General features: G+C 38.4%; 12 protein-coding genes, 1 non-coding gene and 1 pseudogene across 21 annotated transcripts; 1 reads left to right on the forward strand and 13 right to left on the reverse strand.

Moving 5' to 3' along the window:
- Window positions 1–41707: 41707 nt before the first annotated feature.
- LOC131013670 (protein S40-6-like) lies at window positions 41708–181954 on the reverse strand. 3 transcript variants are annotated; one of them, XR_009097770.1, is made up of 3 exons: window positions 181069–181954; window positions 42546–42608; window positions 41708–42002 (listed from the first exon to the last, which is right to left on the reverse strand). XR_009097770.1 is itself a non-coding variant. In XM_057941801.1 (2 exons), the coding sequence occupies exon 1, from the start codon at window positions 181698–181700 to the stop codon at window positions 181074–181076; it is 627 nt and encodes a 208-aa protein (XP_057797784.1). In that variant the 5' UTR covers window positions 181701–181953; the 3' UTR covers window positions 41708–42002; window positions 181069–181073. The 3 variants fall into 3 exon arrangements, 2 of the variants coding, with proteins under 2 accessions (XP_057797784.1, XP_057797785.1); XM_057941801.1 differs by lacking the exon at window positions 42546–42608 and having other exon boundaries at window positions 181069–181953; XM_057941802.1 differs by having other exon boundaries at window positions 41708–42608; window positions 181069–181953.
- LOC131013667 (probable serine/threonine-protein kinase PBL23) lies at window positions 55272–59744 on the reverse strand. 7 transcript variants are annotated; one of them, XM_057941794.1, is made up of 8 exons: window positions 59227–59744; window positions 59026–59122; window positions 58508–58541; window positions 58255–58395; window positions 57784–57966; window positions 57531–57716; window positions 57074–57447; window positions 55272–55895 (listed from the first exon to the last, which is right to left on the reverse strand). In XM_057941794.1, the coding sequence occupies exons 4-8, from the start codon at window positions 58367–58369 to the stop codon at window positions 55668–55670; spliced, it is 1086 nt and encodes a 361-aa protein (XP_057797777.1). In that variant the 5' UTR covers window positions 58370–58395; window positions 58508–58541; window positions 59026–59122; window positions 59227–59744; the 3' UTR covers window positions 55272–55667. The 7 variants fall into 7 exon arrangements, with proteins under 7 accessions (XP_057797777.1, XP_057797778.1, XP_057797780.1 ...); XM_057941795.1 differs by having other exon boundaries at window positions 58478–58541; XM_057941797.1 differs by lacking the exon at window positions 59026–59122 and having other exon boundaries at window positions 58478–58541.
- Window positions 60006–61358, reverse strand: LOC131013666 (pentatricopeptide repeat-containing protein At1g61870, mitochondrial-like). Its single transcript, XM_057941792.1, has one exon. It carries the CDS (start codon window positions 61356–61358, stop codon window positions 60171–60173), a length of 1188 nt encoding a protein of 395 aa, XP_057797775.1. The 3' UTR covers window positions 60006–60170.
- TRNAW-CCA (transfer RNA tryptophan (anticodon CCA)) lies at window positions 61555–61626 on the reverse strand. Its single transcript has one exon. It is a non-coding gene; the product is annotated as a tRNA-Trp (tRNA).
- Window positions 89776–94810, forward strand: LOC131013668 (tobamovirus multiplication protein 1-like). The gene is made up of 11 exons (XM_057941800.1): window positions 89776–90309; window positions 91126–91216; window positions 91296–91348; window positions 92046–92138; window positions 92291–92362; window positions 92635–92707; window positions 92835–92880; window positions 93036–93099; window positions 93807–93860; window positions 94229–94306; window positions 94392–94810. Exons 1-11 carry the CDS (start codon window positions 90154–90156, stop codon window positions 94482–94484), a joined length of 873 nt encoding a protein of 290 aa, XP_057797783.1. The 5' UTR covers window positions 89776–90153; the 3' UTR covers window positions 94485–94810.
- LOC131013664 (cytochrome P450 716B1-like) lies at window positions 94749–98381 on the reverse strand. The gene is made up of 4 exons (XM_057941789.1): window positions 97836–98381; window positions 95880–96321; window positions 95610–95800; window positions 94749–95183 (listed from the first exon to the last, which is right to left on the reverse strand). Exons 1-4 carry the CDS (start codon window positions 98328–98330, stop codon window positions 94860–94862), a joined length of 1452 nt encoding a protein of 483 aa, XP_057797772.1. The 5' UTR covers window positions 98331–98381; the 3' UTR covers window positions 94749–94859.
- Window positions 102677–108058, reverse strand: LOC131013663 (cytochrome P450 716B1-like). Its single transcript, XM_057941788.1, is given in 5 exon segments — window positions 102677–103138; window positions 104976–105166; window positions 105245–105533; window positions 105535–105696; window positions 107543–108058. Coding segments are annotated over 5 exon segments (1461 nt in total). The 5' UTR covers window positions 108038–108058; the 3' UTR covers window positions 102677–102814.
- LOC131013671 (histone H2B-like) lies at window positions 117495–118277 on the reverse strand (annotated as a pseudogene).
- LOC131013665 (cytochrome P450 716B1-like) lies at window positions 152904–154895 on the reverse strand. The gene is made up of 4 exons (XM_057941790.1): window positions 154329–154895; window positions 153786–154227; window positions 153513–153703; window positions 152904–153283 (listed from the first exon to the last, which is right to left on the reverse strand). Exons 1-4 carry the CDS (start codon window positions 154821–154823, stop codon window positions 152960–152962), a joined length of 1452 nt encoding a protein of 483 aa, XP_057797773.1. The 5' UTR covers window positions 154824–154895; the 3' UTR covers window positions 152904–152959.
- Window positions 181955–187784: 5830 nt separating the features above from the next.
- LOC131007975 (uncharacterized) lies at window positions 187785–188426 on the reverse strand. Its single transcript, XM_057934881.1, has one exon. It carries the CDS (start codon window positions 188424–188426, stop codon window positions 187785–187787), a length of 642 nt encoding a protein of 213 aa, XP_057790864.1.
- An 11879-nt stretch (window positions 188427–200305) lies between these two features.
- On the reverse strand, window positions 200306–202969 carry LOC131007976 (putative late blight resistance protein homolog R1B-16). Its single transcript, XM_057934883.1, has one exon. It carries the CDS (start codon window positions 202967–202969, stop codon window positions 200306–200308), a length of 2664 nt encoding a protein of 887 aa, XP_057790866.1.
- Window positions 202970–205910: 2941 nt separating this feature from the next.
- Window positions 205911–207182, reverse strand: LOC131007977 (putative late blight resistance protein homolog R1B-23). The gene has a single exon (XM_057934884.1). It carries the CDS (start codon window positions 207180–207182, stop codon window positions 205911–205913), a length of 1272 nt encoding a protein of 423 aa, XP_057790867.1.
- A 162-nt stretch (window positions 207183–207344) lies between these two features.
- On the reverse strand, window positions 207345–208607 carry LOC131007978 (putative late blight resistance protein homolog R1B-16). Its single transcript, XM_057934885.1, has one exon. The coding sequence runs from the start codon at window positions 208605–208607 to the stop codon at window positions 207345–207347; it is 1263 nt and encodes a 420-aa protein (XP_057790868.1).
- Window positions 208608–252729: 44122 nt separating this feature from the next.
- LOC131013672 (calcium-dependent protein kinase 2-like) lies at window positions 252730–261278 on the reverse strand. The gene is made up of 8 exons (XM_057941804.1): window positions 260226–261278; window positions 255266–255409; window positions 255039–255191; window positions 254426–254535; window positions 253771–253938; window positions 253553–253680; window positions 253210–253309; window positions 252730–253118 (listed from the first exon to the last, which is right to left on the reverse strand). Exons 1-8 carry the CDS (start codon window positions 260959–260961, stop codon window positions 253044–253046), a joined length of 1614 nt encoding a protein of 537 aa, XP_057797787.1. The 5' UTR covers window positions 260962–261278; the 3' UTR covers window positions 252730–253043.
- Window positions 261279–288358: the final 27080 nt, after the last annotated feature.

The raw sequence follows: 288358 nt of genomic DNA on the forward strand, positions 1-288358 counted from the left end.
TTGAGATAAATAACATAAAAATCGAGAAAAAATATTAAATATGCTAGTTGTAGTTGAAATACATAACAGTATAAAAAGTACAAAAAAATCGTTATGTATTTCTATCAAAGATAACGGTAAAAACCGTTATAAAAAGTAAAAAAAAACTGTTAACTATGATAGAAAAAAAATAAAAAAAATACAAAACATAACGGAAAAATCCTCATACATAACGGTAATAAATCGTTATGTATAAGCATTATAGATAACGGTTTCATACCGTTATGTATAGAAAAAAAACTGTTAACTATGATAGGAAAAAAAAACAAAAAAATACAAAACATAACGGAAAAATCTTCATACATAACGGTATAAACCGTTATGTATAATCATTATAGATAACGGTTTTCATACCGTTATGTATGAGCGTCTCGTACCGTTATCTATTCTCACATACATAACGGTTTTTAAACCGTTGTCTATGATACGTATCATAGATAACACCACTATACACAACAGTTTTTTTGCTCATAGATAACGGATAAAATCCGTTATCTATGAGCGTTTTTCTAGTAGTGTATTTGATCGTTTTTAGAGCATATAGAATATAATTAAGAGTTTGCATTAATTTGCTAGTATCTAGCTCCGCTTTTACAAAAACACACAATCGTAAACATGGTTCCCTACCTCCTTAGGGTTTTGTCCTCTCTAGAGTTTTGTTTTAGGTTTTGTCCTACTCGTTTGGCGGCGTGATGTCTCTACCTTGATCTTTGTTCACTGGTGTCTCCCCTCTGACTTCCTTTTGTCGTCCTCCTATCTTTCTGTGCCCTCGTCTTCTGTCTCATTTTCTCTGCCCCTTCGAGCCTTTGCTTGTGCGGGTGTTTCTTGTTTTTGTGTATAGGTTTTCTTGGTGGCGGCTGTTCTGGTTTGGTGTTTTTGCTCTCTTTTCTTTTCTGTTTTGATTTCAGGTTATGGAGTGAGGAGGTTCTTCGCGGGATTATGGGTATAGCTCGAATCCGGAGAGTCATACTGAACGGGAATCCGAAGTTGTGGACATTGGCCCTTGTCCTCCCAATAACCCTACTTCTGCTCAAGCCAACACTTGCATGGTTGGACGTCTGGTGAGCCAAAAACCTCCTAATGGCTATCATCTTATTGAGGTTATGACAAAGTCCTGGAAATCTCGCTGCTCTGTGACGGGGCGAGAGTGGAAGAAAAACTTGTTCCTCTTCAATTTTGAGAACGAGGATGATAAAGAATGGGTCATAAAGAGGCAGCCGTGGCATTTTGATGGCAACCTCCTCGCTATTGCGGCGCTTGATGGGGCGGTTCAACCCCCAAGTATAAAACTAACCCACTGTTCTTTCTGGGTAAGGGCGTATGACTTGCCCATGAGATGCATGACGGAAGACATTCTTCGGAATATAGGCCAGAAAATTGAAGTGATTGACGAACTGGATCTTGAAGCTAACTATCAAGGGTGCTTTGCTCGCTTCAAAATTAGTTTCGATGTTTCTCAACCCCTTCTGAGAGGTGTGACTATTATGTTCGAGGGACAGAAGCTCTGGATTCCACTAAAATATGAGAACCTTCCTATCTACTACTACAAATGTGGCACTATTGGGCACCAGACCAGATCTTGTGAAAGGAGTGTTGACGATGATGAAGATGGAACTCAGTATGATGACCTTAAGTACGGACCTGCTCTTAAGGCTTCACCCCTCAAACGAACTAGACACCCAACACCAAAAGACGCTGCTGCTGCCACTCAACTCCCTAATGCCCGTCGAAAACCTGGCCCCGTTGGCCCTTTCTCAAAGCCACGCCCACCACCCCTTTCCTACAATCCGTTCCCTGAGAACTCTCCCCCCCTTACCACCACCTCCCCTCACAAAAAAACCCCTCTGACAAACCTCACTAAAGCTGCTACCAATCCCCATAAAATCTCATGCACTCACACATCTTCAGATTCCTACCAGACTTTTCGACAGCCTGATGCAGATGCTATCAACCCCGAAAAAACTCATCTCACAACAATAGTCCTTAGTTTACCTGAAGCCACAGACCGTTACACACCAACCAAAGATCTTATAGCCCGACTTAACATCCCTCACTCCACGAGTACCCTCCACTCCAATATACCGGGCCCAGCTTTACCAACAGCCTCTACTCCCAAAAAATGGTCCAGACATCAGAGGAACCCAACCACAACCACTACTACTACTGAAACTGACCCTCCCAAACCTGCGAGCCCTTTTCCTATGGATATTTCCAGAAAACGTCATTTGCGCGAGGAGGAAAATGACGTTTCTTTTGTCAATATGGAAGATGTTGATCTTGTTCAGAAACGACTCAAGGGAACCCTTCTTACTGACTCTACCACCTCAGCTGCACTATCGGCGGAGATTGCTTTGGAGCAATCCCACCGGGCACAATGAATTCGCTAGTTTGGAACTGTCGAGGGCTTGGGAACCCATCGACAGTTCGTCAGCTGGTTTGGTTAACCAAACAAAAGAAACCCAGCATTGTTTTCTTAATGGAAACAAAGCTTGTCTGTGATGAGTGGCAGCTGATCCTATCCAAGGCTGCTTTTGAAAATTTCTTTGTTGTTGATTGCTCGCGTGATGGAGGCGGGCGGAGTGGGGGGCTTTGTCTCCTTTGGACAGATGATATTATCCTGGATATCAAATCTCATTCTACCAACCATATTTTGGCTCAAGTGTCTGGCTCTAACTTTCTTGAGCAGTGGGATTTTTGTGGGATTTATGGGTGGAGCCGTACGGAGGATCACAAGCTTACCTGGGATCTTATGATGCTTCTACTCCCGTTGTGTAACACGAGATGGATTTGCGGTGGGGACTTTAACGAAACTCTTTATCATTTTGAGAAGCGGGGTGGGCAGGCGAAGGTGGACTCTAGTCTCCAAGCTTTCCGAGATGTCATTGATCACTGTGGGCTTATTGACTTGGGCTACGAGGGTGATCCGTATACTTGGTCAAATAACCAGTAGGGTGATGCTCATATCATGGAAAGGAATGATAGATTTTTTGGAAGCAGCTTGTGGATTGACGAGCATATGGGGTATAAGGTGTCTCATCTTCCAAGGAAATCCAGTGACCATTGCCCTCTTTTTCTCTGTGATGAGACGCTGGAGGTTGAAGATCCTTATCGGAGTCGCCCGTTTCAGTTCGAGGCGATGTGGTTAAAAGATGATCGTTGTAAACTTGTGTGTGAAGATTTATGGAACATGGGTGGAGGCTTCTCTACCGCTAATGACACCAAACAAAAGCTAGCTGATATGGGAAGAGAATTGAAGCTTTGGGAGAGGCATGAATTTGGGCATATTAGGAATACTACATCCTTGCTCCGTCAAAGGCTAGCAGAGTTGCAGAGACCCTATTGTGATGCAAATACTAAAGACGAACAGATGCAGGTTGAGTCGGAGCTTGACGACTTGCTTAACAAGGAGGAGATTATGTGGAAGCAGCGGTCCCGTGCGGAATGGCTTGCGGAGGGGGACCGCAACACCGGGTTCTTCCATAAAGTTGCAGCGGGAAGGAAAAAACACAATCACATTAAACATATCCAATGTCCCGTTGGGCGAGTTACTAAGAACAATAAGGAGATTGAGAGGGTGTTTCAGGAGTACTTTCAGGAAATTTTTTCGGCTGGCCATACCCTTGATCCTGCGTCGATTCTTCAAGCTGTTGAACCTGTAGTCACTTCGAAAATGAACAGGGTGCTCACCTCCCCCTACACTGCCGCTGAGATTGTCTATGCGCTCAAACAGATGCACCCTCTGAAAGCGCCTGGACCGGACGGTATGCCGGTTATTTTTTACTCCTCTTGTTGGAATTTTTTGAGTATTGATCTGTTACCTGTTTTACTTAGTATCCTGAATGGGGGGGGCGAGTCCGGGTCCACTAAATTCCACTTATATCTGCCTCATCCCAAAGAAAAAAAACTGTGTTTGTCCAGCTGACTACCGCTCTATTAGTTTGTGTAATGTGGTGTACAAAATAATTTCTAAGGTCATTACTAATAGACTCAAAATGGTTCTACCTGATATTATAAACGAACACCAGTCTGCCTTTGTTCCAGGTCGTCATATCACCGATAATGCCCTCTTAGCTTTTGAAATTTTCCACATGATGAAAATTAACAAGGCTAGTAAGAAAGGTGTTTTTGCTTTTAAACTTGATATGGCTAAGGCGTATGATCGCGTCAAGTGGGGTTTCTTAGAAGCTATGATGAGTCGTTTGGGGTTCCATGAATCTGTTGTTGCTTTGATTATGCGGTGTGTTACGACGGTCTCATTTCAAGTGTTGGTGAATGGCTTTCCTGGCAATTCTTTTGCTCCTAGCCGGGGCTTACGGCAAGGAGACCGCCTTTCTCCTTATCTCTTCTTGTTTGTTGCTGAAGCACTTCCAGGTCTCCTTTGAAGAGCAGAAACCCAGAACTTGTTGAATGGGGCTCATCTTTGCCGCTCGAGCCCGAGAGTTAGCCACCTGTTGTTTGCTGATGATTGCATCATCTTTGGGAGGGCTTGTCACAAAGAGATTGAGAAGGTTAAGGAGATTCTTTCTGGTTATGAAGGTGTTTCTGGTCAAATGGTGAGTTTAGACAAGTCCTCAATCACTTTTAGTGGAGGAGTTGTTGAGGAGCTTCGGACAAGCCTTGCTAACCAACTTGGCGTTAATAGAGGTACTTCCAATGGGAAATATCTTGGGATTCCTAGCACGGTGGGGCGCTCCAGAACTGAAATATTCCAGATGTTGATGGATAGGACCCGCAAAAAAGCTAAGGATTGGAAGAGGAGATATCTTTCCGGAGCAGGCAAGGTTGTTCTCATCAAATCTGTATTGCAGTCTATTCCTTCGTACCTCATAAGTTGTTTTTGCCTTCCGGATCAACTCTGTCAGCAACTTAACAGTTTGGCTGCTAGCTTCTTTTGGGGCCAAAAGAATGATGAACGCCGAATCCATTGGCGTAGCTGGAAACGGCTCTGCATACCGAAATCTCAAGGTGGCCTCGGATTTCGGGACATTAGCCTATTTAATCAGGCCATGCTCGCTAAACAGGCATGGCATTTGCAGCATGCTGATGGCTCTCTCTTGGCACGTTCCCTTAAAGCCAGGTATTACCCGAGGTCTGATTTTCTCCTTGCACCCAATGCCCATAATCCCTCTTTTGCGTGGAGAAGCTTGGTTGTAGGACGGAACTTGTTGGCGGAAGGAATTGCATGGCGAATTGGGGATGGTAGAAGAGTCCGGATTGGTGAGGACGCGTGGCTGCCGGATGGAGACGGGTCTTTTACGAAGGGCTGTGTTAGTGAAGCTTGGAGGGAGAGGTGTGTGGTGGATCTGTTTTCCGAGGATAATGAGAGCTGGGATAGGGAGAAGATTGCTTTGATCTTCCCGGATGGGGATCGATGGAAGTTTGGGGATCACTTGCTCCGCAATCAGCATGTCCCTGATCGGATTTTCTGGCCGGCGGCAAAGTTTGGCTGCTACACGGTGAAATCTGGCTATCATCTTGCGTGCATGCTTAAACAACGCTCTGACCTGGCGTCGTCTTGCTCGAATGATGCCTTGTGGAAATGGGTTTGGAAGATGGATGTTATCCCGAAAGTCAAATTATTTATGTGGATATGCTTGAGTGGGGCCATCCCGACGACTACTTCTCTTCGCCAACGATCCATTAGTATTGATCCGATCTGCCAAAGATGTGGTATTCAGCCTCTACCTGCTTCGACGACTACTTCTCTTTGGAACATGCTCTTCGAGATTGCCCGTGGGCTCAGTTTTTCTGGGCTGCTTCGCCTCTTCGCCTCTTCGCCTTCAGCCTCTACCTGCTTCGGCGTTGTGCTCCATCAAAGATTGGTTCGACTTCTTCCGTGAGAATCATCCTAAAGAAACCCAAAATCTCTTTGCCGTCCTCTGCTGGACTGTGTGGTATGCTAGAAACTTGAGAACTTTCCAAGATAAAACTCTTAGCCATCAAGATTGCTTCTCGATCGCGCAGCGTTCACTGTGGAGCAAAATCGTGAGTACTCCACAGGCTCGGGTCTCTCATACCCCCTCTTTGAGGTGTGAGGAAAACCAGTGGAAGGTGAGTTGTGATGCCGCTTTTGCTAGAGGTGTGGGTGTGGGTTTGGCAGCTGTGCTTACGGATGCGGACGGTGTGGTTTTTGGATGCCGGTTCGGCTTTGTGGAAGGAGCGTTTACGACTGAAGAAGGGGAGGGCTTGGCTGTTGCGGAGGGTCTGCGCCTTTGCAAAGAGTGGAGGAAAGAGGATGTTATTGTAGAAATGGACTGCCAGAACCTCTTTTGGAAGCTCACCAACTCTTCTACTGACTTCTCTTATGTGGGCGCTACTTTGTGGGATATTTGTGCTATTGCTGCTAGCTTCCGTCGTGTTTCCTACAGCTGGACTCTCAGGGAGGGTAATAGTATTGCTGATAAATTAGCTAAGCATGCTACTGTTTTGCGCAATGTTTCTTTCTTTACTGGTGTTGTCCCCAGTACTCTTGTTGATTCTCTTGCTTGATTTATAAAGTGGTGGCTTTGTTCTAAAAAAAAAAAAGCATACTGCATTGACTTGGTCGTCAATCAAGTGCACTCAGTTAACGAATATATACATAATCGGAATTAAAAATTTACGAAAATGACGTCTTCTCTAATTAATAATCTTACAATTATACTAAAATATAAGAATTTAAAATTGAAAAAAAAAAGACAAACTTAAAAAAATAAATAATAGTAAGACAAAGGTTGCGTGACGAAAAGGATAGATGTAGACAATTCAGTCCGAAATCTTTAGGTTGACTCGAATAAAGCGATAATTTAAGAGAGTTAGGATTAAAAAAAATTCTGCTTGAATGACTCATAATCAAATAGATCAAAAATTTGATAGGGTTGACCCAAAAAAAGTTCGAGCCGCATTGAGCTGACTCGAAAACAATGTGTCCGACTGATTACATGCAATTTTTTCTCGTTATTTGATTTTCCAACTTCTCTCTTTTACTTCTAAAAGTTACTATGATATAGTATTTTTTTTCCAAACATTTGTAAAATATATTTTGATTCAATATTTGAAAGTTATACTCATCATTTAATTTATGTGTTTTTAATCTAATTATTAACGATGAACCGCAGTCTGTTGGTAAAACGCTTCTCCTCCAACCAATAGGTCAGGGGTTCAAGTCACATAGAGGGTTAGAGTGTGAGTGTATTTTTCCTTTCTTTGGGTAATAATAATTAAAAAAAAATAATTATTAACATAAAAAGTTTAGATGTAAAACTTAGAAGACAATCATTTTAGAATAATTTGTGTATCTACATCCCTCTTAACAATTACATACACCCTCCATCCGTAAAAAATAAACTTAACTTTAATTTTTTGGACGACCACAAAAAATTGTCTTATTCCATTTATGAACACTACCTCACAATATATTACACTCAATATATCAACTTATTTACCTATTCTACCATATGGTGGACTCCTCCCCCCTCCCCTTTTCACTCAATAATATACGTAACTACCTTTATTAAAACTTGTGTCACTCCCTCATATCTAGTACTCCCTCCGTCCCCAAAAAGTTTACCCCAATTTCCTTTTAGAGGTGTCTCTCAAAAGTTTGCCCCAAACTCCTTACTTTCTATTTTTGTACATGATCCCACCATTTACTTTACAATCACAATCATTTAAACACTATTTTTGTACATGATCCCACCATCAAATAATTTTTTACCACCTTTCTTAAAACTCGTGCCGTTTCTCCTGGGACAAACTTTTAAGGGACGAAGGGAGTACTATTTTTTCAAGACGAAGGGAATATTACACTACAAGAAAATGCGGCTCTAACGACCGAAATTTCGGTCGTTAAAACCCAAAAATCGGTCGTTAATATTTTTAACGACCGATTTAACGACCGTTTTTTTCGATCGTTGTTTGCATCGTCGCCCGAGTTTTAACTACCGTTTTTTCGATCGTTAAATTTAACGACCGATTTTTTATTTTTAACGACCGAAATTTCGGTCGTTAAAAAGAGAAAAAAATAAAAAATATAAATAAAAAATTTATTTTTTTTAAATAACGACCGAAATTTTATTTTTAACGACCGAAAATTCGGTCGTTAAAAAATAATTAAAAAAATATTTTTTTTCGAAAAAAAAAAAATATATATATATATATATATATATATTTATATATCTTTGTATCCCACAAGTATTTTTAGTGTATTTCTAATGTATTTTGACCTTAATTGCATACCATTTGACGAACTTCCCAGTAGGTCACCCATCTTACTTGTGCTCTAAGTCAAGCACGCTTAAACCTTGAAGTTCCTTTCGAGTAGTCACCAGTGCGGAATACTCGTATTATTAATATATATAGTACATATTAATTCATTTAAACTCTAATTCAATATAAAATATCATTAATCATTTATAACCTTATAATATGTCGAGATAATAACTAAGATTTGTGGTGCCGGCGAAACATTGAAGGTAAATATACGATCGAATTTAAAATAATAAAAAATTAATATTATCGTAATTAAAAAAAGAAAAGAAAATATGAGTATGAAAAATAACAATTAAATATACAACAAAATCAATATTAAATCAAATAATCAATATTAAATCAAATAATCAATATTAATAAAATTAATATTTGAAAAACAATTTTATTATTTTAAAATAATAAAATTATTAATATTTTAAAAATAATGAATCTAATAATTTAGAAAATCTAATAAGTCTAATAAATCTAATAATTTATTATTATTTTCAAATAATATCACATTTTTATTAATAATCAATATTATCTATTTTTTTAGAATAATATTATGAAAAAAACAATCATTTTTAAAATATTCTCTATAATTTAAAAATAATAATTAAATAGAAAATTAATAAAAAATAATTAAATATTTATATATATATATATATATATATATTCAAAAAATAAAAATAAAAATAAATAAAAATAAAAATGATATTTTAAATTTTAAAAATTGAAAAATTAATATTAACGACCGATTATTCGGTCGTTAATAAATAAAATAAATAAATTAATTAATATAAATAAAAAATAAATAAAATTAATTTTAACAACCGAAAAATTCGGTCTTTAAAAAAATATTTTTATTATTTAAAAAATATTAAAAAAAATTAAAAAAATTAAAAAATTAATGTTAACGGCCGAATAATTCGGTCGTTAAAAAAAATAATTTTTTTTTAAAAATAACTTTTGTAATAAAAATAAAAAATATATATATTAACGACTGAATTTTCGGTCGTTAAACTTTAAAAAATAATTAAAATATAAAAAAATAATTTTTACGACCGAATTTTCGGTCGTTAAGAAAAATAAAATATTAAAATATTAAAAAAATAATTAGCGACCGAATTTTCGGTGGTTAAAAAATAAAAAATAAAAAATAAATAAAATCGGTCGTGAAACGGTCGTAAATCGGTCGTTAAGGCCGCAAAATTAACGACCGAAAATTTCGGTCGTTAATTTCGGTCGTTAATTGCATGTTTTCGTGTAGTGTTAGTTATTATATGTAAGTCGATGTTGGAATATCATTTAGAGTATTTATTTGTTATAAATATAGAACTATTAAGACATATAATATATTAATTAATTTTTTATATAAATTTGGAGCCCGACTAGTCCGTTGACTTAGCCCGAAACCCAAAAATTTAGAGTTAGAGTTGAGAATTTACATATCAAAAAAAGTTCAATCTAAATAACCCGTAACTCGATAATGCTAGTCCGAAATTCGATGGGTTTATCCGACTGTTATCCGTACATAGAGGTTGGCACATTATATGGCAAAATCACATCCCACCCGCCAAACACGCCTTAGATACAGTAGGTAGTTGCAATAAATTCATGGTATATAAGCATAATTACTTTCCATGTTTCTCTCATATATTTCCTGCAAATTGGGGTTGCAATTGAAATGATCTGAACCAAGATCGCACGGACGTTGAAATAAACAACATAGTCATTGAGCTATCTATAAAAGTTGAGTCCCCACTGGCCATAAATAATACCATTACTATTCACCCAATGTAATTTAAGTTTGCCACACCTAACTTCGCCCAACTGTAGCAATTTCGTGTTTTTTATTTTTTTCTCATTTATTTGGGTTTTAATATGCAAAAACAAACGTCATTTTATTCGAATCTAAAACTCTAAACATTCTTGTTTTTCTCGTGAAAAATGAGATAAAGAGGAAGGTTATGCCGAGAGTTAGAATTATGTTAATTATACAAAGTGCACGTGCTTTTATGTAACATGACTTCAAAGCCTTCGAAATTTAGCTTGTTGCACTACAAAAATTATGTTTTGGGCAAACCAAAAAAAGATATCCGAGACTCGTAGTAGTAGGATGACGGCCGAAGGAATGTTATGTGCTAGATGGGTAGAAATCACTTTAAATTTTAAATTATTTTTTGTATTATTAATTATATTTTTAATTATTAAAGTACATTTTTAAATTATAAATTATCAATTGTGTATCAATTGTAGATACGGTCTATATTTCAATTTTTAAAAATTGACGAAACTCCTCAGATGCTGGTGTATTTGAAATAATTCCTTTCTAACCTACATATCACAAAAAATTGGGAAAAAAAATCACTTTTATAAAATCCCAACGTTTGATTCTTTTTTTTAGTAAAATACAAAACGACATCATTTTTTATCTTGTAAATAAATAAATAAATAAAAATAATTTCAAATACATAATGGCATCCGGCGAGTCATGTCAACTTTTCAAAATAAAAAATATAGATGAAGAATACAATTAATATAAAATCAGTAGTTCATGATTTAAAAAAAAAAAACATTTGTGATACTAGTGCAAAAATAATTAAGGTGATATTCACCCTAGAATGTTTATTTCAAGGTACTCCCTCCGTCCCGCTATTTAAGTCTCATTTCTTTTCGGCACGGAGATTAAGGAGAAGCAAATTAGATGATTTAAGAGTGTGGTCCACATGATTTAGTTTGTGTTTAAGGAATAACTAATTATTTCTAATTTATTATTATTAAAAGACTTAAATTTTTTAATTTATTTTCATATAATCTGTAATTTTATTTATATTAATTTTATGCTTGTTTAATGAAATTTTTACCTGCCTAAATTAAAAATTAATGGGCATAAGTTGACAAAAATCTGCAAAACTTGCAAGAACACAAATGCAGAATTCCAATCTGCAAAACTTGCAATCTGCAAGTAACACCACACGAACACCAATCGAACTTGCAAAAACTTGCAAGAACACCAATCGAACTCCAATCTACAATCACACGAACAAAAATCTGCAATTCTGAATCAACAAAAATCTGAACTCCAATCTGAAAAACTTGCAAGAACACCACACGAACAAAAATCTGCAATCAACAATTCCAATCTACAATTCCAATGTGAAAAACTTGCAAGAACAAAAATCTGCAATCAACAATTCCAATCTACAGATTTCGAACCAATCGAACTCAAACAAATCAAATAGATTTCGAACCGATCGAACTCAAACAAAATTGGAGAAAATTTCATGAACAGAGAGTGAAAATTTCAGGAACAGATCTGGATCATCTTCTCACTCAAGCCGCCGCCGCTCGCACTCCGCCGCCGCTTCTGATGGTCGAGGCGCAGAGAGAGAGAGAAAGAGAGAGAGAGCCGAGACTCAGGTGAAGGTGGAGGAGAAGGCTTCCTCCGGCGACGAGCAGACGACGGCGGTGGAGACTCAGGCGCAGAGAGCAGCGACTAGGGTTTGAGATTAGGCGAGCGGAGGAGGCTGTGGTGAGGCGGCGAGGGCCGAGGGGTGGTCGCGGGTTGCGCGGAGTGGGCAGCGGCAGTGGCCAGTGGGCACCGAGCTGAGTCACTGCGCGAGTCTGGGCGTCTGGGCAGAGAAGGGGCCGTCCGGCGCTGGGCGGTGGTTCGGTCCGGCACGGCGGGGCGGCGGGTCGGCGTGACAGTGAGTGGGTGGGTGCGGCGGGGCTAGGGTTGAATGCTTCTTGTGTAATGTGTTTTTGAATGGGATGTTAATTAAGGGTTTATTAGTTGAACAATTAGTGAGTTAAGCATCCCCTTATTATTTCCTTTTTAGGAAACGGGACATTATCGGTGGGACAACCCAAAAAGGAAAATGAGACTTGAATAGTGGGACGGAGGGAGTAATAATTTATGCGTATTCAGACTTATGGTGCATTCATTATAATAATTTGATGTATACTAATATTATCATCTAGCATAGAAAATCTTGAGAATTAGAAAAGAAAAGTATTATGAAAACAATCATGTACTCGTTCGTTGTCGTTGTCGTTGTCGTCGCCGTCGTCGTCGTTGTTGTTGTTGTTGTTATTATTATTATTATTAATTATTATTATTATTATTATTATTTATTGATTAGACGTTTAAGTTCCTTAAATCATGGATTTATAAACTCTTAGCATGATAACAAAAGTGGATCAGATTCAGGTACCCTATCCAAATGAAATCGTATTAGGTTCGGGTATCCGAATCCAAAATTGGTGCAAAAACAGCACCGGAGTTACAAGATTTACCTGGATATATATATATATATATATTTTTTGAGGGATACCTGGATATATTTTCTAGAGAACTTGCTCAAGCATTTTTTTTATCAGAAAAATTCAAAATTAAACAGAAGGGTACCATAGGTACCAAAGTTCAAAGAGCTACATAGAGAAAGCTACAGAGATATCAAATCACCCGAGCACCAAGCTGAGAAACTCAAATTCAACTCAATAATTTTGAAAACTTTATTCCAACTCCAAAGTCTATCCTTGATTTCCTGAAAACTTGCTCAAGCTACTGAAGAGACTTATTCCCTCATTGGAAAGTATTGTGAAGAGAAGGGAATTACACATCAAACTTCATCAACTCGGACTCCACAGCAGAAGGAGCTAGTTGAAAGGAACAAACAATCGCTAAAAGAAGCAGCAAAGACCATGCTAGCCTAGTCCAAACTACCGTTGAAGTTTTGAGCTGAAGCTGTCAACACAGTCTGCTACACCCAGAATAGATCGTTCGTGACTCGGAGACATGAGAAAACTCCATTTGAGCAATGGAATAACATGAAGCCTAACATTTCTCATATACGTATATTTGGTTGTTTGTGTTATATCCATGATAATATTTTACAACAAGACCGATCAGTGAGTATTATTTGGATACTCCGAAGGTCGGCCTGGTTATCGAGCATTTAACAAAAGATCCCTTATTGTGGAATAACCCCATGTTATTTTTGACGAAGCTGATACTAAGTACAAGAACATATAAGTTGAAATGCAAAACTGAGAATCAACAGAATTTCAGCAGCTAAAGTCACCCCACAAATTGTCATTTTAGAAAATCTTGTATAGGGTCCTAATGATGAAGAAGTTGAAGCTGAACATTTTGCACCACAAGATCGTTTAAATGAAATAGAAATTCCCCACAACTTTCCTGAGATTCATGCCTTACAATAAAAGGGAACGCCATCAGCACCAGAGTCAGCTCAACCGCCGTGAATTCAAGCTAAGATTGCTAAAGAATCGCAAAATCTACCAACTCTGACATCAGTAGCACACCAATTGAAGCTAATCTACCCAGTCTAACTCCAGTGGATCAATCAACAAAGGAGAGACAAACCAAATGGATCAAAAGACCATCAGAAAAGTTAAATCATTGATGATCCAGCTGACAAAATTAGAACAAGGAGATATGATGTTGAAGCTCCAAACGAGATTGCCATGTCCAGCAGCTACTTACTCAAACCGATTTTAACGATGTGCTCAACGCTCTCAAGGATGTCAATTGGACTATCGCCATGCAAGAGGAGCTCAACGAGTTTACGTGGAATGAAGTCTACGTACTGGTGGATCAACCAGAAAATCATAAGGTCATCGAACTGAAATGGGTATTCAGAAACAAAAATGATGAGGATAGACATGTGATTAGAAATAAAGCAAAGCTAGTTGAAAATGGCTACTATCAAGAAGAAGGAATCGACTTCAACGAGACATTCATCCTGGTTGCAAGACTTGAAGCCATCAGATTATTTCTAGCCTATGCTGCACACAAGAAGTTCAAGGTCTTCCAAATGGATGTGAAGTGTGTAGTGTTGCCATGGGCTAACCGAAACTGCCGGTTTCGGCCCGGGGTCAATAGTTCCGGCCCGGACAATTGACCACGGGCCGGTTCCGAACCGAAACCAATTACAGCCAAGGGCCGATTCCGAGCTTCCATTTTCTGAACTGTGGCCCGGCGGGCCAGCCATGGGATTCGGCCCGTGAACCGGCAGGCTGCGCACACAGATTTATTTCTTCCTAATTATACTTAATTTCTTCCTAATAAGAACTTAATTTCTTCCTTTTTTAAACCATCATTAAATTCCCCATTTCAATTCATTTTTTTCAATTAAATTTATATGTAATTATTAATTAAGATTTATTCCATCCAAATAAGGTACTTAATTATTTTGTATCATTTAATTTTACTTTTATTAATTTATCATTCGTTATTAGGGTATATAATTATTTGAATAAAAGTTAAACTATAATTCACAGTATTACCATTCTAAATTTTTTATTTAAAAAAATATTAAAATAAAAAATAAAATACTGGATAGCTCGAAGAATTTTATACATTTTACAATATTTAGATTTTAAATAGTTATTTTTAATATTGAGAATTTTTTACACTTGTAAGTTATTATATTAATTAAGATTTTAAGTTGATTAATTTCAAAATTATTTAAGTTGAGTAATTTCAAAATTTCAAAAACACATATATTTATAAGTTACTCCCTCCGTCCCACTCCAAATGTCTCATTTTCTATTTTGGGTTGTCCCACTCCAAATCTCTCATTTCCTTTTTTGGCAATACACTCTCTCTCTTTATACTTAATGTTAGGTCCGGGGGGGGGGGGGGGTCTCGAATAGGTGTATGGGGGGGGGGGGAATACACCTATAGGCTATTTTTGGTCTATCTACCAACCTCAATCAGAGGGATCTCAGTCAGAGATAGAAAATAAACTTTACAAGCAAAACAGACACCTGTTTAACCGAAATTAGTTTTGACCAACAAGGTTGACGACTGATACTGAAAGCTCTTCAGTAAAGAGTTATCAGTTAAGTCACAAGAACTTAACTGATCCACGTAAGGGTTTCAGTCGTGTTTGCAAAGATAGAGATGATATCACTCTTCCTTACTATCAGAGGATAGTTCAGTCAAATTGATATCACACGCAGCGGAAATTAAACTTAGTTTCAAATAGCCTCGGTGGAGCAGATAGTTGGATTAAGGTTTCTCTAGCAGTTAGTCAGTGTTCAGTTTTATCAATAGAAATAGCACAGTTAAGAATGTAAAACTGAAAGCTGTAAATAACACAGAGACTTTTACGTGGTTCGGAAAAACCCTTTCCTACATCCACGGCTGGTTGATCAGACCAACAATCCACTCCGCAAGTGCTTGCCTGGTGCACTGCAAATCGTGAACTGAAGATAAACTCTCTTCAGCACCTACACACCTCGCGTAGGGTTTCTCCACCTACACACCTCGTATAGGATTTCAGCACCTACACAACTCGCGTAGGATTTCCCTGCTAAGCACACCTCGTGCTCAGACTTCTCTTCCAGAGTTCAGAGTACCTTCCTGAATCTCTGAATCACTCAAACACTCTTATGGGGGAGAGGTTTAAACGAGTGCCAACTGTACTTACAAAGAACAAGTTCTTTGAAGCAAGTTTGACCTTTGGCTTCTGGGTATACAGAATATTTGCCTAGGGTCTAAGAGAATGTATGTAATCAGCAGTGACTGATTTTTGGCTTTGGAATTCTCTTCTTCGATTCAAGCTTTGAGCGGTTAAGCTTTGGGCTGAGTAGCTATTTCGGCAGAGCTTCAGCTTATGTTGTTGAATCGGTGAAGATTGAAGTGATCCTCGAGCGCTATTTGTAGGAGAACTCTTGAATAGATCCGTTGGCGTAAATCGTCCTCAAGATTTCTTCCGTTGGAGAGCAATTCAAATTTGGGCTGAGGCTTCAACCTTCGAGGTTCCTTGTCTGTGTGGAAACGGCTCTCTTTGAATGACAGGAGATGTGACATCTCTGAAAAGTAACCACCAGATAGGAATGACCTCTGCAGAGATAAGATATTGAGATATCCCTGCATTTAATGCGGCTGTACTTTGAGCGTACGTAGCTTCCTCTGAACGTTGGAAGATCAGTCCTAGGAGGAATGTTCAACTGATACTTGACTTTAGTATCAGTCTATGGCGCGCATTAAATAATCAATCTTCAACTGATTCTTCAACTGACACTTCAGTTGGTAACTCCAGTCTTCAGTCTTCAGTCTTTGACACCGCAACTAAACTAGAAACGAACTCTAACACTTGAGTTCAAAACGATTCTAGTCTATTACATTTGAGTCCTATGAATTTTGGTATCATCAAAACAAGGGTTAGGATATTCCACAAGGTTCCCAACAATTTCCCCCTTTTTGATGATGCCAAAACCACACAGCAGTTCTAGACAATAAAAAGACTGAGCTCTCAGTATAAGTTCTAGACGAGGGGTGAAAACAGTTCCCCCTTAACAGTAGAACCTAAACAACTTATACGTAGAGCAAGAACGAAAACAGTTCTAAACACAGAACTTAAAGAAGACAGAAAAACCATAAATCAGAGCCTGGACAAAGAGTTATTGTCTTCAGGGTGAGATCATTGGAGCAAGACTTACATTGGAGTAATACGATAAACAACAAAACAAAAAAAACATCATGGTTAAACCATGGACTCCAGCAGTCTGCTTGCCTGCGCCTTGAACTTCTTGATCTTTATCATTTTCGTGTCTTCATGTTCCTAAGCTTGTTCCACTCTCACTTGTTTTCCGTTGAATTGAGGTCTTATCTGAAACGTCATCCTTCTGGTGATCCACAGCTATCCCATCTACAGTCAAGAAATAGGGACAGGAGTAACCTTTTCAAAAAGATTACTCACTGACTTATTTTCCCAACTTTCCCCCTTTTTGGCAACATCAAAAAGAGAGAGATGACCATGGAAGCTGAAATCAAATGAGACAACAACTCCAATTTTCAAGTTGTGAAAATAGGAGAGGTCCCGAGAATGCAGAAGGAGAGGACGTCAGGAGTGGGTGGAGAAGAGTGAAAAAGAGATGACGGAGAAGGCGGAGAGATATAGGAATGATGGAAAGCAGTGTGAAGGAAAGGAAAGTATGCATAGCATCGTTAGAGATAATCATGAGATGCAACTATACATGCTATCCAAAGAGCAAGGAGACAGACGAGAAGAGAGGAATTAGAAGTACGAGAAGGTGGAAGGAGAAACGAAGGAAATGTATGGCGAGGCGTTTATGAAAACATTGGATCAGAATACACCTTCGTCATACATGGGGGAGAGGAAGATGTGAAGATGGAGAATCGAATCAGTGGCAGTCGTGAGGACTGACACTGTCGATTTTGCGCCGGATGGCAATGAGCTTCTGCACATTGCTGTTACACCACATGGAGGCTATACCAAGAGGGGAGAAGCTTCCTGAGGACCAGGTGAAGTCTGTCCATATTCAAGACAGGAACTTCCAATCCATGTGCCGGGCATGAGGATGGAAGACGCTCGTTTCGCTGGATACAAGTGAGGGTAGAGCAAACTTTGACGTCGGAGAGACGTTGTGATCCAGTGGAAGGGTCCGGTGAAGACCAAGACAATGAGTGTCATTCTTCCACTCCATGACTTTGCAGTCATAGATTTCTCCTTTAGTCGGAACAAATTTTCTCTGCAATTTGTAAAAGAAATTGAAACTTTTTCTCACAGTGAAGGCTATGGAGAGTTGTTAGTTTGATGCAGAAAAAACGTGAAGACAGCATGGTGTATAAATAGACAAGATGCGAACCATGTAGAAGATGAAAAGGTTTTTCGAAAACTGTGCCTAAATTGCAATTGAAGAAAAAATTTCGCGTCCGCCGTCACTGCGAGGGACTTTGAAAAGCATCATTACATATGTCATGTCAATGAGTATTTCAAGAAATTTTATTGCAGAGGCAAAAAGGTTGGAAGGATTTTTGGCAAAAAGATCAGGACAAGTTCAATCAAAACAGATTTTCTCTTTATAAAAATCTTGTCCTTTTCGGATATTCCATTTTCCAACAATTCCAACAATCAGTTAAAGTTTTTGAAGAAAACTGATCAGTTAGAGAAAAGGTTTTGAACGAAACACTTAAAGCTCTAAACTGAAATAACTGATTTTTGTAAAGGTAAGCATTTAAAATACTTACTGATCAACTGAACATTGTAGTCAGTTGATACCACGTGATTCTGGTTGAATCATCAGGATGACTTCTTCTTCAGATGAGTATTCGGACTTTATTGCATTCCACGTTGGCGATCGTAGAAGCAGGAGTTGGTTGACCACCAGTCAGCAAGACTGTTTGAGAAAATCTTTAAACACAGCATCACTCTTCAGGGTTGATGAGGCCGATCTTTGCACATAGATCATTGAACCTCTCTTCTGGAAGAGCCTTGGTCAGCAGGTCCGCTCTCTGAATAGCAGTGGGAATCCATTCCACAGAGATATTCTTCTTTTCGACATGATCACGAATGAAGTGATGTCGAATCTCAATGTGTTTAACTCTGGTGTGATGAACTGGATTCTGGGATATTGCAATAGCACTGGAGCTGTCGCAATAGATAGGAACTTCCTTTTTCTCGATCCCATAGTCCTTTAGTTGATGGACTAACCACAGGATTTGTGAGCAGCAGCTTCCGGCAGCAACATATTCAGCTTCAGTTGTAGAGGTGGCGACTGAAGTCTGCTTCTTTGAAAACCAAGAGATGAGCTTGTTGCCTAGGAATTGACAAGTTCCGGAGGTTGACTTGCGATCAAGCTTGCATCCACCGAAGTCAGAGTCTGAAAATCTGGTAAGCTTGATGTCGTCGTCTGCTGGGTACCACAATCCTAAATTGGGTGTGCCCTTGAGATATCTCAGAATCCGCTTAGCTGCATCCAAATGAGCTTCCTTAGGATCTGATTGATATCTTGCACAAACCCCGACTGCAAATGCGATATATGGTCTGCTCGCAGTCAAATACAGCAAAGATCCAATGATTTCTCTGTACTTCTTCGAAGAGACAGAGCTTTCTTCTGAACCTGGATCGACTTTCCAGTTTGTGTTCATTGGGATCTTGACTGATTTCATGTGCTGAATACCGAACTTAGCTATCAGCTCCTTGGCATACTTGGACTGACTGATCAGTATTCCTTCTTTGGTCTGTTTGACTTGCAATCCGAGAAAGAAATTCATTTCTCCCATCATGGACATTTGGAATTTGTTCGTCATGATGTCAGCAAACTTATTGCACATGCGTTCGGATTTGGATCCGAAGATTATGTCATCGACATAAATTTGAACAAGCAAGAGATCTTCTCCTTCTTTGAGAGTGAACAAGGTTTTGTCCACAGATCCCTTTTTGAAGCCTTGTTCAATCAGATACTCAGAGAGAGTATCATACCACGCTCTTGGAGCTTGCTTCAATCCATAGAGCGCTTTCTTCAGCTTGTACACCTTTTCTGGTCCAGCAACCTCAAATCCGGGAGGTTGTTCCACATAGACTTCATCTGTGAGCACTCCATTAAGAAATGCACACTTAACATCCATTTGGTGTACCTTGAAACCTTTGTGAGCTGCGAAGGCTAAGAAGAGTCTGACTGCTTCCAATCTGGCAACTGGGGCGAATGTCTCGTCGTAGTCGATTCCTTCTTTTTGACTGTATCCTTTAGCCACAAGCCTTGCTTTGTTTCTCACAACGTTTCCTTCTTTGTCTTCCTTGTTCTTGAAAATCCATTTCAAGCCAATCACCTTTGCATCGTCTGGTCGATCCACAAGCTCCCAAACTGAATTCCGGTTGAATTCATTGAGTTCCTCTAGCATTGCGATGACCCATTCAGTGGACTTCAGAGCTTCTTCAATATCCTTGGGCTCTGTAGTTGATAAGAAACAGCTGAAATTCTTATCTTCGTTGATGCAGTTCTGGTTGATGTCGAAGATGAGGTTGCACATTGATCTCCGAGTCTTGACGCCATCTGATGGTTCTCCAATGATGTTCTCCTTAGAGTGGAGTTCAAACCATCTTCGATACTTCTTGATCTCTTCAGGGGATGGTGGAGTTTCTTCGATCAGAATAGCTCTGGGATGTTGAGCACCTTCTGGAGCAGGGGTGAGTTGAGCTGGGGCGGCTTCTGCGCGTTCAACTTGAACTTCAGCAAATGGAGTTCCCCCTTGACTGATGCCATCTGCATTGACTCCAGTCTGAACTTCAGACCGTTGGTTGATCTTCTGATACTGAAGCATCTCAGTATCTTCATCTTTGCCAGGTCCCCACACCAAGACAGTAGAGGGCTCGACAGTGTGAATTTCAGCTTTGGAACCTTCAGCGATCTGAACAACCTTTTCAGCATCTTGTTCCCTGAAACCATCTGTAGACTCATCAAAGATCACATGAGGTGTTTGTCACAACCCGCAATCCCTAAGGATGGCTTAACCGGGGTTATGACTCGGGAAGGGGATTAAGAAGCGGGGAAAGAAAGGGGCATTTACTTAACAATTAAACATTTTACGAAAAGAGACATTTATTATATCACACTAGGATCATAACTGATCACTTGGGCAAATACAAGACGTTTGTTCGGGAAGGCCCGTCGAAGTGGATTACCAACAAAAGAGTATTACACTTAAAATAAAAACCTTAACATAATCAGAGTATCTTTCAGCGGAAATACGTGTGAGTTATACATATGAAGATGTATACTCAAGGTTACATTATTATTTTATGTCAAAAGGTACATCCGCTCAACTCCACTCCATTCCATCATCCGCTCAACCTGCACATTAGGGAAAACAACATGCAGGGCTGAGTAAAAATACTCAGTGAACATATGCCGGAAACATAACATTTTATATCATTTATTGTACTGCCAACAGTAACACACAGGGTTTTACTTGAAGGACCTGTGCTTACTAAACATTTTCTTTCATTTCATAAAGTTGGATGCGCATCCCATTTTCAGTCTATATGTTCCATATCTGTTTCTTTTATACGCCGGGAAGGAGGCCTCCTTCCACGGACGCCAAGACCGGTCGCAAGCGACACACAGTCTCCATGAGTGTACACGTTAACCCTTACTAGCAAACCTTCGTCTAGCGTAGGGTCCGAATTCGATTTCCTTTATAGTTGGCGCACCAACACAGATAGGATACATACATAAAACATAAACATTTTTGGCAGACAATCATTTCATAAACATTTCCTTTCCTTCCATAAGAACCATTCATCATTTAATAATTTCCATAAACATTTCATTTCATAAGAACCATTCATCATTTGAAATAATATAGTCATATCATATCATTCATTTCATTTCGTATAAGAGGCCTGTATGCAGGGGATCTCTATATACGTGTTTTAAGAAAGCCCACCTTATTCGTTCCCACAACGGGCGTAGAGTTACTTCCCTCTTTAGCTATCACTTCCCGTCTGGACCTTTATTGACGAAGAATCGATAAGTTTGAGAAGAAGTCGTGAAAGACAGGAAGATTGATCTCTAAACTAAACTATCTTCTTTAATGATTTTAGGGTTCTAGCATCCATATTAATCTTGTTTCGTCTCGTTCAAAACCTTAAACTCAAAACATTTATCACATAACTAACATTTAGGTTCGAAACTATTTATTCGAATATTAACATGCGCATCAACCATAACTCATTCTACTCACGCCATCAAGTCAGATATTCCGTCATTTAATAACAAATCATATAATATTACATAAACAAATTATGTCATCATAGATCATTCTTTCTCATACTTAAAATAATTTAATCATTTTCAAATAATCCATATTAATAAGTCATTTGAAAAGAATTAATTTAAATAAGAGTTTAACTCAAAATATTTTATTTTAAAGTCCATTTGTAAAAATACTTGAAATAAAAGAACTCCATTTAAATAATTAATTTAAAGGTCAATATATAATTAAATTAATCAAGCTCAATTTAAATTAATAATTAAGAGCTCAAATAATTTAAATAGATATAAGCCCAAATTAATTAGATAAATTAGATCCATTCAATTTTTATTAACCAAGAGCCCAAACAGTTAAATTAAAATAGGCCCAAAACTTTTAAGTGAAATAAGCCCATCAGCTTTTATTTATAAAGGGTCGAGTCCAATAGATAAGAAAAGGCCCAACAATTAAATCTAAGCCCATCATTCTTCAAACCTTAAATAAACACACAATACACATTTTCACACACACAGAACCTGCGCCTCTCTTTCTACTCTCTCCCTCTCGGCTCCCTCTCTCGTCTCTCCCTCTCTGTTCGGCTGAGGGCGGCGCCGCCTCCGGCGCGCCGCCTCGCCGTCGCCTCTGCTCTCTCTCTGTTCTCACTGACTCACACACACACGCACGCAGACACGGCGTAAGCCGCGCCGCCGCGTCGTCCTCTTCCCCGGCGAGGACAGCACCGGTCAGCCATCTCCCTTCCCTCGACTCCGGCAGCAGTAGCAGCAGCTGCTAATGAAGCCAGCCACCGCCGAAGCCCTGAATCACCGACTCCCTCGACTCTCTCTCTCTCTCTCTCTCGAATCCGGCGACCACAGGACAGCCATGGCCGCCGCCCTTCTCTCCATCTCACTCTCCATCCTTGGCCGGACAGCAGCGGCACTGCCGCCGTGCCCTGCCTCCCTCCGCTTTCCGGCGAAGCCGCAGCCTCCGACAACCCAGGTAAACCCTAAGTTCCCCTATTCTCTTTTTCTTTTTCTTTTCCTCAATTCCCTTTTAAAACTTGAAGCTAAAAACCCTCTCTTCTTCCCCTTTGATTCTTGACAGATCGGAGACAACGGCAAGTTCACCGCCGCCGCTCCGTCGCCGGCGACGAGCCACCGTGGCTGCCGCCTCCCTAATCTCGATTCACACATACACAGTAGGGTTTCAAGCCATATATCAGTTCACATAATAGCAAATAGGATTTGTGCAATTTCAGTTCACATGTAACATATCTTGTATCTGTAAATTATGAATTTGCTACTCATTTTCTTCATTTATCAAAGCATATGTAAATCTGAGTTAATGAGCATGTGTTGGTGTTCTGGAGTTGATGTATACAATTGAAGGATATCATAATGTATAAATTAGAATATAAACCTTGAATGATGAAAGATGTGGTGTCGTTTCTTGGCTGCGAGAGAGATGGTAGATGAATGTGAGAGGTGGGAATTGGCTGAAAAATGGTGTAGGTTATAAAAGAAAAATGGGGTGGCTTGGATGGATGAGGATCGTGGACTTCTTCAGCTTGATAAGTATGAACATGGACTTTCTTCAGAATGCTTAGCATGACTGTGGAATTTCTTCAGCATGCTTAGCATGATTGTGGAAATTCTTCAGCATGCTTAGTATGACTGTGGAATTTCTTCAGTATGCTTAGTATGGTTCCATCTTAATCATCAAAATATCTAAGAGATTAATACATTAATCATATAGTTTCAAACTCATTTAAATACATTGACACATACAAGACTAATTCTTATTTGAAGTATAAAATCCATTTGGGCTTGTTAATTTAATAAATTAACTAACCACATGGATCAATTTTAGTAATTAATAAAAATTCATTTTTAACACTTCAATGTTAAATCCTCATTAATAAATTAATGGACTCAAAATATATTTTGAGTGCATCGTCCACTGAAAATAAAAATAAAAATAAATCATCACGTATATAAATCATCAAATTCATATAAGTTCGTATTTTATTAATGGATGCTGAACCCTAATTATCAAAATAAATCCTTAATCAGTCATTAGAAGATTTTAAATCCTCAATTAAAAGTCGGGTCATTACAGTGTTTCTTCTACACAAAGAGTTTGAGTATTGAACACTCGATAGGCCTTGCTTGAACGTTCTGTTCCAGAGTATCCAAGGAAGACTCCTGGATCAGCCTTGCTATCGAAGGTGTTCAACCTCTTCTTATCATTGTTGTGTATGAAACACTTAGAACCGAAAGCATGAAAGTAGGCAATCGATGGCTTTCTGTTCTTCCATAACTCATATGGAGTTCTTCCATGTCTCTGAGTGAGGAAGGAGCGATTCTGCGTGTAGCATGCGTTGTTGACTGCTTCGGCCCAAAACTTTAAGGGAAGTTTTGATTCGGCTAGCATCGTCCTGGCTGCTTTCTTTAGAGACCGGTTTCTTCTTTCTGCGACTCCATTCTGCTGGGGAGTTCTTGCTGCAGAAGTTTGATGACTGATTCCTTGTTCATCACAATACTCACGAATGACAGTATTGAGGAACTCAGTCCCACGATCTGATCTGATGCTGATGATGTTGACTTCCTTTTCAACGCTCAGTCTTCTCAGCAGCTTTGGCAGTTCCTCCAGTGTCTCCTTCTTTTTGAAGAGAAAGATAACCCAAGTATATCGTGAGTAATCATCCACAACTACCAAGGTGTACTTTCTACCGTTGTAGCTTCCTGGAGTGATCGGGCCAAACAGATCCATGTGAAGTAGATGCAGAATTCTTTCAGAGGAGTGTCCTGTCTTTGACTTGAATGACGTCCGCGTCTGCTTTCCTCTGAGGCATGCTTCACATTCTTGCTTCTTCTGGAATACAATAGAAGGAAGACCTTCTACCAGTTGATGTTTAGCAAGTTTGTTGATCGTCTTGAAGTTGAGATGGTTGAGTCTCTTGTGCCAGAGCCAATTGAGCTCCGAGCTGCTCTTGCTGATGAGGCACGTTTCTGGTGGGCTGTCTTCCCAAGAAACGACGTAGAGACTTCCTTGTCTGAATCCCTTCAGAACCACCTTTTTCTGATTGTTTCTAACAGTGAATTCATCCTTTTTTATTTTCACTGTGAAACCACTGTCACAAAATTGACTCACAGACAACAGATTATGTTTAAGACCAGAAACAAAGCTAACATTACTGATACTGGCGTTACCCATGTTGAGCACACCGTAGCCTTTTGTTTCTCCAATCGAGTTGTCTCCGAATGCAACTTTGGATCCAGCTTTCTCGACATACTGGGATAGATATTCTTTGTAGCCCGTCATATGCTTCGAACAGCCACTATCCAAATACCACGTTCTGATTGAAGCTTTGGCCTCTTCCTTCTTTTTATGTTTCCTGACATTGACCTGCAAGGAAGAGTTGCTTCAGGCACCCAATCAAACTTTGGGTCCTTCATTGTTAGTTCGAGTTCCCTTTGGAACCCAAATCTGCTTCAGAATTGGTCTGGCTGATCTTTTGCGCTTTGTTGGATGTCTGATCGATGTCGTTGGCGCTTCAGGTGGCACTTGAGCATTCTTCTGTTGAGAAAACTTTTTGAAGGCCTCACTCTTGTTGAAGTTCTGTCTGATGAGTGGTTGAGGTCTTCTTTGCTCGGTGAAGTATCTTCCTTGAGATACTTTAGTCTTTGCAGACTTATGGAGATTTATTTGTCGTCCAGTGACTTGTCGTTGAGGAATTGGCATAGCTCGTCTGGACTCAGCAATGCTTGATCTCCATGGATGTTGTTCTTTCTGAAACTGAACTGAGGATGTCAGTTTCTGACTGATGTGGCCTTTGTTCCCCCTGGATTGATGAGGAAGATTCTTCTTGACTCCTGATGTTCCTTCCCGGATCTTTGACTGAAATCTGCTTTCCAGCCTTTTCAATAAGATGATCTGGTTGGGAGCCTCCTTAGTTCGTCTGTAGCTTCGTGGAGGTGGAACATTTGATCTGGCCATCAGTCTGCACTTGTGAACTTCATCCACATCATGGTCTCTTGATTCTTCTGAGGTTGTGATTTCAGAAGGATCATTCTTAGAGATGATCATGATTTTCTTTCCTTTGGCAGCTGCAACCTTTCCTCCGATGCTGTTGACCAGTCCTTTCGATGGAAAGTTGCTCATCATGGGAGACTGCATCATGCAGCTTTTGACTGTTTCTTCCAGTTTGTGATTGAGCCTCTTGATTTCATGAGATGCTCTTTCACATTCTGAGTTGGAGACTCTGAGCTCTTCTTCCAGTCGGCTGTTCTCCATGATTAGCTGATCAAGACAAGTTTCATCCGGAAAGTAGACGATTGTCTGATGTTTAGCTCGTTCATCATTGATCTCCTTATCCATTTCCTGATTCTGCTTGAGGAGATCTTCGAACATTTTCCTCAGCTGACAGTGATCAGTCAGGAGCTGATCAAGCTCGTCAGTTTCAACGGATGAGCTATCTCCAGATTCTGAGTGATCTCCTGAAAGCATCAGGAAGTTATCAGTATATGGAGTTTTTGTGAGAGATTTTACCTCTGGGCCATTCATTCCATTGTCGTAGCTGTTGTCGGCTACACTTTCTAATTCATTGGCCATCAGGGCTCGGCTCTCATCATCTGAGCTGGAACTGTCGAAGTCGGATGATTCTGATGTGTTGTTGGATGAATCAGCATCATCAGCAACCATAGCTTTCTTCTTCAAAGATCTGCGATCTTTCTTTGCTTTCAGTTCCCTGCGCTCAGTTGGAGTCAATTCAGGGCATTCATTTCGAAAGTGCCCTTTCTTTCTACATCCAAAGCATTCCAGTTCTTTGATGTCGTAAGCGGCTGACTTCCTTTCTCCGCTTCGATCTGTGGAATGTCTGGAGTCCCCTTCTCTTTCTTTTCCCTTGTTGTGCTGCTTGTGGAACCTTCTGTACTTCCGGAACTTGGACTCCATCTTGTTGAATCTGTCAGTCAATAGGGCATATTGACTGAAGAAGTCCTCAGGGTTGAGTTCCGTTGGCTCCTTGATCTGCTTCTTGCCTTCTCTGATCGAGGCCTTCAGTGCAACTCCTCTTGAGGTTGATGGACCATCTTCGTCTGATCCTCCAGCCTTCTTATTACCAAGATTTCTCATAAGGTCGAACTCATTTGCCATGAGATCGGAGAAAAGCTTGTTTGTCGGGAGCTGACTGAATCCTGGCTTATGCTGATGAGCGACTGAGTAGATCTGCCATTCTCCACGTGGCAGTGCTCGAAGAATCTTCAGGTTGATTTCTTGTTGAGTGTATTTGTCTTTGGAAATGGATTGAACTTCATTCAATATCAGGTTGAATCTTTGTTCTATTTCCTCGACAGATTCATTCTTGAGCATGAGGAAGGAGTCGAATTTCTGGCAAGCTATGGATAGCTTATTCTCCTTTATTTCCTCAGAACCTACGCACATTCTTTCCAGAATGTCCCACATCTCCTTTGTTGTTCTGCACTTGATAATCTTCATGACATACTTGTCAGGAACGGTGCCGGAGATGATGCTTTTGGTGAGGTTGTCTAACTCATCTTGCTTCCTTTCTTCTGTGGTGAAGTCTGCCTTAGACTTGGGCTGGTCCTCATCGTAAGGTTCCTGATGGATGTCAGTAGGAATCCTTTTTACAGTTTCGGTGATGATGATCGGACCGCTGGTGATGACTTCCCACATTCTGCAATGTTGGGCGGTGAGGAAGCTTTCAAGCCGAAACTTCCATATGTCGTATTTTTCAATACTAAACATAGGTAGAGAAGATAATCTGCTGTGGTTAGTCTCCATAAAAAAAAAAGAGAACAGATAACAGCAGATAGAGCAAATAGCAAGCACAAAAATAAGAAAGAGTAAAACTTCTTCGAGACCTTTAATAAAGGATCTAGTTCAAGTAGGAACTAGTCAGATACAGCTAGTTCTTGCGAACAACCTGCTCTGATACCAATTGTTAGGTCCGGGGGTGGGTCTCGAATAGGTGTATGGGGGGGGAATACACCTATAGGCTATTTTTGGTCTATCTACCAACCTCAATCAGAGGGATCTCAGTCAGAGATAGAAAATAAACTTCACAAGTAAAACAGACACCTGTTTAACCGAAATTAGTTTTGACCAACAGGGTTGACGACTGATACTGAAAGCTCTTCAGTAAAGAGTTATCAGTTAAGTCACAAGAACTTAACTGATCCACGTAAGGGTTTCAGTCGTGTTTGCAAAGATAGAGATGATATCACTATTCCTTACTATCAGAGGATAGTTCAGTCAGATTGATATCACACGCAGCGGAAATTAAACTTAGTTTCAAATAGCCTCGGTGGAGCAGATAGTTGGATTAAGGTTTCTCTAGCAGTTAGTCAGTGTTCAGTTTTATCAATAGAAATAGCACAGTTAAGAATGTAAAACTGAAAGCTGTAAATAACACAGAGACTTTTACGTGGTTCGGAAAAACCCTTTCCTACATCCACGGCTGGTTGATCAGACCAACAATCCACTCCGCAAGTGCTTGCCTGGTGCACTGCAAGTCGTGAACTGAAGATAAACTCTCTTCAGCACCTACACACCTCGCGTAGGGTTTCTCCACCTACACACCTCGTATAGGATTTCAGCACCTACACAACTCGCGTAGGATTTCCCTGCTAAGCACACCTCGTGCTCAGACTTCTCTTCCAGAGTTCAGAGTACCTTCCTGAATCTCTGAATCACTCAAACACTCTTATGGGGGAGAGGTTTAAACGAGTGCCAACTGTACTTACAAAGAACAAGTTCCTTGAAGCAAGTTTGACCTTTGGCTTCTGGGTATACAGAATATTTGCCTAGGGTCTAAGAGAATGTATGTAATCAGCAGTGACTGATTTTTGGCTTTGGAATTCTCTTCTTCGATTCAAGCTTTGAGCGGTTAAGCTTTGGGCTGAGTAGCTATTTCGGCAGAGCTTCAGCTTATGTTGTTGAATCGGTGAAGATTGAAGTGATCCTCGAGCGCTATTTGTAGGAGAACTCTTGAATAGATCCGTTGGCGTAAATCGTCCTCAAGATTTCTTCCGTTGGAGAGCAATTCGAATTTGGGCTGAGGCTTCAACCTTCGAGGTTCCTTGTCTGTGTGGAAACGGCTCTCTTTGAATGACAGGAGATGTGACATCTCTGAAAAGTAACCACCAGATAGGAATGACCTCTGCAGAGATAAGATATTGAGATATCCCTGCATTTAATGCGGCTGTACTTTGAGCGTACGTGACTTCCTCTGAACGTTGGAAGATCAGTCCTAGGAGGAATGTTCAACTGATACTTGACTTTAGTATCAGTCTATGGCGCGCATTAAATAATCAGTCTTCAACTGATTCTTCAACTGACACTTCAGTCTTCATTCTTCAGTCTTCAGTCTTTGACACCGCAACTAAACTAGAAACGAACTCTAACACTTGAGTTCAAAACGATTCTAGTCTATTACATTTGAGTCCTATGAATTTTGGTATCATCAAAACAAGGGTTAGGATATTCCACAAGGTTCCCAACACTTAATATTTAAACAATTTTCACCGACCCACTTTATCTACTTTATACCCACTTTATCTACTTTATACACATTTCTTAATCACCGTGCCCAAAAAAAAGGAGACATTTGGAGCCGGACGGAGGGAGTATTATATTATTTAAGTTGAGTAATTTCAAAAAGTTTCAACACTTGTAAAATAACTTTATTTTCAAATTAGTATATGAATTTGTTATTTAGTTAGTATTAGTTAGTTTACTTATTCAATTTTGAAGATTGTATCCTTGTAATATTTTTTTTGTACGTAGAATAAATTCAATAAAGATATCAATTTTTATGCATTATTTTGATTGTCAATGTGTTAGAATTATTTTTTCTTTATTGTATTTTAATATTTCAACACAAGTCATTTAATTTCAAAAAAAGAAGACATAAAAATATTACAATTTATTATAAATTTCAACACATAAAGAATTATTTTGATTGTTACTTGTAAGTTATTATATTATTTAAAATTTTTAAGTTGAGTAATTTTAAAATTATTTAAGTTGAGTAATTTCAAAATTTAAAAAACACAACATATATTTATAAATTATAAGTTATTATATTATTTAAGTTGAGTAATTTTAAATTTTTTCAAAACTTGTAAAGTAAAAAATTTTGAAATTTCAACACAAATCATTTAATTTCATAAAAAAGAATACAAAAAAATATTTTTTTTAAAAAAAGGAAGAAAATCAAAAATTGTCGATTTTCGGCTCGGCCCTGAACCGCTGGCCCGGAACCGGCGGCTCAGGGCCCGAAAACCGCCCCTTCAGCAGAACAGCCGGGCCGATCACAGTTCACAATTTCTTCGACCCTGAACCGCCGATTCGAGCCTGGAACAAGCGGTTCCTAAACCGGCGACATCACTAGAAGTGTGCATTTCTGAATGTTATAGTGACTGACGAAGTATACTTGGAACAATCTCCAGGCTTTAAGAAAGTCTTGTACACCAAGGAGCTGATCAACAAGTTTGGATCGCAATCAGTTGAATTAATAAGGTCCAGATTTACACAGATAATACTCACTCCGTCCCCCAAACATCTTCCTAAGTGATGATGGCATAAATTTTAATAAAAGTTAGTTGTGTATTTGATAAGTGGAGAATGGATCCTACAAAAAGTAAAATTATAAGAGTAATAATTAGTGAAAGTGAAGAATAAGTCCCACAAAAAGTGAAATTGTAAGAGTAATAATTAGTGAAATTATTTCCAAAAATATGTTAGGAAGATGTTTTGGGGACGAACCAAAATAGAAAGAGAGAAAGATGTTTGAGGGACAGAGGAGTATTATTTTTAGATCACAATCAGTAAATTACGTAATTTATTTTTTGAGGTGATGACTAATAAACTTCAAATGTCCATGATGGAAGAAATGAAATTTTTCTTAGGACTGCAGGTCAATCAATCAGCCAACGAAATCTTCGTCAATCAATTCAAGTACACCAAAGAGCTGATCAATTAAGTTTTGAGTGCAGCAAGCAAAGCTCGTGAAGATTCTCATTAATACAAACTGTAAGGTGGATCCTAGAGGTGAACGCAAACCAGTGGATCATATTGTCTATAGAAGACTCACTGTTCAATGTCATTGTCAGGAGGCTAAATGTCGCAGCCCGACATCTAGCCAGTGATAGCGTAGATTGGGTATCGATACGACTAATAAAATGATAGGGTAGAACAAGGAAATCTGAAAGACTTATCAAGCGGAAGCTACTAATAATTCAAGTTGAAACAATTAAAATATCATCAAACTTAATAGAAACATTATCGGCTTCACTTATTCAAATGTATCAAGGTTCTAGTCAACAAAAACAAAGGGAGTATAGCTAAATATTTACAATGATTCATATTGCTCAGAGTAGCACAGCAAAACGTGATCAGACTATATGTATGAAGACATATAGCTGAGAGTAACAATCCTAATTAAGTTTCAAGAACATAGTCTTCGACTATACGCACAACCGTATAGTAGTAAAATACGGTACTCAAGAGGTCGTCTATGAACAACAGCCCTCCAGCGATCCCCCAATCTCTCTCCTTGCTCATCCTGCACATTTAGAAATACATGCAGGGCTGAGTATAAAATACTAAGTGGACATAAGCCGAAAATAAACAATCTCGCTCTTAGAGCTATACATTTAACTTGCCATTTATACATCACACAGGGGTTTTACTTAAAAGAACCTGTGTAAGCAATTGATAAATTATAAGCATCATAAAGTAATGAAAAATAGACTGCAGTCATAAATACTTAACATGTAGTACCACTTCTACAACTTATCATCATCATGGTACTGAGAAGTAGGCCTCCTTCTCAAGCACCGTAACCGGCCGACCTGACAGTCGGCTCACGGTCATTTCTGACCGGCCAACCCGGTATACAGCTCACAGTTACCTCCGTGTACACAATCCCGCCTTTGGCAGGACCCGAAATCGTTTCATCCGTAGAGGGTAACATACAGGCTCGTCGTCATCAAAATTCGGCAAGTTAATTAGTTCAAACATCAATTTATCATCTTAAAACTTATAGACATCATCAAAATCATCATTTAGAAAGCCTGTAATAGAGGTATTAGAAAGTAATGCCCACCTGGAAATCTTAGCTTTGGTACTTGTACTTCGGAGAAATCCTACTTATGCCCTTGACTCGCGTCTTCAGATATCATCGTTGGCATAGACGATCATGTAATAAAGTAAACGTCAATCAGACAAAACCTCACTAGGTTTACTATTCTTATCTAAGTACTAGTCTTCCTTTCTCATTGTTTCCTTGTATCTAATCACTCCTTGTAACAAAACACTCTTATAATAATACTTCCTAATTATTCATTATTTCCATTATCAACCATATACCAAGGTTTTAAGTTATATCAGTTCCTTAAAGAACGACTCCTAAATACTCAAACCCATATAACAATCACATACCAAAGTTATGAGGGTATAACACATTCTTTAACATATATCAGATAACTCACATAATGCTTAATGCCTTCACCATGTGGTTAAATCTCTCAAGAGAACCGAATTTGGTTAAGTATATTTATCTCGGAAAAGTATTACATCTATATACATATATAAACATACATATATACTCCATTAGCCTTTTTATGAATTACTAAGGTGTATAGTTATCACCATTAACACATGCAATTTACTAGATCAAGGTAGGTGTAATTAGTGAAAGACCATACTTGACTTCATATACTCTATCCCAACTTCAAGTAATAAACTGCTTTACCTCGGAACTCTCCTGGGTTTGGGACTCATATCATTTGAAACCTCTTAACGTCTAGTTTCATTTTAAAAAAAGTAGGTTGCAAAACTCTATGTGGTTTAGGAGATATGATCATTTTCCTACAGTCTACCATATTCGACAGTTATGTGCAACTGAAAGTTTTGATTTTAGAAAAATAGTAGATCTTGTCAAAAAGACTTAACCTTTTATGGGTAGCTAGCTAACATGTTCATCTTGTTCATATAAAAATATGGAAACCATAAACTCACGAAAAGCTACTGGAAAAGTGACTCTAGTATCTGTTTCTTCCACACTTTCGGTAGAAAGTTGCAGTTAGAGACTCATAATTTAAAAGGTTATCAGACGATGTTCAAATGACCTCAAATTTTACATGAACGTTCCTAACACTTATATATGTTTACCATAAAATTTTCAAGATTTTTGGGTATCAAATACCCCGTCGAAAACCATTAAGTCAGTAGCTTAAAAGCTAGCCAATTAACTCATAGTCAATCATACTCTATTTTCTTGTCAAACCAATTCATCAAAAACGTTATTAATCATTTCTAACCATCATTTTAATCCATCAATAATCATAACTTCAATCTCATAGGCTCATTTTTTTATACTTAAGCCCTTACTTTCTTCATGAACTTCAACTTTCCAACATCACACAACCAACATCTTTATAAACCATATCTCAAAACCAAATCATGCTTTTCACTCAAAGACCAATAATTAACTCCTTAATAGCATGCATATACTAGTTAGAAGACGACAAAATTTTAGAAGACTTCCAACACTAGTATTTTTCGAAAATTACAAAGAAAAGATAAGGTGATGTTTTCATGCTTTGATCCTCTATTTACATGCTCATAAAGCTTAGATATAAGTAGATTCATGTTGTTTAGAAGCTTACTCTATGAGTTTGAAGAGAAAAGTATAGCTCCTCCTTCTTGAAACCAAGGTTTCTATCACACTCTAGCTTTTGATTTATGGAGATAAAGATGTTTTGAGCATGATTTAAGAGCTTTCTATGGTGTAGAATTGATCTATGGAGCTTTGGTTATGCCCAACAATGGAAGGTGTTGATGGAGAAAGAGAGAGAAAAGTGAGATGAAAGGGACGGCTGCTATGGTGAGGATGAAAGAGAAAGGTGTTATACATATATAACCTCATTTACTTAGCCATCAAGTATTGGATAATAACACATGCTTAATTATCCACTTGCATAAATATCTTATCCGTTAACAAAGTTTATCCACTTGCTTTGACTCCTCTCTCTCTAAAGTAGGTTCTGCACCAGAGCAGAGAAATGCTCGCCAAAGGAATGCATTCTCTGTCTGGGCAGAGGGATGGCTTCCCCTCTGTTTGGGCAGACGAAAGGCTTTCCCTCTGTCTGGGCAGAGGAATGGCTTCCCCTCTGTTTGGGCAGACGAATGGCAGAGGAATGGCTTCCCCTCTGTCTGGCAGAGGAATGACTTCCCCTCTGTTTGGGCAGACGAATGGCAGAGGAATGGCTTCCCCTCTGTCTGGCAGAGGAATGACTTCCCCTCTGTTTGGGCAGACGAAGGCAGAGGAATGGCTTCCCCTCTGTCTGGCAGAGGAATGACTTCCCCTCTGTTTGGGCAGACGAAGGCAGAGGAATGGCTTCCCCTCTGTCTGGCAGAGGAATGACTTCCCCTCTGTTTGGGCAGACGAAGGCAGAGGAATGGTGATTTCTCTACCAAGCAGAGGAATGGTCTCACCTATGGCATTCCAGAGGAATGGCCTCACCTATGGCAATTCCATAGGAATCGCCTCACCTATGGCATTCCAGAGGAATGGCCTCACCTATGGCATTCCAGAGGAATGGCCTCACCTATGGCAATTCCATAGGAATCGCCTCACTTATGGCATTCCAGAGGAATGGCCTCACCTATGGCATTCCAGAGGAATGGCCTCACCTATGGTAATTCCATAGGAATCGCCTCACCTATGGCATTCCAGAGCCCGCATCCCGAGCAGAGCTCGCAAGCCATAGCAAACTCCTAGGCCAAAACAGAACTCCAAGGCCAGAACTCGGCTAACATACTATCAAAAGAAAAGACATCTTTAACCTCATCCTCGTTCAACCATCATCTCTATACATCTTTCATCTCTATACATCTTTATTTCCTCAAAGTATTTCATTCACTAGTTCTTCATTGAAAACATAATAGTTCAACTTATTAAAAATCTTATCTCATCAATAACTTATTTTTATATCTCAGTGCTCTTAAACATAAATCTCAAAATATTTAAAATGAGGAAAATGCGGGGTGTTACATCCTACCCCCCTTTAAAAAAATTTCGTCCCGAAATTTACGTTATTTACCTTCGGGAAAAAGCTCGGGGTACTTCTCCTTCATCTTCTGCTCAAGTTTCCATGTTGCTTCTTCTTGGCCATGGTGTCTCCATTGGATTTTCACCAAAGCAATTGATTTGTTTCGCAACTGCTGTATCTTCCTATCCAAAATAACTTCTGGCCTCTCCTCATAGCTCAAGTCCGGTTCCAGGCATACTTCTTCTTGGTGAATGACGTGTTTTGGATCAAACACGTACTTCCTCAGTTGAGATACATGAAAAACGTCGTGGACGTTTGCGAAGTGTGGTGGCAACGCAAGTCTGTAAGCAGCGGGGCCTACTTTCTCTAGTATATCATACGGTCCTATGTATCTCGGTTTGAGCTTTCCTTTCACTCCGAATCGATGCACTCCTCGAGACGGGGAAACTTTCAGAAAAACTTTATTTCCCACATCGAAATGAATCTCTGTTCTTCTGGTATTTGCGTAGGACTTTTGACGATCTTGGGCCTCCTTGATTCTCTGACGAATCTGTCGCACGGTAGAAATCATTTCTTCTACTGCTTCAGGTCCAAGTATCTTTCTTTCTCCTACTTCGTCCCAATAAAGCGGAGATCTACACTTCTTCCCATACAAGGCTTCATATGGAGCCATGTTAATAGTTGACTGGAAACTATTATTATAAGCAAACTCAATTAAGGGCAAAACTTGTTCCCATTGGGTCCCTTTGTCTAGCACAACAGTTCGGATCATATCTTCCAGAACTTGTATAGTCCTTTCAGATTGTCCGTCTGTTTGAGGATGAAAAGCTATACTAAAATTCAATTTAGTACCCAACTCCTTCTGCATGCTTATCCAAAACCGTGAGGTAAATTTGGAATCTCTGTCGGATGTAATCGTCATCGGTACTCCATGTAGTCGTACTATCTCTCGCACATAGATCTGAGCTAGCTTGTCAGATCCATAAGTAATCGAAATAGGTATAAAATGGGCACTCTTCGTCAATCTATCAATGACTACCCAAATGGCTGTGTTTCCTCTTTTCGACTTCGGCAATCCAGTGACAAAGTCCATAGCTATGTGATCCCACTTCCATTCGGGAATCTCTAACGGGTGTAGTTTGCCATATGGTCTTTGGTGTAGTGCTTTTACTTGTTGACATGCCAAACATCTTTCTACGAAAGCTGCTATCTCTCTTTTCATTCCTTCCCACCAAAACCTAGTTTTTAGATCTTGGTACATCTTCGTGCTTCCTGGGTGTGCGGTGTAGGGAGTGTCATGAGCTTCGCTCAAAATTTCATTTTTCAGCTCATCTTTATCATGCACACACAATCTTCTTTCGTATAAGATGGCATTGTCTGCCGCTTCTTGATAACTTTCCATTTTCTCAGTTCGAATCCTCACACGTAATTTTTCCATTTTCTCATCTTCTCGTTGCGCTGCGATAATCCTTGATCGCAAATCCGGTGCAATACTCAATGTGGCCAATACGACCTCTATCGTTTGTGGTGGTAATATAACTTCTATGTTCATCCTCTCGAATTCTTTGATCAAGTCCTTTTCCTGGGTAAGGAGAAATCCCAATTCTACTTGATTACTTCTACTCAAAGCGTCAGCTACAACATTAGCCTTTCCAGGGTGATAATTAATCCCACAATCATAGTCTTTTACTAACTCGAGCCATCTTCTCTGTCGCATATTAAGATCCTTTTGCTTGAAGAAATATTTAAGACTTTTATGATCGGTGTATATTTCGCACCGTACTCCATAAAGATGATGTCTCCATATCTTCAATGCGTGTACCACTGCTGCTAATTCTAAATCATGCGTCGGGTAATTCATCTCGTGTGGTCTAAGTTGTCGTGATGCATAAGCTATCACTTTTCCGTCTTGCATAAGTACACATCCTAGACCATTCTTTGACGCATCTGTGTAGACAGCGTACTCTTTATCTGCCCTTGGAACAGCTAGCACTGGAGCAGTGGTGAGTCTCTTCTTCAATTCTTGGAAACTTCGCTCACACGCGTCAGTCCACTCGTACTTGACATCCTTTTTTAGCAGGTGCGTTATTGGCTTAGCAATTTTTGAAAAGCCCTCAATGAACCTTCGATAATAACCTGTTAACCCTAGAAAACTGCGTATTTCATGCTGCGTAGTTGGTGATCTCCATTCTTGTACAGCTTGTACTTTTGTTGGATCTACCTCAATTCCCCTTGCAGAAACGATGTGGCCCAGAAAATTGACTTCCTTGAGCCAAAACTCGCATTTGCTAAACTTAGCGTAAAGTTTCTCAACTCGCAATTTCTCTAACACGATCCTTAGATGTTCTTCATGTTCCTGTTTACTTCTCGAGTAAATCAAGATATCATCGATAAAGACTACCACGAACTTATCTAAGTATTCGTGGAAAACACGGTTCATGAGGTCCATGAACACGGCAGGGGCATTTGTTAGTCCAAAAGGCATCACTATAAACTCATAGTGTCCATATCTTGTACAAAATGCCGTTTTCGGAATATCCTCTGACCGTATTTTCAATTGATGGTATCCCGATCTTAAATCAATCTTTGAAAAAGTTTTCGCTCCCTGTAGTTGGTCGAACAGGTCATCTATCCGGGGCAACGGATACTTGTTTTTCAGCGTCACCTTATTCAACTCACGATAATCGATGCATAACCTCAAGCTGCCATCTTTTTTTCTTGACAAAAAGAACTGGTGCTCCCCATGGGGAAACACTGGGTCGAATGAAACCCATGTCCAACAATTCTTGCAATTGCAGCTTCAACTCCTGTAACTCTGCCAGTGCCATTCTATAAGGTGCTTTTGATATCAGTGCGGCTCCGTGCTCAAGGTCGATCGTGAACTCGAGTTGTGGATCAGGTGGTAATCCTGGCAAGGCTTTAGGAAAAACGTCTTGGTACTCCCGCACGACTGACACGTCGTCGATGTTTGCTTTTGATTCCTCGTTTTGATTTAAGTATACAAAGTAGGCAGTTGTATCATTCTTCTCCAAAAGCTTTTTGGCTTGTAGCGCTGAGATGATTGGCGTCTTTTTCCATTTTCTCTCAATGCCAATAAAAGAGGTAGACTCTTGGCCGGGAGGTTGAAATGATATGCGTCTTTCATTACATTGTATCATCGCGTGGTTTTCCTCTAACCAATCCATTCCCAAAATGATGTCCAAATGCCACATAGGCATTACCCTTAGGTTTCTAGCCTTAAGCTGTATTGATCCTAACTCAAATTCTAAGTTAGGACACACACGTGAAACCGTAATAGTTCTGCCTATGGGAGTGGTTACCCTTAGATGTTGTGGAGCAGGTTCTATGTTCAGTTCTAACGTATCGACACAAGTATGTGAGATAAAAGAATGCGAAGCTCCAGTATCAAACAAAATTACTATAGGCACTCCTTTCAACTTGCCTATACCTGTCAAATTTCCTTGATTCTTTTCTGGTGCTTTCTGCTCAAGTGCGAACACCCTCTGGTGATGCTGTTGATTTGCCTGCGGGGCTGGGGTTTGCCTTCTTGACTGACGTGGTCGATAGGCTGGCTGTTGTCGCTGTGGTGGAGGTAGTGGTAGAATTCCTTCCATTGCTTTGAGTTGCGGCCGAAATTGACTCGGTCGTCCTCCGCTTCCACTTTGCTGACGATTTGGACACTGGTTCGAGTAGTGCCCGACCTTTCCGCAGGTGTAACAGGTATTCTGTCCCATTTTACACTCTCCCAAGTGTAGTTTATTGCACTTCGGGCAAGGCGGTAACCCTCGCGGTCCTTGAAAAACTGCTGCTGGAGCAGCTGGGCCAACATAAGGCCGTTTATCTCTGTTCTGAAACTGCGGTGGCGCATTCTGACTCTGCCACGGCTTCTTGGGACCTTGACTTCGGTCATCCCATTTTTTCTTACCCTATTGGCCTTGTCCAGCAAAAGGATGGTTTCCCGATTGAACACTCGGGTTTAAATGTGGCATCGGGCCTTGACTCGGTCTCTCTGGCTGCATTGCCAGTTCCATGTCTAGCGCTCGGTTTAAAGCCTCAGCGTAGGTTAGCGCACTCTGACTCGCTAAAACGACTCGTATCTCTTGCTTTAATCCAGAGCAAAACAGTTCCGACATCTTTTCATCTGTATCTACTCGATATGGAGCATATCGAGCCAAATCGCAAAACTGTCGGTCATACTCAGCTACCGTCTTATTCCTTTGCTTCAGATTTATAAACTCCATCTCTTTCTTCTTTCGATAGCTTCGGGGTATGTATTTCTCGCAAAGAGCTTCTTTGAATTGCTCCCACGTAAGAGCTGTTATTTGCTCCTCGTTCATCGTTTTCTGTTTCGCTTCCCACTAGAAATATGCGGATCCCTTAAGTTGATACGACATACACATGAGACGCTCAGCGTCGTTACATCTAAGGAATCTGAAAATTCTCTCCATACTTCGAATCCACTCCTCGGTTTCAGCGGGATCTCCTGATCCATTTAATGTTGGTGGATTTTGCCTCAAAAAGAGTTCTTCTATTCTTCTCTCTGGCTGTGGAGGGGGTGGTGGTGGCGTAGGTTCTCTTTGTTCCTTCTCTTCCTCTTCTTGATTTCTATATCTCCTTCTTGGCGGCATTCTTAAAAAGAAAACATACGTCAGCTCTTAAAACTAGTTCTTCTAAATTATCGATCTTAGGGTTCTTACTCAACATCATATTACCTCTATAACATTTATCTCTTAGTGGAAACCTTTTTTTTGTATTTAACATCATAATATGATTGTATTTAACATCATAATATGAAAACATAAAACAAAACTCTTATTTATAAAAGACCATCGGGTCATCATCATATATATATGAAAATTGCCTCTTACGAGGACTTTTACAAAATGGGATACATACAGCAAAATGTCCCTAATACATACTATGACGCTCTATATCAAAACGGTCGTCATACGTACTAGGCATCTATATATGTTAGATACCGATATACACACTATACTATGTATCTCTATCTATATACGTTTATCTACATATAAACATCTCATCATCATACGTAGCTACTCTCACTCAAATCCATCCAGTCCCACCAAAGCCGTCTCCTGATACTCTACTTCCCGCATCATCTACTGTCATATCCCCACTGGGCTCAATCTCCTCATCCTCCATAGGCTCAGTCTCCTCACTATCACCATCATCCTCTGTCTCATCCTCAACATCTGTGTCTACCATCGGATAACAAACATGTGGCTCGGGAATGGGCTCCCATACATCAAATCCATCAGCAGTGGTCCGACGCCGTAGTGGTCGGGTCTGTCCATGCCCCACTGTCATCTCTGGCGTCTCCTCGTCTGGGTCCTCATCATCACTATCAATCAGAAACGGATGAGACGGTCCCTCCTGTGCATCTCTGGATGGTGGGTATAGAATAGGATGCATATAAAGCTGAAACTCAAGTGTGCCAGGCTCAGGTAGAGGAGTAACCCTCGGGTAAGGATCGAAAGGCACATACTCGGTACAAGGCATCGGAGATGGAATAGGTGGTATAATCTCTAAAGGAGGCAATGAAAATGGTGATGTCGCTGGGGCCGGCTCCCAAGGAGGCAGATCAGCACTGGGAAAAGGTATCAATGTCAAATAATGAAATGGATCAAAGTCCATGTATGGCGTCCCAGTCTGCAGAATACCCGATTCTGGAACAGTAGAATCCGGAACAATGGGCTCAAAAACAACGGCCTTATCAGGCACGAATGGCTCCGAAATATACGAAACCTCATCAACTGGGGGTGCAGGTAAGATCGAAAAAGGATCTGTCGGAGGAGGGGGTGCATCATAAGGTGGTGGTGGGGGATCATCAAACACAAAGTAGCGGTGACTAATCGTCGCTACAAAACCCCTAAAATCTGCCCGCACAAAATGTCCAAACTCAGTCCTAACTATATACTGCGGCACTAGTGAAGCCGCCCAACCTTGCCACTCAGGTGGTAACTGTGGAATCAAAATGGTGATAGCTGTTGCTTCATCAATCCCATATGCGGTAGTCTCTAGCCATCGTCTATGGTAGTGTGCTACAAACTCACCCAACGTGTCACCCTCCTGCGGCCTAATATCTCGGAACCATCGACACATCATCTCTTCTAAATGTCGTTGCATCCTGAAATAAAATTTTTAACTTCTATCACATCAAGGATAAAGAACTTACTTGATATATCTCAAACAATGACATACTCAATCTCGCTTGGTACGGTGGTGCATTGGCTATTCTAGCCTCAATATTTCTCCATTTATTCCAAAACCACTGGCTCACATCATATTCCATCACCTCAAGCAGTTCCATCCATCAAAACATTACATATCTCGTTAGTACATCAAAACAACATTCAACATAAACAATGCAATAATAACGCTTACCTTGATAAGCCGGAGGAGATGGGGCGCTGAGGTGTTGTTGTTTTAGACTTACTCTCAATCTTACTTTCACTCTAGCCTAAGGATTCAAGGTAGGCTAGACTCAATCTCAAGGTAGGATTTAGTCTCATGAGTAAATGAGATCAAAAGATTTACTCAACTCAAGGATAGTTGAAATCAATCATTTGGCTCAATTGTGAAAGTTTAACTCAATCAAGGAGTTTGAACTTAATCAAGAATGGAACTCAGAGCAAACGACCTGCTCTGATACCACTTTGTCGCAGCCCGACATCTAGCCAGTGATAGCGTAGATTGGGTATCGATACGACTAATAAAATGATAGCGTAGAACAAGGAAATCTGAAAGACTTATCAAGCGGAAGCTACTAATAATTCAAGTTGAAACAATTAAAATATCATCAAACTTAATAGAAACATTATCGGCTTCACTTATTCAAATGTATCAAGGTTCTAGTCAACAAAAACAAAGGGAGTATAGCTAAATATTTACAATGATTCATATTGCTCAGAGTAGCACAGCAAAACGTGATCAGACTATATGTATGAAGACATATAGCTGAGAGTAACAATCCTAATTAAGTTTCAAGAACATAGTCTTCGACTATATGCACAACCGTATAGTAGTAAAATACGGTACTCAAGAGGTCGTCTATGAACAACAGCCCTCCAGCGATCCCCCAATCTCTCTCCTTGCTCATCCTGCACATTTAGAAATACATGCAGGGCTGAGTATAAAATACTCAGTGGACATAAGCCGAAAATAAACAATCTCGCTCTTAGAGCTATACATTTAACTTGCCATTTATACATCACACAGGGGTTTTACTTAAAAGAACCTGTGTAAGCAATTGATAAATTATAAGCATCATAAAGTAATGAAAAATAGATTGCAGTCATAAATACTTAACATGTAGTACCACTTCTACAACTTATCATCATCATGGTACTGAGAAGTAGGCCTCCTTCTCAAGCACCGTAACCGGCCGACCTGACAGTCGGCTCACGGTCATTTCTGACCGGCCAACCCGGTATACAGCTCACAGTTACCTCCGTGTACACAATCCCGCCTTTGGCAGGACCCGAAATCGTTTCATCCGTAGAGGGTAACATACAGGCTCGTCGTCATCAAAATTCGGCAAGTTAATTAGTTCAAACATCAATTTATCATCTTAAAACTTATAGACATCATCAAAATCATCATTTAGAAAGCCTGTAATAGAGGTATTAGAAAGTAATGCCCACCTGGAAATCTTAGCTTTGGTACTTGTACTTCGGAGAAATCCTACTTATGCCCTTGACTCGCGTCTTCAGATATCATCGTTGGCATAGACGATCATGTAATAAAGTAAACGTCAATCAGACAAAACCTCACTAGGTTTACTATTCTTATCTAAGTACTAGTCTTCCTTTCTCATTGTTTCCTTGTATCTAATCACTCCTTGTAACAAAACACTCTTATAATAATACTTCCTAATTATTCATTATTTCCATTATCAACCATATACCAAGGTTTTAAGTTATATCAGTTCCTTAAAGAACGACTCCTAAATACTCAAACCCATATAACAATCACATACCAAAGTTATGAGGGTATAACACATTCTTTAACATATATCAGATAACTCACATAATGCTTAATGCCTTCACCATGTGGTTAAATCTCTCAAGAGAACCGAATTTGGTTAAGTATATTTATCTCGGAAAAGTATTACATCTATATACATATATAAACATACATATATACTCCATTAGCCTTTTTATGAATTACTAAGGTGTATAGTTATCACCATTAACACATGCAATTTACTAGATCAAGGTAGGTGTAATTAGTGAAAGACCATACTTGACTTCATATACTCTATCCCAACTTCAAGTAATAAACTGCTTTACCTCGGAACTCTCCTGGGTTTGGGACTCATATCATTTGAAACCTCTTAACGTCTAGTTTCATTTTAAAAAAAGTAGGTTGCAAAACTCTATGTGGTTTAGGAGATATGATCATTTTCCTACAGTCTACCATATTCGACAGTTATGTGCAACTGAAAGTTTTGATTTTAGAAAAATAGTAGATCTTGTCAAAAAGACTTAACCTTTTATGGGTAGCTAGCTAACATGTTCATCTTGTTCATATAAAAATATGGAAACCATAAACTCACGAAAAGCTACTGGAAAAGTGACTCTAGTATCTGTTTCTTCCACACTTTCGGTAGAAAGTTGCAGTTAGAGACTCATAATTTAAAAGGTTATCAGACGATGTTCAAATGACCTCAAATTTTACATGAACGTTCCTAACACTTATATATGATTACCATAAAATTTTCAAGATTTTTGGGTATCAAATACCCCGTCTAAAACCATTAAGTCAGTAGCTTAAAAGCTAGCCAATTAACTCATAGTCAATCATACTCTATTTTCTTGTCAAACCAATTCATCAAAAACGTTATTAATCATTTCTAACCATCATTTTAATCCATCAATAATCATAACTTCAATCTCATAGGCTCATTTTTTTATACTTAAGCCCTTACTTTCTTCATGAACTTCAACTTTCCAACATCACACAACCAACATCTTTATAAACCATATCTCAAAACCAAATCATGCTTTTCACTCAAAGACCAATAATTAACTCCTTAATAGCATGCATATACTAGTTAGAAGACGACAAAATTTTAGAAGACTTCCAACCCTAGTATTTTTCGAAAATTACAAAGAAAAGATAAGGTGATGTTTTCATGCTTTGATCCTCTATTTACATGCTCATAAAGCTTAGATATAAGTAGATTCATGTTGTTTAGAAGCTTACTCTATGAGTTTGAAGAGAAAAGTATAGATCCTCCTTCTTGAAACCAAGCTTTCTATCACACTCTAGCTTTTGATTTATGGAGATAAAGATGTTTTGAGCATGATTTAAGAGCTTTCTATGGTGTAGAATTGATCTATGGAGCTTTGGTTATGCCCAACAATGGAAGGTGTTGATGGAGAAAGAGAGAGAAAAGTGAGATGAAAGGGACGGCTGCTATGGTGAGGATGAAAGAGAAAGGTGTTATACATATATAACCTCATTTACTTAGCCATCAAGTATTGGATAATAACACATGCTTAATTATCCACTTGCATAAATATCTTATCCGTTAACAAAGTTTATCCACTTGCTTTGACTCCTCTCTCTCTAAAGTAGGTTCTGCACCAGAGCAGAGAAATGCTCGCCAAAGGAATGCATTCTCTGTCTGGGCAGAGGGATGGCTTCCCCTCTGTTTGGGCAGACGAAAGGCTTTCCCTCTGTCTGGGCAGAGGAATGGCTTCCCCTCTGTTTCGGCAGACGAATGGCAGAGGAATGGCTTCCCCTCTGTCTGGCAGAGGAATGACTTCCCCTCTGTTTGGGCAGACGAATGGCAGAGGAATGGCTTCCCCTCTGTCTGGCAGAGGAATGACTTCCCCTCTGTTTGGGCAGACGAAGGCAGAGGAATGGCTTCCCCTCTGTCTGGCAGAGGAATGACTTCCCCTCTGTTTGGGCAGACGAAGGCAGAGGAATGGCTTCCCCTCTGTCTGGCAGAGGAATGACTTCCTCTCTGTTTGGGCAGACGAAGGCAGAGGAATGGCTTCCCCTCTGTCTGGCAGAGGAATGACTTCCCCTCTGTTTGGGCAGACGAAGGCAGAGGAATGGTGATTTCTCTACCAAGCAGAGGAATGGTCTCACCTATGGCATTCCAGAGGAATGGCCTCACCTATGGCATTCCAGAGGAATGGCCTCACCTATGGCAATTCCATAGGAATCGCCTCACCTATGGCATTCCAGAGGAATGGCCTCACCTATGGCAATTCCATAGGAATCGCCTCACCTATGGCATTCCAGAGCCCGCATCCCGAGCAGAGCTCGCAAGCCATAGCAAACTCCTAGGCCAAAACAGAACTCCAAGGCCAGAACTCGGCTAACATACTATCAAAAGAAAAGACATCTTTAACCTCATCCTCGTTCAACCATCATCTCTATACATCTTTCATCTCTATACATCTTTATTTCCTCAAAGTATTTCATTCACTAGTTCTTCATTGAAAACATAATAGTTCAACTTATTAAAAATCTTATCTCATCAATAACTTATTTTTATATCTCAGTGCTTTTAAACATAAATCTCAAAATATTTAAAATGAGGAAAATGCGGGGTGTTACACTAAACATTTCCTTTGTCGTAGGAGTCTATGCTCGCTATCAAATTGATCCGCATGGAGCTCATCTTGAAGCTGAGGACACTAAGATATATACTTGCTACATCTAACCTTGGGTTATTGTATGTCTCTAACGATAACTTTAAACTAATAGGATACATCAGATGCTGAAAATCAACATCTGAGACATGTTAGTTTCTGGTAAGCAAGCTAATATTCTGGTTCTCAAAGAAGCAAAACGACTGAAACTAAGTACATGGCCGCTGGAAGTTGTTGCTCACAAATACTCTGACTAAAACAACAACTAAGAGATTAGATAGTATATAATGTTACACGCAAATATGCATGTATAATTCTTTATCAATTACCTAAGCGACTCGGCGGCTATCCAAACTCGGCGCTCGTCGGGTACAGCTCTTGCCGCATTTTTGTGAATAGATGACCATATGTGCAATAGACAACAAATAGTAATATTTTAATTTGAGAATAAACAAAATCTTTTTCACTGTCCCGATAATCTTTTCGTTGATAGTTATGACACAACTAAATTTATAGTTGAAATTGTACAGTGCTATAGATTCATTAGCACTATGACAAAGTAACTTCTTTTCTTGATTTCAATAAAGCAAACTAAATTTGAGATTTTGTGCAATTCAACAAATGTTGTTTATTGTACCTAAAACACACAATTGATGAATTCCATGAACATGTTTCTGTTGGAAAATTAATAAAATATCCTTACCCTAGTTTTGATGATACCAAAACACTTAGATTTCTTTTTCTAGCATAGGTCTTCTTGTTGAACTCAAGTGTTAGAGTTCAATTGCTTAGAATAGGACTGTTGTCTGAAGACCAACCGACAGAAGTTTGAAGACTGAAGACAGCGTAACTGAAGCTTATGGAACTAGACTTCCGAAGGATTTACCCTGGCTGAAAATAATCAGTCATCAGTCAAGAGATACTCGTGTGTCACATGTCATCGTCGGACTGAAGTTTAAATCAAGTATCAGTCGACATTCTTCATCGGACTGAAGTAAAAAGTATCTGACACGCCGCAGTAAATGCTCCTGCAACAACATTAAATGCACCTGATATGAAGATCGTCATTTCCAGTACACCAACTTTTCTTTTTCGTGCTAAAATTCAGACGCACCCTACTCCAAGGACAAAAATGATTCAAACCTTCAACCAATCAGGAGCTAAGAAGATTGAAGCCTCAGCCCAAAGCACAGAATGTCTCACAACGGCTGAAATCCTGATGACCATCTCTCAAAACGGATATATTCGGGACTTCACTTATAAATAGAGCTCGAGGAACGCCTTCAATCCTCACCGATTCAAAGACTTATGCTGAAGCTCTGTCAAAATCACAAGCCAGCCTTAGCTTAGATAAAATTTTGAATAGAAGAAGAGAGTACTCAAACGTTGTAAAATCAATCTTATTGATTACCTAAACTCTCTTAGAAATCTAGGCAACTCCTGTTGTATCCTAAGCCTAGAATCGATTACTTGAGAGTTTGTTCTCAGTAATCTTAGTTGGAAGATTTCAAACCCCTTTTTCAACTGAGCGAAAAGAGTGTTTGAGTAGAGAGGAGTTCAGACCAGGGCTCTGACTCCAAAGATCTTAGCCAAGCGTTGAAATAGGTATTTGTATGTCTTAGCGTGCTAAGAGTGAGCGAGAAATCCAACCTAGTGTGTTGGTACTGAAAATTTGAATTTCAGTTCAAGGTTTGATGTGCACCCATAAACACTAGCCCAGAGTGTTTGTCAGATTGATCATCTGGCCGTGGATGTATGAGCTTGTTTTCCGAACCACGTAAAAATCCTTGTGTTCTTTATATGCTTTCAGTTATTCTTATTTGCACCGAAATTGCTTTATAACTGAACTTGCTTAACTGAAAAGTGTAACTAAAGATTTCATTAAGTGACGAACTTTCTTAAGGCTATTTGAATTAAGTTTAAATTTCCGCTGCTGAGTTATTAGTCTAACTGACTAATCAACTGATAGTCAGTAAGATTTGTAACTCGACTCTGTTTTACAAACTCTAGATTGAAGCCTTACGTGGATATCAGTTATAGCTTTGTGCTTGACTGAAATCAAAATACTGAAGCCTCCTAAGTATCAGTCTACAGCCGTTTTCCAACTGAAGATTGGTTTGTTTGTTTTCCGCAAAAATAGTCTACGGGTGTATGGCTACAAGTGTATTCCCCTCCCCCCTCCATACTACAGGTGTATTCCCCCCTTCCATACACCTGTTCAGCGATCCCTCCGGGGCCCAACAGTTTCTTTTCAGATTAGTAGCACCCAAAGATGAGAAACAAGAGATATTTGGATTGGGAGATAAAAATCTTGTAGGTTATTTGAATATGGTGTGGGTTAGGTCAAGAAATTGAAACATTTCTGGTGGTGGTGTTGGTACGAGCCTCATTGGTCGCGTGATCATCGGGTGGTGGCTATCTGATCTCGGCGACTGCTGGATACGCCTCTCGCCGCCGCTCATCGCCTTGATTTTGCATATAGTTAAATACAAATATGCATAAGTTTGGGATCCACATGAATTTTTTAAGGGTTAATTACGCCAAAAACCATGAACTATACCCCAATTGCCAACTTTTCCATGATTTTTTTTTTATCAAAAATTCCCTGAACTTAATGTATTGAACAATTTTTCCATACTTTTTTCTCCGGTGAAGCTCCGGGCTGACTTGTCGCCTACGTAGTAATATCAAGCTAACATGGCGTCTATTTGGACTAAAAATTGACACTTGGAAAAAAAATCATTCTCTTTCTCTTCCCCTCATTCCATGTCCGGCGAACACCACCGTCCCACCAGATTCGCCGCCCCCTCTCTCTCCACCGCCCACCGCCTTCCCTCCTCCATGTCCGACGAACTCCTCCTCCATGTCAGAAACAGTTACACATGTATTCTCTTCGTTTGCACGGTGGTGGTCAGGTTGTTGTCCAATCGAAGCGCAGAGGAGGCGTAAGAAGGTGGGGGATCTGGAGCTCTGCAGCGACAACCCTATGGCTGTGCAGTCGCCGGACTTCGAGGAGAGGGGGTAGGGTTTACAGCAAGGAAGAGCAGAGTAGAGTAGAGCATAACAGAGTAGATCAGTGTAGAGTAGAGCAGAGTATAGAAGAGTAGAGCAGAGTAGAACATAGTAGAGCAGAGCAGAGTAAAATAGAGCGGCGTTGGCTTTTCGCCGATGGTCGTCCGAGGGCAGAGCAGAGTAGAGTAGAGCAGAACAGAGTAGATCAGAGCAGAGTAAAGTAGAGCAGAGTATAGAAGAGTAGAGCAGAGTAGAGTATAGTAGAGCAAAGCAGAGCAGAATAGAGCGGCTTTGGCTCTTCGCCGATGGTCGTCCGATCGAGAGAGCGAGAAATGAGGGAAGGGAGAGGGCGAAAGCAGATCCGGCGCCCCAACCTTAATTTCGTCTCCCCCGTTTCCCCCACCCCCAAACCCTAATTTCACCTCCTTCCGTCGTCCACCCCCTCAGATCCACCCCTCTATCCAAAATCGAAGAGACATCAATTGTTGCGATAAGGTTAGCGTCTGGCGCCGCACGAGAACGGGCAATAGCAAACCAACACTGTGCGAGGTCGCTGCTGGAAACCAGCACGCCGCTGCACTGCATCTCCGGCGCTGATCCTCCGCCGATTTCCTCCACCTTCGCCTCCGTTGAAATTAGGGCTCAGAAAGGGGGGCTGATGTTAAACGACGTCGTTTACCTCCAATTAAACGACGTCGTTTCAATTCTCCGCCGGCGATGCCATATCATATATCCTGTCACTTAAAACATGCCATGTCAGCTATGAATTTGGGGATTCTTGAAAGTTTTGGAAAAATTGTTCAACACATTAAGTTCAGAGAATTTTTGATAAAAAAAAAGTTCATGGAAAAGTTGAAAATTGGGGTATAGTTCATGGCTTTTGGCGTAATTAACCCTTTTTTTAAATAGATATTTTATTGGAAAGAAAAAAAAAGAAAAAATCTAAACCCTTAAAAGCACAGAAAAGCAGACTAAGGGCCGAGCCTCGTTAAAACCTCTAATCGCAAAACCCGTGAGGGAAAAAACGATAAATGAAAAAAGAGTACTCGTCTAAATACACCTAGGGATCAAATAAAAAATATTAATTTCAAATAATAAAAAAAATAAAAATGTAATCTAAAGCATTTTTTTCGCACCGCTCGTCAACTTATATATATATATATATATATATATATATATATATATATATATATAATATGCATTGCACTAGGAGACCCATCAAGTAATAGGTACAAAAAATTATTCATGTGGCAACATCATGAATATCTATATTATATTTGTGTTTAACTATATGCATATTTACGTTGTAATCAAGGTGGCGACACAGTGCAAATATATAGATATATATAATATTTAAAATTTGTATTCACATTTTACCCCTTCATGTATTTTGACTCGAATGACTTTGAAGGCCTCTTTCTTAGTGTGCTATTCAAGGCAAAATACACATAGGGACAAAATAGGATAAAATTTTCAAATATTAATATGTATATATATATATGTCTATACATATTATTTTTTTCTAAAAATCTATCTGGTTTTTTTTTCGCACCGCTCACTGCCTTGATTATGCATATAATACATATAATTGAACACAAAAATGCATATATATATACACACACAAAAATATGCATGATTGTTAGAGTAGTGTATACTCTATTCTATATTTGTCATTTATACAGATTTAGCCGTTGATACCAACAGAGCTATCAGAAGTGCTACCAAGTCTGACGAATTTTCTTTAGATAAGCTCATATCTTGAAGATTTTATTTCCTATTTTTGGGTGATTTTCGAAGGAAATCTTTGTGTATATTTTGGATTGGCTTGCAAGACCTAAAAGAAGAGTCCTTATCATTGAAGGAAACTTGGGATTTCTCACATATAAATACCCTCTCTCTCTTGGAGCTAGGGTTCGCTGGTTTTGGCATTCTATCAAGCAGTTGGTGTGTTGAGCGTGGTTTGCAGCAAGAGAACATCCTTGGTTTGCTCGTATGTTCTATTTCTTGTTACTTTGTTGTTCATGTTAGTTTGAGCAAAGTAAGTTTCTTGTTTGTGAGTTTACAGATCGAGTTTCCAGATTGATGCTTCGTTGTCCGTTCGCAAGTTTCCAAATCGAGTTATACTTGTGAGTAGGATCTGTTTATTTGCTTTTCCATGTGGGTTTGAATAATGCAATTTCATTGTTCATATTATTGTCATTGTTCTTCGAGTTGTTGAGTTGTAAAAGGGATTAGGTAGTGTTCGTCAGTGTTCACAGCTAGAAGGTTAGTCGTTGTCTAGTTTCGATATTTCATCGTTGTTGGGGTTTTGGGAAGTTATAGAGGCGTAGAAAGAAAGAGTCTTTTTGTAAGTCCTGTTGTAACTTAATCTCACATAGTGGAATGTTTTCCCTGGGCAAGGCCCCCAGACGTAGGTGTTCTATCACCGAACTGGGTTACCATATCGTGTGTTCTTGTTTATCTCTTTTTTTGTTATCTGTTGCGTTGGTACTTCTCTTGGTATTAATTCGCGTAGCTGTGAGAATTTTCATGTGTATAAGGGCAGACTGGTATTTCAATGATGTTGCCACGTCGCCTAGTGCAATGCATATTCGTGTTTAACTATATATTTTGTGTGCAATGTTATGCATATTTATGTTCAATTATATGCATAATTAAGACGGCGTACAGTGAGCAGCATCGAGCGGTGCAATACATATTTTTGTGTGCAATGTTATACATATTTGTGTTTAGATTATATGCATATTTGTGTTCTCCCACTGTCCATATTTCCACTTCGTTGATGATACGGATTTTAAGAAAGTGGTGGATATAGTTGATTGTAGTGGGTATTGTTGTGAGTGGGGTTTGAGTCACATTGTTGTTGTGAGTGGAGTTTGTGGACTCTATTGCTATAAATGGAAGTGTAAATGATATTGTGGACATACCAAAATAGCAAAAGTGGAAATGATATTCGTGGAAATGTGGCCACCGAGGGATTTTTTCTTTTTAATATCCAAAATTTTTATTCTCATTTACCCCTACGTATATTTTGTCTTGGGAGGCCTTGAAAGCCCACTGTCACGTGTCGCATTTTAAGTGCGCCACATGTACATAATGTGTGGTTCAAATTTAATACTACATACTCCCTCCGTCCACGAAATAAACTCCTACTTGCCCTTAAATATTTGTCCACGAAATAAACTCCTACTCTGCTTTTTGGACAATTATACCCTCCCTTGCTTTTAAATTTACTACACTTTTATCTATTGGGCCCACTTTATTCCACCATTACTTATGTAATTAGTCTCCCCTAAACTATTATTATTATTATATTATTTATTATTATTATTATTTTATTATTATTATTATTATTATTATTATTATTATTATATATTATATTGTTATTTATTATTATATATTATTATTATTATTATTAATTATTATTATTATTATTATTATTATTATTATCCTTATTATTGTTATTGTTATCCTTATTATTATTATTGTTATTGTTATTGTTATGTTGTTGTTGTATTATTATTTTATTATTATTATATATTATATTATTATTATTATTATTATTATTATTATATTATTATTTATTATTATTATTTATTGTTGTTATTGTTGTTGTTATTATTATTATTATTCTTATTATATTGTTGTTGTTGTTGTTATTATTATTGTTATTATGTGTTTTATTATTATTATTATTGTTATATTGTTGTTATATTATATTATTATATTATTATTATTATTATTATTATGATCCTTATTTATTATTATTATTATTATTATTATTATTTTATATTATTATTATTCTATATTATTATATTATTATATTATATTATTATTATTATTATTGTGTTGTTGTTGTGTTGTTGTTGTTGTTGTTGTTGTTTTATTATTGTTGTTGTTGTTGTTGTTGTTGTTGTGTGTTGTTATGTTGTTATTATTATTATTATTATTGTTATTATCCTTATTATTATTATCCTTATTATTATATCATTATTATTATTATTATTATTATTATTATTATTATTATTATTATTGTTCTTATTATTATTATTATTATTATTATTATTATTATTATTATTATTATTATTATATTATTATTATTATTATTATTATCCTTATTATTATTATTATATTATTGTTGTTGTTGTTGTTATTAATATTATTGTTATTATTATATTATTATCCTTATTATATTATTATTATTATTATTATTATTATCATATTATTCTTATTGTTATTATTATATTATTGTTGTTGTTGTTGTTGTTGTGTTGTTGTTGTGTTGTTGTTGTGTGTTGTTGTGTGTTGTTGCTATTGTTATTGTTATTATTATTATTATTATTATTATTATTATTATTATTATTATTATTATTATTATTATTATTATTATTATTATTATTATTCAAATTCTTATTCTTATTCTTATTCTTATTCTTATTATTATTATTATTATTATTATATTATTATTATTATTATTATTATTATTATTTTTATTGTTATTATTGTTATTATTATCAAATTGCTAGTTAAAGATTAGTAAAAGTAATCACAATACATAAACACTACCCTTTTAGTCTTTTACACCACCTTTTTCAGTTTTCTTAGTCTCCGTGCCGAACCCCAACTGGGAGTTTATTTCGTGGACGGGAGGAGTACTATCTAAGGACACGAGAGAGAGAGAGAGAGGGAGAGGGAGAGGGAGAGAGAGAGAGAGAGAGATATTACATCCATCAACATGTTCAATTGTAGACGGGATGTTGCATACTCCCTCCGTCTTTCGTATTTTTTTAATTTATTTTTTTGTCATTTTGGGTCGTCTCACAAAAATATGAATATTTTTATTTTTGTACAATACCCTACCACGATCCATTTACTTTTTATAATTTTTAATAAAATGAGACATCTTTTCTATTCACAATACACTTTATATTTTCTAAAATTTGTGCCACTCACAAATATTCATGTTTTTATGAGACGGATGGAATATTAAGCAACATTATATAAACATGCCAATGATACTATTAGGATCCACCATAACATAACATTAGAGTGTTCGATCCTACAAGGAACCTTAAGCACTAAATCAAAAGCACTTTCTGATTTAATTTTTACGAGCACATTATCAAATATGTCATACACCAAGCTACAACATCTAAAACAAAGAAACTGTTGCACGAGCATAAACATTTAATTAATGGATTATTTTTGTGTAACTAAACAAACTTTCAATTGTGGCAGGATCGTATAAAAACTGTTGATGCACACGTAGATCACAAGTGCTTTTTGAAATGAAGTTTCATAATCATCAGGATCGTCGTACTTAGAGAGTTAAGAGTCATTCCTCATTTTCTTAATCACCAACCTTACATCAAAGTATATAATGAACTTGAAAAAAATAAAAAATAAATAAAAATAAATAAATAAATAAATAGTATAAAATGAACTTTTCTCGTTGTTTGAGTTCATTTTCATTCTCTACGCGTTTAGATAATCGACCATTATTAAATTGGATCTCTAACCTATTTCGCAAAAGTTTAGGATCATGAGCTTCATTCGAATTCTACTAATTATAATTTGATTAATTAATTGTATTATGTTATTGAGATGAGCATGTAGGGGATTTATTGTATTTAACTTACGAAGTGTAGCATGAAGCCCAACTGGAACGAAAATTATGCATAGAGTCAATATGACGAGCTGAGACATCCAAAGACTCTTCTTTGTGACAGGTTTTGGATTAAATTTCATTTACGTGCGGGTAGTTTTTTCACTTTTGTGTGGGTAGTGGTTTCGCTTGGGTGCGATTGTTTTTCCACCTCTGTGTGTTGTAGAGGTTCCGCTGCGTACGGGTTGCTTATTTGATTATATAATAAATACCTCTTGCAATTCTAAATATATATATATATATATATATATATATGGTGTGGTTATAATGAGAACCACACTTATCGTGAGAACATAAGAACCATTAAAATCAATGCATCTGCTATATAAATTAATGCATTCGCTATTAAATTTAATGCATCCGAAAATAATAAAAATTTTGCTCCCTTCAGAATTCGAACCCAGGATCTGCATTCATCCACCAAGATGATGCATCAACCGTAGATCTTGATGATCGAATGGCTTAAAATGGTTCTCCGTTCTAATTTTATTTAGTGGTTCTTATTTGAACCTCTCCCTATATATATATATATATAGGGTGTGGTTCTAGAGAGAACTACATTATTTGTGAGAATGGGAGAACCATCAAATCTAATGCATTCACTGTAAAAATTAATGCATCCGCTGTTAAAATTAATGCATTCAAATAAATAAATAAAAATGCTCCCTTCAGGATTCGAACCCAGGATCTGCATTCATCCAACAAGATGATGCATCCACCGTAGATCTTGATGATCGAATGGCTGAAAATGGTTCTCCGGTCTTCTTTTATTTATGGTTCTTTCCTGAACCTCTCCCTATATATATATATATATATATATATATATATATGACGAGCTAAATTTTTATTCAAACTATGACAGTGTATTTGTATTCGATGAGTTTAGACGAGTATGATTCTATAATTTTGTTCTTTATGTTTAGACGAGCATGTAGGAAATTTATCTTATTTGTCGAATATTAATTGTAATCGAACATATATGTTAGTATATGTATATGGCACAAATTAAATTCATTGAGAATTTTTTACCAATATAGTTAAATTATGTAAAATATTAATTATAAATTTATAACAAAAACTCATGAAATATAAAATTTAAACCCTCAATTAGTATCGCCTTGTTCGGTGTTGTAAATGATCTTACACCGTGAAACCCAATGGACTACAAAATAGAAAATAATAATACACAATTGGGCTCCAAACCTAAGCCCAATAACACTATTTCTCCAACAAAAGATAAAAATGTTAAATATTAAAATAAATTACTAATTCTACTTGTGAAGTTCCGCCTAAATTAGTTGTCCTCAAATTTCCCTTCACCACTTTTAACACGAGATGTAATATCAAAGTTATATATTCACATATAATTCAACTCGTGTTGATCAACACGACTTCGTGTCGATCAGCACGTGACTCACTAGATGTAATTATAATATGACACAACAATAATCGTCCTCAAAAAACTTGTCACGTTTATATTACATGTCTACATTTTTTTCAGTTGCAATTTCTTCATCTGTTGTCACGGCCAAATATTCAAGAGCCGTGACGACATCTTCGATGAGGGGTCGAGTGCTGGCTTCATCTTGCAAGCACATTGCCACAACAGCGAGAGCTTGATGCAGCCCTTTCATGGGGAACTCGCCTTGCAGTAATGGATCAACCAGCAATGAAAACTTGCTTCTCTCCTTAAGTAATGGTTTCGCCTAACATTTTCACATTCCACACCACATTATCATTTTATGTCTAACACAAAATAAATGTCACTTTCAATTATTTCTCTCATAAATGTATCGATTTGAGTACCTAGAAAAATGTTAGGAAATAAATGTCACTTTCAATTATTTCTCTCATAATAAATGTATCGATTTGAGTACCTAGAAAAATGTTAGGCTAGGTATTTTATGTGAGCCCCGCTCACGTCTAATCCGCATTAATATTATTATTTTTATTTAATACATTTATTTTGATGCTAATATTCCATAAATTATTATTGAGATAATTAATTTTATAAATTAAATAACAATCAAAACTCAATTTATTCATTTTTCCTTTAAATTTCAAATAATTAATTGAAAGAACAAATCAAATTTTGAATTTTATGTAATTTATAAAATTAATAATTTCAAATTTTCAATTACTATTTATGTGATATTGTTTATAATCAAATTAAATATATAAAACAAATAAGATAACAATAATGTGGGAAAAACGCTCGTATAAGATATATAGCATAATATTTTTCCAAATATTTAGATATTGCTGCATTTGCTATTTATGATGCTAATTAGATTGTGTGTTATGATCTATAGTCAAAAGCTACCATACCCAACTTTCGATGTGCTATAAAATGTCCACAACATACAATGTCACTTAAAAAAACCTCAATCTCGAAAAATATTTAATTTATGTTCTATCTTACAAGATTCGATGATGACGGTGACTCATGATTCTGTCGCAAGATTCTACAGGGCGAAATATAAATCAAAACTTTTTTTAAAATGATAACTTTTGAAAAACGCTAAAAATTTGAAATACAAACTATAATTAACCCTTATTTACTACACAAACTCCTCTGAAATCGATTTTATTGTAAAACTATCTTCACAATGATACTACTTCAACATACAAATGATTGTTAAAGTATCATTTGTATGTTGAAGTAATACGATTTCACCATAAAACCGGTTTTATAGGAGACCACTTCTATTTACTATACTTTACACTTGGTAAAACTAATATAGGTTAATCAACCAACGTAGTTTGATGGACTGAATGATTTTCAACTTATTTAATAATATTCAACCATATATATTGTCAATTTAATCGATCACCCAAATAAACGCCCCTAAGAATATACTAATAGGAGAGAATTTTGACTAACCCAAGCAACTAGATTCTCCTCCTCTGGTGGCTTTTTGCTATCAATAGCTCTTCTTCCCGAAATGATCTCGAGAAGTACCACCCCGAAACTGTAGACATCGGACTTGGTCGTGAGCTTGCCCGTCTGGGCATACTCCGGGGCAGCATACCCGTATGTCCCCATCACCCTTGTCGAGACCTCATCCCTTTCCTCCGGCCCAAAACCGGACAGTTTGGGGTTGAATTCCTCGTCTAATAGTATGTTGGACGCCTTGAAGTCCCGGAATATGATAGGCGGGCATGCAGTGTCGTGCAAGTACTCCAGCCCCCGCGCTGCGCCCCTTGCTATCTTCATTCTAGTGAACCAATCCAATGCCCTCTTGTCCGGAGGTAGATCTGCAAATGAGATTCATCAAGAAACATACAGCATTGCTCCAAACAAAAAGCAATTCATTGATAGTTAGTTATATGATATCTACCAAGAAGGTGATCTTCTAAGGATCCATAATGCATATACTCGTACACCAAAATCCTCTGCCGGCCATCAGCGCAGTATCCGATCAGGCTCACGAGGTTCGGGTGTTGAATGAGGCTCAGTGCCAAGACCTCCGTGAGGAATTCGGTGTTGTCTTGATCCTTGTTTCGATCAAGTTGCTTCACAGCCACTACCTGGGAGACAAAGCAGCGGCTATCACTCAACGCGAGGATTTTGCAGAAAGAAAAGATGAGGACCTACTTGCTTTGTTTTCTTGAGGCGTCCTTTGTATACCCTCCCAAATCCTCCTTCACCAACTAGAAGGTCGGGGTTGAAGTTCTCTGTCGCACTCGCCAGTTCTTGGAAGGTGAATACCTTACCGGGTGCTACCATGCCATGCTTGGTCGTATTCTCCGGTATTTTCCTCTGTTTGCCAGCAGCTGTTCAGTTTCATCAAAACTTCAAACAATGAGATGCTGAGGTTTTTGAGACAGAGAAACAAAGCATATATTTTATCTTTGATGGTTTTTGAGACAGAGAGAAACAAAGCATATATTTTATCTTTGATGGGGGTCCTAGAATCGTGTTTTGGAGATGAAAAATCCATAAAGAAATGTATCACAATCAATTTTTAGTTCAACATAACCTCTTTTTGTATAAAAATCATGACAAAATTAAGTATGAGAACTTGCATCCACAATAGATACATGTAGCATAACGGCCCTAACCAGCATTCAACGAAACGCTTCTGGAAACTGCAGATGACAACGCCTCCACGGCATTGTATTTTGTTGACTTGATCTGTTGAAGAGAACTTTTTGAAGCTTTTAGAACACTCCTCATCCTCGTATTAGCCCCTTCTTATCACACTATGAAACAGAAAATGACGTCAGAATCAACTCCTGATAATATCTGAAATGAACCCTTCTCGCAGGATTCTAAGATCATCACCAACAATACAGATTGCGCTTCATTTTCGACCTTTTTACACTTGTGGTGATCAAAAGATGAACACCTGAAAAGGGGAAGGTAATTATCACTAAAAAATGCAGACAGGCCTTAAAAATAGGGAAGGTTGAGAAAAAGATTGATTGATACTAAAAAGATTGATTGGATATTAAAAGGGGACAAAACATGACCATTAATCATGTTAGAATGTAATATATACCACGTGATATTTGGGAGAGGGAGAGAGATGCATGGAAGATAAAGTTGGATATTGCATATCCAATTTCAAAATGGCAATACTATATATTTTCCTATATAACCTCGAAGGGTTTTTAAGATATAATGATTCCTTCATATAACAAATTAAATAATAAATATTTCCCCAAAAAATGATTATCAGAATAAGATAATCGAACAGTTACTACAACAAATAATGCATAGACCACTATATTGGCATTTAGTTTGTGTTTTGGTGTTATATATATTTGCAATGACTTTCTAAGTTCCATTGTTAATATATACTCGTACAAAACTAGAGACATTAAACTTACATTTTGTACAAAATCGATAGTAGATGTTGTCCTTTTGTATTTCAACCGATGTAGCATCTACAACTACGAGACCAATAAGTGTTTCATCACAAAATAACTGTTTCCAGAGTAGATTTCAGCAGAATAAAGGTTGAAGATTAGATAGTTCGAATGTAGATGTAAGTTAACACGATTGAAGAGTCTTGTGTGAGAGCGTCTCACCGTGAAACAGGTCAAGACCCTCTAGCAGCATATCTGTAACTTATGTGACTGAAATATGGGGCTGGATCGGGATCTTGACTCATCTCACGTTGGGCCTGTCTCACACAAGTTTTTGTGTAATAAATTGCAATGGAGAAACCAAAATTGTCTGAATCCCTACTTAAACAAAATGAAGATTGAAATATGTAAATCATGGTTGACGAAGGCGTTTCTAATGGGCGCCTCACCTGCTCCAAACGAGGTGGACGCCTCATCTGTGTTGAGGCGCACCAAGGTGCATTCAGGGTTTCAGTTCTGAATTATTTTTCGGTTTTTTGGATTGTTGAACCTCAAAACTCAATGGGAATCAAAAGAAAAATCAAGTCAAGATTAGGGAGAAAAACCTACACAGTAACAGACGCTCTACTCTCTCTCTCCCCCTCCATCTGTGTGGCTCTATCTCCCTCCCGCTCAACTCGAATTACAAAGACTTATAACCAGTTGCAATTTTCATGTGTTTTATTATATTTGCTAAGTTTTTATGGGACAACAATTAGTGGACAGAGGGAGTACTTGCTATGATTTTCATGTGTTTTTATAATTTAGCCTCAGGCTTACGCCATTGGAAAACATTGGAAAACGCCTTGAGGCTTAGAACACCTTTTAAAATGATGTAAATAACCAGAGCTAAGTAAAAGCAGCTTCCAATCTATTATAATCTGAACAAACAAGAAGCAGATGTGCAAGTTGAGACAGAACCTCCTATAAAACTCTAAAGCCCATAACCTAACACAAGTAAATTTATGAAACAAAATATCAAGTCAAATTCAATGGGAAAAAGAAATAGCAAAACTTGCATAAACCATCATCTCAGACAACTAAAAATCCTCTAATTAAGCTTATTGCAGACAAACGATACAAGGTAACAGAAAAACGTATCTGCAACATCATGCCCATTGCTCTCTCTACTTAGCTGCTAATCCTTCCTCAATCTCAGTCCACACATCGGCGTGCCTCGAGAACTTCTCCTTCATCGTGCCAATGATCTCCTTAGCCTCCTCAACCTTCTCAATGCTGATCAAACCATTCACAAGCGACTTCATGGTTGTTATGCTGGGAACCCAACCCCTTGCAATGCATTCTTTAGAAATGTCCAATGCAGCTTCAAAATCCTTCCCTTTACACAAATAGTGTGCCAAAGTGAAGTAGCTCTCCGTCCCCGGCTTCAACTTCCTATCCACCATCTCCTTGAACAAGCCCTTGGCCTCCTCCAACTTCCCCTCTTTACAAAACCCGTAAATCAGATGGCCATATGTCATACAATTAGGCTTGATCTTCTTGTCCAAGATCTCATCCAGCAGCTTCTTCGCCTCCTCGGACTTCTTGAGCTTGCACAAGCTCTGGATCTTAGCGTTGTAGACGCCAAGCCCGTGCTTCACCCCAAACTTCTTCATCACTTCAGCGACCTTCTCCACGTCGCCCAGCTTCTCCTCCTTGTAGAAACCGGCGACCACAACGGAAAATGTGGTGGCATTAGGCTGTATGCCCTTCCTCTCCATCTCCGACAGAACAGAGTACGCTGAATTCGAGCTACCGGACTCGCAGAAGCCTTTCAATACGGTGTTGTATGTATCCAAATCGGGCTCTAACGAGTATTTGGCGGGAAAATCGGTGAAAATCCGCTTCATCTCCCCGTACTCCCGGGCCATGATGCAGGAGATCAGCAGCGCGTTCAGGGATTTGACGTTTTGCGCGACGCCGTATTGGCGCATTTCTTCGAACAGCTTGACTGCGTCCTTGACGAGGCCGGCCTGGCCGTAGAGGACGATGAAGTGCGAGACGGAGCGCTCCGATTTGAGATCGGGGCGGGCGAGGGAGTCGGTGATGAAGGAGCGGATTCCCTCGTAGTAGTGGGACTTCTTGAGCTTGGTGATGGCCTGCGAGTAGGCGACGCGGTCGAGGTGCGTGTCGGGGGTGAGGGCGGCGGCGCGGCAGATGTCGAGGACGCGCTCCGGGTTGCTCTCGAAGCGGAGGAGGGAGAGGGCGGCGCGCGATTTCTCTTTGCTGGTGAGCGGGGTTTTGGAGTCCGGGCTCAGGATTGAGGTGGAGAAGCGCCGGAGGGTCAGTGATCGGAGCTTGCTGCGTAACGCCATTGATGGTTTTGGTGTTGTCGAAGGAGAGAGGGAGTGAGGGTTTTGACTCGAAGATTTTAGGGTTTAGAGAGAGGAGATGGAAAATGTTAAGAAAATGAAAGTCGTGAAAGTTAATAAATTAGAATGCAACACGTTTTCGAAAAGAAAAGAAAAGAAAAAAGATAAAAAAGAAAACGGATCTTTGGATCGGGAGATTTGAACCCGACGTGAATCGAACACGCAACCTTCTGATCTGGAGTCAGACGCGCTACCATTGCGCCACGGATCCTTGGTGACATATAGCTACTCTTTTTCCTATATAATTTATGTCCTTTGTTCTATTAAAAGTGGCCCGTATTCTATTTTTATGCTATCCCACTATAAGTGGTCCATATTTATAGATATATATTTTTCCCACCTTTACATCAGATAAATACTACTCCCTCCGTCCATGAAAAAGAGTCTCATTTGGGACTCGGCACGGGTTTTAAAAAAATTGTTAAAGTAGGTGTAAGTGGAGAGAGAAGTAAATTTATAGGGGTAGTGTTAATAACAATTTTAAATGCTTAATCCTAATTTAATTTTTGAAGTTATTTAGACTGAAAGCTATGAAAATCTCGCCTAAACCTGAATTCAGTCACCCTTTAACACTTTGGCTGGGAAGTGGGAAGAGATCGAATTCTTCATTAGACTGAACTCAATCTAACTCCCTTAACATTCATACTGAAAGCACCATACTTATACACACAAAACAATCCAAAGAAATGAGCACAAGAAATCCAAATAAATAAACACAACAAAGCCAAGACTGGGAACAAATCGAATCCTTAATTAGAGACTGACTTCACCAAGCTTGAACTAAATGAACAAAATCAATAAATGAACAAGAAATAAGCATACACTCAGATTTGCTATAGCTACATTTCAAATGAAAAATCAATTTTCCCACTCAAATTTAGAACCAAATCAGTAAATGAACATTTTGGAAAAAATCTGAGCTTGTAGTTGCCGTGCGTCCGGACGGTGAGAGGGAGTTGAGGCTGGAGGCAGCCATGGTTGCCGAAATTTCACAAACAACGAGGGATTGCCGTTGTTACCTGAGAAGATAGGGGGGATTTCTGGATCTGGAGTGAGAAATAGAGAGAGCGAAGGATGGAGGGCGACGACAGCGGCAACAGGTCCTCTAGCGGCTGCTAATTGCTGCGTCGATGAGAGGGGTGGTCGACGATGGTGTTCCTCGCCGGTGAAGAGAGGCGGCGCGACGCTGTGCACGTGGCTCCTCACCTTGAATCGCCACCGATGTCGCGCCTCTCTCTAAAATCCCCCTGCCACCGCCACGTTCTTTTTTGCCGCCTACTCAGGCCATCAATGGTCACCGACTCAGGCCATTAGGAGGGGCAGCCTCGCCGGAGAGAGGCGTCACCTTTGTCGGAGATAGGCGGCGCAAATCTAGAAGATAGGGTTTGAAGAGTTGATGGGGGCGGTGAGCCGAGGCACGGCGGCAGAGGCGACGACCTAGCTGCTGCTGGAGAGGTGAAGGGGAAGAGGGGCGTAGGTCGGGTCCGAGCCTCGCCGGAGGAGAAACCACGCCGGGGAAGAGGGGAAGGGGAAGAAGGGCGTAGGTTTGATGAGAGAGAAGAGAGAGAATTTTATGGTTAATTGTCTTTAATTAAGTTTAAAGTGAGGAGAGTTTTTAATTATTGAGGTGGGTCCTCAATGGCAAATGAAGTAAATACATAAAGTTATAAAGGGTATAATTGTGTAAAAAGTGAAACAGGACTTTTTTTTGTGGACAAAAAAAAGAGGGGAAATGGGACTCTTTTTCGTGGACGGAGGGAGTAGTATAATTTATGTCCTGAATATTGATAGTTGTTTTGAAATTGCAGCAGTGACAATTCAAGTTTCATGGTTGGTTGTCTCTCTTCTGCGTTCTTTCAGTCTTTTTTGCGAGCACCGGGTGGACTGTACTTTGGCTGTTAATTTTGCTTTGGGCATGTTTCTTGATGTTGTTCTTTTTGTTCTTGGTTGTTGTTCCTTGCTTGGTCTGTCGTGGCTTGCTAAAGATAGGAGTGATGACAGGGTGATGATTCGTCCGAAGCTCTATTGTTGCTCTGGTCTTTGGTATAGCGTCCATATGGATAGTTTTCTGGGTGATGATTAGTCCGAAGCTCGGAAGCTATCTTCATGTGTTTTGGCTTTCTGTTGTTGGTAAACAGGTACTCTTTTTCCTGCTAGATGTTTTTCCCACTAGGTTTTCATTTAGTAGGTTTTGACGAGGCCTGATTTGTGCTAATGTTGTGTTAGCACGGATGGTTAGGTTCGTTGTTCTTTGTCCCCTCTCGCCTTTTTTTTTCTGGCATTAATAAAATTTCTATTTTAATTTATAGTTGTTTTGAAAAGAGTTTTCAACTTGCATTTATTTTTAAGAAGTTCAAAGTCTGAAAAATAGTAGTATTAATATAATTACGCCCGATATCGAGCCGCCAAAGAGAAGATGAATTACTTCATCGAATTCTTTCACAAATTTTACATTGTTTTTTTTCCATCTAATATCTCAACAAAAATTTAGTAAACTTTTTTCAAAGCTTCATATTTCTAAAAATTAAACGTAAGTTGGAAATATTTAAAAAAAATAAATTTACAACTTTTTCAAACTTTCATATTTCTAAATATTAAACGTAAGTTGGAAATATTTTTAAAAAAATAAATGCAAAATTAGAGACATATACTAATTATACTTATCCATATTTTTATTGTATTCTTTATTTCGTGATTATAATTAACATCAATTATGTTGTTGTATAATGTGTACTATAGATATTGAATTACCACATATTTTTCTTATTAAAAAGAATGAAAATAAAATATTAGATTGTATATCATACGATTGTAACACTAGTAATAATAATAAAAGAGGTAAAGTATTTAGAGGTGGTCTTGGGTACACCCGGGTGTACCGTACACTCGAGTTGGCCCGTACCTAGATCATGACCCACATCCTGACTCAAATCGTATAAATGACACTATTCGGTTATACAAATGACACTGCTTGTAATTAACACTATGTTGTTATACAAATGATACTGCGTATAAATGACACTATAACATTGTAAATGACACTGTTGATAATTGACACTATTCAGAAATATAAATGACACTTCCTGTAATTGACACTATAAAATTATAAATGGCACTATAATATTTTAAATAACACTATAAGATTGAAAATGATACTATAACATTTTTAAAATGTTACAGTGTCATTTGTATAACAACATAGTGTTAATTACAGGCAGTGTCATTTGTATAACTGAATAGTGTCATTTACACGATTTGGGTCAGCATGCGGGTTAGGATTTGGGTACGGATCAACCCGGGAGTACGGTAAACCCGGATGTACAGTAGATTTTTTGAAGTATTTAATGGTCTTCGCTCCTTGTGTAAGCCATTGATGGCTCTCTCTCCCTCAAACGAACAACTTACTTGTATTTAGCGGTGGAGTAATTAAATAATTTGTTCAAATATTTTTATATGAAAAAAAGAATACTTTCTTAATTCAAATGTTGGTGACATTCAAATTAATCACATTCTTAATTTGATAACTGAAATCATTATTCTATGGTAATTAATTTTTTTTTTTTTATGGGTATAAGGATGTGGAGTGAACGTGTTTTTTTTAGGTAAATTTTAGGTATATTATAAAGATGAACAGTGACACCCGAAAATAGGAAGACCAACCATAAAATCTGGTGGTTCGGTCCACACATGTGGGTTCACAGAATCCCGAGTAGATCGAGCAATAGTATAAGCCATAAGATTACAGTCTCTACTAATATACTTAACACAGACAGTACCTAACTCTTGGAGCAGACCCTTGCAATCGCTAATGAGAGCTCCAAACTCTGTTCAATCCTCCTTGTTGTTAAGCTCCAAAGCCTCTGTAACCAATTTGCAATCCTACCCCAAACTCTTGATCCAAGATAGCGCCGCTCAAATTCACATTGCTTCGCCTTCCTCAACATGACTCCGACCAGGCAAACAACAAGTGCGAGTGCATAAAACAAACCTTTGTTATTCCTGAGCACCATCCCAATTCCTGTTGCACCTGGGGCAGTAAAAAAAGCTGCATCAACGTCACACACTGGAGTGAACGTGTTTATAAGCATAACATGAAATTTCATAAAATTGGAGGGTTAAATTTCATAACAACCTATACTATGTTTCTAAAACTTCAAGACTAAATTGAAAAAAAAAAAATCATATATTCTACAAATTTCAAATATTAGCGTTAGCCCGAATGCAAAAATGACATTTCAACGATTTACATATTTTAGTGATAGATAAAAAAATTCAAATTCTTCCACGAAAATCCATTTCAATCTTGTATTTTATGGGTGTGTTTGCCTTTTATCCCTCTAAATTAAAAGATAATATAATGAGGTATAAATTTATCCTTAAAGTGGAACCACATTTTTTTTGTTTGGTTTGAAGGATAATATATTTATCCACTCCTTATAAAGTGGTATAAAATTATATCACCCTTTCTTAAGTATAAAATTATCCATTTTCCAAGGAACAAGGAGCTGCCCGGAAAATTATACAACCTGCCCGAATTTTTTATACATCAAAATAAACGAGGTATAAGATGATAAATATAGTTTATCCCTTCCTTATACCTTAAAGCAAACACACATTTACTGAACTTAGGGAAGTAAGTACTGTAACCCAAAATATCAGTTGGCCAAAATTGTGACTATTTTATTGCAAATTACAATAAATTTTCCCTCTATATCTTCTTTCTATTCATCACGAAATAATAACTTACATGAATTTCAGCACGATCTCTACATAATTTACGTACATATAATTTATTGTTTCATGCAATTTGCAATAACTAATTTCTACAATACTCTCTACTATTGAAGGACTCGCTGTAAAAAAAAAAAAAAAAAAAAAAAAAAAGAGAGAGGGGTAAAAAGAGCAATGTATAATAGTAGAAGAATGTCTTCTTTTGTAACAATATTTGTTGCGCTTGCATTGTTAAGCAAATGTCAAGCTGATTTAACAGTCAATTTTTGCTCCAAATCAAATAATCCTTCTTTATGCACAACTGTTTTGAGATCCGAACCTAGATCCAAAGGGGCGGATGCTCGAGGCTTGGCTACAATCGCAATTGACAAGGCAGAAGAGGCGACACGAGCCTCCATAAACGTGGCGAAATCAGTAGTCAATCGTGGCAACAAAGGAATCATCGATACGTGTATCGAAAATTTCAATAACGCAGTGAATAACTTGAAGGATTGTAAGCCGTTGATGAATAAACGTGATTATGATTCGCTACGAACCAAAGGATCGGCAGCTCTAGATGATGTTGAAACTTGCAGCGATGTATTTGGAGCCAAACAACCACCCCAATTGAAACAAGCAAGTGGGAAGGCCTACACTTTTGTTCAATTGCTTTTAATAATTGCTAATACCTTTTAATGCTAAAATATTAGCAAAAATAATAAAGTATGTGTGTATGCATGGAAACTGATGGTTTTGACGTCATATAAACTATAAACATATAATACTCCCTTTGTTCACACAAATAAACAAAGATGGTAGGGTGGAGTGGAGAGCACGTGTTCTAATTAATAAAAAGTTTGAAAAATATGTATAAAGTATAGAAAAATGTTCATTAAAATTGAGTGGAGAAAGAATCTATCAATATTAATGTGTTAAATGATTAGGTATTTTGTAAATATTGAGTAAACGTGGTTTAAAATATGAGGAGTAGTTTTATTTTTAAAAAAAGGTTATTAACGCCTAAATACATGAACTTTGAGCTTATTTTAGTTTTTCCCACGAACTTTGAAAGTTGTTAGAAAAAACACGAACTTTCACTCATTTTATTTTTTCACGTACTTTTAGAATTGTCAAAAAAATACACGAACTTTGGCTCATTTTGTTTTTTCCCATGAATTATATTGTTATAAAAAAATTATTCAAATAATTCTTTTATAATTAACAATAAATACAACTCACTTCAGATTAGGAATTGGCAAGTTTTTCAATCAAATGATCATGTGATGAATATTTTACGTCGTTAATTGGATCGGAAAATGCTAATTAGAATTATACAATTGCGCGATAGGTAATCATACACTCATTATCTCTCGTTATCTTTTAACTAGCTTAACTCATTTAATTAATGAGAGATGACAATTATTCATGGGTGACATGAATTTATTAAAAAAATATATGTAAAATATACTTATTTCATTAAAATATTATCTCACATGATGTGGTATTTATTGTTAATTATATAAAAAAAATTACTTGGATCATTTTTAATAACAATATATTTCGTGGGAAAAAACAAAATGAATCAAAGTTCGTATATTTTTTTACAATTCTCAAAGTTCATAGGGAAAAATAAAATGAGTCAAAGTTCGTGAGAAAAATCAAATGGGCCCAAGTTCGTGCGCCAATAACCCAAAAGAAAAGCATACAATCTTTATGTACTGACGAAAATAGTAACAAATATACAATTTTCGTGGATAGGGGAGTAATATGTTCATTATTATAAACTGTTTATTGTAATATCTTTTTTTAAGATAATATTCCATTCTAGCTGTTAGAGTCAATGTTGACTCCGACAATGTTGGGACCAATGTTGATAACATATGTGTTTTCAATGTTGGGTGGAATGTTGATAACATTCATGGTGTCAACATTTCTGGGTTTTCAACCAACATTCCGGAGTCTGCCTTGACTCCATACTTTGAGTACTCTCCATTGGTAATTGTATATATTTAATCTTTACCTTCCTTTCACGTTTTATTATTATTTGGTTGTGGAATAAATGTTTTATGCTTGTTGACCACGTTTTTAATAAGTGAAAAGGTGGTTTATCATGGTCCAAAGTAGTGGACTGTTAGTTCCTATTTTTCAGGACCCATGATCTCTCTACCAACATTCAGACTGGTCGACTGGCAGTTTTCGGAGGTGGATTGCGGCGGTTATAGGAAGCTTCTGGAAGTGGGAAGTGGAGGAAACTAACCACGACATGAAGGTCTATAAAAGCAGCAAGAAGCCTCATTCATCCTTACGTTTTGGAAGTGCAAAATCAGAGACTTAACATTCACTCACAACCATCTCGTCATTTTCCTGCTGCAAACGTGTCACCGGTTCTTCAAGGATTGCTTTGACGAAGTAGACTTAGGCAGCCAATCTGTAAAGTCTATCTTTGTATCGACGGGAAGTCGAGGGCAAGAGTTGAAGTGCAAGGCCATTGGAGCGTAGCAGGTTGTTTGCTTCGTCCGATTAACTTTTGTTATTCGGCTGTTTTGGATTCTGTGTTGTATCAACATTGTAGTACTGAAAGTAGATAGGTTGGTTTATCTTAGGCAGTCATTCTGTAGAGATAGATCTCCAAGAAGATCCAAATATGTACTTTGTATTGTTGATTCAACATAGTGATTTTAGCCTTGAGGCACTCACGGGTTATTTATAATCCGTGAAAAAAGTATTCTTGTGTGTTATTTATTTCCGCTGCATGTTGATAGTAATGTTAGTAACATTCTGTAGATAACATTGCATTCAACATTACTCTTTTCTTTACACAGTTTTACTTTGTTGGTAATTTTGGGCACTAAACTCTTTCATTAGCCTTTTTCATATAACAATCAGAAATTATAATCATATTGATACAAATATGAAAATAGTAATCATTTTGGATTATTATACTCTGACACACTTACAAGATTTACACGAGTTTTATGTGTAATCAATGTTACATGAATTTCGATTACGCATAAAATTATAAACTATTATACTAATTTTGATTACACGCAAAATACGATTTTATATTTTTATCTATATGATCATATTTTTTTATTACTATATGTGTTTGGCTGCTTAGGGTGTTGCCCTCTTTTCTTTTTCTATCTTTTCAAATCAATATCTCTCACTCTCAAATGAATGAAGAATACCTATAGACTATAAATCCATCGTTTATTATCCTTGAGATGTTCAATTTATATGGCCAAACTAGTACATATAGTGAGCTCAAATGAATTACAGAATAGGAAAACTTTGAAAGATTGTAAAATAGGAGCGTTTGATTTGATAATTGATGGATGTGATACATATAATTAATACATTTGGATAGGGTGGAGTTATTTATTTTTATTTTTGAATTGATTGATTGTAATATATAATAAATTAAAGAATGATTAACATATAGCATAATGTCAAGATTGCCCTTTTGATAGAATGGTCGTTTTCCTTCCATTTGCGTCTATATGATTTCGATAAGAACAGTTTTGAAAAATTGAATTATAGTAATTTTTTTAGGGTTAATTACGCGAAAAATCATGAACTTTGGGCCGATTTCCAAGTTTGTCATGAACTTTTTTTTTTTTTAATCAAAAATTCCCTGAACTTAAGGGGTTGAACAATTTTTCCATGCTTTTTTGCTCCGGTGAAGCTCCGAGCTGACGTGTCGCTTACGTGGTAATACCAAGCTGACCTGTCGCCTACGTGGTAATACCGAGCTGATGTGGCAGAGCAGAGTCGGCAGAGCAGAGCAGAGTCGGCAGAGCTGAGTTGTAAAGTCGGTAGAGCAGAGCAGAGTCGGCAGAACAGAGAGCTGAGTCGGGCAGAGTCGGCAAAGCTGCCTCTGGCAGCTCTGCACTCTGGCAAGGCTTAGTCAGCTCTGGAACTCTTCGTCATCTTCAATTTTAGGCTCGCATCAATCCAGACTTCTCCACCTCAGACCTCGCATCATTCCAAAAATTCTTCTTCTCCCCATACCTCCATCGCCGTCGTCCACCACAAACCTCGCGTCGTTCTTCTTCTTCCCCAAACATCCATCGCCGCCATCGACTTCTTCTCCCTCAAAAAATCTTCTTCTTCCCCAGATCTCGCGCCACCGACCTCACACTTCACTAGGGTTTGCGCCCCCTTTCACGCGGCGCCACCACCCAACCTCGCGCTGCCTTTCATCGCTCTGGCGAGATTAAGGAATGAGAGATTTGGGAAACTAGAGCTCTGCAAAACTGAGGGCATGGGCGGTCCGGTGGGCGGCTCTTCGCCGGAGTTCAGAGAGGAGAAGACAGGGCTAGAATTTGAGGTAAAACGACATCATTTTACGCCCAACTAAACGACGTCGTTTTGGTTCCCGTCCGGCGGCGCCATGTCATATTTCATGTCACTGAAAAGTGCCATTGCAGCACTCAATTTGGGGATTTTTGAAGACCATGGCAAAATTGATTAGTTGGTTAAGTTCACGAAAAATTTGATAAAAAAAAAAAAGAAGTTCATGGCAAACTTGGAAATCGGCACAAAGTTCATGATTTTTTACGTAATTAACCCTTTTTTTAGGCTAAAAAATTGAATTATAAATTAAAGTATGATAAATAACCCAAATTTAGACTAATAAATTACTCTATTCGTGATAAAACGGTCCCATGAGCAGGGGCGGAGCCAGACTTTCGATTCAGGGGGGTCCAAAAAATTTTTAACGTAAAAAGTGTGGCAAAGTAAATCACTCATCTTTTTTAATTCTTGCAATTTCATCCCCCAAATTTTTCGATTGTCGAATTGTTAACTTGAAGTTTGTGTGAATTATTTCTCCATGTAATATTTCATGTTACGATGTATTTTGCAATAAAATTACTACATATTGAAAATTATGGTGCAAATACAAGATACAGTCTCTTTCTAATTTGAAAAAAAAATTAATTGAAATTGTACGAAACGGCGTCGTTTAGGCCTCACAAAAACGACGTCATTTTTACTAATCCACGTAAGCTGCAATTCAACACTCTGACGATTGAAAAAAAAAATAGGGGACATAATTGAAAAAATTGAAAAAATAGTGATTTAATTCGCCACGGTCAAAAGTCACTTTAAAATTACAAATTTGAAATAGTTTGTGATTTTATTTGCAAAAATCTCATAAAACTTTGTAAGACAAAATAACTTTCAATATCAAATTAAAAAAATAAATCTCTAGAATCCAATCCAATCATGATATGTATAAATTAATTATGTGTTCACTTCTTCAAAACGTCTTAACTCTAAATATTGCATACCAATTACAGTTTAAAATAGCTCAACATAATAATAATGTAGATAAAATTATATATTTTTTATTTTTAATATAAAATTACGAAAATACCCCTACTATTTTTGAAAATCCCAGGGGGGCCCAGTGACCCCCCTGCCCCACCCCTAGCTCCGCCCCTGCCCATGAGGTTTGTCGTGGTCGACTTTAAGGTATAGAGAGAACAACGCTACTCCAATCTCAGTTTCCTTGCATGATAAAAAAAATCGGCAAATACCGGCGGTGAGGTGGCGTCAATAAACATAGGAATCCCGCCGCTATAGGAATTACCGACGGCATTACCGGCGACGAGGTGCCGCCGATATTTTTCTCGTCGGTGATTCGTATACCGACGGCAAATGACGGCTGCCGCCGTTGAAAGTCGTCGTCGATCGCCGGAGTTTTGCCAAGTTTTATCGGCGGCATGGGCTGCCGGTAATTAGCGGCGGCGCTACCGCCGCCGGTAATGTCCACCGGACGGCGGTGGTGCTATTGTCGGACGTCACCGATGTCACATCCCAAAACCGTTTATTTCCTTCGCATTTTTATTTGAAAATTATTAAATTTTCGAGTTATTAAAGTATATATCTATGAGTCGAGTTTGTGATGAATTGTCTAGTCGCGCCCGTAATTCGGTATAAAACTTTGAATTATAGATTATGTTTATAATTATAAAAATTTATATTCTAAATTCTAATTTAGATTGAGCCTGATAAGTTTAATATGTCATGTTTTATATTGATTTGAGCTGAATAATGTATTTACATAAATCTACATGTATTGGGCTTCTTTATATATATATATATATATTTTTCGGATGAAGATTGTATATTTAACTAGGGATGGCAGTGGATCTTAGACCCGGTCCAGATTCGTAGATCCAGATCTAGATCTCAATTTTTTGGACCCGACAGATCTGGATCTGGATCTGGATCTCAGTTTTGAAAACGAATCTGGATCTGGATCTTGAAATTTTAGATCCGAATCTGGCCCAGATCCGACCCGTGGATCCGTTTTATTTTATATATTTTTTTATATTTTATATTTAGTTTACTAATAATATTAACTAAATTAAAAATAAAAAAAAATATATTCAAAAGAATAAAAACTAAAAGTAATTAGATAAAAGTATTTTGTGTTATATTTTTCAAGATGGAAATTAGATGTTGTTGATTTTGTGATTTTTTTTTAATTTAATTTAAAAATAGTAGATCCATTGATCTGGACCCGTGGAGCCGCGGATCTGACGGATCTAGATCCGGATCCAAAATTTTCAGATCCACGGATCTGGTATATGAAAACGCATCTGGATCTGGAATTGGCCAGACCCGGTCCAGATCCGGCATGTTGCCATCCCTATTAACTCAGTTCAGATATTAAATATTTGTTTGATTTTAATTTTAAGATTTGATATAAGGTGTTGCTCAGCTCCAACATCCATCCAATTTTACTTCACCTTTTTCAGCCACGTATCACTCCAGAATTTTATTTCATTCAAATTCCTCCATCCCCATCAGCCTTAGAGCATTTGCAACGGTTACACGATAGCAGCTTACTCGTGTAAGGCTGTTATCGTGTAATCGATGCAGCAAACACTTATACGAGGGCTACATGTTCTATCGTGTAACCCTCACAATCGTTGAAAATAGGCGCGTGTGTTTTAAAAAAATTGAATATTTGAAGGATTTATTTTTATTTTATTATGTTTTATGTAATTTTTAGGATTTCAAAATTAATGCAATTTAAATTTGAAGTAAATTGTGTGATTTAAATTTATGAAATTAAACTTAAATGAAAAATGGAAAAATTAAAACTAAAACTATCATGTAAGCTATCATGTAATCCCAATGCAGCCTCTTTACACTGTAGGGGGTGAATCCGACAATTACGGAAGCGACGTCAGTCACGCCTGGATCGACGGGCACTAGCAACCTGAGACCACAAATAACGTTAGAGCCCTCCGAAGAGCACCGATGGGGGTGTCGATGGAAGGGCCTCCGACGCTCAAGTCAGCGAATTGATATAAAATAGTAACGTAAATAACGTAACGAAAATAAGTAGATGATAAAGGAAAAGGCAATAGTAAATGGAGTATCCGGAAGATCGGGGTGTCCCGGAAGTCAGATGAAAGCTGGTGAGCGACGATGAACAAGGGGCGACGAACGTCCAGGCTAGCGGGGCTAGTCCAGCAATCGGAACCCTTGAAGTTGTGAGCGTGCAGGCGGAACGGAAGAGCGGGGAGAACGGGAGATTAATGAAGTGTGAGATTGACAATATCAGTATCAATGACGGCGTCCCTTGATTGTGTTAGTGAAGTAGTATATATAGGTTATGGGCCTGCAGGGAGGCGACTAGGGTTAGGGCTTTTTGGAATGTTCTTTGAAACCCTAGCGGTTCCGATTTTTTAGGAAACGATCTTCTGCGACCTTCATTTGACCTAGTCACCCATGTTTGACTAGGTTTTCTTAAGCTTATAATCCAGTTTGTATACTTTCGCGTTGAAATGTTTACTATGGCGCTACTGCCAGAGCAGAGGGATCGCGCCTCTGCCAGAGCAGAGAAATCATGCCGCTGCCAGAGCAGAGGGATCGCTCCTCTGCCAGAGCAGAGGGATCATGCCGTTGCCAGAGCAGAGGGATCGCGCCTCTGCCAGAGCAGAGAAATCATGCCGCTGCCAGAGCAGAGAAATCATGCCGCTGCCAGAGCAGAGGGATCGCTCCTCTGCCAGAGCAGAGAGATCATGCCGTTGCCAGAGCAGAGGGATCGCGCCTCTGCCAGAGCAGAGAAATCATGCCGCTACCAGAGCAGAGGGATCGCGCCTCTGCCAGAGCGTGTTTGCTCTGCTCTGTCTGCCGAGACAAGCTAGGCTGGTCCGTTATTGGTGTGTAGTTTCGGTTCATACGAATTTTACCCATTACAGTTTGTCCCCCACTCCCTAGTTGGAATTTTTTCAACTAGGGAGTGAAATATGATAGACGTCTCTTACGTTTCTTCATCTTACTTTTTTCCCTCTATTTCAACTTTGTAGTGTGACCTTCCGGAGCTCGTGCTGCCTATGGAGCTTATGTTCTTTTATCTTTTGCGGATGGGGGATTTAAACCGTTATATGCGGTGCTTACGGTTCTTATGTGGTTAGATAGAGTATGAGTTCTTAGGTCCTACGGGACTGTAGGCTCTTCTCGAGTGAGATAAAGTTGAAGTCTGTTGGGTCTTACGGCACTATCGGCTCTTCCATAGTGGAGCAGAGTGGGAGTCGTCGGGTCCTACGGGACCGACGGTTCTGCCAAAGTGAAGCAGGGTAGAAGTTGTTGGGTCTTCTTTCTTTCTCCTTGATTTACATCTTTTGCGCTTCTTCCGCCTGATACGGGATAAAAGTGATCTAGGCTCCGCTTACGGGAGATACTCCTCTTTGGCTTTACAAGATAAAAGTGATCAAGGCTCCGTTTACGGGAGATACGCCTCTTTGTCTTTACAAGATGAAAGTGATATAGGCTCCGCTTACGGGAGATACGCCTCTTTGGCTTTACAATTTTTGGACTCACGCGCAATCGAGCAGGATAAACAAGATGTTCGGTGTCTGCCGAGACTATTAGGATAGGCGAAAATTTTCCAGTTGGGAGAGGCGCACTTTGCTTTGATGGACACGACGGGTCTTCATCTCAAGTTTTGAGTTTGTGTGTCGTTTTCCTAGGAAAATAAAAGACGGAGCTGAAGGGTTTACGTCTTATATGACTCAAATTTTCTCCCCATTTAGACTTAGTTACATGAACTAAGGCTGAATTTACGTTATTTGGGTTGAGACGGGCTTGCGCCTTTTACATAAAAAATTTTCCCCCCATTTAGACTTAGTTGTTAAATAAGGCTAAATATACGATATTCGGGGTAAGACGGGCTTGCGCCTTGAGCATGAGCATTTTCCCCCCATTTAGACTTAGTTGTTAAACCTAAGGCTAAATTCAGGATATGCGGGTTGAGACGGGCTTGCGCCTTTTACACGAATATTTATCCCCCCATTTAGACTTAGTTGTTGAACTTGAGGCTAAATTTAGGGTATTCGGGGTGAGACGGGCTTGCGTCTTTTACATAAAAATTTTTCCCCCCATTTAGACTTAGTTGTTGAACTTAAGGCTAAATTTAGGATATTCGGGGTGAGACGGGCTTGCGTCTTTTACATGAAAAAATTTCCCCCCATTTAGACTTAGTTGTTGAACTTAAGGCTAAATTTAGGATATTCGGGGTGAGACGGGCTTGCGTCTTTTACATGAAATTTTTTCCCCCCATTTAGACTTTAGTTGTTTGAACTTAAGGCTAAATTCAGGACGTTCGGGGTAAGACGGGTGTGCGCCTTTGACCTGAAAATTTTTCTCCCCCGGGTGTAGAGGGGGTGGGGGGTGTAAATTTGCCCATAGGCGGGAGATTTCTCCGCTCTTTTGGTGATCTCTCCGGCGGAGGCCATTCCTCTAGCAAGAGCCATTCCTCTGGCGAGTGTGATTTCTCTGGCGAAGGCCATTTCTCTGGCGGAGGCCATTCTTCTGGCGAGAGCCATTTCTCTGACGAGAGCCATTTCTCTGGCGAAGGCCATTTCTCTGGCGAAGGCCATTCTTCTGGCGAGAGCCATTTCTCTGGCGAAGGCCATTTTTCTGGCGAAGCGAAAATTTTTCAGTTTGGGGGAGGTGCACTTTTGCGCCTTTTACATTTAAGGTTTTTCCCCCTTGAGTGTGGAGGGGGAGGGGGGTTGCGCTCCTTAGAGCTGCCTACATACCCAATTAAGGGATCAAGCCCGAATGTAGTTCTGACCTGCATGCAAAGGTCAGTAAACGTGTAGTAGATTGAGTTGGTCTCGGAAGACCTTATGAAATAAAGTAGAAGCGTAGGGATCAAGCGTGATACTGTTTGAGATGGATGGTGTTTCAACTGTTGTTGATGTCACGTCCGTCTGTCGATTGCAACTTGTATGCTCCATGTCCAACCACTTTGGTGATCAGGTATGGTCCTTCCCAATTCGGGGCTAATTTGCCTGCACCTATTTCCTTGGTGTTCTGGAACACCTTTCGTAACACCCAGTCACCCGGCTTGAACGTGTGGGTACGGATATGCTTATTGTAGTGCCTGGCAATGCTTTGTTGATACGATGCTAATCGGATATTGGCTGTGTTTCGTTTCTCGTCGAGGAGATCTAATTCGTGGCGCATAGCTTCTTGATTCTCGTTGTCTGTCGTGAGCTCATATCTGGCGGTGGGTACTTCACTTTCTGTTGGGATTACTGCCTCAATCCCTTAGGCAAGGGAGAACGGTGTTTCCCCTATCGATGTTCTTGTAGTTCGGTAGGACCATAATACGCCTGGTAACTTATCTGCCCATTTGCCTTTGGCCTTTTCTAGCCGTTTCTTCAGGTGTTCATGATGGTTTTGTTGGAAGATTCCGCTTGTCCGTTTGCCTGAGGATATCTTGGTGTTGAGAAGCTCAGCTTTATATTCCGGAACTTACAAAAGTCCTGGAAGTCCGCGCTGATGAATTGTGATCCGTTATCCATGACAATCTCTTTGGGCACTCCTTATCGGTAGATCACGTTCTTCCATATGAATCCCTTGACTTCTTTGTCACGGACTTGGTGAAAGGAGTCTGCTTCTATCCATTTGCTAAAATAGTCAGTCACCGCTAACATATATACCTTCTGACCGGGTGCAGTGGGCAATTTGCCTACAATGTCCATCCCCCATTTCATGAATGGCCATGGTGAAGTGATAGCAGTCATCGGCTCTGGGGGCAGATGTGATATCTGGGCGAACCGTTGACACTTGTCGCATTTTCTGGCGTAATCAGCCGCGTCTGCTTTCATGGTGGGCCAGTAGTAACCATTGGTTATTGCGCGGTGCGCGAGGCTTCTTCCTCCTGAGTGGTTGCCACATTTCCCTTCGTGTAACTCGGACAAGACGTATCTTGCTTCTGCAGGGTTAATGCATTTCAAGTAGGGACCAGTAAATGAACGTTTATACAGTTTACCTCGGATGATGCAGAACCGTGCTGCTTGAGCTTTAAGCCGTCGTGCCTCGTTCCGATCATCCGGGAGTATATCTTTCTCAAGATATTCCATTATGGGGGTCATCCATGTTCGTTCGACTGATACTTCGGTCACCTGTTCTTCGGCCTCATCCTTTTGGATTGCTGGATATCAAAGACAAGTGATCGTTATAGTTTTAGGTTGTGCGGTTTGAATTGCTGACCCAAGGTTGGCCAAAGCATCAGCATGACCATTCTCCCCCCTAGGCACTTGGTTGATGGTGAATTCTTCGAAGCAAGATTGGAGCTCTTTCGTCTTGCCCAGATAAGCCGTCATCTTAGTATCTTTGGCTTGAAAAGTTCCCTGCATTTGGTTAACTACAAGCTGAGAATCACTAAATACGTTAATACGTTTTACCCCAATTTCCTTGGCTAGTCCGAGTCCGGATAGCATGGCTTCGTACTCAGCTTCATTGTTGGTTGTTTTGAAATTACATCGGATTGATCGCTCGATGTTGTCACCTCGTGGTGATGAAAGGACGACTCCAAGTCCACTCCCTCGTACGTTGCTGGATCCATCAACATATAGTTTCCAAGTTCCAGTTTGGTCGGGTTCTTCCGTCAGACAGCATAACTCTTTGTCGGCCTGTATAGTAAGGTTAGGTGCAAAGTCAACAACAAAATCGGCTAATACCTGAGATTTAAGTGTGGTCCGTGGTTTGTATGTGATGTCGTATTCACTCAACTCCACTGCCCACTTTGTCAGTCGACCGGATAGTTCCGGCTTATGGAGTATGGCCTTTAAGGGATACGTGGTGGCAACTATGATCGGATGACACTGGAAGTACGGACGTAACTTTCTTGCTGCGTGGACCAATGCGAGGGCCAACTTCTCTAGCTGGCTGTATCGGATCTCTGCATCAAGTGGTGATTTGCTCACATAGTAGATTGGTGATTGTTTTCCATCTTCCTCTCTGACCAGCACGGCACTGACGGCTGTATTAGAGACGGCTAGATAGACCAATAAGGTCTCGTGGTCTTTCGGTTTTTGCGAGTAAAGGTGGGCTAGTCAAGTATTGCTTGTCCACTCAAACGTTCTTGACTTCCTCAAGGTGTTGAAGAAGAGGTGGCATTTTTCGGATGATCTTGAGATAAAGCGGCTTAGTGCGGCTATCCTTCCTGTCAATTTCTGAACGTCCTTCACGCAAGTGGGGGAAGGGATTCCCTAGATTGACTCAATCTGAGCCGAGTTTGCCTCTATTCCCCGCTGAGTAACCATGTAACCTAAGAACTTCCCTGCATTGACACCAAAAGAACATTTAGTGGGATTTAGCTTCATATTGTATTTTCTAAGAATTTCAAACGTCTCCCTCAAGTGGTCAATGTGATCCTTCGCGTGGATGGACTTGACCAACATGTCGTCGATGTAGACTTCCATTGTTTGGCCCAGCAAGCTTGCAAACATCCGATTGACCAGGCGTTGATACGTTGCTCCTGCATTTTTCAATCCGAATGGTATATACTTGTAGCAAAATAACGCTACGCTGGTCATGAAGGCCGTCTTCTCCTCATCATCAGGGTGCATCCGGATTTGATGATATCCCGAGTATGCGTCCATGAAACTCATCAATTCATGGCCTGCTGTCGCGTCTACTAGCATGTCGATGTGTGGAAGTGGGAACGAGTCTTTCGGGCATGCCTTATTGAGGTCTGTGAAGTTCGATGCAGACCCGCCATTTGTCGATCTTTTTCTTGACTACCACCACATTTGCGAGCCATTCGGGATAATGGACCTCTTGAATGAGTCCATTCTTGAGGAGCTTCGTGACTTCATCATTCACTACTTGGTTCCTCTCTGGTGCAAACTTTCTACGTTTTTACTTCTTCGGTGGGTAGCCCGAGGTGACCTGTAACCTGTGAACAATGATACTAGGGTCAATCCCTGTCATGTCCTCATGGGACCAAGCGAAACAATCGCAATAATCAGATAGGAAATTGATAAGCTTCTCTCTGAGCTCTGGTTCGAGTTGTGCTCCAATCCGGACTTTGTGGTCTGGAAAGCTCGCATTAATTTGAACTTCATCTATTTCCACCATCTCCTCCTCGATCAGGCTGCGTGGTCTCTTCGTTTGATTTCTCTGCTCTGCAGACTCTGACTTCTCTGCTTTGCAGATTTCGACTTCTCTGCTCTGCAGACTTTGATTTCCCTGCTCTGCAGACTTCGACTTCTCTGCTCTGCAGATTTCGACTTCTCTACTCTGGTACCTCACAGATTTCGACTTTCTCTCTGGCACCTCGGTGACTTCGCTGCGCTGGCCTTTGTCGACTTCGCTGCTCTGGCAGTTTCGACTCCTCTGCTCTGGCAGCTCGTCGACTTCGCTGCTCTGCCAAGAATCTTCGACTTCGCTGCTCTGCAGACTTCGACTTCTCTGCTCTACAGACTTTAATTTTTCTGCTCTGCAGATTTCGATTTCTCTGCGGCTCCGTGTGTTGACTCATGTCTTGAGTGCACTGCAGGGTATGATTTGGGTGTTCCTGTTCTCCCATGTGCTTTGAGTGGGACGGAGCTTCTTGCTGTAATTGCTATAATGACGGGCTTTTCGCTTTCATAGTGGTTTGGTAGCACGCCCTGGAGTCCTTCTGCTCTCCCTTGATCTCTTTAACTCCCCACTTGGTTGAGAATCGTATGACTTGATGATAGGTAGATGGTACTGCTTTATTCCGTGGATCCATGGACGGCCTAAGATGACGTTGTATGCTAACGGGGCGTCTACCACGAGAAATCTAGTGGAAAGGTTGACTCCCTCTGCGTAGACGGGAAGATCGATCTCCCCTACAGTAGTCGTACTCTCGCCACTGAAGCCAACGAGTACGGCCGCTTTCTTGATTAGTTTGGACTCGTCCAAACCCATCTCCCTGTATGCACTGCAAAACAAAATATTGGCAGAGCTACCATTGTCTATTAGCACACGCTTTGTTAAACAGTTAGCAATATAAATGGAAATAACTAAAGCATCATGATGGGGGTGTAGAAGCTTGTCTGATTCGGATGTTGCAAAGCTGATTGTTAGGGTTGGATCCGTTGGTCCAGCTTTGCCGGAAGGCGGAACCCCTGATTTGCTTGATCTAGCCTGTCTGGCGTGTCTCTTGGCGGCTGAGTGGGTGATTCCGCTGACTTCGGAGCCTCCGGATATCACGTTCACAGTTCTCTCATGGTGTGGCGGGTCTGGTGGGCTGTCGTCTCTGTGTTTCTCTTGTCTATCCCTTCCTTGTTGTAGGGTAAGCTTACCCTTTTCGGTTAGGTAATCGGTGAGGTGGCCTTGATTTAGTAGGTGGGCCACTTCCAATCTGAGGGCGATGCAATCCTTTGTCCGATGCCCATGGTCTGCATGGAACTCACACCACTTGGACCTGTCCCTCTGGTCGGCTGGGGCCCTCATCCTTTCTAGCCATTTGACCTTGTTGCCCAGATTCCTTAGTGCTTCAACTGCTTCAGCGGGGGAGATGGATAGGGCATACTCTGGAATCTTTGCTTTCTCGCGGGGGCGTGTGTCGGGTGCCCTATCGTACTCATCCCTTCCTCTGCTTTGTCGATAAGGCGGATACGGTTCAGCACGTCTATCACGACCCGACCTCCTGTCCACCCGGTGGTCTCTTTCGGGTCTACTAGGTGGGAAGACTCTTTGCATATTGTACTGGTCCTCTTCCCATTTGATTTGAGCCCAAGCTTGGATCAACACGTCTTCCATGGTTTTGCATGGATACTTGGTGAAAGTCTTGTATAAGTCTGATCCTGGCAGAAGGCCTTTACGGAAGGCCGTGACAGTGGTCTGTTCACTGCAGTTGGTGATTGACACTTTCTCTTTGTTGAAGCGTCCGATGTAGTCCCGAAGAGGTTCGCCATGCCTTTGGACAACTGCATACAAGTCTTCTGAGATTTTTTCCAATTTCCTGCTGCTTGCATACTGTTGAACAAAAACATCCGTTAGTTGAGCAAAAGATCTAATTGAATTATTAGGAAGGTTCGTATACCACTGGAGAGCCGGTCCTATTAAGCTAGAACCGAACCCCTTACACATGCATGCCTCCCTCATGTCACGAGGAATAGCAACGGTGAACATTCTTTGACGATACTGAGCTATATGGTCGTCCGGGTCGGATGCGCCGTCAAACATCTTCATGTGTGGAAAGCTGAATTTCCTGGGCATCTCCACCAAAGCTATCTCATCCACGAAGGGGGAGTCGGCGTAACAACTCTCTGCGCTTTTCTTTATCGGAGCCGGAACTCCCGGGATTCGTTGAATGATGGCCTCCATATCTGCCAACCTTCTAGCCAAGGCGGGATCCAAGTTCTGGGTGGCGCTGAACATGCCATGTTGGCTCTGATCACCAAGAGGTGGTTGATCTGGCGTGTTGCCATTCTGACCGATTGGAATCGCTCGCCTCGGTCCCTCTAGTTGACTTGTTGGGGCGTCACACATGAGAGCATCTTCGTGTGGTCGTGTCGGCACTACGTGACCACGGGCGATATCGGTCCGGCCGGTCGGGGTGGACTGGTCCATTCCCCCAGTCGCTAAGTTGGCCTGTGTGAGGGCACCCGTGACGTTTGTCCCGGTTGCTCCGGGCGTCCGATCTAGGGTGCGCGTTTCTCCTGCATTCACAAGAAGGGTATCCATGTCAGGATGAATAGTCTCCGATCTATTGTTCCTTACCGATGATGAAGGGTCATCTGGGTTGATCTCAGTTCCATGGGGTGTGAGCGGGACATCCTCTATGTCCACCATGGAGTTGACGGGAACTCGGAATCGATTATTGAGGAGTGTTTGGATTTGAGGAGGCGTCTGGATCTGGGCAAAAGCATTCAACCGAGCGAGTAGTTCCGCATTCTGTTTTTCCAGTAAGAGCCTACTCTCTCGTTCTTGCGTGATTTGGTCGGCCAAAGCGGAGATCCGGGAATTCACCTCCACTTGAGCAAGCAACTCCGATTGGGTTGAACCCAATTGGTTTGAGGCATTGTTCGAGTCGTTAGCGTCGTTCGGAGCACTCATGGTGTAGCTTGAGATTGCTAGGGCCCCACGGTGGGCGCCAAATTGTAGGGGGTGAATCCGACAATTACGGAAGCGACGTCAGTCACGCCTGGATCGATGGGCACTAGCAACCGTAGACCACAAATAACGTTAGAGCCCTTCGAAGAGCACCGGTGGGGGTGTCGATGGAAGGGCCTTCGACGCTCAAGTTAGCGAATTGATATAAAATAGTAACGTAAATAACGTAACGAAAATAAGTAGATAATAAAGGAAAAGACAATAGTAAATGGAGTATCCGGAAGATCGGGGTGTCCCGGAAGTTAGATCAAAGCTGGTGAGCGACGATGAACAAGGGGCGACGAACGTCCGGGCTAGCGGGACTAGTCTAGCAATCGGAACCCTTGAAGTTGTAAGCGTGCAGGCGGAACGGAAGAGCGGGGAGAACAGGAGATTAATGAAGTGTGAGATTGACAGTATCAGTATCAATGACGGCGTCCCTTGATTGTGTTAGTGAAGTAGTATATATAGGTTATGGGCCTGCAGGGAGGCGACTAGGGTTAGGGCTTTTTGGAATGTTCTTTGAAACCCTAGCGGTTCCGATTTTTTAGGAAATGATCTTCCGCGACCTTCGTTTGACCTAGTCACCCATGTTTGACTAGGTTTCCTTAAGCTTATAATCCAGTTTGTATACTTTCGCGTTGAAATGTTTACTATGGCGCTACTGCCAGTAACACACATAAAATTTATGTGGTTCACTGAAGTCCAGCTATCTGTGGTCAATGAGACCCTACCCATGCCCTTCTTGGCGAAGAAAGTCTTCAACCTATATTTTTGATCCAAGAAGACCTTCACACAGTCAGCTCTGATCGTTTGCCTTGTAGGAATCTGGAACATTGAGCAAGCAGCAGCAACAATTCTTTTGAAACCCTCTTTATCCACATGTATGAATGGGAGCTCATCAAGGATAATCATCTCAGCTAAAGTGAGCCGAACAAACTTCTGATCAAATTTCCAAGCTAACAACGAGCTAGTTCCATCCGTGCTAGTAGGTGTGAAATGCAGAACAGTTTGACCTCCTGAAGCATTTTTATGCTTTCTAGAGCACGAACTAGTGCGGTTCTTAAGTCCATTCATTCCATTACGGTATGAATCGGTGCAAATTACAGCTCCACATGTCTTGCACTTCCCCTTGCGCGTCTTTTCCGGAGGATCACCTTCTTCAACCAATATAAGTGTGTAAGCTTTCTAATGATCTGAGCGTGCACTTTCTTTCCTTTTCTTTGATACACCACTTTGAGATCCGATTTCTATTGTTGCTTTCCCAAATTCGCCAATAGGAAAATCCTCTAACCCATCATCATCCATATCATCATTCATATCAATATCGTCTTCCTCAACTCGATTACTATTGCGAGAAGATTTCATAACAATGTAGCAAACTACAAAATAAGTAAACACACTCATTTAGTCATTTAGAAACTAAATTTATAAACAAAATTGTCATAATAGCTCAAACTAATTTAGAAACAAAATAAAAGAACAAATTATTACAAAATACAAATTGATTTAGTGATTTAGCAAAGCATAGCATATCTTAGATTTAGCAAACTAATTTAGTAAATTAGGCTAATTAGCAAAGCAAAACAAAGTAAATCAGTTTAGCAAAGCAAAGCAAAGCAATCAATAAACAAAGCAAATCAGTTTAGCAAAAAAGCAAAGCAATCAACTAAATTAACTAATCTACTGTCTACACGTAACACAATACACAATTACACATTGAGTCATTGACAAACACAAAACAAAGAAATCTGAACCTAAGGTCCTAAGTAAAGATGCCCATAGGAAATCTACACATTGAGTCATTAAAAGAAGAAGAAGAAGAAGAAGAACCGTACTTGGGAGTGGGGACGGCTGGCGGCGCGTCTGCTGGGAGCTCAGAGGTGGTGCGGCTGCTGGGATGATGGAGGCGGTGAGGCTGGGTCGATAACTCGCGAGGGAACAGAGGGAGTTGGGAGGCGGGCGAAACAGAGGGACTTGGGGACGACTGGGCCTGGCGGGTGGGACGATGGAGGCTGGCGCCGCTGGGTCGACAAGGGAACGAAACATAGGGAGTTGAGAGGGACTGAGGGAGTCAGGGAGGGAGAGAGCGTCGAGTACTAAGGTTTGAATTATGTTTCAATGTTTTTCAAATTATTTGAAAATAAAAAGAATTAAATTTAATTAAATTATTTAATATATATTTATTAAAAAAAATCGAGTATTTCGGGTATACCCGATACCCGATATTTTCCCACCCTAAATACCCGATCCTGAATCCGGTCCCTAATTTTTCGGGTATAGGGTACCCGATACCCGATTTTTTCGGGTCTGGTAATCGGGTACCCTATACCCGAACCCTATCTTCCTACCCTTACTAGATGATATCTCTGTTGGTGGTGTTTTTTGTGACTGTCATAGTTGTGTCCGGGGATGCTTCCATGTTAAAGGGGGCAAAGGCTTTGCGTTTGAAGCTGAGCTTTTGGTAGTGATTACTGCTATTGATTTCGCTCATTCTAGAGGTTGGCACAATCTTTGAATTGAAGCTGACTCGACCTATGTTATTCATCTTCTGGAGGAGTAATCGTTGAACTTTCTATGGCGGTTTGTGGCTACTTGGGATAAACGCTGCATCTTCTTCGAAATTTTGAAATGAGGATTTCTCACATTTTTGGGAAGGCAATATTGTTGTTAACATCATGGAAAACCCAACCATAACAAAGGGGTGGTGGCCTCACGCCATCCTTGCTATTATTGAGGCGGTTTCTCGAGACATTTGCATTCACAGCTATTTGCATCAAGTTCAATAGTCTCTTTTGCTTTGGGCTCTTGTTTTCTATGGTGGTTTTGACTTGGACTAAGCTGCTTTTTCTGCCTGCTCGCCTGCATTGTGCTTTGGTTCTGAGGCCGGCCCGACTCTTTTTTAGGTCGTCGGTGCATTGGGACCTGGGACCGTAGCCGACTCTCAGTTATGCGATTGCCCGTAGTTCTACACGGATTTTTGGGCGTGCCCAGACCCCAAGCGTGGTAGCCCTGGTTTTTACTCGGACTTTGCTAAAGTTAGTGATTGTTAAGCTATTTACTCGACTACGTCGCTCTTATGTCGTTCTTCCGATTTTAAGGCAAGCTCGGTCATTTTTCAGGTCGTCGGCGCGCTGGAACCTGGGGTCGGGGCCGTTTCTCGATTCTGTTGCCGCTTTTGCTCATCGACCTATGTGGCTCTCTGGGCTTGTCAGCCTCCACGTTTGGCATACCTTTAATGGCCTTTTTTTAGATGAGCAGATTTATGGGTGTCATTTCTTCATTCATGTGATGAGCGTGGTTTTGCAGCTCATGTTCCACTATCTCATCGCCCCTCGGTATTCCCTCATTCCTTTCTGGTACCATGACTTTTTTACAACTTCCCGGTGTGCTGGGAGTTGGGGTCGTTGTTATATCAATTTTTTGGCATGTTGTTCCGATTGGTGTGATGAGGATGTTGGCAATGGTTGGGTGATGGTTGCCCGAAGCTCAGCTTTTCGTTTATGTTCTCGTCCCGTGGTTTTTCTTGCCACTTGACTTTTTTTTACAGAGCTATGATGCGCTGGACTCTGGGGTCACTGGCTTTCTTATTGGTTTTTTTTGCTTAATGGTTGAGATGGCTTGGTTTCAGGTGATGGTAAATCCGAAGCTCGGATCCTGGCAATCTCTCTCATTAAGTTGGTTATTTTTTGGTTTTTTCTTCCATCTCGTTTTGGTTGTAGACGGACACTCTTTTTTCTCTTTTGGGATTTTTTCATGGGGTATGCCTGAATGTGGTTTTAACGAGGCTCGATCCTTAGCCGTGTCTTTGTGCTTGTAAGGGGTTCTTTAGTTGTTTTTTTTCCTTCCTTAATAAATTCAATTTAATATACTCCCTCCGTCCACGAAAAGATGTCCTAAGGGATGGTGACAAGGTTTTAAGAAAACTTGTGTTGTTTATTTAGTGAGTGGAGAAAGGGACCCACAAATTAAGAAAAATGAAAAAGTTAATTAAGTTAGTGAGTGGAGAAAGGGGCCCACAAGTAAGTAAGTGGAGAAAGAGACCCACAAATTATTACTAAAAATAGATTAGGACATCTTTTTGTGGACGGATCAAAATAACAAATTAGAACATCTTTTCGTAGACGGAGGGAGTAATACATATGTTATACAATTTAATATAATCAAATTATAGTATTGGTTATAATAATATTATAGCATAGTTATAATATAACTTTATGTTAATTACATAGTTATATTGTATAATCAATAACTAAGATTATTGTTTTAAAATAAATTACATCTAACTTATAACATCAATATAATTTATGTATATAGTAATATATGAATATACAAGCATGAGTTTATGTTATATTTGATATTATAATATCCACGAAGTTAGGTATGGGCATCCGCAATGGGACTTTCAGAGCGGGCACAAGCCCTGTGCCGCTGGCGGGCCGAGATGGCGCATGCTGCGGCGCTTCTTCACGCACCCGGTGCATACGAAGAGAGAGAAAATGTGTGAAACACATGCACTTATAAAAAAAAATTAAAATAAGAATTTTAGAAATCAAATAGTTGAATTCTACATTTTTTTTTCTTTTATTTGATAGTATCGTTACCAACGACACTTTTTTTTCTTTCTAATTCTTAAATTTTCTATAAATATCTACATTTCTCTTTCACCAATTACACCAAATTCATATATGAAGAAATTATGTTGAGCATTCGCTCGCATTTGGCCCGGAATATTTGAGAAGGCCAACTACAATTGATTGTCAAAGGCTACTTGATATTCACGAGGTGAAGCATGGGTTACTGTGAATGCTAAGGAACCTAGACTGACACCTTAGGGAATCACATCGAGCCGACTATTACATATTCTTGAGGCCGTGTCATCCCAAGATCTATGGATCTGACATGCTTTCTTTGGAGTTGCAGGCTCGAACAACGACATTCTATCGAGAAATGCTCTGGCGGTGCACTTCGAGTTATCGGGATACTGTACCGAATTTTATCAATTTCAGTATCTCTATTACTTTGGTATACCGTGAAAGTGCGGTATACCGAAACAAATGTACGACAAATGTATGTGATTTCTTCATACTGTAATTAAAGTAGGTAAATATAAAGTAAATATATGAAATTTCTCCACACCGTAGATAAATGTAAGATACTTCCTTGAATGGGAGAATTGTGTGTCTAACAAACCTTGAGTGGGAGACTCGTTTGTTAGGGCTAGTCGGTAGGTTTGATTGTTTGAGATTATAGATTAGCTTCGTTCAAAGTCTAGTTGTTGCTAACATTAGGATTAGAAGAGATTTCTTTTCTTTTCAACTCTACTCAATAAGATGGATTCTATTGAGTGGTTCATGTATCTTCAATGTAAAAGGGATTTTTATAGTGAACATACAACTGCAATTAATTAACATTGCAGTATAAAAACAATCAATTGTGCGTACTTTACTTTTTCGCTGTATTTATGTTTTTCTACATATTGTTGAGTGAATTGTTTAATCATTCTATCCAACATATCTAGGTTTGCGAAAGCAAAAAACTTTCACATTTATTATACTTACAACTAGGGGCGAGCATTCGGATTTCAGATCAAATTTTTGCCTAAAACGATCCGATCCGATCCAAAAATCCAAAATTTCTCTAAAATTCAATTCAATCCGGACTATGTTCTCCGAAAATCTGAATCTGAAACACAAAAAACTTTCAGCTAAAATTTGATCAGAACCGAAAAATCCGAAATGTGAAAAAAAATATGAAAATCAATTTTTTTTGAAAAATTTGAAATACATATCAACCTAACCAATTAGATAATTACGATCTAATTAAGTTCCACTTTAACAAACAATTAGTTACAATCAACTAAGATGAGAGTAGACTCTGTATAGGGTTAGATTTTAGAAATATTAACTACTTAAGAACTAGTAATAATTTTATATATTTATATATAATATTATTTATATTATAAATATAGTTCAGATTTCGAATTTTTCGAATCTTAAAAGTGTTAATCCTTCGAAAATCTGAAATTGCTTAAAGTTCAATTTGATTTGATCTGAAAATTCAAAAAATCCGAATCAAATTTTAAATTTTTGTTTGATTCGAAACGGATGTTCGAATTTCGGATATTTTGCTTACTCCTAATTACAACAATTTTGTTAAGATTCGTGTTCATCTTTAATTAAAACTAATTTTCATGAACTAAGTGTATACTTCCTCCGTCTACGATATCGTTTCCACTTTTGTCATTTTCACTTTCATTTATATTAATATGGTCCACATAACACTTTATTTCCTTCCACACATTTATAGTGGAACCCAAATTCTATTCACAACAATACTCATTATTATTGATTATCATTCACCATTTTTTTTTAAAATTCGTATCATTCACAATGTGATGATTACGTCTCCGTCTTCATAAAATGTATCCAATTTGTCATTTTCGTCCGTTCTTATAAAATGTATTCATTCTATTTTTAGCAAGTTTTTCACTTAAAATAAAGTGGGACTCCTACTCCACTTACAATACATTCAACTATTTTATTAAAATTCGTGCCATTTACAATTAGATGCTCCCTCCATCCGTCAAGAGTATGTCACAATTGTCATTTTGGGCGTCCGCAAAGAGTATGTCACTTTCACTTTTAGAAACACGGTTTCACATCTTTTCCTTATCATTTATCTTTACAAATATTTAGTATTTACAAAAAAATGACATTTTATTTAATTTCAACTACTCATTTTAAATAATAATGTGACCCTTTTTTCACTATATAAAAATTATTAATTATTTTATTGAATCTTGTATCCAATTAAAGTGACATATTCTTGACATGGAGGGAGTGCTTTTTATAAGAACAAAGTAAATCATACTACTCCCTCCGTCCCAATAAAAGTGGCCACATTTCCTTTTTGGATGTCCCATTAAAAGTGGCTACTTTCTAAAAATGACAAAAGTTTACTTTAATTAAGTCAACAATTACTCACTAATTTGGTCAACAATTGTAGGCCACTTTCTAAAAATGCCAAAATTACTTTAATTAAGTCAATAATTACTCAATAATTTGGTCAACAATTGTAGGCCACACTCTATTAAAACATACTCCGTGCCAAAAAAAGTGGCCACTTTTATTGGGACGGAGGGAGTACTATATACCACAGCACCCCTAATCTAGGCCGGCCAGCCGACCTACGAGTGATGTGACAAGAATTCTAGTCTTTGGAGTTGGAAATTTGGAATGCAAATCGACATTGTATTCGTATCGGGGAAAATTCTAGAGGACCACGTAGAGATTGATCCTTTTCTTTCATGGATTCAATTAATTAACAGTTTTTGTTCGTTATAAATAAATATTCCACCAAAATCCAAGAACGCCTCTTTCTCTCTCCTCTCACCCCATTTGTTTTATTCTATTTCAATATTACTAATCATTTTGGCACTTTGCACTTTTCAGTTACACACTTTCTCGCTCTCATGTAAAATCCTATCATTTCTCTGTAATTCAGTTATTGATTTCTCTTCCTCTCTCGCCTTCGATTTGATCTCGTTTCCTGATTGGAAGTAATAGCAGTGACACTCTACGCTCTCTAGCAGCCATCGATTTTCACTATTTATTTTTTCGGCGGTGGCGGAGCTGAGATGGCGCGAATGCTACTGAGCTTTCCGGCGATCGATGCCGGAGTCGGAGTGCTGTCTGACGGCTGGTGGGACGACATCAACGAATCCGTCAAATGGCAAGACGGACTATTCTTCACGCTCTGCGCTGTTTATGCCCTCGTTTCGTCCGTCGCCCTTGTGAGTCGATTGCGTTTACATTTTATAATGTGTACGCGTAGATAAGCTGTTTGAATTGTTGTTCGTCTGGATTATAGTTCTCTGCGTGTTTTAATTGGATTCTCACTCTTAGCAGGAGCTTCAAAAGCTGATAATTTGGAGCTTTTCTTGGAGCAACTGAGCTCAGCTCATTTCATTATTTAGTAATTACGGATGCTGTTGTTTGTAGATGTAACTATTGTATTTCTAGTATTCGGCTTTGATACTCAGTAAGATGTTAAGTATGAGTACTTTTGACTTCAGGAGCGTAGGTAGAAAAATTTGTTGGAGGGGATGTGTTTTCTATATTTGGAGTTCGAGATTCCTGAAAGTCATTTTTCATGCGATCTAGTTTGGTGGAAAGGGCTTATGAAACGCGATAGCAGAAAATAATTTCACGGTTTTATAAGAAGAAAAGAGCAAAATAAGTTGATTGGGACGGAATTGATGTTGGTTGTTGTAGTAGTGTGTTTTGGCCAAGACAGATTGTTATTATAATTCAATCATGGCAACTACCTTCACGGGAAAGCATAAAATATGGTAACTACCTCTAGATGTTGTAATGAAGCTTAGAATTTGTATTATGTTTCTTGCAAAAGTCACAACTTGAATGTATCTGGCAGAAGTATAGACGTATGGTTAGTCAAGTAACTGTAAAATCTGATGGTCAGTTTGTGTTTGAACTGTAAAGAGAGCTGTTTAAAGTTGATAGTAGAAAAGTTGAAACTCTTACATATTTTATGGAGAAAGTCTACTTTCTTGGCAGTCTCTGACTGTAGGTACATTTATATTTTGCAGATTCAATTGATAAGAATTGAACTAAGGGTACCTGAGTATGGATGGACTACTCAGAAGGTTTTCCACCTGATGAATTTTTTTGTGAATGGAGGTATTGGAAAGTAATCTCTGAGTCATTCCATCTATTGATTTTCATTCGCTGCATTAATCGCCAAGCTACTGAATTGCAGTGCGTGCTGTTGTGTTTGGATTTCATAAGCAAGTGTTTTTTTTGCATCCCAAGGTATTGACCTTATTATCTCTTTATCCTATTCTTTGCTCTGGATGAGGATCTGTTTTGCCAACTTTCTTACAACATCTTAAGCAACTTTTTTAGTCTAGTAGGTTCAAAGGTAGGAACTTTCATGTTAAGAATATGAATCCTCAGGAACCTCTTTTAGAGATGGAAATGCTTTTTTTATTTTTTTTAAATAAATTATGTGTATATTACTATATTATGATGTTTCCATTGCCTTGTTCTTATATTTCTAAGAAGAATCTGTTATGTCTTGATATTTAGCTTTGTATTTATGATTGCTGTCTTTCCTTCCACACGGTGTGATGTGTAGCTGTATTTTCAAAAGGATTACATCATTTGGAAATGCTATTAGATAAAAGTTCAGATGTTTTATTTCCTCGTGAGCTGCCTTTGACAAAGGTTTATTAACCTGCACAAGAAATTGTTGATGAACACTCTGTTTTCACTCAGTTGAAAGTATAAGGTGGTCAATTATGTTTGTTCTTCCAGGGGTAGCATAGTCTACCTTTGCCTTCTGAATAATTTCAAAAAGTTGTAGATTTTTCTTGATTCACAGTCTAGTTGTTGCACAGTTACTACTGAAATGAATTTGCCAAAGAAACAGCATTATCGTGCAGTTTCTCTATTAGTACCATTTTTATTTGTATTACTTATTTTACTCTCTTTGTTCATTATGACTCAGGCCCTTACTTTGGTACTCCTAGATCTTCCTGATCTGCTATTCTTTTCTACATATACACTTCTCATCCTTTTTTGGGCCGAGATATATCATCAGGTATAAGCATTGAAGCTATTTAAGATATCGCTTCACTGATCTAGGCTGCTATAGTTTGTAAGAATTGTTGTTTACTTTAGATGCTTGAGAGTTCTGAATTCTGTTATGTGACGTGAAGAATCAATGAAAGCTTCGTCTCTGTAATTGGTCAGGCTAGAAGCTTGCCAACAGATAAATTGAGAATCTTCTATATTTCTATCAATGGTGCAATCTACTTAATACAGGTTAGTCATGATTCCCTTGCCTATATCTTGGTTTTTGGTTGTATTTGTCTGTGGTGATGAATATTGAATACTGTAAAAAAAAAATCAGCAGCTTCTGTGTTTTGCATATGTTGGTCATATATTCCTTTTCAGATGCCTTGTATCTTTGTACTGCATAGTAATTTTATTCATTCTTTACTCAATTGGATCTTTTTTATGACCCATTCAGATACGATACTTTTCCGGGCATCAACTTACTAAAACTTTAACTCTCTTTCTTTTTTCATCATCAGTTCTGCATCTGGGTGTACCTTGGATTAGATGAGAACGTCATTGTGCAATTCATTGGAAAGATATTTATAGCAGGTTAATCTCCCTCCATGGTTTTTGTTCAGTTCAAGTTTACCTTACGGTTGAAGCCTTTGCTTTCTTAGGTTTCTAAGACTATTAATGTGTGGCTTCTGATCCTGGTAATGTCTTCTGATGTTTGCAGTGGTATCATTCATAGCCGCATTGGGCTTTTTGATATATGGAGGAAGGTGAATTTGAAGTCTTCTTGCTGGCTGCTTATTGTTTAAAGCAGTATTAATTTTTTCAAATGATTTCCCGAAGTCTAAAATCGAACCTGTTTTTACTTTTGTGCAAACTACATTTTTCCTTTTTTTTTTTGTGTGTGTGTGTGTGTGTGCTCTAGGTTATTTTTCATGCTTAGACGCTTCCCCATTGAGTCCAAAGGGAGGAGAAAGAAACTTCATGAGGTTTGTACCTTTTTCTTTAATATAATTGGAATACAGTGCATAGTTGATCTAGTTAGTCCATTCAAGGATACTCCTGCTTGAAATCCTTCTCTTTTTTGTTGCCAACTGGTCTCTAACATAATCCATTCAAAATTGTTGCTAATATTTTCATCAAGATGTTATTACCACATAAGGGCATGGGTCTCATTTTTAGTTTATGCAGTTTCTAATCATTGGAAAGTATGATGTACCCAATTTAAAGATTCATCTGATAATCTTCATAGCGCAAATAGCTTGAAATGTTATGTGTATTTTCCTTCCATGAATAAGTGTCATATTCTTCACAAGAGGTCCAGGTTCTATTCTTACTTGCACTTCATCTAGACTATGGAATATGTTTCGAAATCATCTGAAATTTTTTGGTGACCTGTCTATGGTGGAGCAGTTGCTCATTTGAGATTATGTTGCATACAAGTTTTGCTTGGTTCTGAAATAGAAATGTTCTTAATAATCTTTATTTATTCATCTCATTATAGTCTTGAATTGCTTAATTAGTATCAGTTCAGCCTTGTGCAGATCATTTATATTGAAGCAGAGATCATGAAATTTTGTTTATTATTAATTTTTTCAGAAACTAATCATTCAGGATTGATCAGCATGCCCATGCTAATCATGTATACCCTTGTTTCCAACTGTGTATTTTAAAATAACATGATTTTGGTTTTCAGGTTGGATCTGTGACAGCTATATGCTTCACTTGTTTTCTTATAAGGTGCCTTGTGGTAAGTTGTGAGATTGACCTTCGGTTTCCATTCTATATAAACTAAGAATCTACTGTGTATTGTTGTGTGTATCTGATAAGGGGTATCTCCATGAAACAGAAAACTTCTGTACAACCACCTAATTCAATCCATCTGCTTAGTCTATGTATTCCTTTTCATGTAATAATGTTCATCATATATAAACGCATCCATTTCTGATATTTGTATAGTTTATTATGGTCTATTACCAAGATATTCAGCTGCCTTGAGCATACTCTTTCCCTTCTGAGACGACAATCTAAGAATCCGCCTTTAGTTTTTGTGGTGGTAACTTCTCCTACAGTTGCTTGACTTGCTTTTCTATTTGAATGTTGTCTCTCTTATTGCAGGTAGTGCTGTCGGCTTTCTATTCAGATGCATCGCTGGACGTCATGTACCATCCAGTTCTGAATTTGAGCTATTACATGGTATCAAAATTTCTTCAAGATGCTTCATTTTTGGCATTAGATATGTTCAAAAGTTGTAGTTCTAATGTGATTCATTAACTAACAGCTGGTCGAGATTCTTCCTTCAGCTCTCGTCTTGTTCATTTTGCGCAAGCTACCGCCTAAAAGAATATCTGCTCAGTACCATGCCATCCACTGAAGACAACCTACATGGATGAAGATGGAATCTGGAGCTACTTAAGCTACATTTGATTGAATCTGGAGCTACTGAAGATGAAGATGAAGATGGAAAATCAAAGCCTTGAAAGGTAAAAAGGAAGATTCTCACGATAAATTGTCTCTGTATTTTTCGCAGAGTTTGTGTCAAGTATATCGATCTCTTCTTTGATTTGTATTGGTCAAATTTATGCGTTTATTTATCCCCAGTGTAGGATCTCACTTATCTTGTAGGAAATTATAGAAATAAGTGGAATACTACTGTCCTGTTATTGTAATGCTCCAATAAAAGCAAATTACATTCCATCATCTAAAGGCTTGTTGATAATTATGCAATAGATGAAAAATATGTAAATAATTACAGTATTGCATCATCTGATAAAGGCTTCTTCATCTGAATGTGTATGGGTAAGCCTTGCTTAAAAACCGGCATGGGATCTCTGCTGACTTTATTCTCTTCGAAACAGAGCTTCCACGTGAATCGAGTGACCAAGTAATGAATCATCGCTAATGTCTCGATTCTTGCAAATTCATACCCTGGACACATCCTTGGTCCTCCCCCAAATGCTACGAACGTATGAGGTGGGATTGCCGCTTGATCTTCGTATCGTGATGGGTCGAACTTGTACGGATCTGGGTATATGGATCCGTCCAACTGCGTCATGCATCCCGCCCAAAACACCTACATTATGTTTAAACATTGTAATTACAATACAATCTTCAACCCTAGGAACTAACAATGAATGTTGCTCCGACCAAAACATATTTGGGGGTTTATAATTCGAAAGATTGGAAAGTTGTGTTGTGATTGCCAGGTGCTATAATTGCGCCTAAATACATAAATTTTAATTTTTTATATGAACTAAAATATAATCTTCAAATGTACGACTTTTTAATTGTTCTGATTTTGCACACGATTATCAATTCATTTTAAATTAATGTTGAAGTGGACACTGAAATATCTACATGACTTAATCGATCGATGTACTAAATGACACAAGTTGATATCTACTCAATTCAATTTGTCACGACGATATTGATTTGCCACTTCAGCTAGCCACGATGACATTAATTTGTCGAAAATTAATAACCGTATATTGAAAGTTACCTGCCATCCTTTAGGGATAACATATCCTTCCATCTGAATATCTCGAAGGACTTGCCGGAAGCTAAACATCACCGGCGGATACATCCTCAACGCCTCCGTCGCAATTCGCCACGTGTACTTCATCTTACCAAGATCTTCCCATGTTAGAGGCTCACTGGCTGTCTTCTTCCCTCGTGCAATCTCTTCTTGCTCTGCAACAACAATCAAATTACACACACTTACAAATTTTTCTTAATTTCAAGAAACAAATCTCTCAGTCAATCTATCAACCATTGAGGAGTGCTTGGTAAACATGTGGGTGCTCGGCTATGAGTTTGATCAAGAACGTGAGAAGCGTGGAGGTGGTGTCGTGGCCGGCGATCATCGCCACCGCGCAGTTATCCTCGATCTCGGCGTCGGACAAGAGCGGGCCTCCGTCGCCGCGCATGCTGAGCAAGCTGAGGATGAGGTCTTGCTCGTCTGGAGTTCCTTCTTCTCTCTCCAGCTTCTCTCTCTTCTCGCGTATGAGAGCCCTTATGATGGCCCCTGCCTCCGACCTGGCGCGTATGCTTCTGTTGAGGCGCGTGAAGGGCAGATTAATCGGCACCGCCAGCATTCCGTCCATCACTTGTTGGAAGAGACGCACCAGAGTCTCCCTTCTCTCTCCTCTCTCCACCCCGAACAGAAGAGTGCAGATCATGTTGAACGTCAGCGTCTTCATCAGCGGCATCACCTGCCAAAACGGCCCAAAACCAAAACTCAACACTAATGCTATGGCAAACAGCAAACTTCTCTTGTTTTAGTAGTCTTAGAATTTAATCATTAATTTATTTACAAAAAATAGATACTTCTCTCTCACACACACCCTGAAAATTTTCCAACTTCTTTTTCACAATATTTAATTTGCATTTCGTATTTCCTACTCAAATTTAAATACGAGAATATAATCTCGTCATTAATTTGCCTTGATCTCTGTTTTTTTTTTGAAGCAAAAATGAAGCTTTATTACATATCTCGATCTGCAATCGGAAAGCAAGATGGGAAAATCATACATCCAAACCTTAACTTCATTTGACATATTGCCTTTTGGCCCCCCTCCTAGTATCACAGAAATTCAAAGAAACATGGTGCCTAGCTTTATCCTACAACAGTTAATTAGTTCTCCATTAATTTTCACATAGAATAAAAAAGTGCATTGAATTTATTTTAAAAGTATATAAAAATACATTTGTTCCATTTTGCACTTATTTACTATTATGAATAACAAGGTCATTTTAGTAATTTTTTAAATATAATTCCATTGAGAAAGTAGGCTACAGTTTGAAATGTCCACGGAAATGAATATGAGACTAAAAGGGTATCTCGCTAAATATAATTTAGAAAGCTTATAAGCTCTAATAACTTATGCTCCCTTTGTTCAAAAAAAATTGTCAAATTATCGACAACACAAGTTTTAATAAATGTGGGTGGAATTGATAGTGATATAAGAGCCCCAATTCAAATGTGAGTGAAATTATGTGGACCCTACTAATATAAATGAAAGTTACCAATTTTTTGTGTACAGACCAAAAACAAATTGTGACAAATTTTTTGTAAACAGAGAGAGTAAGATGTAATCTCTTTATAGCTTATAAATTATCAAAATATTTTGATAATTGAATTTATAAGTTATAGAGAATTAGTGAGCTAGAGACAGAAAAAAAAAGTCTAGTCAAAGAGACAAAATTAAAAAGATATATGAAATTTGCAAAGGTATATGATAGTAATATAATTATTATTAGTTATAAGATTTTAAAAAATAAATTAAAATTGAAAAACTTATCTTTGAAGAATTTATAATTTTATTGAAACTTATTTTTTATAAATTTAAAATTATTTAAAAGTATATTTTATCAAACCCTTCTCAAATACTTACTTAAGCTAGCCAAATAGCCTCTTACTACTTGATATAGGATCATAGGACACGGAGAAGGTACATAAACGTGATCGTATATTTCTTAAAATCATAACTCTGCCCTTGCATGCTTCTGCCTCTCACAACCAATTTCCTTTAATTTGCTTTTTATTTCTTATATAAAATCGTTTAAGTTAATAATGTTTTATGCGATTTACAGTGAATAAACCCCTCCCATCAAACAAACACATGAAAAGTAGTGACATTCTAAACTCTCGAACTCAGTAATTAAAAAAAAAAAAAAGATTCTCGAACTCATAAATATAAAAAGCACATACACACACTTAACATACCGAGATCTCTTGATTGTGATGCCAATGGTGCGCGAGGTGCAATCTGATCTCTTGATCCATTTTGCCGACATACTGTTTGAGGGCTTCGGGCTTCAAGAATGAGAGGATTGCTCCCCTCAACCGCCGGTGATCTTCGCTACTCATTTCGAACAGATTCCTCTCGCCGAGGAGCCGCCTCACCGACGGCGGCTGCTTGTTCGATAGCGTCTGCTCGTCGCTGCTGTATATGAATTTGTTGTGCGCTTGGCCCGTTAAGAACACCGTCTTGGTTCCGAAGATGTTGAGCTTCGAAATCGGGCCGTATTTCCGGGCCCTTTCTTGCAGCCACTCCTCTGTTCTGTCGGCCCTCATCGCCTTCAGAAGCTCCAGGCTTTGGCCGATGATCGGAATTCCTAACGACCCCGGCGGAACCCTTCTGTTGCGGATCCTGATCTTGATGAGGAAGAAGAGGAGAGGGACAAGCGCGATGAGTGAGAAGAAAGTCGTCGACTCCATGGATATGATATGAGAGAGAGACTTGTTTCGCTTGGCTGTGTTGGTATTATATTTTTTTTTTAAAATTTGTTACAACAAAGAAGGAAACACCCACTCAAAACTCTGCTCCTAGGGTAACTCGAACCCCCGACCTATTGGTTGGAGGGGAAGCGTCTTACCAACAGACTGCGCTTCATCCTCATGTGTTGGTATTATATGTATATATAAGACTGAATTAATAAAATATTAATTTTTTATAAGAAAGAATAAAAAACAATTATTTTTATGATAATATATATTACTGAATTAATAAAATATTAATTTTTTATCAAGAATATACAAAACATTATTATTATATTTTATCTTTACAATTTACTTTCACTAAGTTTGCAGTAAAACATTGACTATATTTTGTGCATACTACTCCCTCCGTCTACGAAATAAACTCCTACTTATCCTTAAATATTTGTTCATAAAATAAATTTCTACTCTGCTTTTTAGACAATTATATCCTCACTTATTTCCTACATTTATTACTTATGTTTTACCATTCATGGGCTCACCCCACAACACCTTTATCACTTTTATATTATATATTTACTTACATTTACTATTCATGGGCCCACACCACATTACCTTTATCACTTTTATATTCTATATTTACTACTCCCTCCGTCCCACTAAAGTTGGCCACGTTCTTTTCGACACGGAAATTAAGAAATGTATTGTTATGCTTTTAATTGAGTAGTCCATATTTTTAAATACACTTTTTTTTTTATCTTAATTGCTTAATTAGCAAATTTGGCAACAACCACCACAAATCTGCCAGCAACTCGTCGCCGCCGGCGACCGGCGACCGGAGCACCACCACCACCGACCACCCTCGGTTTTTTCTTCCTCCTCTTTTTTTTTTTTCAGCACCGACCACCCTCAAATCTGCCAACAACCACCACCACCGTTGCCAACAACCACCACCGCCGTCAACCAGAACCCTTCAAAATCCACTCAAAAACCAGAAATCAAAAACCAGATCTTGCCCTCAAACACTGTGAAGGCGAGATCTTTAGAAAACCAGATCTTGTACCTGAAATCAAACGACCCTGTTAGATCTGAGAGAGAACAGAGGGAGAGAGGGAGGACGACGAGGGCACCCATCGCTGCTTCGAGGGGCGAGAGGCGGCGGCGGCCATGGTGGTGACATCCCGTCGGCGTTTGCCCTTCGCCCCTCACCCAAATTGACGCACAGGCGATCCCTAGCCCCCAAATCGGTGCACAAGATGCGACGACCTCACCCAAATCGGCGCAGGCGAGCCCTAGCCCCCAAATCGACGCACGACCTCACGCATTTGGGCGGCGAGCTTCGAACCCCCAAATCGCCCAAGGATGCGACGGTGAGAGGAAGGGAGATAGAGATCACGAGATCTGTAACGAGAGAGAGAGAGAGAGAGAGAGAGGCGGCGACGGCCGAATGGGCGAAAGGCGGCGGCGGCGGCAGCGATGGGGGTGGCATCCTGCCGGAGAATAAGAGAGAGGGGCGACTGCTGTCTATGTGTGTGTTTGTGTGTGCATAGGGTGTATATGTTTATTTTAAACATAATTTATGGTTTAATTAGTAACTTAATTAATGATCCTAATTAAGTTAAATTATTTCCGTTTTTGGAAAGTGGCCAACTTTAGTAGGACAACTAAAATGGAAATGTGGCCAACTTTAATGGGACGGAGGGAGTACTCTTTATCACTTATGGGCCCACTCACAATACCTTTATCACTTTTGGTCAACTACCCTTTTATCTAATTCACAACACTTTTTTCAGTTTTCTTAGTCTCCGTGCCGAACCTCAACTGGGAGTTTATTTCATGGACGGAGGAAGTATACGATTAACATACTTCCTCCGTCTCAATAATGTTGTCCCCTTTTTTGGGCACCGAGATTAAGGAGTGTAAAATTAATATGGTAAACTAGAAGGTCCCACATGTTTAAGAAGAAATTAAGTATAACTTAAAATTATCATTGTTTTTTCCTCACTTTCCCGGCGACGGCAACAGTAGGCGGAGCCACACCTGCGCCGCTCCCTTCCCCGGCGTTGGCACGACCACTAGCCGCATCACCGCCTCTCTCCATCCGGAACAGTGAACGGAATCAAGCAAAAGAACAAGAATAAAAATCAAATCTTTAGCCCAAGAACAATTTCTTCAACAAATTTTTCATCATCTTCATAGCCCAAGAACATAAATATCTTCATTAAATTTTCCATCGTCTTTGCTAACCAAGAACAGAAAAACCAAGAACAAATTTTTCATCATCTTCATTAACCAAGAACAATTTCTGGAGAAGCCAAGAACAGAAAAACCAAATTTCTTCAACAAATTTTCCATCGTCTTCGCTAACTAGGAGATGCCGTTTTTCATCGTCTTCGTTAACCAGGAGAAGCCGCCGACGAAAGGGGCTCAGATCTTCATCCTCAGATGTATTAGGCGAGCCCTAATTTCTGGGGAAAAAAACAGTGAATAAATGAGGTGGATTTACAGAGGGGGAGGCTTAGATCTGTGGGTGCGGCGCCGAAGAAACGATGGGGAAGCAGGCGGCGCCGGAGAAACGATGGGTGCGGTGCCGGAGGAACGATGGGGGAAGGAGGCGGCGCTGGAGAAACGATGGGTGTGGCGTCGGAAGAACGATGGGGGAAGGAGGGAGAGGTGGCGTCTGAGGAACGATGGGGGAAGAGGGGGAGGCGGGAGGAACGATGGGGGAAGGAGGGAATTGTTTGATGAGTTTAATTGTTTGGGGGGGGGGGAGGGACCGATTGGTTTAATTAGAATTAATTAGTATCTAAAATTTGCCTAAAAAAAAATGGGACAAGATTATTGGGACAAACCGAAAAGAAAAGTGGGACAAGATTATTTGGACGGAGGGAGTACTTTTCTTAGTCACAATTAATCATATTTTTTTCATAATTTATAACTAAGATGCTTATGAGGAAAATATTAAAATAATCATTTTACTTAAATAAAAATTAATTGTAACCATAAAATAATAATATATCAATTATAAACACTATTGCCAAAATATCCTTTTATTACTTTAAATTAAAATTTATTAATATTTTAAAATTCTGAAAATTTGAATTTTAAATTACAAAACTAAAATCTAAAAAGACAATCAACCCAACCCCAATTCACCTTACCCACCCAGTCCCCGACCTCCCTCTGCTACCAAACCTCGCGCCGCTATTGCTGCTTGAATCACCACGGACGGTATCCACATGCAGTGCCGCTGTAGGCACAAAGAGCATCTCCAGCGCTGAGGCTGGAGTGCCGGATCATGCCGAGGAGGGAGACGCACCGCATGCTGGCGTGTAGCGCAGGTGCGTGCTCGGTTTGCAAGGTGTCGGGCATGATGGGTGGAAGGGCGAGCGCGTCCAAGGCTCGTGCGATTAAATAAAAACAAAATTGAAAATTCAATTTTTTTAAAAGAAATTTTTTTTGACCGTTTTCCCTTTTTTTTAAAAATAAAATAAAAAAATGGATCGTTGGGAGGATGGGTAGCAACCTCACTATTATGTAATTAATCATGAGACTTTTGGAGTCAACATTTATCGAGAACAAATTCTATGAACTATTATGTAATGTTGATATGGCAGCAACATGACCAATTCATTTACCAGAAATAATTATCAACAGACGAAAGGATTTACATAATAGATTCAAGGAAGTGACTTCACTGTATTCTAATAATGTTTATGATGATCTATCGAACTTAATCAATTTCTTAGCTTATTCCCAACATACTACACATAGGCAGTAAACAATCATTAACAGACATAGCGATAATCAAAACTAACCTCAAACGGCCTTCGATGAGCAGAGGCGGCGATTGGAGAAAGAATAAGAGCGACAGTGAAGCATGGCAGATCGGAGCCTTAGAGCGGCGGCGAAGCACAAAAGAGAGCAAGGTAGACTGGATGCTGAGAGTGGCGAAAAAGCACGACACTGGTGTAGACCAGGCCAGAGGCGGCGAGGGAGGAGAACAACGAAATCTAACCAGATCACTGCTAAAGATAATGAAAAACACAACCAGAATTGAAAGAGCAGAAACAAAAGATGGATATAGCACCCAATAGGCCAATACAAATATGTTCAATACATGGTTGCTTACCAATGCACATATGAGACTTGAACCGTGTGGAATTAGGTCATGGAGTTCCTCAACACGTTGGTGATGTGGAAGAGGAATATAATTCTAATGCAACAAGTATTCTTTATAGATTTGGGTGGCAAATAAGTATATATCAAAATAGATTTATGTTTTATAAATATATAATACAAAATATATAATAAGGGGTAAAATAGGCAATCCACAAGTTGTGCCTTAGGCTCTTTTTCTATTAGTATAGATTATAGAAATAAGTGGAGTGTTACTGTCTTGTTATTGTAATGCTCGAATAAAAGTAAATTACATTGCATCGTTTAAAGGCTTGTTGATAAATATGCAATATTTCAAACATATATTACAGTACTGCGTCATCTGATAAAGGCTTCTTCATCTGAATGTGTATGGGTAAGCCTTGCTTGAAAATCGGCATCGGATCTCTACTAAAATTATTCTCTTTGAAACAGAGCTTCCACGTGAATCGAGTCACCAAGTAATGAATCATTGCTAACGTCTCGATTCTTGAAAATTCATACCCTGGACACATCCTTGGTCCTCCACCAAACGCTACGAACGAATGAGGTGGGATTGCTGCTTGATCTTCATATCGTGACGGATCGAATTTGTGCGGATCCGGGTATATGGATCCATCCAAATGCGTCATGCAGCCTGCCCAAAACACCTGCAATATGTTTAAACGTTGTAATTACAACACAATCTTCAACTCTAGAAACCAACAATGAATGCTGCTCGACGAAAACATATTGGGAGTTTATTATTCAATGGATTGGAATGTTGTGTCGTGATTGCTAGGTTTGAAAATTCGTGCTATAAATGCTCTTAAATAGATGAATTTTACTCAATTCTGGTTTTACACATGAGCTAAAATTTATATGAATTTTCAATTGTTCTGATTGTTTTCACAAGATTATTAATTTCCTCCAAATTAATGCCGAACTGGACTCTAAAATGTCTATATGGCTTAATCTACAGATGTACTAAATTGCCACTTCAGCTAGCCACAATGTTATTAATTCGTCGAAAGCTGACAATCGTATGATAAATAGAATAATTGAAAGTTTCCTCTATTTCGAGACAAATTTTAGTTCATATGCAAAATCATAATTGAGTAAAAGTTCATGTTTAAACATAATTATCCCAATAATATAAGTTAAGTTCATTCATGCTTTGAAGGAACACACACTTTGATTGTTCAAAATTAGTCATATGTTCTACCAATCTAATTTGATACTCAAAGGTGATGTTCGATTTGATGGATTAGATAAATTTAGTCTTATGATATATATTCTTATGGACTCGACCTGTGACTTAATCTTGGGACAATGCCAAGTAGAATTAGTTGTGACTTATGAGTCTTGGTCTTCCCTATGACAAAATTTATCTTAGCTAATTAATGTTGGACCCACTTAGAGGGTGTTTGATTGAGTTTATAAGCTTTTTAAAACAATTTATAAGTTCTTTCAAAGTGTTCTCCATTACTCCTCAAAATAAGCTCTAAGAGATTATATGCTTCCCAAAAAATAAGTTCCTTTGTCCCAACTTATTTTCTCATTATCTTATAATTAAGCAACACTCATTTCACAAAAATAATTCAACTATAATTTTTATTTTTATTATATAAATTTCATCTTTCTTCGATTTTATCTCTTTAACAAAGATTTTTCTCTTTCTACTAAAAATTGTCTCTCTAGCTTATAAACTCAATTATCCAAATATTTTGACAATCACAAATTGTCCTATCAGACCGAGTGTATGGGTGAGATGGGTCTAGTCGGACCGGGGCGCGGGTCGGGGCGGATCTGGGCGCGAATCGCAGGTCCGGGCTGAATAATTCAAAATAATTATTGTTGTGATCCCTCTGTCCCGTAAGAGTGTATCACATATGGAGTGGCGCGGGTTTTAAGAAAAAGTTGGATGATAAAGTGTTAGTGGAAATAAGTGGTTGTGGTTGAATTGATTGTGAAGTTATATACAAATGAGTGGTTGTGGTTAAAAAGATAAAGTGGGGCTATGTCCAAAATGAAAGTGATACACTTTTATGAGACGGAAAATATGATACACTCTTACGGGACGGAATCAACATGAAAAAATTAAAGTAATATTTTTGAAACATTACGTTTTGTTTTATCAATAATTACTTTTTTTTATAATAATAATTAGTCCCCAACGCCCACGCCTCAGCCCCCTGCGCCCGCGCTCTCCTCACATACCTGCGTCGCGCCCGCGCAATCCTCTCAAAGCCTACGCCCGCGCGCTACGATTGAGTTAGGTCAGACCCGTCTTACCTATACATTCGGTCAGACAGGAACTAACTCTTTTACAATTTATAAACTCTTATGAAACTACATCTTATAAACTACTGAAACATCTTATAAACAGCAAGAACTTATATGCTGTTTGAAATAAGCTTAGCCAAACACCCTCTTAATTTTGAGTAATTTTATACTAATATAATCTCGAATAATCGAATAGACGCAAAATAAACGTGTACTACATACCTGCCATCCTTTAGGGATAACATATCCTCCGATCTGAATATCTCGAAGGACTTGCCGAAAGCTAAACATCACCGGCGGATACATCCTCAACGCCTCCGTCGCAATTCGCCACGTGTACTTCATCTTACCAAGATCTTCCCATGTGAGAGCCTCACTCGCTGTCTTCTTCCCCCGCGCAATCTCTTCTTGCTCTGTAACAACAAACAAATTACACACACTTACAATTTTTTCTTATTTCAAGAAACAAATCTCTCAGTCAATCTATCAACCATTGAGGAGTGCTTCGTAAACATGTGGGTTCTCAGCTATGAGTTTGATCAAGAACGTGAGAAGCGTGGCCGTGGTGTCGTGACCGGCAATCATCGCCACTGCGCAGTTATCCTCGATCTCCGCATCGGACAAGAGCGGCGAGCCACGACCTCCGTCGTCGCGCATGCTCAGCAAGCTGATGATGAGGTCTTGCTCGTCTGGGGTTCCTTCTTCTCTCTCTAGTTTCTCTCTCTTCTCGCGTATGAGCGCCCTTATGATGGCTCCTGCCTCCGACCTCGCGCGTATGGCCTCTGTTGAGGCGCGTGAAGGGTAGATTAATCGGCACCGTCAGCATTCCGTCGATCACGTGCTGGAAGAGATGCACCAGCGTCTCCCTTCTCTCTCCTCTCTCCAGCCCGAACAGAAGCGTGCAAATCATGTCGAACGTCAGCGTCTTCATCAGCGGCATCACCTGTGAAAACGGCCCAAAACCAAAACTCAACACTAGTATGCTGGGCCAAACTTCTCTTGTTTTAGTAGTCTTCAAATTTAATCAATAATATATTTGGAAAAAATAAATATTTCTCTCTCACACACAGTGGCGTAGCCAAGCCCTGGCAAATTCCCCGCTTGCCAGGATATCTTTTTACTTTTCACAATATTTAATTTGCATTTTGTATTTTCTTCTCAAATTTAAATACGTGAATATGATCTCGTCTTTTCAACCTTGTTTTTAAATACTGCCTTGCCTTGATCCTTTTATTTTGAAGCAAAAATGAAGCCTTATCAAATTTTACATCCAAAACAAGAAAGAATGGACAGCGCTATTAGCCTCTCTTCTAGTACGATAGAAATTGAAAGAAACATGCTGCCTTGATCCTACAAATTTAATTAGTTCCCCTTAACAAATTTTTTGTGTACAAATCAAAAAAGAAATTGTATCAAATTTTTTGTAGACAAAGAAAATAAGATTTAATGTCTTAATAACTTACTCTATTCGTCCCACAAAAGTATACACTTTTTGTCATTTTGGTATGTCCGCAAGAGTGTGCACTTTCCTTTTTTGAACCATTTATTCCACTAATAAAAGTGAGCCATTTCTTCCACTAATAATTACTCACCTAAAATTTATTAAAATTCGTACGTGCCACCAGCAATTATGCACACTCTTATGGGACATAGACAATATAATTATCAAAATATTTGGATAATGAAATTTATAAGCTATTGAGAGAATTATGAACTAGAGAAAAAAAAAAGTTGGATTGAATTAAGAGACAAAATTTAAAAGATATGAAATTAGAAAGGTATATAATAATAATAATAATAATAATAATAATAATAATAATAATAATAATAATAATAATAATAATAATAATAATAATAATAATAAATAATACTCCTTACGACAACGATATCATTCCTCCTTTTCCACTTTGGTCTGTCCACAATATTGTATCAACTTTCGTTTATAGTAGTAGGGTCAATAAACTCCACTCACAATAATATATAGTGGGACCCAAACTCCACTCACAATAATATCCACTACTATCAACTACTCTCCCCGTCCACTCTAATAGGCTAGTTTTCCTTTTTGGGACATCCCACTAGAATAGGCTCGTTTTCCATTTTGAGTAAAAAAAAAATGTACTTGATTGGTGTCGATCACAAAACTTTTCTCCTAAAAAGTCTGACCCAAAAGAAGTGAGCCTATTAGAGTTGGACGGAGAGATTACTATTCATCATTTTTCTTAAAACTCGTGCCCACAAAATGGAAATGATATCGTGGACGGAGGGAGTACGTAGTAAATTTTTTTGTAAAATAATTACTCCCTCCGTTCCTCAAATATCTTCCAAAAGGAAGCTAGGTGGTACGAGTTTTAATAAAAATTAGTTGTGTATTTGATGAGTGGAGAATGAGTCCCACAAAAAGTAAAGATTGTTAGAGTATATTATAGTGAGTGCAATTATTTCCAAAATTAGGTTAGGAAGATGTTTAAATTGAGGGACGGACCAAAATGAAAATAAAGGAAGATGTTTGAGGGACGAATGGAGTATTAGTTATAAGATTTTAAAAAATAAATTAAAACCGAAAAACTTCTTCGAAGAATATGGCTAGTTATGAATGAGGCTCAGGCCAAGTTATCAACTTCGAGAAATGATCCATCACTTTCAGCTCTAACACAAAGCGGAGCCATGAACTTGAGGTTTTGGATATTCTTAATATTTTACCTATACATAATCAATTTTTCTTTTTTGCTTATTAATTTGACTATTTTATAAGATTTGGGGTGCATAAGCCACCCACGCACACATACCGAAATCTCATGATCATGATGCCAATGGTGCGCGAGGTGCAATCTGATCTCTTGGTCCATTTTGCCCACATACTGTTTGAGGGCTTCGGGCTTCAAGAATGAGAGGATTGCTCCCCTCATCCGCCGGTGATCTTCGCTGCTCATTTCGAGCAGATTCCTCTCGCCGAGGAGCCGCCTCACCGACGGCGGCTGCTTGTTCGATAGCGTCTGCTCGTCGCTGCTGTATATGAATTTGTTGTGCGCTTGGCCCGTTAGGAATACCGTCTTGGTTCCGAAGATGTTGAGCTTCGAAATCGGGCCGTATTTTCGGGCCCTTTCTTGCAGCCACTCCTCTGTTCTGTCGGCCCTCATCGCCTTCAGAAACTCAAGGCTTTGGCCGATGATCGGAATGCCTAACGAGCCCGGCGGAACCCTTGTGTTGTGAATCATGTTCTTGATGAGGAAGAAGAGGAGAGAGAGAAATGCGAGGAACGAGAAGAAAGTCGTCGACTCCATTGATATGATGTGAGAGAGAAACTTATTACTTTGTGTCTGTTGTTTTCGCTCGACTCCGCTGATATATAAGAGTCAACTAGTACGCGCCGCTCGTGTGATCCAGAAAAAAAATATACTACATATTAAACATAATTTGAATATAAGTTAATGCAAATATGAATCTAAAAAAAATTGAAATTATCCACGACATAATATCAATAAGAAAATATGAATTTGTAAACATTTGAATTTTCAATTTTTGAAATACCAATTAATTAATTTTAACTGATAATGTGTATAGATATATACATCATCAATTATCAAAAGTAATTATAAATACAGATTTATATCATATTTATGTGGTCATTTTGTTTAAATACAAATTTTAAAATAAAGTTCCTATAAAACTTTCAAAGATTTGATTTGAATAAACATGACAACAATTACTTTTATATGCATCAAAATGTGTATTTATGTTATTTTATCGATATTTTTTTATCAATGGGTAAGTGAAAAAAATAAAGAGTTGAACATGAGATAATATAATTCATTTTCAAAAATAAAATGTATATGCTTTAATATTTAAAATGCTATTTTTAAGATAAATGTATATATATATATATATATATATATATATATATATATATATATAGGGGCGCGCTCCAGTGAGACCCCTTATTTTTCGTGTAACATGAGTACAATGAATAAGATATATAATACTAATGAACAAAATGTATATCTAATGAACAAGATGTATATACTGATGAAAAATAAAATTTTAAAAATTCGTGATGAATAAGACATATATACTGATGAATAGAGCCGTATATACTGATGAACAATGCAGTATATACTGATGAATAACAAAATTTAAAATATTCTGCTCCCTCCAGGATTCGAACCCTGCGAAAAAAAATCACCCTCCAGATACAATATCAGTCATAGGATTGATAAAATAAACGCACCAGATCGTGCCCTAGATCTCACTAAAATTAGGGGGTCTCATTGGAGCGGCCCCCTATATATATATATATATATATATAATTAATTATTTATCTACAAATTTATATTAATATAAATTTCACTTTGAAAAGTTATTTTTAAGACAAAGAGTTCTGAAATGAACAAATATAAGTTGTATCTTTTAAGTTGCATTAAACTGTCATAATAAAAAAGATATATAAATAGAAAAAAAAATGATATATAATACAAATATTAAAAATGAAAAATACTCCATATGGAGTAGATAAAAGAAATGAAAAATAAGAAACGTAATATTGAATTTGGAGAAAGGAGGAGATGATAGATGAAAGATGATAGATGACAGAGAAAAAGAATAATTTTATGACTTTAAATAATAACAACTTATTCATTTCAAATTTATTTTTTATAATTTTTTTTATATCAAATTAAAGATATTATTGTGATCTTTAATTCAACATCCATATTAAATATATTTTAATAAATCAAAGTTGATGATTTTAAGAAAAGAATAAAACAAAAAAAGATAAATGAAGAGAGAGAAATTTTGGTGGGAAAAAGTTAACTTTAGACTCCTCTTTTATATATTATATAGATTTATAAATATTACTCCTCCGTTGCTAAAAGTTGTAATATTGCACGGATTTTAAAAGATATAATAATTATATTGGAGTGAAGATTGAGTCTCACACATTTTTGTAAATAAACAGTGAGAGGAGAAATTTGTGAAGTTATTTCCAAATATATAAAAAAAATGTCACAATTTTTAGGATATACTGATATAATAATAAAGTCACAATTTTCAAGGACAAATAGACAATTTTTTATAGTAAAGATAAAAAGCAATTATTTTTATGATTTCGTCATTAATAATATAATAATTCACTATCACTAAGTTTTCAGTAAAACGTTGACAATATTTTCTGCATAATACATGCTCAACATACTTTTCTTAGTCGTATCTTTTCCATAATTTATAACTACGTCGCTTATTAGTCATGAACTAACGCTAATTCACATAAATGAAGGGCAAAATAATACTCTCTCCGTCCCACATTGATTATGATGTTTAGTGGTAGAATTATTAATTGCTATAAATAGGATATACATGCTTTTATGAGAAAGACCAAAAAGAAAACAATGCATGTTTTTATGGGACGGAAGGAGTACTTAAAAAAAATTATTTTAATTTAATAGCTATTTTTTATCTTTTCAATATCAAAATATTTGATATATAAACTCTTTGAATATATTATATGAATTATTAAAACCTAGTTTAAATTTTGACATAATGTTCACTTTTTAGTCTAAATTTATAAATATCACAATTATAGTTTGTACTTATTTTTGTCGTTTTAATTTTGGTGGACGTCGTATACCACCAAATAATTCCTGCAGAATTATCAAAACAAATTAGTATGATGATAAGCAGGGTCGATCCCACAGAGAGCAGATATAAAATCATTCAATTCCCTAAAACCTATATTTTTGGTGATGCCACCACGCCTTAATTTTGAGAAAATATTAATTAGACTAAGAAGACAAAATTAATCAAATAAAAGACTCTAGAAAAATATCAATAGAAAGGTAATTCGGCTCAAATAAATCCGCACTAATTCAAAGCTCTGATCATCGACGCAATAATTAATTAATCCCTATTAACCAACTAGTTATAGGATACCGTGATACGCACTGACATACCCCAATTCCTACTTACTGTGTCGATAGACGGCTAGATACGCTAGTCCTGCCTATTTTCCTTATTAAAATATAAGCTAGCTGGATACGCCAGTCTTAGATTTAATATTCTAATAGCATTAAGAGGAAGGAACCCAGTTTAGACCAATTATCCTAGATACGCTAGCAATAATTAATCCACCAATTTATTCCTACTACGAACACGGTAGTTTTATAACTAAGCAGCCCTATTCCAACAATTACGGATTGGAGGTGCTAATTGACTGTAATCCAATTTAATCTAAGTTGATCAGGCTTAAATAAAATTAAAATTATCTTTAAACCCTAGGAATAAATAGAAATCAATAGAAACCAATTTTAAAACCAATTAGGTCTCACAGATTAATAAACTAGTGTTTCATTATTCTCGCCGAATTAAAAGTTTAGCTACTCATTATCAAACTAAAAACAATAAAAGGAATTGAAGCACTCATAAACAGGAAAATAAACGGAAATCGAAAATAAATAAAATTACTACTAATTGAATTAACCGAAAACACGTCTGCTTCCAATTCTTGATGTAGCCGCCTACTTCAATAACCAAAACAAAAGTAATTGAATTCTCAAACTCAATTGAACGACAAAAGTAATAACTCTTAGAACTAAACAAAAATCTTGGTGCAAAAGTCAACCACAAAAAACTAATCAATTTTAAACTTGCGGCTACTAATTATGAATCCCCTGAAAAAGTGCTAAGTCTTAACTAAAAATATATACTCCCTCCTATCCTTTTTGTTTGTCATTCTAACATTCTCAATTATTTATGTTTTAATTGACGTTTTGAAATTTTATCCCAATCTTAACCTTATTTAATATCCTGCATTAATCACAAGTAAAATGACTTTTTCCTATTTCTTCTAGTTTTTGTGATGGATCGCCTCTTTTTTCACCAAATAAATGTTGGGTTAATTAATACTCCATCAAAATAAGTGATGTTTAATAAGGTTATGTTGGGCATAATATTTTTTTATTAAAAAATGTGCTTGAGCTTAGGATGACAAACAAAAAGGATAGGAGGGAGTATGGAGTATGCGGCTACGTCCAAAACCAAACATATAAATGGGAGCTCTAATCCCTAAAGTAGCCGCCTATTCCAAAATATAGGCTCTCGGCCTTTACACAATAATAAGGCCCAAGATTAATTAAAACATAAGGGTAATTCTATTCATAGCCACTATTTTACTCTTTATAGCCCCCAATTTAAAATAATAATTTAAAATAATTAAAATTTTACTAATTTACCCGATTAAGTATAGCCCCAAATTAAATTAATTTATCATATCAGTTTCGAGTTATCTGAACAATACAAAGGTATGTGTAATTATTCTGAAGAACAACAATAAAAGAAGGATTTGCTTCATTGTGGAGAGGAAATGGCTAATGTGATCCGTTTTATGCTGAATAAAATCATTTGCAGGCCTTTGACTTTTGGGTTCTAGGAGTACATTCCAAAAGATGAAGTTGGGTGCTCGAAAGTTTGGCGTAGGTATATTTATTGGCTGCTCTTCTATCTTCTATATCCACACGATGAACTATATTTGTGTTAAAACATGGTATAAAGGATTTTGTATATAGAGAAGACATGTTATGAGGCTGTGAAGTTTGTATTCTATTTCATGATTTCGTTGAGTGTTACAGACTCCCTTTTATAGGGTTACATTTGATCTAACTAAGGTAAGAAAGTAAAAAGGAAACATCTATCAAGGATCTTTGATTGATAGATTGATTCTGAATCTCCTTAATTGATCTCTTTCCTTTCAACACTCCCCCTCAAGTTGAGTGACGGGATTTCCGATACTCAACTTGCCAAGAACTTCTGCAAAAAACTTGGAGTTCACGGCTTTGGTTAGGATATCTGCAAGTTGGTCTTCTGATCGTACAAACGGTAAAGTCACAATGCCGGCTTCAATCTTTTCTTTGATAAAGTGCCTATCAACCTCAACATGTTTGGTTCTATCATGTTGAACAGGGTTCTCAGATATGCTGATGGCAGCTTTGTTGTCACAGAACATTTGGCATGTTTTTGTTGGATGAAGACCTAACTCCATTAATAGTTTCCTTAACCAAAGAACTTCAGTCAGCCCACTCTTGATTCCTCTGAACTCTGATTCTGCACTCAAGAGAGACACCACCTTCTGTTTCTTACTTCTCCATGATACAAGATTACCTCCGATAAATGCAAAGTATCCTGCTGTTGATTTCCGATCGATCGGGTTTCCAGCCCAATCAGCATCCGTGTAGGCCTGTATCTCCAAATGTCCTGTCCTCTTGAACAACACTCCATAATCAAAGGTTCCTTTCAAGTACCTCACAATTCTGAGCGCAGCTTCCAAATGGTCAGCCTGTGGTTGGTGCATAAATTGACTCACAACACTAACTGCATAGGCAATATCAGGTCGGGTATGAGAAAGGTAGATAAGTTTTCCCACCAGACGCTGATATTGTCCTCGATCAGTTAACTCAGCTCCTTTCACTATTTGTAGCCCATGATTCACAACAATAGGAGTTTATACTGGCTTGCAATCTAGCATCCCTGTTTCTGCTAGAAGATCTAGAGTATACTTCTTCTGGTTGATGAAGATCCCCTTCTTTGATCTGAGAACTTCAATTCCAAGGAAGTATTTGAGTTTTCCTAGGTCTTTCATCTCGAATTCTTTGAACAAACCTTCTTTCAAGTTCTGGATCTCCTCTGTGTCATCCCCTGTTATGATCATGTCATCAACATAAATAACCAAACAGGAAATAAGAGCACCTCGTCTTTTTAAGAATAAGGTGTGGTCAGAGTTGCTTTGTTGGTATCCAAACTTCTTCATAGCTGTGGTGAATCTCCCAAACCAGGCTCTGGGAGACTGTTTGAGCCCATATAAGGTTTTCTTCAGCTTGCATACCTCACCATCTTCAAAATCTTCTGAAAAACCTTGGGGTACCTCCATGTAGACCTCCTTATCTTCTTCAAGTTCTCCATGAAGGAAAGCGTTTGTAACATCGAACTGATGGAGGTCCCAGTCTTTATTAGCAGCAATGGAGAGGAGGACTCTAACGGTGTTCATCTTTGCAACGGGTGAGAAGGTCTCTTCATAGTTGATCCCGTACATCTGTGTGTATCATTTTGCGACTAGTCAAGCTTTGTAACGCTCAATAGAACCATCTGGTCTCCTTTTGATTGTGAAAACCCATTTGCATCCTACAGTTTTCTTCCCTTTCGGAAACCTGCACTTCTCCCATGTGTGGTTCCGGTTCAGGGCACCTATCTCTTTCTTCATAGCATTTCTCCAATGCTCGATCTTGAGAGCCTGTTCTGCTGTTTGTGTGATTTCCTCATCATATAAGGCTGCTTCATAGGCTGTTGCACTTTTGGACAAGTTTCCTTTGGCAAAATTCCCAATAGAGTACCGAGAGTTTCTCCCAAACTTTTCTGGAGAATAACGTTTAGGAGGAATACCCCGAGTACTCCTTGGTGGTAACACATATCTTTCTCCATCCACCGTATGATCCTCCTGTACCTCCTCCTGTTCTTCTTCAACCATTTGAGTAATAGGATTAGTTGAATCTGAAGCCATGGTACTAGTTTCAGAAGCCCTTACCTCAGATATCAGCAGCGGAGAAGATATAGGCGGCTCATGCAGTGGACTGGATTGTTCAGATGTGGATGAGGCATGCTCGGTGGTCAGGTTAACTTTTTCTGTTGTATCTGCTTCCGGTCCTGGCATTGGTAACCAACTTAACAAGTTGATCTCACTTTCTTTCCCACTCCCACTCTCCCCCTGACTGTTAAGGTGGTGATTGTAAAAATACTAAGTTTCAAGAAAGTCGCAGTTCATGGTGGTTATGATTTGGCGGGTTTGAGGATTGTAACATTTATACCCTTTTTTATTAACCCCATATCCTACAAACACACACTTAACGGCACAAGGAGAGAGTTTTGTTCGTTCATGTTTGGGAATATGGACAAACACTGAACAACCAAAGACACGAGGTTGAAGTGTAAGGGCCATAGGTATAGTGGCAAGAGTAGACAATTTTTGTAAAGGGGTTTTAAGCTGGAGAGTTCTAGTCGGAAGACGGTTTATAAGGTAAACAGAGGTAGCAACAGCTTCAGGCCAAAAAGAAGTGGGTACATGTGACTCAATCATCATAGCACGAGTCATTTCAAGTAAAATACGATTTTTTCTTTCGGCAACACCATTCTGTTCTGGGGTGTGGGGACAAGTGGTTTGGTGGATTATCCCTTTTTTTCTGGCAGAAATCTTTCATGGAATTATTGACAAATTCCCCCCCCCCCCCGTTATCAGTTCTAAGAGTTTGGACATTTTTCTGAAATTGAGTTTGTATCATGGTATAAAAATGGGTAAATTTTTCAAAAACTTGAGATTTGTGTGTGAGAAAATATACCCATGTCATCCTAGTACAATCATCAATAAGAAGTAGAAAGTATCTAAAACCTTGTCCCCCAGCAATAGGTGAAGGTCCCCAAACATCAGAGTGAACCAGAGAAAAAATAGAATCAACTTGTGTATCATTGAGTTTAAAAGTTTGTCTATGACTCTTAGCCAAAACACAAGTTTCACAAGACAATGTTTCATTTTTAACTAATTTAGGAAACAAAATTTTAAGATAACCCGTGGAAGGATGCCCTAATCGACGATGCCAAAGCCAGGTTTTCCGGTCTGCAGTTCCGTGAGCCAGCATCACCTTGCCTTGTTGAGCTATCTCATCCACATAGTACAATCCATTCCGCTCAGTGCCACGCCCAATAATCTCCCCCGTCCTGATATCCTGAAGAAAACAGAAGTGAGGATGCATTAGCATGGTACAATTTAGCTCTTTTGTAACATGACTAATAGACATTAGTTTATGAGAGAGAGACGGAACATATAGACAATTGGAGAGCCGTAGAGTTGGAGAGATTTCTATAGTCCCAATTCCCTCAACACGGGTTAAATCACCATTTACAGTTTGAACATGTGTTCGATATGATGGTGATGACTCAATGATATCAGTTTTATCGAATGTCATTGTATCAGTAGCTCCACAATCAAAAATCCACCCTTTATCTCTATCCCTATTATCACAAGAGGTTTGATATGCAGCGGAAGTATTTAGGGGGCGATTTTGTAATTTGTGAGAAGCTAGGGGGGCAGTTTGCATAACATGGGGTAATTTTTGCAATTCAGAACAATCAAGGGGTGGCTTTCGTAATATTTCGGAACTTGGGGGGGTAGTTTGCATAAAATGGGGTCTTTTATGAGAATTAGGAAAAGATGGAGGGTTTGGTGTGAAAACACCAAACCCTATACCTGATTTTAATTCTCCCCAATTTCCTCCAGCCGCCTTCCCCTCAAGCCCGCTGCCTCCATTCTGCCCAGCCGGAGACGACCGGTCCACGGCCACCGCCGCTGCTCTCGCGACAACCGCCGCTGCTCCGGTCTGCTCCTGACCGTCTCCGATGCTGCTCGCCACTTTTCCTTTTGCCATTTTGTGGTTGTCTTCCCACCATTCCGGGTAGCCGACGAGTTGGAAACACATTTCTTTGGTGTGTTTGTTCATGCCACAATGAGTGCAGTAAAGTTTGGATTTATCTTCTTTCTTGCGCGATGATGGATTTCCTGAGCGCGTTTGAGAGCTTCTGCCGGCGGTGGTCTGTGGCGGACGGATTTCAGTCCGTTGAGCAGGGCGGTAGGTAGTGGCGAGCCCGGTCCCGATCCCTCCCAATGATGAAGTGTCGGCGTTGGAGCGGTTGGTTGCCGGCTGCAAGATCTGTAGCCGGGCGGCCTCCCTTCTTACTTTTGAGAATGGCGATTCTGCTGAGGGAGCAGAGGTCTCCTTGAGGATATCCCGCCGGACATTGTCGTATTTTGCGTCCAATCCGGAGAGAAATTGGTATAGCCGCCGGTTTCCGATCAGTTTCCGGTATTTGGCTATGCCCTCTTCGCAACAGCCAAGAGGATTTGGCTCCCTTCTATCAATATTGAGCCATATTGCCTGTAACTCGTTCCAGTAGTCTTCAAGAGTAAGTTGCCCTTGGTTCACCTTGTTTGCTTTAACCTCCAGGTCGTAAATTTGGAGCGGATCGGCGGCTCCACTTCTGTAAGTTACTGCTAAGCTGTCCCAAACGACTTTAGCCGTCTGATGTTGGGCGAAATTCATCACCAATTTCCCCTCCATGTTCTGTATTAACCAAGAAAAAACGGACAGATCCGTTTCTTCCCATTTGTAGTAATCGGGATCTGTGATTTTTGGTGGTGGTGGTTGTCCGGTAATGTGTTGGGATCTGCCTCTGCTGCCTATGGCCACCTTCATGAGGCGTGCCCATAGCGGATAATTGTTGCCGTCTAACTTGAACCCGAGTATGACGTTGTTTGGAGTTTCTCATTAGATAGGCGATTTGTTGGGTTAACTCACTGTTTGTATTTGCAGAGTTGGTGGTTTGTTTCTCCTCTAACATCTTGAATTGATTTTGCAGGAAGAGTAAAAAAAAGTGTAGGAACGATGATGAAATTTCTGAGTTCCTAGGATCACTAAACCTGCTCTGATACCATGTTAAAACATGGTATAAAGGATTTTGTATATAGAGAAGACATGTTATGAGGCTGTGAAGTTTGTATTCTATTTCATGATTTCGTTGAGTGTTACAGACTCCATTTTATAGGGTTACATTTGATCTAACTAAGGTAAGAAAGTAAAAAGGAAACATCTATCAAGGATCTTTGTTGATAGATTGATTCTGAATCTCCTTAATTGATCTCTTTCCTTTCAACAGTTTGTACTAGCAATTTTCATTCAAACGAATTGTAAGCATCAACTATACAATCAGAAACGAGAATTAACCTATCAACCACTGAAATTTCAATCAATTAATACCAGAAGATCTATAATTCACGGGCGAAACCCTAGGTCACTATTCAAGAGCTTGTGAATTTCGTCACCGCCTTGGTGCCCTCCGATACGGCGTGCTTCGCCAGATCCCCGAGCAGCACCAGCCTCACAGCGGTTTGGATGTTGTTGATGAAGCTATTCATGATGCCCATGGCCTTGCTTGAGATCCCGATGTCGGGGTGCACCTGCTTCAACACCTGGAAGATGTAGATCTTGTACGTCTCCACGCTCTTTTTGTTCCGCTTCTTCTTCTTGTCTCCGGCGGCGACGCCAACCTCCTTCGGTAGTTTCTTCCCGACCTTGGGCTTCTTCTCCGTCGGAGATTTCTAAGTGGCGGGTGGTTTCTTCTTGGTAGGCTTCTTCTCTCATTTGGCTGCCATTGTTGTGCTACTTACTTGCGAAGAGAGAAAGTCTATGTGGGTTTTGAACGAAACCTGAGGAATGAGGAATTTGATGGATCAAACTATATTCAAACTAGATTGGCAATGGATGTAAAGATGGGAAGAGAGATGCAGTTCAAAGGCTCTATCGAATCTGGCGTGGAGTATAACTCTAATTAGTTGGCGCTATAGAGTATAGGGTAAATTAGTAAAATTTTAATTATATTTAATTATTAAATTTAATTGGGGGCTACAAAAAGTAAAATTGGGGCTATGAATAGAATCACCCAAAACATAATTAAGTTTTGGGCATAATTAAATCTAGAATAATTAATTCAAGCCCAATCTCTAATTTTATCTTCAAAATCCACCAACTTCGTCTCAAATTCTCAACTTCCACCAACTTCTTCCATCCACGAGATCCATCTCCAATCAATCTAATTCTTGCGCCAAAAGCACCACAACATGGGTAATATCGAATATAATCCATGGCAAACAATAGGAATATAAATAACTAAAACACACCCATCAAATTTATAGCTCAAGTTAAAATTCCGATCAACTGAAGTTGACCTATCTTGCCAGAAGCTAATTTAACAATGAAAAAATGGTTACTATATACTCCCTATGTCCCGACTTTTAGTACCCATCTTTCCTTTTTTGGACGTCCCATATTTTGGTATTCATTTATATTTTTAGTAAAAGTAGGTGGGACCCTTACTCCACTTTAATTATTTTAACACTCATATAAAAGGTGAGACCCTTATTCCACTCATAATACACCCAATCACTTTATTAAAATCCGTGTCATTCTCAATTGGATACTAAAATCTGGGATGAATGGAGTAGTATTTTATGTTCTGAATTGTCAGTGTTTTCATAAAATATCGCAAACTTTTATTTTCTCTTAAAAAACTTCGAATTTTCAATGTTTTTCATAAAATGTCATGATATACAAAAATCGATAACCGAAAAAAAAACTCATCTCACCCATGAAATCTTGAGATCGTTCATAACTTGTAAGTCATCAGCTTTTGGAATTTGGATGCAGAAGATTAAGCATTTTGATTTCTGTACCGTAACCTTATTTACTTTTGATTATTGAATCATTATTTTGCTTTTATCTATTCTATATTTTGCATTGCTTTACGTGGTTCTATTTTCTGGTAAGTGAACTTATATTGCTCTTCTTTTGTAGTTGATTTAATTGTTTTTTTTTTGTTTTTTTATAATTACCTAGCTCTATGTTCAACTATTGCTTAGAGTTAGTTAATGTTCTACATTTTGCTTGAAAAAAAGAGAGAGCCCTGTGATGGGGCACTGTTGCAGAGGAGCTAGAGTTTTTGGTTAATCTGTTTCATGGATGTGGAAGTATTCATCAAGGTGGAGATTTGTAGTTTTGATGAAGTATTCCATGTATGCATAGAGGGGGTGTTTTGCAAATATCTTTACACCCGAGGGCTGCACGGCAAAGTTCAGTTATAAGTTAGTTTTATTAACTTGTTTTGAGTTGCGTTTTGTGCATGAGTTCTCAGCTGAATAGATAGGTTTTTTCTTCCTTGTTGAGAGTTAGATTGTAAAACTGGAAAGAAGAGTGTATACACGAGGGGTAAGATCTGGAGAGGATTTTTTGTGTTTTTTATCTTCGTCGTTTTCAATCTTGTAAAGCTCTCATCTGGATTAATCAATAATAGCGACTCTGCCGTGGACGTAGGCTGATTATAGCCGAACCACGTTAAATCTGGTGTTCGTAGTTTGCTATAATCGTTGCATTCTTCTTTTGATTTGGAGCTTGATCGGCATTTGTTTAACAAATTGGCGCCGTCCGACGGAATCGAAGCCATGACGATGAGTTCACTGAAATTTGATGCTGAAAAATTTAATGGAAAAAATGATTTTTCCCTATGGAAAATCAAGATGCGAGCCATGCTTGTTCAACAAGGCTTGGCTGGAGCGCTTGAAGGTGAAAAAGGCTTCTCAGAAGATATCAAGAAAGTGAAAGAGATGAGAAAATGCAGAAAGCGCATAGCGCAATTTTACTTTGCCTTGCTGACAAAGTTCTCAGGAGGTTGTGAGAGAAGACTCTACTGCTGTGGTTTGGAAGAAACTAGATTCATTGTACATGGTGAAATCTTTGGCTAATCGCTTATATATGAAACAAAGATTGTATTCCTATAAATTCCTTGAGGAAAAGGGAATCGAGGATCAACTTGATGAGTTCAAAAAATCCATTGATGATTTGGAAAACATCGATGTAAAAATCGATGATGAAGACAAGGCGATCTCTTGCTGAATGCATTACCTAAAAGCTTCAAGCATCTTAAAGATGCGATGCTATTCGGCAGAGAAAATTCCATCACTTTGGATGAGGTACAAAATGCGTTAAGAGCTAAAGAATTACAGAAAATTAATGAACGAAAGCAAGAATCTCAGAGTGAGGCAATTAATGTAAAGAAGTCCAAGAACTGGAAGGCAAAGAAATCAGACAAAGGTGAAAAAAAAGGTCATCAAAATAAAGGAAAAAAAGTTGATGGCAAGGAGACACACACATGCCACCATTGCAAGAAACCGGGGCATCTCAAGAAGGATTGCTACACTTGGAAAAAGAAGCAGTCAGAGAAGAACAATGCACCGAACACAACAGATGTAGCAGCTGAGGTGGAGGTTGCAGAGATGCTAAATGTGGTCAATGAACCAGTGGAACAACACTGGATCTTGGACTCTGGATGCAGCTTCCACATGTGTCCAAGAAATGAATGGTTTTCTGATTTCAGAAGAAGGGATGAGGGCTCGGTTTTGTTGGGCAATGATCAGGTATGTGCTCTCAAGGGAATAGGCAATATAAAATTGAGATTGCATGTGGTTCAGTTAAAATTTTGTCTGATGTGAGGTTTATACCAAAGTTAAAAAGAATTTGATATCTGTGGGAACTTTGGAAGCAAAAGGATATTGCTGGAAATCAGAGTTAGGATATCTCCATATTATGAAAGAGTCTAAAGTAATAATGAAGGGGATAAAAAAACCAGTTTGTATTACTTGTTAGCAGATACTTTGGTTGGTGATTGTGATAATATCATAAATGATGATTACATGGTTTGGCATGCAAGACTAAGGCCATGTGGGACAAAGAGGTCTAGATGAACTCATAAGGCAGAAAATTATCAAATGCAATGAGAAAGTTGACAGTAGTAACTGTGAACAATGTATTCTGGGAAAAAGTAAAAGATTACCTTTTGGAGTGGGTAAGCATATATCTAAAGGCCCTTTAGAGTATGCTCATGCTGATCTTTGGGGTCCTGCTAAAGTTGAAACTCTTGGTGGAGGAAGGTTTTTCTTGTCTATAATAGATGATTATTCCAGAAAATTGTGGATTTATGTCTTGAAGCATAAGAATGATGCTTTTGGAAAGTTTAAAGAATGGTGTAAATCAGTTGAAGTTGAGAAGGGGGTGCCATTGAAATGTCTCAGAACCGACAACGGCCTTGGATTTCTGTCAAATGAGTTCAATGAATTCTGCATATCCAAGGGCATCAGAAGACATAGAACTGTACCAGGAACTCCACAACAAAATGGAGTTGTGGAGAGGATGAACATAACTATCTTGGAAAGGGCGAGATGCATGATTTTAAGTTCTAGAGTTCGAAAGAGGCTATGGGGAGAAGCAACATCAATAGCAGCTATTCTCATCAACAAATGTCCAAGCCCTGCCTTGGATTTTGCTTCTCCAGATCAGAAATGGTTTGGAAAGGTACCAGACTACTCTAATCTAAGAGTGTTTGGATGCCAAGCTTATGCTCACCTCAAACAAGATAAATTGGAAGCAAGGGCTATAAAATGGATTATGATTGGCTATCAGGAAGAAACAAAGGGGTACAGGTTGTGGTGATATGAGAAAGACATCAACAAGATACACATCAGCAAATATGTGATTTTCAAAGAGGATATCATGCCATTCCTAAAGCAAGAAACAAAGTCTCATGAATCCAGACTAAATGATAGGAAAGATAGTACTGGAATTGAGGTGGAGAATGGGAAGAGCATCTCTGAAAAGGAGATGGAAAGTTCATCAGACCAAGAGTATATTTCAGATGAAGAGCATCACCAAAATGATGGAAATCTTGATGACTATCTTCTGGCTAGAGATAGAGTCAGAAGAGAAATACACCCCCCAACAAGGTTTGGTGATGCTGATCTTGTGACTTATGCTCCATCTATTGTTGAAGAAACAGAATATCAAGAGCCAAGTATTTCAAAGAAGTAATGGAGAGCAGTGAAAGAGAGCATTGGATTTTAGCTATGAAAGAAGAGCTAGATTCTCTAATGAGAAATCAAACCTGGGTGTTGGTAGATAGGCCAAAGAATCAGAAACCTGTCAAGTGCAACTGGGTGTATAAAAGAAATTTTGAAATGGTAAATGGCAAGGAGCATATTCGTTTCAAGGCTAGATTGGTTGTAAAAGGGTTCACTTAAAAAGAAGGAGTAGATTTTAATAAAATCTTTTCTCCCGTGGTGAAGCATACCTCAATAAGGCTGCTGCTCTCTCTGGTTGTACAACAAGATCTTATTTTAGAACAATTAGACGTGAATACAACATTTCTAAATGGGAAACTAGAAGAGACAATTTATATGAATCAACCAGAGGGGTTTATTATACCTGGAGAGTTTGAAAAGGTTTGTCTATTGAAGAAATTTTTATATGGATTAAACAAAGCTCAAGACAATGGTATAAAAGGTTTGATGAAGAAATGTTGCAGATTGGTTATTCAAAATCTAATCATGATAACTGTGTTTACATCAAAAGAAAATGAAAGGCTATAGTATCTTATCTATTGTTATATGTAGATGATATGCTTATAGCAAGTAGCAGTAAGGAGGAGATCAATAACTTGAAGGCAGAACTCCAATCTAGATTTGAGATGAAGATGTTGGGTAGTGCAAGAAGGATATTAGGTATGGATCTGATAAGAGACAGGAAAAGAGGTCACTTATGGCTCATTCAAAGCGATTACATTAAAAGGATTTTGCAGAAGTTCAAAATGCATGATTCAAAGGTTGTTGTCATTCCATTGGGGCAGCATCTGAAATTAAGATCAGAACAGAAACCAAAGAATGACAGGGAAGAATGGAAATGGAAAAGGTTCCTTATGCAAGTGCAGTAGGAAGTTTAATGTACTCAATGGTTTGCACAAGACCAGATTTAGCTCATGGAATCAGTGTTCTTAGTAGGTATATGGCAGATCTAGGAAGGTATCATTGAGAGGCAATGAAGTGGATGTTCAGGTATTTGAAGGGCACATCTGATTTGGGTATTCTATTCAAAAGAAGAGAAGATACACATAATCCACTAAAAGGCTATGTGGATTCAGAATCCACAGATTTTGCAGCCAATCATGATTCAAGGAAGTCCCAAACAGGCTATATCTTTACTTTATATGGTGCAGCTGTTAGTTGGAGATCATTATTGCAATATGTGATAGCTTTATCTACCACAGAAGTTGAATATATGGTATTGACTGAAGGAGTTAAAGAAGCACTGTGGCTTAAAGGAATGATTGCAGAATTGGGGATTGATCAAGATACTGTGGAAATAGGTTGTGACAATCAAAGTTCCTTGCACCTTGTCAAACATCAGGTTTTCCACGAAAGATCTAAACGCATAGACGTGAGACATCATTTTGTGAGAAGTGTTGTTGACAGGGAAGATGTGAAGGTGGTTAAAGTTTCCACAGAGGAAAATGCGGCTGATATGTTAACAAAGCCGTTATCTAGCTCTAAGTTCAACTATTGCTTAGAGTTAGTTAATGTTCTACATTTTGCTCGAAAGAAGGAGGGAGCCCTGTGATGGGGCACTGTTGCAGAGGAGCTAGAGTTTTTGGTTAATCTGTTTCATGGATGTGGAAGTATTCATCAAGGTGGAGATTTGTAGTTTTGATGAAGTATTCTACGCATGCATAGAGGGGGTGTTTTGCAAATATCTTTACACCCGAGGGCTGCACGGCAAAGTTCAGTTATAAGTTAGTTTTATTAACTTGTTTTGAGCTGCGTTTTGTGCGTGAGTTCTCAGCTGAATAGATAGGTTTTTTCTTCCTTGTTGAGAGTTAGATTGTAAAACTGGAAAAAAGAGTGTATACACGAGGGGTAAGATCTGGAGAGGATTTCTTGTGTGTTTTATCTTCGTCGTTTTCAATCTTGTAAAGCTCTCATCTGGATTAATCAATAATAGCGACTCTGCCGTGGACGTAGGCTGATTATAGCCAAACCACGTTAAATCTGGTGTTCGTAGTTTGCTAGAATCGTTGCATTCTTCTTTTGATTTGGAGCTTGATCGGCATTTGTTTAACAGGTACAATAGTAAACTGATTCTCACTTGATTTTGTTTAACGCTTTTCAGACAAGAACATTATTTAGCTTCACATTGCTCGCAGATAGTGTGCTAATCTTGTGTCACCTGAGAAGTCAGTTTATCTACTGACTTACAAGTTATGTCTCAAACTTCAAGTATAAAAAGTTGTTTACTTGTATATCCTCTCACACACAAGAATAACTCACTCGGGACCAACAAAAAGATAAAATGCGGTCAACACAATAAATTGATAACATTTACCTTAGGGGCATTCTCGTTCGAAAATAAAAAAATTGGCTAAAATTTAGTAAAATAATGTTACTGGACAACTACTAATTTTCAGTATTTTGTATGACTACCTCAAAAATTGCCTCAATTTGTTTATTTGATCATGTAAATCCTTTTATATAGATTCCCCCTCTCTAGTACTATCCTCCGTTCTTGTCAGAAATTCGTATACTAATACCCAATCAGTTTAGAATTTATATACATGTATTTGTCTCCACATATGTTTATGGGTTTAGAAAAATACTTTTAACTATATTATCATATCCATTCTTCAGTTGATGATGACTACTAAAATTTCGACATTGAATTCGACGCATAGAGTTATGCATAAGTAAATTGACATTCGAAGAGGAAATTTATGAATGTTCTCATTTTAATTTATTGAATAATCCATATATTCTAATATACACACACACGCATACACACGTAGATCCATATTTACAAAGTTCTTCGCTAGAAAAATCTAAAATAAAATATATAAGCATAAACGGATAATTTTATTTCGTAACACTCGGAAGTGTATCTAAACATGAAGATGCACCTAATAAATATTTTACATATTTATTTTAATAAGAAAAAGACTACTTTATTTATATGTTTATTTTATAAGACTAGGAAAGAGTAATATATTTATATATGTGTTTTAATTAATTTGCATGAATTATAAATAAAGGAGGTCCGGAAAAAAAGTAGAATGTTAATATTATAATTAGCATATATAGGAGATATTATTAAATTTCATTTTCTAATTAGTTTATAGATATGAATTTGGACAATAATTTTATATGCTATGTAATTCTAATGGCTTGGATAACTTAGGTGACGACTTTAATGGAGGCAAGTAACTTGGAAAAGCAAAACCGCCGTTTGAAAATTGAAGTTATTGATATTTAAGCTCATTTAAGTTAACCATTGAAATAAGCTCAAAATTGACCATTCGTGCAATTGACGGCATCTCCTTAATAATAGGATGGCGGGAAAGTTGTATTTAGTTGACCATTCCGACACTTGGGCGAGAAATTCCATATACTACTAGTCTACTACTTCTTTATTGGAAGGATGATGTACTTCAGCTGCTCCATAAAAATTATAGTGTAGTTTTAATTTAATTTTTATTATTTTTTATATATTTATTATAATAGAAGAAGAAATGTAGTTTTAATTTAGTTTTTATTATTTTTTATATATTTATTACTCCCTCCGTCCACCAATTAAAGGCCTATATGAAAAAACACGGGTTTTAAGAAAAAGTGTATTTTTATTAGTTGAGTGGAGAAAGGGTCTCACTTTTTAAGAAAAAATGTATTTTTATTAGTTGAGTGGAGAAAGGGTCCCACTTTTTTGTAAAGAATCTTTGACTTTTTTTGATTAAATAATGAATAAAAACTTACCAAAAACAGGTAGGCCTTGTTTTTGTGGACGGACAAAAAAGGCAAGTAGGCCTTGAATTGATGGACGGAGGGAGTATAATAGAAAATTCTCTTCGATCAGGATGAAATTTTTTCTCGAATAACCATTTTTTTCTTCAATATTGAATCATATTATTCTAAGGTAGGAATGCGAAAATATTTTCCAACATTTTCTCATCTTTTCATTTTTAATAAATATATGATAAAGAAATAGAGGAAAATATAATATTTTCTCATCTTTTCTTATTCATCATTTTCCAATGAAAATTTTACAACTAAAGTAAATGCACCATTAAAATTAAATATCGAAAGTTATCAATTAAAATTGATGTGTTAAATATTTGAATTCTTTTTATAAATATTGACTAATGATTATTAAGTACGAATGAGGTTTAAATTATAAATGATAATTTCTAAAAAAGGAAACACTATAATTCTTGTGAACAGAAGAAAAGAGTAATAAAACTACAATTTTTATGAACGGAAGACGTATATTTTGTACTTAATGTAGCGGTGAAGTTCCACTTTATATGTCCTGGTTTATGTGACAGAAGTTTAAGGTATAATTTATGTTGCAAAGTTAAAATATGATGTAATATTTATTGTTGGGAACTTTGTGGAATATCCTAACCCTTTTTTGATGATACCAAAATTCATAGGACTTAATTGTAATAGACTAGAATTGCTTTGAACTCAAGTGTTAGAGTTCGGTTCTAGTATAGCTTGCGGCGTCGAAGACTGAAGACTGAAGACTGAAGACTGCAGATACTAACTGAAGTATCAGTTGAAGACTAATTACTTTATGCGCGCAATGGACTGATACTAAAGTCAAGTATCAGTTGAACATTCCTCCTAGGACTGATCTTCCAACGTTCAGAGGAAGCCACGTACTCACAAAGTACAGCCGCATTAAATGCAGAGATCTCAGGATATCTTTATCTCTGCAGAGGTCATTCCTATCTGGTGGTTACTTTTCAGAGACGTCACATCTCCTGTCCATCAAGAGAGCCGTTTCCATCCAGACAAGGAACCTCGAAGATTGAAGCCTCAGCCCAAATTCGAATTGCTCTCCAACGAAAGAAATCTTGATGACGTTCTACGCCAACGGATCTATTCAAGAGTTCTCCTACAAATAGCGCTCGAGGATCACTTCAACCTTCACTGATTCAACGACATAAGCTGAAGCTCTGCCGAAATTGCTACTCAGCCTAAAGATTAATCTCCCCAAAGCTTGAATTGAAGAAGAGAATTCCAAAGCCAAAATCAGTCACTGCTGATTACACATATTCTCTTAGACCTTAGGCAAATCACTGTTTACCCAGAAGCCAAAGGTCAAACTTGCTTCAAAGAACTTGTTCTTTGTAGTGAAGTTGACACTCGTTCAAACCTCCCCCGAAAAGAGTGTTTGAGTGATTCGGAGTTCAGGAAGGTACTCTGACTCTGAGTGAGAAGTCTTAGCACGGGTTGTGCTGAGCAGAGAAATCCGACGCGAGTGAAGCGTGGGTCCTGAAGAAGGGTTTTCTTCAGTGGTACGGTTGTGTGCACCCGGCAAGCACACGGTTTGGTTTGCAGTGCACCTGTTAAGCACTTGCGGAGTGGATTGTTGGTCTGATCAACCAACCATGGATGTAGGAAAGGGTTTTTCCGAACCACGTAAAAGTCTCTGTGTTGTTTACAACTTTCAGTTTTACATTCTTACTTGTGTTATTTCAATTGATAAACTGAACACTGATTAACTGCACAGAGTTACCTAACAACCAACAACGTGCTCCACCAAGGCTATTGCGAAACTAAGTTTAATTTCCACTGCGTATGATATCAGTCTGACTGATCTATCTTTTGATAGTCAGGAAGAGTGTTATCATCTCTGTCTTAGCAAACACGACTGAAGCCCTTACGTGCATCAGTTAAGTTCCAACAACTTAACTAATAACTCTTTACTGAAGAGCTTTCAGTATCAGTCGTCAATCCTGTTTGATCAAAACTGTTTTCAGTAAAACAGGAGTCTGTGTTTGCATGCAAAGTTTCGTTTTGATCTCTGACTGAGATCCCTCTGATTGAGGATTTGAAAAATAGCCCATAGGTGTATTCCCCCCCGCATACACCTATTCGAGACCTTCTGGACCTAACATTTATTTCTACTTACTTTCTTATATTCATGTGCACTCTATACCCACTCCTTATAAAACATGCACCTAATACCCATTTTTATTTGAGTGAAAATTTAAAATGCATATTCCTTAAGCTATATATGAAAAATATCCACTTTTATAAACATAAGCTTCCTATTCCCTATTCTTTAAATACCACTGATGTTGATGGACTTACTTGGCTTTTTGTGAAAGTCGTACACATTTGACCGATTTGACAGTTATCAGTCAACGATTTGACAGTTATCAGTCAAGAGTACACGTGATTGACCGGTGGATGGTTAGATTATTTGACCGCTAGGGCGGTCATATCATTTCACCGAGCGGTCACATAATTTTATCGGCCGGATCATCTGATCGGCCGGTAAAATCATGTGACCGCTCGGACGGTCAGATAATCTAGCCACCCAACGGTCACGTGTACTCTTGACTGATAGCTGTCAAATCGATCAAATGTGTAAGACTTTCACAAAAAACCAAGCAAATCCATTAACATCAAAGGGTAAAATAGGTTCTTCACTTAATTTAGGCATAAAATGCTTAAGTTTATAAAGTAGGGGATTTTTAACATACAACTTAAGGAATATGATATTTTGCCTATCAACACTTTTGATTTTACACTTAAAAACTTTTGTCCTTTAGCACTTTAAAATGGATACTTACACCCCTAAAAGGACTATTTCCAAATTTTCTTCAAACAGTGACTTATTTACCAAACATGGAAGGATTAGGACTTAAAATGGTATCAGAGAGGGTTTTTGTTGAGGAATTATATTATATTTAATTTATTTAGTAATTAATCCTATGTGGAAGAAGACCCCAAACAAAATTATAGATCGGGACAATTGTCCGAGATGTAATGCTTATAAGATTATTCTTCAAAATTTTGAGGAAAAGAGAGATAGTCTACCAAACAATCTCAGATGGTGCGAACAATGTCTTAAGGGATATGTTCGTCGAGGAGAAAGCAAGGAGAATATTTGTGAAATCATCACGAGTATTGGGTTCTATCAAAACCACATCCTGGAGATTGCCGAGTTCTAGTCGGCAATAAGACGAATTCAAGCCAGCGTCCATCCACCTTATAACTGATGGACTGGAAGAACAAAGTAGGAGCTGCCTTCCCAGCATACCAAATAATCAAGCCAGATCATTCTGTAAACATTGAATTACGGGAGATTCAGAGAACGGTGGAGTTCTATGGCAACAGGTTATACGATCTACCATATGAGATGAGCCAGATATCTGAAAAGCAAGAGGAAATCTTAAAACTCTTGCGAGATATTAAGAAAAGAGTGGAGGAGATAGAGAGGTAGCAGCCATGTTCTGGAAAGATTCGGAAGAATACATGGTCCAAAGATCTAACCTATCCCCTACCGATCGATGCAACATATAAAATTATGTGAAGAAGCGATTCGATTATTTAGAGAGAAAAATCATGAATAACCTCGAAAGAATCGGATTGGAAGATCTGCAAGAGTTAGCCCAAGCTTTTGATAACCTCAACATGGTAGATCTAAAGATGAATCAATGAGGTTTCAAGCCCAAAGTCGAAATCTGTCGCAGCCCGCCGCCTAGCCAGTGATAGCGTAGATCGGGTATCGATACGACTAAATAAATTAATAAGGTAAAAAGAGAAAACTAGATTGAACGTCAAGCGGAAGCAATCACTGAAACGTGATAAATCAAGAAAGATGACATCATCATCAATAAAAATATTATTGGCTTTATAACTTTTAAATCATCGAGATTCTTGTCAACCTTTACAAGAAGTCATAGCTAATTACTCACAATGACTCGGGATATACAGAGTATCGCAGCAAAATGCGAACAGACCATATGTATGAAGACATATAGCCGTGAGTAAATTTCTTGATTAAATTCAAAATAAACTTCAACATCATGATACTACCGTAAGAAATATGAATACGGTAAAAGAAAAACCATCCGAAACAAAATCCCCGCCAGGACTAGTCCAATCTCCCTCCTCGCTTATCCTGCACGTTTAGAAATACATGCAGGGCTGAGTATAAAATACTCAGTGGACATATGCCGAAAAATCAATGAAAACTCGCTCCTAGAGCTATAGATTGAACTTGCCACATAAGCAATACACGAGGATTTTACTCAAAAGAACCTGTGTAAGCAGTTAACAATCATCGTAAACATCATAAATAAATGATAGCGCTATCGAAATACTCATCATGTATGTACCACATCTACAACTCGTCATTATCAAAGATACTGAGAAGTGATAACACTCAAGTTTCCATGGTTTTTTATGTTCTTTTGATATTAATTTTATAGGAAATTGAGTGTTTGATAGTTGTTTTGTGCTTAATTTGCTTTATCTTGTGAAACACGATTCTTACTCGAACTTTGAAGGAAATTTCAGGTTTAATGACTTCGAATTTCGAACAATGCTCTGAAATAGAAGTTGTATATCGTCTCGATACGAGTTCGTGAGCGCAAACGGATCATCAATCGGAGTTCGGACGAGAAAGTTATGGCTGAAACAAAAACGTCGCGCGCAGCAGTCAAGTTGGTCGCCGAAAATGGGCATTTTGAAGAAGAAATTCGGCGACCTAAACGGCGACCGCCGAGTTGGTCGCCGAAATTTCTGTTTCAGATTTGCACTGCGAGTGTTAAATTCGGCGGACGCCGAATTTGGTCAATTTTTAGCACAAAAATGGCGGTCAACTCGGCGACCGCCGAGTTTGACCGCCGAATTTGGCGGGTTTGCGAGATTTTCCGATTTTTAGAGTTCTTCTGGGTTCCAAACACTGTATTGTACCCTGATACTTTAAATAGGTCTTCTTTTGACCTATCTAGGGTTCATTTTTCAATTCCCAGCTTTTATTTTTCTCAGTTTCATAGCTTTAGATTATTATTGCTTTCCAGTTTTTACAACTTGGATTGGACTTCCACAAGATTGAAGATTCAAGCCGCTACAATTGTTTTATTCAGAGTTTTATTTAATTCAGTTCTTTCAATTGTGTTCTTTTTAATTATGTTTATGATTTATTTTAGTATGTTTGGCTAGTTCTTTAATCTGAACCTAGGGTTTGTACATAGCTGATTAATTATGTGTGTATGATTTATTGATATCAATTTGCCCTCCAACTTATGATTCATGATTCCTGGTGCTTAATTTCTTTTGAATTATTTGGCCAATAATTTACATGTCTAGCTGTTCAGTTTGAGTCTTGAATGCGATAATTGTTCAGCCGATTCAGGAATGCATGTTATAGTAGTAGCCTTGACACTTGAATGGGATAGGTGAAACTATAGGGAGCTATTCTTTGTGTACGCTTGGGAGTTAATTTATTCCTTGGAGTCTTGAATGTGAAGGGGGGTAAATTAATCTACTTTCATAGGTGTTCGTTGGAGAAGCTTGTGAATAGTTTTGTGATCTCTCATCAGGGTTGGATTAAATTGGTAATTGAATCAATAGATTAAATGCATGTAATTAATTAGTAAAAGTACATCCCTAGGGTCAGAGTTTTTTATTATTTGAGTTTTTACCTTATTTTATTTGTTGTTATCTGAATTTAGTGCTAATCAAACCTTCCTACTTTTTGTTGCCTGTCTACTGTTATAGTCTGTTTAGGAGATAGCTAGAGTTATTTCGTTGTGTCAGTCCCTGTGGATACGATACTCGGTTACTGATTATTTGCTACAATTGCACCGTGTTAGTTGCGGTATTTGTTGCTAAAAAATTAGTGATCAACTTTTTGGCGCCGTTGCCGGGGACTTATAAGAAGTTACTTTAATATTTCCGATAGGGACTTAGTAGTACTTCATGCGTTTAATGTTTCTTTTTATTTTTATTTTTTTCTAATTCTCGTTTTTTTTTTCAGGCACTGCATACGATGGCTACTAATGAACAGATTCGTGCTCTACAGGAGCAGCTGCAACAGCTGTTGGACGCTCAAGCTGCTAAAGAGGCTCAGAAACAACCAGCCATAAATGAAGCGTTCATTCCGCAGTATGTGTATCAGGAGCCTCCACGAGTGAACGTTAACAACTTTGAGCTGAAAACGGATTTGATCACGATGGTCCAACAGAGCCAATATGGTGGACAAGCGAATGAAGACCCTAATGCGCACCTGGCGCATTTCCTGGAGCTGTGTAGCACGGTAAAGATGAATGGTGTCCCTGATGACATTATTCGTCTTCGTCTTTTTCCCTTTTCACTGCGGGTTAAGGCGAAGTCGTGGTATCATACGCTGCAGCTGGGAGAGAATATCGTATGGGAGGATTTGGCTCATGCATTCCTACGCAAGTTTCATCCTCCTGGCCTGACCCTAAAATTAAAGATGGACATTGTGCAGTTCCAGCAGTTTGAGGGAGAAAAGCTGGCAGATACATGGGAGAGGTATCAAGAGAAGTTGAGAAAGTGTCCGAGCCATGGATTTGATGAAGGCACGCTCATTATCATGTTCTACAATGCTTGTGGAGAGCGTACAAGAATGCATTTGGACACAGCTGCAGGAGGTTCTTTGCTTCAGAAAGGCAGTTCAGAGGCTTGGAACATCATAGAAAGTATGGCTGCTACAAGCTATCAATGGCCAGTAGAAAGAGTACAATTGAAAAGGGTGGACAGCTGCTTCCAGTTCTGATCCTATGGCAGCAATGGTTACTCAACAGGCAGCGATGGCTACGCAGCTGGCAGAGCTGACTACTAAGATCAGTGAGTTGAATCGAGGTCAACCAGGAATGTATGGCAGAGGTCAGCAATATCAGCAGGACCAGCAGCAGTTCCAGCCAGAAGGACGACCGCAACCGAATCTTTCTTATGGCAACCCAAACAATGCTTTGCAGCCTCCACCTGGGTTTTCTGTGTCTAGTGGAGGAGTTATCAATGAGCCGAAGAAAGTATCACTGGAGGATATGATGCAGCAAATGTTAACAGAGATGTCTAGTATGAAGACAACTGTTACTACAAGGATGACCAATTTGGAGTCTCAAGTGGGTCATATTGGAAATAATTTTTCAGCACTCTCCAAGAAAGTGCAGATGTTGGAGACTCAAGTTGGTCAGATGGCCAACCAAGCAGCTGCGCAGCACAAGTCGAGCCAATTCCCGAGCAACACTACTGCCAATCCAAAGGGCCAATGCAATGCTATTTTTGATGGCAGTCTATCTCCAAAAGATAGGAGAATGAGCAAGGAGAATGAACAACCAAGTAAGGAACCATACAAATCTCCTATTCCACTTAGGGAATACATCCCAAAAGCTCCATTCCCCCGTAGGCTGATGAAGAGGGAGGTGCTTGAAGAGCAATGTGCTGTGAAGCCGAGCAAAAAGTATAACGCAATTCAATTGAGAAGCGGGACAGAGCAGCGGGATCATCCAGAGCAGCGGGACGGCAAGGATGCCAAGGAAATCAAGCTGGAGATCTCCCATTGCAAGAATGAGAAAAAAGTTGTCAATCCCGAGGAGACAGAGCATAGATGTATAGTGGATGAACTAGAGAGACTACTTGAAGAATCGGACCGACGTGCACAGCCTCAAATTCTCTCGCAATTGCAGGATCCCAAGGATAAAGAAGAAAAGGCAATTGTTCACACCAACAAGATGGGGGATGAGGATAAGAAAATCTCGCAGGCGAAAGCTGTGTGCACTGAGCTGCCAATGAAGCTACTTTCGAAGAAGAAAGATCCGGGTAGCTTCAACATTGAGTGCGAGATTGGAGGAGAGCTCTTTCCCGAGGCTCTTTGCGATTTAGGGGCTAGTGTCAATGTGATGCCCATCTCTGTTTTCAAGCGGTTGGGAATTGGAGATCTCAAGCCGACCTCGATGGAGATTCAAATGGCGGATAGATCAAGAGTAAAGCCGAGAGGAAAGCTTGAAGACATCTTTGTGAAGGTTGACAAGCTCGTCTTCCCTACGGATTTCTTGGTTCTCGATATTCCTGAAGATGCAAATCCGTCGTTGATTCTTGGTCGATCATTCTTAGCTACGGGGAGGGCTATGATAGATGTGCCCAATGGAAGCGTCGTCTTTCACGCAGCTGATGCACATGAGTCCTCTGTCTCTGTTCGTGTCAGGTGATCTGTCACGCCCGCTGCGTTTGATGTTAATTGAGACCATGAGGTATCGTCGAGCTCTAGACGTTAAATTAAGCACTTGTTGGGAGGTAACCCAACTGTTTTTCTTTGTTTTATTTTTCTTTCTTTTAGTTTCGTTTTGTTTCTTTTTGTTTCTTGGTTTTGTTTGGGAGTTTAGTGCAGTGTTGAGCTTGGAAGATGCAAGAAATCACGCCTTGTCCATACTACCCACCTTGGAGCATGTGTTTCTGTGAGTAGTGACACACATATCATCATCCCTCCAAACTTATTTTCGAACTTATGTTCTGTAATAAGTTTGGGGGAGAGAGTAGATATGTGTATCACTTTTATCTTTTTGGCGCCTTTATTGCTTGGTTGGTGGTGTGTGTTTTGTTTTGTTTTTGAGATGATTAATGCTCCATTAGATTTCTGGTGAGATGCCAATGATGATTTCTGTGAAGAAAAAAAAATCGAGTTTGATTTTCTTTGATGATTTGAGCATAATTGGAACTAATTTGCATAATTCTAGAGTGATTTTAACCTTGACTTTTGGACGTTGAATAAACCGTGAGATTTTGAGCCATAATTGTTTAGTATACACAGTTTATTCTTTGTTGTGAGTTTGGTCATGCATGTGGTGATCTTCTAGAACTTGCCATGGTTTCTGTGTCGAGGTTGCTGTTGTGCCCAGGATTAGGAGATGATTTTAGGCCATCTTTTATTAGCCACATTATTATCCCAAACACTGTCCTTGAAAAAAAAAATTATCCTTTGTTATCCACTTTGAGCCTATTTAGCTTTTTATTCTTTAGCCGGATGATAGGGGGGTGATGTAGTATATGGGAATCTTTGTGTGGTGAATATCATAGTGGGTTGTGAAAAAGAAGGGATGATTTTGTGTTACTATTTACTCTTATAAGCTATAGAAAGTTGTGAAAAGAGAAAAAAAAATTGTTGAAAAAAAAAGAGAAAAAAAAAGAGATGAAGAAAAGTGTGAAGTCGAGTATATATTGAGAAATTTGTTAGAGAATCGACTTTGTTTGTTGGAAATAAATGGAGAGCATAAAAGAGTGTTTAGTTCTGTTTTGTGATGAAAAACCCTTGAGCTGTGTTGATCATGTGATATAGTTGGGTGGAAGATGGAATTTATTCCATGCTTGATTAGTGAAGTCATAAGGTTGGTGTTCTTGATCTATTTGAGTCACTTAGCCGATATTTCCCTACCTAATCCAATGTCCCTACATTATAACCCGAAAAAATAAAGACCTATTTGATCTTAGTCTTGGCACACTTTTAGCGATGGAGATTGTAGACGATTGGCAAGCTTATGGTAAGTGATCTGCATTGCATTGAATTTCGATGAGAGTATACACGTCCTATTCCATCAAATTGAGAGTTGAGTGACACACATACCTTGTGAGGTTCAATTGTTTGGAATGTCAAGGTTGATTTTGCTATAGGTTGTGTTTATTGGTGAATTTTGTGCTTAATTATTGAGGATTTGAGAATTCTATCATTCTTTATTATTCGGAGGCATCGATGAGCTATATTTCTTACCCATTCGTGTTTTTGATTGTGTTCTTCTCATTATTCGAGGACGAACAATGGCTTAAGTTTGGGGGAGTTGATAACACTCAAGTTTCCATGGTTTTTTATGTTCTTTTGATATTAATTTTATAGGAAATTGAGTGTTTGATAGTTGTTTTGTGCTTAATTTGCTTTATCTTGTGAAACACGATTCTTACTCGAACTTTGAAGGAAATTTCAGGTTTAATGACTTCGAATTTCGAACAATGCTCTGAAATATAAGTTGTATATCGTCTCGATACGAGTTCGTGAGCGCAAACGGATCATCAATCGGAGTTCGGACGAGAAAGTTATGGCCGAAACAAAAACGTCGCGCGCAGCAGTCAAGTTGGTCGCCGAAAATGGGCATTTTGAAGAAGAAATTCGGCGACCTAGGGTTTGTACATAGCTGATTAATTATGTGTGTATGATTTATTGATATCAATTTGCCCTCCAACTTATGATTCATGATTCCTGGTGCTTAATTTCTTTTGAATTATTTGGCCAATAATTTACATGTCTAGCTGTTCAGTTTGAGTCTTGAATGCGATAATTGTTCTGCCGATTCAGGAATGCATGTTATAGTAGTAGCCTTGACACTTGAATGGGATAGGTGAAACTATAGGGAGCTATTCTTTGTGTACGCTTGGGAGTTAATTTATTCCTTGGAGTCTTGAATGTGAAGGGGGGTAAATTAATCTACTTTCATAGGTGTTCGTTAGAGAAGCTTGTGAATAGTTTTGTGATCTCTCATCAGGGTTGGATTAAATTGGTAATTGAATCAATAGATTAAATGCATGTAATTAATTAGTAAAAGTACATCCCTAGGGTCAGAGTCTTTTATTATTTGAGTTTTTACCTTATTTTATTTGTTGTTATCTGAATTTAGTGCTAATCAAACCTTCCTACTTTTTGTTGCCTGTCTACTGTTATAGTCTGTTTAGGAGATAGCTAGAGTTATTTCGTTGTGTCAGTCCCTATGGATACGATACTCGGTTACTGATTATTTGCTACAATTGCACCGTGTTAGTTGCGGTATTTGTTGCTAAAAAATTCGTGATCAAGAAGTAGGCCTCTTTCTCAAGCACCGTGACCGGCCGACCCGAAGGACAGCTTACGATCACCTCTGTGTACACAATCCCGCTTGTGGCAGAACCCGAATTCGTCTCATCAGTAGAGGGTGACATACAGGCTCATCATCATCAAAATTGGCAAGTCAATTAGTTTAAATCATCATTTAATCTCAAATCATTTATCAAACTCATAAACATCATCATCAGTAAAAAAATTCATCAAACTGAAATTTAACAGTTAACTCATGTCATTTACTTCTTTTCGTATAAGAGGCCTACGATACGCAGGGGATCTCTATATACGTATAGTAAAAATAATGCCCACCTGATGTCTTTAGCTTACTCTCGTAGAACTCGGGGTGGACTCACTTCCATCCTCTGCTCGCATCTTCAGATATCATAACATCGAATATAGTCCATGGGGTAAAACAAAAGGAATCGGTCAGAAACTTCCTTACTAAGAATATCATTCTATCTTAGTAATATTCCATCACTTCTCATTTCTACACTCCGTCTCACTCGATCTTATATCGCAAACACTTTCTAAGTAATCACTATTTTATTCTCGACTTATCTTCTAATTTAGGTCTAAACCCTGTCAAGGAACAACTCATAGATAAACAATCCAAGCACATAGCAATCACATACACAACTCATTTTTGAAAAAAATAAAATATTTTTAGTCTAGGAAATTTCCCAAAAATCTACTCCCTCCGTCCACTAATTCAAGGCCTTCTTTCCTTTTTGGGACGTCCACCAACTCAAGGCCTATCCATTTTTAGTAAGTTTTTATTTATATTTAATTGGTGGGTCCCAAAACAATACACTTTTTCTCTACTCAACTAATAAACAATACATTAATTGTGGGTCCCTTTTTCCACTCAACTAATAAAAATACACTTTTTCTTAAAACCCGTGTTTTGCTACTTAGGTCATGAATTAGTGGACGGAGGGAGTATTTTATAAAACATTCTTAAACCAATTAGTCAAAATTTTACTCACATAAACAAGTTATGCCATTTTATTTCATTTTTCATGTATAAGCTCAATTCATCTTCACTAAGCCACATATAGGCATCTTTAATACATATCCCATCTCATAATCAAAATCTTATTCAATTCACTCTTTCTGCACTGTCTTAACTTAAGAAAATAAACTGTTTCACCTCGGAACTTCCCTGGGTTCGAGACTCATACTATTGGAAACCTCTTTAAGTCTAGTTTCATTTTAAAAAAAAGTAGGTTGAAAAACTCCAAGTGGTTTAAGAGATATGACCGTTTTCCCACAGCCTACCATATTCGGCAGTTTTGTGCAACTGGAAGTTTTGATTTTTGAAAAATAGTAGATCTAGTTAGAATGGTTTAATATGATTTTTGTGCAAGTGGTTTAATATGTTCATCTCGTTCATATAAAGATTTTGAAACCAAAAACTCAGGGGAAGCTACTGAAAAGGGTGACTCTAGTATCTGTTTCTTCCAAACTTTCGGTAGAAAGTTGCAGTTAGAATTTTGTATTTTAAAATGGTAGCAAACGATGTTCAAAAGACTTGAAATTTTACATGAACATTAATAACACTCTAATATACTCACCATAAAATTTTCAAGATTTTTGGGTATTAATAACCCTGTCGAAATTCATCAAGTCAGTAGCTCTTTAAAGGTTTTCAAAATAACTCATCAACTTGCCAACCTTAAGCATATAGCCAACTATACCATATTTCTCATCAAACTAATTCATTGAAATATTCATCAATCACCTCTAATCATCATTTTAGTCCATCAAATATCATCCCAACAAACTCACAAGCTCATATATAAGTAGATTCATGTGATTAGAAGCTTACTCTATGATTTTTGTGTGGAGAAAAGTATAGCTCCACCTTCTTGACTCCAAGCTCAACCCTCAACCAAGCTTTTGTTTGAAAGAATTATGGATGTTTTTAGCTTGATTTAATAGGATATCTATGGTGTAAATATGACTTGAGAAGCTTGGAAATTATCCTTCAATGGTGATAGTGAGAGAAAGAAGTGAGTGAGAAGAGAGAGGGAAGAGTGGCGTGAGAAATGGGAGGGAAAGAGAGGAGAGATGAATTTATTTTGTTTAATCATCAAACTTACTCACTAAGCCACTTTGCTCAAATAAACGCTCATAAATGCTCATTAAAAGCTCACTCATGTGGATAATCCACTTGCACTAAATATCTTATCCACTTACTTGACTCCCTTCTCTAAAGTCAGCCTTGCACAACAGTCTTGGTGGCCAGAGCTGCTTCAGCTTTGGTTCAGCTCTGGAACCAGAGCAGAGAACAGCTCGACATCAGCTCTGCCACCAGAGCAGAGCACATCTCGACCACCAGAGCAGAGCACATCTCGATTTCAGCTCTGCCACCAGAGCAGAGCTCGATTTTAGCTCTGCCACCAGAGAGCAGAGCTCGACTTCAGCTCTGCCACCAGAGCAGAGCAGAGCTCGATTTCAGCTCTGCCACCAAGGCAGAGCAGAGCTAAATTTCAGCTCTACCACCAGAGCAGAGCAGAGCTCGATTTCAGCTCTGCCACCAGAGCAGAGCTCGATTTTAGCTCTGCCACCAGAGCAGAGCAGAGCTCGATTTCAGCTCTGCCACCAGAGCAGAGCTCGATTTTAGCTCTGCCACCAGAGCAGAGCAGAGCTCGATTTCAGCTCTGCCACCAAAGCAGGAGCAGAGCTAAATTTCAACTCTGCCACCAGAGCAGAGCAGAGCTCGATTTCAGCTCTGCCACCAGAGCAGAGCTCGACTTCAGCTCTGCCACCAGAGCAGAGCAGAGCTCGATTTCAGCTCTGCCACCAAGGCAGAGCAGAGCTAAATTTCAGCTCTGCCACCAGAGCAGAGCAGAGCTCGATTTCAGCTCTGTCACCAGAGCAGAGCAGAGCTTTCAGCTCTGCCATCAGAGCAGAGCTCGGTTTTTCAGCTCTGTCATCAGAGCAGAGTAGAGCTCAACTTCAGCTCTGCTTGCAGAGCAGAGCTCGGCTCAACTTCAGCTCTGCTTCCAGATCAGAGCTCGGTTTTCAGCTCTGCTGCCAGAGCAGAGCTCGGATTTAGCTCTGCTGCCAGAGCAGAGCTCGGATTTCAGCTCTGCAACCAGAGCAGAGCAGAACACAACATCAGCTCTGCTTGGCTCGGCTACGCCAGAGCTGCTACAAATTATCGAAAGAAAAGAAATTTTTAACTTCATCAATGTTCAACCAACATCTCTATACATCCTTATTTCCTCAAAGTATTTCATTCTCTAGTCCCATCATCGAAAATATAATAACTCAATCTATTGGAATATCTCATCTCATCATAAGCTTATTTTTATATCTTAGTGCTCTTAAAAATAAATCTAAAAATATTTATAATGAGGAAAAATGCGGGGTGTTACAAAATCTCACCACAAGAAGATCCACCGGTAGAACCAAGCAAACTTGGTCCATTGGACAACGAATTTGCATAATGCTCCAGCTCCAGAAAAAGAAGAAGACCGAGACCAAAGAGGCAAGATACCCCTGTAGGAAAGGTCACACTGGAACCCATCCATCCATGAGTTTATTCTCAATCTCGATGAAGCAAGCTTCAAAGATTAGAAGTTGCTCATAGACGAATGGGCATCCTCAATAAGGATTGCAATAACGGCAATTGACTATGATAAAGACGAATTTATCAGGGTCTTCAAGGGAAGTCTTGCCGGAATGGCAAAACAATAATGGGAGAATGTCATTGTCTAAAAGAAGAACTAGTTGTTTAAAAATGATTATTCTTTGGAGATTGTTAGAATCGCAACAATAGCGATTAAAGATCACTTCCTTGGAAATGATTTTTTTGACGGAGCAGGGGATGAAAAGTAGAGGAAATACAATCAAGCTTTCTTTAGCTTAAGACTAGTCGTTTTGGAGCCAAAGACACTCAATGAAATCATACGCCTCTGTGCCCTATACTTTCATTCAAGAAATATTGATGAAAAGATCGCCATGGAGCTCTTCTTTCCGAAGTTCCCAAGTCCATGGAGGGTAATGTTCATCAACGACTACAAGTCACCAGGGGGATACCTTACTGACAATATGGCAAGAAGGATGTCTTATGTCCACCAAAAGTTGTCCGAATGGTGCCAACAAGCGTCGATCCAGAGGAATCTCAAGAAATTGAGAATAATAAACAAAGGAACTCCGTTGAATTGTGACAACATTGACCTCCCAGCAGAGATTGGAAGGGAACGATCATATCAAAGGAAGAAAAAGAAGAACCGGTTCCAGCCCTATGAAAAAGAACCAAGAACAAGACGAGGTTCTTCGAGGCCTAGAACCATGTGGTCCAAACAAAAGGCTCGATCTCATAAGTCAGGCCAAAGGAGTGGACCATCAAGAAGCCGATTTTCACCCCAGAGATGAACCCCAACGAGAAAAACTTTCAGACGCACTCATGCCAAGGCGAACGAAAGCTTTAAAGATTGCAACTGCTGGACTTGCGGTGCAAAGGGGCATATTTCAACCAATTTCCCTAACAATGAGAAGAGAGGGATGAGGAGATTCAAATCTACACTAGATATCGAAGATACCATCTACTACCAAGAACTAGTACAAGTATGTCAGTTCAAAGATATACCCTTCTTCGCTATTTTTTTTAATACGCCGCATGTGTACGAGTGCAATTGTGTACAGTAGCAAGAAAGGTCGTATTCCACAGAGACCAATTAATATTAATTCATATCCTAGATTCTCATCATCTATCTGGATAACCGGAAAGATGAGTTTTTGTTTTAAAGAACAAACTAAATAAATAACTGGAGAGAAATAAACTGAGTTGAGAAATAGGGAAAACATAAATGAGAAAATATCTCAAGGTAAAGGTTTCAACATATTCCAATAACTAACGGATTCAATTCAATCATCAAGATAATTTCCTAAGACAATCTCAAAACTAGTCTATACCCACTCCCGTGGCATACAAACCGTTGATTACATGCAAGGCTACCGTCCTTGAATCACACTTCTAACATGCAACTCCTAAAAGTTCCTAGGATTAATGTACTTAGAAATACCAATTCCCTTTAGAATTAAAATAAATGTGTTCTATGTTCTTAGTTCAGGTAATAATTATCGTCTCCCGATCTCAAATTAAAAACTATGATTATACTAAATTGGTAGCTAATCAATAAAGAAAACAAGAAAAACAAGAACATAGAAAGAAATAATAACTCGATTAATTGAATAAAAAACTATCAGAAATCTAAATATGTTTATTTCCTAAACCCTGGGAAAAAGGGCTTCTAGCCACACATAGACATATGAACTAGAATACAAATCTCAACAAAGCAGATAAACATTCAACAAGAAAAACCGTAGTAAAGTTGTGAATCTTCAGTTCTTGCTCTGGATGTGTTCTCCGTCTATCTCTCTCAGCTCTCATTAATATATGAAATGAATCGAAGTGCTGCTCCAAAATATCTTGGGGTTCTTTTTATGTGCTCTAGGTTTTCTGGCTTATTTTGCACTCCAAAAATCGTGTTTATCTCTAAAAGTCCGAATTTAGACTTGAAAACACGCTGGGCAGGCGGCCGGACACGCGGGCTGCGCGCTGGACCGCGCCTGGCTACGTGTAACGCGACCACGGCATGCGGCCGCGCGTCTGGAACGCGCACATTCTTGTAAACTTCTGGATTAGCACGCGGCTGCGCGCTTTGCCTGCATGGCCCGCGCCTCTGCATGCAGCCACGTGTCATGCGAGACACAGACTTCCCGACGCCTGTTCTTGTCCGTCCGACATCCGATTTAAGCTTCATTTTTGCCCACGAACTCGTATTTTCCTGAACTCCTTGCATATTTACTCAAAACATCCTCCAAACGAGCCCAATAATCTATCAAAATAGCAAAACACAGAGGAGTAGTCTATTCCTTGAAATAAGCAAATTCAAAGCAATATAACTCGATATTAACTATGAAAATACTCGATTAAGCATCGTAATGAAGTCACATAGGAGTGAAAATGTATGTAAATCAACCCCCTAAACTTGAACCATTGTCCATCCTCGGACTAAACAGAGATGAACCAAGAATGAATCAATAAGAGCGTAGGAAAAATTGACAACATTGTGCCTTCAAATTAGTCAATAAAATATCAACATGAATTTGCATCTTCTATCATCAAAACTTTACAGTCATAACAACCTTCAAATTATGGTCTCCGTAGCTTCCAATCCTCACGAAAAAGATAAAGAAAATAAGAACTCTCAACTCTCAAGTGTATTTCACAACATGTGGACGTGTATACTCTCAAATCAAACAAGACAAGTACTCAACCATAGGCTTGTAAATCGTCTCACCTCTTCATCACTTAATGTGTGCTCCTATAACCAAGATCAAACAGGTCTTTATGTGGTTGTAGCGTAGGCTCTTTGGTAAGGTAGGATATATTTGGCTAAATGACTAAAAGATATGCCCAAAAGCAATGCAATCACCAACCTTATAGCTTCTTATAAATCACACCCCATCCTCATTTTCCAAAACCAATTTTTTTTTTCAACATAGCTCTCACCACATCTCATCAACATCTTGTGCCCTGTTTTTTTTTTTTTTTTTTTTTAAAGGGTGCTAAGATTTTCTTAGATCAGGGAACAAGACTAATCACGCATCTTTTCAACCTAATTCACAATTTTCAATATTCACCAAGTTTAAACCCTCCCCATAATCGTGGCTATATCAAACGAATAGGCAATTAGGCTAAAAAAGGGTAAACTAGGATCATATCAAGTATAAGGACAACAATGAAGTGAAATGGCTAGCAAATATGGCCTTTAATGATATCAAGGTTATTAAGCACACTACATGACCTCAAGGGAGAGCCAAAAAAAGTTCTAATTAGAAACATGCATGCTAAATCAAACACTCAAGAAAAAGAAATAAGACTGTAAATGAGGTGACAGTCAAGGCTAAAATCTCACAGCTTATTTTATTGATCACAAACATCATAGAGACCACAATTGTCACTCATCAATCATGCTTCGCTTCAACAATACCAACACAAAATGCATGTAGTTCGAGAATTTTAGCATAAATCATCATAAGCCAGTCATCCAATCAATCCATACACACTTGAATCCCCATCAAGGTAACATCACAGAGACACCTCTAAGAAAGACTAACAAACTCAACAACGAAACAAAGACACCAAAAACAACGAAAGAAAACACCAAAACATGCATAAGCAACTGAAAAAAAAAACAAACAAAAAGCAGGAGAAAGAGTGCCCACACAGCCACATCCCCCAAACTTATTCTCTACAAGGAAAAAAAAGTTTGAAAATGAAGGGTAAGGCACAGAAATGAATTCACAAAGATAATCAAGGGTCCTGAGGATCCTAGGGCGGTCCTGGGAATATGCACTGCCAATCGTTCATCAATCGCATGCAAGCCTCATGGTGGCGCACGTACTCCTCATACTGCCTCAAGCGAGCAACTTCCCCGCATCAGAACCTTGGGGCCCGTCGCCCCCCTCCTCATAAGCTGCTTCCTCTTCTTGAATCACAGCTCGTGCAGTAGCCTGTGGTCCTAGATAATGAGCGGCAGGTGTTGTGGGGTATTCATAAGCCAATTGGAGCAATCCTCCAAGTTCATGACAGTGGTGAGAGGCGTGTTGGGGAGTGGAAAGTAATCTTTGGGCTTCAGTACCCAATAAAAATGCCTGCCACTTCCTACTACATGCCCGACAACCTTCAACACTTTCATATCTACTAACAGCTCTTTAAAAAATTGGTCCTACTCGATCACCACCTCAAGGTGTTCGACAATAGCCGTGACAAAGCCTCCAATACAAATAGCAGCGGCCGGGGTGATAGCTTGGCTACAGAACTAGGCGATCAAATATGGTGATAGAGAGATTCGGTCCCCCGTGATCATGCACTTTAAGTGCAGCAACTCATTTGACCTCATGTTGCCCACATTATCTCGCGCAAAGTAGTTGTAGGCCATCCCCCGCTGAATGTAACGAAACATCGGATTGCGCAACGCCTTGGCCTTAGACCGTCTGTTGGTAAAGTGCTTGACCTTCTTGAGGTTCATCTTGGCCATGGCGGCCCACATGGTCTGAGGTTGAAACTGTGGCACACCATAAATACCATGTTTGGGGCAGCCAAGCAATCTGGCAAGAGCATCAGAAGAAAGTGAATATGGATCATTGCGCAGATGGCAGGAGATCTCGACCGGAACATTATTATTATACGATACATTCAACGTGGAGAGAAATTCCAAAGTAAGCACCCTATAGGTGGGCCATCTGCCCGTCATCACTCGCCGCAACCCAAACTGTCAATCAGGGTCCAAACATCTTCAGCTATCCCCACGTGTTGCATTGTCTCTGGAAAAATGTATTTTGTGGGACGAAAAGGGATATGATCGAGGTTTTCCCACCTTTTCATTGCTCCAGCAAAATTTAATTTTATACCATAACGTGATGGTGCAAATGCTAAATCAGGAGCTGCAGCTCGCGAACCCCGAGATGAGGAACCAATGGCTTTTGCTTTACCTATGCCCTTACTAGCGGGTGCCTTTTTGGGTGGCATGATGTGAGTAGCTAGTTGCATACACCCCAAAGGTACCACATTAGACAATCCCCCAAACTTAATTCACACATAAAGGATTATAAAAACAAGGCAAATTATGCCACCATCCAAACACAACAACACAAATCAAATGTTATTCCCAATTGTTGCTTATGCATAAAACATGTATCATAGGAATGCATCCATAAGCTATAACAATATAGAGCAAGAGATTCAAGCCAAAGAAATTCATCATCCCCACAACAAAGCATATAACAATTCCACTCCAAGAGCTCAAATTAACCAACAATTAAGCCTACCCATGAAAAAAAATCATCCTAAACATGAATTCAACAAATTACAAGCATCCAATCAAGAGAAATCAAGAAAAATCCAAAAATCCCCAAATTGAGCCCTAGTTTGGAACTAAGAAGATAAAAAAATTAAATAAGGCAAAACAATCGGTCAAAAGCTAGTAAATCATGCCAAGAATTGAAGAACATAAGTAATTAGGGCAAGAAATACATACCATGGATGGAATGGAAGGAAAGTTGAAGAAATTGTGTGTGGGAGAGTGTGTGTGTAAAAATAGGTGAAAAGTGTGTGAAAATCGTGTAGGGTAAGGAAAATAAGGAAGAAAACTCGGGTCAATGCGCGGGTTGCCTGGGACCCGGGTCACGCGGGCCACTCACGCGGCTGCATGCCCAGGCTGCGCGCATTCCTCAAAATTCTCTGAACTCGCACGCGGCCATCTCGCACGGGGGCGTGCCTTGGCCGCGTGACCTCCCGCGGTCTTCACACGCGGCCGCGTCTCCCACTGCGTGTCCATGCTCGTTTCAATTATCTTTTTATTATTTTTTTTAACTCCTGCAAAACCCAATAAAATAAAACCAAAGAACAAAGCAAAAATGAAAAAAAAACAAAAGAAACTAAAGAAACTCACAAACGTTGGGTTGCCTCCCAACAAGCGCTATTTTAACGTCGATAGCTCGACGCTCCATGATTCAAACATCACAAAAAGCAATGACGTCCACCGTGTGGACTTGATCTGGGCTATGCTATGCTTTCACACGATGCCCATTAACTCAAAACGGCTCATCTCCTTCTTTCAACAACTCAAACGTCCCATTGGGAAAAACATGGGAAATAGAAAATGGACCCGACCACTTGGACTTCAACTTTTCTGAAAACAAACGAAGATGGGAATTGAAAAATAGGACTTGATCCCCCACAACAAACTCTCTCTTTAAGATCATCTTGTCTAGATTCGTGTTTATTATCGTGTGTTTAATTTGATATTACCCAAGTTCGCTGGTGTTTTGGCTTAGAAATTGCATGGAGTGTGGTTGGAGACTCGTGGATGCTATGACATCGAGAAAGACATGCAATTGATGATGTTGGCGTTGATTTTGGAGAAGATTAGAGATTGGGCTTGGAGTTAATTATTCTAGATTTAATTTAGCCCAAAACTCTTGTTTTAATTCATTTTGGGGCTTTGTTGTGCAAGGGCCGAAAAATACCCATGTTGGGTGATAGACGGTACTTAAAGGATTTCTTAACAAGGGATAGAGCCAACTGACATACCATCATAACAAGTCAAGGGCAGCTTCGTGTAAACATGGAGATGCTACTACAAGAATGGCAAGAGTGTGTACTGCATGCGAAACAAGCAGAAAAAATACAATCGGTTGATGAAACCAAAGTATCTAACCGCATACAAGAATGATTAATGAAGATGATAAATCTGCATGAAGCAATTCAAGGACCGATCGTTCGCGCTATCAGAGCTCCTTTGATTAAAGAATGCATTACCGTACAGGGCGGATTACCTGTAGCAGGGGATTTAAGTACCCCTAGCACAAGTCCTGAGACCATGGCTATCAAGCCGAAAGCTCAAGGTAAAATGATGATAACCATCATGTCAACCTAACACCTTTGGGGGTAAAAGAGGGAGAGATCAGTCTTAGGCCTACAAAGGGCAAATCTAAGGTTGATACTGAATTTATTGAGCTATCTCCTATTTGGCAGGTTTATCGAATGAGATGGGAGAAACTGAACTCAAGAAGATGCTTTGATCCGGGATACTATCAGGTTGATGTAGTAGGGAAATATCCCCGAGTGTGGATGACCACCAGTGCTAATCCAAAAGATGTCAAAGAGTGGTATGAGTTTGGGGCACTAGCCTCAGTCTATAACATATCCCCGACGTTCAACGAAATCAAAGGTCTACCAAAATAGATCCAAGAGACGGTTTACGACACTTGGGCGAACAACGAGTCCCTTAAAACAAGGGGATGTTTTGGAATTGTACCTTTTCAGTACAGCTCCTGAACCAGCAGGAAAGGGTAATCACGAAGCTTTCCATTTCATTAAGCTTCGGAGACCTGACAACCAAGCTTTAAACCGAATCAAAGCTCCTGATAGCCAATCTTCAATTCTCGCCACTTTCAAGGAAGATCAAATTTCCACTCAGCGAGCATGGGAATTGTGGGTCTGTCTCACGGAGATGGACATAAACACCATGACAGAAACAACAACCAAGTTTGCATAGAAGGCCTTTGAAGAGAAGAGGTTGTTGTTGTGGCAAAACAAGATTGCGGGAAACAAAGAGACTCGCCTCAAGTTCTGCAACATGACTCATCTAGGCTATTGGATCGAGCACGTCTGCATGGAATGCCCAACGCAGATAGAACCGAAGTTTGCAAAAGGTTTCTTTCCAAAATCAGACAAGAAGAAGTTCCTATCTGATGAGTATGAGGAGCACAAGACTCCACGTGGAAGACACCTCGGGCACCAAAAAAGAAAAGTTCTCGACAAAGAAAAGAGAGCCATGTGACTCACAACAGGAGATCCACTCACCCAAAAGAAGACGACAAGGGTGAGTGGAGGATAAAGCAGACAGATCACCCCACTAAAAGAAAATGACAGAAGTAGGATAAAATAATAGAAATACCACTCACCAAAAACAAAACAACAAAGGTAAGTGGATGATAAAAGCAGTCGGCCCCTACTAGCATTATCACAAGATGATAAAGAGAGGGTCCAGCCCATGTGAAGGCATCAATTTGTGTCGGCAATCATGGCTGACAAATGAAAATGGTAGTCACATCCACCAAGAGTTGGCCATCCAAGACCAATAATGCAAGCATATAGAGGGTCTCAAACCTCTATAAAACCCGAACTCTGGAGAGAAAGAAAGGCAAACAAAAATCCCATACCTCGTACACAACGCCCTTTCTCTCTGAAATCTATCTTTGTAATTTTCAGCTTTCTTAGTTTAGTTTTTATCTTATGTATTCAGCCAAAAGCTACTTAATGAGTAGCTAAACAAGTTTGTCTTCTCCCTACAAGAGATATTACTTAATGTATTAAATATTATATAATTCCTCAATAAATGCTTTGTTTTGCTCAACTTTATGGATGAGTAAATATTTACTTTTTTTACTAACTAAGTATTATACGTCAAAGCTGGGAATATTCATAGAAAATCATCTCAGAACCATCTGATGCGTCTGTGTGGTTGGATTCAATCCGCAAAATAAGGGTGATTGACTCTGGGTAATTCACAGTTGCTGCTGAAGGAAGAGAGTGTTGCAACCACCTCTTGCGAGTGTGTGGTTAATTAGGCGTATCCCGGTGCAATGAGGGGTCTGTAAAACGCTACAAAGAAAGTAGTTTGACTAAAGGTATAAAGTTGATTTACATTAAAATTAATATTGAAGTGCTACGAAAGCATGTTGGGCCTGATATTTATATTTTCAAAATTGGTAATAACAATTTTATGATAAAGAAAATCTAAAAGTCAAATGTAAATAGTAAATGGGTATGTAGTCAATGTTTTATAAGGGATGGGTATAGAGTATATATGATGATAAGAAAATGGGTAGTTATGCTATCGCCCCAAAAAAATATTGGTAATAGTTTTATTTTGTAAAAAAAATAATGATGTTGGAAGTTATTTGTGCTAAGATACAAGGAGTTTGTCCCATATTTATTTTTTGATCAAAGGAGAGGAGCTTCTTAAGTTATTTAAAAAGTTTAGGTATCTTTGATAGAAGTACACCAATCAATACACTACAAATTTTGTGTTTGATTCTAGTCAAATTCCTATCTTAAATTCTTTTGTAGTTGTAGTAGAATTTTGATAGAGATGAATATTATGTGATTATAGAAATTTATTATATATATTGAATTGTCTTTCACGGGTTGTAGTTTTGCTTTAATTTTGAAATTTTCCTTGTTAAATTCTTGTTTTGGTGATTGTTGTATATTTTTCTTGTTATTTCTTGTGTACTTTTCAATTTTCCTAGAAATGAATAGGAATTTAATTTCCAAACACTAGTAGTATTAGATCCTGGAACAAGCCTCTTGATATTCTAAGTATGCTATGTGGTTGTAGTGTTGCCTGATTTTTCACACCAGAAAAGTTTTTTTGAGAAATATTTGGGGTATCTTGTGAGGTGGCTATTCATTTAAGGATTGAAGAAAGGATATGTCAAGGACTTTAATTGAACTCAATGAGGTTTGACATGGAGAAATTTGATGGAAGAATCAACTTTTGACTTGTGCCAACTGCAAGTTAATGTTGGAAAAAATTTAATGTTTTGATTACTACCAAAATTCTTGAACTGATGATGATAAGTTTATGTTATTAGTTTTAATTTACTTATTAGGAAGCTGAGTATTTTTTTAATATGTATTTAGTCAAGGAGGAACTCAAGACTCTATATAAGCTAATATGCATTAAGAAAAAAACGATTGATCAACTTCCATTGATAAAAGATATTTAGTCCAGACAATATGCTCAAATGATCAATAAAGAATACGCGTTAGCAAACTCAAAGACATCTGACCAACCTACTTGAATCGTACGGTGTTTGGCAAGATCTTAAAATAGATCCGTGTTAAGAAAATTGTGTGTGATGTTGCAGAATGAAGGCGACATCTCACCAATTGTGGTGTTGGCCCTGAGCGAGCACATATGGAGGGCGGGGGGAGGGAGTGGAGGGGGAGGAATACTCCAGTTACAAATTTTTTGAGTTACTTGTCCTCTTAACTTCTACTCACTTTCATTACATATGTTACTATTGATGCATCGTTTTACACCAAAAATATCCGGCAGTCAGCCGGTATGCCCACACTGCGCAGATAGCAGTAAGCAAGATCGTCTCCCAAGGGACTGACGAGAATTTCTCTAATTAAAGTCTGCAAGTAACCACGAAATTTTGAGAAGAAAATATAGAAAATATTAAACTTAAAATTAAATAAACAAAATTCAAATAACCAATTTTTATAATGGCGAAAAGATGAATAAAAACTCAACAATTAATAAAAGAATTCCAGCAATCAATTAAGTCCACCCTAGCTTAATTATTCCGATCATTGATGCAAAAATAACTTTAAATCATGCAAACAAACCAGTTATAACCACCGAAGACGCTTCTGACGTGATCTTATTTCTCCTTAATTATTCGGTAACCAGGAAGACGCTTCACTAATTACTACCCTAATCGATTGACAACCGTAAGAGACGCTCTATAGGTTTAATGAGCCGACAACATTAATTTCTAGAGAAACCTGATTCAAAACCAATAAACTCTGACGCAGGATTATTGAATTAAGACTGCTCTTCCCTTGACCCCGATGTGTCAATTTACCACTAATCAAACCTAAACCACAATTACGTATGGCCGGTTTAATTGGCTATATAATTAATTCTAACCCAATAAATATTTGCAACTATCTAATGGATTAAAATAATTAATATCATTAAACATGGAGAATCGCATATGCAAGCATAAAATAAAGTATAAGAACAAATTAGATCTCACAGAATAATCTTGCTAGTGCTTCCCTAATCGTTTCCAGAATAAACAAATTTAGCTAGAAAACATAATTAAATAACACAAAAAAATAAAAGAATAAATTGCGAAAATAATGAAGAACCAAAAAAACTTGAGTAATTGCTTCAAAACTTGCGTCCCACTCTGCCTCAAAATTGCGTCTGACTTGTGTGTTATGTATGTGTCGTGAATTGTCTAATTAAGTAGTATAAATATATATACTCCTAATAGATACCTAACCTAATAAAACTAAAGTGGTGTGAAGCCCACTTAGCATAAAAACAAACCTAATCAAATCTAATAGTTAAAAGAAATAAATGGCGCAAGGCCTTGGGCAAAAGGAATCGAATTCAACCCACAAGAAAAATCAAAATGCAGTCCATAAGTTCTCTACTTTCGCCACACCAACAATTCCATTCAGTTTGAATTTCAGCTTGTATTCTTCACAACTCCGAGCTTAAAAATTCTTCTCAAAATCATGTCTTTTCTCCAACATCTATCAAATATCATCAAAATTTATATAAGACCAGAATTCATATCCAAGAGATGATAATTAACACAAATTCAGCACATAAATCATATTAAAATTACCCAAATATAAGCGTATAAATACGCCTAATCAACTATATACAAGGATATAAAATATAAGCTCATTCTCAAAATTCTGAAAAATGAAATTGGTTCGTTTATCAAAAAAAATTGAGTTACTATTCACTCATCATCTATAAATAAAAACTTTTATATTTATACTTACATCGAAAAACTACATAAGAAAATTTCTCAAAGACTCACAGACGATATTTTGAAAAGTCGATAAAAAGACGAAACAGTAAAATAGTACTCCTTATTTATCATCAGCAAACTGAAATTTCAAAAACATCTTAATGGATTCAAATTTCACTTTCGAGTTCGTCGTTCTCTTTTATATAATTATTCTAAATTATTCAATTACTCAAACTCATCTACAAATTCAAGTACGAGCTTCTCAAAATCTACAAAAAAACAGTTCTAAACAAATTTTCTTGTTTCTATAAAACAAAACAAAACAAAGCTAAAACCCTAATTACATAAATTTAAGCAATTAAACACATCATTAAAAGTAGAGTGGACTTTTAAAATGTCCATTTTCGAATAGTAAAAATAAAAACTATCCATTAAAATAACAAATTTAAAATTTAATCACACTTATCATTTTACCCATTACATAAAAAAACTTAAAAATTATGCACTAATGTTTTAGTTGTAAATTCGAGTTGTTTAATTCGAATTCACAACCAACATTAGCGACTTAGTTATGAAGTCATCGAGCTAGTGGTAGATTTTTCCGGATGAAGTGGCTGTGGTAGTTTCAAAGGGAAAGAAGAGATGTGAGAGAGATGAGAGCACATAGAAAGAAGAGTTTGTGAGCTGTGCGTAAGAAGAGAGAGAGCAAAGTGAGACAATTTTAATGTTGGGGTAAATTTGTATTCTTGCACAAATATTGGCTAATTTTTAATTTTTTTTATGTAAGTGGATAATTTTTATTTTTAATATAATAAAGTGGATATTTTAATACATTAACTCTTAAAAGTATGTGCATTACATTATCTCTCTTTGAAAATAATAAATTAATTAATTTTTAAGATGTTAATGCAATTGTGGATGCATTAATTGGATCTGAAACTTTAATAATGTAATAACTCAACAAAATGCAAATAATTACAATATTACATTATCTGATAAAGGCTTCTTCATCTGAATGTGTATAGGTAAGCCTTGCTTGAAAACCGGCATGGGATCTCTGCTAATGCTATTCTCTTCCCAACAGAGCTTCCATGTGAATCGAGTGACCAAGTAATGAATCATCGCTAATGTCTCGATTCTTGCAAATTCATACCCTGGACACAACCTTGATCCTCCCCCAAACGCTACGAACGTATGAGGTGGAATTGCTGCTTGATCTTCGTATCGGGACGGGTCGAATTTGTACGGATCCGGGTATATGGATCCGTCCAACTGCGTCATGCATCCCGCCCAAAACACCTATATGATGAAACATGATATTGTTATTTATATAATATGATAGTGTCATTTGTAAAACAAAATAGTGTTAGTATCATTTCAAAATAGTGTTAGTATTAGTGTAATTTAGAGTAAGTGTTAGTGTTATTTTGCACCCGGGTGCACAGGAGACCACCTCTTTGGCTTAACAAGCAGCATTCCAAAACACAATCTTACCGCAAATAATATAAGGGGCCAAGTTCTTAATTACCTGCCATCCTTTAGGGATAACATATCCTTCCATCTGAATATCTCGAAGGACTTGCCGGAAGCTAAACACCACCGGCGGATACATCCTCAACGCCTCCGTCGCAATTCGCCACGTGTACTTCATCTTACCAAGATCTTCCCATGTCAGAGGCTCATTGCCTGTCTTCTTCCCTCGTGCAATCTCTTCTTGCTCTGCAACAACAATCAAATTACACACACTTAAAAATTTTTCTTAATTTCTAGAACCAAATCTCTAAATCAATATTCTATCAACCATTGAGGAGTGCTTCGTAAACATGTGGGTGCTCAGCTATGAGTTTGATCAAGAACGTGAGAAGCGTGGACGTGGTGTCGTGGCCGGCGATCATCACCGCCGCGCAGTTATCCTCGATCTCGGCGTCGGACAAGAGCGGGCCTCCGTCGTCGCGCATGCTGAGCAAGCTGAGGATGAGGTCTTGCTCGTCTGGAGTTCCTTCTTCTCTCTCCAGCTTCTCTCTCTTCTCGCGTATCAGCGCCATTATGATGGCCCCTGCCTCCGACCTCGCGCGTATGCTTCTGTTGAGGCGCGTGAAGGGCAGATTAATCGGCAACGCCAGCATTCCATCCACCACTTCTTCGAAGAGGCGCACCAGCGTCTTCCTTCTCTCTCCTCTCTCCACCCCGAACAGAAGAGTGCAGATCATGTTGAACGTCAGCGTCTTCATTAGAGGCATCACCTGCAAAAACACAAACCTCAGAAGTGTCTACTTTGTATTTTCGGCTTAAATTTCTTTTATGATATTAACGTTGACTATTTTATAAGATTTGCGGTACATACCGAAATCTCATGATCGTGATGCCAATGGTGCGCGAGGTGTAATCTGATCTCTTGGTCCATTTTGCCAACGTACCGTTTGAGGGCTTCGGGCTTCAAGAATGAGAGGATTGCTCCCCTTAACCGCCGGTGGTCTTCGCTGCTCATTTCGAACAGATTCCTCTCGCCGAGGAGCCGCCTCACCGACGGCGGCTGCTTGGTCGAGAGAGTCTGCTCGTCGCTGCTGTATATGAATTTGTTGTGCGCTTGGCCCGTTAGGAATACCGTCTTGGTTCCGAAGATGTTGAGCTTCGAAATCGGGCCGTATTTTCGGGCCCTTTCTTGCAGCCACTCCTCGGTTCTGTCGGCCCTCATCGCCTTCAGAAGCTCCAGGCTTTGGCCGATGATTGGAATTCCTAACGAGCCCGGCGGAAGCCTTCTGCTGCGAACCCTGTTCTTGATGAGGAAGAAGAGGAGAGAGAGAAACGCGAGGAGCGAGAAGAAAGTCGCCGACTCCATTGATACGATGTGAGAGTGAAAGTTACTTTGTTTATGTATGTTTTGCTTAACTATCTTGAGCGAAATAATAAAATGTTGGTTTACAAAAGTAGAGATTTTGGGTTTGACGCCTACCATATATAGGTATTTTCTTAGCGCTTTTATTTGTATTTTTATTTTTTGGACAAATAACGTCAAAATTCATGAAGTTTGGCGCAATTCTCGTTTTTCCTTCGACCTTAAAATCTCGCGTATAAATTCATGACTGTTGCTCCGATTGTTATTTTTCCTTTAATGACGTTTTCCGGACATTAATTAGATGACGTGTCACACTTATGCTGAGTAGATTAACTAAGGGTAACACGTTGTCGTTTTGCATCTGAATTAAATAACCCTATTTTGCAAAACGTAGTCGTATTAAGGGCAAATGCTCAATCTCAACACTAACCAGAAACACCTGCTTTTTATTTCTACACGCACAAGTGATGAAGATCAAGAAGAAGAAGTGGAAAATCCTTCCTCTTTTGCAAGCCAACAGCTCTTATGGGAGATGAGATTCTTCGATTAGCCTCGGATTAATGGCTGCTACTGCTCATCATCGACACGGAGAACAACCTCGGACTTGTTGAGTTCTTCGCATGTTAGGCCCTTCGATTTCAACACCACTGCGGATCTTATCCCCTCGCAAAACTCAACCAAAACAAGCGCAACTTAGTGTAATTTCATTCGTGAATTCAAATATATCTGGCATCATGGAAATTGTTCAAATGCCGAAATGAGAGATTTTGGGTATTTCTTCGTGAAGAACCCTAATTTGAAGAGGGATTTGAGTTGATTTTGATTTAATCCCCAAAAAATAATTAAAACGACGACGTTTAATGGTTTACTGAAACGCAATCGTTCTAGTCGCCGAAAAAATTAGCTTACGTGTACTTTTAGATTGCCATGTCAGCATTATTTTGGGGGAATTTTAATTTTATGGGAAAATTACAAATCAGATACAAGTTCATGGATTTCTACGCGAGATTTTAAGGTCAAGGGAAAAACGAGAATCGTGCCAAACTTCATGAATTTTAACGCTATTTGCCCTTATTTTTTAATCCAACAAAGGCACTTTCATTTACTCCCTTCGTTCCATTGAAATTGAGACATTTCTTTTCGGCAGTAGATTTAATGAGTTAATGTTTAATTTTTTAGTATATTTCGATATTTTGTGGTTAAGTGCATATCTAAATAATTAGTGATTCTGAATTAAATTTAAATTTAAAAATTTGATTAATCCGATTTTTTTTTTTTAAATTTCGATTTATTAGTCAACTAATTTTTTTTTTACATTTTTTATTTTTCGTAACTTAAAAATTGAATTTTTTTTTTTGAAAAAAATGGCAAACCATCGCAACCACAATTTAAATCTAGATCTGATTATTCAAAATGATCGAACTGAAATTTCATTAAATCCAAATCAAAGGCGTAGTACTTAGCTTTATTATCATCATATGCAATCACCTCAAATCATCCAAACTCGTAAATGTAAAATTTCGATTAGTCCAATAGTTATCGTTCATATATACCAATGAAAACAAGTTGCTTAGAATCAAACATATATTTCTTGTGTCATATATACCAATGAAAACAAATTGCCTAGAATCAAACATATATTTCTGTCATATACCAATGAAAACAAGTTGCTAAGAATCAAACATATATTTCCTGTGGTCCAAAACTAGGGCAGTCCCATGTTGATTAGGGAGAATCGTATTGATTGAAAAATCAAAGTTTTAAAAATTGCGGTCAACAAGATGACTGGTGAAAAGCAGCAAGAGACCACTTTCATTCACGCTCACAATAGAAAGAGAAGGCCATAGATTTGTGGAGTTAGCAGAAGAGTTGACGAGATGGAGCTCGTCGGAGCAAGGGATGAGCAGCGAGGCAACTACGAAAATAGGTTAATGGGCGGCGTTTCAGACTACGACATTGAGGGAGACGTTGCGGAACCAGAAAGAGAATGTGTAGAGAGTAGTTGGGACGGGGAGGAATCCGGCGGCAAAGGCAGCGTCGTGGGAGGGGAGAGTCTGGTTCTAGGCGGGCCGTCATGGGAAGTTGGAGGAAGAGAAGACGAAGATGTTAGTGGGTTGTGTTGGTTTTGGGGCTAGTATATATTGGTGTGAGGGGGGATCAGTTTGCAGTTTTTTACTGTTTACTTGTTTTCTCAAAGTATGGAACAAAATATCAAGTAATGAGTTTGTTCAATTAAATCGGTCAATAATCTTATTGACTGCTAGTGAGCTGGTCAGTTAGACTTTTAACCGAGATACAAAATATGGTTAAAAGTTAACTCTATCTCAAGATTGATAACTTAATTAGGTTATCTTTTCCCTTAAGCAGTGTTCAATAGAATGGATGAAAGAACATGCAATTTATCAACATAAAGATAAGGACACATTCAGTTTTTACGTGGTTTGAAGAACTCTCCTACATCCACGGTCCTGATCCACAATACAATTCCTTCACCATGGACTTCTTGTGTCTTAGAGCTGCGAGAACAACTTGACCAGTTAATTAGTTCACCTTATACTGATCACACGGATTACGCAATCGTAACCATTAAGAAATTTACGCGGTTGCAATATCGTTTCTAACAATTTACGCGGTTGTAATACCGCTTGTCAGCAATTTGCGCGGTTGCAATAACATAATCTTTCCTTCAGTTTTTAGCCTTCCAAACTTAAAGCTTGCTGACTGACTACCTTCTAACTCTAATACGTTTAGGTGCAAGGTTTACAAAGGTTTTTCCAACTAAAACCACATTGTTTATAGTTCCCTACTGTTAATACAAGTGCGCTCGACTCTAGACCTATAAACGATATCATACCTAAAGTATAAGGGAATCTATGTAAGGTAGAGAGATGAGTAATCTTTGAAAAACATACACTAGCTTCTTTTTTTTCTTTTCAAAATACTAATGATTCCCTTGTTTGCAAATGCGATGAGATTTTGAGATAGATGGAAAGAGTTGAAACACTTGATTGTTGTAAAAATAGCAGCGTTTTCAGCAGTCTTCTCGTCTGAATCCTTGTGGGTATTTATAGATCATCTTCAAAATAGTTTTGTTGGAGAGAACGTTTTCATAGAGTGGTAGTTAGCTTTGAAAAATAATCCCGTTGAGTTTCTTGAGAGGATGCTTCTGGCATTCCGCAAATGCGTACGATGTAGACATGTAGCGTTATTTCTCGTACCTTATTGTCCTTTCTTTTGAAAAGGTAAGATCTTCATTAAACATCGTATCTTCCACTCAAATGCTCTAGTCTACTATGGGGATTGTAAGCTTTAGCTCTCTGAGATACAATCACAGCAACGCAGTTGACAGATCAACTCCAAATCAAAAGTAAACTCAAGCAGTGAACATCCAAGAAATCAAACAAAACTAAAACAACGACGCCAAGAATTACGTGGTTCGGATCAATGATCCTACATCCACGGAGGGTCAACAAGAGCAACTTCACTAATCAAGAAGATTACAAGTACAACACAGCAAGAAAATTGAAGCAGAAAACTATAGATGCAAAACCAGCTCTATCTCTCTCAACTCTCCAATTCTTATCTCTCTCTCGTGTTTCTTGTGTTACAAAGAAGTGATCCATCAATCTAAAACTAATCTGCCAACTCCAGTAAATATACTAGACTGGTACATTCAATCTCAGCCGTTGAGATCAGATCAGCAATCTTGAGCAAAACTACTCCACTTGCAATGCAACAGTGAATAACAGAATTTGATGAATTCTGTTATCCTTTTGCAAATGAGCCCTCACAGAAATTGCTAATAAGTCCTTCAGCCTTTTAGTTCTTCTCAGTCACACCCTCACAAATCTCCACCTTGATTGTGAAGAAACTAACTTGATCAGATATACTCTTTGCTTCCCCTCAAACATGCCCCATTACAGGGCATCCCTTCACATCTCACTGAACCAGAAGGCTTACCAGCTCCATGCAGTATTTAAGCTTTGGAGCAGGTGATGTTTTAGTTAACATATCAGCAGCGTTGTCAAGAGTAGATACTTTCACAATCTGTACTTCACCTTTATCCACCAAATCCCTTATGAAATGCAATCTCACATCAATATGTTTGCTTCTTTCATGGAAGACCTGGTGTTTGCATAAATGAATTGCACTTTGATTGTCACAAAGTACTGTCACAGATTTCTGATCTATACCAAATTCCTCAATCATTCCCTTCAACCAAATACCCTATTTGACTGCCTCTGTAGCTGCCATGTATTCAGCTTCGGTGGTTGATAATGCTACCACACTTTGAAGTGAAGACTTCCAGCTGATGGCTGAACCAAATAGAGTAAAAATATATCCTGATTGAGATCTTCTATTATCTACATTTGCTGCATAATCTGAGTCAACATATCCCAAAAGAGGTTCTCCTCTAAAATCTAATTTCCTTTCAAATTTTATACACATGTTGCACTCCTTCTTCATGTATCTTAGAATCCATTTTAAAGCTTCCCAGTGACCCTTTCCTGGATTTGACATAAACCTACTAGCAACACTAATAGAATGTGACAAATCAGGCCTTGTGCAAACCATAGTATACATAATGCTTCCAACTATATTTGCATAAGGTATTCTGTCCATGTGCCTCTTTTCTTCATCAGTACTAGGCCTCTATCTTTCTGAGAGTTTAAAATGGGGAGCCAAAGGTGTAGAGACTTCCTTAGTTTCACTCATTTGAAACCTTTGCAGAGTTTTCTTGATATAATCAGACTAACCTAACCAGATGATACCCTTTTCTTCATCTCTGTTAATATCAATACCAAGAATTCTTCTAGCTGAACCTAATTCCTTCATCTCAAATCTGTCCTTCAAGCTAGCCTTAAGAGCATCTATTTCAGCTTTACTTTTACTAGCAATCAGCATATCGTCTACATAGAGAAGTAAATGAGCCACAGATTCTCCATTTACTTTCTTCATGTATACACAAATGTCATGAGCAGATCTAGTGAAACCAATGCTTATCATGTGTTCATCAAACTTTCTATACCATTGTCTACTAGATTGCTTTAGACCATATAAACTTTTCTTTAGTAAACAGACCTTACTTTCACAACCAGATACCACAAATCCCTCAGGTTGACACATATAAATCGTTTCCTCTAAATCCCCATTCAAGAAAGCTGTTTTCACATCCAATTATTCTAATATCATATTGTATTGAGAAACCATAGCTAACAATATTCTAATAGAACAGTGCTTAACAACGGGAGAGAAAACTTCATTAAAATCAATACCTTCCTTTTGAGTATAGCCTTTTGCTACCAACCTTGCTTTAAATCTGATTTGCTCATCTCCCTTTTCTGTGATCTCTATCTTCCTTTTGTATATCCATTTGCAGCCCACCAACTTCTGATTGTTTGGTCTGTCCACTAGCTTCCAAGTTCTATTCTTCATCAAAGAATTTATCTCATCTTCCATAACTGTAATCCAGTACTGTTTTTCTGAGCTTCTCATGGCTTCAGCATAAGTTCTTGGTTCACAATACTCAATCTCTTCAGCCAGGCTCAATGCATGAGCAATTTGGTCTGCTTCTCCATATCTCACAGGTGCTATTGTAGTTCTTCTTGTTCTGTCTCTTGTGAGCCAGTAGCTCCCTCGATCACCATCATCTGCAGCTAAGATGTCTTCATCATCAGAGGTTGATGAATTCTGATTTTCTGTTTGAGAACTCCCCTCAAACTCCACCTGAACTTGAGTACCATCATCAACCTTCTTCTTTGCTTTGGGTTGCAGCTGCTCTGGTTGTTTTAAGTAAGGCATGATGTCTTCTCTAAAGACCACATCCCTACTTATCAGGACCTTGTTATATCCTTGCTCATAGCACCATAATTTGTATCCTTTAACTCCCTTTGGATACCCTATCAGTACACATTTAAGAGCTCTTGGGTCAAGCTTATCTTGCTTGATGTGCACATATGACAAGCAGCCAAACACCTTGAGTTTTGAGTAGTCAGCAACTTTTCCATTCCATAATTCTTCTGGAGTTTTGAAGTTTCTCGTTTTTGTGGGACATTTGTTAATGAGATAGCAAGCTGTTGACATGGCATCTCCCCGGAATTTCTTTGAAAGACCTGAACTGGATAGCATACATCTAGCTCTCTCCAACAAAGTCATGTTCATCCTTTCAATTATTCCATTCTGCTGTGGATTAGCAGGAACAGTCTTGTGCATTTTGATGCCTTTCTCCCTACAGAAAGCATTGAATTCCTCTGAGACAAACTCTAATCCATTGTCAGTCCTTAGGCACTTTACCTTCATCTCCTTCTCATTTTCCACTGCCATGCACCATTCTGTGAAACTACCGAAAGCTTCATTTTTGTTTCTGATGATGTACAGCCACAGCTTTCTTGAGTAATCATCTATGATACTCAAGAACCACCTTTCTCCATCCATATTCTCTGTCCTTGAAGGCCCCCATAAGTCAGCATGTACATATTCCAGGGGTTTGCTAGCAGTGTAAGAGCTTTTCCCATATGGTAGCTTCTTGCTCTTCCCCAATATGCAATCATCACAGCTGTCTAGCTTTATGGTTGTGGGATTATTTAAAATTCCTTGTTTTTGAAGTTGTTGCAGTGATTCTTCACCCACATGTCCAAGCCTTCTGTGCCAGAGAATTGAATTATCCCTTGTGTTCAGCTCAACATTACCAATGATGGTATTTGCTTCAAGGAAGTATAGTCCCCTACTTCTCTTTCCTTTCATAACAACCTTTCCTTTTAGGCTGACTTCAAGAACTTCATTCTTTGATTTCCATTGACATCCTTTTTCTTCTAATGTTCCCAACGAGATCAGATTCCTTTTAAGTGATGGAATGTATCTCACATCTGTGAGTATCTTCACAGATCCATCATGGACTTTCAACTTTATTGACCCTATGCCAATAACCTTGCAGATGTTATCATTCCCTAACATCACAGAACCTTCCTTCTTAAACTCCAAATCTGCAAACCAGCTCTTGTGAGGGCACATGTGAAAGCTGCAGCCAGAATCAAGAACCCATTCTTTCTCTATGTTGGTATTTTTAACGTTCAGCAGTTGTGCATCTTCACATGCTTCTACAACTTCAGATGAATCTTTCTTTTGGCTCTCCTCCAACTGTAACTTCTTCCACTTAAAGCAATTTTTCTTGATGTGCCCTACTTTATCACAGTGAAAGCATTTTCTTGCTTCTTTGTTGCCTTCCTTCTTTTCCTTTGTCTGACCTTGCTTCTTGTTGTCAGAACTTTCCTTCTTGAATTTGGTTTTCTGATGTGGAGGCTTTCCTTTTACATTCAGACCTTCTGCTAAGGAATCAGATCCACTTTTCTCATGAGCCTTTTGCAGATCTTTGGACTTTAAGGCTGCTTGTACTTCCTCCATAGTAATCGATTTTTCTCTCCCAAATAGCATAGCATCCTTTAGATTTTCAAGGGATCTTGGCCAAGCATTCAAAAGGATAATAGCTTTGTCTTCATCCTTTACTTCAACATCGATGTTAGCTAAATCATCAAGCAATTTGTTGAATTCTTCCATCTGATCTGTCATAGGCCTTTCATCAGACACCTTGTAGGCATACAACCGCTGCTTCATGTAGAGGCGATTGGCTAAAGATTTAGCCATGTACAATTCTTCCAGTTTCTGCCATACTTCCGCTGCGGTTTCACACTTAGCTACCTCTCTGAGTACTTTATCTCCGAGGCATAGAATGATGGCACTATGTGCCTTCTCCATCATCTCCTCCTTCTTGGCTTTATCTTCTTCTTTCACGCCTTTATCTGGCTTCAGAGCGCCGATCAAACCTTGCTGAGTCAAGATCACTCGCATCTTGATGCGCCATAGGCCAAAGTCATTTTGCCCTGTGAATTTCTCGGTTTCAAACTTTGTGATAGTCATCTTCTTCAGTTGAAGGTGAGAACAAATGCTGCTTAGTACTCGTGGATTCGTTTCCCACTGGACGGCGCCACTTGTAAGCTTTAGCTCTCTGAGATACAATCACAGCAACGCAGTTGACAGATCAACTCCAAATCAAAAGTAAACTCAAGCAGTGAACATCCAAGAAATCAAACAAAACTAAAACAACGACGCCAAGAATTACGTGGTTCGGATCAATGATCCTACATCCACGGAGGGTCAACAAGAGCAACTTCACTAATCAAGAAGATTACAAGTACAACACAGCAAGAAAATTGAAGCAGAAAACTATAGATGCAAAACCAGCTCTATCTCTCTCAACTCTCCAATTCTTATCTCTCTCTCGTGTTTCTTGTGTTACAAAGAAGTGATCCATCAATCTAAAACTATTCTGCCAACTCCAGTAAATATACTAGACTGGTACATTCAATCTCAGCCGTTGAGATCAGATCAGCAATCTTGAGCAAAGCTACTCCACTTGCAATGGAACAGTGATAACAGAATTTGATGAATTCTGTTATCCTTTTGCAAATGAGCCCTCACAGAAATATTGCTAATAAGTCCTTCAGCCTTTTAGTTCTTCTCAGTCACACCCTCACAGGGATGATGTGGCATCTATCTCGGTGAATAACTGAGTCAGTCCAAGCTGATATTAGGAAACTGATCAGTTGGATATAAATCCTTCAGTCAGTTGGATTGGACCAGCATAAGCGTGTTTATATGCAAACTAATACCTCATTCGGCCCACTCTAATAAGCTCAATTTTCGCACGTCCCACTAGAATAGGCTCGTTTTTCATTTTTAGTAAAAAAAAATACTTAATTGGTGTGGACCACACAATCCACCCACACCACTTTCATCCTAAAAAGTACTTAATTAGTGAAGCACTTAGGGTGTAATTTGTGTTTAATTAAATTCTTAATTGTTCTTAACTTTTTTTCCTAAACTAAAACCATCTCACATTTGTTGGGATAACCCGAAAAAAATACGACTCACTTTTAAGACGGAGGGAGTATATTTTTATTTGTTTTTCCACTTTTATATACTCCATATTGTTATTTTATCACAAAAATATGCGTTCAAACCTAACAGAGGCACTTTCATATATGTTTATATTTTTTCCGCTTTTATCTATATATGTTTTAATTTTTATCACAAAAATTTGTGTTCGAACCAGGCGAAGGTGCTTTTATCTACTTTATTATTTTCTCACAAAAACTTGGTGTGTAGTGTGGACACATATAAATAATACTTTTCATAAAATGTAAATAATTTTTTTATAAAATCAAATAGGATTTTTCTTAAAAACGCATAAAACTTTAACACTATATATTCGTAAATAAAACTTTATTTAATTGTAAATAATAGTACTTCCGACATAATCAAATAAATAAAAAGTGATCATAATAAAAGTAAATAAAAATTATGTGACTAAATGGATATGGCTTTAATCTATTGAACCGACCCGATTATTGGCCAGACCCGACCGCTGCCTCATAAATGTGGCCAGCTGCATGTAAGTCCACCTCTCGATGTTCATAGCTACTTTTTCTTTGTTTTTGAGGGAAGATGTTCATAGCTATATGATATCTTTATAATAATAAAACAAATATTTTAATCAACTCTATGTATGACATACTACCCTTATATAATAGTATGATATATAAGTGATATACTATCTCTATATAATACTTCCTCCGAGCATAAAAAATATGATATTTTTGTTATTCATTAAAAGTATTGTATTTTTTAGGACATAATTTTATGTCTTTTTCTTATTTTTTTTTATTAAAAAAATTATTACAATCACTCATACTCCCTCCGTCTCACTTCAATTGGTACACTTGTCTTTTTTGTTTGTCCCACTTCAATTGACACTTTCCTAAAATAGCATGTGGTCCCGCTACTTTCTCTACTCACATAAAATAAGTGGACCATATCTACTTTACACTCTTAACCCTTTATTATTAATCTCTGTGCCCAACTCAAAAGTGTCAATTGAAGTGGGACGGAGGGAATAATATACAACAATATTTTTTACTATTATATAAAAATCGTCACTTATTTTATTAAAATATTAAAAAACATCATTTTGAGAGTGATCATGCATGATATATGAATTTTGACAATGAATATATATACGCCAATTCTGATGGATCAGTCGACTACTTGATATTTTTGTTGCAGTGACGGTCATTTAAATTGACCATTAAAAAAGTTAAAAATAATATAGAGAGATATATATACGTGCAAGTGCCGGCAATGGCATCCCCTGCCCTAAAAAAAATAAAAAAAGTGCCGGCATCCCCTATTCATAGGATGATTGGAAAGTTGGGAAGTCGTATTTAGTTTAGAATTAACACAAAAATTTGGGTGCAATCGGGTATATCGTACAATCGGATTAAGCATACTTAAAATAATTTCATTTATATAATTTAACAGGATATGAGTTCGGATCAAGGTGTGAATCAGAGTCTAAGAATATGTGCAACTCGGTTTTAGGGTACATTCGATTGTACCAAGATCACCTCTAGTATTAATAGCTATTAAATTTTAATTTTATGTATAATTTGAAAAAGTTACATGATAGTTATTGAACTTTATCAAAATTTGATTTTATATATATATTTTAAAATATAATTTAATTATTATTGAATTAATTTGATTTTACTATTAATCAAGATTTCAGTCACATTTAATTTTGACATCACTAGTCGAATAATAAATGTGGCATAATTGGTAGGGAATAAAAACAACCTATGTAAAGATATAGTACAATCACTATTCAAAAATCTGCAAAATCAGATTATTCGAATAACCATGCAACTAAGAAATTTGATCGGAATCTTAATTAGTAGAAAAATTAGATTAAATCAATAATTCAATAATTATTGTGCTAATTATTAAAGGTTGTATACAAAATTAAAATATAATGAAAATTCAATATCATCACATTATCTCTTGAAATTTATATACAAAAACAAAATTTGATAAAAATTTAATAATTTATGGGCAATTGAAACCCCCCTCCCCCCCAAAAAAAATCATTAGCTTGCCATTCCTAGTTTCCTACAGTTTCGGCAACAAATTTCATGCAATTGTTGAATTAGTTAATACTCCCTCCGTCCATGAAAGAACTTCCTAGGAGGGAGTGGCACAGGTTTTAATAAAATGTTGTATAGTGTATTGGGAGTAGAGAAAAAGTTGTAAAGTGTATTGGGATTGTGAAAAGGTATTAATAATTTATTGTGTTGTTTTAATTAATGTTATTTGAGTGGTGGGAATTGTCTTAAAAGGGGAGTATTTTTTAAGTGGTGGGGTATTGTCCCAAAATAGGAAAAAGTAGGAAGTTCTTTCGTGGACGTCCCGAAATAGAAAAATAGGAAGTTCTTTCGTGGACGGAGGGAGTATAGCCCAATGCTGAAGGGCTCTCTCTTAAGTCCACTTGATTTGAGTTTTCCTTTTAGCAGCAGCGAATGTTAGTGAACTATTTTTGTTTAAATCTCAGTGTTTTTTAATCTGGGCTGTCTTTATTTGTTCAAAGCCCAACGATTTTTTTGTCAAATTAGCTTTATATATGTAGCGGCTTAAAGGCGAATGTTTGTGGATTATTTTTGTTTAAATCACAACGTTTTTTAAATCTGGGTTAGGGCCCATCCCGTCTTTAATTGTTTAAGCCCAATGTGTGTGTGTGTGTTTTTTTTTTTAAATAATCTTTATACATGTCAGAACCACACGACTTAAATTATTTTTAGTGATCTTTAAATTTTAGAGTAAGATAATTTCCTTAAAAAATTTAATTATCTTTTATACCTTTCAATTTTTTGTTTTCATTAATTATTGTTAATATTTTTCTCAATTATAAATAAATGGCCAAATTTAAGAATTTACACAGAAGCTACGTTCTCCTAGCCCTGCCCCTATAGGCGGGACGCAATGCCCGTAAACCTAAGGGCATGTTTGTTTGTCAGGAAAGTAATCTGAATTGGGATTGTTATTCCCAGGAAAATGATTCCATGGAAAATGAATCCTAATAGATTCATTATCCAGTGTTTGGAAATATCAAAACTAATTATTAGGATTCTGGATTGTATCATTAAATAAATATATTTAATTAATATATGTAAGAATTAAAGTGATATTTACCCTTAATTTTCAATAATTCAGAATATAATTTTCGAGGTTTAAAAAATTATTTTCAATAATTCAGAATATAATTGATAGTGTGAAAATAGTTCGGGGTTTAAAGTGATATTTACCCTTAATTTTATAGTAACAACAAAGTACATTATTAAGATTAACTAAATGATTTATAATTCTAAAATTAAATTCATTTTTTTCTTAGATGATGATGATGATAATAATAATAATAATAATAATAATAATAATAATAATAATAATAATAATAATAATAATAATAATAATAATAATAATAATAATAATAATAATAATAAGTATGATTCATAATTCTAAGAATTAAATTATGATTTCTTAAAATAATTCATGAATTAATTAATTAATAATAATAATAATAATAAGTATGATTCATAATTCTAAAAATTAAATTATGATTTTCTTAAAATAATAATAATAATAATAATAATAATAATTTTCATTTTATAAAAAAATAATATTGGATATATATGTAAGTAAGAATCCTGAGAATGAGGAAAAAGAATACCTAAGAAAAGCTAGGAATAAGAATCCTGGAAAGTTGTACTACTTTCCTTGTTTTTAGGATTCTGATTACTTTCTCTATCTGACAAAAATTTAACCAAACACAAAAATTTAATATTTTGGAATCAGATTACTTTCCCATGACAGAATCCGTGCCAAACAAACATGCCCTAAGGGTTTTTCCGCCAAGGAGTGGCACAAGCTGAGCATAGTCATGCACCACCACCGCCTCAAGAGTTGGCACTCAATTTTGTTGGTGATAAATTATTTTTTGTATTTATTTTCCAAAAAAAATAATGATAATTAATTATAGAGTTAATTAATCTAAATATAGGGTTTATAATCATTTTAACTTTTAAATTTTAATGATAAATATTAATGGGTTCATTATATAATAAAGAAATTAATGGACACAATGGAACACATTAAATTATGAGATAGAGGATCTCATCCAAGTAAACATATACTCCTATACAACAGGTATTTTGGGCAGGATGCATGACGCAAATGGATGGATCCATATACCCGGATCCGTATAAGTTCGACCCGTCGCGGTACAAAGATGAAGCAGCAATCCCACCTCATACATTGATCGCATTTGAAGAAGCCTTTATCAGATGATGCAATATAGTACTCCCTCTGTCCCCAAAATAAGTTCCTCTTTGGGGACGGCACCGGTTTTAAGGAAAAGTGGTAAAATGTATTGATAGTGGAGAAAAATATGTTATAATTAGTATTGAGAGTAGTGAAAAGGTGAAACAGTGTTATAATTAGTATTGAGAGTGGTGAAAAAGTGAGAATAAATAAAGTATTATTAGTGGTGGGGTAGTTGTCTAAAAATGGAAAGAAAGAAAGATGAACTTATTTGGGGGACGTCCCAAAAAGGAAAAAGAGAAACTTATTTCAGGGACGGAGGGAGTAGTTATTTACATTTTTTTAATAATTACATGAATAAAACTTAAGCTCCAATGCATACACAAGTGTTGTTTGGAGCAGGTGGGAGTTCGTCAAGGGAGCTTAGCAAAACGTGAGAGATGGTCTAGAAGTTGATGGGCGAGAAGAGAAAGAGGAAGAAATGGGTGGTTTTAGTGATATTTTTTTTATAAGCATTTATTTCATGCATGTTTGATAATATGTGTAAATGACATTGTTATAAGAGCACTCCCAGCAGAAATCCCAAAATTATGATGTGTTTATCATCTTACAACACTACAAAAAAAGCGCTGATTACCGACGGCGATTTGCCGTCGGTAAAAAAAGACGGCCGCCGGTAAATAGTGTTACCGACGGCGATAACGGCGGCAAGCTCCCGCCGCTAAAAGGTTCGTCGGCAACGACAATAACGGCGGCGAACATCCGCCGTCGGCAGTTAACGGCGGCGATGCCGTCGGAATTGTCGCCGTTAAACGGCGGAGCCTAGCCGGAGAAATTCGAAAGTTCGGGTCGCCTGGACTGCCGCCGCCGTGCCGCCGTTAGCTACCGACGGTAAAATAGCCGCCGGTAGTTTTCGCCGGTAAAAACGCGTTTTTTTGTAGTGCAATCTAATGTGTGTCTTGTTTCAGCCATGGAATGAGTTGGTATAAAACTTGAAAACTTGAAATGTATGATGTGTTTCAATATGTCCAAATTAAGTTTATAAAATTTTTAATTTCAGATGCTTAGGTGAAAAAACTCTTAGAGCTTAATTTGCTTTACATGGGGGCATTGCAGATAGATCTTCCTTCTGAATTGACTAAGGACTCCAAATTTGTCCATTTTAACTTTATAAGTATTCAAATTATAGGCCACTATAAGCTCTGGTTAATTCTATGTCATATGCATATATGCTATCTACATTGTATTGTTTAGGTGGAGATCGAAGGAGTCAAGGATATGATTTAGTTTTAATAGATTACTCTCATTTACTCAGCTACAGGCAATCAAGATAAACTTCGTCAAAACTGAACCTCGTGAAAATAACATTGTTTGTTTTGTCATACTCTATTAGCTCAACTTCATACTAAATCTAGTATGATTGATGAGAAATGAAGTTTAACATAATTTGCATTTGTTTCAGGCTTTATTGTTGCTAGATTTTCAAGTTGAAGACGCAACAAAGGTCTTGATGCTTTATGCTGTCTTGACATGATCATGTAATGCAACTGTCGATTTTGATGCAGGATGCAGATTTGATCATGCTTGCATTGGCTACGCTCGAGGTGCACTTCTCAGAGGTGTTTGATTTATGTCTCGGGTGATCTCCTGATTGAAATTAAGTGCTCGTTTGGTTCAAGTAGAGGAATGGAAAGGGAATTGAATCAAATAAATGAGTGGAATGGTAACAATAATCATTACCTTTATTGAGTGTTTGGTTTAACAATGAAAAGGAATCACGAGTAAGAGATTACCTTTCTTTTGTTTTCCCCTCTATTTTGAGGGGTAACAAATTGAGTGATTAAGTTACCCTCAAGTAAGGGTAATGATTATCTCATTACCCAAACCGAACAATAAGTAATGGATTCAATTATTTGATTCTCTTTCCTATCTCTAAAAATACACAATCAAACGTGGGCTAAGTTTAATAGAAAGCATAAAAACTCACATGGTGCTTTCATGAGTGAGTGTGATGTACTTGTATATTACTTCATATACTTGCATCTATGATGTAATATTTTAAATTTGAACGTAATGAAATTTATATATTTTAATTTTGTTGAATTAGTAGTTACATATGCGCATTTTTTTGGTAATGAATCAACTTGTAGGGGGTAATATGAAACAAGGTAAAACTAAATATCATAGAACAACTAAGATGGACTCTATTAGGACATACAATCCTGAGTGTCACAAAAATGATTTTTCAAGAATCCTATATTAGGACTTTCATGAGTGTTCTATTACAGCGAGTGTCCTATTATACATTTTGTGACTAGCACAAATAGACTCTCTTAGGGAAAGTCCTATACAAGCAAAAGTCCTATTATATTGCATAATAGGACACTTATGAGAGTCCTATTAAGGGTTTTTTGTTGTAATGTTGGATAAGTTATGAGTCTAATATGAATTTTTGAAAATTTTTAGTTCAAGGATTGAACGAGTTAGTTTGTTAACGGGAGTATACATGAAAATATCTTTCATATACTCCCTTTGTCCCTAAAAATTGTAACCCAAAGGAGATAGCGCTGGTTTTAACAAAAAGTGTAGTAGTTGTGTTTGAGTGGAGATTGGGTCTCACATTTTTTGTAAATAGTGAGAGAGAGTTTGTAGGGTCATTTTCAAATAAGGAAATGTCACAATTTTCAAGGACATATCGATATAGTAATAAGGTCATAATTTTCAGGACGAAGGGAGTATAATTTTTAATTGAGTAATTGATATTGGATATGTCTTTTATATAACTAAAGGTATATTATGTTTCCCTCACCAAATAGATTTTTTTTTTCATTTTAGCGATTTTCCAATGGAATTAGGATTTATAAATTACTTGGGAATGTGAGTAATGCCTTATGTGATTGTCTCATATGAAGTGTATGTAAGAATTATTGATGAGTTATTGATAAGCTAGAATGATTATAACATGAGAAAGGTGGTTTAATTATCTAATTACAGCTTTTTTCTTTCTTGAATGAGGGTGTTGTGGAATTGCTTGGGAAGACAATCAACGCAGCAAGAACAGAAAAGAAATGAACACAAACACAATTTACGTGGTTCGGATTTTTCAATCCTACATCCACGGAGAAGAAACGATCAACTCTATTTCACTATGAACATTCAAGAACTTTACAATTACAATTGAGAACTCTCAACACTAGAAGAAGTGTATAGCCTACAAATCTATCAAGATTGCTATAATTCCTCACTCTCAACTAGTTTTACAGTAATGGAAATTCTTCAGCAACAACTCAACAACTAATCTAGGTATTTAAACAAGAGAAATAGCAGCTGAGAAGGTTGAGCTGCGTGCTGACTTCTAGAATGAAGAAACAGATCCGTTGGATCTGTTTTAACTAATTTTTATCAACCTAAAACTGAACTCCCTTAACTCTTGCATATTTGCTAACTGACCCCTCAGCTATAGACTAATTGTATGCAGATACTTTACTCACAATTCTCCACCTTATCTAATACAATTAGAATACACCGAGCTACCTGCATGTACCTGCATAGATTAGACAAACAACTTGCTCTCCTCAAGAGAGCTCATACCAATCAAAGAACAACACTTTTGGAACTTAACAGTTGGTAAAGATTTGGTAAGCATATCTGAAGCATTATCATCAGTTGACACTTTCTCTATCACAACTTCACCTTTTTCAACTAAATCCCTAACAAAATGAAATCTAACATCTATATGTTTAGACCTCTCATGAAAAGATTGATGTTTAACAAGGTGAATGGCACTTTGATTATCACAAAGAATAGAGACTACCTGTTGATTAATGCCTAACTCAGATACCATACCTCTCAGCCATATACCTTCTTTCACTGCTTCTGTAATAGCCATGAATTCAGCTTCTGTAGTGGAAAGAGCTACCACAGATTGTAAATTAGATTTCCAGCTCACTGTTGTTCCATAAAGTGTAAATACATATCCAGATTGGGACTTCCTTGTATCTATACTTCCTGCATAATCAGAATCAGTAAAGCCAACTAGAGCTTGATTTAAATCAGTAGCTCCACCTTGAAATACAATTCCTTTATTCATAGTAGCTTTAAGGTATCTTAAAACTCTTTTTAATGCAAGCCAATGTGGTTTTCCTGGATTTGCCATAAATCTACTTACAAGACTAACAACATGAGCCAAATCAGGCCGAGTACAAATCATAGAATACATGATGCTTCTTACCACATTTGCATAAGGAATAACACTCATATCTTTAAGCTCTTCACTAGTAACAGGACATTGACTACTAGATAGTTTAAAATGTTGAGCTATAGGGACCTGAGCAACTTTTGCTTCATTCATATTGAATTTTAACAATACTTTCTTCAAGTAATCAGTTTGAACAAGCATAAGTTTCATATTTTTCCTATCTATCCTTCACAGCCAGCTACTTCAAATCCCTCTGGTTGATTCATGAATATAGTTTCTTCTAACTCACCATTTAGAAAAGCTGTTTTAACATCCATCTGTTGCAATTCTAAATCTCGGTGTGCAGTTAGAGCAAGTATAAGTCTAATAGAACAGTGTTTGACAACAGGAGAGAAAATTTCATTAAAATCTATACCTTCTTGCTGAGAGAAACCTCTAGCAACTAACCTGGCTTTATACCTGATGATCTCTGCACCATTATGAACCTCCACTTTTTTCTTGTATAACCATCTACATGTTACACATTTCTGGTTCTTAGGTCTGTCCACCAAGATCCAAGTCTTATTTTTCAATAAAGACTCTATTTCCTCTTCCATAGCTTTGATCCATTGCTTGCTTTCAGAGCACTGAATTGCTTCTTTATAAGACTTAGGCTCTTTGTAATTTACCTCTTCAGCTACTGAGAAAGCAAAGCTAACTTGATCTGCTTCAGAGTATCTGGCTGGAGGTCTGATAACTCTTCTAGCTCTGTCACGAGCTAGATGATAATCACTGAGATCCTCAGTATTAGTCTGTTGTTGATCTTCTTCTTCCTGTTTTATACCTGTCACTTCTGATACTCTAGACATTTCATTATTAATAGGTGTGTTATCACTAGTTTTATCAGTGTTTACTTCAACTCTTTTACTAGTATACTCAGTAGTAGATTGCTCTTTTAGAGGCATTATGTTTTCTTTAAACACTACATCTCTACTGACTAGAAGTTTTCCCTTTCCAGATTCTATGCACCAGAGTCTATACCCTTTAACCCCTGTTGGATATGCCACCATAACACATCTCAATGCTCGGGGTTCCAACTTATCCTGCCTAACATGCATATATGCTAAGCATCCAAATTTTCTCAAGTTTGAGTAATCAGCAGCCCTACCAGTCCACAATTCTTTAGGAGTTTTAAAATCAATAGCACTAGAAGGGCATCTATTTATAAGATAAGCAGTAGTGGTGACTGCTTCTCCCCAAAATTTTGGTGGCAAACCCGACCTAGAGAGCATACACCTAACTCTCTCAAGGAGAGTTCTATTCATTCTCTCTACAACCCCATTCTGTTGGGGATTTTCAGGTACTGATTTATGTCTTTTAATTCCCCTTTCTCTATAATATTCTTGAAATTTTTCAGAGGTGAATTCTAAGTCATTGTCAGTCCTTAAGCATTTCAACTTACATCCCTTTTCATTCTCAACAGCACTACACCACTCAACAAATTTATCAAAGGCATCAGACTTGTGTTTTAAAATGTAAACCCAGACTTTCCTTGAGAAATCATCTATTAGAGACATGAAATATACTCCTCCACCTATAGTGGTGGTTTTGGATGGACCCCACAGATCACAATGAACATATTGAAGTGGTGCAGATGAGACATGTTTGCCAACAGGATATGGAAGTTTCTTGCTTTTACTTAATTCACATGCATCACAATTGTTCAGTTTTGCATCAGCAGATAGACTCAAAATACCCTGTTTCTTTAGTTCAATTAATCCTTTTTCACTAACATGCCCAAGTCTTTCATGCCACAATTCAATATCACAAGTGGAGGCAATTTCAGACTCACCAACAATAGTTTCAGCAACTAAATGATACAAAGTCTGTTTTCTGGTTCCTTTCAAAACAATTTTATCTTCTTTTAAGACATATATATCATTAACACATGATTTAAACTCATAGCCTTTCATTTGTAGTGATCCAATGGATATCAAATTCCTTTTTAGACTAGGAATATATCTAACTTCAGTTAGGAGCCTTACAGAATTATCATGTAGCTTTAACTTGATTGCACCAATGCCTTTTACAGGGCAGACTTGGTTGTTTCCCAAAACTACAGATCCCAGGTCCTTCATCTGCAAATCAACAAACCAATTCAAGTTAGGACACATATGGAATGAACATCCTGAATCTAATATCCAATTATTCTCAGTTTTAGAAGATGTGATGTTTAAAGCTTCAGCTTCTTGGAAATTTTCAGCAAGGTCTGCAGTGTCTGATGAGCCTTTTTGAGCTTGTTTTCTTTTCCAGCTGTAGCAGTCTTTCTTGATATGCCCTGGCTTCTTGCAGTAGTGGCATTTCTTGTTTTCCTTCTCATCATCTTCCTTCTTCCCTGATCCTCTCTTCTTTTCTTTGAAAGGCTTCTTGAATTTTCCTTTGTTGGACTTTGCTTTGACATTGAGGCTTTCACTTGCGGTTTCTTGCCTGCCATCAGATGCCTTTTTCAACTCCCTAGATTTCAAGGCATTCATGACTTCATCAAGGGAGATAGCAGTCTCCCTCCCATACAGCATGGCATCCCTCATGTTGTCATAGGATTTGGGCAGGGCACTAAGGAGCTGGATTGCCTTGTCTTCATCTTCTAGCTTTACATCAATATCAGCCAAATCATCAACGACTTTATTGAATTCATCCAGTTGATCAAATAGATTCTTCTCCTCTGAAACTCTAAAGGAATACAGCCTCTTCTTCAAGAAGAGCCGATTTGCCAGAGACTTAGTCATGTAGAGACTCTCCAGTTTAGCCCATACTGCAGCCGCAGTGTCTTCTTTTGACACCTCTCTCAGCACTTCATCTCCCAGATGCATGATGATAGTGCTATGAGCCTTCTTTTGCATTTCAGCGAACTTCACCTTCCCATCTCTTTCTTTAGGTGCCTTCTCTGTGGTAAGAACATCATCAAGGCCCTGTTGAATGAGAACGGCCCTCATCTTCATTCTCCACAGGGAGAAATCATTCTTCCCTGTGAATTTCTCGGTGTCGAATTTAGCAATCGACATTTGGTAGATCTCCAGCCTTGAGATTCAGCACGTCGTAGTAGTGAAAAGAATGGCGATTCCTCCATCGATCAAGAACTCCTCCGATTCAGATTTCCTCCGATTCAAATCTCAAACAGTTGGTGTGCGTCGATCTTCCGTTTCCCACAGACGGCGCCACTTGTTGTGGAATTGCTTGGGAAGACAATCAACGCAGCAAGAACAGAAAAGAAATGAACACAAACGCAATTTACGTGGTTCGGATTTTTCAATCCTACATCCACGGAGAAGAAACGATCAACTCTATTTCACTATGAACACTCAAGAACTTTACAATTACAATTGAGAACTCTCAACACTAGAAGAAGTGTATAGCCTACAAATCTATCAAGATTGCTATAATTCCTCACTCTCAACTAGTTTTACAGTAATGGAAATTCTTCAGCAACAACTCAACAACTAATCTAGGTATTTAAACAAGAGAAATAGCAGCTGAGAAGGTTGAGCTGCGTGCTGACTTCTGGAATGAAGAAACAGATCCGTTGGATCTGTTTTAACTAATTTTTATCAACCTAAAACTGAACTCCCTTAGCTCTTGCATATTTGCTAACTGACCCCTCAGCTATAGACTAATTGTATGCAGATACTTTACTCACAGAGGGTGTGATTTGTAATCGAGTGTGAGAGAAAAGGTAGAGAGTTAAGCAAGATAACTGGGTTCTTGCTGTGTGAGTTCTCATCTTCTTTTTTGATCGATTGCTGTTGTAATTCTTCAGTTCTCTGGAGTAATAAAGATGCTATTCACCTTCCCGTGGACGTAGGATTGTTCTGAATCCGAACCACGTAAAATCCTTGTGTTTTGTGTATAATTCAATCTCAGTGTATATTATCTGTGTTGCTGCATTTTGTGGTTGCTCATCTTGAACTGTTCTTGGTCAGTTTTGGAGTTCATCAGTTTGCATTCACACTTTAGTTTTATTCCCTTTTACTTGCAACTTGAGCTGTCGTCTCCTCTAATCAATCACACTAGAATAACTTGTTCTAGTAGTTGACCAAGTAGCTTAAATTTCCACTTCAGCTCAAGCAATAGGGCACTAATATAATACGTGTTTTGTGTAAAATAACAATGCATGTTATAAACACAAAGAGGCATGTTAATGTTGTTGCCTTCACTTTTCCAACTGCTAAAGTAGGATCTATTTTTTTTTTTTATCTGATGCAGCTGTTTGGTATAGTGATAGGGATGTCAATGCAGCCCGAAACTCGTGGGCCGACCCGAATAACTCGACAAAATTAGAGGGTTAGGGTTGAAAAATCGCAACCCGAAAAAACCTCCAACCCGATTAGCCCGCACCCGACTAACCCGGAACCCGATAGGGCTAGCCCGAAAACCCGATGGGCTGGCCCGGTGGGCTGACGAAATTGTGACTGATGCATCCAGTTACAACTTCTGCTATGTTTAGATCTATGGTATTTTCTTAAATACATATATATATGTAGCCTCATTAAAAAAGTGAAATTAATTAGTTAGAATATATAAATGTGTGTGTGTGTGTGTGCAATCTCATTAAAAAAAGTGAAATTAATTACGGATGATAATTATTCAGGATTATACAAAATGGTCGGCCTAATAAATTTTGTATATTTTATACATTATACATTATATAGTAATTGGGGTTGGGATGTGAGATTTGATGAAGTCTGATTTTCTTGTTTTATGTTTCATTCTCATCAAACAAATGAATCTTTGTCAGCTATAGTTAGCATGGTTTTGGGTAGGGGTGTAATCGAGGCGAGGCGAGCCCAATAGTGTCTTGTTCAAGCTTGGCTCGTTTAACTAATCGAGCTGTTTGATTAATTATCGATCGAGCTTTAATCGAGTCAAATACAGTGCCGAGCCTAATTGAGCTTTTTAAATTAAATTTTTATTTAAAATTTTAATTATTTTTGTAATACATAAATTAATTTTCAAATATATAAATTACTTTATTCACAAAAATATAATATATTTACTATTTTCTTGTAAATAACTGATGTTAATTAGATACTTAATCCAAATATTACTACATATAGTATAAAATATAGTAAGACATTTAATGATAATCTTATGTTTTTAAGATAAATCACTTCACGAGCTAACGAGCCGAGTATCGTCATGCTCAAGCTTGACTTGTTTAGCTAAACGAGCTGTTCATTAAATTACCGATCGAACTTTTATCGAGTCGAACGTCGAATAGCTCACGAGCAGCTTGACTCGTTTACAGCCCTAGTTTTGGGTAATTATATTCAATTACTCACATAAACTAGAGAACATAATACTGGGTTATCTTTATGGTCAAATGCTTCTTAGGTAGTCAAGTAAATATTACTCCCTCCGTTCCACTAGAATTGACACTTTTGAGTTGAGCACGGAGATTAAGAATAAAAGGTTAAGAGTTTAAAGTAGGTAGGGTCTACTTATTTTATGTGAGTAGAGAAAGTAAGGACCATATACTATTTTGAGAAAGTATCAATTCTAGTGGGACAAACAAAAAAGACAAATGTGTCAATTCTAGTGTGACGAAGGGAGTACTATTTAGGATTGCAATTACAATTTTGGTCACTGTAAGTTGGATTAAAAATGACATGGTTACTTGATGATGAAGATATATTCTAGGATTGAGTATATTCATGAGTTCGCTGAGGTATTATATCAATTTTGTTCAGGCTGGCTATTATATTTTCATGACAAGAATTTATACAATTCTAGCCGAATAGATCATGAATCAAACAAGTGATATCAAAATGAAGAAATAACTAAGAAATTTAGAATATTTAAATTTTTTAATATCTATCTAAATTAATTAATCCTAAATAATGAATACTCTTTACTAGTCTAGTCTTAGCCCACGTTTAGTTGAGTGTTTTTAGATGTTGAAAAGGGATTCAATTAATTGAATTCATTACTTGTTGTTTGATTTGTGTAATGAGTTAACCATTATCCTTACTTGAGGGTAACACAATCACCCAATTTGTTACCCCTCAAAATAGATGGGAAACAAAAGAAAGGGAATCCCTTACTAATGACTCATTTTCATTGCTAAACCAAACACTCAATAAAAGTAATGATTATTGTTACCATTCAATTCCTTTATTTGATTTCATTCTCTTTCCATTTCTCTACTTGAACCAAACGAGCACTTATTATTCATCAGACATATAAGGATGAGTGATTCGGTTCAATCCTCTCATTCTCCTTCCCCAACTCCAAAATACTCCATCCGTCCTAATTTAAGGCTTATCTACCTTTTTGGTCCGTCCACCAATTCAAGGCTTATCTATTTTTAGTAAATATTTATTCATATTTTAATCACAAAAGTACACTTTTTGCTTTGACTTTAATAAAATGTGAGTCTCTTTCTCCACTTAACTAATAAAAATATATATTTTTTAAAAACTCGTGTTTCCTCTCTTAGGCCTTAAATTAGTGGACAGAGGGAGTAAATATTTAAACGATCAAATTGCTTTTTGTATCAGCAATTGAAAGCGATTGGATCATCAATTCAAAAATGCGTTCAACCGAATGAAAATATAAAGATAGTGTTTTGTTTGGTGAATTAGATCAAACTAGCCATGATTTAATCTCAATATAAGTTGTTCGATTAGATAGACATAATTCAATATTTAGTCACAAGACAATACCGCGTAATATTAATTTTATCTTATGTCCCTACTATAATAATTATTTTGAATAATTATAAACTAATTCAATTTAAAATAATCTTGAATTAATTTAATTTGGAATAATCTCTAAGAAGTTGAAAGAATATGGCATCATTAGCAAGTCAAATATGAAGCTGCAGAGAGTGGGTTCCATTAAAAGAAACAAAAAACAGCGGTTGAGAAGACTCGTGAGCGCAATAAATGGAGGCTGTGCTGTGCATCTTTTTCTTGAAAGAAAAAAGGTATGCAAGAATGTATTATCCACCCATCAATATGCTCATTATTTCCATCTTTGAATGGTTGGAATCTTTCCACTTACTCACCCTGGGTCCCACCCCCTCATCTCTTACGTGTCACTTCCCACTTATTTTGGGCACTCCAATCAAATCACAACCATACTTAACAATTGTCATTTATATTTATTGTTTTTTATTTATTTTTATTTTCTAATCTTTAAGCTTAGGACTTAGGAGAGTTCACACAGATTTTCAAATTTTAAAAATATTCAAATATTTGGAAAGTTACATTTTTATACATAACGTTTGCCTGCACTAATGAAAATGTACTAGCAATTGATTTTTTCTTTTTCTCTTACCTTTCTTTTAGCTATTTCTTTACTTATTCTTGCAAGAGTTACTTCATTTCCCCCCCCCCCCCCTCTTTTTCTTTTTCAAGTTAACTAGTACGACCATCCATGCGATCGGCAAAATTGAAATTAAATAATATGTTTAAATAAATAAATAAATATAAATAATAAATAGAAACAAAATATAATAAATGCAAAATATGGTTTAAAAATAAAATACTACTAATTACTCAATAAAATTTCGAATTTAAAAATGTCATTTTCAATTATGTACAAAGTGTAATGATAATTATAGTTATTAAATTATTTTAAATTATTTGATAATGAAAATATTTTAAGATTTTAATAACCGATTCGTTTTAAATTATTTTTTGATAATTTTTATACCATATTAAAGATCTTCTGACGAACTTAAACTTAAGATGCACATTGAATATTTTTTTATAAATTAAATTTGACAATGTTTAGAAAAGAATTGAAATTATAAAAAGAAAAGAAAAAAATATTAAAAAATTGATGAGAGAAGAGAGAGAAAAAATGAAAGAAAAAATGGAGGGAGAAAACTCTTCTTTTATACTTATATAGATTTATTTTAACAAAATGATGGAAAGTCCCTTCTTGAAAAAATTTAACGGGAAAAACAAAAACAAAAAATGTAATTGTTCAAGTAAGTGGGAAATGTCGCTCTCCCACGTAGCTAGAACACTTTTCTTTTTTTTGTCATCGATAAAAAATTTTCTATTTTATTTCATATTTCATTAAATAATATACATGATGAGTTGGTCGTACTTCAGAAAACTTATATATGTATTATATGATTTTAACATCACAGTCGACTTTCATTTAAAAAATGTAAATACTAGTACAATCTTGCATTTGCCCATCATCATATCCTTTTATTCTCTTTACTCGATCTATATTAGTGGTATTTCATTAGATTTTATTTTTTAATATTAAAGCTCTTTACACATATATTCTTTTATAAACATAAAATTTTATTTGAGCCCAAATTTAATCAACGTCACAAATAAATTCTTATATATTTTGTTACATATATATATATACATGTATGTTATCTATTGACGAAAGTGTGAGAATCTAAGTGCACAATTCGATCATTTCTCAATTAACATTGTTTTCAATAATGTTATTCTAGAATACATTCAAACCAATGAAACTTTTTGAGAATCAATCTATTGAGCATAAGTTCACATATTTTGTTCTATTTACCTTTATATTTTTGTAAATGAGGCTCATGCTATATATAAAATGATAAAATATTTTACATTTAGAACTAATATACACATATCTTGAATAATAATAGGAAAAAAAAAACCAAAAAGGAATGATGCAGAAGATAACAACACCAAATTACAATCATATATGAACAAGAGAAACTATAAAAAAAATTCAAAGCTTTATCATTTGGGCTCAATCGCTTCCTAGTGAACTCACTCGATTTGATTCATTGCCTCCGACTTTAAATAATTATCATTTAAAGTGTTAAATATTAAAAACTCGCATAAACTATTTAAACCTTACTATAATTAGCCGTCGAACCCGGTTTGACTCCACACCGCATCTCGAACCCGGCTCAGGTCCCGTCCCTTGAGCGTCCGACCGACGCCCTCAAACACCGAGTTGGCGGCCATTTTCCGGCTACTCGCGTATTGACGAGCAAGATACTCGTGCGGTGGAACAACTTCCGAATCATCAATCAATCCCTCGTCCGAGTCGTGCAACGACTCGACCGAGTCGACCCGGTAGATCTTTGACCAATCGGGCACGTTGACCGGAGCCGATGTGGCGAGATGGCGTCTACGTGGAGACTCCGCCACGATGTCATTTGCGCGGATTTGGTGCACAATGCTCGGTGAAGATCCCCTGCCCGAATCATCAAAGGCCAATGACAAGCCACCAATCTGGCGGCGCTGGTGGCGGCTAGTACGAGGCTGCGGGAGGCGACTCAAGTAACCGCCGCCGGCGTGTGAGCTCCACTCGCCCCCAGATGAGTGATTTTCCCCTTTGACTGCGTCGTCAACAATGGACCAAACTTCATCCTCGTCCAGCTCCGATCCACCGTTGACGGCGGCTGCGCCACCTTGATCGTAGCAGAAGCTTCCTAGAAACATTTCGCTGCGGCTGGTGGTCATTAATTTCCTGCCCTTGGCCATTTATCAAAATAACTAAGCCCAAAAAATCTTGATGTTTTTGGCCTGTTGGTCGCCGGAATATTCTTGATTCCTCACAAGGCCAAAAATGTAAAGAAACTATATGTCTATATGTATATAATTCAGTATCAATAAAATTACTTTTCTATCGAGTTCACCGGAATCTTATTTTCCGGCGACTCAAAAAGCAAATCAGTGAGCTTATATATTACTATATGCGAGTGTGATATTCATCTATAAACAGAGACTCGATTGCGAAGGCTGCAGTTGTATATATAACGTTTGATTGAATGAGTAGGCGGGGCCCAGCGGCATTTCATTTGAATTTGGGTTTCATTTTGTCCTAATTTTAATCAATGCAATAATAAGGACAAGGCATGCATGGTAAGAATGAGAAGATGAGCACGACACTGTAAAATTATATTTTTATTTATTCATATATTTTTATGAAAAAGCCAACTTGTCACTGGGAGTGATTGGAGTCCACGAGGGCGAAGCCCTCGGTCACACGTCTATGAATTAGTGTCAAATTATATTCAATATACAAATTCCAGTCATAAATTAAGGTATTCATTTTTTTTTTCTCTTTATAATTAACTAGTGTACCTCCCGCGCTATGCGCGGTGAATATAATGTAATGTTGAGTTGGGTATTAGATTCAACGGCAAATTTATGAAAAAGTGAAGAAAATCGAGCTAAGAGCTAAAAACAAAGAAATTGACTGTGCAAAAAATGTGAAAAGGAAGATAGCATTTGTTGATTTAATTTCTTCTTATGGAAGGACTTATTTATATTTAATCTTAAGGGGTCTATTTATAGTCTATTATTGAGATACAATACTAAGGCTCATTTAGTCTGATTTCGAAGCCCAAATAATAATATTTGAGAAGTGCAAATTGTTGGTTGCCACGTGTTTAAAGTCTGTATCTATGTAGTTAGAATATAAATGCTTCGTTTCCCACTTTTATTATGATTCCCCTTTAGCCTCAGATCTGCGGTTTTATCTTCATGTTTCGTATTTTCACTGAAGTTAGATCTGAATATATTTAAGTGCTCAATTTCATCCTCATCACGTAAGTTGTGCATATATATATATATATATATATATATATTATAATATTAATACAAACTAATAAAATTAATATTTTATACCAAAATTATTATTTGCAAAGTGATCTAATATTTTAATATAGCCTAAGTAATTCGTATCAAAATATAACATGTGTCTATATATAGATATAATATCACTTATATAGGAACTTTATATAATTATACAAATTAAATCAGATTTATCAATATAAAATAAGTTGTCTATGAATTCACTACGTAAATTGTGAATTTGTTGTGAAAAATGCTGAATAAAAAAAAATCATGAATAAAAAAAAATTCAACCTATGAAATTCAAACTCTGGACCAAAATTTATTTAGTGAAGCTATAATTCTATCAAAGATTTTCACAATTTAAGGGATAAAAATAGTTGTTATTAAGCATATTGGTCCTTGACAGACCATATCTCAACAAATTATTTTTAAAATATTAGTAGACATGCAAAGATATCCAAACTTAATTTAATACCTATAAAAGATAATTGTACGAATATAAAAAAAATACATACATTAATAAAAATAAAAAAGTTATCATATTTAGAAAGCAACAATAATTTTGAATAAATTCAAACATATATGATTTTATTTATCTCTCTTTTATAACTTTTGATTCAATAAAAATTAAATATTTAATTATGAATTCAATTTTCATTTATTTGATGATGAAATAAATATTGAAAACTAAAATCAAAATTACGAAAATGATAATAATTGATAGCATATATTTTTTTAAAAAAATTATGTAAATGATTTACTCATAATCATCTTTATTTCATGAAAATGATAAAATATGTTTTATCTACAAAATGAGAAAAAAAAGGAAATAAATTGAAAATTTAAACTATATCCTTAAGACCTTAACAATCGGAATTAACACTAAACATTTGGCAGTTTTCTTTCTTGTGTTCACCATTCACGGTAGTTGTTTTTTTTTTTTGAGAGAGAGAATTTCATGGTAGTAGTTATTAGCGTGATTGCGTGAGTGATGCAATTTTTTTTTCCAATTCCAATTATATCCTTGCAATTGAACTTATTTACATTTACTTTGCTTTTTATATATATAAAGATTACGATGTATACATATCCACACATTTACATATGTATGTTACATATAACCTTATAAGGTGTATATGATAATTTATAAAACAGATATAAGTACTAGATCCCATTGCGATCGTTGTGCAGGTTCTAACAATGCAGCATCATCATGTGCATCATCAACGTTGCAAACATCGGCTTCTGATGTAGAGTTAGAGCAAATAATATCTGATGTACTCTCAAACAATGATGAAAGGATACCTCTTTCGAGGACGCCTGAAGGGTTTGTCACTATTTATGATTTTTTCAATGTTAATATACTAAAGTTGAAAATAATTTTGTTGTTTTATTTGTAATTCTAATTAGCTGGGAGTTAGCATTGAACAAGGACTTCTCCAAGGTAATTGGAAAATCTTTTAAGAGGATTCCAAACCCAACAGGTATCAATTGAAAGGCCACTCGAGACGAAGTCAAGAATCTATATTTTGAGGAGTTTCGGGTAAGCACTTTTTTGCATATATTCACTACTTGATATCACATTTAATAGAAATTGCATGATTGCTCAATTTGACCAATATATGTTTTAATAGAAATACTACTCATGGGATGAGAGATGGGAGGAGGAGGTGCGCCGGCTTTGGAACAAAAGGGCGGGTAGCAGGTTTCCTGACTTTCTATATGAGATCAAGGCATGTAGGGAACCCGATAATAAAGGGAAGCTAGGTTACATAAGTGATGATCAATGGAAGGCATCGGGCACATATTGGGATACTTCTGAGGCGATCCAGAAGTCTAAACGTGCAAGCAAGGTTAGATTGTCCGAGCCATATGGACCTAGCACTGGAATAAGCAAACATCGGGGTGACTCGAAGTTTGTTGCTGTGAGAGCTCATGAGATGGTGAGCACTTAATAATTAAATTATTGTTTATGTTATATTATATGTGTGTATATATATTATGATTGATTTATATTTTTGTTTAATAGTCTTTAAATGAGAGAATTCTCGTCAATAAGTGCGTGTATAATTCCTTCAGGACATTACACGTGAATAAAGATGGAATGTATACCTGCAAGAAAGTTGAAGAAGTTGATGTAAGTTTTTTTTTTTTTTTTATAATTAAAACCATATTTATGACTTGTCATACATCTTTAATTATTTTGTTAATTAATGTATATGACTTTTAATTTTTACTAATTAGGTGAGGGTGAGGACGATTGCTGAGCAACAAGGAGAGAGTGTTGATTTGAGTCAGATATATGTGGATGAGGTGATGGGAGGCCACCTCGATAAGAAGCAGAGAATGTTCGGCACTAGTATACCCTTGCACGGAGTCTCGTGGGCGATACATCATTGTCTCACTGATTTTTCATTCACAGCAGGTTGATGCTCGAATTGAAGAGCTGCAGCAGCAGCTTCAGGAGGAGCACGAGCATAGACCCCGATTGGAGGAGTCACTTCGGGTAACTAATGAGATGCTCCAGCAGTTCTTGAGGTCCCAGCAGTCGAGAAGTAGTGGCTCAAGAGCTGGTTCAGACTTACTAGGCGACAATCCTTAGCTTTGATGTAGTATATTTAGTAACTTTTGATACATTATTATGATATTTCGCTTAGATGTAGTTTATTTAATACCTTTTAATATGATATTATGATATTAACTTATGGACAAATTGTTGGATATTGAACAACGAAAATGAATTTTAAATTATGTTTAGATCATGAAAAATTGGTATTGTGATTGGATTTATTGATAAATAGGTTGTCGTAACTAGGTATGTAAAAAAAAATTAAAAAATAATAATAAAACATTGTCGAGGCATTACCGAGGGAAATTGTGACAGCCCGAATCCAAATCATTTATCCAAAATTATTTATTTCAAATTATTTTTGAAGCATTTAAATTGTAAAGTCATTGAAAGTTTTATTATATGTCAAACTCATGAATTGTCTAGTCGCGCCTCTAGTTAGATGTATGATTATGAACTACAGATTATACCTATTGAAATAAAAAATTATATTCTCATTTATTTATTTTTTATGTTGAATTGGGCCTAAATAAAATTATTTATAGTCTAATTTTTTGTTGGGCTATATGTAGACTTTTACCTAATTTAATGAGGGGTGATTCTATTCCTAGCCCCCTTTTAAAATATTAATAATAATGAATTAAAAAATTACTATTTTACCCTATATTTTATAGCCCCTAAATTATACTTATTAAATTAAATTTAAAGAGATGGTAAGCGTATTCTGGAAAGAGTACGCCTCATCAGATCATGCTCCAATTTCTACAGTTACTGGAATATGCATATCAGTTTATAGAAGATCCAACAAATGGTGGTGGTAGAGACACAGTGGTTGAAGGGCGTAGGTGGCAATGATGTAGGAGCTTTTGCAGGAGAAAATTTAGATCTATTAATGCAATTTCATGAACTTCGATTACAATTGCGGCTGACTAATCTAACAAAAACAATGGCAGCAGACTTATTAAAGCAACAACAATTACGGCACCGCCTCAAGCACAAAATGCGTGCATAAATTTTAAAATCCGATTGCTTTTGACGGAATAAAATCATACGCGTTCTTCTAAATTTGATTGGGAATAAAATTTTACATACCTGAAACACATTATCTCCTATTCCAGGATTTTCATCCAATATTTGCATCATAAAACTCTAAAACAAGTTTCAAACTACAAGAAAAATTAATTGAATACGGTATTAATTTTATTTATTTCATGTGGTTCTTACAATTTTGAGTTGGGGCTATACGGTTTTTTGTAGGGTTTATATGAATAATCGTATTTTTTTATCAGATTATGATAGGGGGCTATACAATATAGGATTAAATAATAAATTTCTAATTAATTATTATTAATATTTTAAAAAGGGACTGTAAGAAGTAAAATGAGGGCTATGAATATAATCACCTTTAATGAGTAAAGATTTTATATTTTAGGGAGCCCATTTATCATTCCTTATTATGGGCCCAAACATCTCTTAACAAACTTTAGAATTTGACTTTGATTTTAAGAATGGATTTGACGTGTTATCACTTATCTTGATTCTCCCTACCTCAGCCACGTTATTTCACTTGCTTCCACTCATCATATATAAACTTCACCCACCAGCCATATTTACCTTATTTTTCTTAAAAATTTGTCAAAAACTCAGCTTGATTCAGCAAGCTTTCTTCACTGATCTTCCATTGCAAAGATTCATGAAATGAAATTCAGCCAAAGGAAAATCAACAACAGTTTCTCCTTCATTTGATATCTCCTCTACAGTACCAGATTTCTCTTTTCTGATTTCCCCTATGTACTTCCCCCGTGAAGATTCAACACATAGCCTCGCCGCATTCCTGAAATTCCCTTCCCACCTTTCTGATCTTTACCTCTACAACTGCTGGTAAATTTCATTTAAATCTAAAGATTTTTGTAGTCTTTTCCAGGGACGGATCTAAGAATTTAATTAGGACCGGGCGAGATTTCATCGGATGATTCTAATGAATTTTTAGTAAAGAAAATAGACCGAGTCTTGAAATAATTATTTGAAATTACACAATCAAATATAAAAAGATACTCCCTCCGTCCCCAAAATAAGTTCCTCTTTGGGGACGGCATGAGTTTTAAGGAAAAATGGTAAAGTGTATTGATAGTGGAGAAAAAATGTTATAATTAGGATTGGGAGTAGTGAAAAGGTGAAAAAGTGTTATTATTAGTATTGGGAGTGGTGAAAAAGTGAAAAGTAAGAATAAATAAAGTATTATTAGTGGTGGGGTAGTTGTCCAAAAATAGAAAGAAAGAAAGAGGAACTTATTTGGGGACGTCCCAAAAAGGAAAAAATATGAACTTATTTCAGGGACGGAGGGAGTATATAACTTCATTTATAAAAGTATCTTAAAAGCTATATAACTATACAAAATAAGTAATAAAACTACAGATTCACTTGCAACCAATTTTAAGTTGCGATCTACGAGTTTTCATGAGATCAAACTCATCTATAATTGAGTCAACATCAAAGCTCTGAGCAATTTCTCTCTCGATAAACATTATCAGAGAACTAGACAAGAAGTCATCTTCCATTTTATTCCGCAACCTTGTCTTCACAATTTTCATGACGGAGAATGCACGTTCTGATGTTGCCGTTGAAACCGGAAGAGTCAAAATAAGTCTAATCAACCTGTCAACAAGATAGTAAATGACTGACTTACCTGTCTTTGATAATAGTTGACATAATTCAGGAAGTGTCTCAACATGTTGAAAATGTGCACTTTTTCGAATGTCAAGCTCATAAAGTTCGAGTTGATACTTAAGATGCAGCTTATCTTGACTTGAAAAATCAGCCGGATAGTACTTCTCAACTAGCTTGCAAATATCATCAATACTAAACAATTCATACCCACGTCGTGGATCCAAAGATGAACTCAACTTTAACAACTCAATTGCATCTTCCTTGAATCTAAATCCCAATTCTTGCAATATGCAATCTATTGTTCCATAGAAGATGTTGACTCGATAATGGTGCTCCCACGTGACAGGATTGTTCCGAGCATGACCTCTACTTGATCGACGCACACCATTCATGTCAGGAATTTCAATATCTCGCTACTCACAAAACCTCTTCACCTTTTCTAGTAACCCACTCCAACCATTTTCTCGGAATTTTTGGATGATCTCTTTTGTATTCGATACTACATCGATTGCATTAACAATATCTTGGGATATGCACTGCAACATTCTACAAAGATCATTTGCTCTTCCCAACAAATCAATAAGAAAATGCAAGACAAATACGAATTCAAAGGACATCATCACATCATAAGCTTTATCAGCTACAGCCCTAGAAGCAGCACTTTTATCATTTATGATCTCACCAAGTACCACAAGAACAAAATCAAACATCTTAAGTAAGCTGTGCATAGAGTTCAAATGAGAGCTCCATCGTGTATCACCTGGACGTTGTAAACTTCCAATCTGATTTTTTCCTCTACCAGTTTCAAGCTGATTGGTTGAAGTCAACTCTTCAATTCGAATAGCCTGCGCAATTTACAGTTGATCATGGCGCTTCGCAGAAGAATCAACTACATTAATAATAATAAGAAGCTGGGAAAAAAAGTGCTCAATAGGAATAACTTTTTGAGAAGTAGCAACTAATATCAGCTGTAGTCGATGAGCGAAACAATGAATGTAATATGCATACGGGCACTCATTCAAAAATAGAGCCTGCAAACCATTCCATTCTCCTCTCATGTTACTAGCACCATCGTATCCTTGTCCTCGAATGCTTTGAATGCTGAGATTATGATAAGAAAGAACTTCACTTATTTTGTTTTTCAGAGTTGCTGCCTTGGTGTCTTCCACATGAACTATGTCGAAAAATCTTTCACGAACAAACCCATCCTTATCCACAAATCTCAAAATAATAGCCATATGTTCTCTTTTGGATTCATCTCGAGATTCATCTACTATGATGCAGAACTTTTCATCACCAATCTCAGCTCGAATGAACTTCTGAATTTTGCTTGCATAGACAGATAACGATCTCTTTCTGAATTGAATGAGAAGTATATGAAGCATTTTTAGGAGCATTTTCTAATACCACTGAAGCTACCTCTTCATTATAAGAAGCTGTGTACTTTAAAATCTCTAAAAAATTTCCACGATTACGAGAGTCAGGACTCTCATCACGTCCCTTGTATGCAATACCTAGAAGAGCACATAATTTAGAAACATCAATTGAAGCTTTTACTCGTAATCTATTCTTTCTAACTAACTCTGATGTTTGTTTGTCAACAACTCTGCCAATGTGCTGCAATGAGTTCATCAAATCAAGACAACTTTTCACAGCTACTTTATGTGCAGAATTGGGAGCACTTCCTACATGGATTAGAAAAGCACATTTTTTCCCATTGTTAACTCTTTTCCAAGTTCGAAACCCACCAACAACAAAAGCATTGCCTCCATACTTTGAATCTATCTTGGCAAAAAGAAAACAAGGAAAGTAAAATACGGCATTTTCTGAAGGTGAATATTCCAACCAATCCCGAAATTGATCATACCAAGAAAGTAAAAACCTTCTACTACACTTATCAATTTGCCTTTGAGAGCTGGGCACCATAACTTGATAAGGACCGTGCATCAAATATTCTCGACGAATTTCATCTCTTTTATTCACAGGATATTCCCAAATCATTTTTCGATTACCTGGATCACGTTCTACATGAATATCATCAGATTCATTGCCAATCTTTGTGATTTTAAGCGGGGGAAGTTCTGGACAAGGGACTTCTGCTTGTAGTTGTTGTGGACTTTTTTCAATTGCATCTACAGTTGGAACTGGAACCTCAGGATTAGATGAACGGGAACCACCAACATCTATTCGGGCACTTTGTTTTTGGAAGTACGATTCAATTCCTCTCTTTCTCTTATCCATTAGAAATCTATAACAATAACATTAATTCAATCAAAATTCAGAAACATAATACATAACATAAGCAAACAAATGAATCATTATCCTAAATTCTTAATAACTAAAGAAATGCAAAAGTTACTCAAGTTATTCTTCAATTCTATTATTTTGACAACAAATATAAAATATTACAGTATAATACAATCAAAATACTAACTAAAGAACCAACTGTAAATCGAAAATTTACAGTAATAATCAATGGTAAAAAGAGAAGTAGAGAATTATTAAAATAAGATTTTATTAAAAAGAAGAGAAAAAACCTAAACTCTTGAAAGCACAGCGAAGCAGACTAAGGGCCGAGCCTCGTTAAAACCTCAGAGGGAGGAAAAAGAGTACTCGTCTAAGAAGGAGAGAGTGTAGAAAGCGGAGATGGGAGAATCTCAGAAGCTCCGACCGAACCATTGCCGCTAGATAAATCCGGCTTTCCGACACAAGAAAAAAGCAAGGAGGAAAAGTAACGCAAGAAAAGGAAAACAAAAACCAAAAAGCAAAAACAACGTAGATCATAGAAATAACCTCGGTCGGTGAGACGCCGTCGTCGAGGTCTTTTTTCAGCCAATGAACAACAAATGGAGGGATGCCAATCAGTCGGTGAGACGCCGTCGCTGAAAGGACATCCTCCCCAAAACGAAAGTCGTTTCCGACAGCATCACTAACCATGTTGCCGCGAAGACTGTCGAGAAAGCTCGACGCTCGAGCAGTCCAAAAGTGGAAACGAGGAAACCAGAAAAGACGCTCAGCAAGGAGCAGAGCACAGCACATCAACGACCAAAGCATGCCGACTCCAGAAACTCGAAACCGATAAGAAAGCACACTTATCTTCGAGCTGCCAAAAGGACCCGACCGTTTGAACCCCAACATTGAGCGCACCCAAAAACTGTAAAAGGGTTGAAATGACGCCCCAAACAAACTTCCCAACAACCACACCCACGAGCCTCTAACCCAAGCAGAAACGAGGAACACCACAAGCTGCCTTGCCAAACACCAAGACCCCTTAACTTCTGATAGTGTGTACATGACTATGCGTATACATGTCTCTAGCAACCGCATGAATAATCTCATTAATGGCTGACGGCCACCACCCTTCCGCCCGATCAATGTTAGCCATGATATCTGCAGGCTGATTTCATTCTCTAAAGATATGAGTAACCATCAAATGGAATTTCTGAAGAAGATGAAGAGCACTTTTCCAAGAAGCATAAAAACGCCAAGGAACATCCGAGGATCTAGTCTCCAAAAGTCGAACCACATACATGGAATCCGACTCAATCCACAAGTAGTGCCAATTTCTATCATGAGCCAGATTAATAGCAGTGATAACTGCTAAAAGCTCAGCTTCAAACGAAAAGCCAATTCTCCCTTTAATGTGAAAGCAGCCACGAACAACCGCATGATGATCTCTGAAAACCCCTCCTGCAGCAATGATCCCTGGCGTGCCCAAAGCAGAGCCGTCAGTATTGACCTTCATCCAGGGAGAAGTTGGAGGCCACCAGTGAACTTCCACCATGCGAGGCGGAGGGGCCGACCGGCTGCCAACATCGATTGCTCTGGTGATCAAGTAATCATGCCAAGTATTGTTAATGGTGCCAAGATTTTTGAAATTGGAATCCAACTCTTTAAAATAAGATTTGACGAAGACCAAAATCCGTCGAGAATCGAAAAGAACATCATCAAAAACCATAGAGTTACGACACTCCCAAATCTTCCAAATAATAGAGATCATTCCCGCTTTCCAGAACGAAAGAATTTGAGGGCTAAAAACCGTTGCCCACGCCTTCACCAGGAGCGAGTGAATATCCAAACAATCCCCGAGATAGGTTTTGTCGAACCAAGAGAGAAACTCTTGCCAGATGGGTTTCACTTTCGAGCAATTCCAAAAAACATGAGAAATCGTTTCCTCGCTCTCCAAACAAAGAGCGCAGCCATTAGGGACGATCAGGCCTTGTCTAATAAGAGTATCAAGAGTAGGAAGACGCCCATGAATAACACGCCAGCAAAGGATCGACCGCCTAATCGGAATGAAGGGCTCCCAAATCCACTTTCCCCAATTCACTTCTGGGAAACGATGGCATTTTTTCTCAAAGGTAAGAACAGCGGAAACATCTCCACGAACAGAATGTTTCCAGAATCTAACATCTTTACTTCCATTTGTGGGAAGAAGTAAGATGTCAGCCACAACATCAGGGAAGCGATCCACAAAAGCAGTAGTGAAATGCCAGACACCGTCATGAAAATAGTCCTGCACAGAAAAGTTAAGGAACTCATGCATATAGGACGGAATCCTCAACCTATCCACCAGCTTATAGCCAAGCCAGTCATCTTTCCAAAAGTAAACACATTCACCACGGTCAATGCAAGCATAAGAGTCATCCACCAACTCATTCACTTCATCTTTCATTCCCAACCAGATAGAAGAGTTGGCGATATTCTGCTTGGCATAGCTGAAATCAGTAAGATATCTAGAACGCAAGATTTTGTGAGCCCAATCTTCACCCTTTATCGTCTTCCAGGCCATCTTCATTAAGAAGGACTAATTCATCAGGGTAAAAGATCGAATTCCCAAGCCGCCTTCCGATCGAGGGGAGCAAGTGCGTCCCCAACTAACAGAGCAGCTGGGACGCTGATCAATATTACCAGTCCAAACAAAATTCCTGCATTTTCTATCCAAGGAGTGAAGAAGCGATTTAGGCCACTTATAAACCATCATGGAATGAACGATCGAACTTTGAATAACCGATTTCACCAGGCAAAGTCGACCAGCAATAGAGAGTTGTATACCCTTCCACTTGGCAAATTTCTGAACAATCTTATCAAAGATCTGCATAAAATAAGATGCGCGAGGACGACCAACAAATATAGGAACTCCCAGATAGGTCATAGGAAGGTTTCCCACCGAAAATCCAAGAGCACGCTGAATAGCTCTTCTTCTATCCGTAGTGACACATCTAGAGAAGAAGATATTGGACTTCTCTTGACTACAGTGTTGCCCGGAGATAGTACTATAGTACTGAAAGAGAACTTTTTTCGCATTACGAACAGTTGCCTGGCAAAAGAGAATAATATCATCAGCATAAAGCAGATGAGTGGGGAAATTAGAAGTCCGAGAGAAGCTCATAGGAGTAAGATGTTGAGAATCCACGCAGCTGCTAATTAAACGGCTCAGCACGTCTTCAGCAATACCAAAAATGATGGGAGACAAAGGGTCACCCTGCCGAACCCCACGGGAGCAGGCGAAGTAGCCAGGAAGTCGACCATTATAAAGAATGGAAAGTCTAGCCGAGCTGAAAATGATCGAAATCCAGCGAATGAAGTTGTCATGGTAGCCATTAGCTTTAAGAACTTGAGAAATGAAGCCCCAACGCAAAGTATCAAAGGCTTTTCTGATATCAATCTTACACGTCATGTTTATGCCACGATTGGTGCGCTGCATACAATTGAAACCCTCCGAGCTAAGCATAATGCAATCATGAATATTCCGACCCTTGATAAAGCCAAACTGATTGGGCGCAACATGAGAATTAGCCACTGAACTAAGACGCGAAGCCATAACTTTGGAGATGATCTTGAAGAAAAAATTGGAAAGAACAATAGGACGGAGATCCACCACAGTGGAGACCACATCTTTCTTCGGAATAAGAAATCATCGTGCTAGCATTACAACCACTAGGATGGTAAGAATGGCTGAAAAATCTCTGCACCGCAGCAATGATATCAACTTTAATAGTCGCCCAACAACTATGGAAAAACATGCCAGAGAAACCATTCGGACCTGGCGCACTATGAACATCCATACTAAAAACCGCAGCAGCAATCTCCCCCTCATCAGGAATATGGATAAGCAAGTTATTCTGATCTTCCGAGATACACGGATGAATAAGAGCATCAATCTCTAATTGGTCGGCAAGCTCACTCCCATCGTTAGTGAAAAGCTCCGAGAAGTGACTAACAATATGCTGCTCAATAATTCCAGAGTCATACACATCAACACCATTGATATTCAGTCTCGTGAAGGTATTATTACGCTTTTTAAACTTTGTGAGACGGTGAAAGAAGGCAGTGTTTCTATCACCATCCGCCAGCCAGGTTGCTCGACTTTTTTGTTGCAAGAGGTTGTTTTTCCTTGAGAGAGCCACATTGAGTTCAGCTTGAAGACGCACCTCCTCATTAAAGAGATCATCAGTATAGCCGGAAATAGCAATTTGCTTTTGGGTATCCATCAATTGATTCTGCCATTAGTTCATAGCAACGTCGACATTACCAAACACCTCCTTATTCCAGACTCTGATATCAGCACGCAAACGTTTAAGCTTTAACATGACACGAACAATATGGCATAAAGTGTCAACCGACGTGGACCAGGAGTTCTCAACCATCTCGCCAAAAGAAGCATGCTGAACCCATATATTAAGAAAACGAAACTGTCGCTTACCAGAAGGAGCCTCCCGACGACACTGCAAAACTAAAGGAGAGTGGTCAGAAGTGAGGCGGGGAAGAGCTGTCGTGATGATCGAGTCCCACCGATCAGCAAAACTCTGAGAAAACATCGCCCTATCCAACACCCGATTCAACATGATGGGGTAAAAACCGTCGACCCGACCAAGTGAAGCGTAAACTATCCGTTGGAGATTCGATAAACTGAGTATCGTCAATAAAAGCACAGAAGTCTCGACACGAGCCCCACGCTGAGGGGTTAAAAGACTTATTCTCTCATGAGCCCCCTTTACCGCGTTAAAATCTCCTATAAACATCGTGTTACTCGACACAAAATGGAGAAGATCTTGCCAAAGAGAGCGGCGAGATATTTGGTCATTCGCACCATGAATAACAGCCACGCGGAAATCAAACGATTGCCAAGAACAGTCCACCACAACCACTTGATCAGAGGAGAAAACCGTGGTCGAAATGACAGAGGGGTGAGACAAAACCCAGATATTAGAGCAACGTGGGGCACGACAGTTCTGATGCACAGGGATCAAATTCAGAGAAGTCCAGAAGGAGTGTCAGACTTTATGGAAAGCCTTCTTGGGTTCTAAAAGCCCCAGAATAATGGGAGAAAATGAGCTACAGTGCTCCTTGAGCAGTCGCCTGGATTCATCCGTCATCCCACGGATGTTCCAGGTCAGAATATTCATAAAGAATTTTTGAGATGAGCGGAAGAAGCCTCGCTTCGTTCCACTTCGGCCGCCCAGCTTTCTTTAGCCACATTATCCATTGCAACAATGCATTCCTTAGAACTATCGTCAATGACGAAACTATGACATTTTTGTCCAGTATCTGTGGAATGTCGTAAACGACTCTTAATGCTGTCCTGATGATGCTTGTTAATGTGTGCCGCTGCCTTGATCGCTTGCTCTTGTTTCGAAGGCCTTCCATGTTTTTTCGCTGGCGGTGCTTCTGTCTAAATAGGGGCTTTGGCAATGGCAAGAATTTGCTCTAAGCGTTGAGCTTTCAAGGCATTTTCCAAAGAAATGGCCTCTTTATTCTCTTTGCCTTGTCTATCATCACTACGAACCGTATCCTCCACAACAATCTCCTCATCGACCTGCTCTTCCTCATCAGAAACCACAGGTGAGCCAAAACTTGGATCCTGAACCGATTTTAAGATGGCTTCCAGAAGATCTGGTCCCGACATGGGACTAACCTCTTGTCCAACCGAGCTAAACTCCTTCAACACTTCGAATCGATTACCACTGTCCTTAGGAGAGTCGCTCCTATCGCCATCAGTCTCCACATTCGCCCCTGGCTTGGAGCTAATCCCGGCAGTCACCCCCGGCCTGGAGCAACCGTTAGTCTTCTGTTCAGCCAAGCGTATAGGAGCATTCTCAGGCATATTTGATTCAAGTATCAAAGAGGGTTCGCTTCTCTTGTCAAAATGTCTATCATCGTGTCCAGCGTTCTGATCCAGCTGGATAATATCCTTCTCGGGGACAAGTTGCCATTGTTTACTCGAGTCCACGGACTTCCCTTGCTTATTCTGTGGTTGATTTCCAGCGTTCCACGAGCCCTCGCCAACTTGCTTAGTCTGTGGTTGATCGTTCCGCGAGCCCTCACCAGCGAAGGGTTTTCCTTTCCGACATTTATCAAGAACATGTCCTGTTGTTTTGCATCTGGAACAAAAAAAAGGTAAATATTCATAGGTAAATTCCACATGAAAGGAAACATCATCTCCATCAACAAGAAGAGTATTCGGCAAAGGTTTAGACATATCTATTTCAATAAGAATTCTAGCAAATTGGCCAAAGTCTCTTTGAGCTGAAGTCACATAAACCCTTAAAGGGTGCCCCACGAATCTAGAAATTCAGTGAGAACTTCGACATTCCAGTATTCGATGGGCAAATAGTGTATCCTCACCCAAACATTCGCCAATGAGGAATGTTCTTTGAACGGATCGAAGTTTTTCACCCACTCTCTAATCCGTAAGTGTCCACCAGAGACTTCCCAAATAGCTTGAGCTTTAGCGCGCAACTTATCCTCCGTATTGTTGAAGATCAACGTGTATTATCCCTTGCCCAAAGGAATAAGTTTCCATGAAGCTTCGATGCCCCATAACCTTTGCAGTTCGTTCTTAACCATCATGGCAGTCTTAGGTTTTTCGCCCTTTTTTAAAAGCGATTTCTTTGCAGAGTAATTCCTTGGGAACTTTAAGGGAGAAGTGGTCCCCCTTTTTTTGTGGGTCGCAGAGCATGGTAATGGTGGGCAGGTAAGTCTGGACGTCTCGGAGCGCGATTGGTAGCAATATCTGCATAGGATCTTTCATTAGTCACTTCGTCAAGGGTGGAACCATCGACCACTTCTTTTCCCCGAGTAAGGTTTCGTAGAAGAGTTCCATCATCCAGATGATTTCTGTTGGAGTTAGCGTTCACGTCGAGCCTAGAGGCCCCATGTTGAAGATTTTGGTTGAGGGTCGTCTTCGTCAAATTGCCATCCAGAGTAGTCTTCGAGCGTGGGGAGAAGTTGCTGGTGAGAGAAGGAAGATTCAGGCCGCCCGAACCCGAGGGGCCAAGGGGGACGTCACCGTTGTCAGTCATCGAACGGCAGCAGCAGCAGGCAGTCAGCGGCGCGAGGAGGTTTTCAGAGAGATTAGGGTTAGGGTTGACATCTCAAGAATCAGGAGATTCTCAAAGAGAAGTAGAGAATAAGATAAATAGTTAAAAACTTACCAATAAAATGAAAGATGATGATTGATAATCTCAAATTCAATGTTGGATTTTGTGAAGAAGAATGAAAACCCAGAATTATGCTTTCGCCGTTTCGCGCCTTTCAATTTTTTGCTTCTTCTCATTTTTACTTTCAGATGAACTTTTCGTTTCTTTCTTCTGTAGTGTGAATTGTGAATAGTGCTAATTTTTAGTATTGATAGATTTAATTAAAGGAAAGTCAAATGAAAGTGGTGGGGTGGAGTGAGTGGGCCGTGTATTTGAGAGTTGGGCCATATGGTACTTGGATTGGGGGGAGTGAATAAAGTTCCCAATTTAAAACTTACATATTTTTATATATAATATATATATATATATATATAGCTAATTCATCAATATATATATAATATATATATAGGTTAAAAAAAAAAAAAATTGACCGGGCGACCGCCGAGGCTGCCCGGGCTCTAGATCTGTCTTTGGTCTTTTCAATATAGCAATCTATCTTTTTCTTCCTTCTCTCAGTTATAGCTTATGAAGAAAACACAAATACACCTCACACATACCTCTCATTCTCATATTCAAATACCAACATCATCAACCCACTCACATAGTATAGCTCAGAATTTACCAAGAATTCATCAGAAAATGAAAAGAAATTTGGAAGAAATTTTATTAATTTCACAGAAAATGAATAGAAAGAAATGAGAGTGTATGGCTGCTAGACAGGAGCAGGCGGCGGCTGGCGGAGAATGACGCCGGAGAAGGAGGCGTCCGCGGCTGGGCGCGGCTGTGGTGAGGAGAAACAGAGGGAGAACGAGAGAGAGAGGGAGAGAGGTCGAAGGGGAAACAGTCTAACGGTATATGATCAATCTTAAATTCAATGTCCAAATTTTGATGAACATGTCAATAATTTTAATAAACATGTCAATAATTTTGATGAACGAATGTATTTTTTAAAAAGACGTATTTGTTGAACATCTCGCATTCCAAGATTTGAACCCAAATCAAAATGCTTGTTCAATACTTGTTAGAAACTCTTGTCTTCACATTTTCAAGATACAGAAATACATTATACACTAGATTTTGATCCACCAATAGGATAGAGGGTCCAGCCCAACATGAAATAAAATTTAAAATTGGAACTTGTCAAAAACTCTTCTCGGACTTTCTTGCTGAAGCTCTCTAATGTTTCCTCATCACCCCTATAATAAACTTGAAGCTTAAGGTCCTTATTCCCCTGCTCCTCTTGTTATGTCCATGGAGTATCTCGTTTAATATATTATTGACAGTTTTTTAAGTCCAGCAATTTTTCTTTCAAATGCCTATAATTTTTTAATAATTAAATATAATCATGCCGAAGAACCTGCCGATATATGATTTCTATATAACAATTAAAGCTTTTGAATTATTTCGGCAATTTTTGAAAATTTTCGGCAGTTATTGAATTATTTCGGCAATTTTTGAAAATTTTTGGCAGCTTTTGAATTATTTCAGCAATTGCCTTGTTATAATATTATCAATTAATTTATTTTGTATTGCGAATGACTTTTGTGTCATTATAGGTTAATGATGGATTTTGATTTGAACGAGTATCCATCTAATTGTTGGCGATGAAGATGAAGTATTGTCAAGGAAGGAAGCATATGTTGATGAAAATAATGTTAAAAATGGAAATGAAGATTGTGATGATAATTCAGATGTTAGAGAATGTAAGAATTATATGTAGCAACGTGCCATATATAAATAATGAGAATAAGATATTATATTAATATCTTAATTATAGGGTTTAAATAAATATTACTTGTCGGATAAGTTTGGTCAATTAGGATTTCTGATAACCATCACGTTGATAGAACGAGTATAATTTATATTCACATCAGAAACTGGTCCTTTCACCACCGATAAAAAAAACACGTGGCTTATTAAGGTTAGTGTTCCTATTAACTTGAATGTGAAAATTATGAAGTTCAAGATTCATGCCTAAATTATGTTTACAAGATCAAAATATATTTCTCAAAATAATAGATTAATTAGAGTTAAGAAATAAAACAAAAACAAAAGGGGTAATAGAAGGAAAGGAAATTGTCTTCTAAAAGTTGTTAGATCAATGCCCACACGTATTTTTAAGTTTCGAAACACCTTTGGACAAATTCAAATCTAAGCCCACGTTTATAGTTGGGCTTTCGATGAGCTTCAAAATATATTCGATTAATTGAATTGATTATTTATTGTTTGATTTAGATAATGAATTAATCATTATCTTTATGTAAGGATAATTCAATCACTTAATTTATTAGTCTTCAAAATAAAGGAGAAATATAAAAAAGAAATCGCTTATTAGGGATTATAATTCCTCCCCTTTATTTAGTTTCATTTGTTTTCATTTTTTTTACTTGACCCAAAGATCTACTAAAAGTATTCAATTGTTCTGCATATCTTTATGGCAATGATTGATAAATTTATCATAAGAAATAATAATAAAAAAATTCCTTTAAATCGCTTTTTTCCCCCTCATTTTCTATAAAATAGGATTTCATCATTTCTAATTCATTTTTTTTTTCATTTCAATCTTTCATAAAAAAATGTGGGGAAAAAAATTATTATCCCTAATTTTTTTTATGAAAAATTTATCAACTAAATATAACATGCTCGAAAAGAGGCAAAATCCTCGAGAAAATCTACTCTTGACAAATCCAGATATCTCCGCCCCCGGAAAATATAAAAAATCTTAACTCCTGCTCTATAAATCTGGATGCTATCTCTCATCCCAGCAAGAGAATCTCGAGAGCCCTTTCGATTTTGATCCCCCAATAGGATAGAGGGTCCTATGCAAAATACAAGGAGAAAATTAAAAATTAAAAATGGAACTTATCAAAAACTCTTGAGTTCACATTTTGACAGTAGAGAGATAGATTTTTGCTTTGAAGACCCTCTTCTCGAACCTTCTTGCTGAAGCTCTCTATTGTTTTCTCATCACCCCGGAAAATAACTTGAAGCTGAAGGTCCTCATTCCCCTGCTCCTCTTGTTCCACCAATGTTGTCATTGCTGAAATGCTTGAAGATTCGCTGCAAAATTCCATTTCAATCAAACCAAGTGTTGCTATTTCTCCAATACCCGAAGGGAACTTTTCCAATTTAGGTATATTTCTGAGAAGAAGACTTTCGAGGACCGGAAAATGGAAGTTTTCTGCATTCCAGTAGATTAAATCATCACAACCAAGAATCTCCAACTGTGTCAAGCGTAGGAATTTCCCCTCAATAGGGCTCCATACTGATCCAATCACTGCATTCAGACCCAACTTAAGACCCACAAGATTGGGCAAGGAGCCGACCATGATTGTCAATTCATCCCAATCAACACCACAACCACGTAAATACAGCCACTTAAGTGAAATTGGGAAAGTGAGACTCAAACAAAAATCATGCCACTTAGAATTTCCATCGAATTTCAATAGTAGATATTCCAGTTCATGGAAGTTGCCAAGATTGGAGGGACAGTAACTCAAACTCACTTCATCACAATATGATAACCTCAATACTCTGATATGGGGGATTCTCTTGCAAACCTCTTCACTCAACCTCAAATTCTCTACATATGAAAGTGTGTGTAGATTTCTCAAAACCAAGTCATTTGCTTGGTCTAATCTGTCCACAGGAAGAGGATCAACAAGACAAATTGGATATACCTCAAGATGCCTAAGTTGTACCATCTCCCAAATCTCATATGGTGCAATCGCAGTTGAACGAGTGGGAACCACAATTCTTAATATTTGCAAATTCCAAAGCAGCGATATTGATGGAGGAAGGTAAACAGTTGTGCGACTCTTCTGATCAATATCAACTTTAAGATACCGTAAGTTAAGTTGCTGAAATGTAGAGTCAGTTATTGATGAGGCAACAACCTTATGCACTGTTCTCAACAATTTGAAGTTAAGCAATAGCCGACCCCCTTCGCATATCAGACAACGGATTGGAGCATCAAAGGTTTTTGTCTCTGGAATTTCTCCACTGATTACAACTCGGCGCTCCCTGTTTATGGTTCGTGGACTATCCAACTCACATAAAAACTCCTCTTTCTTGCCAATCTTTAGGCACAATTCTCTAACTAGATCATGTACTTTAAATTCACAAACTTCTCCATTGTAATCCCATGCATCAACTAAAATGAGATTTCTCTCAGAGAGATCCCTTATATAATTCTCTCCAGCCTTTTCCAAGCTCAAATTTTCGAAATGTTCTATAAATCCTTCAGCAATCCAAAGTTTAAGAACTTCTGACACATAAATCAATTCATCTTCTGGAAATGCCCCCAAAAATAGGAAGCACGGCTTAAGACGAGCAGGCAAGTAGCTGTAACTCAAAGATAATACATTCAAGCACTGCTCATCATTCTCTGTAGAATATTCTAAAATTGAATTCATATGTTGTACAACATTTTCCCAGTATTCTACCGCCATTGATGACTTCCTGAGATGACCCCCAACCACAACAATCGCAAGGGGAAGTCCTTTGCACTTCTCAACTATCTTCTTCCCATACTCCTCCAACTCAGAGGGGCAACCTTGCTCTGCAAATGCTGTTTGACAAAATAGATCCCAACTATTCTCCTCATCCAGAAAATCAATTGCAAGGTGTGAAACGCCTAAATGATTGCCCACATCTAAGTGCCTAGTAGTCACAACAATTCGACTTCCACTATGTGTGTCGGGAAAGAAGAATTTTATCTCATCCCAAGCTTCGACACTCCACATATCATCTAGCACAATCAAATACCTTCGCCCACATAAACTCTTATACAACTGTTGGCCTAATTCATCAACACTTCCACTACTGGACTTATCAAAAGACACAAGCTGTGTGAGAATGTTATGGACACTATATTGTTGAGATATTGTAGCCCAAAGACAAACATCAAAATGATGCACAATTAATGGATGTTGAAAAGCATTTGTGGCAAGTGTTGTCTTACCAATCCCCCCCATGCCTACGATGGGGATGACTCGCCGACTTGAGGGAAATCCAGTGAGCTGATCCAAAAGTTGAAGTAAGACATCATCAAATCCCACCATGGTGGCCTTGTTGGAGGTCATGTGAGGCGTTGATGAAATAACTTGTGTGGGCTGCTGCTCTGCTTCAACTCTACTCCGCGCTTTGACATTGATAGCCTTTCTCCTCATATAATCCATGTCTTGTATTACTTTCTGCAGATCCAGCAGGAAACGAGGCGATCTTGTCTTTGATCTCGTCTTTCCACTACGAATCTGATCCACTATATGTGATTCGACCACATCTTCAGCCGCTTGAGCTGCACGCGCGATTCGTATCTCTAGAGCTTCTGCAGCTGCTTTTCTGGCGCCATGAGAATCGTCGTAGCTTTCCATGAATTTGATCAAGAAATCGACAGTTTTCGAAAGGGAATTAATCTGTTCTTCTTCAAAGGAAAATGAATGAGTGGGGTGAGTGTAGACGAGGCGTAGATTATTCTGAAGAGAAACTAGAGCTGCGAAAGCTGCTGCCATGGATGGATCTTCAATATCTGATAGGAATGTGTGTATATTCTGTGGGAGTGGATAGAGTGCTCTGCTCAATTATTGAAAAATGAGGGTTTGTTTTGCTCTTCTTTCATCATTCCACAGCAATGACCAGTGACATGAAATTTTATCTATCTATACCTATTATAAAGGAGTCTTATTTTACAAAATTTGATTTGCCTAATATATCCCTCATATATATACTTAGGGGGTGTATTCGTTGTTGATTTCCACAGACTTTAAAAAGTCCATGGAATTTAAATTTCATGGAATTCACATAGATTCCAGACGACTTTCAAAGAATTCGTGGTTGGATTTCACCCCGATTTTCACTGATTTTCGAAGACTTTACGGGATAATTTTGGAATTGAATTCCATGAAACCAGCGCCCGCTAGAAGAGACCCAGCGCCCGCGGAGTCCCAGCGACCGCTGGAAACATGACCAGCTCATCACTAATAAAACTCATCACCAACTCCGGATTAACAACGCCATTTCCTCATTTACAATTTCTACAGCAGATGTGACTTTTCTACAGCAGATGTGACTTTTCTTCAGTTTTCTTCAGCTGAAGTGCGGATAAAAACATGGCGGATTATTTCTTCGAAGAGATCATAATCAACATACTCTACAGGTTGCCGGTGAAGACGCTCCTCCGCTGCACCGCCGTCTGCAAATCATGGCACTCTCTCATCACCAGCCACGAATTCACCTCATCGCACTTGAAATTCGCCCAAAAGGTAGCTCCCTCACTTCTGCTCTGGCGCTGCGTCAAAAGCTCCGAGCGCTATGAATTGTACTCGGACGATGAATCACTCAAACTTTTTCCAGTCTGTGCGGAGTTCAGAAATTGTTGAACTTTTTCCATCTCTGCAACCAAAATAAAGCACGAATCAGAAGATTGAGACCAAGGGCGGAGAATTGGGATAGTTACAAACGAGAAACTTCCAGAACAAACCTGCTAGAGCATCAGAAGCTTCAGGCGCCATGAATTTCTCTTGTTATTACTCTCTATAATCTATCTAATTCTCGGTTTTGGAAAGATGATTAGAGAAGAATATGTGAAATTTGAGCTCAAGAGTAAGAGAAAGTGAAGCAGTGTTGAAGAAAGCGCTATGAAATTTGGGGGGTGGAGGCTAGGGTGAAGGATAAGAGGAGGAGAAGGCGGAGGGAGGGCGCTGGAAATCTCAACGATTGTTGAGTTCCAGCGCTCGCTGGCTTCTTGGCCGCGGGCGCTGGAACTCAGCGCTCGTTTAAAACTTCATGGATTTCAATTCTCGTGGTTCTTGGCCGGATTTCGTCGTGTGTATTTTTTGGATGAAATCCATGAAAGTCATTCCGGATTTTAAGTCAATGGAATAACGAATACATCTAGATTTGTATGGATTTTAAAAAGTCTGAAATGAATACACCCAGATTTATATGGATTTTTAAAAGTCTTGAACGAATACACCCAGATTTCTGCAGACTTTTAAAAGTCTTGAACGAATACACCCAAACTTTTAAAATCCATTAAATTCCACAACGAATACACCCCCCTTAATTTAAGGTCAATTGTGTAATTTAATATATCATACATATAATATATTTATAAATATACTATGATTTATCCTTTATATTTTAATAATTATTTAAGTAGTGGTATGATAATATTCATTAGGACTCTTCATCATATAAGTTACTATTTTTTATTATATAATTTTTTTTATAGGAGTACAAATAACAAAAATAACGAAAACAGTAAGAAACATTATAAATAAATACAATAACAAAAAATATATATCTGTGTTCATCAATTACGAAAAAAAAAATCAACAATGTTGATTATAAAAGGCTTGATTATGAAAACTAACACAACCGACCCATAGGCAACCGTCTAATATAAAATAGGTAATTAACTGGGAGTGCCGATATGCATATCTAAAACCAAAAATAAAAAAAGATTTGATCAATCTAAATTAATCAAGGATGGTTACAATATAAAAACAAAAATTACTTAATTAACCTTTATGTAAAATTCGGTCAAACCTAAGAGAATTAATATGGACCGTGTGATCAAATTAATCCAAGGTATTACATTTATTCTTCATTCTCAAAATACTTACCATACTCTATGGATCTTCTCCGTATATATATATATATATATATATATATGAGAAAAGATGCAAATAGGCCCTTGAAGTAGTAGCCCTTACAGCGTATAGCTCCCCTTACTCACTGTGTGTGCAAATAAGCCCCCAAAGTCTTAAAAATAGCTAAATTAAACCCCTCTAACCAAACGCCGTTTACTTCCGTTAGTCAACCTTTTTTTTTCATTTTTTAATTAAATGTGGGGCCCACCTTCACCATTCTCTCAATCTCTCTCCCGAACAGCCTCCCCCTCTCGCCGGAACAAGGATTCCTCTTCCCCGTCGGCCAGTCGGCCCATCTCCGGCGAAATCACCGCCGCCGTATCGCCTCCGCCCCTCGCTTGTTAGACTCCCAAACTAAACGAGCGAAATCCACATGTTGGGGCATCTTGAGCATCGAGCAACTGGTGGTTTACTCTGAATCTCCACAAAACAAGTGGTTCTCCTCATCTCACTTCATCGATCTCATCTAAACCAATAACAACAAAAATAGAATAAAAACTCTTATATTAATTGATGGAGATGAATTAATGTTGGTGTATGGCTGATGCAACTGTGTGAGTCCAGTACTTCAAATGTTTCTTCATATCTGCAGCTGTGGAAGCTGCGGGAATCCTCAAATTCAGCAATGGTGAATTATGGCTTCTTACAGCCCTATATATATATATATATATAAAATAAAATAACAATATATATGTTCTTCTAAAAAATTAAACATTCGAAACAATCAAATAAAATGGAACTTGTTAGAAACTCGAGTCTTCACATTTTGACGATACAAAGATTCATCTTACATTAAAAATTAAAAATGGAACTTATCAAAAACTCTTGTCTTCACATTTTGACAGTAGAGAGATAGATTTTTGCTTTGAAGACCCTTTTCTCGAACCTTCTTGCCGAAGCTCTCTATTGTTTTCTCATCGCCCCGGAAAAAAACTTGAAGCTGAAGGTCCTCATTCCCCTGCTCCTCTTGTTCCACCAATGTTGTCATTGCTGAAATGCTTGAAGATTCGCTGCAATATTCCATTTGAATCAAAGCAAGTGATGCTATTTCTCCAATACCAGAAGGGAACTCTTCCAATTTAGGCATATTTTTGAGAAGAAGACTTCGGAGGACCGGAAAATGGGACTTTTCTGCATTCCAGTGGATTAAATCATCACAACCAAAAATCTCCAACTGTCTCAAGCGTAGGAATTTCCGCTCAATAGGGCTCCATACTGATCCAATCACTGCATTCAGACACAACTTAAGACACACAAGATTGGGCAAGGACCCAACCATGATTGTCAATTCATCCCAATCAACACCACAACCACGTAAATACAGCCACTTAAGTGAAAATGGGAAAGTGAGACTCAAACAAAAATCATGCCACTTAGAATTTCCATCGAATTTCAATAGTAGATATTCCAGTTCATGGAAGTTGCCAAGATTGGAGGGACAGTAAGACGAACTCGCTTCATCACAATATGACAAATGCATTTCTCTAACATGGGGGATTCTCTTGCAAACCTCTTCACTAAACCTCAAATTCTCTACAATTGAAAGTGTGTGTAGATTTCTCAAAACCAAGTCATTTGCTTGGTCTAATCTGTCCACAGGAAGAGGATCAACACGACAAACTGGATATACCTCAAAATACCTAAGCTGTACCATCTCCCAAATCTCATATGGTGCAATCACAGTTGAATGAGTGGGTACCCAAATTCTTAATATTTGCAAATTCCAGAGCAGCGATATTGATGAAGGAAGATAAACACTTGGACGACTCTTCTGATCAATATCAACTTTAAGATAACGCAAGTTAAGTTGCTGAAATATAGAGTCAGTTGTTGATGAGGCAGCAACCTCATGCACTGTTCTCAACAATTTCAAGTCATGCAATAGCCGACCGCCTTCGCATATCAGACAACGGATTGGAGCATCAAAGGTTTTTGTCTCTGGAATTTCTCCACTGATTACAACTCGGCGCTCCCTGTTTATGGCTCGTGGAGTATCCAACACACATAAAAACTCCTCTTTCTTGGCAATCTTTAGGCACAATTCTCTAACTACATCATGTACTTTAATCATACAAACTTCTCCATTGTAATCCCATCCATCAACTAAAATGAGATTTCTCTCACAGAGATCCCTTATATAATACCGTCCAGCCTCATCCAAGCTGGTGTTATTGGAAGATTCTATAAAGCCCTCAGCAATCCAAAATTTAAGAACGTCTGGCACATAAATTTGTTAATCTTCTGGAAATACCCCCAAGAGTAGGAAGCATGGCTTAAGATGAGCAGGCAAGTAGCTGTAACTCAAAGATAATACATTCAAGCACTGCTCATCATTCTCTCTAGAATATTCCAAAATTGAATTCATATGATGTGCAACATTCTCCCAGTATTCTTGAGTCATTGAGGACTTTCTGAGATGGCCTCCAACCACAACAATTGCAAGGGGAAGTCCTTTGCACTTTTCGACTATCGTCTTTCCCAACTCCTCCAACTCAGAAGGGCAACCTTGTTCTGCAAATGCTTTTTGACAAAATAGATCCCAACTATTCTCCTCATCCAGAAAACCAATTGCAAGATGTGGAACGCCTAAATGATTGCCCACATCTGAGTGCCTAGTAGTCACAACAATTCGACTTCCATCGTGTGTATCCGGAAACAAATTTTTGATATCATACCATGCTTCCAGACTCCACATATCATCTAGAATAATCAAATACCTTCGGCCAAATAAACTCTTATACAACTCATCTCGCATCTCATCAACAGTTTCACAGCTACTGGATTCATCGACACTTTTCCTAAAGGATTTTCTTAGACAAGACACAAGTTGTGTGAGAATTTTCTGAACGCTATATTGTTGAGATATTGTAGCCCAAAGACAAACATCAAAATGATGCATAATTACTGGATGTTGAAAAGCATTTGTGGCAAGTGTTGTCTTACCAATTCCCCCCATGCCTATGATGGGGATGACTCGCCGACTTGAGGGAAATCCGGTGAGCTGATCCAAAAGTTGACGTAAGACATCATCAAATCCCACCATGCTACTGTTTTTGGAGGCCATGTGAGGCGTTGATGAAATAACTTCTGCTGCTGAATCTGCCTCAATATTAATTCCACTCAGCGCTTTCACATTGGTAGCCTTTCTCCTCATATAATCCATGTCTTGTATTACTTTCTGCAGATCCAGCAGGAAACGAGGTGATCTTGTTTTTGATCTTGTTTTTCCACTGCGAATCTGATCCACTATATGTGATTCCATCACATCTTCAGCCGCTTGAGCTGCACGCGCGATTCGTATCTCTAGAGCTTCTGCAGCTTCTTTTGTGGCCCCATGAGAATTGTCGTAGCTTTTCATGAATTTGATCAAGAAACTGACAGTTTCCAAAAGAGATTCAATCTGTTCTTCTTCGAAGGAAAAGGAATGGGTGGGGTGAGTGCGGACGAGGCGTAGATTATTCTGAAGAGAAACTAGAGCTGCGAAAGCTGCTGCCATGGATGGATCTTTAATATCTGATATTTTTATCAAGTTTGAGTGAAGAATGAATATATGAAACTGTGTATATTCTGTGGGAGTGGATATGGTGCTTTGCTCAATTACTGAAGTCAATGCTTGTTTTGTTCTTCTTTCATCATTCCACAGCACATCCCCAAGATCCATCCACTGCCATGCAAATTTTGTTTCATTAAATGTAGGTTGTTTCATCAATTAATTCCGACCTACTCCACTTATTCAAATTTTGATTCTGGAAGCCCATGGTGGACCGGGCCGCCCTGACATTTGTAACAAAATTGAAATAAATGTAAATGTAGCACTAACTATAAACTAGTGTTGTCCATGGGCTGGAAATCACATTAAATTTTGCATTTTTATTATAAAACATTAATACTCAAAATATAATAAATTCTGCATTTTTATTGAATTCAAAATATACAAAAATAAAATTACAATTTACATATACAAATAAATTACAAAATTGAATAAGTAAAATAAACATACTAAACAATTGGTCGTAAACTACATCCAAGTTTCTAAATTACTATAGTTTAAAGACTAATAACCAATTCCCTCCATTGAATAATGGACAATTAAGCTCGTGCTAATAGAAAATAAAATGATAAAGGGAAAAAAAAATGAATAAAGGATTTGAGCTCAATTTTAATATAAATATTAAAATGAGTGACCTACTTATCTTCATTGAATAATGGAGAATTAAGCTTATGCTAATAGGCTCGACATGACTCTTGGTAATCAAATTCCCCATCAGTGTCGGATTTTTTGGATTCGGTGACTATTTGAGCTCTCGTCCAGTACCCATTCGTTTTCTTGAGCTCTTAACTCGGCTTTGGACCAATCATCAATAAACATAATGGCATCCATATGTTTCGAGTTTCTATGTTGCTTCTTCTTTCGTCCAACACGAACCCGCTAATGCTAAATGCTTGCTCCACCGAGATCGTGGACACCAGAACGACAAATAGCTCTTTGTCATGATGGAGAGAATGGAAAAATCCTTCTCGTGCGTCAATCACCAATTAAACACGTCAATTTGATCACTTGGCCCTGTGTCTTAAAAAATAAAAGTATTAGACAATACTTAACATAAAATATTTAGATGTAAAAATTAAAAAATGATTATTCTTTAACAAAAATATTATATATCTCTAAGAATTGCATATTAGTTATTATATAAGTTGATATTGAAATGTCACTTATTTTATGTGTGTATTTATTTATTACAAATATAATATTGTCAAAAGATATATGTTAGTTAATTTTTTAAAATAAATTTTCGAATCTGACTAGCCCAACCCGAAACCCAAACGTTTAGGGGAAGGGTTAGGAATTTTTAACCAGAAAATTTTTTCAACCCGATAATTAATCCGATAGAGCTAGCCCGAAAGTCGATGGGGTGGCCCAATTGACATCGCTAATTGTTATAGCATAAATAGTTTATAGTAGTTGCACAGAGAAATTAAAAAAAATATATAATTAATTTATTAATTGGAATAATTCTACGGATGGTTGTTGCTTTGTATGTTACTTGTATTTGCACAAATAAGAATTATGAAATCTTTTAATTTGTGGTTGCACATAGTAGATTCTGTGTTGCATGAAAGATGCCTAAGAGCAAACAATGCCAAATTAAAAACAATATGGCATGTAGAACATTAATTACCTTTTTACTGACTGTGTGACTCTTTGGTATAACATTAATTTTGAATAAAAAGAACAATATGCTTGCAATTTATCTATTTAACCATGTACAGAAAAACAATACAAAAAACATTAAACATGCTTCGTGTAAGATAAGCAGCACGTAAAATGGCCCCAAAAGGTCCTGAAGGTATATTTTCATTATTTTGATATATTTTAGTATTAAATGTTAATGAAAATATATAAAATTATATTGCTCAAGCGATACAGGACAATGTCTTGAAGCTTTTTACAATAGATTGACAAATTAAGTTGCAGAAAATATTCTTGAAAGGCCTATCAAAGGTTAAATATAATTGCGTATGTTATTTTTCTTATACTCATTGTTGATTGTTAATATTGTTGATTAAACTCATGCAAAGTCGCGTTTTCAGTATAAGGGTGGTCGCGTTTGTCAAAGGCGGAAGGACTATTGTGCAAATAACTTTTTCGGAGGGATTTAGTTATGCAAATAGTCGTTTATAACGTGACCGTTGGATTGATCTCGACGGCTCAGATTAAAGGAGGTCAGTGCAGTTAGTTATAACTAACTACACTGTTCATCGTCTTCCTAATATAGCGTTGATTTGCAGCTGGGTTTATAGAGATAGAGAGAAAACACTTGTGAGAGTTATTCTGCCGTTCAAAGCTTATTGTTTCACGGCAATTTTCTTTCGCTGTTGTAATCGCTTGTATTCAAAGTTAGATTGAGCAATAAAATCATCATCTTCTCGTCCCGTGGATGTAGGCAAATTTGCCGAACCACGTAAATCTTCTCTTGTCAGTAGTTTACTTGTTTCTGTTTGTTCTTGTCGATTTTCTCAACAAGTGGCGCCGTCTGTGGGAATCGCTTGGCGTGTGCAATAATTTCTTTTCGAAGATTGGTGTGGAATTGATTGCTCCGGTTGCGATGGGATCGACTAAAATGGAAACTGAGAAATTCACGGGGAAAAACGACTTCGGTTTGTGGAGGATCAAGATGAAGGCCTTGTTAACGCAACAAGGGCTCGCTTCTGCTCTGAAAGAGGGAGGTGACATTGCAGCAGATGATAAGAAGGATACCATCAAGGCTGCAGAAATACAGGAGAAGGCGCACAGCTTAATAATCTTGTGTCTTGGAGATAAAGTCTTGAGGGAAGTTGCAAAGGAGAAGACAGCTGCTGCTATATGGGCAAAGTTGGAATCTCTGTACATGGCAAAATCACTTGCCAATCGATTGTACATGAAACAAAGGCTCTATTCTTTCAAGATTACAAATGACAAGTCACTTGAAGATCAACTGGAAGGTTTCAATAAGATCATTGATGATCTAGAAAATGTGGATGTGAAAGTGGAAGATGAGGATCGGGCAATTATTCTCCTCAATGCATTGCCTAAATCCTATGACCATTTAAAGGATGCCATGTTATATGGAAGGGAAAAGGATATCTCTGTGGAAGAAGTGCATTCAGCCTTGAAAGCAAAAGAATTGCAGAAGGCCTCAACAAGCAAACAAGATACTGTTGGAGAAGGGCTAACTGCTAAGCATAAGAAACCATGGCAGGAATCTAATAAAGGAAAAAAACAAGAAGGGTAATGATAAACGGCGCCAAAAACTTGAGATGATAGAAGGCCGTCTTTGCTAGCCTATATATCCCATATTTGTCCTATTACTATATATGATCCTAGTTCACCCCTTTGAGCCTTTTATTTTCCATTTTATTTGGTTTAGCCGTGAGTGAGAACTTGGAGATTGTTGATGTGGGGTAGTTGGCATTGTGGAGATGTGTGATTATGAATTATGAATTTTGGGGAGGATTGGAAAAATCATAGTACCCTGACTTGTTTGAAAAAAAAAAAAGTAAAGAAAAGAAAAGGGAAAAGAATTGAAAAAAAGAAAAAGATAAAAAAGAGGTACATAGGATGCTTTAGAAAGTCATAATGTCATGAGGAATAATTGATGAGTTGTGATGGATTTTGTATTGAAAATTTTGGTTTTATGGGAGGTGGAGGATTGTGTTGAGTAAGAATGCTATAAGGTTGGTGATCATGCTACATTGAGAGTATCTATTAGTCACTTAGCCAAATATATCCTACCCTACCAAAGAGCCTACATTACAACCCTCAATAAAGACCTTTTTGATCTTAGTTATAGGAGCACACATTGAGTGGTGGAGAAGTGAGACGATTGACAAGCTTATGGTTGAGTACTTGTTTTGCTTGAACTGAGCGTATACACGTCCATGTTGATTGACACACTTGAGAGTTGAGAGATCTTAAATTCTTTATCTTTTTGTGAGGATTGCAAGTCATTGAGACCATAATTTGAAGTTTGTCATGAGTGTGATATCTTGATGATAGAAGATACAAATACATGTTATTTTTGTTGACAAATCTGAAGCCACAATGTTATCTACTTTTCTCTGCGCTCTTGTTGATTCATTCTTGATTCATCTTTGTTTTGTCCGAGGACGGACAATAGTTCAAGTTTGGGGGGTTGATAAACATGCATTTTTACCTCTTGGTGTGTCATTTTTTATGCTTATTTGTGAGGATTTTGTGTGTTTGATGGTCTATTTGAGCTTATATTCATTTATGGTCAAGAACTTGTTACTTTCTTGTGTTTGAACAAATTTTCAGAAATAATGAAGCAGAATTTGGAAGAATCGGCTGAAATACAAGTTGTAGTTCGTCTCGATAGGAGTTCGTGAGCGCAAACGGATCATAAATCGGAGTTCGGACGAGGGAGAACGAGCCAAAACAAAATCTCTGCGCAAAGTTGTCAGGAGTTCTGTTTCGTCACGCGGGCCAGCCATGCGGCCGCGCGACGTGGCCGCGCGAGTCGCCGTATTTCCGCCCAAAATTCGTTTTTTTAGCGATTTTGGGTATTTTTGAGAGCTACAAGACCTAGGGCATATAAATACTCCCCAAGAACTGATTCTCTGCAACCTTTTATCATCTTTTATCATATTTTACTTTTCCTGAGAGCTGAGAGAGACGGAGAACGGAGCGAGAGCAAGAACTGAAGATTCTCAATTCTACTACGGTTTTTCTTGTGGATGTTTATTTGTTTTATTGAGAATTGTATTCTAGTTCATATGTCTATGTGTGGCTAGAATCCCTTTTTCCCAGGGTTTAGGGAGTAAACATGGTTTGAATTTCTGACTGTTTGATTCAATTAATTGGATTGTTATTCCTTTCTATGTTCTTGTTTTAATTGTTTGCTTTATTGATTGGCCACCAATTTAGCATAATCATAGGTTTTAATTTGAGACCGGGAGATGATAATTATTACCTGAACTAAGAACATAGAACTGATAAACATGCATTTTTACCTCTTGGTGTGTCATATTTGATGGTTAGTTATGAGGTTTTTGTGTGTTTGATGGTTTATTTTGAGCTTATATTGGTTTTTGGTCAAGAAATTATCACTCGCTTGTGTTTGAACGTATTTTCAGAAATAAATAAGCAGAATTTAGAAGATCTGGCTGAAATACAAGTTGTAGTTCATCTCAAGAGGAGTTCGTGAGCGCAAACGGTTCGTAAATCTGAGTTCGGACGAGGGAGAACGAGCCAAAACAAAATCACTGCGCAAGGCCGCGCGTGGTAGCGCGGTCCAGGCGCGCGGCCGCGCGACGAAGACAGAACTGCTGGACAGCGCGCGCGGGCGCGCGACCCGGCCGCGCGAGACGCCGTTTTTCCGCCCAAAATTCGTTTTTTTAGTGATTTTGGGTATTTTTGAGAGCTACAAGACCTAGGGCATATAAATACTCCCCAAGAACTTATTCTCTGCAGCTTTTATCATCTTTATCATATTTTACATCTTTTTGAGAGCTATGAGAAGACGGAGAACACCATTGGAGCAAGAACTGAAGATTCTCAATTTGACTACGGTTTTATTGTTGAATGTTTTACAGTTTTATTGAGATATTAATTTTTAGTCATATGTCTATGTGTGGCTAAAATCCCTTTTCCCAGGGTTTAGGGAGTAAACATGATTCAAATTTCTGACTGTTGATTTAATTAATTGAGATTTCTATTCCTTTATATGTTCTTGTTATAATTGTTTGCTTTATTGCTTGATCACCAATTTAGCATAATCATAGGTTTTAATTTGAGATCGGGAGATGATAATTATTACCTGAACTAAGAACATAGAACACATTTATTTTAATTCTGAAGGGAATTAATAATTGTGAGGGCTTTAATCCTAGGAACTTTTAGGAGTTACATGTTAGAAGTGTGATCCAGGGATGGTAGCCTTGCATGTAATCAACGATTTGTATGCCACGGGAGTGGGTATGAATTAACTTTGAGATTGCCTTAGGAATTATCTCATTAATTGAATCAAACGTGTTAGTTAGGAGAATCTGTTGAAACCTTTGCCTTGGGAAACTCTCTTTCTTCTGTTACTTCGCATTTTCACAGCTTGATTTCTTTTCAGTGTTTCTTTATTTTAATGTAAGTTTGTTTTCCAAAATCAAACCTTTAAAATTCGTTTTTCCAGATAGAGTAAAGTAATTAAGAGTAGGCATTGATAACCATTAGTCCCTGTGGATTCGACCTTGTTTGCCACTATATACAATTGCACCCGTACACTTGCGGCGTGTAAATAAAATAGCGAACAAGTTTTTGGCGCCGTTGCCGGGGACTGATTTTTATCAATACTATTCCGTTAATTGTTTGATACTACTCTGGATTTTTATTTCTGTTATTTGTTTACGTTGTTTACTTCTTTCTTGTGGTTCTAATTTGAAACTGGTGGATTGTTTAGGTGGTGTATGAACACAAGATCTAAAAATTTACCTTTAGTAGATTTTGATCCGGAGATTGAAGCTACGTGCCGCCATAACAACAGCCAGACGACTAAAGTCAAATTGGATCACATGGCTACTGCGGAAGAAGTCCGTACTTTGAGAGAGCAGTTGCAGGCGTTGATGGATGCTCAGAAAAATGTTGCTGAGCAGAAACAACGGCCTATTGATGAGGCATTTACTCCACTGTACCAGTACCAAGAGCCGCCCAGAGTTAACGCAAATAATTTCGAGCTAAGGACTGGGCTGATTACCATGGTACAACAGAACCAATATGGAGGTAGTGCCATAGAGGATCCGAATGTGCATTTGAGACAGTTTCTGGAGTTATGCAGTACTATAAAGATGAACGGCGTAGCAGATGATATCATTCGCCTTCGTCTATTTCCCTTTTCATTGCGGGACAAGGCCAAGTCATGGTACCACACTCTGCAATTGGGTGCCAATCCTGCATGGGAAGAGTTGGCACACCTATTCCTGCGGAAATTTCACCCTCCTGGTCTCACTCTGAAGCTGAAGATGGACATCGTTCAGTTTCAGCAATTCGAAGGTGAATCATTAGCAGAAACATGGGAACGATATCAAGAGAAATTGAGGAAGTGCCCGTCCCACGGCTTTGATGAAGGGACTCTAGTCGTCATGTTCTACAATGCTTGCGGAGAGCGCACGAGGATGTTCATGGACACAGCAGCTGGAGGCTCCCTACTCAAGAAGGGAAGCGCAGAAGCGATGTAGATCATAGAAAGTATGGCAACTACCAGCTATCAATGGCCGTCCGAGAGGGTGCAGCTGAAGAAAGTTGCTGCAACATCCAGCTCAGATCCCTTGGCGATGATCTCGACTCAGCTGGCAGAGCTGAGCTCAAAAATTTCAGCAATGTCTATGGGAAATTCTGAACCAGTTGTGGAGGATCCGACAGGCGTAGAAGACGCCAACTTCATTCATGGGAGGAATTTTGGGAACTTTCAGCGTGGACAGCAGAGCGGCTACAATAGAGGACAACAATATCAGCAAGGAGGTCGCTCACACCCGAATTTGTCATATGGGAATCCCAATAATGCAATTCAACCTCCACCAGGCTTCTCGGTTACCAACGGAGTGATAAATGAAGAGAAGAAGCCGAATCTTGAGGAGTTGCTAATGAAGTTCGTGGCTAAGTCCGATGAGGCGATGAAAAAGTTGGAGTCCAATGCTGCAGCTGTGGGGACCCAGATGAAGATGTTCGAGACCCAATTGGGTCAACTGGCCAATGCTTTTACAAATCTACATCAACAAGGTCAGTTTCCGAGCAATACAACTGTTAATCCCAAGGAGCATTGCAAGGCAATCAATTTGAAGAGTGGGACTACTTATGAGGGACCCAAGATGCCTGAGGACGAGATCGTGTCGCCGGTTGATGAGAAAGAAGCTGAGGAGGTCACCGTTGAGGTTTCTGGCAAAAAGAAGAATGAAAAGCAGAAGACTACTTCGCCAGCAACAGTGACTTTGCCGTTCCCTCAGCGTCATCAGAAAGAGAGGGTGAAACAGCAGTTCTCCAAGTTTTTGGAGATCTTCAAGAAGTTGCACATCAATCTTCCATTGGTGGAGGCGTTGCAGGAGATGCCACAATATGCAAAATTCTTGAAGGACATCATCTCGAGAAAGAAGCGGCTGGGAGAGTTTGAGACGGTGAATCTCAATGAGGAGTGCAGTGCGATCTTGCAGAAGAAGCTCCCAGCCAAGCTTAAAGATCCTGGCAGCTTCACCATTTCCTGCATCATTGGAGGCCAGCAGTTTGGGAAGGCGCTTTGCGATTTGGGGGCAAGCATTAATCTCATGCCCTTATCTATTTTCCAGCGGTTGGCTATTGGAGAGATGAAGCCGACGTCGATCGCGTTGCAGATGGCAGATAGGTTGGTGACGTATCCACGGGGGATAGTGGAAGACGTGTTGGTGAAGGTCAATGAGTTCATATTCCCAGCTGACTTTGTGGTGTTGGATTTTGAGAAGGACAAGACCATCCCGTTGATCCTAGGGAGACCGTTCTTGGCCACAGGAAGAGCCTTGATAGATGTGGCTAATGGGGAGCTCACTTTGAGAGTGAATGATGAGAGCCACACCTTCTCCATATATCGAGCTTTGAAGTTTTATGATGAGAGGGAAGATATTGACATGGAGGAGTGCAAGTTGTTGAGCCTAGTTGATTCCTGTGACACACCATCTTCATGGAAGGGTCTCGGCGACCCTCTTGAGGCTTGCATCTCTCATTCCTTTTTCTCTACTGATTTTGATTTTCCTCTTGATATGCATTTGTTTTCTGATGAGTTATTTGAGTGTTGTAATGCATTGGAGAGTGTAGCAGAGATTGCACATAGGAGAGGACGATTTCTGGAGCTGCGCACCGAGGAGGAGAAGAAAAAGATGGAGGAGGAAAAGGGGACCGCCCCAAAGCTTGAGTTGAAGCCGTTGCCGGATCACTTGAGATACGCCTTCCTAGGTGATGGTGAGACGTATCCGGTAATTGTATCAGCTCATCTTACTTCTTGTGAATTGGAGTCTTTGTTGCGTGTGTTGAGAAAGCATAAGTCTGCTATTGGTTGGTCGATCTCTGATTTAAAAGGGATTAGCCCAAGTGTCTGCATGCATAGGATTTTGCTTGATGACGATGCTAGGCCTAGAGCGCAACCTCAAAGACGCTTGAATCCTATTATGCAAGAAGTCGTTAGGAAAGAAGTGTTGAAATTGCTTGATGCTGGGATTATATATGCTATATCTGATAGTGAGTGGGTAAGTCCTACCCAAGTGGTGTCTAAGAAAGGGGGGATGACTGTTGTGAAGGGTGAGTCTGATGAGATGATTGCTACACGTGTGGTTACTGGTTGGAGAGTCTGCATTGATTATCGCATGTTGAATGCTGCTACTAGGAAAGACCACTTTCCCCTCCCCTTTATTGATCAGATGCTTGATAGATTGGCTGGGTATGAGTTTTACTGTTTCTTGATGGTTATTCTGGGTACAATCAAATTATGATTGCCCCGGAAGACCAAGACAAGACTGCTTTTACTTGCCCATATGGGATTTTTGCTTATCGTCGCATGTCTTTTGGTTTGTGTAATGCTCCTGCTACGTTCCAAAGATGCATGATGGCTATTTTCCATGATCTGATTGAGAGTGTGATGGAAGTTTTCATGGATGATTTCTCTGTATTTGGTAGTTCCTTTGATCATTGTCTAGAGAATTTATCTGTTGTGCTTGCTCGTTGTGAGGAAACTAACTTGGTGCTTAATTGGGAGAAGTGCCATTTTATGGTGCGAGAATGCATTGTTCTTGGCCACAAAGTTTCAGCTGCAGGTTTGGAGGTTGATCGAGCCAAGATTGTTGCCATAGAGAAGCTCCCGCCACCAACCAATGATAGAGCTGTGCGCAGTTTCTTGGGTCATGCCGAATTCTACCGCCGCTTCATCAAGGACTTCTCAAAGGTCGCTAAGCCGTTGAGTCAGCTATTGGAGAAAGATGTCAAGTTTTGTTTTGATGATGCTTGCACAGCTGCGTTTGAGACTTTGAAGAAAGCCTTGGTCACAGCTCCTGTTTTGATTGTGCCGGATTAGACGCAGCCATTCGAGTTGATGTGTGATGCCAGTGATATTGCTATTGGAGCTGCGTTGGGTCAGAAAAGGGACAAGATTTTTCGTGTCATCTATTATGCCAGCCGGACTTTGGATAAAGCTCTGGCGAACTACACGGTGACCGAGAATGAGATGCTAGCAGTTGTTTATGCTTTTGACAAGTTCCGTGCATACTTGATCGGGACGAAATCAATTGTGTACACTGATCACGCAGCCATCCGATTTCTCTTTGACAAGAAGGATGCCAAGCCACGACTCATTCGGTGGATCCTGTTGCTGCAAGAGTTCGATATAGAGATTCGGGATCGTCGTGGTTGTGAGAATGTGGTTGCCGATCATCTCTCTCGCCTAGAGAATCCGGTGGAAGGAGAGAAACTTCAAGTTCCAATCAAGGAGACATTCCCGGATGAGCAGATTTTGCAAGTGAGCTCGCCTATACCATGGTATGCCGACTATGTGAATTTCCTGGCCGCCAAATATCCTCCACCCAAGGATTTGAGTAATTATAAGAAGAAGAAATTCTATCATGATGTGAAGTTCTACATGTGGGAGAAACCGTTTCTTTACTGACGATGCGCAGACATGGTGATTCGTCGTTGTGTGCCAGAAGAGGAGTGGGGACCGATCCTCACTCAATGTCATTCATCACAGAGTGGAGGCCATTTTGGAGCCAATAGAACCGCCTTCAAAGTCCTACAAAGTGGTTTTTATTGGCCCTCCATCTTTAAGGATGCCCACGCTTTCGTGTCTCGTTGTGATCGTTGCCAACGGATGGGTGGTATTTCTAAAAGGCATGAGATGCCTTTGACTAGCGTGGTGGAGGTTGAGCTATTCGACGTATGGGGGATCGATTTTATGGGTCCGTTTCCTTCATCCTATGGGAACCAATACATCCTTTTGGCCGTAGAGTATGTGTCGAGATGGGTCGAGGCCATTCCCACCGCCAAGAATGATTCAAAGGTGGTGATGAAATTTCTGCAAAAATACATCTTGTCAAGATATGGAGCGCCGCGAGCCTTAGTAAGTGATGGGGGATCGCATTTCTGCAATCGATGGTTGGATAACTTGTTGAAGAGGAACGGAGTAAAGCATCGTGTCACTACGACGTACCATCCTCAAGCGAATGGACAAACCGAGCTAGCCAACCGTGAGATTAAGCAAGTTTTGGAAAAAACGGTGAATGGAGGTCGCAAGGATTGGGCGATATTGCTAGATGACGCTCTTTGGGCGTATCGCACGGCATACAAAACTCCTTTAGGTATGTCTCCATATCAATTGGTGTTTGGAAAGTCGTGTCACTTGCCGGTGGAGTTTGCCCACAAAGCGTTTTGGGCGGTGAAGAAGTTGAATTTGGACTTTCATTCGGCTGGAAAAGAGAGGATGCTTCACTTGAGTGATTTGGAAGAGTTTCGTGATCAAGCCTTTGAAAACTCTAGCATTTATAAGGAGAGGACGAATAGGTTTCATGACAAGATGATCCTCAAGCGAGAGTTTTCTGCAGGAGATCAAGTCCTTTTATTCAATTCCCGTCTTCGTCTATTTCCGGGAAAATTGAAGTCGAAGTGGTCGGGACCGTTCACCATCTCCCAAGTTTTTCCTAATGGAACGATTGAGTTGAGCAAAGAAGGAGGTGAGCCGTTTCGAGTGAATGGGCAGCGAGTGAAGGCTTACTATAGCCCGGATCAAGTCCACACGGTGGACGTCATTGATCTTCGTGATTGTTGAGTCATGAAGCGTCAAGCTATCGACGTTAAAATAGCGCTTATTGGGAGGCAACCCAAAGTTTGTGAGTTTTTTTTTCTTTTGATTTTGTACTTTAGTTTCATTTTGCTTTTGTTCGTTTGTGTTGCTTGCTGCGTTTTTGCAGGTATAAACCAAAAAAAGAGTAAAAAAAAAAAAAAAAAACGTGTTTTTTTTGGAGTCGGACGCCCAGGCCGCGCGAGGAAGTCAGCTTTTCTGGGGAGCTCACGCGGTCCAGGGGCGCGGCCGCGCGAGGAGCCCGCGCGAGGTCGCGCGGTCCCGCCATGCGGCCGCGCGACGTGCCCGCGCGACGAAGCAGCAAAAACTGGAGAGCTCGAGCGGTCTGGGGGTGCGGCCGCGCGAGGAGGCCGCGCGAGCTCGCGCGGTCCAGCCATGCGCCCGCGCGACCCGGACCCGGCAGCGACCCGCGTTTTAACCCGCCCAACTCGGTTTTTACCCTTATTTCTCCCTCTTTTCACGTTTTTCACACACACAACACCCACTTTTCACACACTAACACCCCAATTCATATTTTTCTCTAAGTTTCTTCCATCCAAGGTATGTTTTTCTTGCCCCAATTACTTATGTTTTTCAATTCTTGGCATGATTTACTAGCTTTTGACCGATTGTTTTGTTTAATTCCATGATTTATTTTCTTAGTTCCAAACTAGGGCTTTATTTGGGGATTTCTCGTTTTCTCTTGATTTCTCTTGATTCTATGCTTATATTTGGACGAATTCATGCTTAAGAATGTCTTATTTATCATGGGTAAACTTAATTGTTGGTCAATTTGAGCTCTTGGTGTGGATTTGGTTCCTATGCTATGATGTGGGGGATGATGTTCTTTGGCCTTATTCCTATGCTCTATATTGTTCTAGGTTATGTTCTTAATCACATGCTACATATTTTAAGCATAAGCAACACATGAGTTTGGCCTTTGAATTGTTTTGGTGTGTTGGGTGGTGGCTTGATGTGCCTTGATTTTATTCTTCTTGTGTGTGTAATTTAAGTTTGGGGGATAGTTTATAATGCAGCGTGTTTGGGTTTTGCAGTATTCCAAACATGCCACCAAAAGGGAAAGCAACCCAGGCCGCCAAAGGAAAGGGCAAGGTTATTGGGTCGTCATCCAGAACCAATCGTGCGGCGCCGCCGGTTTCGGAGTTCTCACCGGCTCACTTCGGTCAAGCCTCACTGAAGAACTGGGAGAAGCTCATTCACATCTCGGTCAAGCCCACAAAGTACATCTGTCCAACCACTGTGGAGAAGTTGGGCATCTAGGATGATGTTTGGGATATGGTCGATCGCGTAGGACTTCGACAGGTTTTCACAGGGAATTGGCACACTTATCGGATTCTCACGATCGAGTTCCTGTCAACATTGAAGATCAAATATGATCGAACCATTCCCACGGAGTGCCACTTCCGCTTGCTCAACACGGACTACGAGCTGACTTGTAACAATTTCAATGACGTTCTTGAAAGTCCGCGAAGCGGGATATATGGTGTTGCCAGCTTTCAACCGCAGACATTATGGGCTGCCATGGCTGATTTAAATCTTGAGGACTCCAAGCACTTTGTTACTGGCCGTGCAAAGGCCAAAGCATTGAGAAACCCGGTATTCAGATACCTACAGCGGGTGATGGCATACAACTACTTTGCTCGGGAGAATGTGGGCAACCTACGTTCTGACGAATTGCTACATTTGAACTGTATGCTCACAGGTAGGGATGTCAATGCAACCCGAAACCCGTGGGCCGACCTAAATAACCCGACAAAATTAGAGGGTTAGGGTTGAAAAATCGCAACCCGAAAAAACCTCCAGCCCGATTAGCCCGCACCCGACTAACCCGAAACCCGATAGGGCTAGCCCGAAAACCCGATGGGCTGGCCCGGTGGGCTGACGGGATTGTGACTGATGCATCCAGTTACAACTTCTGCTATGTTTAGATCTATGGTATTTGCTTAAATATATATATGTAGCCTCATTAAAAAAAAGTGAAATTAATTAGTTAGAATATATATGTGTGTGTGTGTGCAATCTCATTAAAAAAAGTGAAATTAATTTACGGATTTTTTGTAGAAATTGATTATTAGTATCTCATTACTTAGAAATTAATTATTAGTATCTCATTTTAAAGTGATACCAATTTTTTTTTTTTCTGTCAATGAGACGTGCATGGCAAATCCACTAATTATTCAGTAATAATCCAGATTGATTCTAGTGCATTGATACATGTTAAATTTTACTATCTCATTTTAATATAATTTTGTTTATGTAGTCTTGAATATCTTATATTTTTGGATTTTATGCTTTGCTATATAATTTATATCTTTAATATCTATGTATATTTTATACATTATACATTAGATCATTAGGAATAATAAAATACAAATGATAATTTTATTTTTACGCCTTTAACCTGATTAGCCCGATGGGCTAGCCCGAAACCCAAAAGTTTAGGGTTAGGGTTGAAGATTTACAACCCGAAAAAATCTCCAAACCGATTAGCCCGCACCCGACTAACCCGGAACCCGATAGGGCTAGCCCGAAAACTCGGTGGGCTGGCCCGATTGACATCCCTACTCACAGGTGACAAGATTGACTTAGCCCCTCAATTGCTAGATCAATTTCACAGTCAGCTCACTTCCCCGACCGCCTCCATTGGCATTGGAGGATTTGTCACCGCCCTTGCTCTCGACTTGGAACTTGAGATCACGGAGACCGCGGTTTCTGAAGAAATCTTGGTGGATTTAAAAGTGCTAAAAGCAACGGGACACATTGCGGGTGGCCGGAACTTATACTGGGTCTTGAAGCCAAAGCTATACTTTCCATTGCCCAACCCGCACTTGACCACTGTGCTGGATGTGGCAGATCACTCGAACTGGCTGATGAACACCCCGGAGCACCTCAACCTCATAGTCCATCGCCCACCGGCAGCACAGGCAGGACGGGCAGCTGCAAGAGACGAGGCTGCAGAGGAGGAAGCAGCTTATGAAGCAGGGGGCGACGTGCCCCAAGAGTCTGAGGCGGGGACTTCATCCTACTTTCCCCACCACCATGCTCCTCCGCCGCCGCCCGTTGGATACGATTTCAATGCCATGGAGCAGCGGCTCTACGGCCACATGGATGCCGGCTTTGCCACGATGCAGCAACACATGTATGGCCACATGGATGCAGGTTTCCAAAACCTGCAAACCAACATGTACAGCCACGTGGACACTCAATTCGCTGCATTCCAGAGGCAGCAACAGGGCTACTTTGATGCCCAATTTGAAGCTGAGCGCGCTGCCCGCCTACGACAACATGAGGAGTAGATGCGCCAACATGCGGCGTATATGAGATCGATGAATGATTGGCAGCGAGCCTTCCCAGGACCGCCGCAGGATCCTCAGGACCCGCCAGCCCCTTGAGCCCCGGTGAGTTCGACTCCGTGCCCTCCACTTCCTTTTCAAACTTATTCTTCCTTGTGGAGAATAAGTTTGGAGGATGTGGCTGTGTGGGCACTCTATCTTTATGCTTTGTTTTTTTTTTAGTTTGTGTTAGTTGTTTTGAGTCTTGTTTGCTTTGGTTAGAATCTTGTTGCTTTGTTGAGAAGTTGTCAGTCTTGTTTTTAGTCATATGTCTATGTGTGGCTAAAATCCCTTTTCCCAGGGTTTAGGGAGTAAACATGATTCAAATTTCTGACTGTTGATTTAATTAATTGAGATTTCTATTCCTTTCTATGTTCTTGTTATAATTATTTGCTTTATTGCTTGATCACCAATTTAGCATAATCATAGGTTTTAATTTGAGATCGGGAGATGATAATTATTACCTGAACTAAGAATATAGAACACATTTATTTTAATTCTAAAGGGAATTAATAATTGTGAGGGCTTTAATCCTAGGAACTTTTAGGAGTTACATGTTAGAAGTGTGATCCAGGGATGGTAGCCTTGCATGTAATCAACGATTTGTATGCCACGGGAGTGGGTATGAATTAACTTTGAGATTGCCTTAGGAATTATCTCATTAATTGAATCAAACGTGTTAGTTAGGAGAATCTGTTGAAACCTTTGCCTTGGGAAACTCTCTTTCTTTTGTTACTTCGCATTTTCACAGCTTGATTTCTTTTCAGTGTTTCTTTATTTTAATTTAAGTTTGTTTTCCAAAATCAAACCTTTAAAATTCGTTTTTCCAGATAGAGTAAAGTAATTAAGAGTAGGCATTGATAACCATTAGTCCCTGTGGATTCGACCTTGTTTGCCACTATATACAATTGCACCTGTACACTTGCGGCGGGTAAATAAAATAGCGAACAAGTTTTTGGCGCCGTTGCCGGGGACTGATTTTTATCAGTACTATTCCGTTAATTGTTTGATACAACTCTGGATTTTTATTTCTGTTATTTGTTTACGTTGTTTACTTCTTTCTTGTGGTTCTAATTTGAAACTGGTGGATTGTTTAGGTGGTGTATGAACACAAGATCTAAAAATTTACCTTTAGTAGATTTTGATCCGGAGATTGAAGCTACGTGCCGCATAACAATAGCCAGACGACTAAAGTCAAATTGGATCACATGGCTATTGTGGAAGAAGTCCGTGCTTTGAGAGAGCAGTTGCAGGCGTTGATGGATGCTCAGAAAAATGTTGCTGAGCAGAAACAACCGCCTATTGAAAGACCAGTACCAAGAGCCGCCCAGAGTCAACGCAAATAATTTCGACCTAAGGACTGGGCTGATTACCATGGTACAACAGAACCAATATGGAGGTAGTGCCATAGAGGATCCGAATGTGCATTTGAGACAGTTTCTGGAGTTATGCAGTACTATAAAGATGAACGGCGTAGCAGATGATATCATTCGCCTTCGTCTATTTCCCTTTTCATTGCGGGAAAAGGCCAAGTCATGGTACCACACTCTGCAATTGGGTGCCAATCTTGCATGGGAAGAGTTGGCACACCTGTTCCTGCGGAAATTTCACCCTCCTAGTCTCACTCTGAAGCTGAAGATGGACATCGTTCAGTTTCAGCAATTCGAAGGTGAATCATTAGCAGAAACATGGGAACGATATCAAGAGAAATTGAGGAAGTGTCCGTCCCACGACTTTGATGAAGGGACTCTAGTCGTCATGTTCTATAATGCTTGCGGAGAGCGCACGAGGATGTTCATGGACACAGCAGCTGGAGGCTCCCTACTCAAGAAGGGAAGCGCAGAAGCGATGGAGATCATAGAAAGTATGGCAGCTACCAGCTATCAATGGCCGTCCGAGAGGGTGCAGCTGAAGAAAGTTGCTGCAACATCCAGCTCAGATCCCTTGGCGATGATCTCGACTCAGCTGGCAGAGCTGAGCTCAAAAATTTCAGCAATGTCTATTGAAAATTCTGAACCAGTTGTGGAGGATCCGACAGGCGTAGAAGACGCCAACTTCATTCATGGGAGGAATTTTGGGAACTTTCAGCGTGGAGCAGCATATTGGGGATGAATGGGTGCTAGACTCAGGTTGCTCTTTCCACATGTGTCCCACTATGTCATGGTTTTCTGAGTTGGAGTATTTTGAAGGAGGTACAGTTCTACTAGGAAATGATCATGCTTGTGGAGTTAAAGGCATGGGCAACATTAAACTGAAATTACATGATGGAACAGTAAGAACTCTCCAAGATGTAAGATATATCCCTAGCCTAAAGAGGAATCTTATATCTTTGGGACTCCTTGAGAATAAAGGATATGAGTGGAGATCATCAAAAGTTGGCATGCAGATAATGAAATATTCAAAGATTGTCATGAAGGGAATCAGAAGAAATGGCCTATATTATCTGCTCACAAACACTGTGACAGGACAAAATGCTGCAGTATATGATTGTGGGGTGGAAATATGGCACAAAAGGCTAGGCCACATTGGTGAAAATGGACTAGCTGAGCTGGTGAAAAAGAAGGTCATTCAAGGCTCAACCTCTTTCAAGTCAAAGCCCTGTGAGCAGTGCATTCTTCGAAAGGGAAAGAAGTTACCCTACAAGACAGTTATACATACTTCAACATCACCATTAGATTATGTATACTCTGACTTATGGGGACCATCTAGAGTAGAAAGTTTGGGAAAGGGAAAATATTTCTTATCAATCATGGATGACTACTCTAGAAAATTGTGGGTGTACATCTTAAAGGACAAGACTGAAGCCTTTGAGAAGTTTAAACATGAAACTGAAAATGAAAAGGGGATTAGACTGAAGTGTCTTAGAACAGATAATGGACTTGAATTCATTTCAAGTGTGAAGGAACCATATTTTGATATATGATTCACGTGCCCGTGATCCATATCGGATATCAAACGAATACATACAAAAAATATAGCAAGAGGATAGAATCTTACTTGCAAATCCGGCAATGATCGACTCCAGTGTTGATCTTCCAACTTGTTCCCACGGCAAGACTTGACGTTGGATGGCAACGATCTTCAAGTCCTCTCCTTTTCCTAAGGAAACGCGCCGCCTCACTTTCTGTGCTCTCACAGATTTCTCTCTATTTTATCTCATGTAATGTCACAAGTAATTAGAATTAGGGTTGTACCTATTATTTATACTGGGCATTAAAACCCTAAATAATAAGCCCATCATCTAATTAAATTAAGATAAAGCCCAAAGGCTTAAGTGAGAAATAGATGGACGGACGCCCCATATGGAGTGAAGCTTTTATTGGGCCAAGCGGGGATCTACTAGCTTGAATAAAGTTTGGCCTCCCAGTGCTCGATTTTCCTATTCAGCCCAGAATAAAATCGAGACATAAGTATTAATGTATTCCACTAGAAAATTAATACTGAATTACCTCTTTATTCTTTAGGTGAGTCGGGGCTAGTATTAGACTTAATTAATCCCCGTGTTTAAGATATCCAATATCCATTAATTAATTAATTCCTCCGACGATCAATTAATTAATTAATTAATCGTTTAATTATAAACGACATCTCGAGTGCTACCACTTAAACTTATTATCGTATCGGAACTAATTCCACCTGCAGGGTTTAATACGATAAACTTATTAAGTTCCTCGAGAGGATATTATCATCCTGTTATTAGCAGGACACGGTTCCTTATTGCAATATAATCGCATGTCAAATAATAATTGCTATCACCCAAAGTATCGAGTATATTGAGCTTCAAGAGAACTCTCACCCATGATAAATCAAAGCAATAGTCAATTTATTATTCACACCGATTAATCCAACTAAGGTTAAGACTATTTAAGTCGCCGAGATCTTGATTCTTAATTAGTCAGAATATAAGAATTCATCTCACTGTGATCCTGTTCAATACACGAAGGTACTAGCATAAATAATTAGCCAAGAAAAACTATTTATCCATTTATGCTACAATCTAAACCAGCAACTCGTCCATAGTTGCCTCGTTTGTGAACTCAATTTATATCTCAACTTTTTCCAATTATATGATCTTCTGTGATCTACAACACACCATATAATCTATAGTATGAGATAAATTGGACTATAATAGGATTATGCAATAACAATATTTCAGATAGAAGAATCACAATGAACTAAGGAATCAATGTATACAAGTATAAAGTCTTGCTTTCAGTATACAACCCTTCAATTCTCCCACTTATACTAAAGCAAACTTTTAGTATACAATGTGACTGAAAAACTGATAATATCCTCTAGCTATTACAAAATCTCCCACTTATACTAAAGTTTAATTTAGTATGGGGAGGCCACGAACTCCAAGGCCTTCAACATGCTTGTTGAACACCGCACCAGAAAGACTCTTCGTGAAAGGATCAGCCAGATTATCAACTCCCGCAATATGCATCAAAGCTACATCACCATGCTTGACCACAGACCGAATGTAATGATACTTGCCATCAATGTGTTTCATGGATTGATGACATCTTGAATCCTTGCTATTCGCAATAGCAGCCTCGTTATCACAATAAATTGTGATGCACTTCGGCAAACTAGGAATCACATCAATCTCAGTTAGGAAGTTCCTGAGCCATAGAGCCTCTTTACCAGCTTCACAAGCAGCTACATACTCGGCTTCCATGGTGGATAGTGAATTGCATTTCTGCTTTACACTTCTCCACACAATGGCTCCACCCCCAAACTTAAACACATAGCCAATAGTAGACCGCCTCTTGTCCTTATCACCTTGATAATCGGCGTCCACATACCCTACCGGTGTCAGATCATCAGACTGGTAAACTAACGCATATTCCTTAGTCCGTTTAAGGTACTTGAGTATGTGTTTTACAACAGTCCAATGAGCTTGACCTGGATTCGTCTGATAACTTGCTGCAATGCCTACAGCAAAACAAATATCAAGCCTGGTACACTGCATTGCATACATGAGACTTCCCACAGCTGAGGCATAGGGAATTATCTTCATGCTCTCTATCTCCTCAGGCGTTGTGGGACACATTGCCTTAGATAGCGGAACACCATGTCTGAAAGGTAGAAAACCTTTCTTGGCATTCTGCATGCTGAACCGCGCCAAAACAGTGTCAATGTAGGATGTTTGAGACAAACTCAACATTCTCTTAGATCGGTTACGACCAATCTTTATTCCGAGAATATATGTTGCCTCTCCCAAATTCTTCATTTGAAACTGTTGGGATAACCACTCCTTAATGCCAGACAATACATTCACATTATCGCTAATGAGAAGTATGTCATCCACATAGAGTATAAGGAATACCGGACTCCCATCGATACAGACCCTATAAACGCAACTATCGTTGACACACTGCTCAAAACCATAAGTTTTGACCACGTCATCGAAACGTTTGTTCCAGGATCGTGAAGCTTGCTTAAGTCCATAAATGGACTTCTTGAGCTTCCACACTAGATGCTCTTCACCTTCCTTGATGAACCCCTCTGGTTGTAGCATATAGATGTCTCTATCTTCCTCAAGATACCCATTCAAGAATGCGGTCTTGACATCCATTTGCCACACCTCTAGGTTCATATGGGCAGCCATGGCCAAGAGAGCTCGAATAGACTTAAGCATGGCTACTGGCGAAAAAGTTTCCTCATAATCGATACCAGGTCGTTGAGTATAACCCTTCACCACTAGTCTTGTTTTGAAGGCCGTAACCTTTCCGTCTGGTCCTCTCTTGCGTTTGTATACCCATTTGCAGCCAATGGCCTCACGACCAACAGGTAGCAAACATTTCTCGTATACTGAAAGCAAGACTTTATGCTTGTATACATTGATTCCTTTGTTCACTGTGATTCTTCTATCTGAAATATTGTTATTGCATAATCCTATTATAGTCCAATTTATCTCATACTATAGATTATATGGTGTGTTGTAGATCACAGAAGATCATATAATTGGAAAAAGTTGAGATATAAATTGAGTTCACAATCGAGGCAACTATGGACGAGTTGATGGTTTAGATTGTAGCATAAATGGATAAATAGTTTGTCTTGGCTATTTATTTATGCTAGTACCTTCGTGTATTGAACAGGATCACAGTGAGATGAATTCTTATATTCTGACTAATTAAGAATCAAGATCTCGGCGACTTAAATAGTCTTAACCTTAGTTGGATTAATCGGTGTAAATAATATATTGACTATTGCTTTGATTTATCATGGGTGAGAGTTCTCTTGAAGCTCAATATACTAGATACTTTGGGTGATAGCAATTATTATTTGACATGCGATTATATTGCAATAAGGAACCGTGTCCTGCTAATAACAGGATGATAATATCCTCTCGAGGAACTTAATAAGTTTATCGTATTAAACCCTGCAGGTGGAATTAGTTCCGATACGATAATAAGTTTAAGTGGTAGCACTCGAGATGTCGTTTATTATTAAACGACTAATTAATTAATTAATTGATCGTCAGAGAAATTAATTAATTAATGGATATTGGATATCTTAAACACGGAGATTAATTAAGTCTAATACTAGCCCCGACTCACCTAAAGAATAAATAGGTAATTCAGTATTAATTTTCTAGTGGAATAAATTAATATTTGTGTCTCGATTTTATTCTGGGCTGAATAAGAAAATCGAGCACTGGGAGGCCAAACTTTATTCAAGCTAATAGATCCCCGCTTGGCCCAATAAAGGTTCAACTCCTTAAGTGGGGCGTCCTCTTCTCTCTTAAGCCTTTGGGCTTGGTTTGATTTAATTATGTTTTGAGCTTATTATTTAGGTATGTCTAATACCTAGTATAAGTAATAAGACAACCCTAAACCTAATTAATTAATCACACACGTGAGAGCAAGATTGTGAGACTGAGGAGACGCCAACTTTGAGGGAGAGAGCTTGAAACATGTTGCCACCCAACGTCGAGCTTTACCGTGGGAACAAGTTGGAAGATCAACACTGGAGTCTTTGATCGCCAAATTTGCAAGTAAGTTTCGAACCCTTGCAATAGGCACTTGTGATTTTTGTATGTACTTGTTTGGCATCCGGAATGGGTCACAGGCAAATGGATCATACGTCAAACTATGGTTCCTACATATACATCCATGGCAGTTATGGATTCATATTCAGAAACCATACATGCTTCCCATTCAAGAGCATCTGGATCTGCTAGTGCTTCTGAGTAAGTCCAGGGATCTTCTTCGACAAGCCCATCATCAACTGAATCCGTAGATTCATTGACAAACGCATATCGATTGGGCAGTTTGCCCTTTGATGCCCTCTCACTACGACGTGGCACTATTGCAGATTCAGTATCGACAGCTTGTGCGTTTTCTGATGAGATTTGGGGTACTACATCTTGCATAATTGGCTGAGTTGGTTGACTTGTCGTGCCAATGTCTTTGACCTCACCGAGGATGATTTCGCTCCTACTTTTGTGGTTATTTACATAGTCCTCTTCCAAGAATCTTGCGTTAGTGCTAATAACGACTTTCTGATCCTTAGGACAATAAAAATAACCACATTTCGTTCCTCTAGGATATCCTATAAATAGCTTTACTTCAGTTCTAGGGCTCAACTTATCGGCATCCTTGTTCAGCATGTGTGCTGGACTGCCCCAAACTCGGATGTGGTTGAGAGAAGGCTTGCGCCCTGACCAAAGCTCGGAAGGGGTTTTTGCAACCGACTTAGAAGGCACTAAGTTAAGAATGTAACCAGCTGTTTCTAAGGCATATCCCCAGAACGAAATAGGTAAAGTAGCAAAACTCATCATCGAACGAACCATTTCTAGAAGAGTCTTATTTCTTCTCTCTACTACACCATTCTGTTGGGGTGTACCCGGTGTAGTCAACTGAGATGTAATCCCAGATTCTAACAAGTATGCTCTAAACTCGTTACTGAGGTATTCGCCACCGCGGTCAGATCGCAGTGACTTAATACTTTTACCATGTCGCTTCTCTACTTCCGCCTTGAATGTTTGAAACTTGTCAAAACATTCAGACTTGTAGCACAACAAGTAAATGTATCCGTACCTTGAGTAATCGTCAATGAAAGTGACAAAATACTCGTACCCTCCACGAGCTTGAGTGGACATAGGTCCGCACAAGTCAGAATGAACCAGTTCCAACACTTCTTTGGCCCTATACCCCTTTACCTTGAAAGGCCGAGTCGTCAGCTTTCCCTCTATGTAGGATTCGCAGATTGGGATTGGTTCTACTTGGAGAGACTCCAAGATACCATCGGAAACCAGTCTTTAGATCCTCCTTAGATTGATGTGACCCAATCTTAGGTGCCAAAGAAGAGTTTGGTTCTCCAGAGAAGAAACCTTTCTCTTCTTTTGGTTTGTAGTCAAAGTATAAGCAGATGAAGAATAATCGAATGTACATGAAAAAGTATAAAGAGAATCAGCCGCACTTCTAAATAAAACTTGATCGTCTTTGATGAATACTGCACTGTCTTCTAAAAGAACAGAATATCCATACTTTCGTAATTGAATAGTCGAAATCAAGTTTTTCCGAAAACCCGGAACATAGAGTACATCTTTCAAAACCAAAACATGTCCATCAATCAATAAATTCACATCTCCAATTGAAACAACATGTAAGCTTGCTTCATTTCCCATGGAGAGTGCCAGCTTGCCTCCACTAAGCTCCCTTGTCCGCAGGAACCCCTGCAAGGTGTAACAAACATGGTCAGTTGCACCCGAGTCAACAACCCATTGATGGGAAGATCTAGAAACTGAATATGTTTCTGTTACAAGAGCAGTAGAAATACCTTGAGCTTTCTTCATCATGGGACAGTCAGACTTCCAATGTCCTACTTGTTGACACTTGAAGCATTTCCCTTTCCCCTCAACGCCTCCGGTCGGGCCTAGCTCCTTCTTGCTCCCACCTTTTGCTTGGCCTTTCTTGCCATGGGGCCCTTTCTTCTTCCTACCTTTCGGTGGAAAACTAGGCCCTGTGGCAGTGGCCAAAGCCTGTGGACTCTTTCCCATGACCCCCTCGGCCGCTACCAACTCATTAAGCAGTTCATTTAGAGTGAACTTTTTCTTGCCCATTACGGCATTGAGTCGGAAGTTTTCGTAGGATTTGGGCAGAGTGTGGAGAACCATGTCTACTTTAGTAGAATCCTCGATTCCTCCACCGAGCACGTCTAGCTCATTGAAATGATTAATCATTCCAAGCACGTGCTCGCGCACAGACGAACCTTCCGTCATCTTTGAAGACATGAGTTTCCTCATGAGTTCAAAACGGACTGATCGGTCTGATTCCCCAGAGAGCTCCTCGAGGTTCTTCATAATTGCAGCCACAGTCTCCAACGACTGATGTTGCAGCTGCAACGCAGAAGACATAGTGGTCATAATATAAGCTTTCGCCATATTATTCGCCCTATGCCACCGCTTATGGGCCTCCCTTTGCTCTTCGGAAGACCGAGTAGTAAGGTTCGCGGGAGCGGGAGTAGTAAGAACAAACTTATACTCCTCCGCGTCTAGGACAAATCCCAGATTGCGCTTCTATTCCGAAAAATTCGGACCAGTAAACGGCTTAGCAGATAAAACATTCAGAAGCGGGGTAACAGTCATATTTGAAATATAAAGAAACAAGCGCACATTAGAAAACACGTTATTGCATAAAGATTCGTAACAATAATATTGTAAGCTTTTGATAAAAATAATATTATTGAAACCTCCGTTAGCCCAATCGAATTACACGCAAGCCACGTTCGTGTGGACATTTACGCGCTCTTCGTTTGACCAGACACCCAGTCTTTGGTCTCATTCCATTGTCAACTTATCCTTATGACAAAATGAGACCAATAAACGGACCTTAACTAGACCATGCAATTTCAAGAATGGACTCCGTTGGGGAGTTGTACTTGAAAATAATGTCTAAGCAATGACCACAATTTAGTCAACTTTATGATTATCTTTTATTTTAACCCCTCCTAGAATAATCCATGAAAACTAACCCGTGCAAGCCACGTTCGTGTGGACGTTTACACGAGAAGCTCCCACTATTCTCAAGGTTAAAATAATTAATTTTAATCATTTCCAGAATAACTCGCAGAAAGTAATACATGCAAGTCACGATAGTGTGAATGTTTACATGCAAAACTCCCACTTATTCACAAGATTAAAATATTTTTAATTTAGAAGTTTAACCGACAAAGGCTGCAAATTAATAACGAGTGCAAGCCACGTTCGTGTGGACGTTTACACCAATTATTAATTTACTTTGTCTTAAACCAATTGTGGAGGTCTATATCAATTTTATTCTGGATCAACATCAGTTCTTCGTGCATCAGTATCAGTTCCGCATCAATTCCACATCAATTTTATTCCCAATCCGCTGGTCGCCCGAAAAGTCTGGATCAGCATCAGTTCTTGTTTTTTGTTCTTCGTGCACAGTACCGTCCGAATTGATTTTCCATATTTACATATTACAACAGAAAACGAATACAATTCGAAAAACTAATCTAATCACGGATTTTCTCGTGATTGAAAAACGATTACAATGTCAAATCGACGTATCCCACGAATCAACAAGCCACGAAGAACAAGAGCAGGAAAAATGAAAAAACTTAATGGTTTTACTATTCATTTATCCGATAGAGCCGAAATTCTGGAACCACGGCTCTGATACCAATTAAATGAACCATATTTTGATATATGATTCACGTGCCCGTGATCCATATCGGATATCAAACGAATACATACAAAAACCATGTGCCTATAGCAAGAGGATAGAATCTTACTTGCAAATCATGGTTTTATGAGTTGAAGTATTTTGAAGGAGGTACAGTTCTAGGAAATGATCATGCTTGTGGAGTTAAAGGCATGGGAAGCATTAAACTGAAATTACATGATGGAACAGTAAGAACTCTCCAAGATGTAAGATATATCCCTAGCCTAAAGAGGAATCTTATATCTTTGGGACTCCTTGAGAATAAAGGATATGAGTGGAGATCATCAAAAGCTGGCATGCAGACAATGAAAGATTCAAAGATTGTCATGAAGGGAATCAGAAGAAATGGCCTATATTATCTGCTCGCAAACACTATGACAGGACAAAATGCTGCTGTATATGATTGTGGGGTGGAGATATGTGATCACTATTTTATTAGCAACAAAAATACCGCAACTAACACGGTGTAATCGTAGTATAAACAGCAATCGGATATCGTATCCACAGGGACTGTAAAACGAAATCACTCTATCTATCTCCTACACAGACTCTCACAATATGCAAGTAAAACGATTATGAAGGTGAATATTGAACTAAGATTAACTAAATAAAACTAAAGAGCATGTAAACTATGACAAATAACTCAAATATAAGAAAAGCTCTGACCCTAGGGATGTATTTTCACCAATCAACTACATGCATTCAACCTATTGATTCAATTACCAATTTTAATCCAACCCTGATGAAAGATCACTATATTATTCACAAGCGTCTCTAACGACCACCTATGAACGTAGATTAATTAATCCCTTTTCACATTCAAGACTCCAAGGAATAAATTAACTCCCAATAGCACATAAAGAATAGCTTCCTATAGCTTCACCTATCGCATTCAAGACTCAAGGCTAACACTATATCATGCATTCCTGAATCGGCTGAACAATTATCGCATTCAAGACTCAAACTGAACAGCTAAACATGTAACTCATTGATCAGATAATTCACAAGAGATTAAGTACCAGGAATCATGAATCATAAGTTGGAGGGCAAATTGATATCAATAAATCAAAAACACATAATCAATCAGCTATATACAAACCCTAGGTTCAGAATAAAAGAACTAGCCAGACATAATAAAATCAAACATAAACATAATTAAATTGAACGCAATTGTAAAAACAAATTGTATAAAAACCGAATTAAAACGATTGTAGCGGCTTGAATCTTCAATCTTGATCCAAGCCTTGAAAACTGGAAAGCTAAAAAGTTTTAAAGCTATATAACTGAAATAAGAATGTTGGGAACTGAAAAACTAAAGTTGGGAACCCAAAATAGGTCAAAAGAAGACCTATTTATAGTGTCAGGGTAAAATACAGAGTTTGAGCTCGAACAGACTTTGAAAAACGCATAAAAACGCAAAATAGCGGACTGGCGGCGACCCCCCCGGCGGGCACCCGGCGGTCGCCGGTTTCTTCACAAAAAATGGTCTTCACGCGGCGGGCGCCCGGCGGGCGCCGCCTGATCGCCAGCCACGCCGATTTCTCGGCGGGCTGAGCGGCGGGCGCCGGCTGGGTCGCCGGCTGCTGCCTTAAATTCCTTCATCAGCCGGCGGTCGCCGGCTGGGTCGCCGGTTGATCGCCGGCTTCTGACTGCTGCGCGCGATATTTTCGTTTCGGTCATAACTTTCTCGTCCGAACTCGGATTTGCAATCCGTTTGCGCTCACAAACTCCTATCGAGACGATCTACAACTTGTATTTCAGATAAAGTTTCCAAATTCGAACTCAATAAACCTGAAATTTCCTTCAAAGTTCGAGTAAGAATCATGTTTCAAAAGATAAAGCAAATTAAGCATAAAACAATCATCCAACACTCAATTTCCTATAAAATAACATCATATGAACACTAAAAACCATGGAAACATGAGTGTTATCAACTCCCCCAAACTTAAGCCATTGTTCGTCCTCGGATAATGGGAAGAATAAAATCAATAACACGAATGGGCAGAAATTTGGATCACAGAGGCCTCAGAAAAAAAATAGAAAGTTAGAATTCTCAAATCTCCAACAAGTAAACACAAAGTTCACCAATTAAACACAACTTAAAGCAAAATCAACCTTGAATTTCAAACAATTGAATCTCACTATGTATATGTATCACTCAACTCTCAATGTGTAGAATGGGACGTGTATACTCTCATCGAATTCAATGCAATGCAGATCACTTACCATAGGCTTGCCAATCGTCTACAATCTCCATCGCTAAAAATGTGCAAAGACTAAGATCAAATAGGTCTTTATTTTTGGGTTATAATGTAGGGACATTGGTTAAGGTAGGGAAATATAGGCTAAGTGACTCAAATAAATCAAGAACACCAACCTTATGACTTCACGAATCAAGCATGGAATAACTTTCATCTTCCACCCAACAATATCACCATAATCAACACAACTCAAGGGATTTAATCATCACTATGCAGAACTAAACACTCTTTTATGCTCTCAACTTCTTTCTAACAAACAAAGTCGACTTTCAAACAAATATCTCAATAAACTCTCGACTTCACATTTTTTTTTTCTTTTTCTTTTCTCTTTTTTTTTCTTTTTTTTTTTCTTTTTTTTTTTTTTCTTTTTTTCTTTTCTTTTCACAACTTTCTAGAGCTTATAAGAGTAAATAGTATCACAAAATCATCCCTTCTTTTTCACACCCCACTATGAATATTCACCACATAAAGATCCCCATATACTACATCACCCCCTATCATCCGGCTAAAGAATAAAAGCTAAATAGGCTCAAAGTGGATAACAAAGGATAATTTTCTTTAAGGACAGTGTTTGGGAAAAATTGTGGCTAACAAAAGATGGCCTAAAATCATCTCCTAATCCTGGGCACAACAGCAACCTCAACACAGAAACCATGGCAAGTTCTAGAAGATCACCACATGCATGACAAAACTCACAACAAAGAATAAACTGTGCATGATAAACAGTTATAGCTCAAATCCTCACAGGTTTATTCAACGTCCCAAAATCAAGGTCAAAATCACCCTAAACTATGCAAATTAGTTCAAATTATACTCAACTTGTCAAATAATCTTGAATTCTACAAAATTTTATCAAAGAAATCATCATAAGCCCCTCACCAAAATTCTAATGGAGTAATAACCATCTCAAAAACAATCACACACCACCAACCAAGCAGGATAAAACAATAAAGCTAACAAAAAGATAAAAGTGATACACATATCTACTCTCACCCCCCTCCCCCAAACTTATTACAGAACATAAGTTCGAAAATAAGTTTGGAGGGATGATGATATGTGTGTCACTACTCACAGAAAAAAAAAAAAAAAATGCTCCATGGTGGTGGTATGAACCAAGCGCGAGTTCCCGCATCTTCCAAGCTCAACGCTGCACTAAAAACCCAAAACAAAAAAAAACAAAACAAAAAGGAAACAAAACGAAACTAAAAGAAAGAAAAACAAAACAAAAACGGTTGGGTTACCTCCCAACAAGTGCTTAATTTAACGTCTAAAGCTCGACGATACCTCAAAAACTCATGGAGGTCGGAAACAGCACTCTAACCATTGGAAAGCTTTTCTACTCTTAGGTGCCCTCTCCACCAAAACACTTTTCTTGGCTCGGACATCCTCCACAAGCATTGCCCCCTTTTCATTCTTATTCCGAAAAATCCGGAATTTCACTTTCTTCTTCTTGGGGGTATGAGTTTTCAATGACCCCCCATCATGCTCCAAAAACAAACACTTTTCAAAAGTCAGAACTTCCTTTGGTTTTGGAGTTTTTTTCTTGGCTTCAAACTTGGGGAGCTCATTCTTCTCAACCTCTTCATCCTCCAAATTTGCTAGAAAACTGTCAGCCAAATTAATCACTTCATTCTGGGGAACTTCCTTTTGTGGAGGTTTCTGTGTGATACACTCCTCCAAAGGATCCTCTACAGCTGCAGGAAAAGCTATCAGAGAGTCGATCATGTTGCACTCATCCAGCGGCGGCTCGGCTGGTTTTCTCATAGCATCATAGATAGATAGAGTCAATTTTTCATCATTGACTCTAAATGTGAGATCTCCATCCTGCACATCAATAAGAGCACGGCCGGTAGCTAGGAACGGACGTCCTAAGATCAATGGAGTATTCTTGTCCTCCGGCATGTCCAGGACTACAAAATCTGCAGGAAAAATAAACTGCTCCACCTGAACTAGGACATCCTCCACAATTCCCTTGGGATATGTGATGGAACGATCTGCCATCTGCAATGCAATAGAGGTAGGCTTGATCTCTCCAATCTCCAAGCGTTTGAAAATAGAAAGGGGCATCAAATTGATGCTAGCTCCTAAATCACAAAGAGCACGAGCGAAATTCTGTCCTCCCATCATACACGCGATAGTAAAGCTGCCAGGATCCTTTTGCTTCAATGGTAGCTTTCTTTGTAGCACAGCACTGCATTCCTCGGAAAGATTTATCGTCTCATATTTCCCCAACTTCTTCTTGTTGGAGACTGCGTCCTTGAGAAACTTGGCATAGCCTGGCATATCTCTCAAAGCATCAAGTAAAGGAATGTTGATGTGAAGCTTTGAAAACATCTCCATGAACTTGGCTAACTTCTTATCCATCTTCGGCTTTGCCAGGCTATTCGGAAAAGGCGCTACAGGCTTGTACTCTGGCCTGGGAAACGTAGGAGTAGGATTGGGCTCCTTCACAGCCAAAGAGCTCGAATCATTCTTAGGGGTAGGCGGCTGTTTCGCTGCAAGCTCCTCCAAGTCATCATCATCGTTCTCCACTACTTTGCTTTTTCCCTTGTCATTCTGCAGCTCTGGAAAATTCTGGTACTCAGTCCCGCTTCGAAGATGGATCGCATTACACTGATTTTTGGGATTTATTTCAGTGTTGCTAGGAAACTTTCCTGGTGTGTGCTGCGCAGCTGCTTGGTTGGCCATCTGACCAACTTGAGTCTCCAACATTTGTACTTGCTTGGAGAGTGCTGAAAAATTATTTCCAATATGACCCACTTGAGACTCCAAATTAGTCATCCTTGAATTAACAGTTGTCTCCATCCCAGTCATCTTCATTAACATCTGCTGCATCATATCCTCCATTGATACCTTCTTCGGATCATTTATAACTCCTCCGCTAGACACAGAAAATCCAGGTGGAGGCTGCAAAGCATTGTTTGGATTACCGTAAGAAAGATTCGGATGCGGGCGTGCTCCTGGCTGGAACTGCTGCTGGCCCTGCTGATATTGCTGACCTCTGCTATACATTCCTGGCTGTCCATGCTGGAAATTCCCATAATTTCTGCCATTCACATAATTGACATCTTCCATGACTGACGGATCTATCACAGCTTGCTCAGGACGTCCAACATTCAACTCACCAATTTTTGTAGTCAGCTCTGCCAGCTGTGTAGCCATCGCTGCCTGTTGAGTAACCATTGCTGCCATAGGATCAGAACTTGACGCAGCTGCAACCTTCTTCAATTGTAATCGCTCAGATGGCCATTGGTAGCTTGTAGAAGCCATGCTATCAATAATGCTCCATGCTTCAGAACTGCTTTTCTGCAATAGAGAGCCACCTGCAGCTGTATCCATGTGCATCCTTGTACGCTCCCCGCAGGCATTGTAGAACATTATCACGAGCGTGCCTTCATCAAAACCATGGCTTGGGCACTTTCTGAGCTTCTCCTGGTACCTCTCCCAAGTCTCCGCTAGCTTTTCTCCATCGTACTGTTGAAACTGCACGATGTCCATCTTCAACTTCAACGTAAGGCCAGGCGGATGAAACTTGCGTAGGAATGCATGAGCCAAGTCCTCCCACACGATATTGTCTCCCAGCTGCAGCGTATGATACCACGACTTCGCCTTATCCCGCAGTGAGAAGGGAAAAAGACGAAGACGGATAATGTCATCAGGGACACCATTCATCTTCACCGTGCTACACAGCTCCAGGAAATGCGCCAGGTGTGCATTAGGGTCTTCGATCGCTTGTCCACCATATTGGCTCTGTTGGACCATCGTGATCAATCCCGTTTTCAGCTCAAAATTGTTAACTTTCACTCTTGGGGGCTCCTGGTACACATACTGTGGTGTGAATGCCTCATTTATGGCTGGTTGCTTCTGAGCCTCTCTTGTCTCCTGTGCATCAAGCAGCTTCTTCAATTGCTCTTGCAGAGCTCGAATTTGGATTTGCTCTGGAGTAGCCATCGTTTCTGTCTCAACTTGATCGTTCTGCTTCTTTAGATTGCGCAAGGTCTTGTTGATTTCAGGGTCTAACTCAAAGAGAGGATTCCCGTGAGATCGTGTGTTCATATGCAACCTACAGAAACACAACTTATAAAATTAGAAAAGAAAAATAAAAACAAAGAAAACTTGCAGTACTATAAAGTCCTATTGGAAATATTAAAGCAAAATCTAAACAGTCCCCGGCAACGGCGCCAAAAAGTTGATCACTATTTTATTAGCAACAAAAATACCGCAACTAACACGGTGTAATCGTAGTATAAACAGCAATCGGATATCGTATCCACAGGGACTGTAAAACGAAATCACTCTATCTATCTCCTACACAGACTCTCACAATATGCAAGTAAAACGATTATGAAGGTGAATATTGAACTAAGATTAACTAAATAAAACTAAAGAGCATGTAAACTATGACAAATAACTCAAATATAAGAAAAGCTCTGACCCTAGGGATGTATTTTCACCAATCAACTACATGCATTCAACCTATTGATTCAATTATCAATTTTAATCCAACCCTGATGAAAGATCACTATATTATTCACAAGCGTCTCTAACGACCACCTATGAACGTAGATTAATTAATCCCTTTTCACATTCAAGACTCCAAGGAATAAATTAACTCCCAATAGCACATAAAGAATAGCTTCCTATAGCTTCACCTATCGCATTCAAGACTCAAGGCTAACACTATATCATGCATTCCTGAATCGGCTGAACAATTATCGCATTCAAGACTCAAACTGAACAGCTAAACATGTAACTCATTGATCAGATAATTCACAAGAGATTAAGTACCAGGAATCATGAATCATAAGTTGGAGGGCAAATTGATATCAATAAATCAAAAACACATAATCAATCAGCTATATACAAACCCTAGGTTCAGAATAAAAGAACTAGCCAGACATAATAAAATCAAACATAAACATAATTAAATTGAACGCAATTGTAAAAACAAATTGTATAAAAACCGAATTAAAACGATTGTAGCGGCTTGAATCTTCAATCTTGATCCAAGCCTTGAAAACTGGAAAGCTAAAAAGTTTTAAAGCTATATAACTGAAATAAGAATGTTGGGAACTGAAAAACTAAAGTTGGGAACCCAAAATAGGTCAAAAGAAGACCTATTTATAGTGTCAGGGTAAAATACAGAGTTTGAGCTCGAACAGACTTTGAAAAACGCATAAAAACGCAAAATAGCGGACTGGCGGCGACCCCCCCCGGCGGGCACCCGGCGGTCGCCGGTTTCTTCACAAAAAATGGTCTTCACGCGGCGGGCGCCCGGCGGGCGCCGCCTGATCGCCAGCCACGCCGATTTCTCGGCGGGCTGAGCGGCGGGCGCCGGCTGGGTCGCCGGCTGCTGCCTTAAATTCCTTCATCAGCCGGCGGTCGCCGGCTGGGTCGCCGGTTGATCGCCGGCTTCTGACTGCTGCGCGCGATGTTTTCGTTTCGGTCATAACTTTCTCGTGCGAACTCGGATTTGCAATCCGTTTGCGCTCACAAACTCCTATCGAGACGATCTACAACTTGTATTTCAAATAAAGTTTCCAAATTCGAACACAATAAACCTGAAATTTCCTTCAAAGTTCGAGTAAGAATCATGTTTCAAAAGATAAAGCAAATTAAGCATAAAACAATCATCCAACACTCAATTTCCTATAAAATAACATCATATGAACACTAAAAACCATGGAAACATGAGTGTTATCAATATGGCACAAAAGGCTAGGCCACATTGGTGAAAATGGACTAGCTGGCTGGTGAAAAAGAAGGTCATTCAAGGCTCAACCTCTTTCAAGTCAAAGCCCTGTGAGCAGTGTATTCTTGGAAAGGGAAAGAAGTTACCCTACAAGACAGGTATACATACTTCAACATCACCATTAGATTATGTATACTCTTACTTATGGGGACCATCTAGAGTAGAAAGTTTGGGAAAGGGAAAATATTTCTTATCAATCATGGATGACTACTCTAGAAAATTGTGGGTGTACATCTTAAAGGACAAGACTGAAGCCTTTGAGAAGTTTAAACATTGGTGCAATGAAACTGAAAATGAAAAGGGGATTAGACTGAAGTGTCTTAGAACAGATAATGGACTTGAATTCATTTCAAGTGTGAAGGAACCATATTTTGATATATGATTCACGTGCCCGTGATCCATATCGGATATCAAACGAATACATACAAAAACTATAGCAAGAGGATAGAATCTTACTTGCAAATCCGGCAATGATCGACTCCAGTGTTGATCTTCCAACTTGTTCCCACGGCAAGACTTGACGTTGGATGGCAACGATCTTCAAGTCCTCTCCTTTTCCTAGGGAAACGCGCCGCCTCACTTTCTGTGCTCTCACAGATTTCTCTCTATTTTATCTCACGTAATGTCACAAGTAATTAGAATTAGGGCTGTACCTATTATTTATACTGGGCATTAAAACCCTAAATAATAAGCCCATCATCTAATTAAATTAAGATAAAGCCCAAAGGCTTAAGTGAGAAATAGATGGACGGACGCCCCATATGGAGTGAAGCCTTTATTGGGCCAAGCGGGGATCTACTAGCTTGAATAAAGTTTGGTCTCCCAGTGCTCGATTTCCTATTCAGCCCAGAATAAAATCGAGACACAAGTATTAATTTATTCCACTAGAAAATTAATACTGAATTACCTCTTTATTCTTTAGGTGAGTCGGGGCTAGTATCACTACTAGAAAAACGCTCATAGACAACGGATTTTTTCCGTTGTCTATGATCAAAAAAACCGTTGTGTATAGTGGTGTTGTCTATGATATATGTCATACACAACGGTTAAAAAACCGTTGTCTATGAAGGGAAAAGATAACAGTACAACCGCACATACATAACGGTTATGAAACCGTTATCTATACTGATTATACATAACGGTTTTCTACTGTTATGTATTATAATTTATCCGTTATGTATTCTATAATATATTTTTTTTCATATTATAGTTAACAGTTTTTTATACTTTTTATAACGGTTTAAACCGTTATCTTTGTTAGAAAAAGATAACGGTTTACAACTGTTATGTATTAGAATTTATCCGTTATGTATTATATAATATTTTTTTTCTCATATTATAGTTAACAGTTTTTTATACTTTTTATAACGGTTTAAACCGTTATCTTTGTAAAACATAGATAACGGTTTTGCATGTATTAGATGACAGTTTTCCGCATATTTTTTATTTATTCTCAATTTTTCCTTTTATTTATATCTAAAAATCAATAAAAAAAATTCAAATAATAAAATAACATTGACAAGATAATATTAGCATATATAACATAGCATCCAACAATTCCAACTACACAAGTTGCCTGTTAATACATGTTTTACTACATGCGCATGTAGTAAACATCACATACATTTATGTCTAACAATTCTCCCACCATACAAGCACCAGCTTCTTAATATCGCTCAATTTTATACAATTTTATACAAACTACATCACCAGGGACAAGAATAGGACTTATCATGGAACCTTCTGTTCCAAACTCTTCTAGACTCTTCAGCGCTGCCCGATTCAAGAACCTACAGTTACACCAAAACACTTTTGTCACAAATGGCTCACTGCCGCACTTAGTAGAAGTAGCACTACTCCCTGCATTAATTATTTCTTTCCTTTGTTTTTTCACAAGAGTATAAGATCTTCTAGCAAAGAAATGAGAGGAAAAACAGATGACAGAGAAGCAACCAGCAAATAAATCTGAGATGATAGCTGCAATGATGGGGATGAAAGTGTTTACAATCTAACAAATAAATAAACATCAGACATCTGGATTCTACACTTTAGATAGATGCATCAATCTACTAGCTAGCAGGCATCAGAAAACCAGTCCTTGTACATCACAAGCACTCAGCAAGGGAAAGAAAGTGATACCAGAATTCAGATGTGTAACATGAAGGCAATACCACGAATTGAAACCAAGCAGGTTTTTTCTTTCTTTTCTTATGAAGATTAGGAATTCCCGTGATGTTATTCTTGCACAAGGCTATTTCAGAGATTGCAGACAGTGTGCCCCAGAAGAAGGCTACTACTAAGCATTCCTGTTAATTATCAGCCCTCTCATGCTTTTTACGCATATTCTTATGACTTTAAGGGGCAAAAATCAATAGTTGAAACTGAGCTAGTGTTCAATATATACATCAGAAACTTTTAACTAATTATACTAAACAAAAAATGAACTCCAGATACGGTATGTGGAAAATTGTTGTGAATAGCTTCAGTTATTTTGATTAAAGTCAGCATTTTTTTCAGGTAATACTAATCTAAAATGCCCAAATATGAGACTATGCTGCTACATACATTTATGTCGAATGTCTGATTTTGAGAAAATCAGTAATAATAATTGAACTTGTAAATATTGCTCCAGATAGTTCCATACCTTCAAAAGACTTGCTGATACATGGTCTCCATTCACCAACTTTATAAGAATGTTTCCATATAGTTGATATCTGTACCCATTAACAGCATTCAGCATGTGGGAAATAAAAGATCGAAGCCTTTGAGATGAAGAAATGAGTGGAGTCATAGCAAATAAACAGTTGGAGACATACTAATGATTTTCCAAGGAGGTAAGAGTACCTAGAAAACTTTGTCGGTACCATTATAACCAGTGTAGTAACTATATGAAAACTCAGGAAATGCACTCACCTACATCAGTGAAAGAAAGAAGGACTCATCAGCATCGTATGCACAAGAAACAACATGATACAATCTTTTTAGCAGTCTGCCAGTATTATGTTCTATGTAAAGTTTAACAAGTTAAATTTATAACTTTTCCAGAGATGCACCCCAAAGATAATGATCAAAGTCAAATGCATGTATACATCTTTATAGCTGCATATATCCAAAGGGTATAAATATTTCTTAATTGAACCTTGGAAGATAATTTTTTATAACCAAAGGGTAGAACACTCAATCAACTTACCAAAATTTTTATAGGGGAATCATTGATAATCAAGTTGAAAAGTATTTACAAATTTCAAACAATTGACATGGCGTTCTACCTTCAGAAGGATGTTCAAACCCGGAATCCACAATAGCTCGAAGAAGCTCTGGCTTCAACAAAAAACCTCTGAAACCCGAGCTATGGATCCCCATATAACCCATGCATTGTCTAAAAGAATACATTAAAAAGATAAGCCAAGTAGCTAGGAAGTCACTAAATGAGTAAATTCATCAATTACAATTCAAGGAATGTGATTTTGCAGTCAAATTAAGGGCAAACATGGATGAAAATATACAACCCCCACCCCAACCCAAACCAACAGCTACATCTTCAAAATTTTAGCAACTATGCAGGGAGCACGCACACAGAGACTTGGTTTATTTCTTTCATAGATGTGAGAAGTTACTGAAACCATCAAATAAAGCAAAATCACCCACAAAAGATACAAACTTTACAGAGCTACTCTTTCTAACTTAATTACGAAAGCATCCTCGACCCACCTTCTATTAGTATCACTAGATTTCCCAAAATTAATAAGTTGGACACGCACCTAAGGAGTTATCAAAGCTCTACTTTCACATTTGCTGATCTCCCACAAACCACGCGCCTAAAGACTATAAATCTCCAAAATCATTTCAAGTTAATCACAATTACTCTCTATAATCTAACAAAACATTATAATTTCCCCACATATAGTTCACAAACAAAGCTAGCAACTCACATACAGAACTAGGAAAATAACAAATAAAACAAAAAAACCCTAAATTTCCCCTCAAGCAATTTCACAAACACTTCATGTGCATTTCCCCCAATTGCAGAGCTTAGGCAATAAATCATAGTTCAAAAACATAATTAAACCCCACAATTAACTAACATAACACAAATATGCCTACAACCTCTGATACAAGCAGCCTTCGAATCCAATATCAATCGGACATCAACTCTAGACAGGTATTCTATAATGTATTAAAACCTATGCTTCTTCAAATGTGGCTTTCGATAGGAACGTCGAGAACACTAACCGTAGAAGGGCTTTGTAATTTGGGAATTCTGGTGGCAGAGCCGCACGATGACCAAAATCGATGCATAGGGTTTCGGTAGAAGGCACAATGGCGACTGAAAGCGGCGAACAAGATGTCGACGGCGTATCCCGGCGCAGCAGTGGCTAAAAGTGGCGATTAAGAGGGAGACGAGGGAAGTGCGACGAGCTTGGTGGCTGACGTTGCTGCGGCCGGGGAGGACAGAGGGGGGCGTGCTTCTATGGCCGGAACTTGCCTCGGCAGCGGCGGCGACTATCTCTCAAAGAGGGAGAGATCGCGAAGAGAGAGAGAGAGATTTGGGGAGGAGATGAGACGCAGCGAGGGTGGGCGGCAGCGGCGCGACGCAGCGCGACAAGGGTGGGCGGCGACGGGCTGGCTCTGGGCAGCGGCGCCGGCGGCGGAGTCGAGAGGGGAGAGAGAGAGTCGAGAGAGACAGGGAGGACGAACAAAACTAGGGCTTCTAGTTTGGGGGGGGGGGTTTAATTTCTAAATTTCCTAAAAATTTTTCTTTCTTTTTTTCACTTTTAATATTCAATTTTTGGTATTTAGATTTCTAATTTAGATTTTTAATTTACATTTTATATAAGTGTTGATAAAATAAAAAAATGTTATGAATTTTTTATTTTTCAAAGTCTATATCTAGGAATAAATTCAAATTTTAGGATAAATAATTTATTTGTTATTTTTTAATATAATATAAGAATGTAGAAAATTATTTTAAAAAAATTAATAAAAAAAATTATACATAACAATTTTTAGAGACGCCCATACATAACGGTTCAAAAACCGTTGTAAATGACTCTTATACATAACGGTTCAAAAACCGTTGTAAATTACTGTTATAAAAGATGGTCATAGATAACGGTGGCACAACGGTTTTGTAATACCGTTATGTATGCAACTTATAGATAACGCAAAAACATAACGCATTTGTTCAAACCGTTATCTATGCATTTAGACAACAGTACATAGATAACGGATTTTCGCAAAACCGTTATCTATTCCTAAAAGTGCGCTCATACATAACGGTTTTTGAAAAAAACCGTTATCTATTCACTGTTATGTATGTAAACTTTTGTAGTAGTGTATTAGACTTAATTAATCCCCGTGTTTAAGATATCCAATATCCATTAATTAACTAATTCCTCCGACGATCAATTAATTAATTAATTAGTCGTTTAACCAAGATATAATATCAATCATTTTATTATCCACTAGACCATCTCTTTCCAAACTTGGTCTTCAAGAATATACCTTTTAAATATGCTAATCTATCCTTTCAATATGTTCTTGGAGAACAAGTATACTTAGCCTCCACATTTTGAGCTCTATAAATAAGATGAAATTTGCACTCAAACAATAATCATGGTTGCTCTACTCATCGGAGCATTTGAATTTACCAACAAAATTCTTCCATTATCGCCACTGTCAGTGCTACTGCAACCACCAACACAACCCAAAACCCAAAACCACGACGACAACTAGAGAAGAAAAAGATGAGAAAGAAGAAGCAGCAATTTTTTTTTCTTTCTAAAAAGACCTCGAACAATTTCAAGAACTTGGCTTTCACTGATAAAAGAGAAGTAGAAGTTTGAAGCTTTGATTTTATTTCTCTGCCTTTCAACTTGCTATGTTGAGTCGCGTCTATAAGTACCGAATTGAGCCGCAACGGCGGATTTGGGAGTGAGGGCGAACGAACTTAAGGAAGAAGAAATGAGAAAAAAATAAGTGGCTCTGTAATATTAGGGGAAGAAGCGATGCTGATGAAGGGAATGATATTAGGGATTTTATTTGTTTGAATTTTTGATGTGTTGATGGAAGGAAGAAGAATATTTATGCAGAAGTGGAAAAAAAAACAGAGATGAAAAAGAAGACATGGGAGGCGCAAGTTGAAGATGAAGAAATTAGGGCTACCCTCTTACCTTTTATAATTATAATATTTTATTTATTTGTTTGTTTGTAATCATGGGCTTTGTTAACTTTTTGGCTCTATTTTTGTTTAATAGATTTTTTCATTGATTTTGGGTTAAAGAAAAAGAAGATTAATTTGGGTTCTATTCTAATTTTGTTAATTTTTTTTGTTAATCATGGGCTTTGTTTGTTAATTTATTTCGTTGATTTTTTCCTTCAATTTGGGTTCTATTCTAATTTTGTTAATTTGGGGATTTAATTTGCAATAAAAAAATAAATCAACTTTCAATTACATGACATATTAAAAACTATAACACAATAATAATTAAAACAATGTTTATAATATAAACACAAACAACATAATTGTAATTTTTGTTTATTTAATATAGTAATAAATTTAATATCTTTTATTTAATTATAATATTTAAATTTCAATATAATATTTATTTCATATAAAATCAGTAATTGAATTTTTTTGGAGTGAATGTATAATTTGAAAGAAATTTATATGTACGATAGAAGTAATAGGTAAACTAGATTGATACTTAGAAAACATGGGCTCAAAATATGGAGCCAAAATTCAAGTTTCGAATTTTAAAATTCAGCCTAAAATTTGCCTATAAATACAAGTAGCATTTGCTCATTTCTTCTGTTTATTTTCAAAATTTATTATCACAATGCAGACTTTCTCTCTATTCTTGGTTGTTCTAATTCTTTGTTATGTTTTTTATTTTTATGTTTTTAACATTTTTAAATATAGTATAAGTATAAGAAGAAATATATATTATAGCTTATTTTGCTAAGGAAATTAAAAAATGACCATATTATTACAAAATGATGTATGTAAGTAATCTTTAAATAATAAAACTCAGTTATTGAAATGCAGGGAATTAATAATCAAACTCTCACTTGATTTGCGAGTTTTGGAGGGAAGAGTGTTTTGAGTAGAATGTAGTATAGGTGGCCCCAAAAACTGGAACCGAGAATCAAACCGTGAAATTGAACCGTTCGGGACGGTTCTGGAATCAAAATCGTGTTAGACGGTTCCCAACCGAAACCAAAACCATGTCCAGTCATCTCGGTTTCGGTTCCACAAACCTGAAATCGGCAGTTCTCGACTAGGAACCATAACCAAACTGTGGAATCGCGAACCGCCCAGAATTGCCCCTAGAACCGGCGGTTCCCGGTTCGTACCGTTATTTTTTTTGTTAAATACGTACTCCCTCCGTCCGCCAAGATTATGTAAAAATTACCATATTTGGCGTCCGCCAAGATTATGTCACTTTCCTTTTATGGCAATGGTCCCACCATCCTCTTTCATATTTTATTCTTACTAACACTCTTTATTTACAAAAAGCCCACTCAAAATTCAATCTGAACCACACATCTTATAAAGTGGTGGGACCCTTTCTTCACTACATCAAAATCATCACAAATTTTATTAAATCTCGTGCCCAAGCAATTTTACATAATCTTGGCGGACGGAGGGAGTACTATATTTTGAAGTGTTATATGAAACGTAAATAATGTTGAACCATTTATTTAGGTTATAAATGGTTGAGGTTTAGTAAGAATTAAACGTGAGAATGAGAAATAAGGATTGACCATTTTATTTAGATTGTGAAAGGTTGAAATTTAGTAAAATTCGATGTGGAAATCATGTGTATTGAAAAACATAAGTTCATGTGCTTCTTTTATATCCTTCACTTTTAGGAATGAAAATGGGTCGTATCCGGATCAGATTCTATAAATACCAAATCCAGATCCGTTTTATTTTCATAGATCCAGATCCGCCCCAAATCCAACGGGTTTTAAAATTTATGATCCAAATTCATATCCGTTAGATCCGTGGGTCTACGGATCTAGATCCGCGGATCCACTATTGTATTGATTTTTAATATTTATTTATGTTTTATATATTTATATTGTGTAAAGTAATAGTATTGTGTATTGATTTTCAATATTTATATTTATGTTTTATATTATTAGAAAAGTAAATATAAATTATAAATATTATATATAAAAAATGGATTACTCATCGTTTGGTCTGAAAATTCTTATATATGGAGACGATGAGGTATAAGTTATTCTTATATATATCATTTATATATAATTATTTTCAATATTTTGGAAACTATACATATAATATTTACAAATAAATATTCGCCAATGTTATTGGCAATTGTAAAATAATATATATTTGTATATAACTTATTTATTTAAATTGAGAATTATTCACAATCATTTAATGTATCAAATTGTGAAATAATATTTTCACTATTTATGTAAAATAGTAAATGAAAAATATAAAATAGATAATAAAAATATAAAATGAAATAATATTTTCACTATTTATGTAAAATAGTATTTGATATTTAAAATTTACATTTTAGATTGTAATCATATTTAGTTATATGATTTTTTTTTTAAGTTACTAGAAGTATATGAATATAATCAATTATGCAACCCGCACGTAGACGAGACCTCAACAACATTCAACGGTGAAAAAAAAAACACCGCACATAGGCGAGATCGCCCTGCATATGGGACCTCAGCACCAAACAATATAATACAATAACAATACATCACCACATAAAGTGGGAAAACATCACCGTCAGACGGGATTGAACCCAAGATCTCTAACAAAGAAAAATATTTGAGTGTCTCAATATAAGATATAAATTTATGATTTTTATTTTAGAATGTCATTTTTTTTAGCTTGCACAAATATTATGCTTTTAGGAAAAAAAATTATTCCATACTTTTGTGTAATTAAATGAACCTAATTTCTCTTAAGGTAGAATGTTATATTGTGTAGGGACCATAAGTTTGATTGATTATTTCGCACAAATATAATCGCGTAATTGGATTTCTTTTACGTTTAACTTTTTACGTAATAAACATGCTTTTTATTCCATGGGTTACTGATTATTTACTAATTCATAGGTTGGATTGATTTTAGCTTGCACATTGATTATTTCATAGGTTGGATTCATTTTATGTTCGTATATCAATGGTTACTAATTATTGATATTTGAAACTTGAAATTTTTTATTCTCAATAGTATTGTTTATATGGAACTCTATGGAATTGATTTGTATAAGATATTTTGTTGTTTGTTATATATATTTTGTTTTATTTAATATGATATTTTTTCTTATGTTTATAATTATATTTCATGTATTTGTGAATTTTGTACCCGTGCGTATGCACGGGTAAAATACTAGTTCTTTTTTTTTTCCATTTCTTTAACTTTTGATTTGTTGTTTTAATTTATTTCCAAAATTGTGAAATTCGATTAATCATAAAATATTCAATATGCATATCAAATTAAAGATCACGATAAGAGCTTTAATTTGATATATTTTATGTAAATATTTGATTTAAAATGTACAAATGAAATTTGTTTAAATATTAAAATCTGATAAATTTCTCTCATCTCTCATGTTTTTGAAAAAAAAAATTTAATTCTTTTTTATTAGTATTTTTTATTTTTTAACTTTTTTTTTCTTTTCATAATATCAAATTTTATAATTGTAAATTATTTTATTTTTTTATTTTTTAATATTAAACTCAAATATATTTAGTTAAATTTAAATTTTATTATATTCATGAGTATGATAATTAAATTAGTATTAATTTATATATAAATTTAAAAAATAAAAAATATTTTACCGTGCATTGCACGGGATGCAAATACTAGTAGCATACTAAAGCCGTAAATTATCCTTTAGGGAGTCATCATACCATATCATAGCATATATCATATTTAATGTAGTTCACAAAAATTATCATTTATAAAATCAAGTTGCAAAGTTGAGACATGAAATTTCTCTTTAGCGAAGATGTCTTTGGTTCGAGTGTCAGCAATGTGTGTTGTATTTCTATCTAAAAAAGCATAAAAAGAAAAAACCAAGACGCTGAAAGAAAGTACCTTCAACCCAATATCAAGGATTCAAAGATAAATTTTTCAAGTCTTTTTCACCAGACAGTAAAAGATCAAACCACGAAGATAGAGTGTTTAATTTCTCCAACGAGAGCGCAATACTATCCCAAGATTCAACTTAATAGAATGCATTATTCACACAAATCAACATCATTACAAAGATTGAACAACATAAATTATCGCTCTTTCGAAATTAAAAAACAAGTTTCAGTTCGTCAAGGGATTGACATATCTGTAAAAGAACAGTATGTATGCATAAACACAACGCGATCTGCTGAATTTCGAACTAAAATGCCTCATAAATCACACCACTCACCTATGAAGAAAATGCTGCTCTGCAACCCTTATCAAACATTCTCATATCCTCAGCAGAAATCTCTCGAGTTTGAAAACGACCTGCACAACAAACATCGTTTTGATCCTCTAGAAGAGCTTTACTGGTTGCGTCGTTCCACTTCTCATCATTGCACAGAATTCCTCATAGTTGATTTTGCCATCCTGTAAATACCAAACATGTGGTGGTACCACTGTATATAATTTGAAGACAGAAAAAAAATAATGAAATACGTGAAACAATTTGCTAACTTACATTATCTGTATCGACCTCCGAAATTATTTCTTTGATGGTGGCTCCCTCTCCCATACCATAGTCTTTCATAGCAGTTTCCAATTCATCCATTGTGATATAGCTGAGGCGCATTTTAAGTAATATGACGAGTTAGTTAATGATAATGCATATATGGTCTACCTAGAACCCCATTATTGAGATAAGAACATCGAAAGCAGTTAGACTTCAAAGAAGAAGAAGATGGGATCAACTAAAGCAAAACATGGTTTTATTACTTTTTAGCAGATTAAAAGAGAAAAGTTATTAGAGAGGTCGAAACAAGGCAGAGAAAAAATGAGCAAGGAGAAGAATAATCAGATTTTACCCGCTGTTATCCTTATCAAAAAACTGAAACGCCTTAAAGAGATGCTCATCTCGTTCAAGCTTATGTCTGTGCATTGTAGCAGTGATAAATTCAATGTAGTCGATAGTCCCGTTACCATCAACATCAGCCTGGTATCAGCAGTAATGATTGTTAAATGAAACACGCAATCGAACTCAATGTTGGGTGAATTTTTTTCAAATGAAAGTGGTTATACTTACAGCTTCCATGAGTTGTTGCACTTCTGTTTCTGACAGTTTAGACCCAAGACGAGCCAAGCCAGTTTTAAGTTCTTCATAGGTGATTGTGCCGCTATTATCTGTGTCCATATTCGCGAACATTGCTTTAAGACCTTTGATTTCTTCTTCTGATAAGCTTTGTGCAATGACCTGCAGGAGGTTTCAGATCCGGTAGACGAGGGTAAGAACATACCCATAAAGAATGTTTTAAATGCTACTAAATGCATGACCAGAAAATCTCATCAGAATATTCCATAGTTGGAAATAAATACATTTTTTACAGTAGAGTTGCAAATAAGGCCTTGTGAGCAAATCTCTTCACTAGACAAGGATTTGCTGCTAACCATATAAGCTCAAATGGCAATACCTTTATAGTTAATAAATGCCATTTAAAGATCTCTATGCTGGCTCTATGCTGGCCCTCCAGTCTATTTCCATATACAGAATTTTATTTGTGGCATTTTGAAACCAAAATGAGTTGCTCAATACTTTTTAAATGGTTTTTATGGGTGAACTAAAAAGAGTCTTTTTTTTTTTTTGAGGGCAACTGAAAGGAGTCTTGATTAGAACCAGTAAACTGTGCATCCAGCAAATGTTGTATGCTTCACACCATATATAAAGACGTTTATAGAATTACCTTTAATGCAAGTTTCTTCAGCTTATTCATGGCCCTGAACTGCTTCATCCTAGAGAGTACCGCACTGTCTATTGGCTTGTCGGATGCTTGTCCCTTAATCCAAGGGTGCTCTTTTAACACAAACAAAAAGATAAATAAAGTTCAGTTTTGAAATGACAAATGAACATCACTATAGAACTTGTAACAGAAAACACCAAAACTCAGATTTGCTTTTAACAGCAAAAAAACTCTGAAAATCAGAAACTGATTAAAACTAACACAAAACCTCCATTTGAGTTCAATGATTTTCTGTTATATAGATTTTGGCCCAAGATAGCCTCCAATTATTCTACAGGAGGTTGTTGATATGATGAAGGAACGCCTTTTTGCTAGGTTATAACATATTTACAGCGTGGTTAACAGTGAGTTGATTCCAAAGCCATGTTCCAGCTGACTATACTATTAATGAAGGGCCGGTATCTGTGAATCGCGATAAAACCATTAAATGTGGGAACTTTGGCTTTTGATGGGTAAAGAAAGTAGTAATTAGTATAGCAAAGCTATTAGAAATACATATAAGAATTTAAAAAAATATACAAACATACATCAATAGCTAAAAAAGGAAGTAAATTACCTAGTACATGTGAAGAAGTTATTCTTCTTTTTGGGTCCTTGTTCAGCATTTTTCGAACAAGATCTTTGGCACTGTTTGAGATTGAAGGCCAAGGTTGGCTGTCAAAATCAACTTCTTCATTTAGTATAGCATCAAATATGCCTTTTTCAGTCTCTGCAGCAGATGATCATAAAACTAAGAAATTTGGCAGGTAAGAGTACTTGATGCAGAAAGTAAATTAGCCTTACCAGCCCAAAATGGCGGTACACCACTGAGAAGGATATACAAAATTACACCAGCACTCCATACATCTATCTCCTTTCCGTAACTTCGCCGCAGCACTTCTGGGGCAACATAGTATGCACTACCAACAATATCACGATACACCTTTCCTGAAATTTAGCATCAAGTTGACAATAATTACTTCTCGAGATATATGATATCAGCATGAGTAAACAGAAAACTAAGCATGGAAATACTTAAATGCCAGGTAGATGACTTTTGATACAATGAACGAATCATGCGGACACACTGAAATGATGAACTTACAGAAGAAATGCTGATAGATTTTAACAAAACTGATATTTTTAAGTCAGTTTATATCGATATATACAGAAGAAATGCTTAAATGTCTTTCACATTAGCTTTCATGGTATGTAGAGCATGGTTCTAAGGAGAACGTGAGTTGAGTGAAACTATCTGCATACAGTTCAATCAGTCCCTAAAATCATTTTCTCTTCAAAATTACACCACACAAATTGAATGAAAAGAACTTCCTGAAGTCATCTAGTTTGTTTCCTTGATTGCATTATAAATTTCTTTCCTTCAGGCTGAAGTTTGGGGATGACTATTTGCAGTGCTAAGCTTATGTTACAATATCCCACATCGATTCCACATGAAAGTGTGGAATGGTATATAAGAGGGGGTAAAAGTTAGACATATAAATTAGGGAGCCCTAACTTAACCCAAAACCATGATCAAGGGTAAAGGGTTGACCCCCTCTTATATACCATTCCACACTTTCATGTGGAATCGATGTGGGATATCGTAACAACCCATCCCCCATTAAGACTGGAAGTCCACGGATAGCTCTCACTCTGGGGAGTCTTCGATCGACCCAGGCAGGTCACCTTCGAGCCTCTGGAGTCGTGCGGCATTCTCCCCAGGTAGCCCTCTCCCGTAAACTTCCGGATCCAGTAGGTCGGAGTCGGACAAAATTGTTAGACATATAAGGCAGGTCACTTTCATGTGGAATCGATGTGGGATATCGTAACAGCTTATGTGGCTAATGGCTTATATTATTTTGTGGATGAGTTCTTCGTGCATGGAAAAGTTCTAGATGCTATTGGCATTCCCGTTCTTTCTCGTACTCAGCGTATTCTGTTCCATCATCATAGACTAGGTCATCTGAGTATTTCATATTTATGTGTTTGTCCTTGAATGTGAAGTTTGTCAATTGGTTAAGCATGTTCATGTCTATTACCCATCAGTGTCTTACAAAATTATCATTCTTTTAATTTGATAGCAAATGATCTTTGGGGTCCGTCATGTGTCTATTCTATAAAAAGTAAACATGGTTTGTTGCCTTCACAATTATCACTCTCGTGTTTCTTGGGTTTTGACAAGTCTGCTGTTGCAAATGTGTTTGGCACATTTCGTCAATTTAACTCAGTTCAATGAAAAATTGAAGTGTTCCAGACTGATAATGGTACCGAATCTTTAATTATGTACTTGCAAAGTTTTTTAATCAACATGACATAATCCATCAAAGCTCAAGTGTCAAAACAGCGCAACAAAAGGGGTAATAGAAGGAAAAAAATCATCATCTTCTAGAAGTTGCTAGATCAACTTCTAATGTTCCTAATTGTTTCTGGGGATGCCCTTCTCACAGCTTGCTATCTTATAAATAACATGCCCCACACGTTTTAAGATCTATTTGCCATATATCCGACTTCTACGTTGTTTCCTCAACTCAATCTAAAAGTATTTGGTTGTTCAGAATTTCTTCATGGCAATGGCACTACGTAAAGTAAGTTTAACCTTTGAAAGAAAAAATCCTCCAGAGGATCTACTCCTGGCAAATCCAGATATTTCCACCCCTGAAAAATCTGAAAAATCTTAACTCCTGCTCTCAAGATCTGGATGCTATCTCCTATCCCCAGCCAGAGAATCCCGAGCCCTTTATTATTCTTCCACCTCAGGAAAATCTGACATCTATGATAGGCAGATCTCTGTCAACCCACACTAAAAGAGGAAGTGTATATGGATCTCCTCGTGAGGTTAAACACCGAACGAGCAAGTCCTTGTACAACCTAGAGCAATCACCACAGGCCTGGTTTGATTCGTTTGCTAAGGTTATCAAGAAGAATAAATACAAGCAGGCTCAGTGAGATCGGACCATAAATTATAATGAAATGAAGCAGTGACAGTGAGAAGTTTACTTTCCTGATATGTGAAGCATGGGGATGCCCCCTAGCCTCCCCTCTCCATTCCAGGGACATCTCAGGGGACGTTATGCAAAAATACGTCCGGAATAAGTTCTGGGTGACGTCTTTTCTTTTTCATTTTTTTTGTAATTAAAATACGTTTTTAGGGACTGTCAAATACATTTGACCAAAAACTATACATTTTTTCAAAACCCTAAACCTAGAATTGCGGCCACCCTCACTCTCACCTTGTCCAATTCTGGCTGCCGACACACACTGCTCGCCATGCTGTAGCCGCCGTCCGCCCTTTTTGCGCCTTCATGAGCCTTTGCGGCGCGGCACACAGCGTTCGCATCTCGCCGCCGCTGGGTTCTTCCGCCCTTTTTGCGCCTTCATCAGCTTCACAGCACGGCGCGCAGCGTTCGCATCTCGCCACCGCTGGGTTCAGCAGCTTCATCTGCACCGTCCTCTTACCAGGTTTTTCTACATCTTAAATTAAGGGGCAGCATGAGGCATTGTTATATTAATTCTTGTGGGCAACAAAACTGCGACATGTGGGATTCCTATATTAAACTATGTGATTTTGTTAAATTTGGCAAGATTATGAATACCAATCCCAGTTCTACATCTACTTCTATTCTATCAACTGCAACTGGTGATTTTTGAAAAAAATTGTGCCGATATGTAAAGAGGTTTGGAAATATGGGAGGTGGTGGTGGGGGAGTAGATTGGGAATGCAATTTTTGTGGAATGAGAGAAAAACTACTTAATATTGGAGGTTATGAATAACTTGTTGAACTTGCATAAATGTATTGCACCTTGCTCGAAAGTAACCGCTCAAGATATGAATGAAATGCGCCAATTGTTGGATGAAGAAACCAAAAGACAACAACTAGTCCACCTAAGTCAGTCCCATTGCCACCTAGCCAACCCCAAATGTTTTCAAATGAACCATATAAGATATATGAGTCAAAGAAAAGAAAGGAGAGTGAAAGAAGCTTATCGCCTATCGGCTTTTGCAAAGGCGTTCAATGTTCAAGAACGAAGCATATAGTAAATAAAAAAATAAAAATGTATTTTTTACGTCCCCGTATCATATTGTATACGTATTTCATATACGTCCATGTAGTTCATAGATCCCGATAGTGTATGTGAATGTGGATAATATGATCCTTACGATCCTTACAGAGGATGATGACACGGAAACAAGAAAGTCGAAGGAAGCACTGGTTTTGAGTTTGAAATGACAGACTTGGGGAGGATGTGGTATATACTTCTTGTGAATGGAGGTAGCAAGAAGCGAGATGGGAATTTCTTGTTCACAAAGAAAATGTGTTAAATAAGCTAAAAAGAAACAGGAATGCTGGAGAGATACTCCGTTGATCCATCACTGAAATTGGAGGCAAAATCCAAAGAAGCAGTAGACCACAGAAGATATAAGCGACTAGATGGGAAGTTGATTCAGTTTATGCACTCTACTACAGCAAACACCTTGAGGAAGTTTACAGAGTTTAAAATATCTGAAAGGAACTCCATGGATTTTCAGGAAAACTGGAGAAAGGATTATAGAAGTTTTACTCTTGATGCGAACTGGGCTGGTGATGCAAGTAATTGTAGGTCCACTTCAGGCTATTGCACATACTTCTTGGTAAACTTAGCGAAGTGGAAAAGTAAGAAAGCACGATGGGTCGGTGTAGTTCACAAGCCGAATTGAAGGCAGTAGGTCATGGAGTGTGTGAGGTTAACCTAAAGTTTCTTTTGAAGGTGTATCAGTATTGTGATAACAAAGAGGCTATTTCACAACCCGGTCCATCATGACCAAACCCAGCATGTTGAATTGGACTGCCATTTTATAAAGAAAAGACTGAATATGGACAATTAGTGTTGTCTACATGCTAATAATATGTTAAACTAAAGGGCTGCACAAACTTCTGTTTGAAAAAACTGTAGACAAGCTGAGCTCGTACAATTTGTACAGTCCAGCTTAAGGAGCGTGGTAGTATTTAGGGTTTAGTTAAAAGTCAATCTTTAGCAAATAAAGGATACTTATCATCTAGGAATCTGTTGAGAGTTTATATTTAGTTCCTTTTTTTTCCCTTTTGGGGTCTTTTTAAGGCTGAAAAACTTATTCAGTGTAGAGTAATTAATGCGGTTCACTTATTCCTCCTGCTCGTATCACTAACATAACCACTATTTTAATTCGTGTATCTAGGACTTCTGCAAGAACTTATTGAATTAGTTTATCTTATTGAACATAACAACTTTGTCTGAGAACATAAGTTGTTTTTCCCATTCACTACCACAGACTGAATTCGTATTGCTATGCTAGGTGAGAGTTGCATTTTGATCTCAAATTCTCAATAGCTTAAAGATCTACCTTAAGCTTCTATTGATGCTAATTTTATTAAGCTGCAACGGAAGGAAATTCCCTACAACGCTACCACTCATCAGCAGGTGTGAACAAACATTCACACGAGATGTAACCATCTACACACCAGACTCAAATCTGACTTAAATATTTCACAGAGCGACCGGAGTATCATTTCTCATCAGCCTGATCAGCTTCAAAACCATTTGTCATTAAGGTGAAAGAGAAACTTCACTATTTCAAGGACTACTAATATCAATAAGATCACCAACTAATGCCTCTTTTCCATTAAAGACTACTACTAAACAAGGTAGTATATCAATATTAATATAAACATTATAACCTCAAGATTCATACTAAAAGCAAGTAACATCTAATTAGTAATTACCAAAACCCAAACACTACAAAACTAACCTTCCTCAATGAAGACAGAGAGCCCAAAATCAGTCGCCTTGAGCGTGGCCTTGTCATCCTTGCTCGAAAGCAAGAAATTCTCGGGCTTCAGATCCCTATGCATCACCCCCATAAAATGGCAATGGTGAACCACATTCACAATCTGCCTGCAGAGATCAGAGGCGGCCCTCTCGGAGTAGTGCCCCTGCGCGATGATGCTGTCGAAGAGCTCGCCCCCACGGCACACCTCCATGATCAGATGCACCGTCTGCCTATCCTCAAAGGCGCCCTTGAACTCCACAATGTTGTGCTGCCCGCTCAAATGCTGCATAATGTCCACCTCCCTCTTCATATCCTCCTTATCGCTCTTGCTCACCAATTTCCTCTTCAGAATCGATTTGCAGGCGTAATTGTGGCCCGTTGCGATCTCCGTGCACATGTAAGTAACCCCAAATTGGCCCCTCCCCAATTCCTTCCCCACCGAGTACTTGGACTTCAAATCCTCGAAGGGCTTTCCGAGAATGTTGTTGTGCTCCAATCTCTGAGCTGCTGCGGCGGTCTGGGGCTGCGGCTGCGGCTGGGGCGTGGGCTTCGGCGGCGGCGGCGCGTGATGAGTTTGCGGCGGCGGGTGGTGTTGGGCAGCCGGTTTTTGGTAATCCTGGTTGATTTGTTGGTACCCTGCGCTGCCCCCCGCTGCGGATCCGTAGCCATTGGCGGCTGGGCTAGAGTGATTTTTCTTGCTGAAGCAACCGCCCATTTTTTGCGCTTTCCGTGGTTGAGTGAAGTCAAGATTGCAACTTTATGAGATGAATTTCTACGGAAATTGGTATATGCGCGGCGGGGGTGTGAGGAAGATTCCAAGCTTTGAGAATAAAGAGATGGAATCGTGGGCGCAAAATTGAAGCGATTTGAATGGGAATGTGTTGGTGGCGTTTTGCAGCAGATGAGAGAAATTCACAGACCACTGTCTGTGTTGACTTCTCACGAGGTGCTGGCGAAGTGTTTTATACACGGTTTTAGCTTTTTCACTTTGCTTCAATGACTTTCAACACTATTTAAATATTAGATTTGTTTATTTTGAAAACAAACTTATCTATACTAAGGAGTTTTCAATTTCAAATTGATTTCAAAATTGAGTGGCAATTTTGTAGTTAGAATAAAATTGAAGGTTTATTTATAAGCTATACATCTTTTTTTTTTCTTTTTCTTTAACTTCTTTTTTTTTCTATTTTATTTCTTTTTTAAAATTGTGAAATTCGACTGATTATAAAATATTTGATATGCATATCAAATTAAAGATCATGAAAAGAGCTTTAATTCGATATATGTTATGTAAATATTGGATTTAAACTATAAAAATTATATTTATTTAAAGATTAAAACTTAAGAAAATTCTCTCTCCTCTCTCATCTTGTTTTTGAATAAATCTATTTTTTTTCAATTATCTTTTAACTTATATTGTTTTCTTTTTTCACAATATCATTTTTTATTAATATGAATTATTCTTTATTATTTTTATTAAACTAAAATATATTTATTTTAAATTATAGTATTTTTAATTATATTAATTTAGAATTTTTATATAATAATCAAATGATAATCAATTTTATATATAATAAAATATAAAAATATTTTTCGTGTGTTGCACGAGTGCAAATGCTAGTCTTGTATTAAAGGGAAGAACACGAACAAGAAAATTTATGTGGAAGGCAATAAGAAGACGGCTTTGCTTGAGATGAAGATCAAATTTTAAAAATTGCCTTCCAACTTAAATCATTTCCATTTTATATGCTAATTAAATTTAGTAGCTTCTGATTTTACTTGTGCATTCCCTCGCAAAACTAATTAACATCGTTTTCTTTTTTATTCTCAAAAAAAAGAAATAAAAAACCATCATTAAATACAAATTACTCCCTCCGTCCACCACAAAAGAACTTCTTATCATTTTTTTTGGGACGTCCACAAAAGAACTTTCTACCTATTTTTGGACTATACCCACCACTTCTAATTACTCTTACTTTTACTTTTCATAACTCTCAATATTAATTATAACACTTTTTCACTACTCTCAATACACTCAACAACTTTTTCTCCACTCTTAATACATTCAACAACCTTTTTCTTAAAATGCGTAGAAAACTCTGCTAGGAATTTCTTTCGTGGACGTAGGGAGTATAAGATTGGGAGGTTTGAGTTGGTGGAGTATGAAAATTAAAGGTACTGAACTCCATAATTCGAAATTTGTGGGTAATCTATATGGTCATGTTTTTTGGGCTAGGCAGACTCGTACTGAATTTAGGATTATGGCTCAAATAAGGGACGGTCTCTTGTATGCGCGGCTTTATGGTGTGCGTAGTCTGAACTAGGGGTGAGTAAACCCGAACCGGACCCGCCGAACCCGCCCGGACCGACGGGTTCGGACCGGACCGACCCATTGTATATGTATTGTCCGGGTCGGGTCTAATTCTTAGGATCGATTTTTTTCGGGTCGGTCCGGGTCGAGACCCGGTCGAACCCGCCGAACCCGGACCGACCCATATCATTAAAAATTAATTATTTATTTTATATATTTAATATTTAGAATAATATTAAATTTCAAATATTTCTAAAACTTAAAGGAGGAATGATTTTGATTTATGTTTTTTTGTTGTGATTGTGGATTGCGAATGGTGAAACTATGATATTGATATGTGTTTGTACCGTATTTATTATGTTTCATGTATGAAAATTAAGTGCGAAAATAGGAAGGAAAAAAATAATTTCGGCCTTGGCGGGTCGGACCCGGACCGAACCGAACCCGTTGCTTGGGTTCGGTCCGGGTCCGGGTCGGCCCGCACACATTTTTCGGTCCGGGTCGGTCCTTCCTTTTAAAATTTTCGGTCCAACAAACCCGGCGGGTCGGTCCGGGTCCGACCCGCTGCACACCCCTAGTCTTTGATTTATTTATTTGTATGTGTATAAATAGTACTCCCTCCGTCCCAAACGAAATGTCCTATTTCTTTTCGGCACGGAGATTAAGAAATGTGTATAAAGTAGATAAAGTGGGTTGGTAAAAATTATTTAAATATTAAGTATAGAGAGAGTGTGTATTGCCAAAAAAGGAAACATGACATTTCGTTTGGGACAGCCAAAAAAGGAAAACAGGACATTTCGTTTGGGACGGAGGGAGTAATTTTTATTCATCAATGTTGTCACTTTTATCATGAACAACTATCTCTTTTGCAACTGTTATTTTTAATTATAAAAATTAGTGTCACTTTTATTTGAAACACAATTACTTTATTCATAAGAATTGACGCTTTTACAACCGCTACTTTTAAACACCATAGTGTTATTTTTATTTGAAATACATAATTACTTTTATTTATAACAACGAATATTTTTATATAATGAGTAATGGGTCAAGGTTTAGGTCGGGTTTGTATCGGGCCTGAGTCGGGTCCAACCGGACCCGCTCGTAGTGGAACTTTTGTCCTCAATTAACTACTATGGTATAAAGAGTTGTTTTCTCTTTGTACTCCCTCCATCCAATAATAACGTCCCAAAAAATTGAGACACGCAAATTAAGAAAATATAGATAATGTAAGAGATATACTCCCTCCGTCCCATTATTGAAGACACACTTTCCTTATTGGGTTGTCCCAATAATAAAGATACATTTCCATTTTTGGAAAGAAATTAGGCATTAACAACACTAATAATGCATCACACTAATTAGACTATAACTAACTAAACCCTAAAACTAGATGGGTCCGCCTCCCATCTCTTTCTCTCTCTTGAATGTTTTCTTCTCTCCGGCGAACAGCACCGCCGATTCCTCCCTCAAATCTCCGGCGAAGCAACGGTAGGCGAGCCCACCGCCGGACCCTCGATAGGGTCGTCGCCTTTGCTGCCGCCAACCAGAGCCCCAAAACCAGACGTCTGTGAAGAGAGGTGAAGGGAAGAGGGTGACGCGTTCTTCCTCTGGAATCGCCGCCGACCTCCATCTGGAATCGTCGGCGCCCTTCACCTCGTCCCTCTGTCGCGTTCTTCCTCTGGAATCGCCGCCGCCCTCCTCTCCAACCCTAGATCTCTGGTCCGGCTGAAAACCCCTGGCCCCAATTTCCAACCTCAGATCTCGTGGTGAGAAAGGCGGTCGCCCTCCCTCTATCTCTGGATTGCTCGCAGGATCTGCGCCGGGGAAGAAAGGCGGTGGTGGCCGGCGATGATTCTGCCATGAAAGGGAGCGGCGATTTCGGGTTCAACTTTTTGTTTTTTGGCTTCAATTTCATTGTGTTGCCCTTTCTGATTTTCGTGTAAAACAATTGGAATTTGAATTTTTAAATCTGAATTGGAATGCAATTGGAATTTTTGGTTTGATTATGCAATTTGCTTGTGTGAGTTCACGGTTATGGTGATAATGGTGGTTGGCGGTGTTGTCGGCGGTGCAGTGGTGGTCGGCGGTGGTGTCGGAGGTGGCGGTGGTGGTTGTCGGAGGCGGCAGTGGTGGTTGTCGGAGGTGGTGGTGGTTTAAAATTCAACTAAAACATTAAATAGAAATAAATAAATACACTAAATTAAAACTAATCAACTACACTAATAGTGGTGGGCCACAACACTTTAACAACTAATCTACCTCTCCTTAATCTCTGTGCCCAAAAGACCTATGTCTTTATTAATGGGACGGAGGGAGTATAAAGTAAATGAAGAGATAGATAGATAGAGTAGTGAAAAAGTAATGAGAAGAGAGATAGAGAGATTAGATAAAGTAAATTATTTCTTTTTTTGGGTTGTGACATTATAAATGGGACGCCCAAAAAGAAAATTTGGGACGTTATTATTGGGACGGAGAGAGTATATTATATCTAAAAATATCATAGTGAAAAATATTGACTAGGCATCTCCCCGTATATAGTTAAACATTGTAACGATTCTTTATGTATTTTTATATGGATTGATCAGAGACATCTCATCAAATCAATAGATTGAAAGTTCGAGTCATCAAAAAGAAGAAATGAAGAATTAATACTAATTCTCCTTTAAAAAAATAAGAAATCAAATTCAGATAATAAGATTTTCCCTATGGCATTTATCCGTATACATAATAAAGAATGAAATGAAACACAGAAAATAAAAATACAATACACAATCTACTTTTAGAAAAATTCCTAACAAACACTAGTTAAATGATGTTATTGCTATATGATTAGTAGAAATAATTTTACCTTTGTGCTTTATTTTCTTTTATAAATAAAGTTATTCCTTCATGGGAGCAGTTGAGATAGAAATTTGAGCTCACACGTAGAGTTGATACACACAAGTGTAGCATACTAAAGCGTGCAGAGTACAAAATGCATAGTATTGCATGCTTATTCTAATTTTTTTTTATTGTGCTTAAAATTCATTCAAAGATTGTTAAAGATAGAATTATTGGTGCGTAACTTGCATTGTTGTAATTCAAATATATCCAATGGTAATACAAAACAACTAGATAAGTGGGTAGAATCTGAAATTTAAAATGAGGTTATTACAAAATCATTTTGTATTGTACAAATAGAAATTCACATGTTATTTTCTTTACCGGCTATAAGTCTTATTTTGGCCCAACTTATTGGAGACCCAAACCCACACACCAAAGTCCATTCTGACTGGCTCATTCATTAGCCTCTTAACCCCCTTGCTCTAATTGCTAAGTGGAGGTGTGAGAGGCAGCATGAGTTCTTAGAAGGTGAGGCTAATTATCTAAGTGAAAAAGAATGAGAGGCGTCGGTATATATTGAGTGTGAGAGAGAAGAGAAAAGTTGTCGTTGTTCGAGACTGAACCGAAGATCTTACCCTACTACTCGTGTTCCATCACCGAAGTTGGAATCTCGTCGTCGCGCAGTTGCTGTCTGAAAATTGTCGTTGTTGCTGCTCACTCTCATTCCAAAGCTTGAAGAGATCATTGGCTTCGTGCTAACAAGTGTGTGGACGATGACGTGCCATGAAAATACCGAACAGTGGTATCAGATCCATAGTTTGTACGTCGTCGCATCCCTATCTTACTGCCTCAGAATGCAGCGATCCAAATCGTTTTTGGTAAGTCGAGGTTCTGATCTCCTGTCTTGATGCCTCGAAATGCAGCGATCCAAATCGATTTTTGTAAGTCGAGGTTCTGATCTTAGGACCTCGCTCAGGTAAAGTGGCGAAACCTCCATGTTGTCTAATTTCTAGAAAATTGTGGAGTGGTGCAGTTTAGGCTTGAGTTTTGCTGTTGTTTACCAATGTGCGTTTTTTATATGTGATTAATTTTATTTAAACTATGTGCTTTTATCATATTAATCTGAATATCGTTGTTTACCTTGTGAATCCGCTCTGCTTTATGTTATTCTGCTACATTTGTGATTCTGTGAAGGCATTATAATGTTTGGTCTTGGTGTTCAATCTTGTTGCGTCTTATTATGATAGTTGTTTGGTATGGCGTCTTTCTTTTGTACGACTCCTTTTGATGGAAAATCTAATTGTGTGTTTACAAAAGTAGGTGTGTTTGATTAGAGTTGAAGATTTGTGGTATAAATTGGAAGAGCTTTACACTGAAAAATCGCTACCATCTAAATTATTTTTACTTGAAAGATTTTTCCAATTTGAACTTAATTTAAATAAGGATGTAGACAAAATTTTGGATGTGTTTTCAAAATTTTGTGCTAGACATTAAGCTGACTGCCGATGAACACATTGATGATTATGCCATAATTGTGTTGTTGAATGATAAACCTAAGTGTTATAGTGATGTCAAGTCTCCTATTAGGTATGGTATAGATAATGTGTCTTATGATATTGTTGTGAATGCTTTGAAAAGCAAGGAACTTGATTTGAAGCATAATGTTAGGAGGGTATTTGAGAATAAGGTTATGCATATGAGAGAGAGAAATCATATAGGTCTCAAAACCATGCTAGTAACCAAGTGAATGATGACACTAAGAAGAAGTAGAAAAAGTCTCATAAGTCGAGGACTAAGAAGTGTTCTAATATTGGTAAACCAGTTCATTTTGCTAAAGATTGCCTAGTTCTAGTTTAGATGGTGAGTCAGAGTGTGATGGTGATATGCAAAATGAGCATGCTAACTTGGTTTCTTGAAGTGATAACATGGGTGATTTATTTTTGGTGGTTGGAATATGTGATAACAACCATATGAAATCTATGCATTCTGATTGTTTGTGTGAAAGTGAATGGTGTGTAGATTCTGGTTGCTTTTTTTCATATGTCGCTGTTTCAGAATCTGTTTTCAAACTTTAAGATTATTAGTAATGGTTGTGTGTGGGCTAATGGTGAAAATTTCCATGTTGTTGGCATTGGTGATGTGCGTATTAAGTTTGAGTCTGGATATATTTTCACTTTGAAGCGTGTTAGGTATATGCCTGATTTGTGTTATAATCTCATCTCTTGTTCCGCTTTAGAGAGTAATGGGTTAGAAGGTACGTAGGGAAAGGGTCTGATGAAGATTGTCTGAGGATCCTTAATTGTTTTCGCAGTTGAAAAACATGATAACATGTATGTCCGCCTTGTTGAACCTTTTACTGTTGAGTCTAATTGTGTGGATGACATCCAAGTTGAAAGAGACTTGAATTGGCGTGTGTTTTAGTTCGTCTGCTTACTTTGAGGTAGAGTTGTTCACCCCTCTTTGTTTATGTGATCTGAACATTTGTGTATCTGCGTGTTTGAGCATTGTGTTGCTCATTTAGTTTGCTTGTATCGTCTTTGTGACTTTACATGTTTGATCTTTGTTAGTGTTCAATAGCGTGTTGTGTTTATGTCCTTTCTTGATCTATGTGACCTTATATGATTGTTAGATCTTGGTGATCTATGTATTTTATGTGTGTTATGTTGGTTGCTTTATCTTATGTGATATGAAGGTATTTGAACATGGTTAGTTTACACTGTGATCTGTGTGATTGGATCTCACTTTGTGTTTGCTCACTTTTTCCCTTGTATTGTCTATGTGATTTTACAGGGATATCGACAATAATGAATCTCATAGTCCTTCTCGTTTGTGCACACCAAAGCCCGTCCTTATTAACCTATTCCTTGACTTCTTAACCCTCTTTTCCCTAATTACAAAGTGGAGGTGTGAAAAGCAACGTAAGTTCTTAGAAGGTGAGGATGATTCTCTAAGAGAGAAAGAGTGACAGGCGTCGTCATTGAGTGTGAGAGAGAATAACGAAAATTGTCGTTGTTATTGTGTGGTCAAGCGAACCTTGTTCTTAATCTCTCCATTCGCCTTTCTTCACGTGGATCGAACAAGAAGTTTCGTGTCTTGCTTGTTCTCCCCAGTTTCATGTTATCTCGTCGTAGCTATTGTGTCAAGCCATCGGAGAGGGTCAAGGGTATCGTTGGTGTGCAGAGCAATCGGAGATCTTTGGGGGTGGGATGTTTTTATGCGCTCTAAGAAGGAGATAGGACCGAGCCCAAGCTCTGCCCCTGCAACTCGTGTTCTATGCCAGAGTTGGAATCCAACCGTCGCGCAGCTGCTATCTAAAAGTTGTCGTTGCTGATGTCTGGAAGTTGCTACTACTGCTCACTTTCCTTCCAAAGCTTGAAGAGCTCATTGGATTCGTGCTAACGAGTGTGTGGACGACGTGCAGTGAAAATACCCACTACCGACGTTTATTTTTTAGGATTAGTCTAGATTAATAAAAGTTGTACTATCATTTTCTTGTTTATTAAATGGATTAAAACTTTGAGATTATAATATTTTGATAATTTCTACTCCCCCATGGCCCTCATCCCTCAAAAGTTTTCCCCAAGGAGAACGGAACATATTTTAATAAAAATTGGTAAAAAGTTATTTGATGGTGATGTCATGTACAAAAATAGAAAGTAAGGAGATATGGTAAACTTTTTGGGGACACCCCAATAATGAAATTGGGGCAAACTTTTTGCGGACGGAGGAAGTACTATTTAAGCTATTTTTTCTTGATTCATATCTCATTTTTTTAAACACTATAAGTCTATAAGGTGGAATAGATATCAATCAAAATCAAAGATTACAATAGGACTTAGTCCAAAAGTGACTAAGGCCCCTCAAAGTACAATTAACAAGTAACCTACTTATCATCAAAGAGTAAGATGTCATAAGTGACCTAAACCAAGAAGCACAAAAACTAAATGAACAACAACTTGGGAATGGTCTACAAGTGACTACCCCATAAAAAGTACATAAAATCTAATCATGAAACATAAAAATCAACCGACGCATATCTAAATTTAAAGTTAGGATATCCCAATTGGTCCATCCTAACAAGATTAAAAAAAATACCTAGGAGTAGTGGAAGCATCTAATAAGGAAAGCGTTGAACCATCATGTCCATGACGTACCATAAAATTTGTTGGGCGGTTGCCTTCTTAGTGGATGTGAGTAAATCAGACATGTATACCACGTAGGATAAGCCGAATATTGGTAACCTTGTGTCTCGTTAAGGCTAGTCCATGCATAGATGAATGGAAGATTGAAAGGATAGCTGCAGTGTCCAACTCGGCCTAGACATGGATGGAGAAAGTGATAGCGAGCTAAAGTCCATGGAGAAGGGCCTGAAGCTCTGCATCAAAACTGCAGAAGACTTGAAAAGAGGTGTAAAAGGCTGCCATGAGGGAAACTCTTGAGTTCTGGACTAACCCTCCCCATGCAGCCATTTGAAGGTTTGCATTAAAGAACTGTAAGTGTTGAGATTTACCCAAGGCGCATTAGGAGGATGCCAAGAAACTATCGTCATTCTGAGGGGGCGCCTAATAGTCTAGATCATGGGCATGAAAGTGACCTGAGGAGAGCAACCATGCTAGTGGATCAGAAGCAACAATTTCGCTGAAACAAGCACATGTAACTGATGGGTAATTGCCGAAACCCATCGTCAAGACCTCGGGCAAAATAATATTTGTATTTTTCTATGCCATGTAATCAGGATAAGATAATGGCAAGTATAGTGTCGAACCCACGAAGAGTCGGTGTATCTCAATACTCGATGACATAATTGTTGATGGGTTGCACTTTGGTCTAAGTGTCAGGACTCTGGTCTGGACAGAATGTTGACTTTGACTGAAAATAAAATGCTAAAATAAAACAAGAGAAAATATCAATAATAAAATAAACTTGGTCTGGGCATAGTCTAGTTAGCTATGAGGTGTATTTTCGGCTATTGCTTTAAGGTTATTTGTTATGCTTGCATGTCATTGGTTATAAGTCGTTTGTTCAGTGAATTACCCCCATTGTCACGGTGTTACAAACACAAGCTCACTCAACCCTTATTCGTGCCCTTCGTATTGGATGAAAGTGGTTTATTACCTTCCTCTGCCCTAGTAGATTCCCCACAACAAAACTTGAGTTGTGTGGGTATGTCCATAATGAATTAACGATTAGCAGAGCCAAATGATCACAGACATGCCCAAAGGCATACTGTCACCGCTCGCATCAACCACACTTTACGGAGTGAGAGATCTCCACACTTTTGCTCACATAATGTTTGTAACTTAATCTGGCCCAGAATGTTACCGGCCTAATAATATTCCAAGTTCGACTAAGTTATTTTGATTCCTACCTAATGCTTCGGGAACACTCTTGCACAACTATTATGCCCAATTTGACCTCACAATTTTATTGCCCCCATACCCAACATCAACTTAGCCCATACCAAGTATAAAAACTTAGTTGCTCATAACAAAGTAAATAAAGGCAAAGCAAAAGAAAGAAACTTACATACTTCATAAATACATTGCAGGTCTAAATGAAAAATAATCCTTGCCCGACACCAACTTCAGGCAAAGCACATAAAAACATAAAGTTGAAAATAAAGGTGCCTCTCATACTTGTTTCTTCCTCACACTTTCAAAATATTAATATAAAGCCAAGGAACATAATTTAAAGGGAATCGACTGTGTTGGGGGTAGCACTAGGAGCTGCAAGTGTCGAACCCTCTCTCTGACTAGTATGCTGCCATATTTATAGATAGACAGTGGGCTCGGGCCTTAGCCCAAGAATCAGGGCTGGCGTCTATGGGCTAGGGTTGACAAAAGATATTTTTCTTTCACGTCAAACCCTAGAATCTGCTTATCTCCTCTGCTTTGGCAAGAACCTCCCTAAAAAGGTAAGTGAATTCTTTTGTTGTTTTTTTTTTGAATCTGCATTGGTGTCCACCGCCTTGCCTGATTTCCATCTAAAGTGTGCTTCTCTCTTTGGCATCTTCTCATTTACCTTTTATTCCATCGCTCTGTCTAGTCCCTGTCTCTCCGGGCTCTATGCCCTAAACACGAGCTGATCCCACACGGTAATGAGTCTGGGCAAAGTGCAGATGTTATGCCCACCAATGACTTTGAGTTCTTGTCTCTCTTGTGGAATGGAGTATGTTCTGCCCTCAAGCATACCTGCACATCCTTGTGCCCTACAACATGTCCTCCTAGACATAAAAATACAGAAAAGACACAAAAAAGAAGACTCGATCTAGACCTAAACATGTACTCAAAATAGTACAAAAAGGGCTCATATATCAATAACTTGCCAGATCTCATGAAAAACACAAAAATAATGCCCTTGTGTTTGCGATTAATTTTCTCTGATGAAGCCATAAACTGTGAATACTATTTAATCACATAAATATTAGGTAAATTATAACATGGTGTTGAACGAAGAGAAGAAGAAATGGATTGAAGAACAATGAAGAAGCTTGTAGAGAATGATTAACACTTGAATTTCAATATTTGTGAACGTGTCCTTTACGATATACAAAAGCAACTTATTTATAGTACAAAATTTGCAAGGGTATAAAAGTCATTTCTAGTGGCTCACGTACACAGCATGAATCAAATGTAATCATGAGAAATCAAACTAAAATTGCCAAATAACTAACTATTTTGTCTTTATTAATTCTTCTCAAGGCTGTCAATTCTAGTTCACGTGTTTATCATGAAACAGCCTCAGTCGTGACATCTTAGGCCTCAGAACCTCATCATTGATTCGTTATTTCTTCATTTACCCTTGATTTAAAATGTTTTTCTTATTAGGCAAACTTCAATCTTTCAGCGCAAGGTTTTGATCCTCAGTCCTGCAACTATCAGCCCTACATAAAGTATCCAAATAATGGTAATAATAACAAATTTACAAATCACCACTTATATTAGTACAGATTTAGAAGGGTTAATGGTTCTTTTTACCCATTCTCAAAGACAAAAAATAAAAAATACCCATTATAAAATAAAACTATAAAAACTACCCATTTTGAGCTTGAAATGACAAAGCTACCCTTACTTAATTCATAAAAAATGCTGAAATCGTGAACTTTGCTCGACATGCTCGACTAATGCACGTCGAGCATGTTGAGCATCAGTGGTAAATACACTAATGCTCGACATACATTAGTCGAGCATTGCGTATGTGTGATAAATATATTAATGCTCGACATGCTCGACTTCTACGAGTCGAGCGATAGTGATAAAATACTCCAATGCTCGACATGTTCAAGCATTGTGAGTCGAGCAATCGAGCATTTATAGTCGAGCACTCTTAGAAAATACACTAATGCTCGACATTTATCGTTTACAAGTCGAGCATCAGTGTAAAATACACTAATGCTCGACATAAGGGCAAAAATATCCTAAATGGGTATATTTATATGTTTTATAAAAGGTGGGTATTTTTTATGTTTTGTCTTTCAGAATGGGTATATATCATTTTGCCCCAATTTAGAATTCCAAGTATCTACCAACCTTGGGGCATCAGCGCTAATATGTGATTTGCTCTTCATCACTCTCCATCCAAAGAAACCATAAAACCAGGCAAGGATAATAAAACTGATATGTAACCTATGGGGTCTAGTAAATAGACAACTTCAGAAAGTGAGGGTGTGTGGAATATCAGTGAAGTGAGCTGGTGCAGTGTGAAACCAAGTAGAAAAATGTATCCAAATAGACCTAGCAGACTCACTCCACAAAAAATCATGCTTAATAGATTCAATTTGTGAAGACTCACAATAAAGAAATTTAGAAGCAAGACAAATACCACGGGATTGTAACTTCACATCCATGGAAAGACGATTCAGTAAGAAACACCAAAGGAAAACAGAGATAGTAGATAGAAGGCACCCATTCCAAATAGCCCAAAGAGGGGTCATTTGGGTACCTGATATCGATCATTCTTCAAAACAAATTTGAAAGGAAACTCACCATTAGTCGTCAAACTCCATCACATGACATCCCGATCACCCCATAACATCGGTATATAGTGCAAATCATCAAATAAATGGACAGAAAAAATATATTTTGCATACACATAATCTACCAAATTATGATCCTATGTATTCTCTTGCAAAATATAAGACACTCTAGGTGGCCCATAATGAGGATGATCACAATAAGTAGAAATGGAGAAATCAGCAAATTATAAGTTATAATAGAAAAATATAGTCTTACCATCACCCATCGATCATATGATGAGATTTTGTCGGCCCCAATGCGAAACATCCATCTCCAAGCATGACTATCTGTAGAGTTAGCCCGGATTGAGGAGTGGATTCGATAGCAATATTTTGCGAGGATGAATCGAGCCCAAAGAGAATCTTACGCACAATATCGCCACCAAAGCTTAATGCTGAAAGCATGAACAAGATCAGCGAAGCCCTAAATGCATAAGCCTTCTTCAATGACCGAGAGAAATACTAATCTTACGGTTAGAAATACTCATTCATGCAAAGTTAATACATCATAGATATATAAAAATAGCATAGGTTAATCTATTATTTATTAAGATGGATTATAACTTTGAAATATTCCAAGATCTTAATTATATCATTTGAGCTAATTTTACTTGATTCATATCCCATTTACAAAGTGAAATTAGATAAATCCTAGTAACGGATATATAAAAGTGGATTCATATAACTTATCAAGTATAAAAAGTAAATACCGAAAAACTAATTGTTTGCGGGTGCACATTTAGGTATGGCAAGCCACATGTATGCGGCTGGGGCTCTGCAACCCGAGCCCGACTCGGCCTTCTGACCCTCTTTAATAGCTAGTTATATTTTGTAAATAAATTTTTTCTTAAAACCAAATACTGCCTCTATCCTATTATAAGTGGCTCAAAACTTTCCGGCATGAGAATTAAGGAGAATGTGTAAATTTGTTAAAAGTGGTAGTTACCACACTTTTTTAATGGTTAAATTTTTTCATTTATGGAAATAGACCATTTATAGTGGAACGGCCCAAAATGGAATACATGTCACTTTTAGTGGGACAGAGGGAGTATGAATTTAAAAGTAAATGGGATATTTATTAAAAGTAAATAAGATTTTTAAAAATTTAAAATAAAATTATGAATACAAAGTAGGAGTTGTATTAAGAAAATGAGACTTTTTATCAAAGTAAATGAAACTTCGAAAAACAAATGAAATAATGTGCACAAAGAGTGAGTTATATTAATTACATAAATGATACTTTGTTCAAAAGTAAATAAGACTTTTGTTAAAAGCAAATAAGAGTTTTAAAAAGTAAAAATAAAATTATGCACACAAATAAGGAGTTGTATTATATAAATGAGACTTTTCTTTAATGAAAATGAGACTTTTTATTAAAGCAAATAAGACTTTTGATTTGATCAATTTGAACACAAATCTAGGCATCGGTCGAATCGCATCTAAGGTGTGGAGCTCCAATCGCATATATGCATTTTGCCATACCCAAATTTTTGTATTTTTTTGTAAACCCTTTTAAGATTTCACGATACACTTAAATTTGATGTTAAATGAGTGTGCTATGATGCACAAACTATTATATATCACATGAACAACATATTGCATAGTATACTCATATGGTTTCTACTAATTTGTGATCAAACACACTTTCTATGGTCTTTAATGTTCTTAATATGTCAATTTTATAGGTAATTGAGTCTATGGTAGCTGTTTTGTGCTTAAATTGATTTATATTGTGAAATGTGATACTTAGCTTTGATGAAATTTGTAGAATTATTGAAGCCGAATTAAAAAAATAGTCTGAAAAAAAGTTGTAGATCATCTCGTATGCGTGCAAACGGATCGCAAATCAAAATTCAAACAAAGAAAAATTATTTAATATTTAATGTAATTGTAACATGATTGTGCCTGGTTTTCTTGTTAAATGGGAGAATAGAAGTACCATTGTTATTTAAGTTTCCATTTAATGAAATTCGATAAATTTATTATGTAATTTGCGTATCCCGCTTTTATGTAATTTTTATCTCAAAATTACATTCTTTTATCTTTTATTGAAAAGAAATATTAAATTAATAATTGATCAAATCAAAATTCTCATTAAAAAAAAAAATTGACCATCAAATTTTAGTACAAACAATCCTAATTGAAATTAAAATTGACCATAACTACTTATATTTATTAAATACAACTATATTTTAAAAGAAAAGAAAAAAGAACCTAAAAACCCCTGAAAGCACAGGAGAGCAGACTAAGGGCCGCGCCTCATTAAAATCTCTCAAAGAAAGAAGAAAAAGAGTACTCGTCTAACTGAGAAAAGGAAAAAAAAAATGGGGAGGAGAGCTGAGTTGAGGTAACTTCTAAAGCTCCGGTCGAACCATCGCCCTAAAGAAACCTCGGCTCCCCCATCCCAAGACAACAACCACAAAAATAACCAACAAAAAATATAACGAAAAAAACCAAAAACAAAGAAACCAAAGCAAAATAATCTCAACGTCGAGCAAGAAAGACCGCGAGGTCTTCTTGAGCACGGAGCTACCAAAGGATCCCAACTCTGAGCGCACCCACGAGTTGTAAAAGAATCCGGGGGACACTCCATCCCAAACACCACTATCCCAACCAACGCAACCAAAACCATAGCAACCAAAGCCAGAAACTCGGCTGCACTCAGCGGAATGCGACAGCAAACTCGCCGCAAAACTCAAACAGCAGCAAACACCTACATCCAGCACCACGGGAGCAGCCGCTCGACTAGCCGAAGAAGGCAGCCAACAGCACTCGAAAACCAGTAGGGTTTTCGCCCATCCAAGAAACCGAAGCAACACCCAACAAAAAAGCCATGAACGCACCAACAACCGCCCCAACACATAATTAAAGAATGACCCTAACATGACTATGAGAAGACATATCACGAGCCACAGCCTATTTAATCTTCTCAATAGCAAACGGTCACCACCCCTCCTGCCTATCGCCATTAGCCATAATATCCGCCGGATGATTTTCCTCTCTATAAATATGAGTAACCATCAAAGAAAAATCCTGAAGGCGACGAAGAACGTTTTTCCATGACGCAATAAAGCACCAGGGAACATCCATAGATCGTGACTCCAATAAACGCACCACATATATCGAATCTGACCTAATCCAAAGATGAAACCAATTACGGTCGTGAGCAATATTGATAGCAGTGATGACAGCCAGAAGCTCTGCTTCAAAGGCAAAACCAACCCCACCTTTAATATGAAAACAACCACGAACCGCAGACCAATTATCCCGAAAGACCCCGCCCGCGGCAATGGGACCCAGCGTACCTAAGGTTGAACCATCAGTGTTAACTTTGATCTAATGAGACACATGAGGCCACCAATGAACCTCAACCATACGAGGAGGAGGCGCAGAACGACTGACAACACCAATACTTCTAGAAACCAATAGTCCGACCCAGTGTTATTAATGGTGCCAAGATTAGCAAAATTACTATCCGATTCTTTGTAGAAGGCTTTCACAAAAGCCAGAATCGAATGAGCCTCAAATCGAGCATTCTAAAAAATAATAGAATTCCGACAATCCCAAAGATTCCACATGAGAGTGAGAATCCCAGCTTTCCAGAAAGCAAGGATTTGAGAACTAAAAGTAGCATTCCACGCAGCAACAAGAAACGAATGGCTATCTAAGCAGTCCCAAAGTAAATCTTTGCCAAACCAAGAAAGAAACTCCTTCCAAAGAGGACGCACTTTAGGACAGTCCCACATCAGATGAAATATAGACTCCACTCCCATGAAATAAACTGAGCAACCGTTAGGAGCCATAAGACCTTGGTGGATCAAGATATCCAAAGTAGGAAGACGGCCATGAATGACACGCCAGCAAAGAATAGAACGCCGAACCGGTATAAAATGTTCCCAAATCTACTTTCCCCAATTCACCTTGGAAAAACGATGGCACTTATTAGAAAAGGCCAAAGCCGCAGAGACCTCACCATGGCTCAAGTATTTCCAATACCTGGAATAAGTATCTCTACTTATAGGAAGTAACAAAATATCAATCACCACCTCCGGGAAGCAATTGTCAAACGAAGCCAAAAAATGCCACAAACCATCATAAAAATAATCCTGCACCGAAAAATTAAGATACTCATGCCAATCGTCTTTCCAAAAATACGTGATTTCACCACGATCAATGCAAGAATACGTTCATCCACCAAATGATCCACCTCCTGCTTGACCCCAATCCAGATTGGGGAATTAGCAATTGAATGCTTAACATAACTGAATTTAGTAAGATACCGGGATTGAATAATGCGGTGAGCCCAATTAACACCTTTGATCATCTTCCAAGCCAGTTTCATCAAATAAGACTGATTCATCAGCGTGAAGGAACGAATCACAAGCCCTCTCTCGTCCTTAGGCGAGCAGGCACGCCCCCAACTGACAGAGCAAGTAGGACTCTTATTAATCCTCCCAAACCACAGAACATTCCTACACTTCTTGTCAAGAGAATGAAGAAGAGATTTCGGCCATTTATAAACCATCATCGAATGAACAATTGAGCTCTGAATAACGGATTTCACAAGACATAAACGGCCCGCCATAGAATGCTGAACTCCCTTCCAACGAGCAAACTTTTGTGCAATCTGATCATAAATCGGTAAAAAATAAGAAGCCTGAGGCCGACCTGTAACACCCCAATTTTCATAAACTTTACTAATTAAAAATTTAGAGAACAAAAGATAGTAAAATAATAATTTCATGATTTATAAAGAAAATTTAAAGTAACTTCAAAGTCAACTTACCAAAACTAAAGTAGTATCATAAAATAAAAATAAAAATAAAAATAAAATAAAATAAAACTTAACAAGTTCAACTAAAATGTTCAATGTAAAATCCTTATCCCTAGTCATTCTCCACTTCCATGGCCACTTCGACTCTGAAACTGCAAAACTGAAAAGATAAGGGGTGAGCATATTAAAAATATACTCAGTGAGGAACATAACAAAATACTCCCTCCGTCCCTAAAATAAGTTCCTCTTTGGGGACGGCACGAGTTTTAAGAAAAAATAGTAAGGTGTATTGATAGTGGAGAAAAATATGTTATAATTAGTATTGGGAGTGGTGAAAAGGTGAAAAAATGTTATAATTAGTATTGGGAGTGGTGAAAAAGTGAAAAGTAAGAATAGATAAAGTATTATTAGTGGTGGGATAGTTGTCCAAAAATGGAAAGAAAGAAAGAGGAACTTATTTGGGGGACGTCCCAAAAAGGAAAAAGAGGAACTTATTTCAGGGACGGAGGGAGTATTTATATACGTTACATATATAATCAAATCACGTTATCATACTTGCAAACATACGCCAAGAGACCGCAGCCCCTTGACAAACATAATTATAGTTTGAGTCGATGGCTTAAGTCCCATGACCAAACACATACATAGATCAATGGCTTAGGTCCATGATCAACTTATCAACATAGATCAATGGCTTAGGTCCCATGATCGCACATAACATCATGGATCAATGGCTTAGGTCCCATGATCGCACATAACATCATAGATCAATGGCTTAGGTCCCATGATCACACATAACAACATAGATCAATGGCTTAGGTCCCATGATCGCACATAACAACATAGTCATAAGATGCACGTAAACAAGTAATCAAACGCGAAAATAAAAACATATATAACCATATAAATAAACGTAAAATCCCTCACCTTAAAGTCGAGACTATTAAATCAAATTCGGAACGAGGGTCTTAATCGCACCGCACCTAATTCAGTATAAAATATATAAGAACCTAAATAACATTTAGGTTATATATATAAATAATAATAATAATAATAATAATAATAATAATAATAATAATAATAATGATAATGATAATGATAATAATAATAATAATAATAATAATAATAATAATAATAATAATAATAATAATAAAAAAAAAAATTAATGGTGCTTATCTATATATATCATATAATTATCTAATAAAAATAATAAGTTGTACAAGAAAATATTAATAATTAAACTTATATAATAAATGTAAATATTTGGGTGTTACAACCTATCCCACTTAAAAATAATTTCGTCCTCGAAATTTCTAATCATGTTTCATTCGTGTCATCTAAACAATTTCACAATTCCAACTATTTCCAATGGATCTAAACATGATAGTACTTAATATAAAAGCATCATAAAAATATCATGTAAAACATCATAACGGCAATATACATACTTGAACAATTATAACACATACCTTGGATTGGAGTCGATGCAGCGCATGAGTTTCGAATGACTAGGCTTACTTAACCTTTTGAAAGCTACTTTTTTTTTCTTTTTCAACACGAGTCAATAGAAACGTAGACCCTCTTTGATACCACTATGTAACACCCCAATTTTCATAAACTTTACTAATTAAAAATTTAGAGAACAAAAGATAGTAAAATAATAATTTCATGATTTATAAAGAAAATTTAAATTAATTTCAAAGTCAACTTGCCAAAACTAAAGTAGTATCGTAAAATAAAAATAAAATAAAATAAAACTTAACAAGTTCAACTAAAATGTTCAATGTAAAATCCTTATCCCTAGTCATTCACCACTTCCATGGCCACTTCGACTCTGAAACTGCAAAACTGAAAAGATAAGGGGTGAGCATATTGAAAATATACTCAGTGAGGAACATAACAAAATATTTATATACGTTACATATATAATCAAATCACGTTATCATACTTGCAAACATACGCCAAGAGACTGGAGCCCCTTGACAAACATAATCATAGTTTGAGTCGATGGCTTAAGTCCCATGACCAAACACATACATAGATCAATGGCTTAGGTCCTATGATCAACTTATCAACATAGATCAATGGCTTAGGTCTCATGATCGCACATAACATCATTGATCAATGGCTTAGGTCCCATGATCGCACATAACATCATAGATCAATGGCTTAGGTCCCATGATCACACATAACAACATAGATCAATGACTTAGGTCTCATGATCGCACATAACAACATAGTCATAAGATGCACGTAAACAAGTAATCAAACGCGAAAATAAAAACATATATAACCATATAAATAAGCGTAAAATCCCTCACCTTAAAGTCGAGACTATTAAATCAAATTCGGAACGAGGGTCTTAATCGCACCGCACCTAATTCAATATAAAATATATAAGAACCTAAATAACATTTAGGTTATATAAAAATAATAATAATAATTTTATAAAAGGTATTGTCATTTTACAAATATATATATATTAGTATATAATACGTAGAAACAATGGTGTCAAATGACCACATTGAACATGCAAACACAATATTTGGCCACTAATTGAAAAAACACAAATTATGGCCATTAATTAGGCAATATGCCTAATATACCCCTAATTGGGCGGACTGGGTAGGGTCAGGAGCGCGGGTCGCGTGCCGGGTAGGATCAGGCACGCGGGTCGGGTTAGGCACTTATGGCACTATTAGTGCCATAAGTGTCAACGAATTTTTTTTTACTCCCCCTGCCATGTCTACCCCCCAGACCCCCGACCCCACCCACCCCCAAGCCAAAAAGAACTTTTTAAACACTTCCCCTAGGGTTTAGATATTCCATTTAGGGTTTAGATTATCCATTTAGAGTTTAGATTATCCATTTAGGGTTTAAATGTTCCATTTAGGGTTTAGATGATGTTGTTGTTTCTATATTTGTTATGCATGTGGTGTTTAATGAAACCAACACCTAAAACTATGGAGAAAAACCATGAACTATACCTAGAATAATGGCTGGAAGAAGACGGAGTAAAGAACAATCGGAAATCTTGCACGAAAGGAGAAAATATCAGTTGTGTTTGAAAATGTGAGATAGCGTAAACCCACAGTACACGAGCTCGAGCCCTATTTATAGATTTACAAGCGGAGGGGTAAAATAGTAAAAACATCTTCGGTGCATGCGTCCTGCGTGGTGGAAGGGTACGCTGGTAATTTCGATAATACGCGGGAGACCTTCCCGCGCGTTTATTGGCTTCTCTGATGGAAATGTCTTCTCTGGCGAAGACGTCTTCTCTGGTGATGTTGACATCTCTGGCATGAAAGACTCCTCTGGTAAACACGTCTTCTCTGGCAAGGGCGTCTCCTCTGGCGGTAATGACTTCTCTGGTGCGGATGACTCCTCTGGCTAGAGTCATTCCTCTGATGGATGAAACCCTTCTGGTAAAAATGGTTCTTCTGACCCATACGGCTCCTCTGATGAGAGTGATTCCTCTGATTTGTACTCTCTCCCTACTCTGCATATATTGCTCCTCACCAACCACTCCCCCCTCTAGTCTGGTTGAACCGGGTATTCTTCGTGTTCAACCAGTGGTGTGTTATCAGCATCCAAGCTTTGTTATTTTCCTTGGCCCCTGTAAATCATAAAGACATAAGCATTTTGACATTTTGACATTATGAGAAAGTAAAAAGAGGCCCTGTAAATTGTTCTCTGGCATTTTTGTTACTCCCGCCCCCTGGTCTGGCTAGTTCACTCTGGAGAGGTGCAACTAGTCAGAGGACTCGCCCGCGTGGATGACGTCATCCGCATTAAATGTTTGCCCAGTCTACAGTATTTTCCCCGTACCCCGAGGTTACTTTTTAACCTTTGCGTCCTTTCGCCTTCCCGTAGAAATTCCCATCCGTTGATTTCTTCCGTATGCCACGTGCCGTTCATCCCGCGTGCTGGTGGTTACCCGCGTACAATTTTACTTAGCCGATTCGAACTCCCCTTTTTTCACTATTCTTCTTCTCCAAGTTTTCCGAGCGAATTTTCTGCATTTTCCGGCGATTTCCTCACTGCTCCGGCGTTCTCGTGTGACCCTTCCGCTCCAGGTTTTACCGTCCATCTTTTTCTGGCCTAGGTAACTCGCGCATCCTCTTCCCTGCAATTTTGTGTTTATTCATAGCGTAGTGGTATAACTGTTGGTGCTCTGATTGAGCGTGCTAGAAACCCTAGGGTTGGCATCTCCCATCATGGCCTGCACCTCCGCCCCTCAACCCTCTCGCTCGCCCTCTCCTTCTGCCCAAGACCCTTCATCTTCCTCCCCATCGCGGCAAGATCCTGAAAATCTTCCTTCCCCCTCTATTTCTGACGAATCTCAAACTGCACCCCCTCCTTCTCCACCTAGGAAAAAAGGGAAAAAGCCCCGCCAACCCCCCAAAAGTATTCCTCCATCCCGCCTTAGTGTCGCGGAGGTGGAAAAGTTGAAAAGCAAATGTAGGCGTCCTGCAGGTTTGCAGTTCGAGGCCTTCTCTAAGGGTTCAACGCCTCCCGAGAGCCTTCACCATCACAAGTTAATAGTTGTTTGGAAAGCCCAGATAGAGGCTGGTTTAAGGCTCCCTCCCCCTACCTTGCTGGTTGACGTTTGTAATTACTTTCACATCCCCTTTTTTCAAGTCGCTCCTTCTGCTATCCGGAGGTTATATGCCTTCCATGTTTTGTGCCGGGCTAACGGTGTTGGGGACACCGCCAAGCTATTTTGTCAAACCCAGACCCTTCGCATGCAAGGCAATCCCTTGTACAGTTTTGCCTCTCACCCTAAATATCCTACTACTTTTCTTTCCTCCCTGAATTCCTTGGATAAGGGCTTCCTGGAATATTATTGTTATGTGCGCACCCTTTTCGGCAACTGGCGCGATTATGGTACTTCGGAGCTGGAATGGCATACAAGTCGCACTACTTATAAACCATCCTCTCCCGAAGTCCCTTCTACCCGTGACCAGAGTATTATAACTCACCTTAATGCTATGAATAAGACCCAGCCTCTAGACTGTAGGTACCTGGCCGAGAACAATTCCTCTCTGGCATATAATGGTCTGTTTCCCCTGTATCCAGCGAGATCAATAGGTAAAAAATATACATTAGAAAACACATTAGCTTTTGTTACCCTGCTTTTAATGATGTGAAATTTTGGTTTGCAGATATGTCTTGGAGATCGAAATGTGGGGACAATTTGCCTGACACCCCTTCTCTTGCTGGCAGCGGAGCACATGGCCCAAGCGGTTCTGCTTCAAGAACAAGTCCTTCGGAGCAGCCTGCTGGTTCCGAACTGATCCCCATTCCCCCTGTAGTTGAAATCCCAGAGGGGAATGTGGAAGCCTCGCACCCCTTTGATGCGGAGGAAGTTGATGCGGGGGCTCTTGTTCACAGAAGTAGGCACTCTAGTGCTGGTGACGCCGCTGGCACCCGTGAAGAAGATATCCAAGTCGTGGATATTATCGATGAGGTTCCTTCACCTGATTCAGCTCCCGATGCCACCCTTGCCGATCTTACGAAGAAGAGGAAGAGAGGTTCCCTGATCTCTGTGGGTGAAAAGGAGAGACAAGAGGGCCTGAAAAAGGCCGGCAAATCTTCAGAGCCAGCGAGGAAGTCTGCTGGTGGTGTAAAGATTCTCCCCTCTGCTGGGGACAAGGGCAAGGGGCCAGCTAAGAAGTCAGCTGGTGGTTCCAAGGTTCCCCCCTTTGCCGGTGGAAAGGGTAAGGGCAAAGCTGTGGTGCCCTCGGCTGCTGAGTCAGAGGATCTTGTCCCTGGGCCCATTTCGAGTTTATCGGGTAAGGCATTAATTAATGCGCTGATAGCTCGTGTCCACTCGGAGGACCAGGAGAAAGTGGAGAATTTGTCTCGGGCGTCTCTGGCTTCTCAGCTATGCCAGCTGGCTCTTCAGGTACCCTGCATATTATATCTTTGCCACAAAAAATTCGAGTTACTAACCTCTCTATTGCTCTGTTGGGCCCCCTTCTGTTTACTTGCAGGTAGAGTCACGGTTATGGGGTGCTGTTAAGTGCATCCATGACTATGATATGGCAGAGAAGGAAAGAGAAAAAGAGCAGGCAGAGGTCGCCAAGCGCGATGATGTTGTTGCTGGGGTTGTGGAGCGCTTGAGCAAGGCTGAAGCGGAGGTTGTTGAGTTGAAAGCTAAATTAGCTCAGGTGGAGGTGGAGCGAGCGTCCTTGGCCTCCGAATTGTCGAGGGCCACAAAAGAGGGCCATGAATGCCTGGCCAGGTTCAAAGCTGGTTATGAAAGAGACTACGAGGAAGCCAGGCGGGGCTGGAAAAGGATGCTCGTGGAAGCTCAGAACCGCGCGTTCGTCCTGGGGGCTCGAGATCAACGCCTGGAGTATTTCTTGTCCCCGCGGGGTCAACACTTCCTGGGGTTGATGCTGGAAGGCACTCTGGAGGCTTTTAAAAAGACTCCCGAATACTTGGAGGATTTTGGACCCCTCTTTGCTTATGTGATAGAGCAAACAGCTTCCAAGGTATTGGAGATGGCGGGGGCCACCCCAGAGCAACTTGCCACTTTGAATTTCAGAGCCCTGATGGATAACCTCCAGGATGAGGAGATAAATAAGCGGATGGGGATCCCTGCGCATTCTCCAAAGAAGCCAGAGTGGTGGTACCCAGTACTAGAGAAAGCCATTCCCTATTTTTCTCTTGGGATTGGATCTGACTCGCTGCCCTCTACTCCCGTGTATGCTCCTGCGTTCTCTGCTTCCTTGGCACGCTTTGTGAACCGGCTGCGGGATCCTTCTGGCGAGAGCTCCCGAACATTTTCCCAATTTGGCCTGGAGCCTCCCCTGCCCTCTGACTTAGCGGCTTCTGTCTTCACCGACTCTGCCTCTTCCCCCGCTGCGGTGGGACAGCTGTTCGACCTATACCAAAATGAGGATCTGTATGTGCAGGAGGCTGCAAAGTTGTTGGATTTGGGGGTTCGTCTTCCTCAAGTGAGGGAAACTGGCCTGTTGCCCGTGTTCACAGAGAAAGCCGTTTCTGGCCATGCTTCTGCCAGTGGTGTTCCTCCCCCAATTTCATCTGCCTCTGCCCCTGTCTCCTCTGCTGCTGCTCAAGCTGCTTCTGTTCCTCCCTCTTGATGTTTCCCCTTTTTTTCCTGACTTTACCAAAAGGAAAATTTTGTAACTCTTTAATTTATACCAACTAAACACTTACCGCCGGTTTTTGATGTACATCTTTGCCTCTTGGGCATGTTTTAATGAAATTTCGTTCCCCTCCTTGCTTCTTTTATCTCTGTTATTTGTGTTGTTTTCGCTGCCTGTTGAGGTGGGGTTTATATTTCCGTCTTTCCCCTCTTGATTTGAATTGGCTTGTTATGATTGTTGTTGATGCTTCTCTGATCCCCTCCCTTGGAATTGCTTTAATTTCTTGTGATGACTCCTCTGCTGCGGATTGAGATGACTCCTCTGGCGAGGGTCGTGATGACTCCTCTGGCGAGGATGGTGATGACTCCTCTGGCGAGGATTGTGATGACTCCTCTGGCGAGGGTTTGGTTGGTTCTTCTGGAAAGGATTTCGCCGCCTCCTCTGACGAGGATTTGGTTGATTCTTCCGGAAAGGATTTCACCGCCTCCTCTGACGAGGATTTGGTTGATTCCTCTAGGAAGGATTTCACCGCCTCCTCTGACGAGGATTTGGTTGATTCCTCTGGAATGGATTTCACCGCCTCCTCTGATGAGGATTTGGTTGATTTCTTTGTTGGCGATTTCGTGCTTCCCATCCAAGCTGCTTCCCATCCGCGCTGCTTCCCATCCGCGCTGCTTCCCATTCAAGCTTGAGCACTCTGCGCGGAGCATGGAAGACCCGGAGGGTGCAACCAACTTTCGCGGCTTACGATTAAATAGTAACCCTCTGCGTGGAGCATGGAAGGCCCGGGTGGCACGACCAACTTTCACGGCTTACGATTAAATAGTAACCCTCTGCGTGGAGCATGGAAGGCCCGGGTGGCACGACCAACTTTCACGGCTTACGATTAAATAGTAACCCTCTGCGTGGAGCATGGAAGGCCCGGGTGGCACGACCAACTTTCACGGCTTACGATTAAAGAGTAACCCCCTGCACGGAGCATGGAAAACCCGGGGGGCGCGACCAGCTTTCGTGACTTACGGTTAAGGACAACCTCTGCGCGGAGCATGGAGGACCCGGGGGGCGTAACCAACTTTCGCGGCTTACGATTATGTGCCACCTCTGCGCGGAGCATGGAAGGCCCGGATGGCACGACCAACTTTCGCGGCTTACGATTGAATAGTAACACCCTGCACGGAGCATGGAAGACCCGGGGGGTGCAACCAATTTTCGTGGCTTACGGTTAAAGGATCACCCTGCACGGCGCATGGAAGACCCGGGGGGTGCGCCCAACTTTCGTGGCTTATGGTTAAGTGATCACCCTGCACGGAGCTTGGCAGACCCGGGGGGTGCACACCACCTTCCATGGCTTACGGTTAAATGCAACCTCTGCGCGGAGCATGGAGGACCCGGGGGGTGTAACCAACTTTCGCGACTTATGATTAAGTGCAACCTCTGCGCGGAGCATGGAGGGCCCGGGTGGCGCAACCAACTTTCGCGGCTTACGATTGAATAGTAACACCCTGCACGGAGCATGGAAGACCCGGGGGGTGCAACCAATTTTCGTGGCTTACGGTTAAAGGATCACCCTGCACGGAGCATGGAAGACCCGGGGGGTGCGCCCAACTTTCGTGGCTTATGGTTAAGTGATCACCCTGCACGGAGCTTGGCAGACCCGGGGGGTGCACACCACCTTCCATGGCTTACGGTTAAATGCAACCTCTGCGCGGAGCATGGAGGACCCGGGGGGTGTAACCAACTTTCGCGGCTTATGATTAAGTGCAACCTCTGCGCGGAGCATGGAGGGCCCGGGTGGCGCAACCAACTTTCGCGGCTTACGATTGAATAGTAACACCCTGCACGGAGCATGGAAGACCCGGGGGGTGCAACCAACTTTCGTGGCTTACGGTTAAAGGATCACCCTGCACGGAGCATGGAAGACCCGGGGGGTGCGACCAACTTTCGTGGCTTATGGTTAAGTGATCACCCTGCACGGAGCTTGGCAGACCCGGGGGGTGCACACCACCTTCCATGGCTTACGGTTAAATGCAACCTCTGCGCGGAGCATGGAGGACCCGGGGGGTGTAACCAACTTTCGCGGCTTATGATTAAGTGCTATCTCTGCGCGGAGCATGGAAGGCCCGGGTGGCGCAACCAACTTTCGCGGCTTACGATTGTCAGCAACCTCTACGCGGAGCATGGAGGGCCCGGATGGCACAACCAACTTTCGCGGCTTACGATTGTCAGCAACCTCTCTGTTCTGGTTGAGCGTGACCCCTCTGCTCTGGTGGAGCGTGACCCCTCTGCTCTGGTGGAGCGTAATTCCTCTGCTCTGGTGGAGCGTGACCCCTCTGCTCTGGTGGAGCGTAATTCCTCTGCTCTGGTGGAGCGTGACCCCTCTGCTCTGGTGGAGCGTAATTCCTCTTGTTTGCCCTAGTCTTGCTGAGAAGCAATTTTTGAATTTAAAAATTGGGACCTACGGGTATACACCCTACTCCCCCCTCAGGTGACATGTGCAATACTCTGTTATGAACATGTTGGCCCAATTATTTCTTACTCCCTTCTCCGGCCCATAAGCTCATGCGGGCCCATTACCCCCTTAGCCCATTTCTTAAGCCCAGTATCGCCTCTATATATGTCCTCTTCCGATCCTTCAAACCCTGGATCTGTTGATGTTTTGCCTCCCTAGATCGGTTGTAAGGCACTCAAGTAAGGGAATTTCCCCTCTAAACACTCACATCCCTGAGGGCTCCGCCTTTTCCCCTGTGCTTCTGGTGTAGATCTCTAACTTTGTGGTTGTAACGAGTGGAGTTCCCTTGCTTGAGTGTTTTATAACCAGGCTTCTCAGATCTAGACGTTGATTTCCCAGATCTGGGCGCTGGGTTTCCGGATCTGAGCGTTGGTTCCTCAGATCTGGCCTTTGGTTTGTTCCTCCTCTGTATTCTTTCTTTTTGGCATTTTGACTTGTTGTTTTTCTTGGTATTCTGCAGACACAAAGTGGAGTTGAAGTAGATCTGAGAGGTGAGCGTGTCCCGGCCACGAAGAAGAACTCGGAGTGTTGGATCATGGAAGAAGAGACGTCCATCCCTG

Source organism: Salvia miltiorrhiza, chromosome 2 (assembly GCF_028751815.1).
Source record: "Salvia miltiorrhiza cultivar Shanhuang (shh) chromosome 2, IMPLAD_Smil_shh, whole genome shotgun sequence".
In the NCBI taxonomy this organism is placed as follows: Eukaryota; Viridiplantae; Streptophyta; class Magnoliopsida; order Lamiales; family Lamiaceae; genus Salvia; species Salvia miltiorrhiza.

Excerpts from the sequence above, each read along its gene's own strand:
- LOC131013667 (XM_057941799.1), bottom strand. The coding sequence starts at position 58,369 with ATGAGGAGTGTTCTAAAAGCTTCAAAAAGTTCTCTTCAACAGATCAAG. Across the intron at positions 57,717-57,783 it reads CAAGAAAACAAAGCAAGTAG|TGGCTGTGAAGCAACTTGAT; the intron begins GTCCTCATCTTT and ends TCTCCCAGGTAG. Across the intron at positions 57,448-57,530 it reads CTTAGAAGATCACCTTCTTG|ATCTACCTCCGGACAAGAGG; the intron begins GTAGATATCATA and ends TCTCATTTGCAG.
- LOC131013666 (XM_057941792.1), bottom strand. The coding sequence starts at position 61,358 with ATGGCGTTACGCAGCAAGCTCCGATCACTGACCCTCCGGCGCTTCTCC.
- LOC131013668 (XM_057941800.1), top strand. The coding sequence starts at position 90,154 with ATGGCGCGAATGCTACTGAGCTTTCCGGCGATCGATGCCGGAGTCGGA. Across the intron at positions 90,310-91,125 it reads TCGTTTCGTCCGTCGCCCTT|ATTCAATTGATAAGAATTGA; the intron begins GTGAGTCGATTG and ends TATATTTTGCAG. Across the intron at positions 92,363-92,634 it reads GTGCAATCTACTTAATACAG|TTCTGCATCTGGGTGTACCT; the intron begins GTTAGTCATGAT and ends TTTCATCATCAG.
- LOC131013664 (XM_057941789.1), bottom strand. The coding sequence starts at position 98,330 with ATGGAGTCGACGACTTTCTTCTCACTCATCGCGCTTGTCCCTCTCCTC. Across the intron at positions 96,322-97,835 it reads ATCACAATCAAGAGATCTCG|GTGATGCCGCTGATGAAGAC; the intron begins GTATGTTAAGTG and ends CCGTTTTGGCAG. Across the intron at positions 95,801-95,879 it reads TTACCAAGCACTCCTCAATG|AGCAAGAAGAGATTGCACGA; the intron begins GTTGATAGATTG and ends TTGTTGTTGCAG.
- LOC131013665 (XM_057941790.1), bottom strand. The coding sequence starts at position 154,823 with ATGGAGTCGGCGACTTTCTTCTCGCTCCTCGCGTTTCTCTCTCTCCTC. Across the intron at positions 154,228-154,328 it reads ATCACGATCATGAGATTTCG|GTGATGCCTCTAATGAAGAC; the intron begins GTATGTACCGCA and ends GTGTTTTTGCAG. Across the intron at positions 153,704-153,785 it reads TTACGAAGCACTCCTCAATG|AGCAAGAAGAGATTGCACGA; the intron begins GTTGATAGAATA and ends TTGTTGTTGCAG.
- LOC131013670 (XM_057941801.1), bottom strand. The coding sequence starts at position 181,700 with ATGGCCAAGGGCAGGAAATTAATGACCACCAGCCGCAGCGAAATGTTT.
- LOC131007975 (XM_057934881.1), bottom strand. The coding sequence starts at position 188,426 with ATGAATGGTGTGCGTCGATCAAGTAGAGGTCATGCTCGGAACAATCCT.
- LOC131007976 (XM_057934883.1), bottom strand. The coding sequence starts at position 202,969 with ATGGCAGCAGCTTTCGCAGCTCTAGTTTCTCTTCAGAATAATCTACGC.
- LOC131007977 (XM_057934884.1), bottom strand. The coding sequence starts at position 207,182 with ATGATTAAAGTACATGATGTAGTTAGAGAATTGTGCCTAAAGATTGCC.
- LOC131007978 (XM_057934885.1), bottom strand. The coding sequence starts at position 208,607 with ATGGCAGCAGCTTTCGCAGCTCTAGTTTCTCTTCAGAATAATCTACGC.
- LOC131013672 (XM_057941804.1), bottom strand. The coding sequence starts at position 260,961 with ATGGGCGGTTGCTTCAGCAAGAAAAATCACTCTAGCCCAGCCGCCAAT. Across the intron at positions 255,192-255,265 it reads TGTACCGCCATTTTGGGCTG|AGACTGAAAAAGGCATATTT; the intron begins GTAAGGCTAATT and ends CATCTGCTGCAG. Across the intron at positions 253,310-253,552 it reads TTTGATAAGGATAACAGCGG|CTATATCACAATGGATGAAT; the intron begins GTAAAATCTGAT and ends AATGCGCCTCAG.